Source organism: Malaya genurostris, chromosome 3, assembly GCF_030247185.1.
Source record: "Malaya genurostris strain Urasoe2022 chromosome 3, Malgen_1.1, whole genome shotgun sequence".
NCBI lineage: Eukaryota > Metazoa > Arthropoda > Insecta > Diptera > Culicidae > Malaya > Malaya genurostris.
In genome coordinates this window covers 133,417,953-133,706,310 of record NC_080572.1, presented here as the reverse complement: position 1 = coordinate 133,706,310, position 288,358 = coordinate 133,417,953, and the positions used below count along the sequence as shown (strand labels likewise).

Genomic DNA, 288,358 nt, shown 5'->3' with positions numbered 1-288,358 from the left:
ATCGAACTTCGCTCGCATTCGCACTTTTGTTTGAGCTTTAATAGTATCAGGATTGTTGTGATGTATCTAAGCAAAGAGTTCTGGGAGGAGTCATCAAATTAGTAACGAAGCATAGTTTGCCCTTCAATGCTCTCAATTGGGATGGGATTCATGAATTGATAGGTCACCAATTGGCTCCTTTCCAAATTGAATTAAACAATAAAAATATTGGTAGTTATGTGAATGATTTGCGAATTTCAATCGACAATATTATAAAAGAAGAAATAAAAAATGAAATATCCTTAAAATTTGATACCACAACAAAACGATATCGGAGTGTGTTGGGTTTGAACGCTCAATATCATAAACATAATGTGTTGGTCATAAACATAATGTGTTTGCATTTTAACGTTTATTGTACTAAGTGGTAACCAAAAAGTGTAATTGTTTTGACAGCCAGACAATACGATGAAAAGTGATAGAATTGTCTCATATGTAAGTGTTTTCTTTAAATTTTGATCTCAAACAATTGCCAATGAGAGATTATAAATAATATCAATCCCACTGCCGTTAATTTTAGTTCTAAGTACTGCTAAATGTTCATACGGCAGATAAATTATTTTTAATTCGGATTCATGAATGTCCACCAGTGCTTGCAAGTGCTTGATGCTTACTTTAAACAGCACACGCATTGAAGCAAACCGTGTTGCGCAACATTATCGATTAAGCTTATCATCTTCCGAAATGAGAGAAATATGCTTCAGTGCAGTGCCCATTCATTACGAAACTTTCCTTATTCCGTACACTTGAAGGAACACAAGCTCTAGCTGACTCAAAAACATGAATTATAGCTACTGGTAGTGAAAGATGACGTGGAAAGTCTATTCTACAGCAGCGTGAAACCTTCTAAATTTAATTTTTTTATGCTTAAATACTATAATGATATAAATTATTTTTACATCCAAATTCAACAGCATTCTTTGATGATGAATGGTTCACCAGCGATAGTGTGCTTGAATCACTTATACTACCGATGAATTTTTTGAACGAATTAGGTTTTGCACGAACATGACATAACCTGATTCAGTAAAAACCATTCAAGCGAAGAGGTTGTGTTTCGATTGTACTGGCTCGTGAGTTAACGGCTGCTACCGAGACAATTCTAAGCTTCAGGTAGTTAAACTGCCCATAGCAAACGCAATATTCGGGGCGTTTCCCGACTGGAAAGCTAGCAACGAAGGCCATCCCGTTCATACGCACAGAGGTGTAGAAACACAGAGGTGCGAGAGCATAGAAGTGACGAGTCACAGAGGTGCCATCGCATAAAGGTGCGAAGACGAAGGGGTGCAAAGGCACAAAGGTGCTAAAGCAACCCAGTGCTGATCTACCAGGTACCAGAATTTGTACGCTGCGTAGGATCAAAAGAGACGGCATATATCGCGAGGTGCTACACTGCAAGCATCGCATTTGATCGCCGCCAAGAGCAAAAGCACTGTACCTGGGGTCAGGTACAGGCAGCACAGCAAGTGCAGTGGTGTTCACAACGACGGCAGAGCAACTGAGATAGCAGTAAACGACAGAAGACTGCCAATTGGAAACAGCAGAAGACTGCCAATTGGAATTCGTTGGAAGAGCTTCACGTCGTTCTTCACGATAAAGGAACTGAGACATCAGCTACAAGGTAGATTTAATTTAATTTATTTTTTATTTCTTATATCTGAAATTTTACTAAACATAAGTTTTTATTTTGGTATTATTAATTTACAAAAAAATTTAATGTAATGGATGATCTCATGGAAGATCATCCGAATCCGATTCCGGATACTAGTAAGAGTTTAAATACTCCGAGGGCTAAACATTATCCACAGGGTACATCTGGGCCATGGATAGTCTATCTTCGAAAAAAAAAAAAGATTTTAAATTTGAAGCAAATTACCAAGGATTTGACATCACATTTCTCTGAAGTTAAAGAAATATGTAAAGTTAATAGAGATAAAATTCGAGTTGTTGTCAACGACTTGAAACAGGCGAACGAAATTGTAACCTGTAAATTATTTTCTGTTGAATATCGAGTTTACATTCCATCGAAGGAGGTGGAAATTGACGGTGTTGTGACTGAAGCGAGTCTGACGGCCGATGATTTACTTAAAAATGGAGTTAGTCGTTTTAAAAACTCCATGCTTGAGGGAGTTAAGATACTCGAGTGCAAGCAATTGTACTCAGCATCTATTGTCGATGGAAAAAAGTCGTATCGTCCCTCAGATTCGTTTCGTGTAACATTTGCCGGATCTGCGTTGCCTAGCCATGTCTATATCGATAAAATTCGTCTTCCTGTTCAGCTTTTCGTACCGCATGTTATGAATTGCACGAACTGTAAAAAATTCGGGCATACAGCTACTTACTGTAGTAATAAGTCCAAATGTATCAAATGTCAAGGGCCTCATAAGGATAATCTTTGCGATAAAGATGTTGAAAAATGTGTTTATTGTGGAGAGAGACCTCATGATGATCTTTCAGTATGCGCTGCATTTAAGTTGCGTAAAGACAAAATGAAGCTTTCTTTAAAAGCACGGTCTAAGCGCACATATGCAGAAATGCTTAAAACGGTTATACATATCTCCCCCTTGGAAACCGAAAACGGTTTTTCAAATCTTATGGAGCCAGAGGAATCTGACTCCGACGGAAATAGTGAAGATACCTCGTTTGTCACTCCTCAAGGGTCTGTTAAGAGGAGATTAACAAACCACAAAATACCTAAAAAGACACCTAAAATTACATCTTCAAAAAAAGATCCCCGTGTTAAAGCTAAAAAGCCAAATTTAAAACCAAAAACTGTGCCTCCTGGTTTGTCAAATTCACAAACCAATCCAGGAACTAGCTCAAGAAAAGACAATAATCCAGTGGGCTCCGTTTCACATTCACCAACAGGATTACTTAAGTTTTCGGAAATTGTAGAATGGATTTTCGCAGCATTCAATATTTCTGAATCTCTAAAGAGTATCATAATGGCATTCCTTCCAATAGCTAGAACTTTTTCGAAACAGTTATCAGCTCAATGGCCAGTTCTTTCAGGTTTTGTATCATTTGATGGATAATTTATCATCCACCGCAAATGATTCAATCACTGTTCTGCAGTGGAATTGTCGAAGCATCATGCCAAAACTTGATTCATTTAAAGTTTTGTTGCATAGTCAAAAATGTGATGTATTTGCTTTGTGCGAAACATGGCTTACATCAAATATAGCTTTAAATTTTAATGACTTTAACATTATACGTCTCGATAGAGACTCTCCGTATGGTGGAGTGCTTTTAGGAATTAAGAGATGTTATTCCTTTTATAGATTAAATATTCCTTCGACTTCTAGTATAGAAGTTGTTGCTTGTCAAATAAACATTAAAGGAAAGGACATTTGCATTGCTTCAGTATATATTCCTCCAAGAGCTCAAGTTGGACAACGACAGCTTAATGAAATTGTCGAAGCCCTTCCTGCTCCACGTTTGATTTTAGGAGATTTCAATTCGCACGGAATGATGTGGGGTTCCGTTTACAATGATAGCAGATCATCCTTAATATATAATATTTGCGACAATTTTAGCATGACGGTACTAAATATGGGTAGCATGCCACGGATCCCAAGACCTCCTTCAATTCGACTAGATTGCACCTGGAAAGTATTTCCTGATTTACACGGTAGCGATCATTTACCAATCATCATCTCAATTAGCAGTAACAAAGGCATTGCTAATTCAGTTAATATTCCATATGATTTGACAAAAAATATTGACTGGATTAAATACCAAAGTAATATTTCAAGTGCCTTAACTTCAATGGAAGAGCTCCCCCCACTTGAAGAATATGACTTCCTCGTTTGTTCGATTCTGGAGGCCGCAGAACAAGCCCAAACCAAACGATTTCTTGGTCCATCGTCTAACAGAAGGCCTCCAAACCCTTGGTGGGACAAAGAGTGCTCAGATGCTAAGCACGCGAAACAAAATGCCTTCAAGACGTTTTTAAAACGAGGAGGAGGAACTCCTCAGAATTTTGAAAAATTCTTGACTTTAGAAACCAAGTACAAGAGCATACTTCGGGCCAAGAAATGTAGCTATTGGAGACATTTTGTCGAAGGTTTGTCAAGAGAAACCTCAATGAGCACTCTTTGGAATACGGCCAGACGAATGAGGAATCGTAACGTAGGAAATGAGAGTGAGGAATACTCGAACCGATGGATATTTGATTTTGCGAGGAAAGTTTGTCCAGATTCTGTTCCTACGCATAGCATTATTAGGGAATCTTTTTCAAATAATGGTTCCATTGATAGCCCCTTTTCAATGATGGAATTTTCCATAGCACTCATGTCTTGTAACAATAACGCTCCTGGGTTGGACAGAATTAAATTCAACTTGGTGAAGAATCTGCCCGACCTCGCAAAAAGACGTTTGTTGGAATTGTTCAACAAGCTTCTTGAGCAAAATATTGTTCCACCTGACTGGAGGCAAGTGAAAGTTATCGCCATTCAAAAGCCGGGGAAACCAGCTTCCAATCACAACTCATATAGACCCATCGCGATATTGTCCTGCATCAGAAAATTGTTCGAAAAAATTATTCTACGACGTCTCGACACTTGGGTCGAGACGAACGGTTTGTTGTCAGATACTCAGTTTGGCTTCCGTAGAAATAAAGGGACGAATGATTGCCTTGCATTGCTTTCGTCTGACATCCAAATTGCCTTCGCTCAAAAACAACAAATGGCCTCTGTATTTTTAGACATTAAAGGAGCATTTGATTCAGTTTCCATTGATGTTCTTTCAGACAAGCTTCACCAACATGGACTTCCACCGGTTATAAATAATTATTTGCACAACCTTTTGTCAGAGAAACGCATGCATTTTTCACATGGCGATTTGGTAACATTCAGAATTAGCTACATGGGTCTACCGCAAGGCTCTTGCCTCAGTCCGCTCCTCTATAATTTTTACGTGAATGACATTGACAGCTGTCTAGTATCCCCATGTACACTAAGACAATTGGCAGATGATGGCGTAGTTTCAGTTACTGGACCCAAAGCTATTGATCTGCAAAAACCATTGCAAGATACCTTAGATAACTTGTCCGTTTGGGCTGTCCATCTGGGTATCGAATTCTCTGCGGAGAAAACAGAGCTGGTCGTCTTTTCAAGAAAGCATGATCCCGCGCAGCTTCAGCTTCATATGATGGGAAGAATGATCCAACAGGTTTTGACTTTCAAATACCTCGGGGTGTGGTTTGATTCCAAATGCACGTGGGGAGGACACATTAGGTTTCTGATAACAAAATGCCAACAAAGAGTAAATTTTCTTCGAACAATAACCGGATCTTGGTGGGGTGCTCATCCGGAAGATCTAATAAAATTGTATCAGACAACGATACTTTCAGTGATGGAATATGGATGCGTTTGCTTTCGTTCCGCTGCAAACTCTCATATTATCAAATTAGAGCGAATTCAATATCGTTGTTTGCGAATTGCTTTAGGCTGCATGCATTCGACACATACAATGAGTCTTGAAGTTCTGGCGGGAGTTCTTCCATTGAAGGATCGTTTTTGGGAGCTTTCGTCGCGACTACTAATAAGATGCGAGGTACTGAATCCCCTAGTTATTAATAACTTCGAAAGGCTAGTTGAGCTTCAATCTCAAACAAGATTCATGACTGTATATTTTAACCATATGTCACAGGAAATCAACCCTTCAAGATATATTCCTATCCGTGTCAGCCTCCTAAATGTCCCTGACTCAACTTTATTTTTCGACACATCCATGCAGCGCGAAGTGCGTGGAATTCCGGAACACCTACGCTCGTTGGAAATCCCAAAAATATTTACAAGTAAGTTCAGGCATATCGACTCTGAGAAAATGTTTTACACGGACGGATCGCGAATTGAAGAAGCGACAGGGTTTGGTATGTTCAACAATAATGTTTCGGTCTCCTTTAGGCTTCAAGAACCTGCATCTGTTTATATAGCAGAGTTAGCAGCAGTTCATTATAGTTTGAGTGTAATCGTCACATTATCTCCAAACCATTATTTTCTTTTCACAGATAGTCTGAGTGCAATTGAAGCCATTCGCTCAAAGGCTGCTGGCAAAAATGAACCTTTTTTCTTGGGCAAAATAAAACAGTGCCTGAACGTCATATTGAATAATAATTATCAAATCACAATAGTTTGGGTCCCGGCTCATTGCTCCATTCCAGGCAATGAAAGAGCCGATATTTTAGCCAAACGTGGTGCTATTGAGGGTGAAATTTATGAGAGACCAATTGCTTTCAATGAATTCTATAGCGCGTCTCGCCAAAGAACACTTGCCAGCTGGCAAGCTTCTTGGGATAAAGATGATCTGGGTCGGTGGATGCACTCAATTATTCCTAAAATATCGACAAAGGCATGGTTCAGGGGATTGGATGTGAGTAGAGATTTCATTCGTGTGATGCCCAGACTCATGTCCAATCACTACACGTTAGATGCACATCTCCTTCGAATTGGACTTTCCGAGACTAATCATTGTGCTTGTGGCGAAGGTTACCGCGATATTGACCATGTTGTTTGGACATGCGTGGAGTATCGTGATGTCAGATCTCAACTAATAAATTCCTTGCGTACCCAAGGTAGACTATCCAATGTCCCAGTTCGCGACATTCTTGCTTGTCGTGACGTTCCTTACATGAAACTTCTTTATTATTTCATTAAGTCCATTGGAGTTCCAATTTAAAATTTATTTTATGTTAGATTGTTTTCTCTTCCATGAGTTCAACCAATAGCCAGCTATCTTATATTAAATAAAAGTGATGAACTGATACAAACAAACCTGAAATAGTTATAAGATCATGTACAAAATAAATGTATTTCATTTAATGTAATTTATAATAGCAACTCGCTTGATAAAAACAGTGTTTAGATTAACTAATGAATACCAACATACTAATAGGATATTCGAAATGTATTACTTTTAAAGTACTATGTATTGTAGATGCCACGGCGAAGAAAAACTTATGTATATTCAGTTTTTGCAATGACTGAGCGGAAATATATATTGGAGAAGCCAAGTGAAAGAAAAACTAACAGAAAAGATGAATTTTTGGAAAAAGATACGCTCAGAGACAGGACTCGAACCTGCGTTCTTATGCATTCCGTGCATACGCGCTACCATTTCGCCACTCTGATCTTGCTTTAGCCACACTAAAACTCACAGACACAATAGCAACGTACATCGAACATGGTCTACATCCTGGCCGTCATCCGACCGACACCTTATATCCAAACATCTTCTCTGTCCATCAGACACTAGTCCTCTCGCTTTATACCTATTTCTCCGATCAAGCATTGAGTAGGAGAGTGTATTTATAATCGCTTGTCACCTTCTTTAATGGTGCCAGTCGCTGGCTGGACATCGTCAGCGACAGACCCCTATGAAGGTTGTATTGATTGTCTGCCCTTTCCTACCAGAAGCAGATTGTTACGGAAAATCAAACCGCAATTGTTTTTAACGATTTATTAATTTTTAGTTTGACGTAAAGCCGCCATGACTAAGTTCAGTTTTTGCAATGACTGAGCGGAAATATATATTGGAGAAGCCAAGTGAAAGAAAAACTAACAGAAAAGATGAATTTTTGGAAAAAGATACGCTCAGAGACAGGACTCGAACCTGCGTTCTTATGCATTCCGTGCATACGCGCTACCATTTCGCCACTCTGATCTTGCTTTAGCCACACTAAAACTCAGAGACACAATAGCAACGTACATCGAACATGGTCTACATCCTGGCCGTCATCCGACCGACACCTTATATCCAAACATCTTCTCTGTCCATCAGACACTAGTCCTCTCGCTTTATACCTATTTCTCCGATCAAGCATTGAGTAGGAGAGTGTATTTATAATCGCTTGTCACCTTCTTTAATGGTGCCAGTCGCTGGCTGGACATCGTCAGCGACAGACCCCTATGAAGGTTGTATTGATTGTCTGCCCTTTCCTACCAGAAGCAGATTGTTACGGAAAATCAAACCGCAATTGTTTTTAACGATTTATTAATTTTTAGTTTGACGTAAAGCCGCCATGACTAAGTTCAGTTTTTGCAATGACTGAGCGGAAATATATATTGGAGAAGCCAAGTGAAAGAAAAACTAACAGAAAAGATGAATTTTTGGAAAAAGATACGCTCAGAGACAGGACTCGAACCTGCGTTCTTATGCATTCCGTGCATACGCGCTACCATTTCGCCACTCTGATCTTGCTTTAGCCACACTAAAACTCACAGACACAATAGCAACGTACATCGAACATGGTCTACATCCTGGCCGTCATCCGACCGACACCTTATATCCAAACATCTTCTCTGTCCATCAGACACTAGTCCTCTCGCTTTATACCTATTTCTCCGATCAAGCATTGAGTAGGAGAGTGTATTTATAATCGCTTGTCACCTTCTTTAATGGTGCCAGTCGCTGGCTGGACATCGTCAGCGACAGACCCCTATGAAGGTTGTATTGATTGTCTGCCCTTTCCTACCAGAAGCAGATTGTTACGGAAAATCAAACCGCAATTGTTTTTAACGATTTATTAATTTTTAGTTTGACGTAAAGCCGCCATGACTAAGTTCAGTTTTTGCAATGACTGAGCGGAAATATATATTGGAGAAGCCAAGTGAAAGAAAAACTAACAGAAAAGATGAATTTTTGGAAAAAGATACGCTCAGAGACAGGACTCGAACCTGCGTTCTTATGCATTCCGTGCATACGCGCTACCATTTCGCCACTCTGATCTTGCTTTAGCCACACTAAAACTCACAGACACAATAGCAACGTACATCGAACATGGTCTACATCCTGGCCGTCATCCGACCGACACCTTATATCCAAACATCTTCTCTGTCCATCAGACACTAGTCCTCTCGCTTTATACCTATTTCTCCGATCAAGCATTGAGTAGGAGAGTGTATTTATAATCGCTTGTCACCTTCTTTAATGGTGCCAGTCGCTGGCTGGACATCGTCAGCGACAGACCCCTATGAAGGTTGTATTGATTGTCTGCCCTTTCCTACCAGAAGCAGATTGTTATGGAAAATCAAACCGCAATTGTTTTTAACGATTTATTAATTTTTAGTTTGACGTAAAGCCGCCATGACTAAGTTCAGTTTTTGCAATGACTGAGCGGAAATATATATTGGAGAAGCCAAGTGAAAGAAAAACTAACAGAAAAGATGAATTTTTGGAAAAAGATACGCTCAGAGACAGGACTCGAACCTGCGTTCTTATGCATTCCGTGCATACGCGCTACCAAAAAAACAATTGCGGTTTGATTTTCCGTAACAATCTGCTTCTGGTAGGAAAGGGCAGACAATCAATACAACCTTCATAGGGGTCTGTCGCTGACGATGTCCAGCCAGCGACTGGCACCATTAAAGAAGGTGACAAGCGATTATAAATACACTCTCCTACTCAATGCTTGATCGGAGAAATAGGTATAAAGCGAGAGGACTAGTGTCTGATGGACAGAGAAGATGTTTGGATATAAGGTGTCGGTCGGATGACGGCCAGGATGTAGACCATGTTCGATGTACGTTGCTATTGTGTCTGTGAGTTTTAGTGTGGCTAAAGCAAGATCAGAGTGGCGAAATGGTAGCGCGTATGCACGGAATGCATAAGAACGCAGGTTCGAGTCCTGTCTCTGAGCGTATCTTTTTCCAAAAATTCATCTTTTCTGTTAGTTTTTCTTTCACTTGGCTTCTCCAATATATATTTCCGCTCAGTCATTGCAAAAACTGAACTTAGTCATGGCGGCTTTACGTCAAACTAAAAATTAATAAATCGTTAAAAACAATTGCGGTTTGATTTTCCGTAACAATCTGCTTCTGGTAGGAAAGGGCAGACAATCAATACAACCTTCATAGGGGTCTGTCGCTGACGATGTCCAGCCAGCGACTGGCACCATTAAAGAAGGTGACAAGCGATTATAAATACACTCTCCTACTCAATGCTTGATCGGAGAAATAGGTATAAAGCGAGAGGACTAGTGTCTGATGGACAGAGAAGATGTTTGGATATAAGGTGTCGGTCGGATGACGGCCAGGATGTAGACCATGTTCGATGTACGTTGCTATTGTGTCTGTGAGTTTTAGTGTGGCTAAAGCAAGATCAGAGTGGCGAAATGGTAGCGCGTATGCACGGAATGCATAAGAACGCAGGTTCGAGTCCTGTCTCTGAGCGTATCTTTTTCCAAAAATTCATCTTTTCTGTTAGTTTTTCTTTCACTTGGCTTCTCCAATATATATTTCCGCTCAGTCATTGCAAAAACTGAACTTAGTCATGGCGGCTTTACGTCAAACTAAAAATTAATAAATCGTTAAAAACAATTGCGGTTTGATTTTCCGTAACAATCTGCTTCTGGTAGGAAAGGGCAGACAATCAATACAACCTTCATAGGGGTCTGTCGCTGACGATGTCCAGCCAGCGACTGGCACCATTAAAGAAGGTGACAAGCGATTATAAATACACTCTCCTACTCAATGCTTGATCGGAGAAATAGGTATAAAGCGAGAGGACTAGTGTCTGATGGACAGAGAAGATGTTTGGATATAAGGTGTCGGTCGGATGACGGCCAGGATGTAGACCATGTTCGATGTACGTTGCTATTGTGTCTGTGAGTTTTAGTGTGGCTAAAGCAAGATCAGAGTGGCGAAATGGTAGCGCGTATGCACGGAATGCATAAGAACGCAGGTTCGAGTCCTGTCTCTGAGCGTATCTTTTTCCAAAAATTCATCTTTTCTGTTAGTTTTTCTTTCACTTGGCTTCTCCAATATATATTTCCGCTCAGTCATTGCAAAAACTGAACTTAGTCATGGCGGCTTTACGTCAAACTAAAAATTAATAAATCGTTAAAAACAATTGCGGTTTGATTTTCCGTAACAATCTGCTTCTGGTAGGAAAGGGCAGACAATCAATACAACCTTCATAGGGGTCTGTCGCTGACGATGTCCAGCCAGCGACTGGCACCATTAAAGAAGGTGACAAGCGATTATAAATACACTCTCCTACTCAATGCTTGATCGGAGAAATAGGTATAAAGCGAGAGGACTAGTGTCTGATGGACAGAGAAGATGTTTGGATATAAGGTGTCGGTCGGATGACGGCCAGGATGTAGACCATGTTCGATGTACGTTGCTATTGTGTCTGTGAGTTTTAGTGTGGCTAAAGCAAGATCAGAGTGGCGAAATGGTAGCGCGTATGCACGGAATGCATAAGAACGCAGGTTCGAGTCCTGTCTCTGAGCGTATCTTTTTCCAAAAATTCATCTTTTCTGTTAGTTTTTCTTTCACTTGGCTTCTCCAATATATATTTCCGCTCAGTCATTGCAAAAACTGAACTTAGTCATGGCGGCTTTACGTCAAACTAAAAATTAATAAATCGTTAAAAACAATTGCGGTTTGATTTTCCGTAACAATCTGCTTCTGGTAGGAAAGGGCAGACAATCAATACAACCTTCATAGGGGTCTGTCGCTGACGATGTCCAGCCAGCGACTGGCACCATTAAAGAAGGTGACAAGCGATTATAAATACACTCTCCTACTCAATGCTTGATCGGAGAAATAGGTATAAAGCGAGAGGACTAGTGTCTGATGGACAGAGAAGATGTTTGGATATAAGGTGTCGGTCGGATGACGGCCAGGATGTAGACCATGTTCGATGTACGTTGCTATTGTGTCTGTGAGTTTTAGTGTGGCTAAAGCAAGATCAGAGTGGCGAAATGGTAGCGCGTATGCACGGAATGCATAAGAACGCAGGTTCGAGTCCTGTCTCTGAGCGTATCTTTTTCCAAAAATTCATCTTTTCTGTTAGTTTTTCTTTCACTTGGCTTCTCCAATATATATTTCCGCTCAGTCATTGCAAAAACTGAACTTAGTCATGGCGGCTTTACGTCAAACTAAAAATTAATAAATCGTTATGTATATTGCCTATGAAATAAACGTATTTATGAAAAAAAAAATGACATAACCTCACAAAAATGAACAGAATGAACTTTTTTTGACAGTCGACGTGTACTTGTTTACAGTTTAAAATTTCATCAGAACTTCATCGTTCGAATGTAAAAATTGCAAGTCGCCTCACACTCAACAGATTCATACATAAATCGCTCCTTGATGCTGGAAACACACACAGGGCAATCTTTTTAGTTATTTTCACTGTGGAATACGTTTTTAACAGGCACTTTTTCGTCATTTTTTCAATTTTTAACTTGCAGTCGCAAAACAAAACAAGTACACGGCAACTGTCAAAGATGAACTTGATTCATCGGCAGTTCATTTGTGTCGTCATCGTGCAAAACCTAATTGCCTATATTTGAGAGAAAAGAGAATACTGCATACTCTTTTTCAGAAAGGTTCAATAGTATTAAACGTAATACGGCACGCTCGTCGTCAAGTATGTATGGAATGGTTCGTTCTCCAATCTGTTCGCTCGTGTATATTTCCTGTATCGAAGCCGGTAACTCAGTCTGTTGGTATGAGTGCTGTAGCTGCGCTGAACCGCCCTCTCAGCAGGCCGTTCAATTTTGTTGGTCTTTGAGCGCTTGTTGAACGACATATTGCACGAAATATTCGTTCAATTTGCTGGAACGGTTTGTTGTTGTTTTTTCTCTGTGAAAATTAAGTGTTACCTTTACATAGAAAAAAAAATTGTTGTTATTCTACGTGAAGTAGATGTATTGTGCAGGTATGTATTGTTAGTTTAAACAAATAAGTGGAAAAAATTTCAGAAATTCTGCAGTAAAACTAGTCCAACGGGGCTCCAACAACTCATGTTAAAAATGGTTCAACAATGGACATTCGGTTCAACGGTCTGTTTCAAAATCGGCAAACGAAGGTCCCGTGTTGGCCTCCCGTTGAACGATTGATTGGACTTTCATTGGACCAATGATCCAACGTATTGGACCAATGAAGGACTACCATTATACGTTTTTTTTTTTTCTAAGAGGGCGTTTTGTTGCAAGTAGCTCGCATTGATGAATGAATGGTGAAAGCTCTATTTATCAGTATATCAAATAAAATTTGAATATCTAACACTTGTGAATTATTTACAGCGAAATCAAAGTGCGTCCATACTTTCTGGGACAGTCTTTACCATTAAGGTGAAATGTAGCGTCATAAAGTACGCGCAAAATTTTATCCGCTTCAGTCGAACGAACCGTCGCACAAAGCGTACCATGAAAAACGGCCACATAGAAACAAGAACTTTTTTCAATGATTGAGCGCAGTGGGTTTACCTCTCGTTATATTGGCTTGTAAAAAAGACGGGACGTAATGGATTTTAGAATTCTTCACACTTTGAATATATGCTGATTCAATCATCATTGTTAGTGATTACTCTTACACTAGAGCTATAAATCATGAGTAATTATGAATGATTAACATGAGGTTATATGTATATGTATTGACTAACTTGCTAACCATGTATATGCCTGATTTTAGTAGCAAGCATCGGTTCTCCTTCAAAAGAACGGTTGAAGACAAGAGAACATTCAAGTATTTTCGATATCTTTGCCAGTCGTTCACCAGGCCCTTCCCGCCGATGAGATAGAATTTACGTAAAAGTATTTACCATTAACTTTTTTTCGGAAGCGACTTTCGGAATTGTATAGCATGATGAGTCTAGAAATGTCTGTTTCAACGATAACGAACCGAAGACCAAACTGCCTCTGGCCTCCGGTGCCAGAAATCATCAATAGTTTAATAATTTCTTAGATTACATTATTGGAATACATTCCAATTATAACTAATAGTTCATCATACCATGCAGTTAAAATTATTTAGTGAATCTTTTCTCAAGCACATATTTGGGGCACGAAATTGAATATAAAGTTATTTCGTAGTTCCTTATTATTCAATCGATTTTGAAATCAAAATCAAGCGTTGATTCATTGTATTCATAATAATTGAAAAACCAATGAATTCCAATAAGTTTTCCATGCTGACTGGCTCGAAGCTGGCCCTCAATGTTTATCACATTGTTTGTATAAATGACAGCTACTTAGAAAATAGACGATTTCTTACAGTACTCATTTTGTTGTATTCAAGTCGTTTTTATTTCAACACAAAACCCAATGCTGCATAAATTCGCGTCATTGTTTTATATCTATTTTTTGCTCACGATATAATGCCACCGTGCCCACCGTGCATTTCTCACACCACCTCAATACGAAACAGCAGCGCGCAAGCAATAAAAAAAATGCAGAAAAGTTTATGAAAACTTTTTCAATTTTCGGTTGTTTTCGCTAAAATTTTATAATTTTGAGTTGCATTTTCAGATTCTTTGTGAAATTCTGCTACAAATACTACTTTTCAGTTCTAAAATCATCCCCGTGGGACGGAACAGTGACCGTTTATACATTTCAAAAACCAATTACGGCTCGGCAAAGCAAAATTTCAAAATTCTAAGAATACTTAGTTATGATAAATTTGATTTCGAAAACTTAAGTGTTTTTGGTTTTTCGAAAATCGGTCTAGTTTTTGAATAATTGATCAAAAACGCGATTTTCGCATTCCGCTACATTTCACCTTAAGACATCATTTGCTTCCGTAAATCTGTGATTTTTGTGTAGGGAAAATTGCAGACCTACTTGTATTGTGTAATGGGGGAAAAGGAACTTATATACTAACTTACTAACTAATACAGAGAGCGAATCGATTCATTTGAAGATTGCATCGATTTTTGTCGGAATTTGCTTATAATATTATGTGACATTACATCTAATGGTTCTATATTTGTGAGTCTGTTTAACTTATTTGTACTAAACCAGGGAGGACGCTTAAAAATCATTTATAGAATTTTATTTTGAATCCTTTGAGGCGTTTTCTTCCTGGTGGAACAACAACTTGACCAAATTGGTACTGCATAAAGCATGGCTGGTCCAAAAATTCGTTTATAAATCAACAATTTGTTTTTTAGACAGAGCTTAGAATTTCTGTTCATAAGAGGATATAAACATTAAATATATTGATTACAAAGGTTTACAAAGGTCTGGATTCCTTCAATGTGATCCTTGAAAGTGAGTTTTTTGTCATACGTTAAACCTAAGTATTTTGCTTGATGAAACCATGTCAATTTCAAACCATTCAATTTGATAATGTGATTATTGTTTGGTTTAAGAAAAGAGGCTCTTGGCTTATGAGAAAAGATAATTAATTGCGTTTTTGCTTCATTTGGTGCAATTTTCCATTTTGACAGATAATCACTGAAAATATTTAAGCTTCTTTGCATGCGACTGCAGATCACTCTTAGATTTCTATCTGTGGCTAACAGACATGTGTCGTCACAGAATAGCGGTTTCTGACAACCAACGGGTAGATTTGGAAGATCAGAAGTGAAAATATTATACAAGATTAGAGCTATGCTCGAATCCTGCGGAACACCTGCTCGTACGGGTGGAAAATCAGATTTACAGTTGTGATAGCTAACCTGAAAAGTACGATCAGTTAAATAATGTTAAGTCATTTTAATCAAATAAATAGGAAACTGAAAATCAGACATTTTTGCTATAAAACTTTTGTGCCAAACCTGTCGAATGCTTTTTCTATGTCTAGAGGAGAAACTCCAGTGAATAATCCAGAAGATTTGTTAGCTTTTATCATGTTCGTTACTCTTACAAGTTGATGAGTAGTTTAATGATCATGACGAAACTCAAATTGCCCTGGTAAAAAAATTGAATTCTCGTTTATATGAGACATCATTCTCAGCAAGATATTTTTTTCAAAAAGCTTACTGGTAGAAGAAAGTAAACTAATTTGTCGATAGCTTGATTTTTCTGCTGGGTTTTTATCAGGTTTCAGGACGGGATTTACTTTAGCGTTTTTCCATCTTTTAGGGAAGTAAGCTAATGAAAAACACTTGTTGAGAATTTTAACCAAGAGTCGCAAGGCATCATCGGGAAGATTTTTAATAAGAATATTAAAAATTCCATCATTACCAGGAGCCTTCATGTTTTTAAGTTTTCTAATTATTGACTTAATTTCATCAAAATTCGTCTCAGTAATGGCATCTTGTAATAAAACTTGAGTTGAAATATGATCATATTTCAGTGAGACTTCATTTACAATAGGGCTCACAACGTTCAAATTAAAATTGTGCACACTCTCAATTTGCTGAGCTATTTCGCCATTTGTATTGTTCAACCTTTCTGTTTAACTTGTTCTTGTTCATGGATATAACTACACATGCCACATTGGTCCACCTAAATATTTAAAATAAGACGATTTTGCACACTATTTTTGCAAAAGAAAACCTAAATTGTTTTCGTGGTATTTTCAAAATTATGACAAAAGTTTTTTTATGAGGTTCGATTCACGCGTGTTTTTCATGCAGTTCGTTTAAGCGGATTCTCAAACACAAAATCAAATCCGGAGTACTGATCACTAGAAATCACGTTGTGTCAAGCGTCTCGGTTCTTCAAAAAACGCAATATTTTAATTATAAATTCATATGATTCAAGTTTTCACTGTTTTACTCTTCGAATGCATAACATTTGAGACATTGGCTAAGATCGTGTAAAAATATATGTGTATGACATCGTTCCATTTAATTCGTACTTAAAATCTTCATATTTTCAAACATAATGTCTGAATTTTCTGTTGCATTTTCTAAAGCTTGAGCGAGTTGTACACCTTTTTTTATATTTATAAAAAGGATATAATGTTTCTTGGCTAGTACTGCATTTTTTGACATATGACCAAACCCGTACCCAGGATTTCATTTCGGGAGGGGCCCAAAGATTAAAAAATAATGTTACTGAAGGTTGCCTATGTACCTAATTCTCGGTGTGCATTTACTGCTGTTTTGCCTTTCTCATATACAGGGTGATTTTTTAAGAGCTTGAGAACTTTTTTAAACAATAAAACGCATAAAATTTGCAAAATCTCATCGGTTCTTTATTTTAAACGTTAGATTGGTACATGACATTTACTTTTTGAAGATAATTTCATTTAAATGTTGACCGCGGCTGCGTCTTAGGTGGTCCATTCGGAAAGTCCGCTTTTTTATCGACAAATTTTGTTCAGCGATGAGGCTCATTTCTGGTTGAATGGCTACGTAAATAAGCAAAATTGTCGCATTTGGAGTGAAGAGCAACCAGAAGCCGTTCAAGAACTGCCCATGCATCCCGAAAAATGCACTGTTTGGTGTGGTTTGTACGCTGGTGGAATCATTGGACCGTATTTTTTCAAAGATGCTGTTGGACGCAACGTTACAGTGAATGGCGATCGCTATCGTTCGATGCTAACAAACTTTTTGTTGCCAAAAATGGAAGAACTGAACTTGGTTGACATGTGGTTTCAACAAGATGGCGCTACATGCCACACAGCTCGCGATTCTATGGCCATTTTGAGGGAAAACTTCGGAGAACAATTCATCTCAAGAAATGGACCGGTAAGTTGGCCACCAAGATCATGCGATTTGACGCCTTTAGACTATTTTTTGTGGGGCTACGTCAAGTCTAAAGTCTACAGAAATAAGCCAGTCACTATTCCAGCTTTGGAAGACAACATTTCCGAAGAAATTCGGGCTATTCCGGCCGAAATGCTCGAAAAAGTTGCCCAAAATTGGACTTTCCTAATGGACCACCTAAGACGCAGCCGCGGTCAACATTTAAATGAAATTATCTTCAAAAAGTAAATGTCATGTACCAATCTAACGTTTAAAATAAAGAACCGATGAGATTTTGCAAATTTTATGCGTTTTATTGTTTAAAAAAGTTCTCAAGCTCTTAAAAAATCACCCTGTAGAAAGGTTATGCAATCACTGTGAAAACCGATTTTTGAACCGAGGCCCGGAGGGCCGAGTGTCATATACCATTCGACTCAGTTCGTCGAGTACGCAAAATGTCTGTGTGTGTGTATGTGTGTGTGTGTATGTGTGTGTGTGTATGTGTGTGTGTGTGTATGTGCGTATGTGTGTATGTAACGTTTTTTTGCACTAACTTTTCTCGGAGATGGCTGAACCGATTTTCACAAACTTAGATTCAAATGAAAGGTCTCATGGTCCCATACAAAATTCCTGAATATTATTTGGATCCGACTTCCGGTTCCGGAATTATGGGGTAAAATGTGCAAAAAATTGTGAAAATAAGTGCACTAACTTTTCTCAGAGATGGCTGATCCGATTTTCACAAACTTAGATTCAAATGAAACGTCTTGAGGTCTCATACAAAATTCCTGAATATTATTTAGATCCGACTTCCGGTTCGAGAGTTATGGGGTAAAATGTGCAAAAAAAAAAGAAAATATGTGTTTTAACTTTTCTCATAGATGGCGCGACCGATTTTCACAAACTTAGATTCAAATGAAAGGTCCTGTGGTCCCATGCGTTATTCCTGAATTTCATGCGGATCCGACTTCCGGATCCGGAAATATAGGGTAAAGTGTGTTAAAAATTGTACACCATCACTGAAAATGGGGAAAAACCTTACAAAATTTTCTAAATCGACCTCAAATCTTTTCCAATTGGATGGTTTTTATCAGTAGACGGTCAAACAAACCGATTTCGGTTATTCTTTTAAGAATAGAAGAAATTTTTTTTTTTTCGCCTTTCTCATATAGAAAGGTTATGCAATCACTGTGAAAACCGTTTGAACGTTTGAACCGAGGCCCGGAGGGCTGAGTGTCATATACCATTCGACTCAGTTCGTCGAGTACGCAAAATGTCTGTGTGTGTGTTTGTGTGTGTGTATGTGCGTATTTGTGTATGTAACGTTTTTTGCACTTTATGGGGTAAAATGTACAAAAAAATGAAAATATGTGTTCTAACTTTTCTCATAGATGGCGCGACCGATTTTCACAAACTTAAGTTCAAATGAAAGGTCCTGTGGTCCCATACGTAATTCCTGAATTTCATCCGGATCCGACTTCCGGATCCGGAAATATAGGGTAAAGTGTGTTAAAAATTTTATACCATCACTGAAAAGAGCGAGAAACCGTAAAAAGTTTTCTAAATCGACCTCAAATCTTTTCCAATTAATAGTTTTTATTTGTAGACGGTCAAACAAATCTATTTCGATTAATCTTTTAAGAATCGAAGAAATAAATTTTGAAGAATACCACAGTTTTATATAGGTATGATAGTATGATTGATATGAGAAAGGCATCATTACACCACTAGGTGGATTAAAACAGGTTTTTAACATATACTTTCATACATATACTTTTCCACTGGAGCTGATATTGTATTACATTTCATTACGTTTACTGTCTTGTTATTTCTGTAAATTTATTCAGGTTGAGGCTTGAATATACGACATCTGGTTTTTGAAAACAGGGCCTTATACTTTGAATCACAGAAAATTGAATTTTTATTGATATTAGATAATGTTTTTCTCGAGTATCTCATAAATTGATAGAAGCGTATTATTATTTTCAACAATTGCCTAACTACTGTTTGTTAGAGGGCAGTAATTATATCAACAGAATAAATAAGCTAGTGAGAAGACAATAGCTGGAATTGATATTGTGAATACTATCAATCTGCTAAGATGGTTTTTGAGCTTCTCCATGTTTTTTCCCATGCATAGTACTCACCTGAAAGCAATTTAGGATTTAAGTACTCTGAAGATACCCTTTCATATAAGTCCTAGAAAAACAATATTTGCATTAATCTACCAATCGGTACAATTACTTTTTCACATGCTGTAATAATTATTGTAAAAATAAATAACTAAAACTGTGACCTGTAACTAGAGTAACCAAAAAAATTTGGATTAGCCACCAATCACCGAAACGATCAAAATGGCGTCATGACACATAGGGCAATTTTACATTTTCCTTATTCATGTAGTTGAAAATCACATTCCACCGTCAACTTTCATCTATAAAGCATTTTTTTAATAACTATTTATTGGAATATGAGTTAAAATTAAATTATTAAAATTTAAAATGGGTGTAAAGGCACAAGTGATGACTTTTCAGCCCTATTATATATTATTTGGTTGTTACCATGAGGACATCATTTGCTTCCGCAATTCTGAGATTTTTGTGTAGGGAAAATTCTAAACCTTCTTGTATTGTGTAAAGGGGGAAAGGAACTTATATACTAACTTACTGACTAATACAGAGAGCGAATCGATTCAATTGAAGATTGCATCGATTTTTGTCGGAATTTGCTTATAATATTATGTGACATTACATCTAATGGTTCTATATTTGTGAGTCTGTAACTCATTTGTACTAAAGCAGGGAGGACGCTTCAAAATCATTTTCAGAATTTTATTTTCAGAATTTTAATCTGAATCCTTTGAAGTGTTTTCTTCCTGGTGGAACAACAACTTGACCAAATTGGTACTGCATAAAGCATGGCTGGTCTGAAAATTGGTTTATAAATTAACAATTTGTTTTTAGTCAGAGCTTAGAATTTCTGTTTATATGAGGATATAAACATTTAATATATTTATTACACTTTGCCTGGATTCCTTCAATGTGATCCATTATACAAGATTGGAGCTACGCTCGAACCCTGCGGAACACCGGCTCGTACGGGTAGCAATTCAGATTTACAATTCTGATAGCTAACCTGAAGAGTACGAACAGTTAAATAATTTTGAATCATTTTGATCAAATAAATAGGAAACTAGAAATCAGACATTTTTGCTATAAAACCTTTGTGCCAAACACTGTCGAATGCTTTTTCTATGTCTAGAAGAGCAACTCCAGTGGATAACCAAGAAGATTTATTTGCTTTTATCATGTTCGTTAATCTGACAAATTGATGAGTAGTTGAATGTTCATGACGAAATCCAAACTGCTCTGGTAAAACAATTGAATTCTCATTTATATGAGACATCATTCTCAACAAGATAATTTTTTCAAAAAGTTTACTGATAGAAGAAAGTAAGCTAATTGGTCGATAACTTGATGTTTCTGCTGGGTTTTTATCAGGTTTGAGGATAGGAATTACTTTAGCGTTTTTTCATCTTTTTGGAAAGTGAGCTAATGAAAAACACTTGTTGAAAATTTTAACCAGGAGTCTCAAGGCAACACCGGGAAGATTTTTAATAAGAATATTAAAAATTCCATCATTACCATGAGCCTTCATGTTTTTAAGTTTCCTAATAATTGATTTAATTTCATCAAAATTCGTCTCAATAATGTCATTTTGTGATAACACTTGGGTTGAAATATGATCATATTTCAGTGAGACTTCATTTTCAATAGGACTCACAACGTTCAAATTAAAATTATGTGCACTCTCGAACTGCTGAGCAAGTTTTTGAGCTTTTTCGCCATTTGTAAGAAGTAGTTGATTTCCTTCCTTGAGAGCAGAAATTGGTTTCTGAGGATTCTTAAGAACCTTAGAAAGTTTCCAAAAAGGTTTAGAATATGGTTTAATTTGTTCAACTTCTTTAGCGAAATTTTCATTTCGCAAAAGAGTAAATCTATGTTTAATTTCTTTTTGTAAATCCTTAACTATGTTTTTCATAGCAGGATCACGAGAACGTTGATATTGTCGTCGACGAAAATTCTTCAATCGAATGAGCAATTGAAGATTGTCATCGATGATAGGAGAATTTAATTTAGTTTGAGCTTTGGGAACTGAAAGATTTCTTGCTTCGATAATATAATGATTCAAATGATCAATTGCTGTGTCGATGTCCGCAGAAATTTCTAAAATAGTTTCATGCTCCACATGATTTTCAATGTGAGATCTGTAATCCAACCAATTAACAGCTCTATGATAGTTGAATATAGTACTAATAAGATTAATTATAGCTTCGTTGGGTAGTCTGAATGTTACAGGAAGATGATCTGAGTCAAAGTCAGCATGTGTAATCGGTTCACTACAAATGTGACATTGATCTGTTAGAACCAGCTGAGAGTTGATTATGATTTTACCATTACTGTTATTTTGCCTACAATTCCACTGGACATACTCAGCATTTAAGTCTCCTATAACGAAAAATTTCGGTCGATATCTTGTGAGTTTTTGCAAATCGCCTTTAAAGATATTTAATTGTTCGCCGGTGCATTGGAATGGTAAATATGCTCCAGCGATGAAATAAATTCCATGAATGGGTTCAACTTCGATTCCCAAGCTTTCAATAACTTTAGTATTGAAAGAAGGTAAAATTCGATGTTTAATTTACCGTTGGACAAAACTGGAAACTCCACCACCCATACCAGTAAACCTGTCAAATCGGTGAACCACATAATGTGGATTGCTTTTCAATTTGACATTTGGTTTAAGAAAAGTTTCTGTCACAATGGCAATATGAATTTTATGAAATTTGAGAAAATTATTAAATTCATCTTCACTCGATTTCAAAGATCGAGCATTCCAATTTAAAATATTCAAATAATTCACTGTTAAATTTTAAATTCATTATAATATTATTTGCAAATTGCCATCCGATTTGAAATGCTTCAAAAAGTGATGAAGTCGAATTCATTCGGATGATCATTTGTAAAAGTTGATCTTGTAGGTAGATCATTTTATATTCAGTTATATCGCCTAAACCAACTTCATTTAAAGAAGCGAATGGCATTGAATGAATATTTGTAGGTAGACTTTCATTAGAACTGCCACTAGAAGAAGATGATTTGGCCGATCTACCTATTAATAAATTGTTTTCGTTAGAAGATGAACTGCAAGGTGGTCCTGTGTTTTGATTATTTACATTAGAAGAATTAAGTGGTAGATTTCTACCTGTTATACTAGCATAACTGACATTAGAAGTAGATGATGACGAGGTCGATACCTGTCAATAAATTGTTTTCGTTAGAAGACGAATTGGCAGGCGTAACTGTGTTTTGTTTTAAATTCGAAGAAATAAGTGCCTTACAAGAATTAGGCCTGGCATTTGTAACGGTTTTTTGATTTTCAGGTATGTTCTGTAAATTTGAGGTCGTTGATTTGACTTGTTGTCTAAGCGAACGAACGTTTAAATCCCTGACAGGACATTTCAAATAATTGGATTTATGATTTCCATTGCAATTTGAACATGAAAATTTATCAGTGGTTTCATTCATTGGACAAACGTTTTTCGGATGCGATTTACCACAATTCAAACACCGTATATCCATATGACAATTTTTGGTTCCATGGCCGAAGCCTTGGCAACGACGACATTGCGTTAAGTTTGCAATACGATTATGCCGTTTATAATGTTCCCAATGAATTTTGATGTGGGAAATGAAACGTACTTTTCCTAAAGTTTTCAAATTGTATACATCACTTCGATTGAAGTGTATTAGGTAAAGTTCATGGGATATTCCAGAGCGTGGTTTAGAAGTACCATTCGCTCTTTTTTCATAAGTATTACCTGGGAAGGGGCAAAACCAAGCAATTCTTTTAGTTCATTTTTAATTTCATCAGTACTTTGATCATTTGATAAGCCTTTCAAGACAGCCTTGAAGGGTCTGTCTGATTTTATATCATATGAATAAAATTTATGAAGTTTCTCGGATAAATATCGAACAAGACGTTCGTAATCTTCCAATCCATCAACCAAGACTCGACATTCTCCTCTTCGTCCGATTTGAAATGAGACTTTTACTTCCGGGAGAAAAGTAGGAAGCTCAGTACGGAATGCTTTGAAGTCGGAAATCATCACCGTCACTGGTGGCATAGATTGATGTTTCTTCCCAGAACGACAAGCGTCCATTTTGGAAATTTTTGAAGAATTTTCTTCTATGTCGCTACAATCGGATTCAGAAAGAATCTCGTAAATATTGTTAGACGGCATAGAATCAACGGAAGGGAAATCCGTCCGTTGTCTTTTATTTTTACATTCAGATTCTATAAGATCGTGAAATTGATTTTTGAAATGAATGAAAATTTAAATTAAATTAACTAGGCTAAATTAGTCTTCGATTAGACTCCTAGTTTGGAAAAGTCTTGATAAAGACTGTTTAGTTCGAAGAATAGTTCTTTGAATAGCTAGCCTTAAAAAAGGCTGATTAATTTCTTAGTCACTCTTTGTATCACTTAGTCACTCTAATAACACTCTTTGTATCACTTAGTCACTCAAATATCACTCTTTGTATAGCCTTGGGAAAGGCTGACTATTTGATAGTCTTTAAAAGACTGTTAGTGATTTAGGTAGCCTTGAAAAAGACTGAAACCTTGAATCAATGAAACTCTAGGTAACCAGAAAAAAATTCCAGGAGCCAAGAGCTATACGCGTGCGGTGCGAACGACTGTTCAACACCGACTAGATCTATAAAGCATAATTTTCAGTATTACACTGCATTTTCGGTAGTATTATAAACGGTTATTACAACCGAACGAATTAATAGAAGTAATGTCTCCCTCTTGAACTTTTCATTTTATTTCTGAAACTATTTTTTTTACCAGCAAGCACTTCGAACACCGATTTTTCTCCTGATTATGGTGTTGATGATAACAAATATTACATGAATTGATGCTTAATGTTAAACTTTCTGAGAATATGAGAATTATAATATACACAAATGTCCCGTGGTTGTACAGTGCTTTTTAGCTCGCAGCTAAAAGTGCTTCGGTTTGTCACTAGTGTCCCAAGATATTTTTAATGTTGAAATCTGAAATAATTTTTAACGTCTACGATTTTAGTTGGGTGTGGTGATTTTTTATCCAAATTTTATACAAGATACGGTTACTACCCATAGAACTGTTTTTACTTTACTGGTTTTACAATTCTTTGATTTTTCCTAGAGAAAATTGTAAAAAAATTGTCATATGGAATGGGGAAGAGGAACCGATAAACTAATATACTCACTAACACAAACAGCGAATCATATGAGAATTACGAGTTTTGTCGTGAATACGACTTACTTTACTGTGGGGTGCCTTTTCAAAATTTACCCTCTGAGAGTGATAAGTTTTTGATCGTGAATATCTCCTGTTGTATCTAACGAATCAACATAATTTTTGCTACACGCCATCGGAAATATGATCACAATTTTATAATAAAATTATCAATTGTGTGACATAATCTCAAATAATTCAAAATTAAACTTTTCTGAAATGTTTGGTATAAACGAGTATCAAAGAGGATAATTCATAAGGCGCGTTTGCCTTTCTCGTATTTTTAAAGCTCATAGCTCAGTGATCTGTGAAAGGATTTATATAATCTAACTACCAATAGAATCGAAATTTTTCAACTTAAACGTGTATAGCAACAGCATTAAAGTATTTCAATAGTACACTATTGAAATACCTGTCTCATTTGACCCATGTCAACATCAGCCAATCAGATCGCGTTCTGAGAAAGAGAACAAAATATCTGCTGCTGTACAACAAATCGTTCGAGAAAAATGTTCCGAAAAGTGGTGAATATCGTAGCGAGTTCATCAATTTGGTCCTTCTGAATGCTAGAAACGAATCCCTACAGCACATTGATAGTTGATTTCAATAAATTATGCAAATCCGAAATGAAATAATCGACATTAAAATTCTGTATGCTGCTATTTTTATGGCCGTTAGGACCGCTCATCAGTGCAAAAGCTACAAACGAAATCACATAATAGGAAATCTCTTAACAAAAATTGAATCAGTTTGGATTCTATCGCCACTGCGAGCAGATGTGTTTTGTGTCGTCTGCACAGCTAGTTTCGCTTTTGACAAGAGCGATTACGTAACAGCTGCCAGTCATTAGCATTGAGGAAAAAACAACTATGGAGAGCATTACACAATATCAGCCGTTCTAATGGTTCTAAAAGTTTTCTAAAGAACTATTAGAATTTGTTGTTCGCAAATCGAAGGTAATTATCCTCAGTTTAGTGCAAATCAAGAACAGTTTGCTTAGATTTGTGCACTTTCCGCTGTGTGAAATTTACAGTAATCGAGATCAAGTAAAGCCTTCTTTGTTTTGCGAAAAATGTTCCAGAGTTTAATGTCGTAGAGAATTACGCAATTTGACCCTCCTGAATGCTAGAAACGAATCCCTATTGATAGTTTCGTTCAATAAATTAGGCCTATTGTATCATTGATCAACCCAGCGAATTAATGTTTTCTTTATTGGAAGATTATAATCGGTTGTGAACGCTTCACCTACACCAACCATATCAGTATCGCACCCAACAGCCTGGAATTAGATGACGGGAGTCAGCGGCATCCATCGGAATTCGAATTCAACTCATCACTCTCCATCACAAACGCTTTCATAAAAGGTTCTTCTCAGAGACCATTATTTTATTATAAAGAACTATACTGGTTATTTCATAATATTTGTGTTTCAGAATGTTAAATGTAACTAATCTGTACTTTAGTTTAGGTGCATCGTTTCAAATTCTACATACAATTTCATACAATTGATCAACTAATTGATATTCGGAAGTGTTAAGGAACATGTCAGTTGTTTTCGTATTCACGACATCCAGTTATGTCTCTGACATTACCCACCCGCCTTTTTTTTCATAAATACGTTTTTTCATAAGGCAATATAAAAGGTGATTTTTTTGAGGTTAGGATTTTCATGCATTAGTATTTGCTCAGATTTTTTGAGGTTATGATTTTCATGCATTATTATTTGCTCAGTATGCTTTGACATTTCATCATGAATAGACTTACTAACGAGCAACGCTTGCAAATCATTGAATTTTATTACCAAAATCAGTGTTCGGTTCGAAATGTGTTTCGCGCTTTACGCCCGATTTATGGTCTACATAATCGACCAAGTGAGCAAACAATTAATGCGATTGTGACCAAGTTTCGCACTCAGTTTACTTTATTGGACATTAAACCAACCACACGAATGCGTACAGTGCGTACAGAAGAGAATATTGCGTCTGTTTCTGAGAGTGTTGCTGAAGACCGTGAAATGTCTATTCGTCGCCGTTCGCAGCAATTGGGTTTGTGTTATTCGACCACATGGAAGATTTTACGCAAAGATCTTGGTGTAAAACCGTATAAAATACAGCTCCTGCAAGAACTGAAGCCGAACGATCTGCCACAACGTCGAATTTTCAGTGAATAGGCCCTAGAAAAGTTGGCAGAAAATCCGCTTTTTTATCGACAAATTTTGTTCAGCGATGAGGCTCATTTCTGGTTGAATGGCTACGTAAATAAGCAAAATTGCCGCATTTGGAGTGAAGAGCAACCAGAAGCCGTTCAAGAACTGCCCATGCATCCCGAAAAATGCACTGTTTGGTGTGGTTTGTACGCTGGTCATTGGACCGTATTTTTTCAAAGATGCTGTTGGACGCAACGTTACAGTGAATGGCGATCGCTATCGTTCGATGCTAACAAACTTTTTGTTGCCAAAAATGGAAGAACTGAACTTGGTTGACATGTGGTTTCAACAAGATGGCGCTACATGCCACACAGCTCGCGATTCTATGGCCATTTTGAGGGAAAACTTCGGAGAACAATTCATCTCAAGAAATGGACCGGTAAGTTGGCCACCAAGATCATGCGATTTGACGCCTTTAGACTATTTTTTGTGGGGCTACGTCAAGTCTAAAGTCTACAGAAATAAGCCAGTCACTATTCCAGCTTTGGAAGACAACATTTCCGAAGAAATTCGGGCTATTCCGGCCGAAATGCTCGAAAAAGTTGCCCAAAATTGGACTTTCCGAATGGACCACCTAAGACGCAACCGCGGTCAACATTTAAATGAAATTATCTTCAAAAAGTAAATGTCATGTACCAATCTAACGTTTAAAATAAAGAACCGATGAGATTTTGCAAATTTTATGCGTTTTATTGTTTAAAAAAGTTCTCAAGCTCTTAAAAAATCACCCTTTACATAAGCTTTTCTTCGCGGTAGCACTTACAATACATAGTACTTTAAACCTAAAACATTTCGAATATCACATTAGTATGTCGGAATTCATTAGTTAATCTAAACACTGTTTCTATCGAGTGTTTTGTTATTATAAATTTCTTTATTTAAAAAAAAAACATTTATTTTGTACATGATCTTATAATTATTTCAGGTTTGTTTGTATCAGTTCATCACTTTCATTCAATATAAGATAGCTGGCTATTGGTTGAACTCATGGAAGAGGAAGGAGTCTAACATAAAATAAACATTAAATTGGAACGCTAATGGTCTTAATGAAATGATGAAGAAGTTTCATGTAAGGAAGGTCACTACAACACGGTACGCAAGGTACGCAATAAATTGATTAGTTGAGATATGACATCACGATACTCCACGCATGTTCAAACAACATTATCAATATTATGGTAACGGTCGCCACAAGCACAATGATTAGTCTAGGAACGTAAAATTCGAAGGAGATGTGCATCTGACGTGTAGTGATTGGACATGAGTCTGAACATCACACGAAAGAAGTCCCTACTCACACCTAGTCCTCTGAACCATGCCTTTGTCGATATTTTAGGAATAACTGAGTGCATCTACCGACCCAGATCATCTCTATCCCAAGAAGCTGGCAAGTGTTCTTTGGCGAGACGCACTATAGAATTCGTTGAAAGCAATCGGTCGCTCATAAATTTCACCCTCAATACCACCACGTTTGGCTCTCTTTTATTGTCTGGAATGAAGCAATGAGTTGGGACCCAAAATATAGTGATTTGATGATTATTATTCAATATGTCGTTCAGACACTGTTTTATTTTGTCCAAGAAAAACGGTTCATTCTTGCCAGCAATGTTTGATCGAATGGCTTCAATTGCACTCAGACTATCTGTGAAGAGGAAAAATTGGTTTGGAGATAAGGTGACGATTGCACTCATACTATAATGATCACTCGGATTCATCTTCCGAATGACGAAATCATTCAGTAACATACACTGCTTGAAAGCATTATATATTGCCCTGGTTCGCTCTGTTCTCGAGTTTTCTGCAGTTGTGTGGTCACCTTATTACCATAACGGGGTACAACGCATTGAAGCTGTGCAGCATAAATTCATCCGTTTTGCCTTACGTCAGCTGCCTTGGCGAGACCCCCATAACCTTCCCAGATACGAACTTAGATGTAATCTCATTGGACTTGAGTTGCTTAGTGATCGACGCAATGTTTGTTACCGATTTAATCTTGGGAAACATCGACTGCTCCAGCCTTCTCGGACAACTCGATATAAATATCAGACGTAGAACTCTCCGGAATAACCCTTTTCTTGTTCCCCAGTTTGCTAGAACGATTTATGCGAAGAACGAACCTGTATCAAGCATGATTCGTATATTTAATCGTTGTTATACTATTTTCGATTTTAATCTGTCTCGTACTACTCTCAGACGCTCATTTATAGTATTTTTCAAGAACTTGACCTAAGAATGACATTACTTATAATTCGTATATTTGTATTTAAGTTTGTGAGTTCTATGTATATTATGTTAGTTTGTAAGTGTACCTTGTATTTTATTATAATTAATTAAAGTATCATTTGGATGTAATTATCTGTTGGTACAAAAGATGAGGAGGTTTTATGCCTACTGGAGAGAGATTCTTATTAAGTATCAACTCCAGTGGGCTTTTCCCTGCTCCAAATAAATAAATAAATAAATGAACTGCTGCTAATTCTGCTATATAAACAGATGCAGGTTCTTGAAGCCAAAATGAGACCGAAACATTATTGTTGAACATACCAAACCCAGTAGTCTCTTCAATTCGAGATCCGTCCGTGCGAAACATTTTCTCAGAGTCAATATGCCTGAACTTATTTGAAAATATTTTTGGGATTTCGATCGAGCGTAGGTAATCCGGGATTCCAAGCACATCGCGCTGCAGGGATGTGTCGAAAAATAACGTTGAGTCAGGGACATTTAGGAGGCTGACACGAATAGGAATATATCTTGAAGGGTTGATTTCCTGTGACATATGGTTAAAATATACTGTCATGAATCTTGTTTGAGATTGAAGGTAAACTAGTCTTTCGAAGTTATTAATAACCAGGGGATTCAGTACCTCACATCTTATTAGCAGACGTGACGAAAGCTCCCAAAAGCGATCTTTCAATGGAAGAACTCCAGCCAGAACTTAAAGACTCATTGTCTTAGCAAACGCATCCATATTCCATCACTGAAGGTATCGTTTTCGATTATAATTTTATTAGATCTTTCGGATGAACACCCCACCAAGCATTTGGTTAGCATTTTGTTATCAGATACCTTATGTGTCCTTCCCACGTGCATTTGGAATCAAACCACACCCCGAGGTATTTGAAACTCAGAATCTGCGCGATGATTCTTTCCATCATATGGAGCTGGAGCTGCGCGGTATCATGCTTTCTTGAAAAGACGACCAGCTCTGTTTTCTCCGCAGAGAATTCGATACCCAAATGAAGTTATCTAAGGTATCTTGCAATGGTTTTTTGCAGACCAACAGCTTTGGGTACAGTAACTGAAACTACGCCATCATCTGCCGATTGTCTTATTGTGCATGGGGTTACTAGACAGCTGTCAATGTCGTTCACGTAAAAATGGTAGAGGAGTGTACTGAGGCATGAGCCTTGTGGGAGACCCTTGTAGCTAATTATGAATGTTACCAAATCGCCATGTGAAAAATACATGCGCTTCTCCGACAAAAGGTTGTGCAAATAATTATTTAAAACCGCTGGGAGTCCATGTTGGTGGAGCTTGTCTGGAAGAACATCAATGGAAACTGAATCAAATGCTTCTTTAATGTCTGAAAATACAGATGCCATCTGTTGTTTTTGAGCGAAGGCAATTTGAATGTCAGACGAATGTAATGCAAGGCAATCATTTGTCCCTTTATTTCTACCTAAGTGTCGAGAAGTCGAAGAACATTTTTTCGAACAATTATCTTATGCCGGAAAACATTGCAATGGGTTTCAATGATCAACATGCGGGCCACCCGCCGGATCTTCGTAGCCTGGGGGTGTTTCCTGCGGACCCAAAGATACGTATCAACGTTGTCTGGAGGACTCTCGTGTTATATTCTATCCATCGTCCACTGCCGTTCGCCAGCTGCAGACTGAATTTGACAGAATCGACCATTGCGATCGGAATACGACATTACATAATGATACCATCCTAGTTTTAAGTTAATCGATAGTTAAAATTAGAAAATGCCCTTGGCCTCATAGAGCTTAAGCAGTGTGCCTTTTAAAAAAATTATTTTAATGAATATAAAAAATTGCAATGGATCTATATGAGTTGTGGTTGGAAGCTGGTTTCCCCGGCTTTTGAATGGCGATAACTTCCACTTGCCACCAGTCGGGTGGAACAATATTTTGTTCAAGAAACTTAATAAGCAATTCCAACAAACGTCTTTTTGTGAGTCCGAGAAGATACTTCACCAAGTTGAATTAAATTCTGTCCAGCCCAGAAGCGTTACTGTTACAAGACAAGAGTGCTATAGAAAATTCCATCATAGACAAGGGGCTACCATGGGAACCATTATTTAGAGTAGACTCCCCAATAATGTTCTGCGTAGATGGAAAATCTGGGCAAGCTTTTCTAGCAAAGTCAAATATTCATCGGTTCGAGTATTCCTCACTCTCAATTCCTACGTTACGATTCCTCATTCGTCTGGCTGTATTCCAAAGAGTGCTCATTGAGGTTTCTCTTGACAAAACTTCGACAAAATGTCTCCAATAGCTACATTTCTTGGCTCGAAGTATGCTCTTGTACTTGGTTTCTAAAACCAAGAAGTCTGAGGAGTTCCTCCTTTTCGATTTAAAAACGTCTTGAAAGCATTTTGTTTCGCGTGTTTAGCATCTGAGCACTCTTTGTCCCACCAAGGGTTTGGTCATAAAAGAAATCATTTGGTTTGGGCTTGTTCTGCGGCCTCCAGAATAGAACAAACGAGGAAGTCATATTCTTCAAGTGGGGGGAGCTCATCCATCGAATTTAAGACACTTGAAATATTACTTTGGTATTTAATCCAGTCAATATTTTTTGTCAATCCATATGGAATGATAACTGAATTAGCAATGCCTTTGTTACTGCTAATTGAGATGATGATTGGTGAATGATCGCTACTATGCAAATCAGGAAATACTTTCCAGGTGCAATGTAGTCGAATTGAAGTATAGCAGAGATAAATCTAATGCACTTGGACGTGCAGGAGGTCTTGGGATTCGTGTCATGCAACCTATATTGATTGGTGTCATTTTAAAATGGTCGTAAATATTATATATGAAAGATGATCTGTTATCATTGTAAACGGAACCCCACATCATTCCGTGCGAAATGAAATCTCCCAGAATGAATCGTGGAGCAGTGAGGGCTTCGACTATTTCATTAAGCTGTCGCTGTCTAACTTGTGCTCTTGGAGGAATATATACCGAAGCTATACAAATGTCTTTTCCTATTCTATACTAGCAATTGAAGGAATGTTTAATCAATAAAAGGAATAGCAGACATATTGACCCTTATTACTGGTATCACTACACGGTGAAAACCAAGTGAAGTGATTGTGACCCTTATTATCGGTATCACTTCACGGTGAAAATCGAGTGAAGTGAATTTAGGTCCTTAAGGTAGCGCTTCGCCGTGGTCAGGTCGAAGCAAGACAACTCACTGCTTCCTCTTGCTTTGTCGCCGAAATTTCACCCTAAATTGCAAATTTCTAAAATACTAACCCGATTCACGAAAAATCAAAAACATACGATTATAGGTAAATGATTTTACTATGCATTTGGCGAAAAATATCAGTTTGAGAGCTTCTCTTTCGCAAGATTTCGTGCGAGTTTTGTTAAAATTTGGTTTTCTTTTTCCTTTTCTCGCTATAAACAACTCGCATATGTAGGGATGTGCTACGTTTTCAACAAAGCGTCAAAGCTAATAGCGATGAAAATCTTTACTGATTTCTGGTTCTACTGAAACATGAATAGAAATTATTTTACAAAGTAGTAACACTTACTTACATTTTCTACTCATCTATATTCAACGTTTACGCAGAGAGAACGGACAACGAAAACAAAAGAAATGTTGTTAGCGTCCACCGCATGTAGCATTTTGCACGCCCCAATGCATGCGTTGACATTGTGTGCGTGCGAAAGAATAAGGAAAAACTCATTTATTTTTATAACTCGCACGAAATCTTTCGATAAAAATGCTTATCAGGCACAATTTATATACGAATCGATAGAAAAATTAATTATCTAGAATCGTATGTTCTTGGAATTTGCGTTTTCTTCCCCGTTTTCTCACAATTTTGGGTAAAGTGCGTGAAACCCCGGGATAGGCAGCGAACTCCCGTGACCACGGCGAAGCGCTACCTTAATACGGAAGTCGCTTCAAAGACAAAAGTAATTATTTGGATGAACTTGATGTCATTATGAACATTACGCCACCAACATTTCGTTGAAAAAATGAGTTTTTTCCACTACAGTGATCACTTCACTATGCGTGATACTGGTAATAGGGAAAATCAAGTGAAGTGACATGTAAGTGAAGTGAATGTGAAAGTGGAGTAAGAACGGTAATAAGGGCCATTACGTTAAAATCATTAAAATTTAAAGCTATGTTTGATGTAAGCCATGTTTTGCACAAAGCAAATACATCACATTTTTGACCATGCAATAAAAATTGAAATGAATCTAGTTTTGGCATGATGCTCCGACAATTCCACTGCAGGACAGTGATTGAATAATTTGTGGCGGATGATCAATTATCCATAAAATGATGAAAAAAACCTGAGAGAACTGGCCATTGAGCAGATAACTGCTTCAAAAAAGTTCTAGCTATAGGGATAAATGCCGTTATGAGGGTCTTTAGGGGTTTAGAAATATTGAATGCAGCGAAAATCCATTGTACCATTCCCGAAAACTTCAGTAATCCTGTAGGTGGCTGTGAATCGGAGCCCATTGGAATATTGTCTTTTTTGTGCTAGTTTCTGGATTGGTTTGTAAATTTGACAAACCAGGAGGCACAGTTTTTAGTTTTAAATATGGCTTTTTAGATTTAATACGGGGATTTTTGAAAGTGTAATGGTGTCTTTTTAGGTAATCTTCCTCTTAACAGAACCTTGAGGAGTTACAAACGATGTACTTTCACTATTTTCATCAGGAATCATAACTAATTGGCTCAAGTGACACGTTTCCCTAGTTATTTGGAGATTTGTGCTTTGCCGTAGCTTCTCATCAATTTCCTTATGGAAAGGGAAGGATAAAAGGAACACGAAAGGGAATTGTGAAGTGGGTGACGTGGGAAAACAGCACAAAACATAAAGAAACAAATCGTTCTGCATCCCCGAAAGGATGCTGAACGATCCACAGGTGCCAAAATGCACAGTTAATAAAACCTCCAACCCTCGAGAGGATTTAGAGATTTTACAAAATCGACACCATTCTGCATTCCCGGAAGAATGCAGAACGATTCGCAGTATGTATGAGCAGAAGTAAACTCGGCACTCCATAAAGGATGCCAAACAATCTGCAGTAGACACTTTGACATTTTCAGATTTAAATCTGGTAAAAATTCCTTTGTCTGAGCGCAAGTGTGCAATCTGCGCTAGTAGCTAGCATGTTTGGATGCAGTGACGTGATATACTTATAGTAGAATTCAACGGTTAAAAAAAATTTTATTCTATCATAAATATTCTACTAAACACTCAGATCCTGTTAATTAGTCAAATTTACCGTTCAAGTAACAGAAAAAGATGTATTTATGATCAGATAACGAAGGTTCGAGCTTATCGGGGACGAGAGAATTTACCATCTCATGCGAAAATCTATCAGAGAAAAGGATTACATTCAAAATCTCCTCTCTTCTAGATCTAGCAGAAGTTGGACGATTTCCGGTATTGACTACATGCAGGTTTGTACAGCTCACAAACTTCATTAGATCAGAACCTCTTGAGTTAATATCAGTTTTGCCCCATGAGCATGAGCATTTACATCACAGCCCATTATAAGCGGTAAACCACATTTGCAGCAGTATGATACAATCTTTTTAAAGACATCGCTCGGTGAAGGTTAGTTATGGGGCAAATATGCTGAACAATAGACATATTTTTTAACTATACCATCAATTCCGCCCGCACCAGGATTATCTCAGCATTGACTGAATGCAGCACACTGGGACGCACCGTAAATTATACTATGGAAGCCTCTGACTCTCCTGCCTCAGTCGTGCCATTGCAGCGTTCGACTGCCGTCCCGGTCCTGAGGGCAGGTGCGGAGATGGGGGCTTCCAAACTACTAGCCTGGGTAAGTATCCATTCGTTTCCAGTATTTCAAGTGCTGAATCGTGTTCTAGTTCCAGTTTGGTGTCATCAATCCTTCGGTCGCTGGGACGCACCAAAGTTGGTATAATGGAAGCCTCTGACCCCCCGCCTCAATCGTGCCACTGCAGCCAGCGTTCGACAGTCGCCCCGGCCCTGAGTGCTAGAGCGGAGATGAGGTCTTGCAATCAGCCACTGCCGGCAAGTACAATAGTACCTTGTGCAGTTCAAGCATTCACTACCTTCCTGATTCCAGCACAAATCGGTCTCGTTCGCGCTCTCAGCCTGTTTTATCAAACATCTTATTGTATTATCAGAATATTAGAGGGCTACGTACGAAGATTGACGATTTGTTTACTGCAGCTTCTGATGTCGAATATGATGTAATTGTGTTAACTGAAATGTGGCTGAATAGTGAAATTAATTCACTTCAATTATTTGGCTCGATGTACACGGTGTACCGTAACGATAGGGATCCAGTAAATGCTTGAAAAAACAAACGCGGCTGTGGTGTGCTTATTGCTGTCTCCAACCAGCTTTCCTCCAAACGTAAATCTGTTCTGAATCATGCTCTTGAACAGCTTTGGGTAAACATTCGCAGCCATAATACTGACATATGTGTAGGTGTGGCATATATCCCCCGATTTTGCCGACAACGTTGAAGTTATTCAAAGTCATATTGATTCCGCACTTGACATCGCTCAATCTATAGATCCTAGCACAGTGCATTTACTGTTTGGGGACTATAACCAACCTGGTCTAGTTTGGATGGAAACTTATTCCAGTTTTGCTATCCCTGATCCATCTGGATCAACCTGGACAAGGCCGAACGTTTCCTTGCTGAATGGAATGACGCTACTGAACATGGTGCAAAAAAACCTGTTACTAACATGCGCAACCGTACGCTAGACCTGCTTTTCGTAAACGAGGAAATTTCAAGGAATTGCATCACTGCTGAAGCAGCCGTTGACGCAAATCATTCTCCGCTTTCTGTTACTTTGACTTGTCCTCGGCTTGTGCGGTTTGACGATGTGTCTGAAGATACGCTGTTCAACTTTTCGAAGATTGACTTTTCCGGACTCAATAATGCACTGTGTGTTATCGACTGGGATTCTCTACTGGATAATGCTGCTGTCGTGGATACCGCTGTGGACAAATTTCCTGTGTTTTGCGGGCCTTTTCTCAGTATATGTTCTCGCACCCTGCCCTCGTCTAAAACCACCTTCGTGCAATAGAAACCTACGTGAGCTTAAAAGGTTACGAGCAACTTCACTTCGGCACTATTCTAATCGACGAAACCCAATAACATTGAGGGATTTTGCTCAAGCTAGTAACAATTATCGGTCGTACAACCGCTATCTCTACTCTAAGCACGCACAAAAAACTCAATCCAATCTGAAACGAAATCTGAAGAAATTTTGGCCTGTTAATAGCAAATGCAAAGTAAACGGACTTCCTTCCAGCATGTTCCTTGAAAATGAAACATCGAACATCTAAGAGGCACCTGCAACTTATTCGCACAACACTTTTCGAGAGTATTCAATACAGACTCGGTTAATTCAACTTAGGTGGAACGATGCCTTCAAAACGTTCCATATAATGTGAAAAATATTGCAAACATTCGATTTTCTGATGAGGATATTATGGCGGCAATAAGAAAGTTGAATTGATGTTCAAGAGCATTGTGTGCGCCCCTCAGATTAATTTTCAACCAATAATTGTCGTAGCCACGGTTACCTACATGCTGGAAAAAATCGTAGATGTTCCCGATATTCAAAACAGGAAGCAAACAAAATATTGCAAATTACCGAGGTATAACTTCTCTCTGTGCTGGATCAAAGCTGTTGGAGATTTTAGTGGAAAACCAGGCAGATCTACAATCACTAACTTGACACAATTTTGTTCCCTTTGTATTAATAACATTGAAACTGGAACACAGATAGATACAATATATACGGACCTGAAAACAGCGTTTGACCGTGTAGATCATACGCTGTTGATTGCGAAACTGGAGCGTCTAGGTGCATCGTCTAGTTTCTCTCAGTGGCTTAAATCATATCTCGTAGGCCGAGTTTTATCAGTGAAGCTAGGAAATGTCGAGTCACAAAACTTCATTAACGAATCAGGTGTTCCTCAAGGAAGCAATCTCGGACCATTACTGTTTTCATTATTTATTAATGACATTTCTTGTTTCATTCCACCAGGATGCAGACTTGTGTATGCGGACGATTTGAAACTGTTTCTTGTTGTGCAACCGACAGCTGATTATATGGAACTTGAGCAGCACCTAAACAATTTTTGTGAATGGTGCAATCTCAACCTCAACTATAAGTGTGTCCAAATGCTCTGTGATTTCTTTCATACACAAGAAAAGCCCGATAGTCTGAAACTACACTATTTCTGGGGAAACACTTGAAAGAGTAACTGTTTTCATATATCTGGGTGTGCTTCTTGATTCTCAGCTCTCCTTCAGACATCACTACTCGCATATAATTGTTCAGGCAAATAAAAACCTAGGTTTCATCATGAGGATCGCCAAAGAGTTCACTGATCCATACTGCTGGCGAGCGTTATATAACGCGTTAGTACGGACTACCCTTGAAGCCGCAGTGCATATTTGGTGTCCTTACGCCAGTGTTTGGATCAATAGAATTGAAGCAGTACAATCACGATTCCTGCGATTTGCTCTTAGATCTCTTCCATGGCGTAATCCGTCAGAGCTTCCACCATACATTGAACGGTGTCGTTTGCTCGACATGGACACACTAAACAAACGACGAAATATACTCAGAGCAGTATTTATAGCGAAATTACTGAATGGACAAATTGATGCTCCCGAGATTCTCTCGCAAATATGTATTAATGTCCCTCCAAGAACGCTAAGAGCGCGGAATTCTTGCGACTCGACTTACGAAGAACAGAACATGGTCAGAACGAACCGATTAGGGCAATGTGCAGTGTTTTCAATAGTGTGTAAACCGTTTTGACTTTTGTTTATCTAGTGTTGTTTTCAAGAATAAGCTTAAGAAACTCAAATAGATTTTAAGTAGAACTTAATTATTTTTTAGCACTGGACAATGTTTGTGCCTTTATTCGTTAGGCTAATGCTTTTGAATTGTAATTATGTAAACAAATATGTAAAATGTTAAAAAGATGATGGGTTTTTACGCGCATTTGATGAATTTTAAACGGGATTTTCCCACTCCACTAAAAACTCCATTGCACCATTCACAAAAATTGTTTAGGTGCTGCTGAAGTTCCATATAATCAGCTGTCGATTGCACAACAAGAAACAGTTTCAAATCGTCCGCATACACAAGTCTGCATCCTGGTGGAATAACAAAAGAAATGTCATTAATAAATAATGAAAACAGCAATGGTCCGAATGCTTCCTTGAGGGACACCTGATTCGTTAATGAAGTTTTGTGACTCGACATTTCCTAGTTTCACTGATAAAACTCGGCCTACAAGATATGATTTAAGCCACTGAGAGAAACTAGACGATGCACCTAGACGCTCCAGTTTCGCAATCAACAGCGTATGATCTACACGGTCAAACGCTGCTTTCAGGTCCGTATATATTGTATCTATATGTGATCCAGTTTCAATGTTATTAATACAAAGGGAACAAAATTGTGTCAAGTTAGTGATTGTAGATCTGCCTGGTTTTCCACTGAAATCTCCAACAGCTTTGATCCAGCACAGAGAGAAGTTATACCTCGGTAATTTGCAATATTTTGTTTGCTTCCTGTTTTGAATATCGGGAACATCTACGATTTTTTCCAGCATGTAGGAAACCGTGACTGCGACAATGATTGGTTGAAAATTAATTTGAGGGGCGCACACAATGCTCTTGAACATCAATTCAACTTACTTATTGCCGCCATAATATCCTCATCAGAAAATCGAATGTTTTCAATATTTATCACATTATATGGAACGTTTTAAAGGCATCGTTCCATCTAAGTTGAATTAAGCGAGTCTGTATTGAATACTCTCGAGAAGTGTTGTGCGAATAAGTTGCAGGTGCCTCTTAGAGTGTTCGATGTTTCATTTTCAAGGAAGGAAGTCCGTTTTCTTTGCATTTGCTATTAACAAGAAGCCAAAATTTCTTCAGATTTCGTTTCAGATTGGATTGAGTTTTTTGTACGTGCTTAGAGTAGAGATAGCGGTTGTACGACCGATAATTGTTACTAGCTTGAGCAAAATCCCTCATTGTTATTGGGTTTCGTCGATTGGAATAGTGTCGAAGTGCAGTTGCTCGTAACCTTTTTTTTCACGTAGGTTTCTATTGCCCCAAGTTGGTTTTGGACGAGGGCAGGGTGCGGGAACATGTACTAAGAAAAGGTCACGCAAAGCACAGGAAAATTTGTCTACAGCTGTATCCACGTCAGCAGCATTATCCAGTAGAGAATCCCAGTCGATAACACACAGTGCATTATTGAGATCGGGAAAGTCAGTCTTCGAAAAGTTGAACAGCGTATCTTCAGACACATCGTCAAACCGCACAAGCCGAGGACAAGTCAAAGTAACAGAAAGCGGAGAATGATTTGCGTCAACGGCTGCTTCAGCAGTGATGCAATTCCTTGAAATTTCCTCGTTTACGAAAATCAGGTCTAGCGTACGGTTGCGCATGTTAGTAACAGTGTTTTTTTGGACAAGTCAAAGTAACAGAAAGCGGAGAATGATTTGCGTCAACGGCTGCTTCAGCAGTGATGCAATTCCTTGAAATTTCCTCGTTTACGAAAAGCAGGTCTAGCGTACGGTTGCGCATGTTAGTAACAGGTTTTTTTGCACCATGTTCAGTAGCGTCATTCCATTCAGCAAGGAAACGTTCGGCCTTGTCCAGGTTGATCCAGATGGATCAGGGATAGCAAAACTGGAATAAGTTTCCATCCAAACTAGACCAGGTTGGTTATAGTCCCCAAACAGTAAATGCACTGTGCTAGGATCTATAGATTGAGCGATGTCAAGTGCGGAATCAATATGACTTTGAATAACTTCAACGTTATCGGCAAAATCGGGGGGATATATATCACACCTACACATATGTCAGTATTATGGCTGCGAATGTTTACCCAAAGCTGTTCAAGAGCATGATTCAGAACAGATTTACGTTTGGACGAAAGCCGGTTGGAGACAGCAATAAGCACACCACCGCCGCGTTTTTTTTCAGCATTAACTGGATCCCTATTGAAGTGAATTAATTTCACTATTCAGCCACGTTTCAGTTAACACAATTACATCATATTCCACATCAGAAGCTGCAGTAAACAAATCTTCGTACGTTGCCTTCTAACATTCTGATAATACAATAAGATGTTTGATAAAACTGGCTGAGAGCGCGAATGAGACCGATTTGTGCTGGAATCAGGAAGGTAGTGAATGCTTGAACTGTACAAGGTACTATTGTACTTGCCGGCAGTGGCTGATTGCAAGACCTCATCTCCGCTCTAGCACTCAGGGCCGGGGCGACTGTCGAACGCTGGCTGCAGTGGCACGACTGAGGCGGGGGGTAAGAGGCTTCCATCATACCAACTTCGGTGCGTCCCAGCGGCCGGAGGATTGATGACTCCAAACTGGAACTAGAACACGATTCAGCGCTTGCAATACTAGAAACGAATGGATACTTACCCGGGCGAGTAGTTTGGAAGCCCCCATCTCCGCACCTGCCCTCAGGACCGGTACGGCTGTCGATCGCTGCAGTGGCCTGGCTGAAGCAGGAGAGTATAATTTGCGGTGCGTCCCATTGTGTTGCATTCAGTCAATGCTGAGACAATCCTGGTGCGGGCGGAATCGATGGTATAGTTAGGAAATATGTCTATTGTTCAGCATATTTGCCCCATAACTAACCTTCACCGAGCGAAGACTTAAAAAAGATTGTATCATACTGCTGCAAATGTGGTTTACCGCTTATAACGGGCTGTGATGTAAATGCTCATGTTCATGGGGCAAAACAGATATTATTTCGAGAGGTTCTGATCTAATAAAGTTTGTGAGCTGTACAAACCTGCACGTAGTCAATGCAGGAAATCGTCGAACTTCTGCTAGATCTAGAAAGGAGATTTTGAACGTAATCCTTTGCTCTGATAAAATTCGCATGAGATGGTAAATTAGCTCGTTCCCGATTAGCTCGAACCTTCGTTATCTGATCATAAATACATCTTACTTCCCATTTCAGCGTTTCCAGGTACTTTTTGACCACTTTTGCGACGTGAGGCTGAGCATTGTAGTGTTGGAGGATGACTGTGCCATGTCGCTCTTGATACTGTGGCCGCTTTTCTTTTAGCGCGCGACTAAGGCGCATCAGTTGCGTTCGGTAGCGATCTTCTGTGATGGTTTCACCCGGTTTAAAGAGCTCATAATAAATTGTTATTCATCTTTGAAGGTTTATTCTATTCCACCATCATGTTTGTCTTCGACATCGAAATCACCATTTTTAAAACGTTTAAACCACTCTCGACACGTTGTTTTACTCAGAGCAGCATCACCGTAAGTTATATTTATATATATATATATATATATATATATATATATATATATATATATATATATATATATATATATATATATATATATATATATATATATATATATATATATATATATATATATATATATATATATATATATATATATATATATATATATATACAAGGATGGCTTATATCGTATCAAAAAAAGCTCACTGCCATCAAAGAGAATCGGAAATCATCGCAACAACAAAAAAAAACCGGCGTGGTACATTTAACATAGAATAGACACTAGTGCGAGAGCGAATTTCTCTCGGTGAACCGTCTGAGAATCAACGGCTAGCACGCTGCTGTGGGGATTCTCTCTGAAGCAACAAACGGTCGCTTATTCTCGTTTCGCGATCCGATTCTGTATGGGCAGTGGATAATTGCGATAGAATCATTTTACTATTGCCGCTTATTCTAACTATGTGCATATAACCTTTGTATAATTTGTGTCTATGAAAATGTATGTGAATGCTCCACACAAGGGTTTTTAAATATTGCAACCTAGTATGAGAATCATCGAGTCGAATCATCGATTCGATTTTCAGCGATAATTGTCAACTTGCGATTCTCTCTTGGTAAATTCCACACAGCGGCGATCATTATCAGACTGAATTTTTTTTTAAGGGCCATGAAATACTCAGAGTATGAAGTGGAGCGAAGAAATGTAGAAAAATTCTCTCGAGGTTCATGCATTGAGAGACTCGAATTCTTGTAGCATCTTCTACCGGATTGAAAATGTTGTATACCATATAGATAAAAATCGAGCAGCTTCTGTCAAATTTTCAGCAATCACCAACACTGTATATATATATATATATATATATATATATATATATATATATATATATATATATATATATATACATATATATATATATATATATATATATATATATATATATATATATATATATATATATATATATATATATATATATATATATATATATATATATATATATATATATATATATATATATATATATATATATATATATATATTTTCGGAATTTTCATTTTAAAATTCCCGCGCTTGTCCAATCGGTAAACTTTTATTCTCTCAACGTTGGCAACACTATTATTCACATTCTGTCAAATTTTGACGCATATCGTACGATTAGTTATATTAGTCTATACAAAGAAGTTGAAAAATTTTCGTGAGGCGATTGTAAAATGGATGAAAATTTAGAACATCGTGCGTGCATCAAATTTTGTGTTGCAAATGGATTTAAGTGTTTCGAAACGTTGAAAATGTTAGAAAAAGCCTTTGGTGAATCGTGTCTAGGAAAAACGCAGGCATACGAGTGGTATAAACGCTTCAAAGGTGGTCGTACAAGCTTGGATCATGTTGAGATCCCTGGCCGCCCAACAACATCCGTTACTGAAGAAAACATTGAATCGGCGAAGCAAATCGTGTTGCAAAATCGTTCTGTACCGATTAGAGAGATTGCTGTGTTGTTGGGCATCTCTTATGGATCAGCCGAACACATTTTAAATGATGTTTTGGGTTTGAAGCGCGTCGCTTCTGGGCTGGTGCCAAAAAAGCTGAATTTCATTCAAAAACATCGTCGTGTTGATGTGACCAAAGAGATGATTTTTGGCCAAAACCTCAACCAATATCATCAAGCAAGCACCGTACTCTCCAGATATGACCCCGTGTGACTTTTTCCTCTTCCTCAGACTCAAATTGCCATTGCGGGGAACGCGTTTTGAGACCATAGAGACCATAAAAGAGAATTCGCTGCGTGAACTAAAGGCCATGCCTTCGGCGGTTTATAACACTTGTATGGAAAATTGGATCAAGCGTTGGCATGCATGTATTGCTGCAGGAGGAGAGTAGTTTGAAGGCGATAATAAAGAAATTTATTAAAAATTGAAATTTTGCGTTTTTAATAAAATTCCGGTTCTTTTTTTATCATAAGGTATATAGCTAATAAATGTCTTACATAAAAGAGCATTTTTCAATGAAAAAATCCAATGTTTGAACACAATTAAAAAAAATATCTCCTTCGCCATTTTTTTTATAAACATGCTCGAAAGTATTTCCTATCAAATGAAAGAAACAGATTTATTTTCATTTGCTCCAATGTTAGATATAGCAGTTTATAAATTACCTGTTTTTGAACTAGTTTTGCTCATAACTTCGGTTCGGCTACCTGAATGCGCTAGTCATCAAAAAATTGGTTTCAATAAACTCTAGAAGATATTCAAAGCCACCAAAAACGAGAAGTGAAAATTAAGAAAGCTAGAGCAAAAATCTGATTTTTCTAGGAACAACTTAATATGCTCTATTAAAATAGCGGTAACACTAAAACCGTTAGAGATACTACAATAGTGTTTTCGGCAAAGTTGCTTGATATAAGTTTTTCTACAATTTTGCCGAAGGGGCAGTCCGCTATCTCAACACATACGGAAAATAATTTTTGAATCACCCTAATAATAGCCCTAATACCATATGCTTCAAAATATGGCTTATCTTTCACTGATCATTTGTTCTGCAGACATCATAGCTCTAAAGTATAAGGCTAAGTCACAAATGTTTTTGTCCCTCTAAATTGTGAATCCGGACCACTGTGCATTGAGATCAATCCAGGTCGAATGGAAAGAAATAGATAAATAAATAATAAAGAAATAGATAAATAGATAATAAATAGTCAGTGTTCCGAAGAACAAGAACGCGAGGCACGTGGAAATTCCGGAATTCCTTACCAAATCAAACCACCGTTATAGTTAGTTTTAGTTTTAAGCTGTAATTTATTATTAATTTATATTGAGTTTTAGTAATAATTGTAATTTTGGTCACGCAAATGGGTATACCTTTTATAATATTACGCCGTCTCCCGCACCTAGTGCAAACTTCTAACTCTATTCAAGGAAAATGTAGGTTAGAAATAAATTTTCACATAAATTTTAATTGCTTACATGAAGTTCTTCGTAGATTTAAGCTATCAATAAGTTTTACCTAGTGTGACATGAGACGGGCTCGGAGTTTTCGGATTCGGATAAAGGAAAAGTACGCTACGCCTTCGGAGTTAGACATTGAATTGCTCGATTTATTTTTCGGTTTTTGGTTTTGTTCAAATTATAATTTATGCTTGTGTGAGTGTAGTTTTTAACGAAAAGTCTTGAAAATTGACAGTTACATCTACGGAATTTGATTTAGGTTTTATGTTGGAGAAGGAAATTTTGTTTGGTGAGCATCGCTCATTCTACGGCGATGGCAAGTTGAATCGAAGTTATTTGTTTCCCTTGCGCGAGGCGGAAAAACATCGCCGCACAAGTAATACTGTTTATTACTTTTACTTCAGCGATGCGTTGTAAGCAATTCAAGAGTTTCCTAGTCGTTAGAAAGCAGGCCGTTCTTTGTTCTACGCATTTTAGTGCTACCGGTTCTGCTCAATAAATATCTAAAGTTACATGATTTGAATGACAATACAAAAATGATTCAGCCATCTCCGTTTCACAGTTTCGGTGCATTATTTTCACAGGACTTTCATTTGATTCTAAGTTTGTGAAAATCGGTTCAGCCAACTCCGAGAAAAGTGGTTGACATTATTTTCACAATTGGTTGGTAAACGACTGGACCACGCGTAAATCAGGCCCCAAAGTGACTCTTAGCCTCTTGTCCAGTAACTCCTATCCCTACCTCCCCGCGGTGCCGGCTGGGGTACAGAAAGGAAAGATCGGGTAACCAGCCCCGGTACCTTGATTGTATGCTGACAGAGTAGGCATGACCAAACACTGCACTGCACTGCGTGCTTCATACAACCACCGCCACCGCGTGTATTGAGAATGCCAATGCGTGCCAGTGCACAAAAAGAAACACGAAACGCAATATCCGAAGCCACGGTGCTCGTGGCGCTGTTTTATTTATATCACAATGTTTGACAATGTACAATGTACAATTTATATCACAATGGTTGAACCCCTAAACCCCCCCCCCCCCCCCCCTGTGTACGCGCCTGGGCACAGGTGTTTCAAGCTTCGGCGTACACCGAAACCGCGTGTTTTCAGTTTCGGTAAACACCGGAGCCGAGTGTTTTGAATTTCGCAAAGGCACCGAAGAGCACCCATGCGTTGGTTGTATTGTCAATCAATTGAATTCATTCATTTAATCATTCAAACGCATTTTTCGTCATACCGTGGCGCTATAGGCGCTTATAGTACACGCAACGTATAAGGCAAAATCGGAAACACTCGGCTTCGGTGTTTGCCGAAGTTATGAACACTCGACTTCAGTGCTACCCGAAATTCCAAGCATCGTTGTTTGGCAAATACACGACCACCGCTACGGGTGATTTTTCTGCAGCGTTCGGTGTTTATTATTCAACACGGATATGACGCGTAGCATTTAATACTCCTGGTGGTGTGCTCACGAGTGAAGGTGAGTACCGTGCAGAACGGGTCTGTGTTTTTGCCATGCCTGTGACAGATAAGGGGGTCCTTCTAGGAGAATGTCGGAGCGTCTGTACTCTATGTTAGGAGCTGCTTCAAACAGCGTCTGTTCTGGTATCCAGCGGCTGAGTATGAAATGCTGTATCCCGTCCAGCTAAATCCAAGGTGGCCATGCCATCAACGGGATCGTACTAGTGCTAATTGGGACGTTAAACAGAACAAGCACAATGATCTTCCGGCGAGACAGGGGGTTGGCGTAGGGCTAATAAGCCACCCGTAAAATATTTGCTTCAATTATTACAGTAGAGAATGTGACCAGGAACAATCGGCACAGACCTACGCGACAAAATAAAGACTACGACTGGAAACTTGGAATATAGTTGCACAGGTAGGAAGAAAGGCAATGTACCGATCGGTAATCGAGCCGAATAGCCTGCATGCCGCATCGAACAACAACGGCCAACGATGTGTTAACTTGGCGGCCTCCCGAGGAATGGTAGGAAGGTACCTAGTGTAAATGATTATCCGACTTTCCAACTTGGCCAACCTTTACTGTTGGCCCAACGAACTTTCGACTGACTTCACGACCAAACTCAACGACTAATGGATCTGGCGTACGACAAGTGGTATTTCGGACCGCTAAACAAAATGAACTATCTCGTTTAATTGCGAGATCAAGACTGTCTTTATTTCACGTTCGCAATGTTTAAGAACTCCATATCAAACATGGTGTAATTGTACGGGTTTAATATAAATGATTACCAACCCGATGACATCGGTCTCAAAATTAGTTTACAACCGGACACCCAGATTTAGCCGATTTCAAATTAGATACTATGGTTTACAAAGGATTTTAAAAATGTAAATATCAAATTCCACATCAACCAATCTATTCACCCTCCTGTCCATCTTCCAAAAATCATTAACTTAATCGATATTCGCTAATTGACACCAACGCTTGATACGATCGGTTGCATACACTGTTGTTCTGATTCGGTTGGAACTGCGCCCTCCAGGTAAATCCTCCAACTCGTAGCGGTCATTATTTAATACAGCTTTCACCACACACGGGCCCTTGTATTTAGCCTCCAGCTTGCGACTATGTCCCATCGCCGTTAGGTCTCTGTCTACTAAAACCATATCACTCACCTGATAACAGTTTGGTTTTTTACGACGCTCATCGAAATATCACTTCTGTAGTTGTTGTCTATTCCTAATAGCTTGTACCGCTTGCTGGCTCTTATCTTGTGGATTATTTAGAAAATTCCTATCCTCTTCATGTAGAGCCAAAATGATGAATTTTTGGTGCACGTCCCGTGACTTGTAGGACAATACCGACGTACTCGGACAATACCGACGTCCTTGACCACTGGATCTTCGGCAATTGCTCATCCCAACGGACATCGTTTTCACTAACCATACAACGAATTGAGCAACGTTCGGTTGGCTCTCTCGGCTTGACCGTTCGCTCTCCGGGATCCCACCGCTGTCTTAATATGAGTGATAGTATTAATTCGACAATATTCCTCGAATAACTTTGCCGTGAACGCTGTACCTCTGTCCGTCACTATGCGACTTGGTGTACCAAATATACCAGTCACTTCATTTAAAAAGTTCAACACTGCCGTTTTTGTAGATCGTACTGCTCGGACTACCACAAACTTGGGGAATCCACACCCATGTGATCCATATGCACGATTTGGATCAAACGGCATCAGCAACGGCCTATCACTCAACGTACTCTTCAGCTTTTCAAACGCAATCATTTGTTCACTTTTCCATATAAAAGATATATCTTTCTTGAGTAGTATGAAAAGCGGTGCTGCCACTATGCTGAACTGTGGGATAAACCTTCGAAAAAACCCGGCTAATCCCAGAAATTGTTGAACTTGTAGCACACTCTCCGGCACCGGAAATTCTTTCACAGCTCGTGTCTTCATCGCACCAGGTCGGATTACTTGTTTATACACCTCAAAGCTCAAAGTGACTTCTTAAGATTGGAGGTAAAACCGCTCTCCTGGAGCACCTCCAAAAGCTTTTCGAACTTCTCCAACACTTCTTTTACGTACTTTCCACCGATAACCAGATCATCGATATATGTAACAATCCCTTCCTTTCTAAGCTTCCCGGTTAATTGATTCATGGCACGCTGGAAAACGGAACAACCATTGGCCAGCCCAAATGGCATCTGAAGAAAATGGTAATCGCCATCCCGAGTCGAAAATGCAGTACACGCTTGACTGTCTTCGGCAACGGGTATCTGATAGCATTCTGAATAAAGGTCGACCGTGATTAAAAATTCGGCTCCACTAAACTTGTTTAGGCACCATTCGATGTCCGGCATAGGGAACGACCTTTCACTGTCTTTTTATTCAGTAGTCTATAATCCACTGCCATTCGGAATGAACCGTCCTTTTTCGGCACCATTACTACTTGACTACTATACGGCGAATTCGACTCTTCCACAATACCAGCTTCTATCAGTTCTTCCACTAAATTTCGTAAAATGACATCTCTGACATATTCGAGCCTATGTGGTTTTTCATACACTGGATCTTTATCACTCGAAACTATCTTCATCTCCACTTCTTTCGAAACACTCAGTTCGTTCATACTTTTAGCAAAGCATGAACGGTACCGATTCACTATCTGGCATTAGAATTTCATATTTAGGACCTTCCACGTTCAAATCATCAGCTGAAATATTTGAATACTTCACCCGACTGTCAATAGTAAACATCGATTCATACTTACGCTGCAACTCTATCATGCTCTGCCTATTTTCCGCAGCATCTGCCTTGTGATCAATATCACGCCAAAATTCTACTTTTCCATTCCGATTCACTATGACTATACCCTCCTGGTTGAGCATATCACGTCGCAAAATTATTGCCGTATTTTGCACCCAATTGAGTATTACATTTAACTTCACTGGAATTTCAATTTCATCCAGTTGCACATTCGCTCTCACTAGTTTGTCCACAGTCACTTTTTTGCCTTCAAATCCGATCAGTGTTGTATTAGTCACTTCACTTTTTCCAACTTTGTCCGCGAACCGACTTTGAATAGTAGACACTTAACACCCCAGTCAATCAAGGCGTTCAATTTCAATTCTCCCAATTCGACGGTTCTAACGAAATTATTCTCTTCCACCATTTGCAGGTCCCGGCACTGGTGGCTTAATATTGGAGCAATTTTTCGCCATATAACCACTAATACTACAATTATAACATCGTCTCTCAGTAACTATCGGACACGTGATTGCTCTATGACCCGATCTGTTACATCGATAGCAAGTAATAACTTTTTACTTCCTCTTTTCGGTGAGTCGATTCGGACTCGGTTGCGATGACGTATCTATCATACTCTCCATCCATTTCAATTGCGTTATCAATTCCTCTATTGTTTCAATTTTGCCTCCTAATTGTACGAACTCACCCAACTTCGCCTTAGCCCGCTCGCCTACCCAAAGCAACCTGAGAGTAAACATATTCTTCGATATAATTATCTCTTCTTTTCCGACGATTAGTCATCTGGTTGTGGTAGTAAATCAAATTGTGTGCGGTTGGATGTGCACGAAATAATTTCTGCGAGAATACTGTCCAGGTAGGAGTGATATCTTGTACGCCCGACCACCACAGTTTAGCTGATCCTTCCAAATTAAGAAGAGCACAGTGTAACTTAGTCGCATCATTCCAATCATAATGAACTGTCGTAAATTCGATTTCCTAAATCCATTTTGGCGTCGACAAGCATTTCGCGTCTTTCGGGTTGAATTTACTGACCTTATACGTTCGTTCCCTTGTCGCGATAGTCAAATGTTGTTGCAACCGTTCAATTTCGGCGGCTTGTGCTTCCTACTCTGCTCTCAAAATGGCGACCTCCTGCTCACTGTCCCGAGACATCTCGTTCTTCTTCCGCAGTTATAAATCGACAATCTCTCGAACTATCGTCCATCTTTCCGTATTCACTACCGCTTTCGTACTGGTCATAGTCTGACACAGAGCCTGAACAAACTAATTTAAAGTCACTTACTATCACTAATTAGCACATCCTCTAGCAAACCATGTGCTTCGCTAGGACCACGCGGTATTCTTGCCTCTCGGAAGTCTAATGATTACTTTCGCCCTTGAGCTTTCATCTACGATCACAATTAGTTTTCCACCTCGTTCGATTGTCTATCTTGTCTACAGTTTGTAAATGATTATCCGACTTTCCAACTTGGCCAATCTTTACTATTGGCCCAACGAACTTTCGACTAACTTCACGACCAAACTCAACGACTAATAGATCTGGCGTACGACAAATGGTGTTTCGGACCGCTAAACAAAATGAACTATCTCCTTTAATTGCTAGATCAAGACTGTCTTTATTTCACGTTCGCAATGTTTGAGAATTCCATATCACCCATGGTGTAAATGTACCACCCGATGACATCGGTCTCAAAATTAGTTTACACTAGGAAGGGAATGGTACCTGACCAAAACACCGAAAACCAAATCGACCACGTTTTGATCGACGGAAATTTTTTCTCGGACATCAAAAATGTCAAATCAAGCACCTACCGCAGTGCGAATATAGATTCGGACCACTACTTGGTTGCTGTATGCATACGCTCAAAACTTTCGACGGTGGGTACCAAACGTCTATAACATACCTTGGATAAGACCATATGGGGGTGGAAAGACGAAATTTATCCAATTTAAAGAGAATCTATGCTTTTTGAAGACCTACATATCTGTGCGTTTTGCCTTTCTCATATAGAAAGGCTATGCAATCACTGTGAAAACCGACTTTTTTACCGAGGCCCGGAGGGCCGAATGTCATTTACCATTCGACTCAGCTCGACGAACTGAGCAAATGGCTGTGTGTGTCCGTCCGTGTGTGTGTCCGTCCATGTGTGTATGTGTGTATGTATGTAACAAAAATATGCACTCACTTTTCTCGGAGACGGCGGAAAATTAGAGAAAAAGTGTGCATCCGTTTTTCTCAGAAACAGCTCAACCGATTTTTACAATCTAAGATTCAAATGAAAGGTCTTATAGTTTCCTAAAAATTTATAGAACGTGATAAGTGGAAAATTACCAATTTCATTAGTAGTTTTTCACAAACGATGGGCAAAAACAGGTACAAATCCCCTAAAACTGTCTGATAAATTCTTCTAGCTTGTAGAGCTTATTAGTTTGTGGACATAAAAACTTATTTCGGCACTACTGGTCCCCCCCTTTCCTATTCCGGAAGCACCGAATGTGGTGAAGAAAAACTCCAAAAGTAGAACTCACTTCGATTTCTCTGCGATGCTTGACCGATTTTCACAAATCATAATCTGAATTGAAGCTCATATTATCTTTAAAAATACTGTGAAATTTCATCAAGATCCAACTTCCGGTTCCGCAGTTACAGGACGAGGAGTGTCAAAGTTTTTAAATCACCATATAGATTGCCAATATGTACAACACCGCAAGAAGAAGAAAACACAAAACGAACGATGCGTGCTTTGTTCTATTTCGTACATGCTATGAAGGAATCGAAACGGTTACGGATGTCTGCTAATTGTGTGTGATATTGGTAAAAGACGGTGCTGTGATTGATAAAAATTTTAGCTATTATATGATAAGTGCGACCGAAAGAATAAACGAATGTCATCGAATTCAAATTTATTTGAAAAAATATGCGATTTTCGCAGGTTCGCTTCGTATGTTAGATTTCGTGTAATTGGTTTAATCGAAATAAAGCATGAGATAGTAGGTCTAGGTTTAACTAGGTTCAAAACTGTTCCAATTTGTAGATCATATTTGTTGCTGGCAAACAAACCAACTTCGGCTTTACCGGTCATCAGAATCCGGCTTTGGAAGAATTGGAAATGGTGATTAAAAACTGAAAGTGGGTCTCACTCGCTTTCTTTCAATGTGGCCACATCGATTTTCACAAACTTATAGGTTCAAAGGAAAAGTCTTACAGTTTCATACGGAATTCCTAAATGTTTTATAGATACTACTTCCGGTTCCGGAACTACAGGGTAAACAGGATTTCTAGATTTTGTTAGATTAGGTCCGAACAAGCTTTCCTATTCCTATTCAATGAACAGTTGTTTTAGCGAATTCTACAGTAATACTTATGATGTTGGTGGATTAAAACAGGTTTTTTAAACTCAAATATGGTCTTAAGGGTATATATGGAAGTGGATATAAGAGGGCCCCTTAAAAAGGAAGTTGAATGTGAAATTGGTAGAATTTTCCAAAAAACAATGCCTCTTGCTAAGTACAGATACTATTTGCAATTCAGATGATCCTGAACGCATTTTTGAGAGGGAAGGGGGGAGGGTGTTGGATAGAGAACGGGTCTCATTGAAGGGGGGGTGTAATGTTTAAATTGTTTTCATTATCGACCATAACTTAATCTTATTTATCGACAAACAAGGGGAAGGGGTGACTTAGACTAGAAGGAGAAGGTACAGATACGACTTTTATATGAAAGGAGATTATTAAGGGAGACGGAGTGTAGCAAGTGCCCAAAACATAGGAAGTGTAAGGTAAAATTGATCGGATTCTACGAAAAAATGTTACTTCTTGACGAGTGCAGCCTATTTCTAGCAACTAAGTAAGGGTCACTAAAAATGTTAACAAGAGGGAGGGGGAATAAATATTATTAACAAAGGGAGGTAACATCGATCTGAATTGACGAAGAAATTACAATCAATGTACGTATTCTAAATGTATATTGAGAAGACTGTTAATCCAAGGCGATTAAAATAAATTTACAATATTTATATCAATTGAATCGTTATTCTGAAGTACGAATGTAGTTATGATGATAAACAGCCTTTCGTTATCAAATAATCCTCAGAGGAAAAATCTTGAGCAATTATGTGAAAAAATGATTTCATAAGCATTTTTATGACAAAGAGGCAGTAGCAAGAGATTGTTGATCAGATGTGACGAGAACCGGAATTTTCATTTTAAAATTACCGTGCTTGTCCAAACGGTAAACTTTTATTCTCTCAACGTTGGCAACACTGTTGGCAGAATGTGTATAAAATTCTGTCAAATTTTGACGCATATCGTACGATTAGTTTTTGTTTGGCGTCTATACAAAGAAATTGAAAAATTTTCATGTGGCGATTTTTATAATGGATGAAAATTTAGAACAACGTGCGTGCATCAAATTTTGTGTTGCAAATGGATTTAAGTATTCCGAAACGTTGAAAATGTTAGAAAAGGCAATTGTTTGGTGAATCGTGTCTAGGAAAAACACAGGCATACGAGTGGTATAAACGCTTCAAAGGTGGTCGTACAAGCTTGGATCATGATGAGATCCCTGGCCGCCCAACAACATCTGTTACTGAAGAAAACATTGAATCGGCGAAGCAAATCGTGTTGCAAAATCGTTCTGTACCGATTAGAGAGATTGCTGTGTGGTTGGGCATCTCTTATGGATCAACCGAACACATTTTACCTGATGTTTTGGGTTTGAAACGCGTCACTTCTCGGCTGGTGCCAAAAAAAGCTGAATTTTATTCAAAAACAGCATCGTGTGGCCAAAGAGATGATTTCCAACGCAGATAGTGACCCCACATTCATCGAATGTATCATAACTGGTGATGAGGTGTGGATCTATGAATATGACGTCGAAACCGCACAACAATCGACCGAATGGCGCTTCGAAGGCATTTCTAAATTTTCATTCATTATAAAAATCGCCACACGAAAATTTTTCAACTTCTTTGTATAGACGCCAAACAAAAACTAATCGTACGATATGCGTCAAAACTTGTATGTGTATAAAAGGTTTGCCAACGTTGAGAGAATAAAAGTTTACCGATTGGACAAACGCGGGAATTTTAAATTGAAAATTCCGGTTCTTTCTTGATCATAAGGTACTTTTTGGATCTCAGAGGTTACTAAGAAGGTATTTATAGAGATAAAGGTATTTATAGAGATAAAGGTATTTTAAATTTCCTTACAAAAGGAATCTTCCATAAAACTGACCCGAATTGACGAGAATACCATGAAAATTATGATTATTGTGAGATCTGAGATGGGACACAGGCCGTGCGCAATCTGAACATGTACTGAGTATTGTCTAATCGGATAGCCATCAATGTTGTGTTTCACTACATTCAGAGTATTTTAAATGGCAGGACAATTTCTAGAATCTTTTTGCAGCTTTGCCTTCAGGAAACAACACCGGGTAATTCAGCAAGTATATAATACAACAATAATACGTAAAACAATATGCTGTCATACCATATGTACCAGTTAATAACGCAGTGTCAATTATACCAAATATACTATATATCAATATGGATCACTCTTGTGATTCACGAGGGACATCACAGTAAAGTGCGGTGGCAAAAAAGGTTACTAATACAATACAAATTTTTTAATGCACATATGACAGTACACTGAAACCAACAACTCCAAATATATGGAATATTTCTCGATATACACTGCACGAAAAAATAAGCACTAAATACGGTTTTGAATCGCAATCTGATACTAACTCGGATGAAAACATTTTGTTTTTATAAAAATCCAAATATATTAATTAATTCAATACAAATCGAAAAAGACATCAGAGTTACACCATCTTGTGACGGAAAAGGCTATTAGTTCAGTCATGTTTAATAGTTTGCGTCTAGCGTGCACCCAGAAATGAAATGTCAAAAATAATTGAGCATGATGCCCACATAGAAATGTGAACACTTTCATATTTAAATGTGTTTTTTCTTACGAAAGTAAATATTGCCTATAAATAATGTAGAATTACACTCTTTCAGAACTATCGTCTTCACTTTCAAGAGTTATAAAGTAGTATTTATCTTTGCTAATTAATATTATGAATAGTAAGCACTATTATTATTATTATTATTATTATTATTATTATTATTAATAACAATAATAATAATAATAATAATAATAATAATAATAATAATAATAATAATAATAATAATAATTGATTCCGTAATAGCCGTTCAACCGAGAAGGTTGTGTATAGAAGCGTACATAGCTATAATATGTATAGCTATAAAACAAACAATGTTCGGTGTTGGTTTCTAATCAAGATCAATCTAAACAGACTCTCGTGCAATTGCGGATTCAAAAGTGTGACGATTGATTGGACTGTTTGATTGTAGATCATTAGAAATTATTTTTGCCTTGTTCCACATCATTGGCTCGAACAACCCCATGGGGCTGATCCTTGTAGTTTTTATTTAAAGTTTGATTCAAAATTTTAATGTAATGGATGAATCCATGGACGTAAATTTGATACAAAATCCTAGCATGAATCCTATACCCCCACGAACGAAACAATATCAGGAGAGCTCTTCTGGGCTTTGGATAATATTTTTTAGACGTAAATCAAAGCCATTAACCTTTTACAAATTTCCAAAGATTTGACATCACGATTCTCTTCAATCAAATAGATCATAAAAGTGAATAACGATAAAATTCGTGTTGTAGTAAATACTTAGAAACACGCGAATGATATTGTCTCCTCGGAACATTCCACTAGAGAGTATAAAGTTTACATACCCTCCAAAGATGTCGAAATTGACGGTGTTGGTACCGAGTCTTTCGGTAGATGATTTACTCAAGCATGATGTTGGCCGTTTCAAGAACTCTATACTTGAGGGTGCGAAAATACTGGAGTGCAAAAAACTGTACCCAGAAGTTCATGAAGAGGGAAAAAAGTTTATCGCCCATCAGTGACATTTAGCGGGTCTGCGTTGCCGTCCCATGTCTATGTCGATAATATTCACCTCCCTGTTCGGCTTTTTGTTCCACATGTAATGAATTATACGAACTGCAAAAAATTCGGCCACACAGCTACTTACTGTAGTAATAAACCAAAATGTATTAAGTGTGAAGGGCCTCATAAAGATAATTATTGCAACAAGGAAATTGAAAAGTGTATTTATTGTAGGGAGAGTCCTCATGATGATATTTCAGTATGCGCTGCATTTAAAGTGCACAAAGACTAAATTAAGCTTTCTTTAAAAGCAAGGTCTAAGCGCACATATGCAGAAATGCTTAAGACAGTCATTGATGTCCCCGGTTTGGAAACCGAAAACGGTTTTTCAAATCTAGAGGACCAAGAGGAATCTGACTCTGACGAAAATAGTGAAGGTACTTCGTTTATCACTACCCAAGGATCAGTTAAGAGAAAGAAGTCCTCCTCCAAATTACCAAACAAGACACCTAAAATTTCACCTTCAAAAAAAGATCCCCGTGTTAAACAAAACTCAATGGCCAATTGTCTCTGGTTTTGTTTCTTTTGATGGATAATTTATCACCCGCCGCGAATGATACAATCACTGTCCTGCAGTGGAATTGTCGAAGCATCATTCCGAAACTTGATTCATTGAAAATCTTATTGCATAGTAAAAATGTGATGTATTTGTTTCATGCGAAACATGGCTTACTTCAAACATAGCCTTATATTTTAATGATTTTAACATTATAAGTCTCGATAGAGACTCTTCGTATGGTGGAGTGCTTTTGGGAATTAAGAAATGCTATTCCTTTTATAGATGAAACATCCCTTCAACATCTAGTATAGAAGTTGTTGCTTGCCAAATAAACATAAAAGGAAAAGATATTTGTATAGCTTCGGTTTATATTCCTCCAAAAGCACAAGTTGAACAGCGACAGCTTAATGAAATGGTTGAAGCCCTTCCTGTTCCACGATTGATTCTGGGGTATTTCAATTCGCACGGTATTAAGTGGGGTTCCAGTTACAATGATAACAAATCATCTTTAATACAACACATTTGTGACAATTTTAACATGACTGTTTTAAATATGGGTAGCATGAGACGGATCCCAAGACCTCCTGCACGTCCAAGTGCATTAGATCTATCTCTTTGCTCAAGATCAATTCGGCTAGATTGCACCTGGAAAATACAGCCTGATTTGCAATTTAGCAATTGCACTGCTACTTCGGTTAGTATTCCATATGATTTGACAAAAAATATCGACTGGATTAAATATCAAAGCAGTATCTCTAGTATTTTGAATTCAATGGAAGGGCTATCTCCACTTGAAGAATATGACTTCCTCGTTTGTTCAATTCTGGAGGCCACAGAACAATCCCAAACTAAACGCTTTCCTGGGAAAACGACTAACAGAAGGCCTCCCAATCCCTGGTGGGACAAAGAGTGCTCAGATGCTAAACACGCAAAACAAAATGCTTGCAAGACGTTTCTAAAACGGGGAGGAGGAACTCCTCAGAATTTTAGAAACCAAGTACAAGAGCATACTTTGAGTCAAAAAATGTAGCTATTGGAGACATTTTGTCGAAGGTTTGTCAAGAGAAACCTCAATGAGCACTCTTTGGATCACGGTCAGACGAATGAGGAATCGTAACGTGGTCAATAAGAGTGATGAATACTCGAACCGATGGATGTTTGACTTTGCTAGGAAAGTTTGCCCAGATTCTGTTCCTACGCAGAGCATTATTCGGGAGTCTCCTCCAAATAATGGTTTTATTATTAACCCCTTTTCAAAGATGGAATTTTCTATAACACTTTTTCTTGTAACAATAACGCTCCTGGATTGGACAGAATTAAATGCAACTTGGTGGAGAATCTGCCCGACCTCGCAAAAAGACGTTTGTTGGAGTTGTTCAACAAGTTTTTTGAGCAAAACATTGTTCCACCTGAATGGAGGCAAGTGAAAGATATCGCCATTCAAAAGCCGGGTAAATCAGCTTCCAATCATAACTCATATAGACCCATTGCAATGTTGTCCTGCATCAGAAAATTGTTCGAAAAAATTACTCTACGACGTCTCGACACTTGGGCCGAGACGAACGGCTTGTTGTCAGATACTCAGTTTGGTTTCCGTAGAAATAAAGGGACGAATGATTGCCTTGCATTGCTTTCGTCTGAAATCCAAATTGCCTTCGCGAGAAAACAACAAATAGCATCTGTACTTTTGGACATAAAAGGAGCATTTGATTCAGTTTCCATTGATGTTCTTTTTAAGACAAGCTCCACCAACATGGACTTCAAGCGGTTATAAATAATTATTTGCACAACCTTTTGTCAGAAAAGCACATGCACTTTTCATATGGCGACTTAGCATCGTTCAGAATTAGCTACATGGGTCTCCCGCAAGGCTCATGTCTCAGACCGCTCCTCTATAATTTTGACGTGAATGACATTGACAGCTGTCTAGTAACCCCCTGCACACTAAGACAATTGGCAGATGATGGCGTGGTTTCAGTTACTGGACCCAAAGCTGTTGAACTCCAAAAACCATTGCAAGATACCTTAGATAACTTGGTAATTAATAATTTCGAACGACTAGTCGAGCTTCGATTTCAAACAAAATTCATGACAGTATATTTTAACCACATGTCACAGGAAATCAACCCATCAAGATATATTCCTATCCGTGTCAGCATCCTGAATGCCCCTGACTCAACTTCATTTTTCGATACATCCATGCAGCGCGAAGTGCGTGGAATCCCGGATCCTCTACGCTCGACGGAAATCCCAAAAATATTTTCAAGTAAGTTCAGGCATATTGACTCTGAGAAAATGTTTTACACGGACGGATCACGAATTAAAAATGCGACAGGGTTTGGTATGTTCAACAATAATGTTTCGGCCTCATTCAGGCTTCAAGATCCTGCATCTGTTTATATAGCAGAGTTAGCAGCAGTTCATTATAGCTTGAGTGTAATCGTCACATTATCTCCAAACCATTATTTCCTCTTCACAGATAGTCTGAGTGCAATTGAAGCCATTCGCTCTAACATGACTGACAAGAATGAACCGTTTTTCTTGGGCAAAATAAAACAGTGCCTGATAATTATCTAATCACTATAGTCTGGGTCTCGGCTCATTGTTCCATTCCTGGCAATGAAAGAGCCGATATTTTAGCCAAATGTGGTGCTATTGAGGGTGAGGTTTATGAGCGACTGATTGCTTTCAACGAATTATATAGCGCATCTCGCCGAAGAACACTTTCCAGCTGGTAAGCTTCTTGGGGTAGAGATGATCTGGGTCGGTGGATGCACTCAATTATTCCGAAAATATCGACAAAGGCATGGTTCAAGGCACTGGATGTGTGTAGGGATTTCATTCGTGTGATGTCCAGACTCATGTCCAATCACTACACGTTAGACGCACATTTCCTTCGAACTGGGCTCTCCGAGACTAATCATTGTGCTTGTGGAGAAGGCTATCGGGATATTAATGAATGACTTTTTTTATCATTTCATAATCAAAATTGGAGTTTCAATTTAATATTGCACTCTATTAAGACTTAGTTCTGATTCCAGCTGCGACCATGAGTTCAACCAATAGCTAAATTAGAATAGAAATTAAGTAACGATACATCAGTCGGTGTTGAGCAGTCGTTTGCACCGCACGCGTATAGCTCTTGGCTCCTGGAAATTTTTTCTGGCTACCTAGAGTTTCATTGATTCAAAGCTCCAGTCTTTTTCAAGGCTACCTGAATCACTAACAGTCTTTTTAAAGACTATAGATTAGTCAGCCTTTCTCAAGGCTATAAAAAGAGTGGTATTCTAATATAATCAGTCTTTTTCAAGACTAAGAAATTAATCAGCCTTTTTTAAGGCTAGCTATTCAAAGAACTATTCTTCGAACTAATCAGTCTTTATCAAGACTCCCAAACTAGGAGTCTAATCGAAGACTAATTTAGCCTAGTTAAATTAATTTAAAATTCAGTCATTTCAAAAATGCCTGCGTCCAACCGGAAAGGCAAAAGCCTAAGGTTGAAAATAATTCAATACGGAATAAATCACAATCCGTTATTCAACATTTTTCTAATAACATTCACGATCTTATAGAATCTGAATGTAAAAATAAAAGACAACGGACGGCTTTCCCTTCCGTTGATTCTATGCCGTCTAACGATATTTACGAGATTCTTCCTGAATCCGATTGTAGACAAGGATTTTACCTAATACACTTCAATCGAAGTGATGTAAACAATTTGAAAACTTTAGAAAAAGTACGTTTCATTTCCCACATTAAAATTCATTCGGAACATTATAAACGACATAATCGTATTGCAAATTTAACGCAATGTCGTCGTTGCCAAGGCTTCGGCCATGGAACCAAAAATTGTCATATGGATATACTGATATATTTTCATGTTCAAATTGCGATGGAAATCATAAATCCAATTATTTGATATGTCCTGCCAGGGAAAAAATTTAAACGCTCGTTCGCTTAGACAACAAGTCAAATCAACTACCTTAAATTTACAGAACATACATGAAAATCAAAAAACCGTTAAAAATGCCACGCCTAAATCTTCTAAATCACTTATTTCTTCGAATTTAAAACAAAAAACAGATACGCCTGCCAATTCGTCTTCTAACGAAAACAATTTATTAATAGGTAGATCGGCCAAATCATCTTCTTCTAATAGCAGTCTACCTACCAATACTCCTTCAATGCCATTCGCTTCTTTAAATGAAGTCGATTTAGGCGATATAACTGAAAATAAAATGATCTTCTTGTAGGCAGAGATCAACTATTTCAAATGGTCATCCAAATGAATTCGACTTCATCACTTTTTGAAGCATTTCAAATTGGATGGCGATTTGCAAATAATATTATAATGAATTTAAAATTTAACAGCGATGTTAAATAATTATTTGAATATTTTAAATTGGAATGCTCGACCTTTAAAATCGAGTGAAGATGAATTTTATAATTTTCTCAAAGTTCACATAATTCATATTGCCATTGTGACAGAAACTTTTCTTAAACCAAATGTCAAATTGAAAAGTAATCCACATTATGTGGTTCATCGATTTGACAGGTTCACTGGAATGGGTGGTGGAATTGCCAGTTTTGTCCAACGGCAAATTAAACATCGAATTTTACCTGCTTTCAATACTAAAGTTATTGAAAGCTTGGGAATCGAAGTTGAACCCATTCATGGAATTTATTTCATCGCTGGAGCATATTTGCCATTCCAATGCACCGGCGAACAATTAAATTTCTTGGCGATTTGCAAAAACTCACAAGATATCGACCGAAATTTTTCGTAATAGGGGACTTAAATGCTAAGCATGTCCAGTGGAATTGTAGGCAAAACAACAGTAATGGTAAAATACTTCATAATCAACTTCAGCTGATTACTTCACAGTTCTTCATCCCAGTAATCCGACTTGTTTCTCTTCCGTGAAAAACCCGTCTACAATTGATCTGGTTCTAACAGATCAATGTCACATTTGTAGTGAACCGATTACACATGCTGACTTTGACTCAGATCATCTTCCTGTAACATTCAGACTTTCCAACGAAACTATAAATAATCAAATTAGTACTATATTCAACTATCATAGAGCTAATTGGTTGGATTACAGATCTCACATTGAAAATCATGTGGATCGTGAAACTATTTTACAAAATTCTGCGGATATCGACACAGCAATTGATAATTTGAATCATTACATTTTTGAAGCTAGAAATCTTTCAGTTCCCAAAACTAAAACTAAATTAAATTCTCCTATCATCTATGACAACCTTCAACTGCTCATTCGGTTGAAGAATGTTCGTCGACGACAATATCAACGTTCTCGTGATCCTGCTATTAAAAACATAGTTAAGGATTTACAAAAAGAAATTAAACATAGATTTACTCTTTCGCGAAATGAAAATTTCGCTAAAGAAGTTGAACAAATTAAACCATCACCCTCATTCTGGTTTACGTCCGTATCCGCTATACGACGAACGGGTACTTTCGAACGAATACGAATAAGCCATTCTTGTTTTCATGAATTCGAACGCGACTCGTTTGCCACAAAATATTCGAATATCAGTAAACTTCTTCAAAAAAATGCTAAGCCTTGATGAAATCAGTCCAATTCTTGTGATAATCCATATGCGAAACGCTAAAATGTATGGCAGTTTAACTTCAAACGATACGTGTAGTCGAACATCATTCGTACGAACGAAATGTCCCATTCCCGTTTACGGACGAATAGACAAAATGCCGTGGTTTCGACGAAGTTTAATGTTGCGAATCAACCATTCGAAGACATTGAAAAAAGTTTAACCGATTTTTAACAAAATTATTTTCGAATCTAAAGGTGATTTGTAATCAAATCATAAATTTGTATTTTGCATAAAACATTTAGAAAGCATACCAGTATAGTAAAATGCTGTTTTTTCTGGGGAGCCCTTTGAATATATGCGAGGTTCAAAGTTTTTACGCATCAATTTTACATCTATTAAGTACTTCATAAAAAAAACGCCATGGATAACCATGCTTTATTTTATATTAAATGCATGATTTTACCTAAGTAATAATTATGTAGGCTATCGAAAACATGACAAAATTGCAAGAAAAATGCAACATATTTTTCGCAGATACTACTGATCGGACTGCTATTTTAAATGATTTTTTTTACTTTGCATAAAGTTTAATTTGAAAATTTCATTTACCGACTTAAATAAAGTTGGTCCTGAGTACGATATTTATTTATTAACAGATCGGCTGAAAAGTTCGTATCGTTTCTATGAGAGGGCGCCACTAGAATTAAAACCATACCATTTTCAGTTAGTACCAACCTTCAAAAGATACGTGTATAAATTTGACAGCTGTCTGATTATTAGTTTGTGAGATATTGCATTTTGTGTGAAGCTACTTTTGTTATTGTGAAAAAAATGGAAAAAGGGAATTTCGTGTGTTGATGAAACACTACTTTTTGATGAAAAAAAGTGCCGCCGACACCAACAAATGATTTGATGAGTGTTATCCAGGCTCTGCACCGGGCGAGGCAACAATTCGTAAGTGGTTTGCAAAATTTCGTACTGGTCATATGAGCACCGAAGACGATGAACGCAGTGGACGTCCAAAAGAGGCTGTTATCGATGAAAACGTGAAAAAATCCACAAAATGATTTTCAATGACCGTAAAGTGAAGTTGATCGAGATAGCTAACACCCTAAAGATATCAAAGGAACGTGTTGGACATATTATTCACGAATATTTGGATATGAGAAAGCTTTGTGCAAAATGGGTGCCGCGTGAGCTCACAATCGATCAAAAACAACAACGAATTGATGATTCTGAGCAGTGTTTGGAGCTGTTATATCGAAATAAAACCGATTTTTTTCGTCGATATATAACAATGGACGAAACATGGCTCCATCACTTCACTCCGGAGTCCAATCGACAGTCAGCTGAGTGGACTGCACGCGATGAACCGAACCCAAAGCGTGGAAAGACTCAACAATCGGCCGGTAAGGTTATGGCGTCTGTATTTTGGGATTCGCATGGTATAATTTCCATCGACTACCTTGAAAAGGGAAAAACGATCAACAGTGACTATTATATAGCGTTATTAGAGCGTTTGAAGGACGAAATTTAAAAAAAAAACGGCCTCATTTGAAGAAGAAAAAAGTTTTGTTTCATCAAGACAATGCACCGTGTCACAAGTCGATAAAAACCATGCTGAAATTGAACGAATCGGGCTTCGAATTGCTCCTTCATCCACCGTATTCTCCAGATTTGGCCCTCAGTGACTTTTTCCTGTTCTCAGACCTCAAGAGAATGCTCGCTTGTAAAAAATTTAGAAGCAATGAAGAGGTAATCGCTGAAACTGAGGCCTATTTTGAGGCAAAGGACAAATCGTACTACAAAAAATGGTATCGAAAAGTTGGAAGATCGCTATAATCGCTGTATCGCCTCTGATGGCAATTATGTTGAATAATAAAAACGAATTTTGGCAAAAAATGTGTGTTTCTATTAAACGATACGAACTTTTCAGCCGAACTGTAGCATTTGTCACTTCCTTGATGCTTGGAATCTTCCTTAAAAAACTACCTGCGATACCGATCCTTCTTTTGCACAGGAATCGCGTACGCACACGTTCGAGTGAAAACAAGAATGGCTTGTTCGCATTCGTTCGAAAGCATGTGTTCGTCGAATAGTCAATACGGACGTAAGCAAGCATGATGACACAAAATCAGCGAAAAAAACAAGTCAAATAAAAAATGATATCAAAGAGTTTTATCTACAACTCAAATCTGTACCAGAACTGATAGTTTAAAGTTGGATGGGCGTTGTTTTTATGCATGTACGATGTTTAAAAGTGTGATTGATTCGAACGTAAATGGGAATACGAATTTGATATACTTTCGAACGTCTCGCATACGGCCGTAAACAAGAATGAGGGTGTATGTTTTTCATAGCAGGATCACGAGAACGTTGATATTGTCGTCGACGAACATTCTTCAACCGAATGAGAAGTTGAAGATTGTCATCGATGATAGGAGAATTTAATTTAGTTTGAGCTTTGGGAACTGAAAGATTTCTAGCTTCGATAATATAATGGTTCAAATTATCAATTGCTGTGTCGATGTCCGCAGAATTTTCTAAAATAGTTTCATGATCCACATGATTTTCAATGTGAGATCTGTAATCCAACCAATTAGCTCTTTGATAGTTGAATATAGAACTAATTGGATTAATTAAAGCTTCGTTGGAAAGTCTGAATGTTACATGAAGATGATCTGAGTCAAAGTCAGCATGTGTAATCGGTTCACTACGAATGTGACTTTGTTCTGTTAGAACCAGATCAATTGTAGACGGGTTTTTCACGGAAGAGAAACAAGTCGGATTACTGGGATGAAGAACTGTGAAGTAACCAGCTGAGAGTTGATTATAAAGTATTTTACCATTACTGTTATTTTGCCTACAATTCCACTGGACATGCTTAGCATTTAAGTCCCCTATTACAAAAAATTTCGGTCGATATCTTGTGAGTTTTTGCAAATCACCTTTAAAGAAATTTAATTGTTCGCCGATGCATTGGAATGGCAAATATGCTCCAGCAATGAAATACATTCCATGAATGGTTTCAACTTCGATTCCCAAACTTTCAATAACTTTAGTATTGAAAGAAGGTAAAATTCGATGTTTAATTTGCCGTAGGACAAAAATGGCAACTCAACCACCCATACCAGTAAACCTGTCAAATTGATGAACCACATAATGTGGATTACTTTTCAATTTGACATTTGGTTTAAGAAAAGTTTCTGTCACAATGGCAATATGAATTTTGTGAACTTTGAGAAAATTATTAAATTCATCTTCACTCGATTTCAAAGATCGAGCATTCCAATTTAAAATATTCAAATAATTATTTAACATCACTGTTAAATTTTAAATTCATTATAATATTATTTGCAAATTGCCATCCGATTTGAAATGCTTCAAAAAGTGATGAAGTCGAATTCATTCGGATGATCATTTGAAAAAGTTGATATTGTAGGTAGATCATTTTATTTTCAGTTATATCGCCTAAATCGACTTCATTTAAAGAAGCGAATCGCATTGAAGGAATATTTGTAGGTAGACTGCCATTAGAAGAAGATGATATGGCCCATCTACCTATTAATAAATTGTTTTCGTTAGAAGATGAACTGCAAGGCGGTCCTGTGTTTTGATTATTTACATTAGAGGAATTAAGTGGTAGATTATTACCTGTTATACTAGCATAACTGACATTAGAAGAAGATGATGACGAGGTCGATCTACCTATCAATAGATTGTTTTCGTTAGAAGACGAATTGGCAGGCGTACCTGTTTTTTGTTTTAAATTCGAAGAAATAAGTGCCTTAGAAGAATTAGGCGTGGGGTCGTTGATTTGACTTGTTGTCTAAGCGAACGAGCGTTTGAAATTTTTTCCCTGACAGGACATTTCAAATAATTGGATTTATGATTTCCATCGCAATTTGAACATGAAAATTTATCAGTGGTTTCATGCATTGGACAAACGTCTTTCGAATGCGATTTACCACAATTCAAACACCGTATATCCTTTTTTCTTTTTGCGATATTCTCCTAACCAGAGACCATTTTTTTGTAGAAACAGACAATGAAAATTATAGAATGATAGTACTCAAGGGAGAGCAAGGATGTGAATATATAGAACATTAAGCAAGCAGAAATTTTCTAGTAACTTAACTTTTACCCTCTACCAGAGGAGTTGGTCTCTGGTTAGGAGAATATCGCAAAAAGAAAAAAGAAATATTGACTACTAAACTTAGTCGTTAAAAAAGAAAAAGAGTAAAAAATTAACATGATGGGTTTTCATCGGGATAGCGATGAATGGAGCGCTACTGAACGCCGCTGACAACCTGGGCTAAACAGCCAACACGCTGTGACTCTGGGCACATAAGCAATAGTTCGAACAAACCTTCCATTCCGATATTCAACTAGCCGTATAGATAAAGAAAAAACATCCATGCAGTGAAGAACTCATAGTGTGTGAGAATGCCGTCGCAAGTAGAAAGTGACAACTTCTGGTAACTTTTCTTTTGCCGGCTCGGATAGTAAATGGTAAAAGACCTTTATCACTACTTTCTGACATACCAGAGACTTGGGTGATTCGCATTGTTCAGATGCCTAAGCCCAACTCCTCTGGTAGAAGGTAAAAGTTAAGTTACTAGAAGATTTCTGCTTGCTTAATGACCCTCTGTCACGTCTCACCTTTGCGTTCTATATATTCACATCCTTGCTCTCCCTTGAGTACTATCATTCTATAATTTTCATTGTCTGTTTCTACAAAAAAATGGTCTCTGGTTAGGAGAATATCGCAAAAACAAGAAAGATAATATGAAAGTTTGCAGCGGAACACATCCCATCACTGAAAGTATCGTTGTCTGATACAATTTTATTTGATCTTCCGGATGAGCACCCCATCAAGATCCTGTTATTGTTCAAAGAAAATTCACTCTTTGTTGGCATTTTGTTATCAGATACCTAATGTGTCCTCCCCACGTGCATTTGGAATCAAACCACACCCCAAGGTATTTGAAAGTCAAAACCTTTTGGATCATTCTTCCCATCATATGAAGCTGAAGCGGCGGGATCATGCTTTCTTAAAAAGACGACCAGCTATATTTTCTCCGTGTGCTATGGAAAATTCCCTAAAAATGCTATGCGTAGGAACAGATTCTGGACAAACTTTCCTCGCAAAATCAAATATCCATCGATTCGAGTATTCCTCACTCACATTTCCTACGTTACGATTCCTCATTCGTCTGGCCGTATCCCAAAGAGTGCTCATTGAGGTTTCTCTTGACAAACCTTCGACAAAATGTCTCCAATAGCTACATTTCTTGGCCCGAAGTATGCTCTTGTACTTGGTTTCAAAAGTCAAGAATTTTTCAAAATTCTGAGGAGTTCCTCTTCCTCGTTTTAAAAACTTCTTGAAAGCATTCTGTTTCGTTCTTTTTACTTATTCGTTCAGAAACACGCTTATAGCCTTGTAAATAAGTTTTCTTTAACATTCTATAAAAAACATCGATTTATTAATAGTAATTGAAGAATCTATAACGATTTTTATAGAAGGGAAACATATTTTCATTGGGCGTTAAGGGGTTGAGAGGGAAAGTCCTTTTCCAAATTGCAAAATAGACACCTAAAATTACACCTTCAAAAAAATCTCCCCGTGTTAAATCTAAACAGCCAAATCTAAAACCAAAAACTGTGCCTCCTGGTTTATCAAATTCACAAACCAAATCAGGAACTAGCACAAGAAAACAATAATCCAGTGGGCTCCGTTTCACATTCATCAACAGTATTACTGAAGTTTTCAGAAGTAGTTTGAAGAATGGATTTTCGCAGCATTCAATATTTCTGAACTTCTGAAGACCATCATAACGGCATGCCTCCCAATAACTAGAACTTTTTTGAAGCAGTTATCAGCTCAATGGCCAATTCTCTGGTATTGTATCATTTGATGGATAATATATCATCCGCCGCAAATGATTCAATCACTGTCCTGCAGTGGAATTGTCGAAGCATCATGCTAGAACTTGATTCAGTTAAAGTTTTGTGCACAGTCAAAAATGTGATGTATTTGTTTTGTACGAAACATGGCTTACATCAAATATAGATTTAAATTTTAATGACTTCAACATTATACGTCTCGATAGAGACTCTCCGTATGGCGGAGTGCTTTTAGGAATTGGGAAACGTTATTCCTTTTATAGATCAAACATTCCTTCTACTTCTAATACAGAAAATGTTGCTTGTCAAATAAACAATAAAGGAAAATACATTTGCATTGCTTCGGTATATATTCCTTCAAAAGCTCAAGTTACACTATTGATACTGGGAGATTTCAATTCGCACGGAATTATGTGGGGTTCTGTTTACAATGATAGCAGATCATCCCTCATATATAATATTTGCGACAATTTTAGCAATACGGTATTAAATATGGGTAGCATGACACGGATCCCAAGACCTCCTGGACGTCCAAGTGCATTAGATTTATCGCTTTGCTCGACTTCAATTCCAATAGATTGCACCTGGAAAGTATTTCCTGATTTACACCGTAGCGATCACTTCCCAATCATCATCTCAATCAGCAGTAACAAAGGCTTTGCTAATTCAGTTAATATTCCATATGATTTGACAAAAAAATGTTGACTGGATTAAATACCAAAGTAGTATCTCAAGTACCTTGAACTCAATGGAACTCCCCCCACTTAAAAAATATGACTTCCTTGTTTGTTAGATTCTGGAGGCCGCAGAACAAACGATTTCTTGGCTCAAACCAAACGATTTCTTGGTCCATCGTCTAACAAAAGGCCTCCAAACCCTTGGTGGGATAAAGAGTGCTCAGATGCTAAACACGCGAAACAAAATGCTTTCAAGACGTTTATAAAACGAGGAGAAGAAACTCCTCAAAATTTTGAAAAATTCTTGGTTTTAGAAACCAAGTACAAGAGCATTCTTCGGGCCAAGAAATGTAGCTATTGGAGACATACGGCCAGACGGATGAGGAATCGTAACGTAGGAAATGAGAGTGAGGAATACTCGAACCGATGGATATTTGATTTTGCGAGGAAAGTTTGTCCAGATTCTCTTCCTACGCAGAGCATTATTTGGGAGTCTTCTCCCAATAATGGTTCCATTGATAGCCCCCTTTCAATGATAGAATTTTCCATAGCACTCATGTCTGGTAACGATAATGCTCTTGGGTTGGACAGAATTAAATTCAACTTGGTGAAGAATCTGCCGGCCTCGCAGAAAGACGTTTGTTGGAATTGTTCAACAAGTTTTTTGAGTAAAATATTGTTCCACCTGACTGGAGGCAAGTGAAAGTTATCGCCATTCAAAAGCCGGTGAAACTAACTTCCAATCACAACTCGTATACACTCGTTTGTTGTCAGATACTCAGTTTGGTTTCCGTAGAAATAAAGGCTTACTTTCGTCTGACATCCAAAATGCCTTCGCTCAAAAACAACAAATGCCATCTGTATTTTTAGACATTAAAGGTGCATTTGCTTCAGTTTCCATTGATGTTCTTTCAGACAAGCTCCATCAACATGGACTTCCAGCGATTATAAATAATTATTTGCACAACCTTTTGTCAGAGAAATGAATGTATTTTTCACATGGCGATTTGGCAACATTCAGAATTAGCTACATGGGTCTCCCGCAAGGCTCATGCCTCAGTCCGCTCCTCTATAATTTTCACGTGAATGACATTGACAGCTGTCTAGTAACCCCATGCACACTAAGACAATTGGCAGATGATGACGTAGTTTCAGTTACTGGACCAAAAGCTGTTAACCAGCAAAAACCATTGCAAGATACCTTAGATAACTTGTCCGTTTGGGCTGTTCATCTGGGTATCGAATTCTCTACGGAGAAAACAGAGCTGGTCGTCTTTTCAAGAAAGCATGATCCCGCGCAGCTTCAGCTTCATATGATGGGAAGCATTATCGCGCAGGTTTTAACTTTCAAATACCTTGGAGTGTGGTTTGATTCCAAATGCACGTGGGGAAGACACATTAGGTATCTGATAACAAAATGCCAACAAAGAGTAAATTTTCTTCGAACAATAGAAGGATCTTGGTGTGGTGCTCATCCGGAAGATCTAATAAAATTGTATCAGAAAACGATATTTTCAGTGATGAAATATGGATGTGTTTGCTTTTGTACCGCTGCAAACTCTCATATTGTTTAACTTGAGCGAATCCAGTATCTTTGTTTGCGAATCAATGAGTCTTGAAGTTCTGGCGGGAGTACTTCCATTAAAAGATCGCTTTTGGGAGCTTTCATCACGACTTCTAATAAGATGTGAGGTGCTGAATCCCCTGGTAATTAATAACGTAGAAAGACTAGTAGAGCTTCAATCTCAAACAAGATTCGTGACAGTATATTTCAACCATATGTCACAGGAAATCAACCCTTCAATATATATTCTGTGTCAGCTTCCTAAATGTCCCAGACTCAACTTTATTTCTCGGCTCATCCATGCAGGGCGATGTCCGTGGAATTCCGGATCACCTACGCTCGATGGAAATCTCAAAAATATTTTCAAATAAGTTCAAGCATATTGACTCTCATAAAATGTTTCACACGGACGGATCACGAATTGAAGAGACTACTGGGTTTGGTATGTTCAACAAGTATGTTTCGGCTCCATTTAGGCTTCAAGAACCTGCATCTGTTTATATAGCAGAGTGAGCAGCAGTTCATTATAGTTTGAGTGTAATCGTCACATTATTTCCAAACCATTATTTTTGAGTCCCGGTTCATTACTCCATTCCAGGCAATGAAAGAGCCGATAGTTTAGCCAAACGTGGTGCTATTGAGGGTGAAATTTATGAGAGACCGATTGCTTTCAACGAACTTTGCATTTTTTATATTCGAGCAACACTGGTTTGGACATGCGTGGAGTATCGTGATGTCAGATCTCAATTAATAAATTCCTTGGGCAGACTATCCAATGTCCCAGTTCGCGACGTTCTTCCTTGTCGTGACCTTCCTTACATGAAAATTCTTTATCATTTCATTAAGTCCATTGGAATTCCAATTAAAATTTTATTTTATGTTTTTTCTCTTCCATGAGTTCAACCAATGGCCAGCTATATTATATTGAATAAAAGTGATGAACTTGGTCATTCGTTTAACTCAATGTTTCATAACTTTTTTGAAACCTATGGAAAATCACTTAAACTTCGTCAAATAGTAACTAGTTCTGTCTACCACAGCAGAGATATGGTGAAAAAATCGCACATTTGATAGTCTTGATCAACGCAAAGAAATAGTTCAAAAATTGATCAATACTACAGACATGCACATTTGATAATCTTGATTAAATTTTGTGTTTTCAACTGTTCATCTATAAAATCGAATGCAATATCTTAACTTCGGCTCCAAGAAGCAATACCGCAGAAAAAAATAGTTCAAAAATTGATCAATACTGCTATTATTGCAACACGAAAACTCGAAATAAACGCACTTATTTCGCACCTATTCATCCTTAAGGCAAACAAAGGCGACAGATTTTACTTCAACTAATGATTTTCGTCGTTACCCTATAGAAATCATGTCTGACAATCGGTCGTATTAATAGGTTCGAAGACTGCGTATTTCAAAAAGTAAAATGTGTTACAATCATTAATAGTGACAACTTCTGGTAACTTTTCTTTTGCCGGCTCGGATAGTAAATGGTAAAAGACCTTTATCACTACTTTCTGACATACCAGAGACTTGGGTGATTCGCATTGTTCAGATGCCTAAGCCCAACTCCTCTGGTAGAAGGTAAAAGTTAAGTTACTAGAAGATTTCTGCTTGCTTAATGACCCTCTGTCACGTCTCACCTTTGCGTTCTATATATTCACATCCTTGCTCTCCCTTGAGTACTATCATTCTATAATTTTCATTGTCTGTTTCTACAAAAAAATGGTCTCTGGTTAGGAGAATATCGCAAAAACAAGAAAGATAATATGAAAGTTTGCAGCGGAACACATCCCATCACTGAAAGTATCGTTGTCTGATACAATTTTATTTGATCTTCCGGATGAGCACCCCATCAAGATCCTGTTATTGTTCAAAGAAAATTCACTCTTTGTTGGCATTTTGTTATCAGATACCTAATGTGTCCTCCCCACGTGCATTTGGAATCAAACCACACCCCAAGGTATTTGAAAGTCAAAACCTTTTGGATCATTCTTCCCATCATATGAAGCTGAAGCGGCGGGATCATGCTTTCTTAAAAAGACGACCAGCTATATTTTCTCCGTGTGCTATGGAAAATTCCCTAAAAATGCTATGCGTAGGAACAGATTCTGGACAAACTTTCCTCGCAAAATCAAATATCCATCGATTCGAGTATTCCTCACTCACATTTCCTACGTTACGATTCCTCATTCGTCTGGCCGTATCCCAAAGAGTGCTCATTGAGGTTTCTCTTGACAAACCTTCGACAAAATGTCTCCAATAGCTACATTTCTTGGCCCGAAGTATGCTCTTGTACTTGGTTTCAAAAGTCAAGAATTTTTCAAAATTCTGAGGAGTTCCTCTTCCTCGTTTTAAAAACTTCTTGAAAGCATTCTGTTTCGTTCTTTTTACTTATTCGTTCAGAAACACGCTTATAGCCTTGTAAATAAGTTTTCTTTAACATTCTATAAAAAACATCGATTTATTAATAGTAATTGAAGAATCTATAACGATTTTTATAGAAGGGAAACATATTTTCATTGGGCGTTAAGGGGTTGAGAGGGAAAGTCCTTTTCCAAATTGCAAAATAGACACCTAAAATTACACCTTCAAAAAAATCTCCCCGTGTTAAATCTAAACAGCCAAATCTAAAACCAAAAACTGTGCCTCCTGGTTTATCAAATTCACAAACCAAATCAGGAACTAGCACAAGAAAACAATAATCCAGTGGGCTCCGTTTCACATTCATCAACAGTATTACTGAAGTTTTCAGAAGTAGTTTGAAGAATGGATTTTCGCAGCATTCAATATTTCTGAACTTCTGAAGACCATCATAACGGCATGCCTCCCAATAACTAGAACTTTTTTGAAGCAGTTATCAGCTCAATGGCCAATTCTCTGGTATTGTATCATTTGATGGATAATATATCATCCGCCGCAAATGATTCAATCACTGTCCTGCAGTGGAATTGTCGAAGCATCATGCTAGAACTTGATTCAGTTAAAGTTTTGTGCACAGTCAAAAATGTGATGTATTTGTTTTGTACGAAACATGGCTTACATCAAATATAGATTTAAATTTTAATGACTTCAACATTATACGTCTCGATAGAGACTCTCCGTATGGCGGAGTGCTTTTAGGAATTGGGAAACGTTATTCCTTTTATAGATCAAACATTCCTTCTACTTCTAATACAGAAAATGTTGCTTGTCAAATAAACAATAAAGGAAAATACATTTGCATTGCTTCGGTATATATTCCTTCAAAAGCTCAAGTTACACTATTGATACTGGGAGATTTCAATTCGCACGGAATTATGTGGGGTTCTGTTTACAATGATAGCAGATCATCCCTCATATATAATATTTGCGACAATTTTAGCAATACGGTATTAAATATGGGTAGCATGACACGGATCCCAAGACCTCCTGGACGTCCAAGTGCATTAGATTTATCGCTTTGCTCGACTTCAATTCCAATAGATTGCACCTGGAAAGTATTTCCTGATTTACACCGTAGCGATCACTTCCCAATCATCATCTCAATCAGCAGTAACAAAGGCTTTGCTAATTCAGTTAATATTCCATATGATTTGACAAAAAAATGTTGACTGGATTAAATACCAAAGTAGTATCTCAAGTACCTTGAACTCAATGGAACTCCCCCCACTTAAAAAATATGACTTCCTTGTTTGTTAGATTCTGGAGGCCGCAGAACAAACGATTTCTTGGCTCAAACCAAACGATTTCTTGGTCCATCGTCTAACAAAAGGCCTCCAAACCCTTGGTGGGATAAAGAGTGCTCAGATGCTAAACACGCGAAACAAAATGCTTTCAAGACGTTTATAAAACGAGGAGAAGAAACTCCTCAAAATTTTGAAAAATTCTTGGTTTTAGAAACCAAGTACAAGAGCATTCTTCGGGCCAAGAAATGTAGCTATTGGAGACATACGGCCAGACGGATGAGGAATCGTAACGTAGGAAATGAGAGTGAGGAATACTCGAACCGATGGATATTTGATTTTGCGAGGAAAGTTTGTCCAGATTCTCTTCCTACGCAGAGCATTATTTGGGAGTCTTCTCCCAATAATGGTTCCATTGATAGCCCCCTTTCAATGATAGAATTTTCCATAGCACTCATGTCTGGTAACGATAATGCTCTTGGGTTGGACAGAATTAAATTCAACTTGGTGAAGAATCTGCCGGCCTCGCAGAAAGACGTTTGTTGGAATTGTTCAACAAGTTTTTTGAGTAAAATATTGTTCCACCTGACTGGAGGCAAGTGAAAGTTATCGCCATTCAAAAGCCGGTGAAACTAACTTCCAATCACAACTCGTATACACTCGTTTGTTGTCAGATACTCAGTTTGGTTTCCGTAGAAATAAAGGCTTACTTTCGTCTGACATCCAAAATGCCTTCGCTCAAAAACAACAAATGCCATCTGTATTTTTAGACATTAAAGGTGCATTTGCTTCAGTTTCCATTGATGTTCTTTCAGACAAGCTCCATCAACATGGACTTCCAGCGATTATAAATAATTATTTGCACAACCTTTTGTCAGAGAAATGAATGTATTTTTCACATGGCGATTTGGCAACATTCAGAATTAGCTACATGGGTCTCCCGCAAGGCTCATGCCTCAGTCCGCTCCTCTATAATTTTCACGTGAATGACATTGACAGCTGTCTAGTAACCCCATGCACACTAAGACAATTGGCAGATGATGACGTAGTTTCAGTTACTGGACCAAAAGCTGTTAACCAGCAAAAACCATTGCAAGATACCTTAAATAACTTGTCCGTTTGGGCTGTTCATCTGGGTATCGAATTCTCTACGGAGAAAACAGAGCTGGTCGTCTTTTCAAGAAAGCATGATCCCGCGCAGCTTCAGCTTCATATGATGGGAAGCATTATCGCGCAGGTTTTAACTTTCAAATACCTTGGAGTGTGGTTTGATTCCAAATGCACGTGGGGAAGACACATTAGGTATCTGATAACAAAATGCCAACAAAGAGTAAATTTTCTTCGAACAATAGAAGGATCTTGGTGTGGTGCTCATCCGGAAGATCTAATAAAATTGTATCAGAAAACGATATTTTCAGTGATGAAATATGGATGTGTTTGCTTTTGTACCGCTGCAAACTCTCATATTGTTTAACTTGAGCGAATCCAGTATCTTTGTTTGCGAATCAATGAGTCTTGAAGTTCTGGCGGGAGTACTTCCATTAAAAGATCGCTTTTGGGAGCTTTCATCACGACTTCTAATAAGATGTGAGGTGCTGAATCCCCTGGTAATTAATAACGTAGAAAGACTAGTAGAGCTTCAATCTCAAACAAGATTCGTGACAGTATATTTCAACCATATGTCACAGGAAATCAACCCTTCAATATATATTCTGTGTCAGCTTCCTAAATGTCCCAGACTCAACTTTATTTCTCGGCTCATCCATGCAGGGCGATGTCCGTGGAATTCCGGATCACCTACGCTCGATGGAAATCTCAAAAATATTTTCAAATAAGTTCAAGCATATTGACTCTCATAAAATGTTTCACACGGACGGATCACGAATTGAAGAGACTACTGGGTTTGGTATGTTCAACAAGTATGTTTCGGCTCCATTTAGGCTTCAAGAACCTGCATCTGTTTATATAGCAGAGTGAGCAGCAGTTCATTATAGTTTGAGTGTAATCGTCACATTATTTCCAAACCATTATTTTTGAGTCCCGGTTCATTACTCCATTCCAGGCAATGAAAGAGCCGATAGTTTAGCCAAACGTGGTGCTATTGAGGGTGAAATTTATGAGAGACCGATTGCTTTCAACGAACTTTGCATTTTTTATATTCGAGCAACACTGGTTTGGACATGCGTGGAGTATCGTGATGTCAGATCTCAATTAATAAATTCCTTGGGCAGACTATCCAATGTCCCAGTTCGCGACGTTCTTCCTTGTCGTGACCTTCCTTACATGAAAATTCTTTATCATTTCATTAAGTCCATTGGAATTCCAATTAAAATTTTATTTTATGTTTTTTCTCTTCCATGAGTTCAACCAATGGCCAGCTATATTATATTGAATAAAAGTGATGAACTTGGTCATTCGTTTAACTCAATGTTTCATAACTTTTTTGAAACCTATGGAAAATCACTTAAACTTCGTCAAATAGTAACTAGTTCTGTCTACCACAGCAGAGATATGGTGAAAAAATCGCACATTTGATAGTCTTGATCAACGCAAAGAAATAGTTCAAAAATTGATCAATACTACAGACATGCACATTTGATAATCTTGATTAAATTTTGTGTTTTCAACTGTTCATCTATAAAATCGAATGCAATATCTTAACTTCGGCTCCAAGAAGCAATACCGCAGAAAAAAATAGTTCAAAAATTGATCAATACTGCTATTATTGCAACACGAAAACTCGAAATAAACGCACTTATTTCGCACCTATTCATCCTTAAGGCAAACAAAGGCGACAGATTTTACTTCAACTAATGATTTTCGTCGTTACCCTATAGAAATCATGTCTGACAATCGGTCGTATTAATAGGTTCGAAGACTGCGTATTTCAAAAAGTAAAATGTGTTACAATCATTAATAGACATAATAATGTTCGATGATCGTTTCATTGCGTACAATTTTTTCGGTGGCTGGCGATAGTTGACACTAAATTTTTATAACAGGGGGGCATTCGCCCCGGGCGCAACAATTTTAGGGGGGCGGCAAAGTTACTCTTGGGTATTTCTCGCACTCGAGCGACAGTTTTTGATGTATTCAGATATCAATATCAACTGGACGAGTGTAAAGAAAATTTATGATCAAACTTCAATCATTTATTGTGCATAAGATACAGTGGTGTAACTATGGAAGGTAGATAGAAAAGGACTAGTGGTTTTATTCAATTCGTGACTAGCAAGAAATATAGCATAGTTATAGCACAACATTATTTATTTATTTATTATCAAAGATAAACGCACTCGAATCTATTTAATAGCAGCTGTTATTCATAGGTCGATCTATTTGAGTGTCGTTAGAACCCAAAAATTATTCAGTGGCATAAGCTCAAGGAAAAGTCCTCGAACCTATTTAGCATGGAAGAAATACCACAATTTAGTTTTTCTATGAAACAAAGATCTATCCCAAAGAACTTTTTGATTGTTTCAAATAGGAATTGTAGTGTCGGTATTATGTCGTTTTTCATTGAGAACACTCGTGGAGTGTTTTGCTCGATTCGTGCACTTTTCGTGCAGTCGGGCAATTAAAACAAGTGCACTGTGTTTCATTGATTTGCACCGCACGAAAAAAATGCACTTTCAGGGCAATTCACGGGCAACTATTTTGCACCCGTTTTCTTTTCAGAGCAGCAAGCGTGCAAACCAAACTTTACAAAACCGTTTCATTGATCAACTATCAGGGTAAAACACTGGCACCGAGCGAGTGGAATCAATGAAAAACGACATTAATTAATTTCTAATGTCGTTTTTCATTGAGAACACTCGTGGAGTGTTTTGCTCAATTCGTGCACTTTTCGTGCAATTGGGCAATCAAAACAGGTGCATTTGCACCGCACGAAAAAATGCACTTTCGGGGCAATTCGCGGCAACTATTTTGCACCTGTTTTCTTTTCCGAGCAGTATGCGTGCAAACAAAACCGTTTCATTGGTCGGTTGTCAGGGTAAAACACTGGCACCGAGCGAGTGGAATCAATAAAAAACGACATAAGTTTAGTATAGGTGCACCGTTACAATTCTGAAAGCAAAGAAGGGAAAGCATTTACAATTGTTAAGGAAGCGTGCCATTTTTATTTGTATTCACGTTATCCAGTTATGCCTCCGACATTACCCATAAGGCTTCTTCATATATTACCATTTTTATTTGTGTTATCGTAACTACAAAGCATAACCAAAAAGATGACTCATTCTCAAATATATTTATCATTTAGATTAATGATTTGAGTATTTCGCCACCATAACTCCCTCTGCACGCATGGGAAAAAATCTCCGGGGAGGACTAGGGAAAAGTTTTTAATCCTAGTTGCAATTCGAGTATATTGAATGAGGCACTAGTAGAAAATTCCATAATACACCAAGGGGTGTAATATTATGTTTATGAATAAAAAGCCTGCATATTAATTTTTGTACATGAATTTATTCAAAAAGAAATCACTCGTGCCACGATCCTACTCAAGACCAGTTGTGTCTCCACCATGCGTATAGTTAATGTGAAAATAGCTCGGAGCACTGATTAGGGTTTATACTCCCTATGCCCAGATGTAATCCCTTTGATTTAAGATTCACTTTTCTACCAGTGCATATAACAAAAGTAGTTAAAAATCATGCTGTCTACTCGTTCGTTGTAGTTGAATTAAGAGGTGTCGAAACCCGGTACGAAATTCACAGAACTGTCTCTTCAGAAAAAAAACTGTTTACCTCTTTCACATAGCTGGTGAAATTTTCCTTTTGCTTATTCCTGAGCTCATTCATTTCGATTTTATGTTTGTAACAAAAGTTACGTAATACGACAGATAATTTCCGTAAAGAAATATGTTACGATATATAAACTCTTATCCAAACAAAGCAATACAAATATTCACAAACCAAACTCTAAACTTAATTAGGCTCTCTGACAGCTCACTTACAACCACAAATGCAAATGAGATTGGTTTGTTTTCATCAGGAAAAGAATGCATTAAACACAGTTCAGACGATCAATCAACTTCGGTCGACGTCCAGATTGGTTTATTAATTTTATTTAGCCGAATATTGCTCACGTATCCGACGTTAAAAAGTTCCGTGAACTTGACGTAGTGTCCTTTCATATGAATTGCTTACAATTAATGTTGTTGTTCCGTAATCGTTCCATTCAGGTGATAGCCGCTTGATGCTGCGTGTGAATCGCTTTTACATATTGTTTTGTTTTCATCAGGAAACGTGTTGGCCACCAATTTTTCAGTAGGGCCACCGTTCATTTTTCACCGGGCATAGAAACCTCAATACAGTCTGACATTACGCCAGCGTTGCCAGGTCATTTTTTTAAAAACCTGAATTGAGCAATTTGACGTCTCTGTTACTCACACCGATGCAGAGTGCGCAGATTTATTCATATACGAAATTAGAATGTGTGCGAGCCGAAGTCGAAGTTTGTTGTGGGCAGAGTTACCATTTTCACAGATTTTTCTGTAAAACCACAGATTTTTTTACCTATTTTGCTACACAGATTCTGTGTCACAGAACACAGATTTTATCAAAATTCACAGATTTCTACAGAATTTTTTGAATATTTCCTAAAAATGACAGATTTTCAAAATGTTTTACACAGATTTTTACAGATTATGATCGAAAATATGCAACACAGATTGTACACAGATTTTTCATGTTGAAAGACAGATTTTAAAATGGCAACTCTGGTTGTGGGTTCAATTTTACACTGAGGTAAAACATTTTTGACTCATAATCAAACACTGCGAAAAATGCATACAGAATTTCGAAAGCTATGTACTCATGAACCAAGTAGAAGACAGTTCCATTACGTGATATAGAGTTTCATGAACGATTTTGTGTCTTTCTCAACTGTTCTCTTGGCATTGCAATGTTTTTTATTGCATATATGCCTTCAATAATTGACACGATGCGGCTCGACAAAATTCACTGGGTTATTTCGACATACTCACACTAGCATGACCCTTTCAACTGCTGAGAATAGCCACACCAACACATTCTCACGTGGATTGGACTGTTCGGTGCAAAAATCTATCTGATCCCTCCCACTTGTACGTGACGGGCAGATTTCCCCCAAACGGCTGGCTAAGTCTGTCAGCCATTTTTGCGTGAATTCTGCCAGAATTCCGGCAAAAGTCTGGCAACAATGCAACAATCGATTCCGGCAGAGAATTTCGCCTAGCGGTTATTAACGGTTCTTTTCGGTGGGATTCTTGACATACAAGATTGGCAGAACCGTTTTAAATCGGTTCTACATTTTAAGCGTTTTGGTTTTATTTTTTCAATAAAAGATACATATCAATGGGTATGTTTGGTAGTAAGAATATGGGTATGTTTGGTAGTAAGAAAGCAATGTTATTGGCGATAACATTTTCCATGATTACTATGTATGAAGGGCAATAACTTATTGCCTTTCATATGTATCTTTTTTTGAAAAAATAAAACCAAAACGCTTAAAATGTAGAATCGACTCAAAATGGTTCTGCCAATCTTGTATGACAAGAATCCGACAGAAAAGAGCCGTTAATAACCGCTAGGCGAAATTATCTGCCGGAAACGGTTGTTGCATTGTTGCCAGACTTTTGCCGGAATTCTGGCAGAATTCAGGCAAAAATGGCTGACAGACATAGCCTGCCGTCTGGGGGGGAATCTGCCCGCCACGTACAAGTGGGGATGAGAAGGATGATTCGGAAGGAAGAATAAGAAGCCAGTTGTCAGGTCTTGTCTTAGCTTCTGCTTAAAGGACTATTCACACATATCCGGGCCGGTTCAGTGCCGGCACGACATCGTGCACGGATACTGATATTTTTTCATTCGTTTTCTATGCGCGCATTCACACCTATCCGGCACCGTGCCGTTTCAGTGCAGCTCGCCGTCAGTGTAGCGTTCGTCTGGCAGACTCAAATTCGTCGTCACCGGTATTTTTTATTTTCACTGAAGTCGGTATGTCATGGCATTGGCTGTGCCGGAACGGAAACAGCACGAATACGGAACGGAAGGGTTCCGATAAAAAAAAGAACACTGACGGTGCACTGAAGGCACTTTCACTGAACCGTCACGGAACTGAAATGTGTGAATAGTCCTTAAAACAGTACTGTCAACTGTTTTTTCCAAAAACCTGTTTTTTGCGGAAAAATCTATCTGTACAATATCTTTCTCGAAAAATCAAACATCGATTTAGTGCGGAACTGATTTTGCGACCAAAAAAAAAAAGGTCGCTTGACCTGGTTAACACCTATGGAATCCAACACAAATACTGAAAATCGGTATTTATCTGTATGAATATTTAAATATCGGTATTTTGAGAGAGCATATCTGTATTCCTGTTTCGAGTTCAAAAGTCGGTATAAATACCAATAAATCGGTATAGTTGGCAGCGCTGGCTTAAAAATACAGTCTATTCACTGTTGCTTGCTTGTTTAAAAGTATTATCGCTGTTATTTTAAAAGTTTATACTCTTAAATTCAAATGTTTAGAAATCACGAAAACTTTCAACTGTAAATTTTTACACTTGTTTTAAAAGTTTTTCTGGTTGAAATTATAATTTTTGGATGCTTTTTAAAAGCAAAGTTGGAGTTCCTTTATTTGGGACAGTATTCACATGTCCCAAGTAACATTTTTAATATTAATAAATACTTGTAGCTGTCTTTAATGCTACATAATAAATCTTGCATTAAAACTTTAAACTCCACGAAAGCCTACTGAAAACCTCTATAAGAACATGTTCCTGCCAAGTGGACCATTCTTCATAAGGTTTATAAAGCAAAGTGAAGAATCAGCATGAACCTGCGTTAAAACTCCAAATTCAAGAAAATTTTGAAACCAGCTTTACGATCAACATTATATTTATTCGGGTGGAATGAATTCCGCTATGAATAAACTTTCGTTTTGATCATATTTTTCTTGACTATGTGTTGGTCATGTCTGCTTTGAATGCAATCAGTAAGAATTTATTAGATTTTATTTACGAGTTTGAGGCTTTTTCCGAACGTAGAAATTTCATGCGCTTTTATTTTTATCGTGAATGTATGGATAAAAATATGAATTATTACTAATCGCCTTGAAATAAATGCGGTTTTTGCGGAAGTCTCCATCATTTATGAACATTATTTTCTGTGATTCATCGTCATTTTTGTATAAAACTATTTCGTGGCGTTAAAACTTGTGCATACGTCCTGAAAATGAATCATGAAAGTCCATCATATTTCCTTCTTTTTTGCATTTCGAAGTTTATTTGATGTCAATAAAAGCTACGGCAAAAAACATCATAATGGCGGCCATGAAATTCCTTTTAATGCAAATTACACTTAACGTAAGATGCAATAAATCAAATAGGCCACAACAAGTATGTCATAAATGTACTTTAGAACCCTCAAAATTGCTCTGAGTGAAACTGTCATCCAATGAACACGCACACACACAAGACTAGATTTATGAAAGAATTTGACTGACAATAATGTTTTAAAGAAAATGTTTGAAAGCAATATTAAGAGGGTTTGCATGGTTTTATTCTAGTGCAAATTGTTTTATTTTCAGCCAAGTTGTTAGTCTAGGTAAAGGGTTTTAAAGAAGCTTTAAAACTATGATATTACTTCTCAAAAGAGGCACTTATTATAGTTGTCATAAAACAAGTAGTAATTGAAAAATCAATTACAAAACTCCTATAAATTATAATCAAAACCATAAGGCATTCGAATTGTTACTTGAGGTGTCATGATGGCGCCACGTTACCCTATCAAAAACATCATGTATGTCATCTAGACTGTGTTTATTTTTTCATTTACCAACAGAGTTGCCATTCATACAGAAATTAGGCTTTCTGACAGCTCACTTACAACCACAAATGCAAATGAGATTGGTTTGTTTTCATCAGGAAAAGCAATGCATTAAACACGATTCAGACGATCAATCAACTTCCGTCGATGTCCAGATTATTTTTATTAATTTTTTTTAGCCGAATATTGCTCACGTATCCGACGTTTAAATTTTCCGTGAACTTGACGTAGTGTCCTTTCATATGAATTGCTTACAATTAATGTTGTTGTTCCGTAATCGTTCCATGCAGGCGATAGTCGCTTGATGCTGCGTGTGAATCGCTTTTACATATTGTTTTGTTTTCATCAGAAAACGGGTTGGCCACCCATTTTTCAGTAGTGCCGCCGTTAATTTTTCACCGGGCATAGAAACCTTAATATCTGTAATGTATTGATTTGAATATAGTGAGTTTCACTGTCGGCTAGAAAAGATTGCGATGCGATAAGATAGCGACAAAATGCCGCAAAGATAGCGAAACTGTCATTCGCATCGATTCAACCCCTTCGAGACCACAAGCCAGAAAAAAATATTTTTTAAATTGACCGTTACAATGACTATTTTTTATTTATCATTAAGAAAACTTCAGTCATAATGAATTCATATTGATAATGCGTATGTGGCAGATTACGGTTACAACTTGCACGGATTTTTTAAGCGTTTGCTATTTATTTGACATAATGTACGATTCAGACGATCCGCCTCCTTCCGTCACCGCCACCGGAACGTCAGCTTCCGTCAAAATTAGTTTAATACCTTCTTTACCGGAACGTTCACACGCTCCGTCCATCAAGACGTTCCGTGACGGTTACGTTACGTGTGAATGGCTCCATACGAATGCATGTAATTAATGTGCCGGTGACGAAGATTGACTGTGACAAAAGAAGACAGATCGTCTGAATCGTACATAATGGTTATTTTGCGCTTAGTACACTCTCATTGAACATAACTCAAAATTGAGTGACACATCACTCATATTCATAAAAAGTGCACGTACTCTAAACTTGAGTTACCAGTTATCTACTCATTTTTGCGTTAAGGGACGAAACTGTCAAAACTTGAGTAAAAAATATTTTGTTCAAAATTTGATTAAATTCAACTCAAAATTTGAGTTCCTTGCTCTCATAATGAAGAAATTTTTCTTTGTTAATTTTTATATACAAAGTTATTCTTCTTGCTTTTGAATGCGCAAAGTAGTGATTCAAAACCGTTTCCTTTTGAACGGTTTGGAGTACAAATTGAATTGTTTTGATATCCTTATGTTGTGCTTTTCACTAAGCTTATTTGAAACCACAAAACATCTATGATTGACGTTGATTCATGTTTTTAAAATCGGATCTAGAAACGGCAATGGAAAACGACGTATTCTTGCATTCTTTATTTCTATAAGAATATTCCGAGAATGAAAACGCACTGAACTGCAAGAAATATTTTTTTCACTCAAATGTTTAAAAACTCAACGCTTACTCTAATGTATGAATAAATGCGAGAGAACTCATGGCAACGAGTTTATTTTACTCAAATCCATACTCAAATTTTGACATATTGTTCCAGCTTTTGAATTTGAGTAATCGCAACTCAAACCATGAGTTATGTTCAAAGAGCGTGTATGTTCCCTTTTCATTTATATTTTGTATTAATCGACGCCTTGGTTTTCAAAACCTCGTCCTTTATTCGATTGTGCTATTTGTCAACTCAAAAGGTTGGTCGTCTTTGACAGATATACATTTGTTGATGCTTTCGATGAACAAAGAAATAACAATTGTCACTAAGGAATTTTATCAGTTGAAAATGCAATTGGCCTCAATCCAACAGCCGACTAATTTTTCTTTTGGCTCTAATGCTAATTAATTTCAATACAACAGACAGCGAACACTCTCATTGAACAAAACTCAAAATTGAGTGACACGTCACTCATATTCATAAAAAGTGCACGTACTCTAAACTTGAGTTATCACCTATCTACTCATTTTTGCGTTAAGGGACGAAATTGTCAAAACTTGAGTAATTTTTACTCAAAATAAGAAAAAAATATTTTGTTCAAAATTTGAGGAAGTTCAACTCAAAATTTGAGTTCCTTGCTCTCAAAATGAAGAAATTTTGCTTCGTTAATTTTCATATACAAAGTTATTCTTCTTGCTTTTGAATGCACAAAATAGTGATTCAAAACCGTTTCCTTTTGATATCATTATGTTGCGCCGTTCACTAAGCATAATTGAAACCACAAAACATCTATGATTGGCGTTGTTTCATGTTTTTAAAACCGGATCTAGAAACGGCAATGGAAAACGATGTATTCTTGCATTCCTTATTTTGATAAAAATATTCCGAGAATGAAAACGCACTGAACTGCAAGAAGTATTTTTTTCACTCAAATGTTTAAAAACTCAACGCTTACTCTAATGTATGAATAAATGCAAGAGAACTTATGGCAACGAGTTTACTTTACTCAAATCCATACTCAAATTTTGACATATTGTTCCAGTTTATGAATTTGAATGATCTCAACTCAAACCATGAGTTATGTTCAAAGAGCGTGAAGGGGTTAAAACAACTGTTTAATTTTCTGGCAGCGATGCCAGATGAAATTTTAGGTGTTTGCGTATTAGAAATGGTCCTATGCGACCTCAATATTTAGAAGTATGATGAAAAAACCAAACGGAAACCCTACAGTAATAGCAAAAGTCATTAAAATGGACGATTGTTTATAAAAATTTCGAAAATCTGCACAAAAGTCGGCTTAATTGCAAAGTCTGCTAACAAACGAAATAGTCCAATCCACGTGCGAATGTGTTGGTGTTGCTATTCTCAGTAGTTGAAAGGTTAATGCTAGTGTGAGTATGTCGAAATAACCCAGTAAATTTTGTCGAGCCGCATCGTGCCAATTATTGAAGACATATATGCAATAAAAAGCTTTGCAATGCCAAGAGAACAGTTGAGAAAGACATAAAATCGTTCATGAAACTCTATATCACGTAATGGAACTGTCTTCTACTTGGTTCATTAGTTCATAGCTTACGAAATTCTATATGCATTTTTCGCAGTGCATGATTATGAGTCAAAAATGTTTTACCTCAGTGTAAAATTGAACCCACAACAAACTTTGACTTCGGCTCTCACACATTCTAATTTCGTATATGAATAGATCTGCGCATCGGTGTGAGTAACAGAGACGTCAAATTGCTCAATTGCAAATTTACATACCAATCTGCAAACCTGGCATCAGTGTTTCTGACGCTCATTATTCCGCTATCCTGCGACGATTCCGTCGCATTCTATGTCCAGCTGAAAACCACTATACGTCCATGCGAATTTCATGCAGGATACAGATTTAATACATATTGCTCAAACTATATACATAATTGTGCCTACTTCTCATCCTCCAACGCAATACAAAATCGAATTTGTTTTGTTACAATATTTACTTGCTTCTGGTCTGCCGCCACTTAATTTCGGGTGAAAACTACCAACACAATAAAAAATAGTCTAGATGAACAACGTTGAGTTAAATAAATGGTTACCTTCCAACATCACGAAAAAGTTAAATATATTATCAACGTAATCAAATAATTTATTGTGATGATTCATTTTCAAATATTTTAATGAAATCAGGCATCCCTGCAAGCAGCTGATCGGTGTTGACCCACGATGTAAAATACCCGGTGATCACTTTTTTCTATGTGTTAGTGCGGTTGTCATTTTATTTTGGAATAACAGAGAGACGTGAAGAAGAAAAAACATAAACAAATGACGTTTCGGGAGTTGTTTTTATGAAAATATTTAGAGTTGGTTCTGTTTGCGAAAATATTGGCAGTAAAATGCGGTGTTTTGTTCCGGGATGTTTCAATCGTTTTCATCACCTGCATTTGAAATGCCACCCACAGCACAATCACTCCATTATTCATAATAACTGTAATAGATACCACAGTGCGATCCACGATGTAAAATACCCTGGTGATCACGTTTTTCTATGTGTTAGTGCGGTTGTCATTTTATTTTGGAATAACAGAGAGACGTGAAGAAGAAAAAACATAAACAAATGACGTTCCGGGAGTTGCTTTTATGAAAATATTTAGAGTTGGTTCTGTTTGCGAAAATATTGACAGTGAAATTCGGTGTTTTGTTCCGGGATGTTTCAATCGTTTTCATCACCTGCATTTGAAATGCTACTCACAGCACAATCACTCCATTATTCATGATAACTGTAATAGATACCACAGTTCGATCCGCCAAATCCTTCCTCCAACGAAATGAACAGAATCGGATGTGTGTACAATTTTCTATATTTCGACGTTACCTTGCAAGCCCTTGAAGAAAAATGTTCAGATTTTCAAATAGTGCCAAAGATTCGCCAGGCTGCGCGACAACTGGAGTAACTTAGAAGTGAAATCCCGATCTGAACTGGTCGTTTGTTTATGTTTACGTACTTGAATCCCGGCGCGCCATACTTAATTTCGTGAGAAAATTACCAACACAACCAAAACCGTCTTATCACGCCACCAGTGTATTTTACGTCGTGAGTGCGATCCGCCAAATCCTTCCAACAAAGAAATGAACAGAATCGGATGTGTGTAAAATTTTCTATATTTCGACGTTACCTTGCAAGGCCTTGAAGAAAAAATGTCCAGATTTTCAATTAGTGCCAAAGATTCGCCAGGCTGCGCGAGAACTGGAGTAACTTAGAAGTGAAATCCCGATCAGAAATGGTCATTTGTTTATGTTTACATGCTTGAATCCCGGCGCGCCATACTTAATTTCTTGAGAAAATTAGCAACACAACCAAACCTGTCTTATCACGCAACCAGTGTATTTTACGTCGTGTTCCACAATGGCGTCGTAAATGGAATAACATTTGGAAATAACGCATCTGTTTTTCAACAATCGGTTTAAATTTATATATTTAAATAAGTAAAATAAATTTTGCTAGCATTTTTTTAAATCAATTAAATAATTATGATGATAAGTTCCTATGGTTTAGTATAAGTATAATTTTTCTCTTTTCATCAATAGAAAGTTTAAAAGTAGTTCATCACATTTCAATGAACAATGAACGTAAGGTTATTTATTCTACTGAATCTTAAAGAACAATACAACTTATTTGCGAACCAAGATTAAATCTATGGTTCCCTTATCTTTATCTGAGTCGTTGAAAGATCATCAAATGATAACAAATACTTCTACAAATGGCTACTAATACTTTGGGTGTTCATTGATAAGACTAAATACGTTAGGTACTCTTTAGTCACACACCACATTTAAAAAAACACTTCATTTCTAACTCTATCAATTACTATTATTTCACTAGTTATCTTTTCAAAACAACGAGAAAACGTTGGGCAGAGTGAATTAAAAGATAGAAAAATTACAAAATACGCATGTTTGTAGATTTATTACGGATGTTATGGATGAGTTTGTTGCTATGCAGCGCTGTCCACTTGTACGTGGCGAGCAGATTTCCCCCCAGACGGCTGGCTATGTTTGTCAGCCATTTTTGCCTGAACTCTGCCAGAATTCCGGCAAAAGTCTGGCAACAATGCAACAACCTTTTCCGGCAGAGAATTTCGCCTAGCGGTTATTAACGGTTCTTTTCGGTCGAATTCTTGCCATACAAGATTGGCAGAACTGTTTTGAATCGGTTCTACATTTTAAGCGTTTTGGTTTTATTTTTCCAATAAAGGATACATATGAAAGGCAATAAGTTATTGCCCTTCATATATACTAATCATGGAAAATGTTATCGCCAATAACATTGCTTTCTTACTACCAAAGATACCCATATTTCAATCTCATTTAATTCGTCTCAAGATTTGTTTTTTGTACGTACATGCTAAATTGACAAATATCAAATGAAGTCGAATAAAAAAAAATAGAAAAAAAGAGAAGGGAAATAAACAAAACATGTACGGCGAGATAATGACGCAATTTCGCCTGGAGAATTTTGACAGCAGCCGGAATGCAGCCAGCCTTCTGACGGTTGCCAGAATTCCTCACTAGCGGGTGTTAGACAAAATCGCATGTTTTCGTTTCATTCAGAGGTTCTTGCGTGAGTCACAATATGAAAATTACTCTCCTTTTAAATATATAGCTGGAACCATACACAGTACCCGTAAATAACGTAATGAAGTATTGGTTTCTCTTGTAAACTTGTTGTTACGTAATTCATTGCACCCGTATTGTTTAGGTTCACTAGCGCCGTCCTGAATTCAGTGGAACACATATGAAACAGGCTCATTTCTGTCAGGTTGTGTATGGGTTGGTGTTGACAAACGGGGGGAAACCAACTAGTAAAAAAACTTTTACATAACACAAGAGGTGTACAGATAGTAAATAGTTTGCGCAGTACAATATAGGTGGAACTAGTGCATCACGAAAAATTATTTTTATAAGAATTTACTCATACTGTCATGTCTGTTAGTCTGTGTTGATAGTTCTTACTACTGAAAACCAAATCCAAACCAAACTTGTTCAGTTTTGATTTAAGCGTATGTGAAATATTTAAGTTGAAATCTACTGAAATTCTCTTTAAATTTTCTGTTGGTTTTGTCAATGTCGTAAGCAGTGCCGTAGTTGTTCAAATTTAATTGGTTAGTCGTTAACTTTGTTGATGGGGCGCCTGGATTTCCGTGGTACAGGGGCGCATTGCAATTGGCTGAAGTTAGATTTTTTTAACGGGGTTTGCTGTTTCTTTATCTTCGTATTTTTGTATACAACAGTTATATAGTTCTAGTATCAGACCTATTTGTTGCGAGCGAGGCGCCGTATTTTCCTCAATAACTCATTGTTGGCGCTAGCCGGGACCCTACGTTGTGTTTAATTAAATCCTCACCAGGATATTTCCGCGAAGCGACGGCAGCAATTTGTCGGTCGATCTTACTTGCATTCGCACTGCAGTAAACCGATAGCGAACAGCAATGCAACTAACGGGTTCTGCAAACAGCCACAGCGGTCACCAAAGCAGCCAAAGGAGCAGAAGACGAACAGCCACAAACAAACAGCTGCACTGATAAAACTCACAACTGGATGAACCTTGGCGGACTCTTGCCAATAAAAAACTACACTATTTTAACGTTTGAGTCACTTTATTCACTGACTATTGCTAGTGTATTTCACTTCTGCTGTTCGATACACTTCGGACTTTATGACAGATCAAAAACGGTCCGATTCTAATGCAGGTTTATTTGAGACTGACTGGTCTGATGATTGTGAACAGAGCGAGAAGATAAAATGAAAAACTGAGTTGCCAGAAGGGCCTGAGAAACTGACATAATTCTATGAACGGTAGCACCAACTATCTGCAGAAGGCAGTGTTGGTAAACAGTGTCGCCAGTAAAACTAGTGCGACGCAACACTCATTTTTAACTCTTTTGTAAGTCTCCTGAAGCTCTACAATTGCCACACAAATCAACCATGAAGACTCATTTGCAACAGACATAAGTGTTATCATAATCTGAATGTTAATGTTTCTAAGTACCCAGGTGTTGAGATTTCCACTTTCTGTATATATTATTCTTTCAAATAATAGTTCCGATTGTGTGATTTTGAGATAGAGTTCAAAATCTACTTCTTCAAAACTGCACAGAAAGAAATTATGAATTTTACAGGTGACATAATTCTTACTAATTTACAGCCAAGCAGATATGTGCTTCTGTGGCTTAGTCGACTATCTGGTGTGCTTTGTGATCTAATGTTTCCTTCTATCATCAAAAACCATTTGAAATTGCATATTGCACCAAATGCATGATACTTGAGAATATTAGATCATGCCTAACGTGCAACCTAAACTGATATAGAACTCATCGATAACGTAAAAGGCCCCGTGTGTAGTGGAGGATGCACTGAAACCAATTACCAATTGCACTAAACCTGTGCTACACTTTTTGCACCGATACCACTTCGCAGTTGGGAAGAAACCTGTAAAATTGAATTGAATCAGATGTAACAAAAAGTATCCATCAGAAATTACAAAAATGTACGTGTGATTTGAAAAAAATGATGTAAGAAATTATCGAAATAAAAAAGATAAGTTCGATTGATAACAACTGGATTTGAACCAAGAACCATTTGATTACAGAGCGTCCGTCTATTCATTGAGCCACAGAAGCACGTATCTGCTAGTCGGGTAAATCGTATATATAAATTAATACAGTCGTACTAGTTACTCGTGTGAAAACGGTAAGTGAAATTCACGCGCTAAACATGTTAATTTCAATCAATCACGAATGAAAATACAACTGGTAGAAAGAAAATGGAGAATTATCTATTTTAATGTTTACTCTGCATAAAAAATTTAACGGCAACAAATTTAATATTAATATGTGAATAGATTGTTTGAGATTTATGCAACATTTAATGGAAAATTGTGTCTAATGCAGATTTTCGTTTTCACTGTTTTTGTAAGCATTAAGATTCCATTTTATTAACACAGAAAAAAATTGTAAATTTTACAGGTGGCACAATTCTACAAACGATACGATTCATAACAACTTAATATGTCAATTGACGCAATATTCCACTCGAGCAGAATTTTACTAGCTCTTAGTGTAATTTGCACTTGGCTACCAAGTGACGCTGTATGCGTTTAGAGGTATCAATTATTCACTAAGCAGATATCGACGTGAACATTTCAAAAGGGCCTTAAAACAATTGACAGATTCTCTTTGTTTACTTTCTCTTTCGATTATATCTGCGTTATTACACAATTGTTCGTAACATGTAAAAGGTGATTTTTTTGAGGTTAGGATTTTCATGCATTAGTATTTGCTCAGATTTTTTGAGGTTATGATTTTCATGCATTATTATTTGCTCAGTATGCTTTGACATTTCATCATGAATAGACTTACTAACGAGCAACGCTTGCAAATCATTGAATTTTATTACCAAAATCAGTGTTCGGTTTCCGCTTTTTTATCGACAAATTTTGTTCAGCGATGAGGCTCATTTCTGGTTGAATGGCTACGTAAATAAGCAAAATTGCCGCATTTGGAGTGAAGAGCAACCAGAAGCCGTTCAAGAACTGCCCATGCATCCCGAAAAATGCACTGTTTGGTGTGGTTTGTACGCTGGTGGAATCATTGGACCGTATTTTTTCAAAGATGCTGTTGGACGCAACGTTACAGTGAATGGCGATCGCTATCGTTCGATGCTAACAAACTTTTTGTTGCCAAAAATGGAAGAACTGAACTTGGTTGACATGTGGTTTCAACAAGATGGCGCTACATGCCACACAGCTCGCGATTCTATGGCCATTTTGAGGGAAAACTTCGGAGAACAATTCATCTCAAGAAATGGACCGGTAAGTTGGCCACCAAGATCATGCGATTTGACGCCTTTAGACTATTTTTTGTGGGGCTACGTCAAGTCTAAAGTCTACAGAAATAAGCCAGTAACTATTCCAGCTTTGGAAGACAACATTTCCGAAGAAATTCGGGCTATTCCGGCCGAAATGCTCGAAAAAGTTGCCCAAAATTGGACTTTCCGAATGGACCACATAAGACGCAGCCGCGGTCAACATTTAAATGAAATTATCTTCAAAAAGTAAATGTCATGTACCAATCTAACGTTTAAAATAAAGAACCGATGAGATTTTGCAAATTTTATGCGTTTTATTGTTTAAAAAAGTTCTCAAGCTCTTAAAAAATCACCCTGTATTTACCTATACCAGCAAACTTTTTTTTTCTTATTCCTTCCATGAATTTCCTTTGTCTCCAATCCTAACGCTATCCTTGTATTATTCCGTCCTAAAAGTATTGAGCATAATTGAACTCCGTGGATGGATCATCGACTGTTGCTGTTGTTGCTGCGAAGCTGTAGTTGCTGCTGATGTTATTATTGAACCTGTACATTTGAACCACAGTCAAACAACTAAGCGTAAATAACAAATTACTAAGAATATTATTATTAGTGTTGTAGATGCTCTCTCACTTACATTTGATTCATATTCCCTCTATGCTAAGCCTTTTCATAAGTTCTGCAATATTTTCGTTCGTTTCCATTGTTTTTGATGTCAGCCGATAATACGAATGGTAATGCTCGCGATAGTGAAGGCATTTCCCATATTCCCCGCGCGGTAATGAACGCTGCCTTACGTTCCGATTATCTGAACATTTGTCATATGAACCATACAGAGTATATGTGCTCGACAGTAAGGTAAGTTTGACGAATTTAAACATTGCTTGGAAACGAGCAAAATTGATTTGATATGCTTAACAGAAACCTGGTTAACCGATAGTGTATCAGATGAAATAATAGCGCTCGCGGATTATAAATTGCTTACAAGTGACCGCAGTTATGCTCGTGGGGGAGGTGTATGTCAGTACTACAAGAGTGACTCAAGCTGTAGAGTTATAGCTACGACTAGATGTGTTGACGTAAGTGGAAGCATAGATTATCCAGAATATTTGTTTGTTGAAATTAAATCGCAAAACGAGTCGTTTTTGCTAGGTATAATATATAATCCTCCAAGGTCAGATTGCTCATCTGCTCTTTTCGATTTATTGTCTGAACTGTCACTATCGTCTCGTATTTTAGTCTTGATGGGTGATTTCAATACTGATTTCAATTAATCTATTCCCAAGACGCGAAGATTCAAGAATGTGATAAGCAGTTTTGGATTAGAATGTGTGAATCAAGTACCCACTCATTACTTCAATGGTGGGAGTTCACTGATTGATCTTCTACTTACAAACAACTCAAACTTTGTTTTAAATTTCAACCAAGTAGCTGTGCTCGGGTTTTCTAAACATGATACAATTTTTGCCTCCTTAAATTTCTCACGTTCGTCCTAACCAATCCAACGTTTTTACAGAAATTATGCACAAATAGACTCCATCTCTCTCGAGAACGCAATAAATTCTATCGATTGGACATTACTATGCAATATAAGCGACCCTGATTTGGCACTGGATTTCTTCAATCTTCGTGTGGCAGAGCTGTATGAATCTTTTGTTCCTCTATGCCCGCATGTGACAGTGCAAAAAAATCTATGATTCAACAGTAATATTCTATCGGCGATGATCGATAGAGATACCGCGTATCGTTTATGGACGACAATAAGAAGTCCGGAAGATCATTTTCAGTACAAACAACTCCGTAACCCATTTAGTCAATCGTGCGAAATCTAGCTATTTTTCCAGCGTGCTAATTCCAACTCCAGTAGAGAACTTTAAATTAAATTAAATCGAATGCTGTGGGCTCAGATGGAATTCCAATAAAATTTATTAATTGGATATTGCCTTGTATCATTCAGCCTATAACATATATATTCAACTTGATTGTGACCGCTTCTAAATTTCCACGAGCTTGGAAAGCGATGAAGATAATACCTATTACAAAAAAGGGTACACGTACGGGTTTGAGCAATCTGCGTCTAATAAGTATTTTATCGGCATTATCGAAAGGATTTGAGAAAGTCATAAATTCACAAATTCAAAATATTATCTCCCATCACAACCTCCTCAATCCTATTCAATCTGGTTTCCGAAAAAACACAGTACTATAACCGCGTTTCTAAAGGTTCACGATGATATTTGTAAAGTGATCGATAAACAAGGCGTGGCATTTTTATTATTAATAGATTTTTCAAAGGCATTCGATAGGGTTTCACATGTAAAATTGCTCCAAAAACTTTCATTTCACTTTAATTTTTCACATACTGCAGTATCACTAATCAGGTCCTACCTCACTGGTCGCTCACAAGTTGTTTTCATTGATGAACATTACTCTCAACCAGCAAATATTTCATCTGGTGTTCCCCAGGGTTCTATCTTGGGTCCGATATTGTTCTCGATATTTATTAATGACCTTCCTTCTGTATTGAAATTTTGTAAAAAACATATGTTCGCCGACGATGTTCAGTTGTATTTATGCTCTACTGATTTGACGATTTTCGGAATGGCTGATTTAATCAATGCTGATTTGCTTAATGTTCATGCATGGTCAAAACAAAATCTTCTTCCTATCAACTCTTCGAAATCGAAAATCTCAGTTTGTAACAAGGTGTCAACGTCCAGCTGTCCTAGCGCGAATCATACTAGGAACTACTAATATTGAATACGTTGATAACATTTGTATTCTCGGTTTCAAAATTCAATGTGATTTTGTCTGGGACAGTCACGTCAACTTACAATGTGGTAAAATTTATAATGCATTTAACGGCATCTTAAATTAACGTTAAATTTGTTACCGATTGAAAGTAAACATAAAATTTTTAAATCTCTACTATACCCTCATTTCATGTATGTAACAACCAAAACGTAGTCCAAAACAAGAAGTATCGATCAGGCCGAGGGTTCGAAAGCTGTACAATACGATCCTTGTTGGAAATTTGAACTGCATAATCATGGACGACGAAACCTACGTAAAACTCGATTACAAATCCTTGCCGGGACCACAATATTATACGGTGCAAGAAGGGCAAGTGTTAAACCAGTCCGAGACATCGATTAAAGTCGAAAATTTGGTGAGAAAGCTATGGTCTGGCAAGCAATTAGTAGCTGCGGTAAGATTTCGAAACCCTTCATCACCACTGCTTCAATGAACAGCGAAATATATACATCAAGGAATGTCTACAAAAACGACTTCTACCCATGGTTCGAAGCCATAAGGATCCGGTAGAATGGTATACTACCAAAAATGTCCCTAAAGACATGAATCCACCAAATTGCCCACAACTTCGACCAATTGAGGAATTTTGGACATTAACGAAGGCACATCTTTGAAATCATGTCTCGGCAGCCGAAATCATTCAACAGTTCGGAAAAGATTGGAAAAAGTGTCAAAACTTGTCGTCACGAAGTCTGTACGGAATTTAATAAGGAACGTTCGCAAGAAGGTGCGCCAGCTAGTCTACAATGGCTAAGTAGTAAATGTTGGGAATAATATTCTGTTGTTGTAGTCTTATATTATCAGTTTATCGAATAAAATTAGAATATCTAACACTTGTGAATTATTTACAGCGAAATCAAAGTGCGTCCATACTTTCTGGGACAGTCTTTAATCTTCCAATCCATCTCCATCAACCAAGAATCGACATCCTCCTCTTCGTCCGATTTGAAATGAGACTTATACCCTCGGGAGAAAAGTAGAAAGCTCAGTACGGAATGCTTTGACGTCGGAGATCATCACCGTCACTGGAGGCATTATTGTAGTTTTTTTTTCTCCATATTCTCTCATATAGAAAGGTGATGCAATCACTTGAAAAACCGACTAGCGAAAATTGGCCCGGAGGGCCAAGTGTCATATACCATTCGACTCAGTTCATCGAGCTGAACAATGTCTGTGTGTCTGTCTGTGTGTGTGTGTGTGTGTGTGTGTGTGTGTGTGTGTGTGTGTGTGTGTGTGTGTGTGTGTGTGTGTGTATGTGTGTGTTTGTGTGTGTATGTATGTGTTTGTATGTGTCAAATAATCTCACTAGGTTTTCTCCGATATGGCTAAACCGATTTTGACAAACTTAGATTCAAATGAAAGGTCTCGTGGTCCCATACGGAATTCCTGAATTTCATCCGAATCCGACTTCCGGTTCCGGAGTTATAGGGTAAAGTGTGTTCAATATTATACACCGTCACTTAAACCGGCGAAACAAAAAACGTAAAAAAAATTCTAAACTGGTCTCAAAACTACACAAATCGATAGTCATTATAAGTAGGCAACTAAACAAACCGATTCCGGCTATCCTGGTTCCCGGTATCCGGTTCCGGAAGTACCGGAAATAGTGGTTATATATACCAAAATGGATCTCACTCACTTATCTCAACGATGGTTTGACCGATTTCCACAAACTTAGATTCAAATCAAAGGTCTCCCGGTCCCATACGGAATTCCTGACTTTCATCCGGATCCGACTTCCGGTTCCGGAGTTATAGGGTAAAGTTTATTCAATAATGTACACCGTCACTTAAATCGGCGAAACAAAAAACGTAAAAAATTTCCTAAACTGGTCTCAAAACTACACAAATCGATAGTCATTATCAGTAGGCAACTAAAAGAATCGATTCCGGCTATCCTGGTTCTCGGTATCCGGTTCCGGAAGTACCGGAAATAGTGGTCATATATACCAAAATGGATCTCACTCACTTTTCTCAGCGATGGTTTGACCGATTTCCACAAGCTTAAATTCCAATGAAAGGTCTTCCGGTCTCATACGGAATTCCTGAATTTCATCCGGATCCGAGTTCCGGTTCCGGAGTTATAGGGTAAAGTGTGTTCAATTTTGTACACCGTCACTTAAACCGGCGAAACAAAAAACGTAAAAAAATTTCTAAACTGATCTCAACACTACACAAATCGATAGTCATTATCAGTAGGCAACTAAACAAACCGATTCCGGCTATGCTGGTTCCCGGTATCCGGTTCCGGAAGTACAAATAGAATACCACAATATGATATGTACATGAGAAAGGCATCATTACACCACTAGGTGGATTAAAACAGGTTTTTTCTATGCCGCTAAATCGTTAATATTGTTAGACGGCCTAAGATCAAGGGAAGTCCGTCGGTTGTCTTTTCGTTTTCATATTGAGATTCTATAAAATCGTAAATGTTGTTTGAAAAATTTTGAATAACCTTTTTTTTTAACCTTAGGTTTGTTGCCTCTCCAGTTGGACGCAGGCATTTTTGAAGAATATAAATTAACTAGTCTAAATTAGTCTTCGATTAGACTTCTAGTTTGGATAAGTCTTGATAAAGACTAGTAGTCTTAAAAAGACTGCTTAGTTGGAAGAATGATTCTTTGAATGGCTAGCCTTAAAAAAAGGCTGATTAATTTCTTAGTCTTGAAGAAGACTGATTATATTAGAATATCATTCTTTGTATAGACTGATTATATTAGAATATCAATCTTTGAGGAAGACTGACTAATTGTTAGTCTTCAAAAAGACTGTTAGTGATTCAGGTAGCCTTGAAAAAGACTGAAGCCATGAATCAATGAAACTCTAGGTATCCAGATCCAGAGCTATTCGCGTGCGGTGCGAACGACTGTTCAACACCGACTGACCTCAATAGACTTCGCTCACCTTTGATAGTTACTACTTATATAACGTTTGCATTAAAAAAAATAATTCTCAATGGAACGCTGCACGCTTAATTCAACACCGAAACGCTGGCTGATATGTGTGTTTATGCGCGCCAGCTACTTTTCCACTGTTTGGTCTGTTGCACCGACCTCCTGGCCAAGCGCATACAGCGAGCAACGATGTAGCCACTTTACAATCGAACTTCCTCTACAGTTACCTTTGGAGCTTATTGTCGCTCAGAGTCGGTTAGAGTTCAACTGATTGAGCTGTCAGATTTTGTCTGCTGACTCATGGATTACTATGATTAATGCTGCATGGTTTGCTCCGTCAGTGCGGGTGAAGGTAAACTTATGAAAAATTGGCATATTCTGACCATTTTCTTAAATGCAAACGATATCGTAACATGACTTTTTTTCTATCCACACATTTTTATCAGATTTGACCGATGATCTCAAATGTATTATTTACAAAACATTTGGTTTGAGGAATGTTGCCGAATATGTAGCGCAAGCGCAGAAGCATTCGTTTGTTATCTACTCAAATCAATCTGAATGATTTTTTATTAAAAATGAACCCAAGTTCGTGAAAGAAAATATCTCAATAGGAAATGTTTTATTGAAACTGTTTAAATGACAAGAAAAAGCACTATCACACCACTAGGTGGATTAAGAAAAGTTTTTGCCTTTCGCATATAGAAAGGTTATGTAATTACTGTGAAAACCGACTTTTGAACCAAGGCCCGGAGGGCCGAGTGTCATATACCATTTTCACAAACTTAGATTCAAATGAAAGGTCTCGTGATCCCATACCAAATTCATGAATATTATTTTGATACGACTTCCGGTTCCGGTATTATGGGGTAAAATGTGCAACAAATTGTGAAAATGAATGCATCAACTTTTCTGGCAGATGACTGAACCGCTTCTCACAAACTTAGATTCAGATGAAAGCTCTTATGATGCCATACAAAATTCCTGAATTTTGTGTGGGTTTGACTTCCGGTTTCAGAGCTATGGGCTAAAATGTGCAAAAAAAACAAAATATGTATACTAATTTTTCGCAGAGATGGCGTAATCGATTTTCACAAACTAAGATTCAAATGAATGGTATAGGGTGATTTTTTAAGAGCTTGAGAACTTTTTTAAACAATAAAACGCATAAAATTTGCAAAATCTCATCGGTTCTTTATTTTAAACGTTAGATTGGTACATGACATTTACTTTTTGAAGATAATTTCATTTAAATGTTGACCGCGGCTGCGTCTTAGGTGGTCCATTCGGAAAGTCCAATTTTGGGCAACTTTTTCGAGCATTTCGGCCGGAATAGCCCGAATTTCTTCGGAAATGTTGTCTTCCAAAGCTGGAATAGTTACTGGCTTATTTCTGTAGACTTTAGACTTGACGTAGCCCCACAAAAATAGTCTAAAGGCGTCAAATCGCATGATCTTGGTGGCCAACTTACCGGTCCATTTCTTGAGATGAATTGTTCTCCGAAGTTTTCCCTCAAAATGGCCATAGAATCGCGAGCTGTGTGGCATGTAGCGCCATCTTGTTGAAACCACATGTCAACCAAGTTCAGTTCTTCCATTTTTGGCAACAAAAAGTTTGTTAGCATCGAACGATAGCGATCGCCATTCACTGTAACGTTGCGTCCAACAGCATCTTTGAAAAAATACGGTCCAATGATTCCACCAGCGTACAAACCACACCAAACAGTGCATTTTTCGGGATGCATGGGCAGTTCTTGAACGGCTTCTGGTTGCTCTTCACTCCAAATGCGGCAATTTTGCTTATTTACGTAGCCATTCAACCAGAAATGAGCCTCATCGCTGAACAAAATTTGGCGATAAAAAAGCGGACTTTCCGAATGGACCACCTAAGACGCAGCCGCGGTCAACATTTAAATGAAATTATCTTCAAAAAGTAAATGTCATGTACCAATCTAACGTTTAAAATAAAGAACCGATGAGATTTTGCAAATTTTATGCGTTTTATTGTTTAAAAAAGTTCTCAAGCTCTTAAAAAATCACCCTGTACTTACTCGCTTTTCTCGGAGATGGCGTCACCGATTTAAACAAACCTTGATTCAAATAAATTGTCTTATGATCCCATGCAAGATTTCTGAACTTCATTTAGATCCGACTTCCGGTTCCGGAATTATAGGGTAAAGTGTGTTGAAAGTTTTATACCATCACGTGGGCGAAAGAAACAACGCGAAAAAAATCTATATCGGCCAAAATACTACTTTAATCGGTAGTCATTATCAGTAAACGGCAACTCGACCAATTCCTGTTAATCTTTCAAGAATCGAAGAAGACTATTTTGAAGAACACCACAGTATATATGAAAAAGGCGTCATTACACCACTAGGTGGATGAAAACAGGTTTTTTTGCCTTTCTCATATAGAAAGGCACTACAAAAACCGACTTTTGAACAGTCATATACCATTTGACTCAGCTCGACGAGCTGATGTCTGTGTGTGTGTGTATGTGTGTGTAGTGACAAATATTGTCACTCACTTTTCTTGGAGATGACTCAACCGATTTTCACAAGCTTAGATTCAAATGAAAGATCTCACGGTCCCATACAAAGTTCCTGAATTTCATTTGGATCCGACTTCCGGTTCCGGAATTACAGGGTGCACGAAAATGTGAAAATAATGTCGCTCACTTTTCTTTGAGATGGCTTAACCGATTTTCACAAACTTAGATTCAAATGAAAGGTCTAACGGTCCTGGACAAAGTTCCAGAATTTCTGGTTCCGGAACTACTTCTGGTTCCGGAACTACAGGGTGATATGCGCCAAAAACGTGAAAAAATGCATTAAAAATGTGAAAATAATGTCACTCACTAAAATACAATTGAATAAACTGCATCAGAATCAGATAAGTGAAATTCTTATTATATGATTCAGTTCCGAATGCTAGAATATAATATAACTGAGAAATTCTGCTTCTCTAAATATTTTGTTTTTGGTTTGATATTACAATGACAGAATGTTATATTTTGTTGACCTTTTCGCATAAGGACTTTGTTATGAATTTTGATATTTTAACAGATCGGCTGAAAAGTTCGTATCGTTTCTATGAGAGGGCGCCACTAGAATTAAATCCATACCATTTTCAGTTAGTACCAACCTTCAAAAAATAAGTGTATAAATTTGACAGCTGTCTGATTATTAGTTTGTGAGATATTGCATTTTGAGTGAAGCTACTTTTGTTATTGTGAAAAAAAATGGAAAAAAAGGAATTTCGTGTGTTGATTAAACACTACTTTTTGGTGAAAAAAAGTGCCGCCGATACCAAAAAATGGCTTGATGAGTGTTATCCAGACTCTGCACCGGGCGAAGCAACAATTCGTAAGTGGTTTGCAAAATTTCGTACTGGTCATATGAGCACCGAAGACGATGAACGCAGTGGACGTCCAAAAGAGGCTGTTACCGATGAAAACGTGAAAAAAATCCACAAAATGATTTTCAATGACCGTAAAGTGAAGTTGATCGAGATAGCTGACACCCTAAAGATATCAGAGGAACGTGTTGGACATATTATTCACGAATATTTGGATATGAGAAAGCTTTGTGCAAAATGGGTGCCGCGTGAGCTCACAATCGATCAAAAACAACAACGAATTGATGATTCTAAGCAGTGTTTGGAGCTGTTATATCGAAATAAAACCGATTTTTTTCGTCGATATATAACAATGGACGAAACATGGCTCCATCACTTCACTCCGGAGTCCAATCGACAGTCAGCTGAGTGGACTGCATGCGATGAACCGAACCCAAAGCGTGGAAAGACTCAACAATCGGCCGGTAAGGTTATGGCGTCTGTATTTTGGGATTCGCATGGTATAATTTTCATCGACTACCTTGAAAAAGGGAAAACCATCAACAGTGACTATTATATAGCGTTATTAGAGCGTTTGAAGGACGAAATTTCAAAAAAAACGGCCTCTTTTGAAGAAGAAAAAAGTTTTGTTTCATCAAGACAATGCACCGTGTCACAAGTCGATGAAAACCATGCTGAAATTGAATGAATTGGGCTTCGAATCGCTGAAACTGGGGCCTATTTTGAGGAAAGGACCAATCGTACTACAAAAATGGTATCGAAAAGTTGGAAGATCGCTATAACCGCTGTATCGCCTCTGATGGCAATTATGTTGAATAATAAAAACGAATTTTTGACAAAAAAATGTGTGTTTCTATTAAACGATACGAACTTTTCAGCCGAACTGTTAACTACACTAAGGTCTTTTTTATGCGGTTTTTTATGTGACTTTTCAGAGTTATGCGGTTTCCTTTCTGCGGTTTGTTTTTATGCAAAGTTTCAGAGTGATGCGGTTTTTTCATGCAAAGTTTCAGAGTGATGCGGTTTTTTCATGCGAAGTTTCAGAGTTATGCGGTTTCTTATGCGAATTTTCAGAGTTATGCGGTGCGTAAACTCGCATAAAAAAAGACTTCAGTGTATTACATCAAACAAAATAATCTTTAATAATAAAATTTGTTATTGGTTTGCAAATCACTTCTACCCGGGCTTGGTTGAATGAACCGAATGTCACTAAGCCGATATCCTCTTTTGATTACCAACATTTGATTAATCAAATATAATAAAATGTAGCTCACTTCACTTTCTTACATATAATTGAATAGATTTTCACTTAAGGCCATCGTCCAAGTACCATGCGCGCGGGTGGTTTTAGGAAATTTTCGATGGAAATTTTGAAAAATTTGACAAAACCAAAAACATACAGACCTTTGAAATACTTTTATCTATCTATTGGTAAAAATGGCTGGAAAATTCGGAGGATTTTCCGAGTCATATCAAAAATAGCACTGAAAAAATTTATTTTTTCAAAAAAAACTTATGCTGGCAACAAGGATCACATTCGGACACATGGCCTAAGCTAGTGTAATTCAAATGTAGTATATCAATGTAGCAGTACTATGCAACAAAAATCTTCAAAACTAGTTATAAAACTTTTTTAAATTGTAGCATTTCGGGGAATTTGTGCTGTAATATACAGGAGAAAATTTGTGAAAGGCATCATTAAACAGGTTTTTTAATTTATAACTTGATAACCACTTACCGGTTTTTTTTACATTTTTGGATATGTTATGTAAGAAAACCAGAAAAAAACGAATGTATAATATGCGACTTTTGTGTTTGATAACGTTGGTTGTTTCACTTTTTAATGGTTTTTAGGTTTGTTGTAGAGTATGGTACGTTTTTCTATATGTATTCATAATATATATGAGCTGGTGCCTATACTTTCTAGAAAAAATGAGAATTTAAAAATGGATTCTGAATATACTTTTTGTTTAACTTTTTAACGGTTTTCAATGGTTTGTAGATAGAGCGCGCAACATGTTTTTATATTTATATACTATTTATACCGTACTGTTATTAAAACTCGGACTTTTCACATCATTCATTCATTTATTCAGTTCTGCATATCTGTTTTGGTTTTGTCGTTCGAGAATATAATTCTCCATTAACAGTGAGAAACTTGAACGGAAAATTTATTCGTTCAAATAACTTCCACTCCGAGTTTGAAATCATTTCTATTGTCTGGAATTAAAAGTCAATTTGATGTCATTCATACTTCATATCAACGTCTTCTTCAGATGATGAACTGGCAGGGATAGTTGTAAACCATGTCTCTCGATTTTTTATTACTCTGAAAGAATAGAAAAAAATAGTTGCATTTAGTTTCATGTAAGAGGAAGTGATAACTGTTTTGAAACTTCAAGGTTACAGGATACTAACCAAGTAAAAATATTGTATTAAATTTCACTGCATAACTCTGCTCGTTACTATTGTATTATTAGAAAAATGCACTTTGCTTGTATTATGTGCAACAAATTTCTGGTTTTTAAGATAATTCTCGCAGCAACTACGAAATTTACCGATCATCGTGGATAGCTGGATATGTTTAACAGTGGAAATACTAGCTGAATTACCCGACGTTGCTCGGTTATGTTTCGTGAAGGAAAGACCGAAAAAACTTCTCGAAGTTGTCCTGCTTAGTGAATTACTCTTGTAGTGAAACATAACTTAGACGGAAACCCGATCGAACAATACTCCGTTCATGTTCAGATTGCGAATGATCAGTGCCCCATCTCAGATCTATCAATAACCATAATTTTCATGGTATTCTCGACAAACCTCACTTAGTTGCTAGAAATATACTGTACTCGTAAAGAAGTACCAATTTTTCGTAAAACCCGATCAATTTTCCCTTTCACTTTCCATGTTCGGGGCACTTACTCCACTCTCTCACCCTCTAAATAACCTAATAATCTATTTTAATTTAACTTCCTTTTTGTCAGTGAACTTACTAAATGATTACCCTGAGTAGTGTAGAAAGTATCTGTGCTTTTAAAAAAATGTCAATTCCCACCTTTGGTACATGTGACGAACTTGATGGCGATTCGTTTTGTTGTTATGTAGTTATGCTGAGACTTGAATACACTCACGTTCATAAGCAGACAAAGATTATTTTCCCTTAGTTCTTTGAATTCCCCGATCTTTTGAAATTATTTAAAGAAAAATACGACCTTGAAATTCTTGCCACTCTCTAGTTTTATAAAAAATGGGAGTTTAAAATTTATTTTCAAAAACCCCTCCTTCTAGTCTAAATGTCGATTCTCTTCAAATTTCGTCATCGACCATCTTCCCCCATGTTAAGGACACTTCCTACACACTTTCCCCCTGAAAATGTCCTAATGATCATTTCTGAAGAGCTTCTTTGTGCCAAATTTGATAGCAATCCGCTCAGTAGTTTCGGAGTTCCGCCGTCACAAACATTACATCCCTTTTTAGAGAGACGTACTACATCCACCCTACACGAATACCCTAAACTGCGCAAAAAGTATCTATAGTCTTCGAAAAGTATCGATTCTCGTCAAATTGAATAAATTTTTTCATTACCCCTGTTAAGGATAGTTACTACGCTCTCTCCCCCATAAAAATACCCTTACAACTATCTCTGAAGAGCAAAAAGCAGCTATGCCAAGTGTGATAGCAATCCGTTCAGTAGTGTCGGAGCTATGCCGTTACATCCCCTTTTTAAATGCACTTGCTATATCCACCCCCCATATATATCATATCTAATGTTTGCATGATCTTCAAAAATTCTCGACCATTGTCAAATTCTATGAATTTTTTTTCATGGGCCCTCTTGTTAATAATACTTGCTACGCTTTCTGCCCTATAAAAATACCTTTATGGCTTATTCTGAAGAGCAATAAATAACTGTACCAAATTTTATAGCAATTCGTTCAATAGCTCCGGAGTTATGCCGTTACAAACATTACACTTCGTTTTTAGAGGCACTTACTACACCCTCTCCTCACAGAATATCCTTATAATCTTATCTAAGTTGTGCAAAAAGTGTCTTCAAAAAGTACCGATTCTCGTCAAATTAGATATTTTTAATGACCACCTTTGTTAAGGACGCTTGCTGCGCTCCCTCCCCCCATGGAAATATTCTTATAACCATCTTTGAAGAGCAAGAAGTACATGTACCAGGTTTGATAGCAATCCGTCAAGTAGTTTTAAAGTTATGCCATTACAAACATTACACCAGGTTTGATAGCAATCCGTTAAGTAGTTTTGAAGTTATGCCATTACAAACATTACACCCTCCTTTTTAAAGGCACTTGCTGCACCCATCCCTCATTAAATTATATCTACGGTATGCAAAATGTTTCTAAGATCTTCAAAAAATATCGGTTTTCATCAAGTTGCATGAATTTTTTCATGACCCCTCCTTGGTTATGACACTTGCTACGCTCTCTCCCCCCATAAAATACACTTATGACCATCTCTGAAGAGCAAGAAGTACATGTGCCAAGTTTGATAGTAATCCGTTCAGTGATTCCGGAGTTATGCCATTACAAACATTACACCCCCCTTTTTAAAGGCACTTGCTACATCCACCCCCCATATAATCATATCTAATACATGCAAAATGTTTCTATGGTCTTAAAAAAGTATCTATTCTCGTCAAATCAGAGAAATTTTTTCATGACCTCCCCCTGTTAAGAACACTTACTACGCTCCCTCCCCCATTAAAATATTCTTATGACCATCTCAGAAGAGCAAGAAGTATCTGTGCCAAGTTTGGTGGCAATCCGTTCAGTAGTTTTGGAATTATGCCGTTTTAAACACTACACCCCCCTATTTAAAGACACTTGCTACATCCAACCCCCATATAGTCATATCTAAGGTATGCAAAATGTTTCTACGGTCTTCAAAACGTATCGATTCTTGTCAAGTTATTTGAATTTTTCCATGACCCCCCCTTGGTAATGATACTTGCTACGCTCCCTCCCATATAAATGTACTCCCTAAACCATCTCTGATATACAAGAAGTACCTGTGCCAAGTTTGGTGGCAATCCGTTCAGTAGTTCCGATGTTATCGCGTTACAAACATACAAACTTACATCCATTTATATATATATATATATATATATATATATATATATATATATATATATATATATATATATATATATATATATATATATATATATATATATATATATATATATATATATATATATATATATATATATATATATATATATATATATATATATTAGTAAAGGAAGGGGATAAGGTAATATCACAGATAACAGATATTCAAGCTAGTTTTTTTTGGTTCAGTGTATTCCGAGTCAATAGAAGTTTACTTTTTTGCTCTAGCGATAATTGCCCACAAATAGTGTTAAACCACCACAAACTTTCTATGTTTCAGTAGTGCTAATCGTAATAACGCATATTTCGCATCTGTGAACTGTTTTTAACCGTCCCATAAAACATATAGTGCGCTAGTGCTAAAAAGTTTTTCATTGGTAATCTCATACAGCTGCTATTCTTGCCGCGCTTATAGAACTTGCTAGCACTCACAGACTCTCTCGGGTACTCACGTATTTGACATTTGCCCTACGCCGCTGTCGTAATTCTTATTTCCACGCTGCTCCGCCAGTTACAACACGAACATACCTTGCAAATCCCGGCACGTCCGTACGCCACGAAGTTAGTCAAGTGAATCAAACGTGACAAAGAGTTAGCTAGGTTTTGCTTTCCACTTACTCCTTCCACTATAAAATCAAACGGTTGAAGACGTAAAGCCCACGATTCTGCCCGCGTAACTGCTCTCTTGCCAAGTCTATGAGTTGTGCTAAAAATAAATCCATTCGCCTCCGCGTCCGTTCGAATGATAAACGATCTTCCAAGTAGGTATGAGGTAAAGCGCTCGTCTCCCCAGACTACGGCAAAATCTTCTCGTTGGGTTTGAGGATACCTCTGCTCTGTAGGTGTGAGCGCTTTAGAGGCACACGATATTATGAGTGTTATATTGAACCAGAACGGCTCCAAGACCAATTGGACTAGCGTCTACGTATAACTCCGTTACATCGGTAGGACTATAATAGCCAAGAATTTGGATATTTTTTAACGCAGTGTCTTGTAGGAAATTGAATTCTCTTTCTTATTTTTCTGTCCAATAGAATTTATCAGAATTTGCGAGGCTCCGTAAATTTTTTGTCAAGTCAGCCCTGCGTTGAATAAACCAATCCGCAAATGTCACCAATCCTAGAAAACTTTTTACCTCTGCGCAAGTCGTAGGCGACCGGAAGCTCTATCTAACACTATGGTAAAAAGCAAATGCGATGCTGTTGTTTGTTTTGGATCCTCTAGCATCCGAGGCACCAAAATAGTTTGCCGATTTTGCTTCAAAAGTTTCCACGTAAAGTGCGTTACCTTAATCAACTTGGTAGCTAAATCCATTAGGGAATGCCCAGGTATTTTCTGATTGTGCCCCCCGTGCCGTGAAATTTCCAATCGCAACGAGTTATCTGATGAAGCTATACAATTAACTCTCCAACGTACTCTCTCAGCTTTGAAGATGATCGGTACTTTGACGGACACCATTCAGTCTTTTTGCATAATGTAATCGAATGGTTGCAGCCGGCTGCTTTCATCGTTCTGGGTCGAAGGAACCAACCGAAAATTATGTAAATGACAGCACTCCATTTCTCGAACGATCTGGGTGATCTACAGTTTAACCTAACTAACTATAAGATACCAATACACAGGCTCGAACCAGCAGCACTAGCAGACCATCTCTATTGCAGCCGGACAAAATTCCGAGAGTCTAATAACCTTCCCCGCTGATGATAACGAACCTCTGCGCACCTTTTTACCTCTGCGCAAGTCGTAGGCGACCGGAAGCTCTATCTAACACTATGGTAAAAAGCAAATGCGATGCTGTTGTTTGTTTTGGTTCCTCTAGCATCCGAGGCACCAAAATAGTTTGCCGATTTTGCTTCAAAAGTTTCCACGTAAAGTGCGTTACCTTAATCAACTTGGTAGCTAAATCCATTAGGGAATGCCCAGGTATTTTCTGATTGTGCCCCCCGTGCCGTGAAATTTCCAATCGCAACGAGTTATCTGATGAAGCTATACAATTAACTCTCCAACGTACTCTCTCAGCTTTGAAGATGATCGGTACTTTGACGGACACCATTCAGTCTTTTTGCATAATGTAATCGAATGGTTGCAGCCGGCTGCTTTCATCGTTCTGGGTCGAAGGAACCAACCGAAAATTATGTAAATGACAGCACTCCATTTCTCGAACGATCTGGGTGATCTACAGTTTAACCTAACTAACTATAAGATACCAAAACACAGGCTCGAACCAGCAGCACTAGCAGACCATCTCTATTGCAGCCGGACAAAATTCCGAGATGATAACGCCACTGTGATCACACCTCCTATGCCACCAGTCGACAGTATCGCTACTCAAAACGTCAATCTTTCGTCGCCGTCATTTCGAACTACAACTAACAACTACACCAATGATTCAAGTGAAGAAGTTGTGTTTCGACTGCTACTCTAAGCTGTAGGTAGCAGGCTAGTGCTAATCGCAAAGGAAATATTCGGGACGTTTTCCGACTGGAAAGCTAGCAACGAAGGCCATCCCGTTCATAAGCATAGAGGTGCGAGCGCATAGAAGTGACGAGTCACAGAGGTGCCATCGCATAAAGGTGCGAAGACGAGGGCCAAGTACAGGCAGCACACCAAGTTCAGTGGTAACCACAACGACGGTAGAGCAACCGAGATACCAGAAAACGGTACCAAAAGACTGCCAATTGGAAATCGTTGGATGAGTTTCACGTCGTTCTTTACGACAGAGGAACAGAGACAACAGCAAGAAGGTAGATTCTATTTAATTTAATTTTTTATTTCTTTTATAATTGAGATTTTACTATACATAAGTTTTCATTTTGATAGCCATGGATAGTCTATTTTGGACGCGAAAAAAGACATTAAATTTGATGCAAATTACAAAGGATTGGCATCACATTTCTCTGAAGTTGTAGAAATTTCTAAAATCAATAGAGATAAAATTCGAGTTGTGGTTAACGATTTGAAACAGGCTAACAAAATAGTAACCTGTAATTATTCGTTCTTGAAAATAGAGTTTACATTCCATCGAAAAAGGTGGAAATTGACGGTGTTGTCACTGAAGCAAGTCTGACAGCCGATGATTTACTTAAAAATGGAGTTACTTACCTTACCTAACAGCTATTGGCCAGGGGTGTCCTTTGCTGTATCAAGCATACGTCTCCACATAACTCGGTTCATGGCTGCTCGTCGCCAGCCACTCAAGGCACGGATGCTTCTGAGATCACCCTCCACTTGATCGATCCACTTTGCTCGCTGCGCTCCTCTTCTTCTTGTACCAGTCGGATTAGATTCAAGAACCATATTCACTGGACTGTCGTCAGACATCCTTATGACATGCCCAGCCCATCGCAGACGTCCGATTTTAGCTGTACGTACGATAGGTGGTTCTCCTAGCAGCTGTTGCAATTCGTGATTCATACGCCGTCTCCACGTTCCGTCTTCCATCTGCACTCCGCCATAGCTGAACCTCAGTACCTTTCTTTCGAAAACACTGAGGGCGCGTTGGTCCTCTGCCAACATAGTCCAGGTCTCGTGGCCATAGAGAACAACCGGTATAATGAGCATTTTGTAGATGGTCAATTTCGTGCGGTGGCGTACTTTTCTCGATCGGAGAGTTTTTCTGAGTCCAAAGTACGCACGATTCCCTGCCAAAATATGTCTATGAATTTCTCTGCTGGTGTCATTGTCGGCGGTCACCAGTGAGCCCGAATACACGAACTCGTTAACCACCTCGACATCGTCTCCGTCTATCAATATTCGTGGTGGGAGGTGTAGTGTTTCTTCTCTAGAGCCTCTTCCTCTCATGTATTTTGTTTTCGACGCATTTATGGCCGCCTAGCTTCAGTTTTCAGTCCGAAGTAGGTTTCCGTAATCTTCTCAAGGTTACGTGTCACAATATCAATATCGTCAGCGAAGCCAAAAAGTTGTACGGACTTTCGGAAGATCGTGCCACTCGTGTCGATCTTCGCTCTTCGAATCACACCTTCAAGGGCAATATTGAACAACAAGAAAGTCCATCACCTTGACGTAGCCCTCCCCGAGATTCGAAGGGACTCGGGAGCGTCCCAGATACTCGGACGTAGCACATCACTCTATCCATCGTTGCTTTGACCAATCGCGTCAGTTTATCCGGGAAACCGTATTCGTGCATTATCTGCCACAGCTGTTCTCGATCGATTGTGTCGTATGCCGCTTTGAAGTCAATGAATAGGTGATGCGTGGGTACGTTGTATTGACGACACTTCTGGAGTACTTGTCTTATCGCGAATATGTGATCCGTAGTGGCGCGGGCTCCAGTAAATCCCCCTACGAATTCCTTAGCTATTGGTGATAAACGATGGCAAAGGATTTGGGAGAGTACCTTGTAGGCGGCGTTCAGCAATGTGATTGCGCGGTAATTGCAACAGTTTAGCTTATCGCCCTTTTTGTAGACGGGACATGCCACTCCATCTATCCATTCCTGCGGTAGAATCTCCTCCTCCCAAATCTTAGAAATCATCCAGTGCAACGCTCTAGCCAGTGCCTTTCCTCCATGTTTGAGCAGCTCGCCTGGCAACTGGTCATTGCCGCGACTTTGTTTTTCCGCAGCTTGCCGATCTCCTCACTTATCTCCGAAAGATCATGGGCTGGGAATCTGTCGTCGGTTGAGCGTGCACCCAGATTGATTCCTGTGCCGTTCTCTGTATCTTGTACTTCGCCATTCCACCTGTCGATCACCTCACGTTCGTTCGTGAGAAGGTTACCACTGGTATCTCTGCACATTTCGGCCTGTGGCGTGAAGCCTCTACGTGAGCGGTTCACCTTTTCATAGAACTTACGTGTGTCATTTGCGCGGAACATCGAATGGAGTTGGTCGTTTTGTTCCATCGAATGGAGTTGGTCGTTTTAAAAACTCCAAGCTTGAGGGAATTAAGATACTCTAGTGAAAGCAATTGTACTTAGCATCGATTGTTGATGGAAATAAGTTTTATTGTCCCTCAGATTCGTTTTGAGTAACATATGTCGGATCTGCGGTGCCTAGCCATGTCTAAATCAATAAAATTCGTCTTCATGTTCGGCTTTTCGTACCGCATGTTATGAATTCCACGAACTGTAAAAAAATCGGGCAATGTAGTAATAAGTCTAAATGTATCAAACTTCAATGGCTCCATAAGGATAGTCTTTGCGATAAAAATATTGAAAATGTGTTTATTCTGGGGAGAGTTCTCATGATCTCTCTGTATGCGCTGCATTTAAGTTGCGTAAAGACAAAATTAAGCTTTCTTAAAAGCACAATCTAAGCGCACATATGTCGAAATGCTTAAAACAGTTATTGATTTCCCCCTACTCGAAACAGAAAAAGGTTTTTCAAATATAGAGCCAGAGGAATCTGACTCTGGTGAAAATAGTGAAGTCATTCCCCAAGGTTCTGTTAAGAGAAGGAAGTCCCCTCCCCAATTTCCAAAAAAGACACCTAAAATTACACCTTCAAAAAAAGATCCCCGTGTTAAATCTAAAAAGCCAAAATTAAAAGCCAAAACTGTGCCTCCTAGTTTGTCAAATTCACAAACCAATCCAAGAACTAGCACAAGAACAGAAAATAATCCAGTGGGCTCCGTTTCACATTCACCAACAGGATTACTGAAGTATTCAAAAATTGTAGATTGAATTTTCGCAGCTTTCAATATTTCTGAACCTCTAAAGACCATCATAACGGCATTCCTTCCTATAGCTAGAGCTTTTTTGAAACAGTTATCAGCTCAATGGCCAGTTCTCTCAGGTTTTGTATCATTTGATGGATAATTTATCATCCACCGCAAATGATTCAATCACTGTCCTGCAGTGGAATTGTCGAAGCATCATGCCAAAACTTGATTCATTTAAAGTTTCATTGCATAGTAAAAATGTGATGTATTTGCTTTGTGCGAAACATGGCTAACATCAAACATAACTTTAAATCTTTAATATTATACGTCTCGATAGGGACTCTCCGTATGGCAGAGTGCTTCTAGGAATTGAGAAATATTATTCCTTTCATAGATTGAACATTACTGAAATTTCTAGTAAAGAAGTGGTTGCCTGTCAAATAAACATTAAAAGAAAGGACATTTGCATAGCTTCGGTATATATTCTTTCAAGAGCTCAAGTTGGTCAACGACAGCTTAATGAAATGGTCGAAGCCCTTCCTGCTCCACGATTGACTCTGGGAGATTTCAATTCGCACGGAATAATGTGGGGTTTCGTTTACAATGATAGCAGATCATCCCTTATAAACAATATTTGCGACAATTTCAACATGACACGAATTCCAAGACCTCCTGCACGTTCAAGTGCATTAGATTTATCTCTCTGCTCGACTTCAGTTCGACTAGATTGCACCTGAAAAGTATTTCCTGATTTACACGGCAGCGATCATTTACCAATCATCATTTCAATTAGCAGTGACAAATATATTGCTAATTCAGTTAATGTTCCATATGATTTGACAAAAAATGTTGACTAAATTAAATACCGAAGTAGTATCTCAAGTACCTCGAACTCAATGGAAGAGCTACCCCCAGTTGAAGAATATGACTTCTTCGTTTGCTCGATTCTGAAGGCCGCAGAACAAGCCCAATCCAAACGATTTCTTGGTCCATCGCCTAACAGAAGGCCTCTAAACCCTTGGTAAGAAAAAGAATGCTCAGATGCTAAAGACGCGAACAAAATGCTTTTAAGACGTTTTTAATACGAGGAGGAGTAACTCCTCAGAATTTTGAAAAATTCTTGGTTTTAGAAACCAAGTACAAGAGCATACTTCGGACCAAGAAATGTAGCTATTAGAGACATTATGTCGAAGGTTTGTCAAGAGAAACCTCTCTTTTTGGAATACGGCCAGACGAATGAGGAATCGTAACGTAAGAAATGAGAATGGGGAATACTCGAACCGATGGATGTTGAACAAAATTAAATTCAACTTGATGAAGAATATGCCCGACCTCGCAAAAAGATGTTTGTTGGAATTGTTCAACAAGTTTCTTGAGCAAAATATTGTTCCACCTGACTGGCGAAAGTTATCGCCATTCAAAAGCCGGGGAAATCAACTTAAAATCACAACTCATATAGACCCATTGCAATGTTGTCCTGCATCAGAAAATTGTTCGAAAAATTTTAATTCGACATCTCGACACTTGGGTCGAGACGAACGGTTTGTTGTCAGATGCTCAGATTGGCTTCCGTAGAAATAAAGGGACGAATGATTGCCTTGCATTATTTTCGTCTGACATCCAAATTGCCTTCGCTCAAAAACAACAAATGGTATCTGTATTTTTAGACATAAAAGGAGTATTTGATTCAGTTTCCATTGATGTTTCTTCAGACAAGCTCCATCAACATGGACTTCCAGCGATTATAAATAATTATTTGTACAATCTTTTGCAGAGAAATGCATGTATTTTTCACATGGCGATTTGGCAACATTGAGAATTAGCTACATGGGTCTCCCGCAAGGCTCATGCCTCAGTCCGCAGCAATGTCCGAATCACATTGACAGCTGTCTAGTATCCCCATGTACACTAAGACAATTTACAGATAATGGCGTGGTTTCAGTTACGGGACCCAAAGCTATTGATCTGCAAACACCATTGCACGATACCTTAGATAACTTGTCCGTTTGGGCTGTTCATCTGGGTATCTAATTCTCTGCGGAGATAACAAAGCTGTTGTTTTTTGTCAAGAAAGCATGATCCCGCGCAGGTTCAGCTTCATATGATGGGAAGAATGATCCAACAGGTTACTTACTCTTACCCTCTCAGTCGTAGACCACGTTGGTCTCTGCTGTATACAGGAGGCGTCTCCATTCAACTCGGTTCATGGCTGTTCGCCGCCAGCCTCGGTAGCTGCGAAGGGTCCGCAGGTCGTCCTCAATTTGATCAATCCATCTTCCCCGCTGCGCGTCTCTTCTTCTTATACCGGTCGGATCATTTTAACCGGGTTGTTCTCCGACATTCTATCAACATGCCCGGCACACCGAAACCGCCAGACCTTGGCCGTTTGGACGAGGGTTGGTCCTCCCAGCAACTAGTTCATGGTTCATTCGCCTTCTCCACGTACCGTCTTCCATCCGCACTCCGCCAAAGATGGTTCGCAACACCTTCCGTTCAAAAACAACTAGTGCGCGTTGATCCTCCGCTAGCATTGTCCTGGACTCATGCCCGTAGAAGATAACCGGTCTAATCAGCGTTTTGTAGATAGTTAACTTCGTACGACGGCGAATTTTGCTCGATCGAAGCGTCCTGCGCAGACCAAAGTAAGCTCGATTTCCTGACAATATGCGTCTCTGAATTTCTTTGCTGGTGTCATTATCGGCAGTCACCAGTGAGCCCAAGTACACGAAGTCGTCGACCATTTCGATTTCATCACCGCCAATCAGAACTCGTAATGGGTGGCTGACATTATCTTCTCTCGAGCCCCTGCCTTTCATGTACTTTGATTTTGACACATTGATGTCTAGTCCGATCCGCTTGGCCTCAGCTTTTAGTCCGATGTGATACGTACATCTCCATCTTCTCAAAGTTGCGTGCTATAATGTCAATATCATCAGCGAAACCAAGTAGCTGAGCGGACTTTCTGAAAATCGTGCTACTCGATCCTTCGTAGCTTTGCGAACCGTATCAGTTTGTCCGGGAATTCGTAGTCGTGCATGATCTCGATCGATTTTGTCGTAGGCTGATTTGAAATCGATGAATAAGTGATGTGTGGGCACATTATATTCGCGGTACTTTTGTAACGCCTGGCAGATGGCGAACACTTGGTCCGTGGTAGCACGTTCGCCCATAAATCCTGCCTGATATTGTCCCACGAATTTGTTTGCAATAGGTGAAAGTCGACGGCATAAGATTTGGGAGACTATCTTGTAGGCGGCGTTTAGCAGAGTGATCGCGCGGTAATTGCAGCAATCCAGCTTGTCGCCCTTTATGTAGATGGGACACACGATTCCTTCCATCCATTCCTCCGGTAAAATCTCGTCCTCCCAAATTTTGGTAACGACCCAGTGCAGTGCTTTCACCAGAGCATTACCACTCGTAACAGCTCTTCCATCGCTTCGCGATCTCGGCCTTCCTGTTGGCGCTTGTTTCTACGGGATTCTGAGTTTAATCTGTTCTGTATCGCTCCTCCAGCATCCCGGAGCCGCGCAATGTTAAACCGCGACGTTCGGTTTCGACGTATGGTAAAGTTTTGAGCGCATGCATACAGCAACCAAGTAGTGGTCCGAATCTATATGCGCACTGTGGTAGGTGCGAATACTGTTGATGTCCGACGAAAAAATTTCCGTCGATCAAAACGTGGTCGATTTGGTTTACGGTCTGTTGGTCAGGTGATCTCCAGGTAGCTTTGTGGATATCCTTGCGGGGAAAGAAGGTGCTTCTGACTAGCATTCCTCGGGAGTCCGCAAAGTTGTTATTCGATGCGGCATGCAGGTTGTTCGGCCCGATTACCGGTCGGTACATTGCCTCACTTCCTACCAGGGCATTCATGTCACCGATGACAATTTTCACGTCTCTACGTGGGCCGCCGTCATAGGCTTGTTCCAGCTGCACGTAGAATGCTTCTTTCTCGTCATCGGGTCTCCATTCATGTGGGCAGTACACGTTAATGATGCTGTAATTGATAAAAAGGCCTTTAATTCTCAATTTACACATCCTAGCGTCGATCGGCTGCCACTCAATCACTCGCTGACGCATCTTGCCCAGCACTATAAAGCCAGTTCCCAGCTCGTTCATTGTGCCACAGCTTTGGAAGAAGGTAGCCACTCGATGCCAGCTTTTCCACACCTTCTGTCCCGTTCAACAAAGCTCCTGCAGCGCTACGACATCGAAGTTGCGAGAATTTAGTTCGACGCATATTATCCTGTCGTAGCCTGCGAAATGCCGATTGTTACGGGTCGTATTCTCTCCTGTATTGTTCGCAATAAATATTTTTCGGGCGGCTTTAACGTCCAAACTAGCACAAGAACGATCCCGTTGGTGGGGTTGACACCTTGGATTTAGCAGGACGGGATGCAGTATTTCATACTCAGCCGCTGGATACCAGAACAGAAGCTGTTTGAAGCCGCTCCTAACATGGAGTACAGACGCTCCGACATCCTCTAAAGAGGACCCCCTTCCCTGTCAGCATACGACCCGATCTTTCCTACGGTTGCTCGTACCCCAGCCGGCACCGCGGAAAGGTAGTGATAGGAGTTACTGGACAAGAGGCTAAGAACCACCTGGGGCTTGAATTACGCATTGTCCAGTCGTTATCCAACAGGTTTTGACTATCAAATACCTTGGGGTGTGATTTGATTCCAAACGGACGTGGGGAGGGCACATTAGGTATCTGATAACAAAATGTCAACAAAGAGTAAATTTTCTTCGAGCAATAACAGGATCTTGGTGGGGTGCTCATCAGGAAGATCTAATTAAATTGTATCAGACAACGATACTTTCAGTGATGGAATATGGATGCGTTTGCTTTCGTTCCGCTGCAAACTCTCATATTATCAAACTGGAACGAATTCAGTATCGTTGTTTGCGAATTGCTTTAGGCTGAATGCATTCGACACATACAATGAGTCTTGAAGTTCTGGTGGCGGGACTTTTTTCATTGGTGCTATCGAGGGTGAAATTTATGAGAGACCGATTGCTTTCAAAGCATTCTTTAGCGCGTCCCGCCAAAGAACACTTGCAGCTGGTAAGCTTCTTGGGATAGACTCATGTCCAATCACTACACGTTGCACGCACATCTCCTTCGAATTGGACTTTCCGAGACTAATCATTGGGCTTGTGGCGAAGGTTATCGTGATATTGATCATGTCGTTTGGACATGCGTGGAGTGTCGCGATGTTAGATCTCAACTAATAAATTTCTTGCGTACCCAAGGTAGACTATCCAATGTCCCAGTTCGCGACATTCTTGCTTGTCGTGACGTTTCTTACATAAAACTTTTTATCATTTTATTAAGTCCATTGGAGTTCCAATTTAAGTTTTATTTTATGTTAGACTGTTTTCTCTTCCATGAGTTCAACCAATAGCCAATTATATGATATTGAATAAAAGTGATGAACTGATACAAACAAACCTGAAAAGTTTATAAAATCATGTACAAAATAAATGAAATTTATTGCCTATGAAATAAACGTATTTATGAAAAAATGAATATATCTTTTAAAATTCGATCCCTACAAGCACGCCTTAAGGTTGACGCTATCTATGCGGATTTCTCCGCAGTCTTCGACAAGATAAACCACCAAATTGCAGTTGCTAAACTCGAAATACTTGGATTCAGTAGATTTTTACTCCACTGGCTTTAATCAAATCTTATTGGTCGAAAAATGTCAGTAAACATCGGTGAATGCACTACAACACCGTTTGCCGTAGGTTTTGGGGTCCATCAAGGCAGTCAATGATAATTATTGATCAATCAATCAATCAATCAATGATCTCAATTTTCTATTGAAATGCCACACAGTATCTTTCGCAGATGATATTAAACTATAACATCTGGTAAGATCGCCTGACGACACTATATTTTTACAGTCACAGCTTGAATTATTCGTGAACTAGTGCGACAATAGAATGGTTCAAAATGCCTTGAAATGTACCCTTACGCGTTTACTCGCAAATACTCGCTATTTAGCTACGACTACAACATTTCGCAAAATGTACTGAAACGAGAGTCTACCGTTAAAGATTTAGGTTTCATCTTTCGCATTACTAAGAGCTTTGTCAATGTACATTGTCTTAAAGCATTATATTGTGATCTAGTCCGCCCGACGCTTATTTGGTCACCTCATTATCAAATCGACATAGATCGGATCGAAGCTATTCAACATAGATTTGTTAGATTTGCCCTTCGTAATCTACAATGGACAAATCCTACTAATTTTCCTAGTTACATAGATCGCTGTAAGCTTATTGACCTTGATCGGTTATTCGTTATGTCTCCAAGGCAATTTTTTTGCTGATTTGCTTCAATCACGTATCGATTGCCCTGAACTCCTGCAGTTGAATAATAATTCTTGAGATTTCTCCAGTATGTGCCTTACATTCAACAACTATTCCAATGTCTTCGACTTTCATTTATTCGAAATATGATTAAATGATTGTTTCATAGTCACTTGTCAGATTAGGATTTGACTGGAACCGTTGGTGTTTTATTTTCGTTCAACCCCCACTCCGTCTCTCTATCAATTTCATATGAAACTAACTAGATTCGCTCGCCCTAATCAACCCGGTCGTCCTTTCCTCTTTTTTCTGTCTTCCACTATTTTTTGGATAACTAATTAGAACTACATGCTGATTCTTACGCTTCGTTTAACGTTCGTTTAGCACCCCCTCCACCAACCCTTGTATTCGATTTATCTAACCACGTTTCTTCTCTCTCTCGCCTTTTAAACAAGAGCACTATTACTGACCTGTTATGTTTGTTGGAGAGAGAGATTACCAAATTGCATCTCCAACGGGCTTTGACCTGCTTCCAAATAAATGAATAAACTCTTAGGAATGTTCTCCACAATCCTGAACAGTCAAACCAGCACAGATCACACATTAAATTTGAATGAAGTGTTATAATTAATACATTGTAAACGAACCCCTCTCCCCTCCCCATATCCCTAACCCTTATCACTATTTCGATACATTACCCGGTGAACGACCACGATAGGTTGAAGCCGGGTATAAATAAATGATATACAATACAATACAAATATATAAATAAATAAATAAAAATACAAACTTTTTCAAAATGCTATGTAAAGCACACAAGTGAAAATCCGTTAAAAATCACAGTTGCGCACGATTTTGCACGCATGAATTACCATAGTATGAAAGCTCGAACGCAAGAGCCCTTAAGGTATTAGACTGATCGAAGCGCCTTTACAGGAGAATTGCTACTTGGTGATTGTTTTTTAAAACATTCGTTAAATATCTTACAAAAATTGAAATCTCTGCTTGGATGTCTCTTCTCTGTGATAATATCCTTTGTTGACATACTCACCTATTCAAAATTCACCCTCTGGGAGAGTGGTAAGTTTCTGATCGTGATTTTCTCTTGTATATAACATATCAACATAATTTTACGACATACCATCCGAAATATGATCAGTAATTTATGATAAAATTTTTAGCTGCATATCCACAAATAATTCAAAATTAAAGTTTTCTAAAATGTATGGTATCAACGAGTATCAAGGGAAGCTCATGACGCGCTCGTACTCATAACGACGGTTTTTAAGGGAGTAAGAGACATTTCATTTATGTGTTAGATTTTCTTTCAAAGATTATAGCTCTAAAACCTGAAACGTTTACACTTGAAAACCTGTTTTATTCCACCTAGTAGTGCAATGATGCCTTTCTTGTATTACTCATAACATCATAAATATTAGTGTGGAATACGCAAAAACAACTGTTCATTGAATAGACATAAGAAAGTTTGTTCGTACTTAGTCTAATAAAATCTACAAATCCTCTTTACCCTATAGTTCTGAAAGCGGAAGTAGTATCCACAATAAATTGAGGAATTCCGTATGAAACTAAGACTTTTCCTTTGAACCTATAAGTTTGTGAAAACCGATTTGGCCATCTTGAAGCAAATCGAGTGAGATCCTTTTTGCCTTTTTACAATTTCGAATACACTTCCTCAACCGGATTCAGATGACCGGAATAGCCGAAGTAAGTTCGTTTCGTTTAAGACCTAGAAATTGGAACAGTTTTGAATCTAGTTTAACCTAGACTTACTATCTCATGCTCTATTTCGATTGAACCAAATCTAAGAAACGATGCGAACCTACGTTTCTGTTACTTTTGCATATGTAAGTCAAGCTAAACAGCATGAATCAGCAGCATAAAACATCTAGTAGGATTATTATTATTATTGTTATAATTGGCATCACTACACCATCGGCACCATATTACTGCACTACCGGCTGTGTAAATTGCATTTACATCGCGAAGTTTAAAACTCTGATGTAAAAATTGGCCTGAAGGGCCAAGTGTCATTTACCATTCGACTCAGTATGTGTGTGTATGTGTCAAATAATCTCGCTAGGTTTTCTCGGAGATGGCTGAATCGATTTTGACACACTTAACAGATCGGCTGAAAAGTTCGTATCGTTTCTATGAGAGGGCGCCACTAGAATTAAATCCATACCATTTTCATTTAGTACCAACCTTCAAAAGATACGTGTATAAATTTGACAGCTGTCTGATTATTAGTTTGTGAGATATTGCATTTTGAGTGAAGCTACTTTTGTTATTGTGAAAAAAAATGGAAAAAAAGGAATTTCGTGTGTTGATAAAACACTACTTTTTGATGAAAAAAAGTGCCGCCGATACCAAAAAATGGCTTGATGAGTGTTATCCAGACTCTGCACCGGGCGAAGCAACAATTCGTAAGTGGTTTGCAAAATTTCGTACTGGTCATATAAGCACTGAAGACAATGAACGCAGTGGACGTCCAAAAGAGGCTGTTACCGGTGAAAACGTGAAAAAAATCCACAAAATGATTTTCAATGACCGTAAAGTGAAGATGATCGAGATAGCTGACACCCTAAAGATATCAAAGGAACGTGTTGGACATATTATTCACGAATATTTGGATATGAGAAAGCTTTGTGCAAAATGGGTGCCGCGTGAGCTCACAATCGATCAAAAACAACAACGAAAAACCATGCTGAAATTGAACGAATTGTTCCCTCATCCACCGTATTTTCCAGATTTGGCCCCCAGTGACTTTTTCCTGTTCTCAGACCTCAAGAGAATGCTCGCTGGAAAAAAATTAGAAGCAATGAAGAGGTAATCGCTCAAACTGAGGCCTATTTTGAAGCAAAGGACAAATCGTACTACAAAAATGGTATCGAAAAGTTGGAAGATCGCTATAATCGCTGTATCGCCTCTGATGGCAATTATGTTGAATAATAGAAACGAATTTTGGCAAAAAAATGTGTGTTTCTATTAAACGATACGAACTTTTCAGCCGAACTGTTAGATTCAAATGTCTCACGGTCCCATACTAATTTCCTGAATTTCATTCGGATCCGACTTTCGGTTCCTGAGTTATACGATAAAACGTGTTCAATATTGTACACCGTCACTTAAATCGGCGAAACAAAAAACGTAAAAAATTTTCCAAACTGGTCTCAAAACTACACAAATCGATAGCCATTACCAGTAGGCAACTAAACAAACCGGTTCCGGCTATCCTGGTTCCCGGTTCCGGAAATAGTGGTCAAATATGCCACAATGGATCTCACTCACTTTTCTCAGCGATGGTTTGAACGATTTCCAAAAACTTAAATTCAAATGAAACGTCTCACGATCTCATACTAATTTCATTCGGATTCAACTTCCGGTTCCAGAGTTATAGGGTAAAGTGTGTTCAATATTTTACACAGTCACTTGAACCGGCGAAACAAAATACGTGAAAAGTTTTCTAAACTGGTCTCAAAACTACACAAATCGATAGCTATTACCAGTAGGCAACTAAACAAACCGGTTTCGGTTATCCTGGTTCCCGGTCTCCGGTTCCGGAAATAGTGGTCAAATATGCCACAATGGATCTCACTCACTTTTCTCAGTGATGGTTTGACCGATTTGCACAAACTTAGATGGTTTGACCGATTTGCACAAACTTAGATTCAAATGAATTTCATCCGGATCGTGAGTTTTAAGATAAAGTGTGTTCAATATTGTACATCGTCACTTAAACCGGCGAACCAAAAACCATTCTCAAACTTAGGGTCAAATGAAAGGTTTAATGGTCTTACCAAAAATACTGCATATTTTGGGATACAACAAAAATTTAAATCGTCGTTTAGGTAAAAAAAAACTAGTAGAGTTTGTACGCCATGTGAATTGGTGGTCGTACGAACCGACTTCGATTATACCGGTTCTCGGGTTCCGGTGCTGGAAGTACATATAATAGCGATCAAAGAACTGTTTCATTCTCTATGTTATACTAGTTAATACACAAACAATCCCTTGGCTTCTTTCAAAAATTGAAGGGAAACATTTTGAATAGAATACCACAGTATGAGAAAGGCATCATTACACCACTAGGGGGATTTAAACAGGTTTTATTCTTTTAGTCGCACTTATCATGAAATAGATAAAAAATTTATCAGTCGTCTTTTATCAATATCACCCACCAGTAGCAGACATCCATAACCGTTTCGTTTTCTTTATAGCGAGTATGAAATAGAACACAGCACGCATCGTTCGCATTGTGTTTTCTTCTTCCACGTTGCACTCTCCGGTCTTGTACATATTGTCATTCTATATGGCGGTTTGAAAACTTGGGCACTCATCGCCCTGTAACTGCGAAACCGGAAGTCGGATCCAGATGAAATTTCACAGTAGCCTTTGAGACAATGTGAGCTTCAATTTAAACCAAGATTTGTGGAAATCAGTTTAAGCACCGCTGAGAAATCGAAGTGAGTTCTATTTTTAGACTATTCCTTCGCTACTTTCAGTGCTTCCGGAACAGGAAAAGGGGGGACCAGTAGTGCCGAATTCAGTTTATATATGCCCACAAACTTCATATGGATATAAGTTTGTGAAAATCGGTTTAGCCGTCTTCGAGAAAAGTGATTGCATATTTCCATGCATGCACACATACACACACATGGACAAACACTCATTTGCTCAGTTCGTCGAACTGAGTCGAATGATATATGACATTCGGTTCTCCGGGCCTCCCTTAAAACGTCGGTTTTCACAGTGATTACATAGCCTTTCTATAAAGTGGCGGCTACTATGGAGGGCAAAGCACTTTTTGCCCCTTCAAAAGATATATCGAAGTGGCCATGCCCTCCCAATATTTTGGCAACTGGAATAAATGTTTGGAAATTTCCTAGAAATATTTTATGATATTATACTTTTTTCTGTTATCCCCGTAATTAACTAAGTTACTAAAAATTTTAAACTAATTTACTACAATGTGAAATGTGCTATACTTCACCACTTTCGAATATTCATTATAACTAGAATAGTAAACAAAATGTATGTAGCATAATAATATTGATTAAATTATTTCTAACCCATCAAAGCCAAGATCACCCAAGTTGCACAATCCCAGCGAGACATTTCCCACATTCCAACATTTACACGATCACACGATCTCTAACGAATCCTTCTCATCTCACACATCATAACAATCAAACTAACATTAGCGTCTTGGTTTTATTTTTTCAATAAAAAGTACATATGAAAGGCAAGAAGTTATTGCTTTTCATATATATATTATAATTATGGAATATGTTAACATTACTTTCTCACTACCAAACATACATATTTTAATCTCATTTACATCGTCTCAAGATTTGTTTTTTGTATGTACATGCGGGATTGTCGAACATCAAATGAAGTCGAGAAAAAGAAAAATGAAAAAAAGGAAGAGAGAAATAAACAAGACACATACGGCGAGATAATGACGCAATTTTGACAGCAGCCGGAATGCAGCCAGCCTTCTGACGGTTGCCAGAACTCCTCACAAGCGGGTTGCATCATGACTGCACACGGCGAGCAAGCCGGTTCTCACGCACAGTTATGCATAGACAACTAAAATAATCTTGCAAGAGAAAATAATTCACAAGAAGCATTGCCTCTGGGCAAGCGAAAATAAATCAGAGTAATTATCAGCTCTTACTGGACGAATGCTGCATCAATCAATCAGTGATAATCCAATCCTTGGATGAATCTAGAAGAATATACCACATAAGCCTACAGAATAAAGATGGTTGCAAATTTTGTTTTACAATATAAAAAAAAATGGATAAAAAATTATTACACACTGACTACCAACGAATAATCCCTTCTGGGACGACGAAGAGCTGTGATTCTTAATTGACGACATCCTCCAGGAATTCAGAAATAGCCGAAGACGCGTTGAATTTTTTTTCTCCATCTCATGGTAATGTAAAGATCAAAAGGAAATGGGCAAAGGCAATCGAATAGCCAAAAGGGCGATACCAATATTAATATAAACGAACACTTAGAACAGACAATTACGAATCACCAGAACCACGAAATTAAACTGTGGATAATAATTACAATACCCACAATTCTATTACAACTAACACTACATAAGATGCTGAAAAAACGGTGGATCCAAAAAAGGTTCAAATCGGCACAAAGTATTAGTACAATCGCTTATTTACTAAAATGATAACAATTTTATTAGTAGTAACCGTATCAATAACACTAACGATAGTAACAATATACTTGTTACTGAAGTCTTAAGAGCTATTAACTAGTCCGGGTTGGCGGTTCAATGCATATGATACTGGTCTAACAAACCAGTTGTCGTGTGTTCGAGCCTCGACCTGGAAGGATTTCTAGTATCAATAGCCATGCAATGATTCTGTACGCTATGAATCGGCTGCGAAGTCTGTTAAAACAGAAAGGCCAAATTCTACGAATGAAATGTAATGCCAGGACTATGCTTTTAGAACTATTACACGAGGAAATCAAAACTTTAGTGACAATAAATAACAACCTGAAACGCTAGAAACTAAACTAAACTACGCTAACGCATTATATATACAAGTCGAAAGCAATTTATTAGAGAACGAAGATTCTCTATCTGAGTCTGAATTAACATTGCTTGTGAAAGCAGACATTCAGAAACGCAATAAGAAAAATTAAGGCCTCTATAAATTACAAACCAACTGGTTTTACCAACCCAAAAATGACGAACTCAACACCAACTGGTTTTGGCGTTCGCCAACCGACGGCGGTAGTACAAATGTATGATGGCTCTCCGTTAGGGCTAGAAGCTTCCTTAGAATACACTAATCTACTAGTAGAGCTAACACCACCAGACCAATTAGTCATATTCGTAGTTCGGTCGACGACGAATTTCGTGCAGATCGTCCAAAATCAGTTGTTTTTTCCAGAAACCATCGATGCTGTGTTTGAGCTAATAATGCAAGATCGTCATGTGACATACCGTGAGATAGAGACATCCTTGGGCATTAGTTCCATATGCGTGCAATTTAATATTGCATGAACACCTGGCCGTAAAAAGGTTTGTTCTCGTTGAATCCAGCACAATTTGACAATCGCTCAAAAAGAGGTTCGTACCGATTGGTGCAAGGAAATGTCGAAAAAATACGATCGCAATACATCACCCGACCTATATAAGATCGTAGCTGGTGATGAATCGTGTATGTATACCGGAGTATGAGCCGGAAAAAACAGCATATCAAGAAAAAAGCGTGGTCTACGATTTTCGATGCAATAAGATTCTGTTGAAGCATTCAAAAACCATGTTTTTGAGGTACCATCTTCACAGTGCAAAAATGCTTTTCGGGTTGGTTCAAACGCATTCAAAAGTGTTTCATGGAGAAATAAAGACAATAAAGCCATTTTCACTTAAAAATGTTTTTTCTTATTTACTATTCCCGAAGTATAAGTAGTGGCTCTCGCATGAAAATTTCTGCAGTCATCAAACTGTGAATCATGAATTCGAAAATCAACTTGATGCTTGTCAACTTTTGTTTGGTGATTATTTTTTGGATTTCATAAACTTTTGTGCAATCGCAATGTTCTAATACATCAACCTGTCATTCTGAAACCGAAAATTGAAACCGTATAACATTCATTAGCAGATAATCTGGCTATACAAAAACGTTCATATTACAGATATATATTTCTTGTATCTTTATTAGATTTTACAGCATAGACTGTTGAAAAAAGGCTCTTTTTTGTAAACACGAAATTTCAAAATATCATATCTCGAAAATTTCTCGTACCATATTCAAATAAAAAAAAATGTGTCGAATATTTTCGAGTTCTTTCCCGAAAAAGAAATTTTGGCTGATTTTGAGTGGGGTGCCCCATAAATAAATAAATATATATATATATATATATATATATATATATATATATATATATATATATATATATACATAGATATATATAAATATATATATATATATATATATATATATATATATATATATATATATATATATATATATATATATATATATATATATATATATATATATATATATATATATATATATATATATATATATATATATATATATATATATATATATATATATATATATATATGTATATATATATATATATGGATCGTAGATGAAGGGTGGGATCATATGCGTATGTAGTGGTGTGGTTGTCAGTATTTCGGCAAAATTTAAAAAATACAAAAAAATGTGTCGTCACATCATATTTTCATCACAGAAGTGTTTATATTTAAATGACGATAACAATTTCTAAAACGTGAGATAATACCACTGACAAAATGAAATGTTTTGTGCCAAAATGTGCATCCAATGGAAAAGAAACAGCTCCGTTTCGTTTCACCGGGCCCCGAAGCATAACAATCAAAGAAATATTTGGTTGCGTTTTTGTTGTCGGCGCGAAAAGGCCGTTGCAGCATTTTAGTGATGATTCTTTCGAACGGAACTCAGAACTGCAACTAGCAATGGGGATAGTAAATTTTCGTCGTATTTTGAGGAAATGAGGTATGTATATTATTCTGTTTTTTTTTGTTCACCCAGGCAATGTTTACGTTTTCAGTTATTTCTACCATCCGAGTACCGGATCTTGTTTCGATGCGTACACGCATGTTTAAAATAACAAAACAGTTAGTAGAGTTTTTAAAATGATTTATGTTCATTTCAAGCTAGAATATGACTGTTTTGAACCATGTCTGTCTGTCTCCCTTGAATATAAAAAAACACTCACTGCTTGATTTGAATCTAAACTTTGGTTTACCTAAACGAAAAATTTATTTGCTCCCGATGATTTTTTTTGTTGAAATGAACTAACTATTTATTACATGTGAACCAAAGTTGAATTGACGTTATCGAAATATATGTGTTGACTTAATCCTGCTGTATCTTTATTTCAAGAAAGAAATAGGTTCAATTTATCTATGATCTTATTTGTGTACTGGCATAACCAAGTTTACTGTTCAAAGGAACCAAAACAGTTTTATTTCTAATAAACAAGAGCATTTTTTCTCGCGAGAATACTCCAGGGCATTTTTTTTATCTCCCGCGGATAAAGTTTCACACGTCCCGGGCTGGCGGTTCAATGCATAGGGCGCTGGTCTTACAAACCAGTTGTCGTATGTTCGAGCCCCGACCTGGAAGGATTCGTAGTGTCAGTAGAATCGTAGCACTAGTAGCACTAGCCATGCACACTCTGAATCGGCTGCGAAGTCTGTTGAAACAGAAGGTCAAATTTAACTACAGGAATGTAATACCAAGGCTTTGCTTGGATAATGTTTCATAAGTAACGTTTACATAATTGAATTGAATTTGAAAACAAATAAAAATAGTATCAATTACTTTGTATATTAGTTTGAAAGAAATCATTTTATTCCTAAAATCAAACAAAAATGTATATTTTCAACAATCAAAAGCGTTAGTTGAAATAACTAATTTCCTTAAAATTTATTTCAACTAAAAGGTTCTGTGAACTTAAAGCGTTACAATTATTGACTTTAACTGGAGTTCGTTTCAATTAAAACTATTTTTTAAATTGAATTAACTGTGAAATTGTTTGTCAAGAGATTGACATGAACGCACAAGTAAACTATTTGTTATTCTTATCAAACTATTGATTGAAACAAACTAATCCACCGAAAAATATAAACGATCATGTTTTGTAGTTTCAAGTAGCAATATCTGCAATATCAAACCAGATTTTCTTTTGTCACTATTTCAACAAAAATATTCGTTCGGTGAAACCCAAATTTGGTTATTTTTAAAGATTTTTTATCTGCATGTACTAAGCGTGCTGGAAGAAAACATAAGAGATTATTGATTGCAGGTCTTTTGAATGCATCATGTGAGGAGCACGAAGAAACTAATATTCAATTATCCGTTAATGCATTACCACCTCCATCACCACCTTTTGCTGGTTTTGATGACTCGAATTTCAATCATATTTTTAAAAGATTTCCATTGACGATTTACGGTAGTGAAGAAAATGAAGAGTTTACATTCACCAATGAAGAAATGGATAGTGGTGAGCTTCTACAGGATGTTTCTGAAAACACTAGCATCACCTCCATTGCACAGTGATGGCATTTCACTACAGTGATACACGCTGGTATAAGATTCTTGTCTATACACTGCTTAAGCTCTAAGATGCCAAGGGCATTTTCTAATTTTAATTAACAACTAACTTAAAACTAGGATAGTATATTTAGATAATATCGTATTGGGGTCACAGTAGTCGACTTTGGCAGATCCAGCCTACAGCTGGCGATCAGCACCGGTCGGCGTATTGAATGTAACTCGTTGGTAAGTATCTATGTTGGCCGCTTTTTCGGTCCGTGTGGGTTCGCGGGGAACACCCCCAGGCTACGAATACCCGGCGGGTGGCCCGCGTGCTTTTCATAGACTACAGCGGCCTTTCGTGGGCAATGATGATGATGGTACGATAGAGAATGAAAAAAAAATATAGAGAAGTAAATATTACGGAGAACAGAGTAAAAAGGGGTTATGGGAACAAAATGACTAAGAACGACAGAGATCTAATTAGTCGACATCGAGATGGTGAAAAAACGTGGGAGGGGGAAGCAGAACGTTTAGTGACAGCAGAAAGATCTTTTTAGTTCCAATGAAGATGGTGGACAGGCGAGGGATGGGAGATTCAGCGGATGTTAGTGTCGAACCTGTGGGTGAAGTTTATTCTTAGCATCAGTCGAAGAACAGGGGTAACTTTCAGAGCAAGATACAATAAAGTACACTTGTATATTAATGTGTTTAAGGAATTTATATATGATGAACATATATGAAATATCCCGACTTGCCAACACATCTCGAACCGGAACATCAGGAGGTCTACCTCGGGCTCTGAGAGAGTCCTTTCAAACAGACTCGATGTCCTGATAATCGTTGCCACAGTCCATGACCCCAATAAGCCGAAGATGTGCGTTGAATGTATAGTGATTAGACATGAGCCGAGACATAACACGAATGAAATCGCGACTCACGTTCATCCTCCTGAACCAAGGATTCGTCGATACCCTAGGGATAATGGAGTGTAGCCATCGTCCCAGTTCGTCATTACTCCATGAAGTTTGCCAACTTGCAAATGCTCTTCGACGAGAAATATTGAAAAATTCATTGAAGCAGATTGGTCTTTCATAAATATCACCTTCTAATGCGCCCACCTTAGCCAACGAGTCTGCCTTTACATTGCCCGGAATTAAACAATGCGATGGGACCCAGACTAACGATATTGAATAAGACCGTTCAGATAAAGTTCTCAAGTGTTCCCGTCTTTTCCCCAGGAAATATGGGGGATACTTTGCTGGCTCCATTGCCCGGAGAGCTTTTATTGAACTTAGACTGTCCGTGACAATGAAGTAATGGTCTTTGGGAAAGGTTTCAATGATCTCGAGGGTGTGCTGAATAAAAAATATTTGAAGCCACTTGAGGGCGCACGTGATCCGGAATTCCACGAATCTCTTCTCTCATGGATGTGTCGAATAACACAGTAGAATCAGAAGTATCCAAGAAATGAGCACGGCTGGAAGCAAACGAAGAAGGATTAATATTCTGAGCCATGTAATCAAAATACAAGGCCATAAAACGGGTTTGAGAATTAAGCTCGACAAGCCTTTCGAAGTTTTCAATCACCATCGGATTTAAGATATTGCATCGGATTAGCAATCGATATGAGAGATCCCAGAATCGATTTTTCAACGGTAAGACGCCCGCAACCACTTCGAGACTCATCGTATGAGTCGACTGCATGCAACCTAAAGCTATACGTCGACAACGATACTGAATTCTTTCCAGTTTATTGAAATGGGTGTTCGCGGCGGATCGGAAGCAGAAGCATCCATATTTCAATATCGTTGTTTGGTACAGCATGATCAGGTCTCCTGGGTGTGAACCCCACCAAGTTCCGGTTATTGTGCGAAGAAAATTGATTCTCTGCTGGCATTTTTGTTTGTGACATGCCCATGTGCCTTTGGAGTCGAACCAGACCCCGAGATATTTAAATGTGAAGACCTGGGCTATGGTTTCACCCCTTAGTTGAAGCTGTAATTGTGCTAGTTTTCGCTTCCTTGAAAATGCAACCAGCTCAGTTTTCTCCATAGAGAATTCAATACCCATTTGAAGAGCCATTTGTCTTAGCGTGCATGATGTGTAAATACATTCATCAATATTGCTTACGTAAAAATTGTACAAACGGGGACTTAAACATGAGCCCTGAGGAAGACCCATGTAACTGAATCGTATTGTCGACAAATAACCATGCGCGTAACACATGTATTTCTCGGGTAATAGATTATACAAAAAGTTATTCAAAATTGGTGAAAGAACATGCTGATGCAACTTCTCAGATAGGATGTTTATGGAAACTGAGTCAAAAGACCCCTTGATATCTAAGAAAACTGATGCATTTTGTTCTTTACGAGCAAATGCCATTTGAATTTCTGTTGAGAGCAACGCAAGACAATCGTTCACCCCTGCGGAAACCAAATTGTGTATCTGAAAGTAAGCCATTAGTCTCGACCCAATTATCTAGACGGAACAGAATCATTTTTTCTAACAATTTCCGAATACAGGAAAGCATAGCAATCGGCCGATACGAATTGTGATCGTAGACTAGTTTCCCTCGTTTTTTAATGGCGATATCTCTTACTTGTTTTGTAAACCGATAAACTTGTAACCGACAATATTAAAACTTTCTTGGTCACCCGGCCCATCGGGTACCATTTTGCACATATGCGAGAGAGCATGGAGAGAAATGTAATACGTAGAGCGAGCCACGTGGTTATACGCGACCTACTGGCCTCAGCGCTTAATTTTTAAATTTATAGAAGGTAACGATGGCCTTGCTATGACAATCTTTTTCGCAGCAAGGAAAAATTAAATTTTAACGATAAACTGCGCTTTTGCTGAATATGCGTGCCCCACGCATATCTTATGCGAACCGTACACCAGCGTCCTCACCGGCGAGCACACTTCGGAGAAAATATCCTCAGCCACTTCAGAGAATTTCAGAGCTCTGTTCTAGCAATTTAGTGTGTCCCAGTGCTAGTGTTGAAAAAGAAAATATTCGTTCTCATGCATTTTTTTGCATAAATATCTGTTTATTAATCTTATTTTTGTGTATTACATCAACATTTTACACTACAAGTGTTTTGACCCTTTGGCCTTTCATCTTTGTTGTTCATACGATTCGTTAATAAGAATAGGTGTTTTAGTTACTCTTGTTTTACATACTAATGTTTAATCATAATATTTATTTTAATTATTAATAAAATATCTACCTACTTATAACTATCCCTAATCTAATACGTACAAATTTTGAATTATTTGTATTTCAGAGAATAAGCACCTCTCTTCAAATTTCGTGCAGTATTGTTCGAATTTTTGTTCTAGTATATCCAGGGAGGCCATCTCATGTACTTCATTAGTCCTTGTCCAAGGGGGTAGATTTAGAATCATCTTTAAGATCTTACTTTGAACGCGCTGAAGCCTAAGTTTGTGCGTTCGTGCACAGCCCCGCCAAACAGGGACTGCGTATTCAATTGCGGGGTAGATGATTTGTTTATAGACAGCCATCTGATTCTTCAGGCACAGTTCAGATGTTCTACAAATCAGCGGATACAGAGACCTGATGAGTATGCTGCATTTTTGAACTATTTTGTCAACATGTGACCTGAATATCAGATGTCTGTCAAAGGTAAGTCCTAGATAGATAACTTCGTCGGACCATTGAATGACCTCATCACCGAATCGTATTCGGCATTCGTCTGATGGAACAAGTTTTGGAGATCTTGAATGTGGAAACAAGATGACCTGAGTTTTTGCTGCATTGATCAAATTTTCCAGTTTATAAAATATTCAGTTAGAGCGTCCAGACCTGTCTGTAGTTTATTCTTCAGAGCATTAATGAAACGATCTTTGTAAAGAATGGCAGTATCATCAGCAAATTGTGACAGAACACCACCACCCGGAAGAGGTGGGATGTCTGATGTAAAAAGGCGGGTGGGTAATGTCAGAGACATAACTGGATGTCGTGAATACGAAAACAACTGACATGTTCCTTAACACTTCCGAAAATCAATTAGTTGATCAATTGTATGAATTATGCAAGCATTCCCCTTTTCTACATTTTTCGCAAAAACAAAGAAGGCTTCACTTGATCTAGATTACTGTGAATTTCACACAGCGAAAAGTGCAAAAATCTAACCAAACTGTTCTTGATTTGCACTAAATATTGAGGATATTTCCCATCTATTTGCGAGCATGAAATCCTAATAGTTCTTTAGAAAACTTTTGGAGCCTTTAGAACGGCTGATTTTGTGTAATGCTCTCCACCGTTGCTTTTTCACCAATGCAAATGACTGGCCGCTGTGACGTAATCGCTCTTGTCGGAGGCGAAACTAGCTTTGCGAACGGCACAAAATTGTGACAAAATACATCTGCTCGCAGTGGCGATAGAATCCAAACTGATCCAATTTTTGTTGAGAGGCTTGTTTTTCCTTGATTGCGATTGTAGCTTTTTCACTAATGGGCGGTCCTAACGGCTATAAAAATAGCCGCATACAGAATTTTAATGTCGATTATTTCATTTCGGATTTGAATAATTTATTGAAAGAAACTATCAATATGCTGTAGGGATTCGTTTCTAGCATTCAGAAGGGTCAAATTGCGTAATTCCCTACGACATTAAACTCTGGAACATTTTTTGCAAAAACAGAGAAGGCTTCACTTGATCTCGATTACTTCACACAGCGAAAAGTGCACAAATCTAACCAAGCTATTCTATTTTTTTAAAAATAACTATCTATTGGAATATGAGTTAAAGTTAAATTATTAAGATTTAAATTGGGTGTTCAGCCACAAGTGGTGACTTTTCAGCCCTATTATATATATGATGTGGTTGATACCATGAGGACATCATTTGCTTCCGCAATTCTGAGTTTCTTGTGTAGGGAAAATTCTAAACCTACTTGTATTGTGTAATGGGGAAAAGGAACTTATACGAGGTCTGTTCAAAAAGTACCCGGAATTCTCATTTTTCTTAAAAAATATTTATTTATTCGTCTAAATCTATATGGTCCCCTTCAAAGTAATCCTCCCTAGATATAATACACTTATGCCAGCGTTTTTTCCAGTCTTCGAAACACCCCTGATAGTAACTTTTTGTAATGCTCTGTAGCACTCTCAGCGATTCTGCCTTTATCTCTTCCACGTGGACGATTGTGCTTTTGTTTCGACATCATAACCGTACACCCATGTTTCATCACCAGTTATGACCCTTTCAAGTAAATTTGGATCGTCGTTGACGTCGTTTAACAGTTTGTTGCGTTTGTTTTTTTGATCAAAATTCAGCAGTTTTGGAACGAATTTTGCTGCCACTCGTTTCATTCCCAAAACATTTGAAATAATATGATGGCATGAGCCAACTGATATGCCAACTTCATCAGTAACTTCTCTAATAGTGGTTCGGCGATCATCCATAATCATTTTTTCTTCTTTTCCCACATTTTCATCGATTATTGACGTGATGGGTCGACCGGAGCGTTCGTCGTCTTCAACGTCTTCGCGGCCATCTTGGAAACGTTCATACCACTCGTAAACACTTGTTTTTTCATAGCAGACTCACCGTAGGCTCTCTGTAACATTTCGCACACTTGGTTACACTTTATTTCATTTTTCACGCAAAATTTAATACAAATTCTTTGACTCTTCAATTCTTCCATTGTTTAAACTAACAAAAATCGCCGAGCTCAAAAAAACACGTCTACACCAGCCGCTACAAGACAGAATGTAAACAATGAATTTCACCATACATTAGGGACATATGTACCAACACAATAAAAAAAAATTTGACCACCGGACTCTCCAGACGCGCGCAATTAAAAAATTCCGGGAACTTTTTGAACAGACCTCGTATACTATCTTACTAACTAATACAGAGAGCGAATCGATTCAATTGAAGATTTCATCGATTTTTGTCGGAATTTGCTCATAATATTATGTGACATTACATCTAATGGTTCTATATTTGTGAGTCTGTGTAACTCATTTGTACTAAACCAGGGAGGACGTTTCAAAATCATTTTCAGAATTTTATTCTGAATCCTTTGAAGCGTTTTCTTCCTGGTGGAACAACAACTTGACCAAATTGGTACTACATAAAGCATGCCTGGTCTGAAAATTTGTTTATAAATTAACAATTTGTTTTTTAGACAAAGCTTAGAATTTCTGTTTATAAGAGGATATAAACATTTAATATATTTATTACACTTTGCCTGGATTCCTTCAATGTGATCCTTGAAAGTGAGTTTTAGTCATACGTTAAACCTAAGTATTTAGCTTGTTCAGACCATGTCAATTCCGAGCCATTCAATTTGAAAATGTGATTATTGTTTGGTTTAAGAAAAGAAGCTCTTGGTTTATGAGGAAAGATAATTAATTGCGTTTTTGCTGCATTTGGTTTAATTTTCCATTTTGACAGATAATTACTGAAAATATTTAAACTTCTTTGTAGGCGACTGCAGATCACTCTTAGATTTCTACCTGTGGCTAACAGACTTGTGTCATCACAGAATAGAGATTTCTGACAACCAACGGGTAGATTTGGAAGATCAGAAGTGAAAATATTATACAATATTGGAGCTACGCTCGAACCCTGCGGAACACCGGCTCGTACGGGTAGCAATTCAGATTCACAATTCTGATAGCTAACCTGAAGAGTACGATTAATTAAATAATTTTGAATCATTTTGATCAAATAAATAGGAAACTGGAAATCAGACATTTTTGCTATTAATCCTTTGTGCCAAACACTGTCGAATGCTTTTTCTATGTCTAGAAGAGCAACTCCAGTGGATAACCCAGAAGATTTATTTGCTTTTATCATGTTCGTTAATCTGACAAGTTGATGAGTAGTTGAATGTTCATGACGAAATCCAAACTGCTCTGGTAAAAAATTGAATTCACATTTATATGAGACATCATTCTCAACAAGATAATTTTTTCAAAAAGTTTACTAATAGAAGAAAGTAAGCTGATTGGTCGATAACTTGATGTTTCTGCTGGGTTCTTATCAGGTTTGAGGATAGGAACTACTTTTGCGTTTTTCCATCTTTTTGGGAAGTAAGCTAATAAAAAACACTTGTTGAAAATTTTAACCAGGAGTTTCAAGGCAACATCGGGAAGATTTTTAATAAGAATATTAAAAATTCCATCATTACCAGGAGCCTTCATGTTTTTAAGCTTCCTAATAATTGATTTAATTTCATCAACATTCGTCTCAATAATGTTACAAGAGTAATAATACTTGAGTTGAAATATGATCATATTTCAGTGAGACTTCATTTTCAATAGGACTCACATCGTTCAAATTAAAATTGTGTGCACTCTCGAACTGCTGAGCAAGTTTTTGAGCTTTTTCGCCATTTGTAAGAAGTATTTGATTTCTTTCCTTGAGAGGAGGAATTGGTTTCTGAGGTTTCTTAAGAACCTTAGAAAGTTTCCAGAAAGGTTTAGAATATGGTTTAATTTGCTCAGCTTCATTAGCGAAATTTTCATTTCGCAAAAGAGTAAATCTATGTTTAATTTCTTTTTGTAAATCCTTAACTATGTTTTTCATAGCAGGATCACGAGAACGTTGATATTGTCGTCGACGAACATTCTTCAACCGATCGATTCATCGATGATAGGAGATTTTAATTTAGTTTGAGCTTTGGGAACTGAAAGATTTCTAGCTTCGATAATGTAATGATTCAAATTATCAATTGCTGTGTCGATGTCCGCAGAATTTCCTAAAATAGTTTCATGATCCACATGATTTTCAATGTGAGATCTGTAATCCAACCAATTAGATCTATGATAGTTGAATATTCTATTCTAATATTCTAATAATTCTAATTGGATTAATTAAAGCTTCGTTGGAAAGTCTGAATGTTACTGGAAGATGATCTGAGTCAAAGTCAGCATGTGTAATCGGTTCACTACAAATGTGACTTTGATCTGTTAGAACCAGATCAATTGTAGACGGGGTTTTCACGGAAGATAAACAAGTAGGATTACTGGGATGAAGAACAGTGAAGCAACCAGCTGAGAGTTGATTATGAAGTATTTTACCATTACTATTATTTTGCCTACAATTCCACTGGACATGCTTAGCATTTAAGTCCCCTATTACGAAAAATTTCGATCGATATCTTGTAAGTTTTTGCAAATCGCCTTTAAAGAAATTTAATTGTTCGCCGGTGCATTGGAATGGCAAATATGCTCCAGCGATGAAATAAATTCCATGAACTCCGATTCCCAAGCTTTCAATATCTCTAGTATTGAAAGAAGGTAAAATTCGATGTTTTATTTGCCGTTGGACAAAAATGGCAACTCCACCACCCATTCCAGTAAACCTGTCAAATCGATGAACCACATAATGTGGATTACTTTTCAATTTGACACTTGGTAACCAAGCTGTTCTAGATTCGCACTGAACTAAGGATATTTGACTTCGATTTGCGAACAACAAATCCTAATAGTTCTTTAGAAAACTTTTGAGCCATTAGAACGGCTGATTTTGTGTAATGCTCTCCAACGTTGTTTTCTCATCAATGCAAATGACTGACAGCTGTGACGCAATCGCTCTTGTCGGAAGCGTTCAGCTGTTGGTCATTTTGATTGGAGCGAAATACACAAAAAAGTGAACAACAAAGGAGGAAATCCTTTGAATCGGTTAGTCTAATGGTCGTACATTTTTCCTAAAGGGCTATTGGAATTATCCTCCTGTTGAAATATGCAAATTGGAAGCAACAGTCATTAGTTAGTGCAAATTCGTAACAAAATTATTAACTTAGTTCACTATTGGCAAGGCGAATTTTGCATCAAACAAGTGCAAATGAATCCGAAACCAATGTTTAGCTACTTTGCGTTGTTATGGCAATGCGAATTTTGCATCAAACAAGTGCAAATGAATCCAAAACCAATGTTTAGCTACTTTGCGTTGTTAGAAAATGTCCCGACAGTGTTCAATATCGACAAAAATTGTTCAATTCTGGCAATGGGACTCATTTATAGCCTATACGAGTGTCTTCCAGATGACGATTCTACGTATCAATGGGTCCCCAGTATTTTTTGTTATTTTACAAGATATGATTATTTCAAATGAGGGGCTGAAATGTAATGAAGTTTTATAGACTGTCCATTGTTGCTATATGGAAATAATTTATGAACTATTTACAAATTTAGATTTTTATTAAATAATTTAAAATTTAGATTTTTAATCAATAATTTTTTTTATTGATGATAATTTTGACATAATTAATAATTGTAAGTCAAAAGGCAACACATTTTTGTTCTCTATTTGAACTTCATTGCAAAGGCCGACACTCGGTATATAACACGTATAAACATAAATAACATGGTTCGAACAAAATTTAGCAAAAATGTTAACTCTGCTAAACATTGAAAATAAGGAGCTCGAATTTTATACAGAGTACATATGGGAGCCGGCATATCTGTTACTCCACATGTTACAAATATAGACAATCCGAAAACAAGATGATGACCTCTAACTAGTCAATAGATGCTCTGTATATATATATATATATATATATATATATATATATATATATATATATATATATATATATATATATATATATATATATATATATATATATATATATATATATATATATATATATATATATATATATATATATATATATATATATATATATATATATATATATATATATATATATATATATATATATATATATATATATATATATATATATATATATATATATATATATATATATATATATATATATATATATATATATATATATATATATATATCAAATACGCAACCTCATCACCGACCATAGCTGACATCGAAGAAACACCACTCGCATGCACCAAGATTACGCAGTCAGCATTATCACTGACCAGCGACGACCACATGGAGAAACCGGACGACAGAGGTAATCCATCGTCGTTACCAAGTGCAAGACTAGCGGTTTTAGGGACAAAGGCAGGGCTCTTCGATGTATCGAACATGCACCGAAAAAATCAGTTCTAATCTTGAATTCGAGCAATACGTTTGGTTTTTTTTAAACTCTTTCAAGATAAGTTAAAGCTTAGCTGGCGCAGCCGTTCGGTTTTTTCTGAATAGTTTTCTGAACTGCAATCGGGCATTCACGAACGAATATCGTGCATTTATATTCAAAGACCGGTTAAATTCGCGAACCTAATAGTTCCACCCGCGAGTGAAAATCGCATATCAGGGCAGTGTCATTAATCACGAAAGGATCGAACGAACATCGACTTTAAACGTGAGTAATTTTAATTTAACTGATTAGCTATTAATAACTAATATTTATAAACGACAATACTAACCAGTGAGTGAACGAAATCACCAAAGTAAGTGTAAAAAAATAGCAAAACCTCTAACAAAATGTTTACGAAAAGGAGAAGCAATCACACTTCGAACGCTGTAAACAAATTTTATCTGGAAGTGATATCCTTCAGTATCCAGATTTCTCAAAGCCGTTCGTTTTAACCACGGACGCTTCCAATCATACAATTGGAGCAGTCCTTTCGCAAGGTACAATAGGAAGCGATAAACCGATAGCGTTTGCCTCCAGAACTTTGAATAAGTCGGAGGAAAAATACTCCGCAATAGAAAAAGAATTGTTAGCGGTCGTATGGGCGTGTAAATATTTTAGGCCCTATTTTTATGGGCGTAAATTTGTTTTGTATACAGACCACAAACCGTTAACTTATGGTTTAAATTTGAAGGACACCAATAACAGATTAGTTCATTGGCGTCTTTTGCTCAGCGAGTTCGAATATGAGATTATGTATCGGCCCGGAAAGCAAAACATGGTAGCCGACAGTTTATCCAGAATTCGCAACGAGATTAGTATTAACGAAGAGGTCTCATCTGATAACATGAGTGCACACTCAGCAGATACAGACGACTCCGAATTCATTAAATGCACAGAATTACCTCTGAACTATTATAGCAACCAGATAATTCTGAAAACGGGTTCAGAAGAACAAAACACATATGATCAAATTTTTCCTAGAGTATATCGTAGGACTATAACTAAATTGACATTTGGCGTTCCCGCGATTATACGAATATTCAAGGAATACATGGACTTGAATAGGACGAACTGCATACTATGCCCTGAGAGTTTAATGAATAATATACAATCAGTATATAAAAACTACTTTAGCAGATGCAAGACTTTTGAAATCCTGTTTACCCAAAAATTAATGATCGACCTGAAAACACCTAAAGAGCAAAATCTAATGATTGAGCAAACTCATGAGAAGGCTCACAGAGGAATTTGGGAAAATAAACAAAAAATTGCAAAGCGATTATATTTTCCAAAAATGAAATTTAAAATAAAGCAATTTATTAAACTATGCGAAGCCTGCAACGTAAACAAATACGATAGACATCCATATAAAATTCATCTTGGTCACACTCCGAGCACCAAGAAAGCCTTTTTGTCCGAATCGCTTAGATTCTTATCAGTGATCGACAAATTTTCAAGATACGGTATATTAATACCAATCAAATCAAGAACTATAACTGATATGAGGGAAGGATTACTCAAACTATTTTCCATTCATGGAACTCCCGGTTTGATCGTGAGTGACAATAAGCCAGCTTTACGATCTTCCGAAGTTAGAGGACTTGCAAATAATCTTAACATTCAAATGCATTTCGTACCCCCGAGCCATAGTGAAAGCAATGGCTTGGTAGAAATATTTCACTCAACTGTAACTGAAATCTTTCGATGCATTGAACCCCAATATCCCGACCTATCTCATAAAGAGATTTTTCTTATAGCATCTGCTTTATACAACAATACAATACATTCGAGCACCGGTTACAAACCAAGAGAAAATTTTTATGGATTAAAAGACGAACAAGAACGACCACTAAATACTGAATTAATATTAAGAGAAAAAATAAATTTTTCGACGAAATAATTTGAGCAAACGAAAAAATTCAAAATAAAAACATAACATACCATAATAAAAGCAAACAAAGAGACCCAAATTGAAATAATCAAAAGACGAAGAAAAAATACATACCGACCAGAGCAGTTGAAGATAAAGGAAAAATAGTTTACCGTTTTGGATTGCCATTGAATCGTTGTGGACTGTATAAATTTAGAAATACTACACTTTACTTCTTAACTTTATAGATTTATTTTAATTTTAAATATGCTACATGTCACCATGAAGATTCGAACTAAACTAAAAACTGCTTAATATGGCACGCAGTTTCGCGCCGTTTTTACGCTTTGTTCTCGGGGGGTGCCATGATATTTCCGTTACTATACAGTCACCCTCGATGTGTTGCCAACAAAACAAAATATTCATAGCAACCGCTGCCAATAAAAAAGAATGGAAAATTTTCACTTTGTAGTTGGAAATCTCATCTAGACGGAAGTACATTCGCCAACATCCTGCCCCGCGGCTGCGAAGCTGAAGTTATCCCGTGTTGGAAGAGGAGCCAGTTTGCTAATAGAACGTCGAAAAGTTCCATTCGATGTCTTCACGTCTACCACACGTACCAAAGAATCTGGTCCCGGATAAGTAGCGGTTACAATTCCAAGCTTCCATACCATTGGAGGAAGATTGTCCTCGATTAGTAGCACCACTGTTCCGGGTTGTACACTTGGTGACACAGCCGTCCATTTGCCACGCGACTGAAGTGATGTTAAGTACCCCCGGGGCCAACGCCCCCAAAAGTGTTCACGAAGTTTGTCAAGATATCTGCACCGGGAGAGACGATTGTCTGGAGTTTCCTTGCACGTTAGCTTTGGAATACTAGCCAACGGTCTACCAATTTGCAAATGGGCAGGTGTAAGAGGAAGAGGATCATCTGGACTTTGGGAAAGATTAAACAGTGGCCTCGAATTCAAAATGGCCTCAACATATGTAAGTATGGTGGAGTATTCTTCGAATGTCAGTGTTGCATTTCTTAGAGTTCTCTTCAGATGCGTTTTGATACTTTTAACTCCCGCCTCCCACAAACCACCAAAATTTGGCACCCTTGGAGGGATGAAGTGCCACTCTGTCTCTCTCGAAACTAAGAAATCATTTACAGTACGACGATGTGTTTCATTTTAAAATTGTGTATACAGCAGATGAAGTTCATTCGAAGCTCCCACAAAATTTGATCCATTATCCGAGAATATTTTGCGTATTAATCCTCGGCGATTGATAAAACGTTCCAGTGCTGCGATGAAGGCGGCAGTAGTGAGTTCTGATATTTATTCTAAGTGCACAGATTTCGTTGTCATGCACACGAATACGGTAATATAACACTTCATAATTTTCGGGCGATGTTTTCCTTCCTTCACATTAACCGGACCGGCATAATCTACGCCAGAATACTCAAAGGAGATGCAATATTAACACGCTCTACAGGTAATGTACCCATAAGCTGTTGAATACCACGAGGTTGCGTTCGAAAACATGAAATACAACTCCGTGTAACTTTCTTGATCGTAGATGAAGCTCTCAGGGGCCAGAATCTTCGCCGAATGATACTCAATAATCCCGAGGATCCCACGTGTAAGTGCTCAACATGAAGGGTTCTAATAATCTTTTTTGTCGTGAATACGACTTACTTTACTATGGGGCGCCTTTTCAAAATTAGCCATATGGAAGAATGGGCAGAACTTAATCGCGAATATCTCGACTTGTATTAATGGTAGCAACATAATTCTTTCACCATTTCATCAAAAATATGATCAGGAATTCAGGATAATATTTTGAACAGTGTGAGATAACCACAAACAACTCAAAAATTAAGTTTTCTTAAAATTTGAAAACAACGCGGAAAACTTTTTACTTTCGCTTGGGTTTTCGGCGCAAGGACGACGATTTTGAGATAGAGAATGCACCTTCTGCGTGGTTAATAAAAACCTGAAACGCTCAGGTCGCATCTCTCATTCGCTTGCTGGCCATCGAGGCGCGAGGACCAGCCAGCAGTAGCAGCGGGAGTTAAACTTTCAACCAGCAGCGAGAGAGAATGCACCTTCTGCGTGGTTAATAAAAACCTCAAACGCTCAGGTCGCATCTCTCATTCGCTTGCTGGCCATCGAGGCGCGAGGACCAGCCAGCAGCAGCAGCGGGAGTTAAACTTTCAACCAGCAGCGAGAGAGAATGCACCTTCTGCGTGGTTAATAAAAACCTCAAACGCTAAGGTCGCATCTCTCATTCGCTTGCTGGCCATCGAGGCGCGAGGACCAGCCAGCAGCAGCAGCGGGAGTTAAACCTTCAACCAGCAGCGAGAGAGAATGCACCTTCTGCGTGGTTAATAAAAACCTCAAACGCTCAGGTCGCATCTCTCATTCGCTTGCTGGCCATCGAGGCGAGAGGACCAGCCAGCAGCAGCAGCGGGAGTTAAACTTTCAACCAGCAGCGAGAGAGAATGCACCTTCTGCGCGGTTAAAAACCTCAAACGCTCAGGTCGCATCTCTCATTCGCTTGCTGGCCATCGAGGCGAGAGGACCTTAACCAGCAGCAGCAGCGAGAGTTAACTAGCAGCGACGGAGAATGCACCTTCTGCGTGGTTAAAAACCTCAAACGCTCAGGTCGCATCTCTCATTCGCTTGCTGGCCATCGAGGCGAGAACCAGCAGCGACTGAAACTGGATTCTGAGTCTGTTATTGGATCTAAATTTCCACGAATTCGATCAACTTTACTTCCTGTGCATCTCGCTGATTGTCATGCACCGTTTGCATAACTATATTGTGAACCTCATTAAATTCACTGTAATATTTCTCTACATTTTTTGAATATACGCAAAGCTGCGCTATAGATATCGCTGTAGGAATTTCTTGCGCTGTTACTATTGCACTTTGGATTCTCGTCAATTTTCCCTTCACTGTTGCACGTTTGGAAATTAACAATTTTAGTTCCGCCATTTTTCCACCTTTCGCACACTTTGGAGTTGAAAATACTGAATCCTGATCTATTTTGATCTCTTCATCGTCTTCCGTGGTAGAATGATCGAGTACAGCTCGCCTCATCGGACAACTGTTTAGTCTTTTTATAACACTTTGAGCTTATTGCTTTTCGATTTCACACATTATTTTTCAACTGGCACTCCGGATCTCATCCGGCTCGAAGGACCAAAATGTCCGTTTTGGATTGTCAATGAATCGTTGTGGACTATATGAAGTTAGAAATACTACACTTTACTTCTTAATTATATAGATTTATTTTAATTTTAAATATGCTACATGTCACCATGAAGATTCGAGCTAAACTAAAAACTGCTTAAGATGGCACGCAGTTTCGCGCCGTTTTTTACGCTTTGATTGCGAAGAATGGATTTTACTTACCCTCATCTCCTCTACACTCCTTATCCCATCCTACACACAAACCATACAGATCCACGATATCACTAACAACGCACAAGCGTTGTTTCTTAAAAGAGGGGAGGGGCGAATAATTGTAGGGTTTGACAGATTGTTGCACGTAATAGATTTTTCAAAACCAGAAATTTCAATAGCTATTTTGGAAAACGTCATATATCAAACAAAAAACTCTTCAATTAGCTTGTCCAATATTATAGAAATAATACTCAGAGAAATCAAATTCATCTACAGCACATTAAATTCGAAATCAAAAAAGCATAAAAGATCCATCGACATTTTAGGAAGCACAATCAAATATATTACAGGCAATCTAGACGCTGAAGATATGAAAATAATCAACAACAATTTAGACGAATTAAGAAATACCGGAAATTCCATTATAAAACAAAATAATAGACAGATTAGACAGATTAGACAGATTTGAAAATAGGCTAAATTTAATCAACAAAGAAATCAAAGATCACCAAAATATGCTAAACTCTTTTTTGAAAAACGAAGATTATATTCTGTCAGAGAATGAAAAAATATCGATAGCTTTCCAATTGGATGCATTTTTAGAAAATCTAAAAGCAATAGAATACGCAATAATGCTAGCAAAATTGAATGTAATCGGCAAACTTTTACTTACACCAAAAGGAATAGAAATCATAGTTCAGGAGCTTAAAGATCAGGGACTTCAAATTATGCACTTAGACGATGCCAGTTATCGAACCACAATCACACTACACAAGGACTCATCAAATATCATAAGCGTGAACATCCCTCGCCTTCAACAGACGTCATACGAGAAAATTATCATCGAACCATTATCTATTCACAACCATCCAATCAAATTAACACATAGGGCAGTTTTCATTCCCCCATTAAGCCAGCCAAGTCACGATATGTGAGAGGAAACAACAAATAGATATCAGCAGCAATTCATGCGAAGCTCCACTCTTGAGAGGACAACATGGACAATGTCCTGCATCAGAAGTACCAGTCTCAGCTAATACAAAAATCATAGCCCCAGGAACACTATTGGTGAAAACCGTTCACCAAGACGTAATCATCAATAGCACCTGCGGTATCAAACCCAGAAAGCTGAGAGGAACTCACCTAGTTACATTTCACAATTGTTCGTTGTACATAAAAAACGAACTTTTCGAGAATTATGAACTAAGGTTTAGACAACCGTCAATCTTACCATTGCAACCCACGAAAATTGAAACGTTGCATAACGAAAGACACGTTAACCTTTCAGAACTGCATAAGCTACATTTGAAAAATAGACAACACTTAGAGACAATGGACTCCAAATATCGAATTGGATCCATAACATTCAGACCCGCCACCATTCTTACGATCGGACTTTTGGCCATCGGCATCATCAAATATTGGAGTTTTACAAAAACAGGGATTGCGGAGGAACCAGTCAAACACGCAACCTCATCACCGACCATAGCTGACAACGAAGAAACACCACTCACATGCACCAAGACTACGCAGTCAGCATTATCACCGACCAGCGACGGCTACATGGAGAAACCGGACGACATAAAAAATCCATCGTCGTTACCAAGTTATATATATATATATATATATATATATATATATATATATATATATATATATATATATATATATATATATATATATATATATATATATATATATATATATATATATATATTTATATATATATATATATATATATACATATATATATATATATATATATATATATATATATATATATATATATATATATATATATATATATATATATATATATATATATAGATATATATATATATATATATAAATATATATATATATATATTTGTTGAAAATATAAAACTCTACCGAAAATACGTATGTAAATCAACTTCAATTTCTGTTTTTGAATAACTAAGACTTGCATTCGGTTGCACTTCTGGAAAGTTCGGCTGAAAATTACGATGAAGATGCTACTATCTTCTCGCAACCCAACTTTAATCGAGTTCAACAAACGATTTATCGAGAATGCGTTTGGAGTAGCATGCGATGTGTGCGATAGATTATGGTTTGTTAACGACTTGAAACCATTGACCCAAAGCGATGTGACAGTGTTGATAGAGAGCAGTGCGTTTGAATCAGTTGACGGATTTTCTGCATGTCAGACGTGTATAAGTACTTTTGCGGAAAGGAAAGTGCCCACATTTTCTAAATCAAATGGTTTCACATATCCGGAGAAACCGTCTGGATTGCCTCCACTCGATATCATTGCGGAACGATTAGTGTCTCCTCGTTTGCCTTTCATGCAAATTCGACGTTTGCGGTTCGCTGCAGATAGAATATCATATTTGTATTCGTCACCTTGGACTTGTTTTTTTTATAAAATTTTCGAATATTTTCAAATACAGGTAGTTTTGCTATTGTTGGTCAAGTTATAAATTGCCCCGTAGATGTCGATGTAATGATACAATCTCTTCCGCGTCAACTATACGACGATCAGGCGTTCAATGTATTTCTAAAGAAACATTTAATTCATAAGGATTTGTATTTATCCGGGTTTGTCAAGAAAGCCACTGTAAATACTTGGCTATCATATTTGATTACTAGCCCGCTCTATCGTCGTTATGGTATCACTATTGATACGAATATGATAGAAATGCTGGAATCGAATACGAAGAGTACCTCAGTCGAATTAGAAACGATCGCTACTGATAACGAAACAGAGCTACTACTTGGACAACAAGAAACACTATTATGGAACGAGGACAAGTGTCTGGAAATTGCTCCGGCGCAAAACAAAATTCCTCTCTCAATAATATACGACGAACACGCCGAAGAACTTTCGTTTCCTGCGATATATTTTGGTCATCCTCGGGAGTTCAACCCAAACGTACGGGTTACGTATTTTATGATTGCGTCCAGTGAAACTCGGCGCCAGGAAGGACGTGGAACAAAACCGCGACATTTACTCCACATGGCAACGAAAATTCTCCGTTTGCGAGTGTCTCAAGGTTTAAGTTATACATTTAAATGCATGGGTACCGCCAATATTACTCGTGCCAATCTACAGGACCGAGACTTCATGGAGCAATGCATTAAACGAAATTTATCCTTCCTGAAATCTATACCGAATTCCGTTCATTACTGGCAGCAACGGAAGAGAGATTTGTTTGCTATGATGAGACAATTGGGCAAGCCCACAATGTTTCTAACTTTAAATGCAAGTCAAACAAAGTGGCCGCATCTGCTGAAAATCCTTCATATTCTATCAGAAGAATACAATGACGTTGATCTAACGGATCCCATGAGTCAACTTACATCACTGCAAAGAGCTCGCCTGATGACACTCGCCGTGCTTGGCTTGTTAGAAAGGTTAAGAAATTGCAGGAAGCCTTGAACTGCAAGGCATATGACACATTGGAGTTATTTCTTCTGGATTGTAATTGCTCATTTGAAATTTACTTTGACATCATTCGTGCATCCATTTCGCGGCCTACTGTTTTGCTCAAGCGATCCCGTGTACTGCAATGGTGTAGCTATGATATCGCCAAACTTTCTGAATACAAGCGGAAAATGGTGCTTCTATTCGTCCCGTTCCGCAACGAGTTGTGTGACATTCTGGATCAGAACAAATTTCTGAACCTGTATGATCTACACGAATCCTCTATTTTTGGAAACGAAAAGACTACGATAGCAACCTGAACTTGCAACAGATAATCGAAGAATATTTAGGGGCATGCAGCGAAGATATACCAAGAGTACAGCAAACAGAAGCAACAACGATGCATAGTGAATGCACAAGAACTATTGTCATGTAGCCGAACGATGATGATACTCGATTGCTTCCTACAAACGTCTTGTCAGCCGTTATTAAGCAACGATCATCAGTGATGACGAAACAAGAATACTGGACCCTTGTACGGAAAACAAATGCAGCACAAAGGGACCTGATATTGCAAGTGATCGACAACTTGCATTGCTTCGATAATAGCAGGAAACCTCTTCAGTTATTCTTTACTGGACCTGCTGGATGTGGTAAAACTTTTACGCTCCACTTATTAATGGAAACTTATAATCGTTATAGTCAACCCCATAACACCCAAAATAATGCCTACGTCGCTTGCGCATCAACTGGAAAAGCAGCTGTGGCTATTGGTGGGACAGCAGTTCACTCGGCATTTCACATCACCATGGATCGAAGGCGTCATGGTAATATTAGGCTAATCATTATTGATGAAATTAGCATGATAGGGGCAAACATTTTACATACGGTTCACTCGAGGCTTCAGGATATTAGCGGTGACTACGGTGTTCCTTTTTTCGGAAAAGATATTATTTTGTGTGGTGATTTTCGACAGCTTCCTCCGGTCAACGCGAAATCCGTGTACAAACCTATGAACAACTGTATGGGAGGCGCAGTGTTGTGGCAAACACTAGAATACTTACCTTTACGTCAAGTAATGCGGCAGAATGATAGTTTGTTTTCCTCGATACTAACAAAGATTGGAAACGGTGAACGATTGTCGGATGATGAAACCAAATTGATTGAAAGTAGGTTTCGTACAGAAGCGTGGTGTAAAGAGCATATACCGCACACTATTCTATTATATCATCGCAATACTGCTGTTGAAAAGTACAATAATGAAGCCTTAAATAATCGAGATGGCTTTGACTGTACTGCAGAGGATTTAATCATAGGTTACAAAGACAGTGGTTAGTTAGTTAGTACACGCACCAAGCTACACAAAATGAGTGTCGCTGAAACAGCCTGCCTCCCTTATTTAATACGACTTGTTGTAGATATGTCTTATATGATAACAACCTATGTAGACGTAGGAGATGGTATAGTGAACGGTGTTATTGGTGAGCTCAAATACATTGAGTTCTCCGATGATGATGATCAACAATGTATAATTCGTTTGTGGTTCAAATTTAAAAATGATGCAGTCGGAGCTCAACTTCGAGTAAAATCCAGACCGATAGTATTCTCAAAACCTAGCGATCTGCAACCAAGCTGGACGCCTATAAGTAAACGATCAACAAATATCAAATTGAGTACCGCAATCAGATGTAAACGAAAACAATTTCCCGTTCTCAGTGCGTGTGCGTTGACTATTCACAAATCCCAAGGTGGTACGTTCAACGAAATTGTCGTTAATTACAATAAAAGTCAAGAGCAGCAACTCGTATATGTTGCCATGTCTCGTGTGAGTTCACTACAGGGACTATATTTGACAAATGTCGCCAACTCGTTTGTATTTCATCATGCTAAAGGCAGCACTACTTCAAAAATGAAAGAGTTACGAGGCGAAATACAAGGATTGGAAAAGCACAAGGTAGTGACGCTTAGTGACGAGCTGATAACGTTTTTAAAAAGTGATAATTGTAATGCACAAATATTAATGAGCCTCAATGTCCAAAGCCTCAATGCACATTCGGAAGATATTTCTACCGATCATGTCATGACACGAGCTGAGTTTTTAGCGCTTAGCGAAACGTGGATGGATAACAATGATCCGTTGGATATTGAAGGTTAATGCAAGTATCCTTTTCGAATTGAACTTTTACAATTGCACAATTATTTTTGCACGAAACCTATACTACTACAGAACGAATTATATTCCCATGATCGTAACGGTTGATTTTAACATTGACATTTTGAAGAAATAGAACTTTGGTTTTGTGACATACATGAACTGTTTGTTGAAATTGGATCTTGTATCAGACCCAAAACAGCCGACTACGTTGGGCAATTCTTGCATTGATATGGTTTTCGCCCGGAACACTCCTAAATTTCCGATCGAAAAGTTCATCACTTACTTTTCATATCATTGCCCTTCGTTCACCCTCCTTTTCGTTGTAAGTTTCTAGAGTTTATCCGAATATGTTTAATAATTTGCTCTAATTCACAGCCACCAACGGTACAGCAAGCAGAGGAAGTCACCGATGAGTGCTAAAAACTTTGAACAGCACCAACGCCATCAAACTAAACGGCCCTTTTCAGGGCCACCAAAATTCACAGAGTTATTTTTGAAAATTTCTGCATTTAGATATATAAATAAACTTATGTAAAACAAAGAAAAGAAATGCTCCCTTAACATTGCACAGTGGTCCAGGAAGCAAAATTAGCAGGAAACAATTGTTTACGCTTTTATTATTGGGCTTAGAGATTTGAAGTCTTCGGCACATTAGTTGCAATTAATAAACTGCGTTTTTCGGCCATAGTGGTTTTAGGGTGGTCCTAAAGCAAACTATGAATTAAAAAAATATTTCAAAATCTGGATGAGATAGAACAATGCATCCTTCCTCAATAATTTAGAGTAATCAATTTAAGGCAACTTTGTCGAAGATATTGGTTGTGTATCTTTAACCATTTTTACATTAGAACGGTTTACATATCCTAAGTTTGGGTGGTTCTTAAAAAAAACAGTTTTTATTCAATAACTTTTTCATTTGAATTTTGTCAATAAAGTAATGTTCTAAGAAATTCAGGAGCCTAGAAAGGCGCAACTTTTGGTGGAAGAAGATTTTTTTATACTACCTGGTTCAATAGTTATGATAGATTTTAACAAAAAAATACGCCTTTTTTAAATAACGGTTTCCAAAAATGGCGCAACCCGAAAAAAATATTTTCGATTGCATGTTATAGCTTATACATTTTTATATAATATGAGAAAAATTTGGAAAACAGTTATTTTTCTATCTCATTTAAATCAAATTTCCGTGCAAGTATTTTTGTACTTTATCATATAACATCTAGCTTAGTAATATACTAAGGAGTGTTAGAAAAAGGATATTTCATGACAAATATTTACAATCTATTCTTTGAACATTTGTCGTACGTATACTAAGATGTAACTTTTAAACTTTTTATCTTTCTCATAAAGAAAAGTTTTACAATCACTGTGAAAACTGATTTTTTAACAGAGGTCCATAGAGCCGAATATCATATACCAATTAAAAGTGTTTGTGTTTGTCACACTCAGTTTCAATGGGGATCTCAGAGAAATCTCCTAAATTTCATTTCATTTATATGCAATTACGTGGTAAAAAGCGCCAACAAATCAATTTCCAAGTGTTTCTTATAAGTGGCCATGGGAAGGAAAAAACTACCCTTTGTATCATAAGGCACCCCGCCTAGGAGTCGTCATGCATTCTTAAAATTTAAGTAGGTCATATTGTCTGAAAGGATTTTAATAACTACTTACGGTGTCTTTTTGTTAGTATTGGTTGGCAACGTAGAAGAAACGCGATAATAGTTTTGTTGTTCTTCTTCGTTTTCTGGCATCTTTCGTTGCAAAGTCATTGTTTCTTGTGGGGTATCATCAATTTCTGTCTCTAAGTAATAACGCGAACCATGCGCCGATTTACAGTTTTCACATTCGCTTAGATAATCATCATCGAGACTATTATCATTTGGAAGAAAATGTTCCTTTGGGTTTATGCAGTTTGTTGAAGTTGTCAATACAGGTAATGGTTTCTCAACTTTAGCTTTATAATCCGTTAAATTTACTACTGGTGATTTATTAGAATATTTTTGATGCGAGAGACGATCTACGGGTGACTTTTTAATATTATGTTGTAGTTTGTTGTTTGGAATTGTGGAAGAACATCGACCATCTATCAATGGCGACGGTATATTTATTATTGATGGCACCTTATTCACCACCTCAGTCAACAAATTATAACTTCGATGACATTGTTTGTTAGAATTCTTTGGCAACGTATTGTGAGTCCTGCTCATAATGACACTATGCGGTACCATGTACGACGATGTGTTTTGAAAGGCTCGTATATCGTGATTAGATACAATATTATTTCTTGTTAGGGAATTTGTATAGCTGGTTTTTGAAATTTTGCAAATATTATCAAGTAGACCTGACGATTTTGATATCGGAATAGAAAATTTAGCACTTTCATTCGAAGGTTTGGAAACAGCATGTGTTTTAGAATTGCTGTAAAAAGACTTCCGATGCGCTCCTGATAATCTTCCATTGTGTTTATACATTTTGGGTGGAAGTACAGGGTTCTGCTCAACACACTCATCTGATGAATTTAGAACATTCCTATGTTGTTCTTGAATGTTCAAGTTGCTTTGCTGCGGCATTGAATTGTTCACTTTAGTTTTACATTCTTGAATACTATCATCTAGTTCATTATGATCAGAATAATTTTTCGGCAATGTACTTAGTTTTTTCTGCATAGTTTGGTTATCAGCACATGACTGTTCATCGGAGAATTTGTTATTGGTGGTATGTTGCAATTTTTCATACTTAGTATTACAATATAAATTTATTCCACCTCCCTCCAAGTTATCGTGTTTTTTTCTCAGAGCTGATTTGCAATGAACACTGGTGGTATGAATTGGTTGCAGCGGTCTAGGTGTGCCGTGCTGTTGTGTATATTTGTGTAATGCTGTTTCACCCGGATTTCTTGTTCTATTTGATAGTGATCCTCCATTATCGTTTTGCACTACGACTGATTCATTACTGATTTGTTGTTTTGTCCCTTGAGTGGAGAGATAAGCTATTGGGCTACTTTGTGCTGGACACTGACAAGAGATTCGCTTAAAACCATTATATTTGGGAACTATACGATCGCTTTTATAATTTGCTTCACTCTTGAATTCAACATCATTAGGACCATCCGTTTGGATTGTTACAATATTACGATTTATTTTCGGTGGATTAACGATTGGATTCATGTCTATAACGTGTTTCGGGATCGTTCTATGGTATCGCTTACCAGTTGCGCGAGTTTTAGTAATAGGTATTATTTCTTCATTGATAATGCTCGGTTCGTCTACAATACTATTAAAAAGTGGTGGAGCTGGAATAGCACAACTATTAATACTACTGAATCTGTTTGAAATTCTTTCAACAGTATTGTAATGTGCTACTGTTGCTGTAGAACATAACGAGTTATTTTGACTTGAATGAACTTCTTTAACGCTCGAAGTGTTGGGTACCAAAAAATTACAGGTATTATCAGAATTCATGTCACAGTTCTGAATTGTGCATACCTCGGATGCACTAACTGGAATGGTATAATAACTAGCGGGATATGACAAACATTGATCATTATTTCGAATGATATCATTGGTATTACAAATGTTAGATGAAGATGTCTGAGTGTTGTCTGACAGCGTCGATCCTATGTGGTTTTCACCAGTAGCTGTTGTTGTGAGATTTCCTCCATTATTTATGTTAATATTGATGAGGTTCGTTGTATTTGCTGTAATTGTTTGGGACATGTCAGGTACCTCAGTTATTCCAATAGGATACTGCCTATGCGTGGATGTAGCGACACTAAGAAAGAAAAAATAGAACAAAAATCAAGAATTAGTTTTTTAATGCGGTCAGTGGGATGAACTAAATCGCTTTCAAAGAAATTCCACTATGTTGAAAAAACTAAACTACGTTACCAATGTCACAAACTAATCAAATAGAGAACCAATTGTTCAAACTACGGCCATGAAGCGATGAATTGCCACATGAAAAGTTGGTGCGGGAAATGTACCGAGCCCCATAATATCGAAAAGTCTTGACATTACATTCCTTTTGTGGAATTTGGCCTTTCTGTTTCGACAGACTTCGCAGCCGATTCTTAACGTACAGAATCATTGCATGGCTAGTACTACGATATTAATGACACTATGAATCCTTCCATGTCTAGGCTCGAACATATCACAACTGGCTTGTAAGACCAGTGCTGTCTGCATTGAACCGTCAACCCGGGTCGATAATACCAATAATACCAACGATTGCTTACTAGATGAAATGAAATTTAAATTTATATGTGAATTACAGAATTCACCGGCTCTACAGGACCAGAGACCTATCATCATCATTACAGCAATCTTCGACATGGTACGTGTACGCCATTGAAGCGAGATCTGGCTATGCTCCCTCGACCAACCAACAACCAACCAATGGTTAGAATCGACCTATGTTTTTATCCACTAATCCCAGTGATACAAAATGACGTCAATTTCTTGTTCGGCATAGGAGGCTTTGCGTCATGCATAAAAACACCGCATCGTTCTGCGTAGTAAGAAGAGAAATCTATAAATATATGTTGCAAAATATTTGTTTGCCTAATTGAAACAAGTAGCTCGTCCAGTGAGGTGATGACTAGATTGTATAAGCGTCCACTCGCTGGATTGTCGCTTTTGCTTACTCTTCAGTATACGAGGCTGGGTGTCAAATCTCCGTCTCAGCGAGAATTAAAGACTAGCCGCGTAACCTTTTTCTGACGTTATTTTGAAAGCTTATAACTCAGTAATTTGTTGATGAATTCATTTAATTTAACTACCAATCGATTCGGAAACATTTAACTTAAACTTATGCGGCTGATAATAAAACAACAAATGTCTATTCACATCATGCGTTGTAACTATGCAATGTTCATTCATGTATTAGTAAAATCAAGTTACAATATAAACAGATTTAAAAAAATTGGTTGCGTATGCATTGGGTCCTCAATATGCAAAAGTGAAAATCAACTAAAGTAACAAAATATGTTCTGCGAACTGTGTCACATATTTTCTTCCTTGTATTGCTGCCATTCTATTTTCAGACACTTTCCGAAGATTATCGACGCTTTTTAACGAAGAATAATTAAAATTACACTATTACTGAATTTATTGGTTGACGGTTAGTCACATTTTTCACATTCACATTTTTCGATCAAAATATATAATCTCTATTCGCTGTTTATAAAATGATTAAGTTTGTACGTTCTCTGTCTTAAAAATGAAAAAATGTCTATTATGATACCTCAGAATTATTTAATGTAATCGTGATCGGTCGAGTCTTGCATACAACCATCTCATTTTTTTGTAGTTGGTGTCTTCACAAAAGTTGTTTGTAATCAAATGGCGCTCCTCTTGATGTAAAAAGTTACTAGGGAGGTCCTTATTTAGATTTAATCTGAAATCTAACTTTCTTAATTGAACTCAAAAACGTTCATTATACAATAAAGTTGTAGGAAATTTTATTTACAGCAACTTTACTGAAAAAAGCACCTTTCTAGCTTTCCATATGATCGAGTTACATCAATTTTCTTAACTAAATGTAGGGTGGTTCCTGAAAAATCACTTTATTTGTTCTAACTTGTTTGTGAAACGATCTATCGAAAAATTATCTTCAAAACAGTTGTTGCACTAATCATTGCGCACAATTTTATTTATTTATTTTTCTCTAATTCATCCGACAATAAAAAGTCTTAATGAATATAATGTAGTCAAGTTATAAAATAGTCCAACGTGACACTTACTGGCCAAATTTATGTGTAGGTTCGCCGAAATCGAAGAGATGTTCAACAGTCTCAAATGTTCTGATGCATGCTGTTATCGGTTCATAGAATCCAACCGTCGTTCGGTGGAATCTCGGTTGAAGTAAACTAGTAGAACGTAGCGACCGTTTTGATACGCGAAAGTCAAGACTAGATAAAAGCTTCGAAGAATCAATATCGCCGTTAATAATTTTCTTTTTTTTTCCTTTATTCCTTCCATACCGGACGAACTAGGCTATGGTGCACAAATGAACACTAGTAACGAAGGAGGAAACCGGCCTATCATTGATAGGTTCCCTCCAGCATGTAACCCAAGCGACAGATTCCTTTACGGTTATCAATTTGCAACGAAAGATACGAATATCTTCTATTGCAAGTTCACCAGAGAGTTTGTCACTTGGGCAGGAAGTGTGTGCTTCACCCTGTAACCAGTCAATCATTGAGTCGTGCGTCTGTATCGTATTGGTATTTTGTCATCCTACCAACTGCTTCTGTGTCTTAAATGTCCTCGTCGATGAGACTTTGGAAAATTTCGCTTTGTATTCGCTTCGGTCTTAGCCCTGCTTTCCTATATAGTCTTTTATGTCTGAAGCGGTACAAACGATTATTACTTTAAAGTTCCTAAATAGATGTAGATATGTTTGGTCTACTAACACTATCCATTCTAATCTGCACTGATTAATTCTATCTTTGTCGAAGTTACGTTACATTTCCTTTTCCCCATTGCATCGCTTTTTTTACTATGCCGGAGAAACCTGTTAATATCTCAATGTGATAATTTATCAAGAATAAAGAAATAATAATAATTGCTATAACAATAATTATATTAATAAGAAATAATAATAGAGACAATCACAAAAATAATAATAACAATAATATTTACAATAATACAATAACAACAACAATAATAATAATGATAATAATAAAAGTAATAATAAAAATAGAAATATTGTGACTTACCAAAAGTTACTATGTCATCAAATGAGTTATTACATGGAATTACCAATTTTTCGTCGTTTTACTGGGGCTCTCGATTTGTTTTCAATTTCCTTTTGGTATTCCTGTGGCACCCTAGGATTTTTCCGCTCCATATCGTTTTTGTCTATAATCTTTTATTTTGATAGTTTCTCGTGATAAAAATAAAATAAAATCAGGTGTTAGTAAGCTTGTTAAATTATATAATGTAAGGATGCGCATTTAACACTAGATTGCCCAAGAAAGTCACAATATGTAAACAATGGAAGGATTGCTTGAAATTCTGTGAACTTTTCTAATTCTTTATTTAACGATATATGCACTTAGGCACACTGCACTAGCTTTTATTTATTCTGTCACAGTTTATATTATTGACTTTCTCTTTTTCAATCATTTTGACTGCTTTTGAGCAATTTAGGTCTAAACTAAGTTTTGGGCCTTCTAGTGTTGAGCACGCATCCAGGAAACAAGAACTACATGTATTTCGTGAAGAAATACTAGGTGTGATTGGATTCAATAATCCACGTAAACCGTTCTCTTCCAGAAACACACATCTCACACTCTTAGTTAGAAGGTGACATCTGTGTCCAAGTTGGAGAAATCTAAGTACATTCAAACCTTTCCCGATTTGAGAGTGTATTCACACCTGATTAATCAGTTTCGCCGTCATTGCAATTTGTAAACATTACCGATACCGAGCCGGATCGGAAAGGTTTGAAAGTTTCTAAACGGTTCATAAGATATCAATTTACTCCTATTCCTGATAACAATAGTCCTCCTTTTAGAATTAAATTCACCAAGTTCAGGACGAATATGTTATATTAATATTCATCCCAACTGGATCAAAATAATTCAAATTGGTGACCAATTCCAGGCATAAGAATTCCTCGGAAACACCTAATGACCTATTGTCAATTTCAAGCATTATTAGTCCTGTCCACTCCGTGATCGATCCAGACAACATAATAATTTTCTTCTTTTGCATTCATAAGCGAACGATCGATCTCGGTATGGTCCGACTTTGTCAATACGCGAAGTGTAAATTGACTCATCATCCAAAGCACAGGGTATATCGCCGTTAATAATTTTCGCAACAATAATCGCTTGCAGAATTTTTTCTGCGCCGTTCCAGTGTGTCCAAACTAATCAGACGGCAGCGATCGGGATACGGTGGAAGATCTAGCGGATTTTGCCTCGGATTTTACACGTTCAATTCGTAAACTCCAAGCTAGTTGATACGGACTCCAAACTATGCTAGCATTTTTCAAGTATAGGGTGAGCTATCGAGTAGTATAATGCCTTCAAACAATGTGGATCCTTAAAATCACGTCCAATTTTAGTAATAAAACCTAATAATCAAGCTTGACTCGTAAGAATCTACCACTTAGATAAGAGCAAAGCCAATCAATGAACTTTTGTGTTACACCCAATCGCAATAACTTGCACAAAAGAATTCGGTGATCAATTCGATCGAACGCCGCTTTTAGATCAGCATATACGGCATCAATTTGTACTTTTTCCTCCAAACGCGAAATACAGGTCGAGGTAAGGAGGTAGAGAAGGTCAATGCTGACCGAACGCCCGGGCATAAATCCGTGTTGATCTGAGATGTAATGTTTTGTACGAGAGAACAACTCATTGCTCACTGTTATTTCGAAGAGTTTTGAAGTAGAAGACAAATTCGTTATACCACGGTAGTTTCGATTTCTTTGCCGCTGCAACAACCATTTCAGGAGTAATATCGAAGTGTTTATGTGCACTAAGTTCTCAGTAACATCCAACGCTGCAACCTTAACTTCGATATCAGAGGCAGTATTTCTAGCAAATACCGAAGCAAATAACTTTGCAAACAAATCGCAACATTCCATTGTTGATTTTTATACAAAACCATCGTAGCAAACAGATAAAGGAACTGATGAAAATTTACGTTTGGAAATCACAAAATTCCAATTTTTTTTGGATTCCGGCGAAGATCAGTTTGAATCCGCATAACGTAGGCTTGGTATAACCTTGCTTTCAACCTACGATAGTTTTCACTAGAACTTTTGAACATTCGTAGTGTTTCATAGCTATGCCAACGACAATGTGTACGCTGCCAAACATTGCGAAAACGTTTTAACTCACGCAACCTTACTGTGAACCAAGGAGGATTGATAGGCCGTTTAACGAATGGCAAATTTGAGCTAAGCCATTGAAGTAACGCATCGCAGAAAACCATTGCCATTTAATTTACATTATCGATCTCTTGCAAATATGTCCAATCAACATTCCGCAAATTTTCTAGTAAAGCAGTAAAATTAGTTTTACGATAATTTAACCTCCTCGATTCATGAATAGGCTCCGAGTGCCATGAATTGTTCACACAGTCATCTGGCAACGGATGATGCGGGTCGACGGGTAACAGAGGAGCACCACTACGGTCAACGACTAAAAGTCTATTCGCACTATTCCAGGACGGGACTATCCGGAACTTTTTTCCTCATCGGCGATGACAGAGCTGCCAGCGTATGCATGTGTTGGAATCCCGGATCCGGTATAAAATTCATTTGGTTGCCACCGATCCTCGCCGAATTTTTCCCGGTGCCGACGGTGCGAAAATCTCGGCGAGGAATATCGGCGGCAACCAAATGGATTTTATACTGGATCCGGGATTCTAATACATGCACACGCCGGCAGCTCAATCATCGCCGATGAGGAAAAAACGTCCCGGAATAGTGCGAATAGGCTTTAATTGACGCTCTGAAGAGCAAACAATTAGATCGAGTAATCTCCCGAGATGGTTTCTTTGTTGATTCGCTTGACAAAGAATCACATAATCCATTTAATCGATCAGCGCCGTACTTGCAGCGGGTAACAAAGAAAAACAGATGAAATGTGTGTCCTTATGCCGTTAATTCCATATAATCCAGGGCTGGCTAAAATCACCGCACACTAAACTAATATCATTAGCAGAGCTTTTACTGCATAGCTCAGAGACATTTGAAACGTGTGCATCTATCAAATCGACGTTTTTGCTTTTATCGGGATCACCACGTTTTTGCTTTTATTACATCACCAAATGTTGATTTCTCATTATTTGCTGAGCTGCGATCGCAGTGGAAGACGTTGACTGAACTAAGATTTTTCATATGAGCTACTAGTAAAACGTTATGATTATTTTTTCATAAAAAACTAGTCAACCTTCAAATACCAATATTCATTAGATGCTAGATCGATAAAAATGCATATAAGTAAAAAGCTAAGAGAAAAAGTACGGGTGTGTAATGCCAGAGACATGACTGGATGTCGTAAATGCGAATAAAACTGACACTCTTCCTTTATACCTCCGAATATCAATTAGTGAATCGATTTTGTGAATTTTGCAAACTTTCCCCTTTTTCGCCACTACACGGAGAATCCGCAGAAATCAAAATTACAATATTGCAATTTTTGTTTTACGTCCTGGTTGTTTCAACTAAAATGTTGTTGATTTAACTAACATATGATTGATTGATTTTGTCACAAGCCTTTATTTAAACTAAATATTTGTATTCGAAGGCTGTCACTTGGTGGAAAACGAAGACAGCAAAACGCAAAACAAATATCCTCTTCATTTCACCATTGAAAATTTGCAATGGGAAATGAACGTCATTTATGTCAGTTACGTAGTGGCCGTTTCATTTAAGTGAAAGTATGCAGAAAAACATAAGAGTTTTATTGCAAAACAAGTTTTTTATGTACTTGAATAGATATTTCTACAATATAAATGTTTTAATTTCACCTGGAATATAATTTTGCACAGTTTATGTTAACATAAAAACGTTTAATGCTTTAAAATTACTGTTAAAGTCAATTGATAGTATTTGTATTTTCTTGAAAGTGCATCTGTAGCATTAGGCTTATCAGCAACATTCTTGAAAACGGAATCAAAAAAACTCTTATAGCGAGCCACTAGAGATGGTCGGGTATAGAAGTTCTTATACCCGAACCCGACCCGTACCCGAGTGATTAGCAAAAAAAAATACCCGTACTCGACCCGTACCCGATTAAAAAGGTGGGTGGGTAATGTCAGAGACATAACTGGATGTCGTGAATACGAAAAAACTGATACGCTCCCATCACTTTTCCGAATATCAGTTAGTTGATTGATTGTATGAATTGTGCAAGATTTCCTCTTTTTCACTAATAGAGTTTGAAGCGATGTACCTACATTAAAATACAGATAAGTTACATTAAACAGCTACTATTCTACAACTATATATTCCAAACTTGAAACAATTCTTTTATAATTTGCTAATATAGCAGGCTAGGTACGACAAATTTGTAGTTTATTTTTATTGATGCTACAAAGTTCGAAGATATCTGATTCTTCTCGAAATTTCAGTACGAGACAATTGCAATGGGCTGGTCTGAAATGTATCGACGATCTTCGGTATGCAAGAGTCATTCTAATAACAATAATGATAGTAATAATAATAATAATAATAATAATAATAATAATAATAATAATAATAATAATAATAATAATAATAATAATAATAATAATAATAATAATAATAATAATAATAATAATAATAATAATAATAATAATAATAATAATAATAATAATAATAATAATAATAATAATAATAATAATAATAATAATAATAATAATAATAATAATAATAATAAAAATAATAATAATAATAATAATAATAATAATAATGATAATAATAATAATAATAATAATAATAATAATAATAATAATAATAATAATAATAATAATAATAATAATAATAATAATAATAATAATAATAATAATAATAATCATAATAATAATAATAATAATAATAATAATAATAATAAAACAGATTAACCTGTTTATATGGCAACCCTGTTTCGCATGGCATATTTTTACACGGCCCCATACTAGTATAAAAATGTATTCAACATTCGCTTTCGCATTGCCGTTCGTAATTGAATGTGTTAGTGACGGTACAAATCTGCTTTTCTACCTGTTTTCGGTGCCATCGTTCTGACGGTGTCTCGTACGTACAGAGTAGCTGCTTTAACTCAAATGACGCTATTTCTCATTTTTTTTTTGCATAAATATCTGTTTATTAATCTTATTTTTGTGTATTACATCAACATTTTACAGTACAAGTGTTTTGACCCTTTGGCCTTTCATCTTTGTTGTTCATACGATTCGTTATTAATATTAGGTGTTTTAGTTACTCTTGTTTTACATACTAATGTTTAATCATAATATTTATTTTAATTATTTATAAAATGTCTACCTACTTATAACTATCCTTAAACTAATACGTACAAATTTTGAATTATTTGTATTTCAGAGATTGAGCACCTCTCTTCAAATTTCGTGCAGTATTGTTCGAATTTTTGTTCTAGTATATCCAGTGTGGCCATCTCATGTACTTCACTAGTTCTTGTCCAAGGGGGTAGATTTAGAATCATCTTTAAGATCTTACTTTGAATGCGCTGAAGCCTAAGTTTGTGTGTTCGTGCACAGCCCCGCCAAACAGGGATTGCGTATTCAATTGCAGGGTAGATGATTTGTTTATAGACAGCCATCTGATTCTTCAGGCATAGTTTAGATGTTCTACAAATCAGCGGATACAGAGACCTAATGAGTATGCTGCATTTTTGCACGATTTTGTCAACATGTGACCTGAATATCAGATGTCTGTCAAAGGTGAGTCCTAGATAGATAACTTCATCGGACCATTGAATGACCTCATCACCGAATCGTATTCTGCATTCGTCAGATGGAACAAGTTTTGGAGATCTTGAATGTGGAAACAAGATGACCTGAGTTTTTGCTGCATTGATCACAATTTTCCAGCTTGTAAAATATTCCGTTAAAGCGTCCAGACCTGTTTGTAGTTTATTTTTCAGAGCATTAATGACACGACCTTTGTAAAGAATGGCAGTATCATCAGCAAATTGTGACAGAACACCACCACCTGGAAGAGGTGGGATGTCTGATGTGAAAATGTTGTATAGAATGGGACCTAGGATACTTCCCTGGGGTACACCAGCAGGAATAGTAAATCTTTCTGAAAGTGCATTATTCAGAGAAACCTGGAATGCTCTATCTGCAAGATAATTTTTGATAATTTTAATAAGATACATGGGAAAATTATACCGATGCAGTTTAAACACCAGGCCATCGTGCCACACATTATCGAATGCCTTTTCAATATCCAATATTGCCATGGCAGTCGTTTTGGACACTGATTTGTTTTGCTGGATGACGTTGTTAACCCTTGTGAGCTGGTGGATGGTGGATCTTCCTTTCCGGAACCCAAACTGTTCTTCCAGAAATATATTCTGTTCATCTGCAAAAGCAAGAATTCGCCTTTGCATTGACTTTTCAAACAGCTTGGATAGGGCAGAGAGTAAGCTGATGGGCCGATAGCTCTTGGAAAAGGAAGGATCTTTCCCCGGTTTCAAAACTGGGATAACTTTAGCTAACTTCCACATTGAAGGGAAGTAACCAAGCTCCCAGCACCTGTTAAAAATTTTAGCTAAGAAGACAAATGAGCGAATACTCAAATGTTTCAGCTCAATGTTGAATGTGTTGTCGAAACCGGGGGCCTTCATATTTTTGGATTTTTTCACAAAAGCCATCAGCTCATTCGCAGTGACTCTACTTTCCTCAGGAACCAAGCTGTCTGATTGGTCAACCTCAGCTACGCTATCAGCAACGGCTCTTTCATATGGACTAACAATGTTAAGTCCTAAATTGTGAGAACACACAAACTGCTGGCCTAGCGCATTTGCCTTCTCTACTGGTGTGATTAAAGGTATTCCTTCAGCTGCGTCCTGGGGTGACATCAGAGGAGGAATAGGCTTCGGTTTTTTCTTAAGCACCTTCGTTAAGGACCAGAAGGGCTTTGAATGTGGGAGAATTACTCGAAGCTTTTGCTGGAAGTTCCTGTTGCGAAGCTCAGATATCCTTTCCTGGATTATCCTAGTTAAGTTGTTATAAGTAGTCTTCCTATCTAGAATGCCAGTTCGTTGATACTGCCTCCGGTAGATATTCCGAAGTCGGATGAGTTTCTTGGTGACAGTGTCGATTTGAAGAGAGGAACTCGGCATGTGTTGTACTGGAACCGTCCTATCACGAGCGACTGTGATTGAATGCTGGAAGGAAGATAGGGCTGCATCGATTTCCATCGGGGAATCAAGTGGTAAATCGATATTAATAAGTTGGTCGGCGATATGTTGAAATTGGACCCAATCGGTACGATAATAGTTCCTCCGAGGTTGAATAGGCACTGTTTCTGGTGAAGATCCCAACGTCAATATTACTGGAAAGTGGTCGGAAGAGAGCTCGTTGAAGACAACCGGAGAGCTGTCTATGGCGATGTTGCTGATGAATATATCCAAAATGGAATGAACTCCCGATCTGGAAAGTCGCGTTGGTTGATCCGGAGCGAAGATGTTGTATTGTCCAGCTTCGTAATCTTCGGCAAGTACGAATCCGTTTCGATTCTGTCTTCTGTTTCCCCACAGCTCATGCCGTGCGTTCAGGTCCCCAGCAATGATGAATTTGTTCTGTCGTCGAGTGAGCATAGCCAGATCTCGCTTCAATGATGCACACGTACCATCTCGAAGATTGGTTTGTTTGGGGCAGTACGCTGCAATGATGATGATGGGTCCCATCGTCGTTGTAATCTCAATTCCGATGGCTTCTATGAGTTGCAATTTAAAGGCTGACAGAAGCCTGTGCTGAATGGATCGTTTAACGGCAATGGCAACTCCCCCTCCTCTGGTAGTTGTCCTGTCGAGCCTGTGAATCCTGTAATTGGAAATAAAAATAGAAATTTCAGGTTTAAGATGAGTTTCAGTTAAAATAGCAATATCGGCATTCTTCTCTTGAAGAAAGTCGGACAATTCAGCAGTTTTGCTCCTGAGTGAGCAAGCATTCCAATTTACTATAACCAACTCATTATATTGCATATTCGATGATGAATTTGCCTAAGGCGTTGATTTGATCTAACCGCGTTCTGCAGTTTCGTAGTTTTGTTGTCATTGTTTCAAAAATGACGACCAGTTGTTCAGCAGAGAATAAATCACCAGAGTCATCCTTTGCTTGTGGTTGATTATTGCCCCATCCAGGAGGGATTCTTGAGGAAGATTCTTTTTGGGATCCAGAGGCTGAAGTCTTTGGATTGCTGCGAGGAAGTGGCGGCAAATTCGGAATATCCCTCTTCGGTGGGAGCCGTAGGAAATTAATTTCATCCTTCTGTGGAACATTCTTGTGCGTTGATTGTTTACGGGATGCATGTTGTCGAATTTTTGTGAACTCAGCACGTTTGGGACACGATTTGCTAGTAGATGGATGGTCGCCATCACAGTTCACACATTTTACAGCGATGTCATCTAGTAGGCAATCGTTGGTATTGTGTGGTTCGGCACATTTCCCGCACCGACTTTTCATGTGGCAATTCCTCGCTCCATGGCCGTAGTTCAAACAGTTCGTGCACTGTGTGACATCCCGATGTACCGGTTTATACTTTTGCCATTCGATGATTATGTGAAATAACGATTTAATCGTTTTCAGTTGACTCATGGTGATGGAGCCCTTCTCCAGATGAATCAGGTACAGTTGATCTCTAAACTTTTTGTCCGTATTATGGCGCTTCATTTTAAATACCATCAAAGGCTTTAGTCCAGCCTCCGACAGTGCCTGCTTTAGTTCGGCTTCCATCATGTCGGGTAGTCCTCGAATTACAACCTTCATAGGTTTGTTGGCGGCAATATCGTGTGTGAAGTATTCCGCTTTTGTCTGCTTCAGATAGCATTCCACTCCTTTGTAGTCGTTCAAAGCCGGAACAGTTATTTTGTAGCCTTCAGTACATAAACGGATTGTTGCCTGTAGTCCTTTGCTGATCAGTGTGTTGAAATCCGAGCGTAGAGTTGGTGGGAAGCCCTTCAGGTAGAAAGGCGGCATTTTTTCCTTCTTCTGCAGTTCCTCTTCGACATCTACTGGCAGATCAGCATATTGGTTTTTACTCAGCAAACGGTCGTTTACCTGTACATCACTTGGCTTCAGACGCTTAGCATCCTTTGGATCCTTCTCGGATCTATGGCGGTTTTTACCCATAGCTTGGGTAGGTAGACAACTGCGAATAAAAAATAAAACAAAATCGAAATTAGTCGTAGTAGGTTATTCGTCTATCCACATCGAGTGTTAGATGACGAATACGCTATTTCTCACATCACATTTCAATTTATACTGGTAGCGGTGTACGGACCTCCCCTTCACAGAACGGGAAACAGAGACGATATAAAAGAGAGAGTTAGTAGAGCGGCAGTCATATAGTCATCATTCTCGATCGTACTTCTGTTAAGTTCGGACGTGTCTTATTCCCGGGTGTACCACCGTTAGTTTATTTGAAATCGTTAGTAAATCGTTGTCGTTCTCGTCGCGTTGTCTCGCGAAAGGAAGCAACCCGACATGGGTAAAAAGAGCTCTTCGAAAGGGCAAACTAAAAAACGCCCAGCCGATGGGGAAACTGATACAACGAGTTCCAAGAAGCTTTTGGCAAGCAACCAGTACTCCATCCTTCCGGAAGAGGGATTAGAAAGGAAAGAGAAACATCCCCCGTTCTATGTGAAAGGAAAATCGGAACATCTTATCACGGATATTACCGACCTTGTTAATAAAGGCCTTCAAGCATCGATCAGACTGTGCTCTGATGGATACAAAATCACCGTTCCTTCCACTCGTCATTTCAAAGCAGTGGAAAAATATCTGGAATTACGAAAAATGGAATACTTCACTCATGACATCGCTGCGAACAAGCCGTTCAAAGTGGTGTTGCGTGGGTTGCCTGAAATGGAAGTGGAGGTGTTGAAGCAAGCACTGGAAAATGTAAAATTGGTCCCAGAATCAATTTACAAAATCATGCGTCACAACAAGGAAGCTAAATATCGCGACCAGCTGTATCTGATCCATTTGAAACGTGGTTCAATCACTTTAGCCGAACTGAAGTCACTCCGCACACTTCACAATATTGCCGTTCAATGGGAGCGGTACAAGCCCGTACATCGTGATGTCACGCAATGTTCCAATTGTCTGAATTTTGGACATGGAACCAGAAACTGCCATATTCGCCCTCGATGCCTGAAATGCGGTGCTGACCACAAACCAGATGAATGCCAGATGGAAGAAGAAATAGACATAGTTAAGTGTCACAATTGTGGAGGTGATCACTTGTCCACCAGCCGTACGTGCCCCAAGCGTAAGGAGTTCATCGATTTTCGTAAACGAACATCCAACAAGAATCAACCGAAACGCAAAAAGGAGGTGGAATTCGACATCAATGATTTCCCTCCCTTGAACCCTGTACTTCCCGGTCTGCCATCAGCTCCGCAGCCGTCAAATCCAAATCCGATGAATCCTACCCCTCCAGGATATCGGTCATACGCTCAAATGACAGGTGCTACCCAATCCGGTGGCATGTACTCCATGGATCAACTTGCTTTCCTTTTTCTTGAATTGGATAAGCAAACCCGTGCTTGCCGTACTGCCCAAGACCAGGTGGCTGTTATGATGAAGTTTTATTATAACCATGGACAGTTCTTCAATCCGAGTCCTTAATTGGAATGCCAGGAGTGTGGCACCAAAAAAACTGGAATTCAGCGAGTTCCTAGAAGCCGAAAAAATCGACATAGCTGCAATCACTGAGACGCATCTAAATCCAAATGATACCTTCAGTCTTCCTGACTTCACATTCGTCCGCTTAGATCGCACATCGTCCGGAGGGGGTGGTGTGGCGATAGCAATTCGTAAAAGGATTCCCTTTAAACTACTGCCTAGTTTCAACACATCGACCATCGAAGCGCTTGGCATCATAGTTACAACATCAATCGGTGAAATAGTGTTTATAACAGTTTACTGTCCTAAGCAGTTCAGTGCCCGTGATAACGGGAGCAATCAGTTCCAGAATGATCTCCAGAAGCTGACACGCAGAAATACTAAATTTATTATTGATGGTGATTTAAATGCTCGCCCTGGTTCCTGGGGCTGCACAACGACGAACAGAAATGGCAAAATTCTCCATGAAGATGCTCAGTGTGGACATTATATCATCGCAAACCCGGATGAACCCACGTTTTATTCACATGCGGGTGTTGGATCTACGCTCGACCTATTTCTGACAAACATGGTCATCGGTTTATCTATTCCGGAAACAAAAACTGCACTATCGTCTGACCACCTTCCGGTAATGTTGGAGATCGGTGCTGAATACGTTCGTTCCCGTAAAAACTTTCATCGTGCTAACTGGGACCGGTTGGTAAATCACATCGAAAGCCGCATTGATGATACCACTTCCATCGAGACCTGCGATGACGTCGACAGAGTATTAGAAAGATTTACCAAGTTAGTGCAGGAATCTGAGGATCTACATGTTCCGGTGGTGCCGATCACACGTAAGTTTATTCAACTTGATCAGAAAACCAAGCAATTGATTTCTCTAAAAAATTCGCTGAGGCGTCAATATCAGCGAACTCTGAATATCAGCCGAAAAGTTCTTTTCAAAGCACTATCTCGGATTGTAAAAATCAGACTGGAAAAAATTCGAAATAGGAAATTTTCCAAAGATATTAAACATCTTCCGAACTACTCTCGTCCCTTCTGGCGGCTGGCCAAGGTACTGAAAGAGAAGCCGAAACCGATTCCTCCGTTGAAGGATAATGATGCTTTGCTCATTACTCCCTTAGAAAAGGCTAATTCAATTGCTCTGCACTTTAAATCATCGCACTGTCTCGGTACCAATGTCGTCAGTCCGAAAGAAGACTTAGTCCAGGAGTCAATCTTGCACACTGATCGTGCTACCGTCGAAGTTTCCCCCGAATCCCGTATTACCGTTGATGAAATAAAGAAAAACATCAAGTTTACTCGAAATATGAAGGCGCCCGGTTTTGATGGGCTTTTTAACGTTGTCCTGAAAAAACTGGGTCCCAAATCTTTGGAGTTGCTCTGTAAAATTTTCAACAGTTGCCTTGCCTTGAGCTATTTCCCATCGCAATGGAAACTTGCAAAAGTTGTTCCTATCCTCAAGCCCGGAAAAGATCCGACATCACCGTCAAGCTATCGACCAATTAGCTTGCTGTCTTCACTCAGCAAACTGTTTGAACGCTCCATCTACAGTCGCATTCTAATGCATGTGGATGATCACCGCATTCTCCCGGATGAACAATTCGGCTTCCGTAAAGGTCACTCGACAGTGCACCAACTGCTTCGTGTGACAAATGGAATTAACCGTAACAAGACCGTCTCTAAATCAACCATAATGGCCTTTCTGGACATCGAGAAGGCTTTCGACAGTGTTTGGCATAATGGTCTCGTCCACAAATTGGTTACCTTCAACTTTCCAATGTACCTGGTTAAAATGGTTAACAGTTACCTGAAACAGCGTAGCTCACGAGTGTTCCTCCAAGGAACGCTTTCTGACGAGTTCGACGTTCCAGCCGGAGTCCCCCAGGGAAGCATCCTTGGGCCTGTTCTGTACAATATATTCACTGCCGATGCCCCCGTTCTTCCTCGGAATGGGAAACGTTCATTTTTCGCCGATGATTCATCGTTGTCGTACAGCGGCCGAGTGGTCAATCAACTAATAAGCAATCTTCAGAAAGGAATTGACTGCTACACCAGCTACCTGTCGGACTGGAAGGTTCGCGTAAATGCTTCCAAGACACAGGTCATCATCTTCCCTCACCGGAACACGCAGCGGTTGCTAAATCCACCGAAAAACATCCAGGTCCAAGGAGTGAACATCGCATGGTCAGACTTAGTACTGTACTTGGGGCTGAACATGGATGCCAAATCTCTTTACCGACACCAAGTAGAAGCCGTTGGACAAAAAGGCTTACTCTTGCTTAAAAAGCTCTACCCGTTGATAAATAGGAAGTCGAAACTGTCCATCATCAACCGTCTTGCAGTTTACATGCAAATCGTCCGATGCTGCTGTATGCTTCGCCCATCTGGATGAACTGTGCTCCAACACACAGGAGAAAAGTTCAAGTGATCCAGAATAAATATCTCCGGATGATACTCCAGGTCCCGCTGTCCACGAGAATCTCGGATATCCACGAACTGGCCAACATCAAAATGATCAACGAACAAATGCTTGAAGTCTACAATCGATACCAGCAAGCATCAAGTGTATCTGAATATCACATCATTCGTGAATTGTTTTCTTAGGTCTTATATTTAATTCGTAGGTTATCAAATTAAAAACGTCAACTACAAAGTTAAAATGTAAATTAGGGGCTGTCCATAAAAGACGTCACGCTTTTTTTTGACGATTTTTGACTCCCCATCCCCCCTTTGTCACAAATTGTCACAGAAGCAAAGACCCCCCACCCCCCCTATGTCACATGTCACGAATTCAAAATAAATAAAATTCAACTCAATACATTCTCAATATGTATGACAAACCATACAAATATGAGGGAAAAATCGATTTATTGCATGCAGTCATTAGATTAAAAAATATCCCTAAAACTACAAAATCATCGGAATTATTTTATTAATATCAATTATATAAATTATATTTGGTTGGAATTGATGAAACATTTAGATCATCTGTTTTATTATTAGTTTAGGTAAAGAATAATATTTCCTTAGTGTAGCATACAGGGCTGAGAAAATAAAGACCAAACCTCATCAAAACGAGATCACTGCCGGAGAATCTTTTCATTATAGCAGCCCTTACACATGACAATATTATTGTCAATCCAAAGTATTGTCAATACCGTCAATCCAATGAGCTTGGTAACTTGAGTCCGCGTTTTTCGAAAAATTGTAAGCGTTTGGAGCTTTCAATGTGGCAACTGAATATTGAAACATTGAGAGGAGAGGTCATTGTATATATTTAACTGTTTGCTCTCTGGAGAGAAAATATTGGAGGATTGATGAACAGTTTTGATTTTTTGACAATATTTTCGTCAATCCAATGAAATTTCCCCTACACGATCAAAAGTATTGTCAATACTCCTTGTATTGACAATAATATTGTCTCGTGTAAGGGCAGCTTATCAGTTGATCGGTGAAATTTAAATCACATCGATCAATATCGGTACTGATCTTCAGTCACACAATGGGTAGTGATTTTGAGTTAAAATGATTCTTGATTTATGTAAGTTCAATCGTTGGATGATTCGATAAGCTTTGATGTTGGTGGAGGAAAATCACATATGATCAAGGTAAGACATGACATGATCTACGTCTGAAATCGTTGATCTCCCGCCCTTTTTCAAATGGACTACAATTGAATAAACTGCATCAGAATGAGATAAGAGAAATTCTTATGATATACAATTATCAATGCTAGAAAATCAAATTACTGAAAAAATTGTCAGTGCATAACTTAAGTTAAACCGTTTGAAGGCATTTTTTTCTTTTTTACTCATATTAGGCAAAATTTATTAATTTCGCTAATTTACTCGCTCTTCCGTGCACTTTTGCTGATCACAACAGAAATGATTTCCTGCATCACTCATTTCCGAATTTACAAGAAGAAGCTTTTACATCAACAAATACACGTTTTCCTATAGAATGTAAACGTTTATTTTGGAGATTTTTTCAGGAAATAGGGCAAAGCAGTAATATAATTAGGTATTTCAAAAATGCGCTCATTGAAAATATTGGACGTCACATTCCAAAAACCTCCCCCCTCACCCCTGTCACAAAAGGTCACGTATTATGAAACACCCCCCTCCCCCTTGCGGCGTGACGTCTTTTATGGACAGCCCCTTAGCAAACTGCAAAAAATCCAAAATTTGTTAAAAACATTACTACAAAAACTGAGATGAAAAACCAATTGTTGAATCCCTCTATATGTAAAATAGCACATTGTAAAACGTCAAACTGTTTTAATAAAAATTAAATTTATGCAAAAAAAAAGCGGCAGTCAGTAATACTGAATTGGCTGTCTAACGGTTAACAGCTTCTTGTGGAATTTTCACGCGGAAACACGCACACAGGAGGAACAATTAAGGGCAAGGCAAAGTCCCGCTCGAACCGTGCTGGTCTGCAGTTCCCAGTTGGCAAAATCCATCGTCTGCTCCGGAACGGAAACTACGCAGAGCGTGTCGGTGCCGGTGCACCGGTCTATCTGGCGGCAGTGATGGAGTAGTTGGCTATCGAAGTGTTGGAATTGGCCGGTAATGCTGCCCGTGACAACAAGAAAACGAAAATCATTCCTCGCCATCTGCAGCTGGCCATCCGTAACGACGAGCAGATGAAAACCCCGTCCTTTTCAGGACGACCACATCACTGTGATAAAGAAATATTTAGATTGCTTCAAGTTTAGCCAGTTCTGATACGCCTGGAAAGTAGAATGCGCAAATTAAGTGGAAACATTAATTGTCATACCGAACAGTGGCACAAACGGATCTAGAGTTCAACTAACAGCAAATGCACTCATAGGCTAGCACTCGTATCATGTCGAACAACCTCTTCAGTTTGTTATTTTTACAAATAGGACAACGACACGCTACACATTCAAACCAACAGATTGAGTTAGTCGGGCACAGAAGCCATAGTCAGAGTGAAACCCACCCATAAATTTTCCCATATGCTTTCCCTCCCACATACACGCAGATTCGTGTGTGAAATGTCATTGCTCTGTGTTTTCAACAATTCATCCATGCCAGCGTACCTAGGGTTTACGGGTTTAACCTCTACATTCTGCATTTCCAACACTCCGGCCGGTTCACTGGTATGGTTTGAAACACAAACACCTTCCTTTTCGCTACTGGCACAAGGAAAAGTGCTTTTTCTGTGTTCACCTCACTGAAAGGGTCGGATTGGTTGAATTCGTGCAAGAACACTCATTTCAATAGCAATGCTACAATTAAATCGACGATGAGTACTCGACAATGATTGTTCCGGAAACTATTTAATAATAATAATAATAAAACAGATTAACCTGTTCATATGGCAACCCTGTTTCGCATGGCATATTTTTACATGGCCCCATACTAGTATAAAAATTTGTTCAACATTCGCTTTCGCATTGCCGTTCGTAATTGAATGTGTTAGTGACGGTACAAATCTGCTTTTCTACCTGTTTTCGGTGCCATCGTTCTGACAGTGTCTCGTACGTACAGAGTAGCTGCTTTAACTCAAATGACGCTATTTCTCACATTACATTTCAATTTATACTGGTAGCGGTGTACGGACCTCCCCTTCGCAGAACGGGAAACAGTGAGACGATATAAAAGAGAGAGTTAGTAGAGCGGCAGTCAGTAATACTGAATTGGCTGTCTAACGGTTAACAGCTTCTTGTGGAATTTTCACGCGGAAACACGCACACAGGAGGAACAATTAAGGGCAAGGCAAAGTCCCGCTCGAACCGTGCTGGTCTGCAGTTCCCAGTTGGCAAAATCCATCGTCTGCTCCGGAAGGGAAACTACGCAGAGCGTGTCGGTGCCGGTGCACCGGTCTATCTGGCGATAGTGATGGAGTACTTGGCTGCCGAAGTGTTGGAATTGGCCGGTAATGCTGCCCGCGACAACAAGAAAACGGAAATCATCCCTCGCCATCTGCAGCTGTCCATCCGTAACGACGAGGAGTTGAAAACCCCGTCCTTTTCAGGACGACCACATAACTGTGATAAAGAAATATTTAGGATTGCTTTAAATTTAGCCAGTTCTGATACGCCTGGAAAGTAGAATGCGCAAATCAAGTGAAAACATTTGTTCTAATAATTTGTATAAAGTATACTAGTATAAAGATGTTTCTAAATCAAAATTTTCTGTTTCGTATTGCGAGACAGCGTTACTGTCCTGTCGTAATTGAATGTGTTAGATATCATGATCAAAAAGCGCCCCATACTAAAGAATGCAACTCTTTCGCACGGCATATTTGTGTACTAGTATAAAGATGTATTCAACACCATCACTTCCACTTTCGCATTGCCGTTCGTAATTGAATGTGTTAGTGACGGTGCAAATTAATTTAACTTCTCGTGTGTGCCTTGTTTCGGCAACAGTTGCTCGGAAAATGGTAGGAAAGCGATAAAATTCAACTAATTCTTTATGATTATTTTTAGCACTTAAAAGTGCTATTTGAATTTGCTGGAATTTTTGGCTGCCTTTCATCCGATTTTCACTGTCATCGTGCTGACACTCGTGCTTTAACTTAACTGCCGCTATTTTTCACATCACCTTTGTTAGAATTCCTTTCCTGTACGCAGAACGGGAAACAGTGAGACGACAGGTCCACGATGTTGCTCTCGTGTGTCTTGTTTCGGAAACAGATGCTCAGCAAATGGCAAAATTTCGATTCTATTGGTAGTTAGATTATATAAATCCTTCTACAGATCACTGAGCTGTGAGCTTCCAAAATACGAGAAAGGCAAACGCGCCATATGAATTATCCTCTTTGACACTCGTTTGTACCAAACATTTAAGAAAAGTTGATTTTGAACTATTTAAGATTATGTCACACAACTGAAAATTTTATCATTAAATTGTGATCATATTTCCGATGGCATGTTGCAAGAATTATGTTGATTCATTAGATACAACAGAAGATATTCACGATCAAAAACTTATCACTCTCTCAGAGGGTAAATTTTGAAAAGGCGCCCCATAGTAAAGTAAGTCGTACAAAATTTAAAAAATTACCCGTACCCGATCAACAATAAAAAAAAATTACCCGTACCCGATTAAAATTTACCTGTACCCGTACCCGACCCGAATGAGTAATAAAAATTTTACCGAAATTCAGGATGGAGAAAATAATGTTTTTAGATAGCGAGCCGTATCAGGTTCTAGTTGTTAAGTAAAATAAATTAAAATGAAAAGTCGTATACTCCCAACAAAGGTTCCTGAATTACGTTTGGTTCCGACCTCTGGTTTCGGAACTACAGGATGGTATGTGAAACGAAATTAAAATAGTGTAACTCATTTTTCTCATAGATGGCTGAACCGATCTAAGATTCAAATGAGATCTAAGAATCATGTAAGATTCAGATGAAAAGTTTTAAGATTCTATAAAACATATTGTTTTCCAGTCAGATCCAACTTCCGGTTTCGGAGATACAAGGTGATTAGTATAAAAATGTGTATTTCACATAAATTAATCAGGTTTAGCGGGTTAGCAGATTTGGATAGCCGATAACCAAATAAACTTATTTCATTTTTGGTTGTATTCAGTTTTCGTTTTGGAAGGCACCTAAAAATTCAATTCGCACTTTGATTTCTCAATAATTTCTACATTGATTTTTGATCATTTTGAAACAAATGTAAACTATACAGCACTCAGGTGCATTTGTCTGACTTCGGCTATACCGAATCTCGAATTCCGGTTCCAGTTTCGAACCGTTTATCAAAGCTAAATCGTTTTCTCAAAAAAGCCAAATCGAATTTCAGAAACAAAAGTTCAAATTAAAATAAATCCAATTTTATCCAATTCTGACTTCCGATTCTGGAATTGTAGGATGATGAATTTTTAAAATTCAAAGCGATATAGAAGATGACAATCCCGAAAAGCTTTAAAGTTGGACTTAAAGTTGGTTTGGGTTATGCTGGTTCCTGAATACCGGCTCTGGAAGTAGCTTAAATTACCCTAAACTCTAAAGTGGAAATTACTACGACATTTCATGGAATGTTTAATCGATTGGTACACTTTTAGATTCAAATTCGATCCGATTTGCAGTTTCGACATTACAGAGTAATGAGTGATTAAAATCTCAAATTGCCACTTAAAACGACGGACATTAGAAATGAAACTGAAAAACCGAAGAATATTCATGCAATTGATAAAAAAGGTATCATCTCACTGCTAGGTGGATTAAGCACGTTTTTATGGTTAGAATCCTAATGATTGATATGAAAATTTGAGAAAATCTCCAACCAATATTTAAAATAACAGTTTTCTGGTATCTGAATGCGATATGAGTACTACACAACATTTTATATATGAATCAAATATTTTTTACTGGATTGTGCATTAAACAGCTTTAAAAACATCCATTAAAACCTACGTGAAAAGTAGGGTCTGACCGCAACATCGTAGAACTAAGGCAGTGTTTCTTATCAAATATGTTATAAAAAAGTAGGGTGGAAAATATTCAGATAACTTTTCACGTAACTATGATGTGATCGTTTTTTTTAATGAAGAAAAAGAATGTTTATTTTTTTCTGGAAAAAGATGCCAGTTGTCAGGTCTGATCCTAGACGCGAATGTCAAAACCCCTTGAATCAAATTGTTCATTTTTCGGAAGAACTGTTTTGCAATAAAAATTCTCGTCAACGTGTAAAGTATGTGAAGTACAGATGGTCGGGTAATCGCTCAGAAAAAAAAATTTACCCGACCCGTACCCGAGTGAGCAGTAAAATTTTTTACCCGTACCCGATTGAAAATAAAAATATTTACCCGTACCTGACCAAAAACCCGTCGGGTACGGGTACGGGTAAAATACCCGAGACGCGACCATCTCTACGAGCCACTCTGAATTATTTTTTGCTTTCATGCATACAGGTAGCTTTGTTGGGAATGTGTCAGTACTCAGTTGCACGAGTGACACCTACTCGAAACATTTCTTTTTCCCCTTAGGGTGTACGTCATTGCTCAACAGTAATGTTTCATTACTAGTTTGTGATGCGTGTCTTTGATGGGTGTCATTGCTAAACTGGTAGCACGATAAATCAAACATGACAGTTTAGTTAAAACAACAATCGATTAAATGACCTAATGACCATACCCCTAAATGACCATACCTGCATCGGCCAGAAATAGTCGAAAACACGTTTTCGTTCGGCACGTCAGAAAAGACATTGCACTTCGTTGCAAATCAAAAAGTGTTCTGTAAATAGCAGAAACTTTACGTCTGCTTAGCGGTTCAAATTGAACTGCCGAGTTTTGCACTAAGCAGTTCAATTTGAACTGCTCTGCACTGATGAGTCAAAGACGAAACGTAAAAATAATGAAAACGGTTATGTGCCCTAGCACAAAATTTGGCTAACCCCTAAATGACCATACCTGCATCGGCCAGAAATAGTCGAAAACACGTTTTCGTTCGGCACGTCAGAAAAGACATTGCACTTCGTTGCAAATCAAAAAGTGTTCTGTAAATAGCAGAAACTTTACGTCTGCTTAGCGGTTCAAATTGAACTGCCGTGTTTAGCACTAAGCAGTTCAATTTGAACTGCTCTGCACTGATGAGTCAAAGACGAAACGTAAAAATAATGAAAACGGTTATGTGCCCTAGCACAAAATTTGGCTAACCCCTAAATGACCATACCTGCATCGGCCAGAAATAGTCGAAAACACGTTTTCGTTCGGCACGTCAGAAAAGACATTGCACTTCGTTGCAAATCAAAAAGTGTTCTGTAAATAGCAGAAACTTTACGTCTGCTTAGCGGTTCAAATTGAACTGCCGAGTTTAGCACTAAGCAGTTCATTTTGAACTGCTCTGCACTGATGAGTCAAAGACGAAACGTAAAAATAATGAAAACGGTTATGTGCCCTAGCACAAAATTTGGCTAACCCCTAAATGAACAATCGATTAGTTGTACCAAATTTTAACCAATCAAATTCGGAAAAAACCACTAACATTATAGTTGTTTAGCGATCGTTGGCATTTGCGTGTAGAATTTGAAACAATACACCTAAACTAAAGTACAGATTAGTTACATTAAACATTCTGACATACAATTATATATTACGAAACAGTCAGTATTGTTTATTATATAAACGATAATAAACACTGTTGCGAACTTTGCATTGAGAAAATTGCACAAAGCTAATTAAGCTATCCTAGATTTACACTACACTGATGGTTTTAATTTCCGATTCGCAAAGAAGCAATTTTTATAGTTCTTTATATAACATTTGGAGCCATTAGAAGGGCTGGTTTTGCTTCAATGCAAACGACCAGCAGCAGGATGAAGCAATCGATCTTCTTAAAAGGAAAACTGGTTCTGCGGCCTGTGCGTTTAAGGTTTTGTACCACGCAAAAGGTCTGCGTTTTCACTGCCGACTGTTCCTCCTGACGACCGAAATCCAGATGAAAGCACGACTGAGCGTTTCAAGCTTTATATTAGGTTTGTTCTTACTGATGGCGGGAGAACCTCACCTCGACATCCAGTTCCGTCTGAAGCACCAGAATAAATGAACGATTTTCAATCAAAGTTTACCTTTTATCAGACCCTGTCAGCTTGGAACGAAATCAATCTTCAGTTCAACAACGCCATCACACGGCATCACATTCAACATATCATGTCAATTGTATGGGTGCGCAGTGCTGCTATTTTGGCGCGCACGAATTTGACATTTCTCTCCCCTGCTTCTATGTACGATATTCGATGCGGACTCGCCTGACCCAAGTAGCAATCCGCAACTAATTCTGATACGACAAAGTCCAAACTATGTTGCAACAAGAGCACGAATATGTTTTTTATGTTATACTGGTTAAAACATGGTAACAGCAGTGTTCCTTTAGAACGTAAACATTGAACTAACTATCATTTGTAAGTTATCGTTACTTGATTCTAACATATCTTTAATCACAGCTATGCTTTTAGCTACTAGTTGAAAAAAGGTTTATTTTCCGTTGCGAAACCATTATAAATACGTTAACTTATATGTGAATCGTTACTGTGAATTGATATAGCAATAACTTAGATAATATAAGATTATAACATATAATTTCTGCATTGATTCAGATAGTTATCGGTAGGTTTTCCCAACGTTATGATAACGAAAATGCAAACAAAAAAACTTTTATTGGCTTGAACATGGCGAACACAATATGGAGTCTCAAGAAGTGTATGAAACATAAATAAAACCAGGATATTACTTGTTTCAAAACTACTTTTTGCTGAAAATAGTGAAAGGCAAAATAGACATTTTTGTTCTACGCACTGTCATAAACACGAAGAAAATAATATAGGGATTGAACATCGCTTGTGATAATATTATAATTCTCATGATATATGAATTTAAAATGATGAGAAATCACTCTACTTGGAACAATTTTGAGCATTCTGAACATAGGGTTATTTTGTTGTTTATTTGTTATATCTTTATAAACAGATTTTGATTGAAGGCGCATGAAAAACAGTTAAGTAAAATTGAATTCCGCTCGACAGTTTTAAAATCGTTGTGAAATTTGTACCTTGTATCAAGTTTGTGATTTAAAGTACTCTTCTGCTTTTTGATTGATGATAGAAAAGTATTCTGGATTCATTCAATGTTTATAATGTCTATGGTGACTAAGTTTCAACTAGTTTACTTGAAAACAAGTTATTTTCAAGTTATGAAAAGATAAGTTATTTCAGTATGGCATTACAACGTAACGACAACTTATTTTTAGCCGACTTAACAACTAGTAGAAACTGCGCTTTTAAAGTCATGCGAGTGGTTAGATGTTAGTAATAATCACTCAAATATCTGGTTGCAAACTAGTCATAAACAAGCTAGCGTAACAAAAATTGTTACTTGGGGAGGGCACCATGTTCGCAAAAAAGGATGTTGCCAATGATTTGTTCGGGAAACGTGAGAGCTGGATATCTTGTTAATATGATGTCTTTGCTTTTATACTCGTCCAGTAGATAATCGGAACTGATATGTGCCTCAAAACCGTCCTCCGGGTGCGAAAAAGGCAAGCATGCATGATGAATTTTCATCATTATTTCAAAAAAATTTCATCATTTCAAAAATTTCAAAATTCCTGATCATATTTTCAATGGCTTGTAAAAAAATATGTTGTTGGATTAAGTACATCAAGAGATATTCGCGATAAAGTTCTGCCCATTCTTGTACAGGATAAATTTTGAAAAGGCGCTCCATAGTAAAGTAAGTCGTATTCACGACAAAATTGAAAGAGTGTTAATTATTTAACTCATTTGAATTAGTCTTAAAAATGCCTTTGGAAAACTCAACAACATTGCATAACTCTTAAACGCCTTAACGTATCAACATACTTCCTTTAGCAAAATAATAGTATCAAATTAGCCTTACAAGTCTTCCATACATTGTCTATTCGAGAAAATAGATTTTATGCTGAACAATTTTAATTCATTTATTACCAAAATAACTACTTCAATTGAGTTTGAGTAACTGGGGATTAGAGATGCTGTATATTATGGTTATTCCGAATTAGTTGGCCATGATAAATCTATGAACAGAAATTTTCATTATCTTGACAACCATTCAAACAAACTGGTGCAAGTTAATATAACGCAAATATTTTTATCCAAATCGTATCGAGATGCCTATACCACTGGCCCTTCTTTCTCATCCACTAGTGTACCGAATGACCAGTAACAACCGGAAAACGACGCACAATGAGTTTTAGTTAGAATAAATACATTCTACTCATTTCAACAAACTTACGATTTTCTTGGGTTTCAGGATGTGCTTTGGCTTACAAAAAGCTAACGGATTTAATGATTGCTGGTAAGAGTAATAATGACATTTTATAGTATATCATTCAAGAATTTCCAAATGTTGAAGCAAGTTCAATACTCAAGCAGGTCATTCTGATGAGGTCAATTGATCAATAGCCGGAATAAGATAAACGTCGACGAATTTCAAGGTAACACTGATAAAATTCGAGCGTTGTATGTATCGTTGTATGGCTGGTATCCAATATGACCAGCTGCTCATAAATTGTTCGTACACGGAGCCACGATTATTAGGCACGCGAGTTTACCTATTGGTATGCTTAGTGAAGAAGCTCAGGAGACTCGAAATAAAAGTATCCAAAACTTCAGAGAACACCATGCTAGAAAATTCGGCAGAATCGTAAACATCGAAGATGTTTTTAAAAGGCGGCTATTTACTTCAGACGCTATCTTGGCATTGTCGAACAGACAAAATAGAAAAAGTTCAGAAGATTTATCTGAACAAGCTAAATATTTAGTTTTAGATAATAATTTAAATATTTCTTTGTTTCATTTATTCAATACATACCAAACCGGCATCCACTGTTGTCCTATGTTTTATTTTGAATGTTAACGATACGATCATTGCGATAACGGAATCAAAATCAATTGTATCAGTTATTTTGGTAATAAATTTGTTTAAATTGTTCAGCAAAAAATCTGAATTTCTCGACTAGACAATGTATGGAACACTCGTAGGGGAGTAAAAATTTCTTAAGTAACCCCCACCCGTTCCACAAGGTAACCGATTTTACAATAAGTGTTATTGTTTTGTAGTATTAGTATCAACGAACATGTTCGTGAAATATTTCGTCGATATTCGAATTTTTTATACTATTTTTAGTTACATTAACATTTTTATACCCTTTCATTGTAATGCTTGAGAAAACTCAAGTTCTCTTTCGAATTATACGAAACTTTGCAAATGGATAAACAACTAGTTTTGTCATAGAATGATTGTTTAAAAATGTTCAATTTTACTAAAATTACCTCGTGAAAAAGGGGGGGGGGGGTGCACTTCAGAAAGTTTTACTCAGGGCTAATTTGAATACTATTATTTTGCTGAAGGAAGTATGCTGATACGTTAAGGCATTTAAGAGTTATGCAATGTTTATAAGTTTTTTGAAGGTATTTTTAAGATGAGTTGAAAATATAACACGATTTTAATTTTCTCTTAACTTTTTACTTATATCATGTCCTTTTTTGAACCGCATAGGATACATTTTTATCGATCTGACATCTAATGAATAGTAGTATTTGAAGGTTGACTAGTTTTTGATGAAAAAAATAATCATAATGTTTTACTGGTAGCCAGGGTTTGGAATATTCATTCACCGGTGAATGAATATATAGTTTCCATTGCATTGAGAGCGAGCAATTCCACCGCTCACAAAGAGGACGCCTTTCCAGCCAAAAAGAACCACACAAACAAAACGCTAGTGGAAGCAAATATATTCCACATATGCACAGATGGTATAGTGTGCTGGTATTAGAGTCTTCATGAAGCACAGTAGCCGTAAATATAGTTTGCTCTCTCGTGGTCCTGAACGTCGTTCTTCTCACAAACACTTCATTGCAAGCTAACGATCTTCACGGGGCTAGTAAGTGATGAAGATTATATACTCAGTTTTCGCTAACAGGCTGATGACTGGCTCTCCGACACGAACGGCTGTTAATTATGACTCTATGCCACGAAAACTGTTGCATATCACTTATTCAACTCGTGTCAAGTTAGTAGAGGGTAAGAATTCTTAGTTATACTTGAATATTATAAACAGAAGTAACAGGAACGAAGCAATTCGCAATGGCGATCTGGTGATCTCACCAAATACTGCAAACAAACAAACGCTTCGTTTGCTGGCTGTTAGAGAGAAACTAGCTCCTGAACTCTTGTTACTTGTGTAAATCAAATTCCTGCTGAATAGTGTTTAATTGGGTTTAATCGTAGTAGTGCATGATAGGTAATCAACCAGTAGGATGAAAAATAAGTCTTTAATCAGTATTCCGCATTGAACATTTTTTCATTGTGTATTGCTATAAGCTTCGAGAGCTGTAAGAAACACATGTTACCATTACAGCAAAACCTTTACTCTAATAAACGCTCGAGCGGTGGCAGTGCACACCTGTATGTGCAATTCTGTACAAACAAATGTGAATCGCGTTCGGACCTCGAAGAAACATGCGACAGTTAAGAGCCAGTCATCAGTCTGTTAGCGAAAACTGAATATTCAATCTTCATCACTATCTTGCACCGTGAAGCTAATTTGCTTGCAGTGAATTATGGGTCTAGAGCTTCTCTCTTACCGAGAGAAGGAGAAACAGTAGTAGGGGTGAATATTGTTCGCTCTTTTCTATTCTCGTGCATGGACAGCCACTTCAATAAAGCAACAAGGCTCACGCTTCCTCAAAAGCGACATGGTTCATAAAGCAGGTATATTCATGAATATCATACACTGTGAAGCATGTATACTCATCTTCACTGCTTCATTCATCCAAACCCTGCTGGTAGCTCATATGAAGAATCTTAGTTCAGATTGTGCGCAATAATTAGTGCAACAACTTTATTGAAGACAATTTTTCCATAGAACGTTTCACAAAAAGGTTAGAACAAATTAAGTGATATTTCAAGAACCACCCTGCTTTTACTTGGGAAAATTGATGTAACTTGATCAAATGGAAAGCTAGAAAGGTGCTTTCTTCAGCAAAGTTGCTCAAAATAAAATTACCTACAACTTTATTGTACAATGAACGTTTTTGAGTTCAATTATAAAAGTTTGATTTCAGATTTAAGTCTACATAAGGACCATGCTAGTTACTTTTCACATCAAAAGGAGCGCCATTTGATTACGAACAACTTTTGTGACGACACCAACTACAAAAAACTAATATTTAATAGTGAAAATATTTTTGTCAGACCACTGTGCAAGGGTTTGGAGGGCCTCAGTTAGACGATGGGTCAAGAAATCGTTTATTTGGGCTTGTTCTGCGGCTTCCAGAATTGAACAAACGAGGAAGTCATATTCTTCAAGAGGGAGGAGCTCTTCCATTGAGCTCAAGGAACTTGAAATACTTCTTTAGTATTCAATTCAGTCTACATTTTTTGTCAAACCATATGAAATATTAACTGAATTAGCAATGTCTTTGTTATTGCTAATTGAGATGATGATTGGTAAATGATCACTACCGTGTAAGTCATGAAATACTTTCCAGGAGCAATCTAGTCGAGCAAAGAGATAAATCTGATGGTCTTGGACGTGCAGGAGGTCTTGGAATTCGTGTCATGCTACCCATATTTAATACTGTCATGCTAAAATTGTCGCAAATATTATATATTAAAGATGATCTGACATCATTGTAAACGGAACTCCACATCATTTCTAGCGAATTGAAATCTCCCAGAATCAATCGTGGAGCAGAGAGGGCTTCGACCATTTCATTAAGCTGTCGCTGTCCAACTTGAGCTCTTGGAGGAGTATATACCGAAACAATGCAAATATACTTTCCTTTAATGCTTATTTGACAAACAAGAACTTCTATACTAGAAGTCAAAGGAATGTTTAATCTATAAAACTTTTCTTAATTCCTAGAAGCACTCCACCACACTGAGAGTCTCTATCGAGACGTATGTGATGCTTCGACAATTCCACTGCAGGACAGTGATGGAATCATTTGCGGCGGATGATAAATTATCCATCAAATGATACAAAACTTGAGAGAACTGGCCATTGAGCTGATAACTGTTTCAAAAAAGTTCTAGCTAGTGGAAGGAATGCCGTCTAGATAGTCTTTAGAGGTTCAGAAATTTTGCTGTGAAAATCCATTCTCCAATTTCCGAAAACTTCAGTAATCCTGATGACTGGGAAACGGAGCCCTTATGGGTTCTTTATTTTTCTTGTACTAGTTCCTGGATTGGTTTGTGAATTTGACAAACCAGGAGGCACAGTTTTTGGTTTTAAATTTAGCTTTTTAGATTTAACACAAGAACCTTTTCTGGAAGGTGCAATTTTAGGTGCTTTTTTTTGGTAATTTGTGATTTGGTAATCTCCTCTTAACAAACCCTTGAGGAGTGACAAACAAGGTATAATCATTATTTCCGTCAGAGTCATATTCCTCTGGCACGACCGTTTTCAGTTTCCAAAGGTGGGACATAAATGATCGTTTTAAGAATTTCTGCATATGTGCGCCTAGACCGTGCTTTTAAAGAAAGCTTCATTTTGTCTTTATGCAACTTATATGCAGCGCATACTGAAAAATCATCATTAGGACTCTCCCCACAATAAACACATTTTTCAATATCTTTATTGCAAAGATTATCCTTATGAGGCCCTTGACATGTTATACATTTAGATTTATTACTACAATAAGTAGCTGTATGTCCGAATTTTTTACAGTTCATGCAATTCAAAACATGCGGTACGAAAAGCCGAACAGGAAGACGAATTTTATCGATATAGACATGGCTAGGCAACGTAGATCCGGCAAATGTTACTCGAAACGAATCTGAGGGCCGATAACACTTAATTCCATCGTCAATAGATGCTGAGTACAATTGCTTGCACTCGAGTATCTTTACTCCCTCAAGCATGAAGTTTTTGAAACGACCAACTCCATTTTTTAAGTAAATCATCGGCTGTCAGACTTGCTTCCGTGAGAACACCGTCAATTTCCACCTCCTTCGATGGAATGTAAACTCTATATTCAACAGCAAATAATTTACAGGTTACAATATTGTTTGCCTGTTTCAAGTCATCAACAACAACTCGAATTTTATCTCTATTTACTTTAGGGATTTCTACAACTTTAGAAAAATGTGATGTCAATTCCTATGTAATTTTCATCAAATTTAATTTTCCGAGCCCGGAGGGCCGAATGTTATATACCAATCGATTCAGCTCGACGAACTGAGCAAATGTCCGTGTGTGTGTCTGTATGTGTGTTGTCAGCTAAGAGGTCGAGATCTCAGAGATGGCTGGACCGATTTTGATCAAACTAGTCGCAAATGAAAGGGCTCCCCGTCACCCTGAACGCTATTGAATGGTTTTGAGATTGGATGTTTACTTTTTGAGTTATACGAAGTTATATATCAAAATTTTCAGTTTTTTAACAGTATCTGTCACAATTGACCTTGAAAACAGGATATATTTTCAGACTTAGTTTCCGCACGGTAATACCTATCCAACAAGCCATAGATTGTTAAAATCCGTCCATTTTTAACGGTGATATCGAAATTTTTTTGTAAGCGACTTTTTCCCCTGTTCCAGCAGTAGAAGTTTTGAGCGCTGTCTGGCAAAGGAATGCTTGGGAGCAAAATAAAACACGATTTTTTATACTGTCACATACATTTGTTTCTAAGTACCCAAAAGACTGCGTACAGCATGATATTTTTCCTCGGACCGATTTTAGCACGGTTCGTTTTTGGCAACATAATTGTTCGAATATGACAAAAATAAACTAGATGATGGCAGCATTTTCGAGTTGATAACAATTCCATAATTATATTGATTCAAACTACTAACAGCAATAAATGCTGGAATAACATAACACCCATACATCATTCGAATCAGTTCGTCGAGATCAGCAAATGCGTGGGTGACAAATAATTTCACTCAATTTTCTCGGAGATGACTAAACCGTTTTCTACAAACTCAGATTCATATGAAAAGTCGTATGCTTTCAAACAAGGTTCCTGAATTACGTTTGGTCCCGACCTCTGGTTCCGGAGCTACAGGAGGACATTTGAAACGAAATTAAAATCGTGTAATTCATTTTTCTCGTAAATGTTCTAAGATTCAAATGAAGTCTAAGAGTTATCTAAGATTCAAATGAAAAGTCTTTAGATTCTATAAAACATCTTGCTTTACAGTCAGATCCAACTTCCGGTTTCGGGGATACAGGGTGATTAGTATAAAAATGTCTATTTCACATAAATTAATCAGGTTTATCGGGTTTGCAGATTTGGATAGTCGATAACCAAATAAACTTATTTCATTTTTGGTTGTATTCAGTTTTCGTTTCGGAAGGCACCCAAAAATTTAATTCGCGCTACGATTCCTCAAAGATGTTCACATTGATTTTCAAACTTTTTGAAACAAATGTAAACTATACAGCTGCTCAGGTGAATTTGTCTGACTTCGGCTACACCGAATTTCGAATTCCGGTTCCAGTATCGAATCGTTTATCAAAGCTCAATCGTTTTCTCAAAAAAAGCCAAATCGAATTTCAAAAACAAATATTCAAATTAAAATAAATCCAATTTTATCCAATTCTGACTTCCGATTCTGGAATTGTAGGAGGATGAGTTTTTAAAATTCAAAGCGATATAGAAGATGACAATCCCGAAAAGCTTTGAAGTTGGACTCAAAAATATTGCAATTTATTCCTCATATGGCCATACGAATCGGTTTGGATTATGCTGGTTCCTGAATACCGGCTCTGGAAGTACCTTAAATTACCGTAAACTCTAAAGTGGAAATTACTTCGACATATAATGAAATGTTTAATCGATTGTTACACTTTTAGATTCAAACTCGATCCGATTTTCAGTTCCGACATTACAGAGTAATGGGTGATTAAAATCGCAAATTGCCACTTAAAACCACGGACATTAGAATAATGTCATGAAAACTGAAACACCGAAGAATATTCATACAAAAAACACATGCGGATTGATAAAAAAAAAGGTAACATCTCACTGACAGGTGGATTAAGCATCCATAGCCCAGTGGTTAATGCCCTTGGAGAATTCAAAATCTTACTAGTATCCGGAATCTGATTCGGATGATCTTCCATGAGATCATCCATTACATTAACTGTGTTTTTTTTTGTAAAATAATAATGTCAAAATGAAAACTTATGCATAATAAAATTTCAGTTATAAGAGAAATAAAAAAAATATATTAAATTAAATCTACCTTGTTGCTGTTGTCTCTGTTCCTCTATCGTAAAGAACGACGTGAAGCTCATCCAACGATTTTCAATTGGCAGTCTTTTGCTGTTTCCATTTGACAGTCTTCTATCGTTTTCTGCTATCTCAGTTGCTCTGCCGTCATTGTGGTCACCACTGAACTTTGTGTGCTGCCTGTACCTGGCCCCAGGTATAGTGCTGTTGCTTTTGGTGGCGATCAAATGTCGTCTCTTTCGATCCTACGCAGCGTACAAATTCTGGTACCTGGTAGATCAGCGCAGGGTTGCTTTAGCACCTTTATGCGATGACACATCTGTTACTCGTCACTTCTATGCGCTCGCACCTCTGTGTCTCTACACCTCTGTGCGTATGAACGGGATGGCCTTCGTTGCTAGCTTTCCAGTCGGGGAACGCCCCGGCTATGCCTTGGCTATTAGCACCAGCAGTTTTAACTACCTGTAACCGTTAACTCACGTTCAGTATGATCGAAACACAACCTCTTCGCTTGAATGGTTTTTACTGAATGACTGACTATGCACTGTTATCACGCGAGAACGAAGATAATGGGATTCCCTTAATAACACCAGCAGAGAATGCAGATACGCTGTGTCAGCAGTTCATGTGTTCTCACAATTTAGGACTAAGCATTGTTAGTCCAGACGAAAGAGCCAATGCTGATAGCGTAGCTGAGATTGACCAGTCAGACTTGGCTCCAGACAACAGTTTTAACAACGAGCTGAAACATTAGAGTATTTGTTCATTTGTTTTCTTAGCTAAAACATTTAACAGGCGCTGGGAGCTTGACTAATTCCCTCCAGTGTGGAAACTAGCTTAAGTTATCCCAGTACTGAAACCGAGGAACAATCCTTCTCTTTTCAAGAGCTATCGAACCATCAGCTAGGCAAAATCGTTAACAAGCGCAGAATACTCATCAGGTCTCTGTATCCCACGCAGCATACTCATCAGGTCTCTGTATCCTCTGAAGAAACAGATGGCTGTATATAAACAAATCATCTACCCGTAAACGAATACGCAGTCCTTATTTGACGGGACTATTTAGGCAAAAAAAAAACGATCATTTCTGTTTGTGCTTTACACGAAAATGGACGTCGTGATGAGGACCTTCCACATACAGCAGAATCAGATCTTCTACGTAGTTTAAAGCATCAATCGAACAGGCTGCATTCTTACTTACTTTTCGAACGGCGTGGCAAGCAGTCGCCTTTAAGCAGTAGCAGAAAAAATAGACGTATTGTGTGGTGTAAAGCATTTTTTTTAAATAACTATTTATTGGAATATGAGGTAAAAGTAAATTAATAATATTTAAATTCAGTGTTCAGCCACAAGTGGCGACTTTTCAGCCCTATTGAATACATGATTTGGTTATTACCATGAGGACATCTTTTGCTTCCGCAATTCTGAGATTCTGTGTAACTCATTTGTACTAAACAGTGTGTAAGTCAGTCTGTGTCTGTGTAACTCATTTGTACTAAACAGTGTGTAACTCAGTCTGTGTCTGTGTAACTCATTTGTACTAAACCTGGGAGAACGCTTCAAAATCATTTTCAGAATTTTATGCTGAATCTATTGAAGAGTTTTCTTCCTGGTGGAACAATAACTTGATCAAATTGGTACTGCATAAAGCAGGGCTGGTCTGAAAATTTGTTTATAAATTAACAATTTGGTTTTCTTTTAAATTTAATATATTATCTTCCTGGTGGAACAACAACTTGACCAAATTGGTACTGCATAATGCAGGGCTGGTCTGAAAATTTGTTTATAAATTAACAATTTGTTTTTCTTTTAAATTTAATATATTTTCTTCCTGGTGGAACAACAACTTGACCAAATTGGTACTGCATAAAGCAGGGCTGGTCTGAAAATTTGTTTATAAATTAACAATTTGTTTTTCTTTTAAATTTAATATATTTATTACACTTTGCCTGGATTTCTTCAATGCGATCTTTGAAAGTGAGTTTTTGCCATACGTTAAACCTAAGTACACTGAGGTCTTTTTTTATGCGGTTTTTTTTTACGCGACTTTTTTTATGCGAATTTTCAGAGTTATGCGGTTTTTTTTTATGCGAAGTTTCAGAGTTACGCGGTTTTTTTTATGCGAATTTTCAGAGTTATGCGGTTTGCCCTTCTGCGGTCTTTTTTTATGCGAAGTTTCAGAGTTATGCGGTTTTTTTTATGCGAATTTTCAGAGTTATGCGGTTTTTTTTATGCGAATTTTCAGAGTTATGCGGTTTTTTTTATGCGGTTTTTTTATGCGGTACGTAAATTCGCATAAAAAAAGACTTCACTGTATTTAGTTTGATCAGACCGTGTCAATTCCAAGCCATTCAATTTGAGAATGTGATTATTCTTTGGTTTAAGAAAAGAAGCTCTTGGCTAATGAGGAAAGATAATTAATTGCGTTTTTGCTGCATTTGGTTTAATTTTCCATTTTGACAGATAATCACTGAAAATATTTAAACTTCTTTGTAGGCGACTGCAGATCACTCTTAGATTTCTACCTGTGGCTAACAGACTTGTGTTGTCACAGAATTTCTGACAACCAACGGGTAGATTTGGAATATCAGAAGTGAAAATATTATACAAGATCAGAGCTACGCTCGAACCCTGCGGAACACCGGCTCGTTCGGGTAGCAATTCAGATTTACAATTCTGAAGAGTATGATCAGTTAAATAATTTTGAATGATTTTGATCAAATAAATAGGAAACTGGAAATCAGACATTTTTGTTATTAAACCTTTGTGCCAAACACTGTCAAAAGCTTTTTCTATGTCTAGAAAAGTAACTCCAGTGGATAACCCAGAAGATTTATTTGCATTTATCATGTTCGTTACTCTTACAAGTTCATGACGAAATCCAAACTGCTCTGGTAAAAAATTGAATTCTCATTTATATGAGACATCATTCTCAACAAGATATTTTTTAAAAAAAGTTTACTGATAGAAGAAAGTAAGCTAATTGGTCGATAACTTGATGTTTCTGCTGGGTTTATATCAGGTTTGAGGATAGGAATTACTTTAGCATTTTTCCATCTTTTTGGGAAGTAAGCTAATGAAAAACACTTGTTGAAAATTGTAACCAAAAGTGGTGCACAAATGAACACTAGTAACGAAGGAGGAAACCGGCCTTTACGGTTATCAATTTGCAACGAAAGATACGAATATCTTCTATTGCAAGTTCACCAGAGAGTTTGTCACTTGGGCAGGAAGTGTGTGCTTCACCCTGTAACCAGTCAATCATTGAGTCGTGCGTCTGTATCGTATTAGTATTTTGTCATCCTACCAACTGCTTCTGTGTCTTAAATGTCCTCGTCGATGAGACTTTGGAAAATTTCGCTTTGTATCCGCTTCGGTCTTGGCCCTGCTTTCCTATAAAGTCTTTTATGTCTGAAGCGGTACAAACGATTATAACTTTAAAGTTCCTAAATAGATGTAGATATGTTTGGTCTACTAACACTATCCATTCTAATCTGCTCTGATTATTTCTATCTTTGTCGAAGTTACGTTACATTTCCTTTTTCCCATTGCATCACTTGTTTGACTATGCTGGAGAAACCTGTTAATATCTCAATGTGATAATTTATGAAGAATAAAGAAATAATAATAATTACTATAACAATAATAATTTCAATAAGAAATAATAATAGTGACATTCACAACAATAATAATAACAATAATGTTTATAATATTACAATAACAACAACAATAATAATAATGATAATAATAAAGGTAATAATGAAAATAGAAATATTGTGACTTACCAAAAGTTAATATATCATCAAAAGATTTATTACATTAACATACCAATTTTTCGTCGTTTCACTGGGGCTCTTGATTTGTTTTCAATTTCCTTTTGGTATTCCTGTGGCACCCTAGGATTTTTCCGTTCCATATCGTTTTTGTCTATAATCTTTTATTTTGATAGTTTCTCGTGATAAAAATAACAGAAAATCAGGTGTTAGTAAGCTTGTTAAATTATATAATGTAAGGATGCGCATTTAACACTAGATTGCCCAGGAAAGTCACAATATGTAAACAATGGAAGGATTGCTTGAAATTCTGTGAACTTTTTTAATTCTTTATTTAACGATATATGCACTTAGGAATACTGCACTAGCTTTTATTTATTCTGTCACAGTTTATATTATTGACTTTCTCTCTTTCAATCATTCTGACTGCCTTTGAGCAATCTAGGTCTAAACTAAGTTTTGGGTCTTCTAGTGTTGAGCACGCATCCAGTAAACAAGAACTACATGTATTTCGTGAAGAAATACTAGGTGTGATTGGATGAAATGGTCCACGTGAACCGTTCTCTTCCAGAAACACACATCTCACACTCTTTTTTAGAAGGTGACATCTGTGTCCAAGTTGGATAAATCTAATGGCGTTTTCGTTTTTAATTTGCACTACACCGGTGCAGTGCTACACTGAGGCATGAATAAACGAACAAAAATGACGAAAACATAAACAGTAACCATTGACTACAATACACGATTCCATTGCACAGAGCTACACCAAACTTTTGATGAGTGCTACACCAGTGGTATCGGTGCAGAAAAAGTGTAGCACTGGTGTAGTGCAATTGGTAAAAACGAACGGTTTCAGTGCAGCTTTCGCTACACCAGTGTAGTGCAATTTAAAAACGAAAACGACATAAGTACATTCAAGCCTTTCCCGATATGAGAGTGTATTCACACTTGATTAATCAGTTTCGTCGTCATTGCAATTTGTAAACATTACCGATACCGAGCCGGATCGGAGAGGTTTGAAAGTTCCTAAGATATCAATTTACTCCTATTCCTCATAACAATAGTCCTCCTTTTAGAATTAAATTCACCAAGTTCAGGACGAATATGATATATTAATATTAATATTCATTCCAACTGGTTCAAAATAATTCAAATTGGTGACCAATTCCAGGCATAAGAATGCTCGAAACCACCTAATGACCTATTGTCAATTTCAAGCATTATTAGTCCTGTCCACTCCGTGATCGATCCAGACAACATAATAATTTTCATCTTTTACATTTATAAGCGAACGATCGATCTCGGTATGGTCAGACTTTGTCAATACGCGAAGTGTAAATTGACTCCCACCCCCATCCACCAAGCGGGGGTACGCACCCTGTAGCTCATCATCCAAAGCCCAGGGAGTTAATGAGTAGTTGAATGTTCATGACGAAATCCAAACTGCTCTGGTAAAAAAATTGAATTCTCATTTATATTAGACATCATTCTCAACAAGATAATTTTTTAAAAAAGTTTACTGGTAGAAGAAAGTAAGCTAATTGGTCGATAACTTGATGTTTCTGCTGGGTTTTTATCAGGTTTGAGGATAGGAATTACTTTAGCGTTTTTCCATCTTTTTGGGAAGTAAGCTAATGAAAAACACTTGTTGAAAATTTTAACCAGGAGTCATCGGCAACATCGGGAAGATTTTTAATAAGAATATTAAAAATTCCATCATTACCAGGAGCCTTCATGTTTTTAAGTTTCCTAATAATTGATATAATTTCATCAAAATTCGTTTCAATGATGTCATCTTGTGATAACATTTGGGTTGAAATATGATCATATTTCAGTGAGACTTCATTTTCAATAGGACTCACAACGTTCAAATTAAAATTGTGGACACTCTCGAACTGCTGAGCAAGTTTTTGAGCTTTTTCGCCATTTGTAAGAAGTATTTGATTTCCTTTCTTGAGAGCAGGAATACTTTGCCTTGAGAGCAGGAATTGGTTTCTGAGATTTCTTAAGAACCTTGGAAAATTTCCAGAAAGGTTAGAAAAAGGTTTAATTTGTTCAACTTCTTTAGCGAAATTTTCATTTCGCAAAAGAGTAAATCTATGTTTAATTTCTTTTTGTAAATTCTTAACTATGATTTTCATAGCAGGATCACGAGAACGTTGATATTGTCGTCGACGAACATTCTTCAACCGAATGAGCAGTTGAAGATTGTAATCGATGATAGGAGAATTTAATTTAGTTTGAGCTTTGACTCAAACTAAATTGAATTCTCCTTGCTTTAACTGAAAGATTCCTAGCTTCGATAATGTAATGATTCAAATTATCAATTGCTGTGTCGATGTCCGCAGAATTTTCTAAAATAGTTTCATGATCCACATGATTTTCAATGTGAGATCTGTAATCCAACCAATTAGCTCTATGATAGTTGAATATAGAACTAATTGGATTAATTATAGCTTCGTTGGAAAGTCTGAATGTTACTGGAAGATGATCTGAGTCAAAGTCAGCATGTGTAATCGGTTCAATACAAATGTGACTTTGATCTGTTAGAACCAGATCAATTGTAGGCGGGTTTTCCACGGAAGAGAAACAAGCCGGATTACTGAGATGAAGAACTGTGAAGTAACCAGCTGAGAGTTGATTATGAAGTATTTTACCATTACTGTTATTTTGCCTACAATTCCACTGGACATGCTTAGCATTTAAGTCCCCTATTACGAAAAATTTCGATCGATATCTTGTAAGTTTTTGCAAATCGCCTTTAAAGAAATTTAATTGTTCGCCGGTGCATTGGAATGGCAAATATGCTCCAGCGATGAAATAAATTCCATGAACTTCGATTCCCAAGCTTTCAATAACTGTAGTATTGAAAGATGGTAATATTCGATGTTTAATTTGCCGTTGGACAAAAATGGCAACTCCACCACCCATTCCAGTAAACCTGTCAAATCGATGAACCACATAATGTGGATTACTTTTCAATTTGACATTTGGTTTGAGAAAAGTTTCTGTCACAATGGCAATATGAATTTTGTGACCATTGAGAAAATTATCAAATTCATCTTCACTCGATTTCGAAGATCGAGCATTCCAATTTAAAATATTCAAATAATTATTTAACATCACTGTTAAATTTTAAATTCATTATAATATTATTTGCAAATTACCATCCGATTTGACATGCTTTAAAACGTGATGAAGTCGAATTCATTCGGATAATAATTTGAAAAAGTTTATCTTGTAGGTAAATCATTTTATTTTCAGTTACATCGCCTAAATCGACTTCGTTTAAAGAAGCGAATTGCATTGAAGGAATATTGGTAGGTAGACTGCCATTAAAAGAAGATGATTTGTCCGATCTACCTATTAAAAAATTGATATCATTAGAAGATGAACTGCTAGGCGTTCATGTGTTTTGATTATTTACATTAGAAGAATTAAGTGGTAGTTTTCTACCTGTTACCAAAGCGTAACTGTCATTAGAAGAAGATGATGACGAGGTCGATCTACCTGTCAATAAATTGTTTTCGTTAGAAGACGAATTGGAAGACGTACCTGTTTCATGTTTCAAATTCGAAAAAAAGTGCCTTAGATGAATTAGGCGTGGCATTTGTAACGGTTTTTTGATTTTCAGGTATGTTCTGTAAATTTAAGGTCGTTGATTTGACTTGTTGTCTAAGCAAACGAGCGTTTTAAAAAAAATTATCAGTGGTTTCATTCATTGGACAAACGTCTTTCGAATGGGATTTAGCACAATTCAAACACCGTGTATCCATATGACAATTTTTGATTCCATGGCCGAAGCCTTGGCAACGACGACATTGCGTTAAATTTGCAATACGATTATGCCGTTGATAATGTTCCCAATGAATTTTAATGTGGGAAATGAAATGTACTTTTTCTAAAATTTTCAAATTGTTTACATCACTTCGATTGAAGTGTATTAACTAAAGTTCATGGGAAATTCCAGAGCGTGGTTTAGAAGTACCATTCGCTCTTTCATCATAAGTATTACTTGGGAAAGGGGAAAATCAAGCAATTCTTTCAGTTTATTTTTAATTTCATCAGTACTTTGATTATTTGATGAGCCTTTCAAAACAGCCTTGAAGAGTCAGTCTGACTGTATATCATATGAATAAAATTTATGAAGTTTCTCGGACGAATATCGGATACGACGTTCATAATCTTCCAATCCATCAACCAAGACTCGACATTCTCCTCTTCGTCCGATTTGAAATGAGACTTTTACTTCCGGGAGAAAAATAGAAAGTCAGTATGGAATGTTTTGAAGTCAGAAATCATCACCGTCACTGGTGGCATAGATTGTTGTGTCTTCCCAGAACGCCAAGCGTCCATTTTGGGTTTTTTTTGAAGAATTTGAAGAATGTTGCTACACTCGGATTCAGGAAGAATCTCGTAAATATTGTTAGACGGCAAAGAATCAACGGAAGGGAAATCCGTCCGTTGTCTTTTATTTTTACTTTCAGATTCTATAAGATCGGGAATGTTATTAGAAAAATGTTGAATAACGGATTGTGATTTATTCCGTATCGAATTATTTTTAGCCTTAGGCTTGTTGCCTTTCCGGTTGGAAGCAGGCATTTGTGAAATGAATGAAATTCGAAATTAAATTAACTAGGCTAAATTAGTCTTCGATTAGACTCCTAGTTTGAAAAAGTCTTGATAAAGACTGATTTTGTGGTAGTCTTAATAAAGACTGATTAGTTCGAAGAAGAGTTCTTTGAATAGCTAATTAATTTCTTAGTCTAGAAAAAGACTGATCACTCTTTGTCTAGCCTTGAGAAAGGCTGAATAATTGTTAGTCTTTGAAAAGACTGTTCAGGTAGCCTTGAAAAAGACTGAAGCCTTGAATCAACGAAACTCTAGGTAGCCAGAAAAAAAACTCCAGGAGCCAAGAGCTATACGCGTGCGGTGCGAACGACTGTTAAACACCGACTGTGTGGTGTAAAGCATCAAACGCTCAGCTCGCACTCTCCTTTACTTTTTGGATGTTGTGTCGAGCAGTTCTCAACTAGTAGCAGCAACAACAGATTATCATTAATCGCATTCAGCTTCTGAATACTTAATATAGATTCGGGAACTGAATTTTTTATTGGACTTTAGAACAACATTTTAAAACTGAGTTCTGAACTCAATTTCATATTTAGAATTTGGATTCCGAATTGAGTTTCAGAGTTTAATTTCAGATTACAGGTGCAGCGACCTCAAATTAAATTCAATATTAGGAATTTTAATCATTCACGATAGTAAGATACAGAAGCATTATTCAGAAGGCCGCAAATTTCATCTCAATTATTTGTAGGTGTGCTATTGCATCAGCCACCACAGTATAACATTTTCATGTAAACAAAACGTTGCTATTTCGGAGTTACCCAGAACATTCTTTAGCTTGTGCCAAGTTTAATGGATATACACACCGATGGTAGGGCCAACACGGAACACGTTTGTCCTGTCGCGAAGTTTCGTATTGTACGATTGATGACGTATATGTTACGCGAAGAAATGAATCGCAAGTATTACATTGAAAATCGTGAAATATATGTCAAATACAAACAAAAAATTGAACATTTGTTTCATTTCATTCGTATCCGCGCGTGAAATTTCTTCTCCCACCGCTGGAATGTTTCGCATTTGGTGACAGCGGTTTTTTAAGACTTTCAATTACGAAACGAAATACGGAAGGAAACAATTGTATATTACCGCGAGTGTGAATTTGAAATCGTAAACCATGTTCAGGTGAGTCTATATTATCGTTTCCATTAACCGTTTCCGAGGTAACAGAAAGTTTGAAAGTATTAAAATGATAAAATGTCAAAGTTAAGACATATGATATGCGTATTAGAGTATGTTACTCAAACAGTTATTACATCAAATGAACTAGGGTGTTTAATTTTTCGAACAATCGTCAGAGCGCGAACATAACGGTATAACATTCGCGAACAAAATGGTATACACGACATGTAAATCAACAGTAAGTTTGATAGAAAACCATCATCGAACCAAAACAAAATTGGATTTCATCAAATTTTCAATTAATAGAATTGTATCTTTCAATTAACGCATACTTTTGCAATTAAATTATACTGAGAAGTAAAATTAATTGTCTATTCCAAACATGTGTATAAAATAGGTGTTAATTCACCAAATATATTTATCTGTGAACGACAAATAGCGCGAAAACCATTCAGTGTTGAATTTTCTTAACCCAGGTCAATACAAATATAAGGCAACGTTAATGAATTATTTAATCAGAGTGTAGAAAGAAATAATGAAACCAAAAATAATAAATATAAAAATTGAATATATCAGAATCAGAATAGCTACCGAAAGAAGTAATGACGAAGAAATTCATGAGAAAAATAAATGCCGTACATTTGAATGGCTGATAATAAAATGGCTTGAGGCAGACCCTATCAGCTAAATAAATATTCAGTTCAGCAACGCCATCGCACAGCATCACATTCAACATATCATGTCAATTGTATGGGTGCGCAGTGTTGCTATTTTGGCTCGCACGAATTTGACATTTCTTTCCCCTACTTTTATGTACCAAATTCGATGCGGACTCGCCTTAGGTCGCCATGGTCGCAAAAAAGGATGTTGCAAATAATTTTTTAGGGAAATGGATATCTTGTTAATATGATGTCTTTGCTTGAAGGAACAAGAAAATATTCCCATTTATGAATATGGAAAGTAAACAAGTAAATATAGCTGATCCCATATAGGTTCAATACAGTTCTGTATTTTATGCTATTCGCAATTGTACACACAGCGAGCATGACAATTTCAATGAACACCGAATCAAAGACATATTAACAAGATATCCTACTCTCACATTCACTTATTCCTGCATTGAATATTGTATGATGATGATGATGATGATGGTCCCACCTCATACCCCTACAAAGGTGTGAGCAGAACGAGTTATCTAAATGATAATTAATATTTTTGCACATATCTTAACCAGTAAACAAAAAAAACGATCTGATTAATCTAGCAGGTATTGATTCTTCTTCAAAAGAACGACTGACCACAAAATAACATTCAAATATTTCGGATTTACTATCCAGGGTTAATCAAGAAAATTTCCAACCCGGGAAGATCCTTGATCACATCAGGAATCGAACCCGATATCTTTACCAGTATCAGACAGTAATTCACCTGGCCCTTCCCGCCGGACCAGTTCATCGCTACACACATCAGCTACGATGGAGTAACGAGACTGCGGATGAGCAGAGCCAAGCCCAATTCCATCAACAACTGTCGATCCCAATTAATCTCCCGAATCAATTCCTTAAATTATTAATCAAACCTTGCGATCAAGGTCAAGAGCAAACTTAACACAATGAATGCTAAGGCTCTTCGGCCAGTCCTATTCGCTTTCCAAATAGTCACTACCTGCTTCGCGCGCGAGGCTCAAACGTTTGTAGACTGCTCATTATTTTTAACTCTCAAACAAACTAAAAATCCATCATCATACCGAACATAGTAACTTAATTCGTCTCACAATAATATGTATAAACAAAAAGAAAAAGAAAATACAATCTTCGTAATACGTAAAAAAATAAAAAATCTAAAAAATTTGAACTAACTAACTAAATATTTGCTTACAAAGCGGACTTTATGTGTGAAATACATAACCTTTTGAACTCCACCAATGTCGCTGCGCGTTTGATTTCTCTTGGCATCGAATTGAAAAAACTTATTCCCTTGTACAACAATGAGTTTTGCGATCTGGCTAACAGAAAGCTTGGTGTTCTAGCATCAGATGCGTTTCTAGTATTGTACCTATGCAAATCAGTTCCTCTTTCAATTCGATCACACAAATATCGATGCAGCATGCCGTTTAATATCTTGAAAATAAATACCATGGTTAAGTAGTAAATTCTCTGTTTCACTGAAAGCCATTGTAATGCGTTCAGTAGAAAACCTGACGAGGTATATCTACTACATTTTAGAATTAATCGCATGATTTTATTTTGCAGTCGCTGTACACACAAATCTTGAGTGTTATTAGCAAGAAACAGAATGGATGGGCAAAAGTCAATGTGTGGTGAAATGACTGTTTTATACAAAAGAATCTTACTATGGGTCGTTAAGTCATTTTTCAAACGACATAATACACCATACTTTTTGGCAATCTTCTTGATGACGTTATTGATATGAGATTTGAATGTTAACTTTTCATCAATTATGACTCCAAGATACTTCATTTCTCTAACGCGATCAATAGTTTCACCATCAATTTCCACATTGGCGTCATGACCGGTGCTAACAGAAGAAATAACAATATATTTAGTTTTCGCAAGGTTTAGTTTCAGTTGCTTAAATTTTAACCATCGAACCAGCGAACTTAAATGTGCAACAGCTTCATTGAAATCTTTAGCCGTAATGAACAGAACAGTATCATCAGCAAACAAATTTATATCACAGAAACGTAAAACTCGCTTCATATCATTAATATACATAATAAATAGAATAGGACCTAACACACTTCCCTGAGGCACACCAATTGAATTACCGAGGGAACTAGACACTACATCGTTAAAAACAGTCTTTTGAGATCTACCACATAAATAGTTTTCAAACCATTCATGTGCCATTCCCCCGATTCCAAAACGCCGTAAGGTCTGCAACAATAAAGGTCTTGAAATTGTTTCAAAGGCTCTCTTCAGATCCAAGAACACAGCAAAGATACTCTCTTTGGCTTCGATTTTCTCCTTCCATTTTGCCAATACTAGGTTCAAAGCGGTTTCACAAGAGTGACCCTTACGATATCCCGATTGTTCCGGTATTAGCAAACTGTTAGAGTTCAAATAGTTAATCAGCTGATCTTTAACAACAAGTTCCAGAATTTTTTCCAGTGTGTGCAGCATGTTAATGGGACGGTACTCCTCGGCTTTATCCGTTCCAGTAACCTTGGGGATAGGAACCACCAGAGATTCTTTCCACACTTTTGGTACGTGCCCCGTGTACAACGATTCATTTACCAAATCCAGTAGATCGTGTCCGATAACATGAAAGCAATCCTGTATCACTTTTGAGTTAACATTGTCAATACCCGTCGATTTTCCCAAATTAAAACAAATATTTTTCAATTGTTCAAAAGTGATTGGTTGAAATTCATCAAGTCTACAATAGTTATTCATCGGCTGTGTTATTTCAACAGGTTCACCTACCAATTCAATACTTTGATTGATCTGCTGAACACTATTTATGAAATAACTGTTGAACTTTTCAGATACAATTTGTTCTGTGTGCTCTTCTATACCGTTAAAAGTTATGGTTTTCGATGCACTATGTGTAGGCTTGATCAACTTTTTGAGAATTTTCCATAACTCTCTGCTGTTTTGATGATTTTGATTGATCTTCCTCTGTATGTATTCATATCTAGTCTTCTTCAGGGCCCGTGCATAAATATTTCGTGCTTGTGTATATCTACTCCAGTGACTATCATTGTTAGTTCTACAGAATCTCTTGTACTGCTTATCCCTCTCCCGTTTTAACCGTAAGAGGTCTATTGAGTACCAACTACTCGAGCTGTTCAAACTAACATACTTTTCAGTTACTAATTCATTAGTACACTTTTTTAATATGTCAGTAAGAATAGATGCCCTGTGATCCAAATTTCCAGTCAACTGTGTACAACCCAAGCTTCTTGATACAAGTCGAGATAGGGTTTGCTTTGAATAGTTTTTCCAACACTTGATTTTCACCGTATCTTCCTCATTTCTAGAGCTACTCATTACGGAAATTGCAATTGTTTCATGATCTGAAATCTTGCAATCAGATTCCACATTTGAATAAACACCGTCGAAATTGGAATACACGTGATCTATCAATGTTTTACTGTATCTCGAAATTCTTGTAAATTCATTCACAGTTTGCTTCAAATTGAAGAATTCTGCTAACTGTTTCAATTGAGTCGAACCTTGATCACTGAGCCAATCGATATTAAAATCTCCAGTAATAATATTTAGTTTACCAAAATCTACGAAATTCTCCCCCCAGTTTTCTAGAATTTCCAGAAACTGGCGATCGCTTGAACTTGGAGAGTGGTAAACAACTCCATAATTTCCCATCTGCATGCCTCTTTCAACTGATATACCCAAGAACCAATTATTTCCAACTGCTTCGTTTGATTGAATGCTGAATTCAATTGATTCTCTGGCGTAAATTGCAACTCCACCCGTGTGCCTGGAATGGGACAAACAAAAAGCAACAGTGTAACCCGGAACACTGAACTGATCGAAAGCGTCAGAATCAACAATATGTGTTTCTGAGAGAAAAACCAATGAAGGATGTCTATCCTCTATAAGATGACGCAATGCGACATAATTAGAAGACAAACCGGTCATGTTCAAATACAAAATATCTGAATGCCTCTCACTGATTAGTTGCTATTCCATTGACATAATGTTGTTCTTTTTCGTTTCAAGCAATCTCAGATATACAGGACACTGCTTACTAAATGCTGGATGGTGAATGTCTAAATTCAATTTCCTTTCTTTGTTCATTTTCAGACAATTAACGCATTTGAATTCAGTTGAAGAACACTCAGATGTTCTATGTGCGGAATGTACACAGTGCTGTCAACTGTTTTTTTTCCAAAAATCTGTATTTGGCTGAAAAATTTATCTGTACAATATCTTTCGAACCACCAGGTCGCTCGACCTGGTTTACCCCTATGGAATCCAATACAATCGGTATTTTTCTGTATAAAAATCGGTATTTATCTGTATGAAAATTGAAATATCGGTTTTTTGAGAGAGCATATCTGTATTCCTGTATCGAGTCCAAAAATCGGTATAAATACCGAGAAATCGGTATAGTTGGCAGCGCTGATTGTACATACAAATAGGTGAGACAAATGTCAAATTAGAGTGTGGTTTATTGAAGCATAATAATAATGAAACAAACCAAAAAATTATAGGGTTGTGTACTGACGTCTGCTTAGCGAACATCCGAGTTGTGCATAAAGCAGTTCAATTTGAACTTCTATGCACTGATGATTCAAAGACGAAACGTAAACATATCAAAATCGGTTATGTCCTCTAGCACAAAATTTACTAACCCCTGAATGACCAAACCTGTATCGGCCAGAAAGAGTCGAAAACACGTTTTCGTTCGGCACGTCAGTATTGCATTTCGGTGCAAAGAAAAAAGTGTTCTATAAATAGCAGAAACTTTACGTCTGCTTAGCGGTTCAAATTGAACTGCCGAATTTTGCATAAAGCAAAGTCAAAGACGAAACGTAAACATATCAAAATCGGTTATGTGCTCTAGCATAAAATTTCTCTAACCCCTGAATGACCAAGTCTGCATCGACCAGAAAGAGTCGAAAACACGTTTTCGCTCGGCATGTCAGTAAAGATATTGCATTTCGATGAAAATAAAAAAGTGTTCTGTGAATAGCAAAAACTTTACGTCTGCTTAGCGGCTCAAATTGAACTGCCGAGTTTTGCATAAAGCAGTTCAATTTGAACTGCTATGAATTGATGAGTCAAAGACGAAACGTAAACATATCATTTGGCTTTTTACTTGCGCAAGTTTATTGCCGAAGATTCTGCACTTTGACGCTTCATTGCGGCCGTGATGCTCGTTTGTTGCCTTGGTGGTACTGATGGCGGCTGACGAGGTGGGCATTGGCTCCGGGGCAGTGGGACAACAACTCGTCTCCAGATGAAGCAGCAACTCGGCCTGTCGTGAGGTACCTTCGGTACGGAATACTGGTCCCTTTGGATCCACTAAGAAAATAATTCAAATAACGAAACGGATTGTCACTTTTGGTAGGTGACACGTGGTGGCTGCTGCCTTTACTCTTCCGGGTCAGAAAAATACTAGTTCCCGCGGTTTTATCTGCTTGCTGTCTGTTTTACATCCCAATCCCACGGTCACCTTCAAAGCATGCCACCCCGAATTTTATACTGCGATGATGACGATGACAGTGTGTAGACAGATGATGGTTGCACTTATTTATCGTTTGTTTTTTAGGTAGGTGTCTTCGTTTATATTTGAACCTACTAAACTTGTTTCCTCTTTTTCATTACATGATATGCGAATTAATTTGAATCATAACAAACATATAAATAATTTGTTGAATGTATATAAATGAATATTTTTGAATAAATAAATGATAAATTATGAATATCTAAATAAATATATGTAAGTAGATAAATATTTGAATAAGTAAATTATGAATAAATAAATAAATGTAGAAAAAATATTTGAACAATAAACAGAACTTTACCGTGACTCAAACGTATAAACACGAAGTAGGAACACGATTGACGTTTTATTCTGAGTTTTGTTTTCAACGAGTATACAGTTAAATTTTTTATACATACGAGTGAATTGGAGAAGATGTCGCTTAAAGCGACCGATTGTGAGAGAGACAGTTCGGGACGGTCCGTGAAGCGGAAGAAAACTACAAGTTCAAGAGAATAGTCTGTCAGCCATGTGTCAGTGGCAACAGTGAACACTTACGCCGCACTGGATATTGACACCAATCCGGATAATATGGATAATGCCACTTGGAAAACAGTAACCAGGAAAATCAAGCTTCCACCGTTGATGGTTGCCAATGCAGACTATCACTCATTGCGGAAGGCTCTACATTCATTGAATGTCGCACCAACATTTAAGTTATGCAGCTCTGGGACCAAGTTGCTTTGCAACTCACAGCACGAGTATGATCTGGTAATGAAACATCTTCAGGAAAAGAAAGCTGAATTTTTCACTCATGACAAGCCGAGTGAAAAACCATACAAAGTTGTGCTGAGAGAACTTCCGTTAGTCAGCGAAGAGTCACTGATGGACACCTTATCAAAACTTAAAAAACCGGCTCTGGCAACTCATCGAATGAAACTTCGAGAAGAGGATAAACGCACGTACAGAGACGCATTATACCTAATTCACTTCATGAGAGGTACGACCACGTAGAAGCAGCTTAAGGAGCTGAAGGCCATCGATCATGTAATCGTGAAATGGGAGCAATACCGCTTCAAACGCAGAGATCTAACTCACTGCATGAAATGTTTACACTTCGGGCATGGTGTTCAAAATTTCCACATGATTAGCCGTTGCAACCGCTGCGGATCGAATCATGCTACCAACGAGTGCGCTATTGATGGAGAATCTACGCTGTGCAAACTGTGCTGGGCCCCACGATCCAATCCTCCTACCACCTGGTTTCAAAACTACTTATGATGGACCAGCTTTAAACTGTACTCCGCTATTTACTTCTATGGAGTTGATGAAAATTTTCGTCGACATGAGCTCTGCGCTCCGTGGTTGCAAGACGAAAATGGAGCAGATTCAAGTGCTCGGTTCGTTTAATATCCAATACGGTGTGTGAAACATTAGAAGTGATGAATTGAAATGCCTGCTTAGTGCGTCCAAAGCAAGTTGAACTATCGGAATTCGTAAGAACACAGCACGTCGATGTGTGTGTTTTCACGGAAACACATTTGTCACCGAAGATGTCCTTCTCAATACCGAACTACGTCATCATTCGCCTGGATCGAACCCACTCTAGGGGCGGTGGTGTTGCGATTGCAGTCAGAAGCGGTGTGAAGTTTGCTGTACTTCCGAGCTTTGGTACGAAATTCATCGAATCACTAGGAGTTGAATTGGATACGACGATCGGAAGGATAAAATTCATCGCAGCATACTGCCCTAGACAGTGCTCACCAAACCAAGGAACTCAATCACAACTAAGAAATGATCTGCAGACGCTGACAAGAGGACGAAATAAATTCATCATCGCCGGTAACACCAATGCCAGACATCAAGCCTGGGGAAATTCCAGAAATAATCGGAATGGAGCAGTACTGAACGACGACCTTCAAAACGGCTACTACACTATCCTGAGTCCGGATAGTTCAACGTATGTTGCCAGATCAGGGACCTGCTCCATCATCGACCTATTTATCACCAATCTACGATCGCCATCCAGAATCAGCAGAGGACATCGACAGACAACTAAATGAAGTTGAACGTGCCATCACCAGAGCTCGTGAACTAAACATAAAAGAAATACCAATATTCCGTAAATCTATCACCATTGACTCTACTACTAAAACATTAATAAGGTTAAGAAATATTTATCGAAGGCAGTACCAGAGAACTGGACTCAGGGAAAAGAAAACTTCAGCTAATAATCTAACTAATATCATTAGGCAAAGAATTAACGATATCAAAAACAGGTAATTCTCAGACCATATCAGTAAGCTAGATAATTATTCTAAATCTTTATGGAAATTGTCTAAACTTCTTAAAAACAAGCCAAAACCGATACTACCTATACACCTGGATGACTGTTTGCTCAAAACACCGGTTGAAAAAGCTACTGCTTTAGGTCAACATATTGTTAGTTCCCACCGTCTCGGTCAAGACATGGCCAGTCCTTATGAAACTACTGTTTCAGCCACTGTCGAAACTGTTGATAGAATGCCTTCGATATTCGCTGCTAATCACAGAATCACAAAAGAGGAATTGAAAAAATCCATCAAAAGGTAAAAAATATGAAAGCTCCACACACCTTAGCGTTAGATTTTACCAACATCTTGCATTTATTTTCAACCAATGTTTGGTCCTTAGCTACTTCCCCTCTAGTTGGAAAGTGACCAAAGCGATCCCAATAAAAAAGCCTGGAAAAGATCCCACCTGTCCGAAGAGCTATCGTCCGATCAGTCTCTTATCTTCACTGTTCGAAATGTTCGAAAAAGCAATCCTGTCCCGTTTGTTAGAGTTTGCAGATACCAATAACACTGTTACTGAAGAACAATTTGTGTTTAGAAGAGGTCGTTGTACTATTCACCAGTTGTCAATAACACTATCTCAAGAAATAAAGCTGTTTCGAAAACATCTGGCATGATTTTGTTAGACTTTGAAAAAGCGTTTGACAATGTCTGCCACGATGGCCTAATTCATAAAATGCATCATCTCAACTTCCCAACCTATCTAGTCAAAATAGTAAAAAAGGCGGGTGGGTAATATCAGAAACATAACTGGATGTCATGAATACGAAAACAACTGACATATTCCTTAACACTTCCGAATATCAATTAGTTGATCAATTGTATGATTTATGGAAGCATTTCCCTTTTTCACATTTTTCGCAAAAAAAGAAGGCTTCACTTGATCTCGATTACTGTGAATTTCGCACAGCGAAAAGTGCACAAATCTAACCAGACTGTTCTTGATTAGCACTAAACTTCGATTTGCGAACAACAAATTCCAATTGTTCTTTAGAAAAACTTTTAGAGCCATTAGAACGGCTGATTTTGTGTAATGCTCTCCGCCAGGCGCGTAGCCAGAGAAAATTGGGGGGGGGGGCGGGGTTTAGAACATGGTGATAAATCAACACATATACAATTTATATCACAATGTTTCCCATGGGTTAAAATTTTTTGTTTCGGGGGGGGGGGTCTTGAACCCCTAAACCCCCCCCCCCCCTGTGTACGCGCCTGCTCTCCGCCGTTGTTTTTTCACCAATGCTAATGACTGGCAGCTGTGACGTAATTGCTCTTGTCAAAAGCGAAACTAGTTGTACAGACGACACAAAAGCAGTGGCGATAGAATCCAAACTGATCAAATTTTTGTTGAGAGGCTTGTTTTTACCTGGTTTCGTTTGTAGCATTTTCACTAATGGGCGGTCCTAACGGCTATAAAAATAGCCGCATACAGAATTTTAATGTCGATTATTTCATTTCGGATTTGCATAATTTATTGAAAGAAACTTTCAATATGCTGTAGGGATTTGTTTCCAGCATTCAGAAGGACCAAATTGAGGAACTCACTACGATATTCACCACTTTTCGAAACTTTTTTCTCGAACGATTTGTTGTACAGCAGCAGATATTTTGTTCTCTTCCTCAGAACGCGTTCTGATTGTCTGGTGTTGACATGGGTCATATGAGACAGGTTTTTCAATAGTGTACTATTGAAATACTTCAATGCTTTTGCTATACACGTTTAAGTTGAAAAATTTATATTCTATTGGTAGTTAGATTATATAAATCCCTTCACAGATCACTGAGCCATGAGCTTTCAAAATACGAGAAAAGTATACGCGCCTTATGAATTATCCTCTTTGATTCTCGTTTATACCAAACATTTCAGAAAAGTTTAATTTTGAATTATTTGAGATTATGTCACACAACTGAAAATTTTATCATAAAATTGTGATCATATTCCCGATGGCATGTAGCAAAAATTATTTTGATTCGTTAGATACAACAAGAGATATTCACGATCAAAAACTTATCACTTATTCAGAGGGTAAATTTTGAAAAGGCACCCCATAGTAAAGTAAGTCGTATTCACGACAAAACTATCTGTCAAACAGAAGTTTCGAAGTCTTTGTTAACAACTTATTATCAGATAAATTTCATGTTCCCGCTGGTGTTTCTCAAGGTAGTATCTAAGGCCCAATATTATTTAATATTTTCACGTCAGATATTCCGGCACTTCCGGGTGATGGCGTACTCTCACAACCAACAAAACCCCTAAATGTTCACATTCTGCGACGGCCAGTAATAAGCTGTCATTCGTTCACGCCTGAGATGTCAGAAATAATATAACACTTGTGCAATATTGTTTAAGGGTTGCATAAGTAGTGCAAACTTTGCGTCTGCTTAGTGGTTTAAGTTGAACTGCTAGGCACGAGATGGCAGTTCAATTTGAACTACTTTAAGCACTGACGAGCCGAAGGCGAAACGCAAAGAAATAGAAACAAAATATGTGCTTTTTGCACAAACCAACAAAACCCCTAAATGTTCACATTCTGCGACGGCCAGTAATAAGCCGTCACTCGTTTACGCCTGAGACGTCAGAAATAAAATAGCACTTGTGCAATATTGTTTGAGGGTTGCATAAGTAGTGCAAACTTTGCGTCTGCTTAGCGGTTTAAGTTGAACTGCTAGGCACGAGATGGCAGTTCAATTTGAACTGCTTTAAGCATTGACGAGCCGAAGGCGAAACGCAAAGAAATAGAAACAAAATATGTGCTTTTTGCACAAACCAACAAAACCCCTAAATGTTCAAATTCTGCGACGGCCAGTAGTAAGCCGTCACTCGTTTACGCCTGAGACGTCAGAAATAATATAACACTTTTGCAATATTGTTTGAGGGTTGCATAAGTAGTGCAAACTTTGCATCTGCTTAGCGGTTTAAGTTGAACTGCTAGGCACGAGATGGCAGTTAAATTTGAACTGCTTTAAGCACTGACGAGCCGAAAGCGAAACGCACAGAAATAGTACTCTCACTGTTTGCCGATGACACCTCCGTCATCTACAAAGACCGCGTAATTCGTTCATTAGTAAACAAAATGCAGATAGGAATGGATGTACTGGTTGATTATTTTAGCAGTTGGAAAATATGCATCAATGGAACTAAATCTCAAGCTGTCATATTCCCCCACTCTAAATCTGCCCGACTTTGCCCACCTGAGAATAACAAAATTAAAATTAATGGCTCTAATATAGATTGGTTGAATAAGGCAGTTTATCTAGGACTGACCATGGATAGCAAGTTTCTCTTTAGGTCACATGTGGAGAAAATAGTGTTAAAATGCAACATTTTATTGAGATTTTTCTACCCATTGATTAACAGAAAATCTAAATTATCAACTCGAAACAAACTAGCTGTTTATAGGCAAATAGTTTATCCAGTCATTGAGTATGCAGTTCCAGTTTTGCAAAGTTGCGCAAAATGTCATAAAAATAAGCTCCAAGTCGTTCAAAACATTTTAAAAAATAATTCTGAATCTACCTCCATAGACTAGAGCTTCTTATGTATATACAATTGCTGAACAAGAAACAAACGAGCAGAAATTTGAAAACACACACAGTAAATTCAAAACTAAATGTTCAACTTCTGAACATGCCATTATTATATATATATATATATATATATATATATATATATATATATATATATATATATATATATATATATATATATATATATATATATATATATATATATATATATATATATATATATATATATATATATATATATATATGTGTTACGAAATACCGGATCCGGAACAGCAACGCCAATAGTGAAGAACCCATAGTTCAACATAGCGACAGCCGAGAGTCCGCCGACCAACGCAGCAAGGAAAATGCTGACACGAAGTAAACCCGACATAGCAACCGTTCCAGCCGCAAACCACACGACATCGAAGACAACGTGGCCGATCGACGATATCGAACTTTGCTGAATTGACAAATCCAAATTAACAAAAGGTTTAGCGATAGGAAGTTTTAGTCAGTCTTGAGTGAGATATGTAAGCGAATCCATGTAACCGAAAATTAAGTGAAATAAAGTTTTTTTTATTCAAACCGCGATAGTACACAGCATAATTGGCGCAGTAAGTGAGCCAAGTGGTAAAAAAAGAAACAAAAGGCGGTAATGAAGTGAATATTCAAGAACATCTTTTATCGTGAAAAAAGTGGTACAATTCGACGTCCAACGGAGAACACGGAGGACACCGACATTCCAGCGATAGATATTTCGGAGAGGACATCCGGAATTTGAGATATCGGAAAGGATCGAACCCGCCACCTGGAACCATTCCATAATCGCTACACACTCAAAGAGCAGACTCCACGATGAAAAGAATCATCTTGTAAGTAACCTTCACCTTATTATTATTATTATTAAGAAGTGAAAACGAGTGCCTAAGAGTGGCTTAAAAACAGTAAAAACTAGAAACGAGGTAGTAGGCAAATAGTGAGGGTATATCATTAGTAGCTGAACTCCGTGTGACTAGAAGTTTAAAATTCACAAAATAAACTACAGAACATATCACTGGGAATTAAAGACCGTGATATTCAAACATTAAAATTAAAAATTCCAAAAACTAGTGCAAGGTTCGACGCAAATAGAATTATGGTGGAACCAATTGACACGCAAGAGCTGGTCGAACAAGTCAAGCGACTGACCGAAAACCAAGCTCAACTAATCCAAACGATAAGTTCTTTAAAAAGCAAAGAGAATGACCCATTCTTTAGCTACACTACACCTGACCCGATCAGGAATATTCCAAATTTTAGCGGTAATAAGAAAGAAGTCTTAGCCAGGGTGCAAGACACCGAACAAACGCTACAACTTTTCGAACAATACAAAAATGATATATGTTATGGACAAATAGTCCGTAGTGTAAAAAATAAAATCACGGGAGAAGTAAGAGCAATCTTGATAGCTTCCGGTAACCCCACAACGTGGGAGGAAATTAAAGAAGCACTGCTCACTGCGTTCTGTGACCGTCACGATTTAACAAGTTATATCCAGTCACTCGTTTATGTCAAGCAGGGCAAGAAAAATTTGTCTGAATACTATAATAAAATCCGAGCAAAAGATACTGCTATTAAATCAGCAGCCGCCAATATGGACGACTACAAATCATCCACAAAAGCCATCAATTCTTTCATAAACCTCATAACACTGACACGGTTCATTGACGGGTTGAACGAAGAAATATAAATGCACGTGAGAAGTTGCAGACCTGAAACATTAGAACATGCTTTCGAAATTACGCAACAGTACTCTAATGCGGCTTATAGTTTTAGACTCGACAAAAAAGCACATAATCCGACACCTTATTCCACTCAACAGAATAGTGGACAAAATAATTACACAAAACTAAATGCAGGGAATTCTAACCCACGTCAGCACGATAAGACCCCATCAGGTAAATTTAAAAACCGTTCACAAAATGACGAGGACATATCTATGCGGACTCATGTTTCCAAAATGCATACTAACAACCACGGACAAAAACAAATAGACACGGAACTCGACTCCGATGACGAACCAGAACAAGAATGCCAGAACAAAAACATAAGAGACACTACGCTCGATTCCGAAGACGACGAATATTTAATTTCAGAAGAAATAAATTTTCAGCTTGCCCAAGAAAAAAATCAAAACAAATGATGAGCCAGAATAGCTTCATACCATATATTTCAATCATGACCTCTAAAGGAGAGTTAAAGTTTTTAGTCGACACAGGAGCGAACAAAAACTATATCTCTCCGGCTCACGTCAATATTGAAGATTGTAAAGATGAACCACCTTCTACAGTAACAAATATCAAGGGCGAATATAAGATTAACAAATCAGCCTCAATAGATATTTTCCAAATCAGAAAAAAATTAAAATTTTACGTTTTCAACTTCCATAAATTTTTTGATGGCCTCATTGGTTACGAGTCTCTACGCGAAATCAAAGCGACACTTAATACATCCACCAATACCTTGAAAATAGGAAAGAAATTAATTAAAATGAAAAAAATGTTCCCAGGGGAACAAAAATTGAACTTAACTGAACACAAATTCCAATTCATCCAGATACCCGTGAGACAAAATGGTTCATTCATAATCGATCAGGAAATCGTTCTCAAACATTTTTTAATACTACCAGGACCCTACGAAGAAATGAACGGAAAGGCAATTTTGGCAATTCGGAAAAACACCGACGAAAAATCTGTCGAAATAAATTCTAATGAGCTCGAACTAGGGAAGGACTATTACGAAATTGAGAAAATCCCCCTAAAACATACGACGACCAAGTACGAAATAAAGGACGAACACCTTAACGAAAAAGAAAAGATTGCTCTGAAAGAAGCAATTGATAAAAACAAGGAAGTTTTGTACTGCAACGACGACAACCTCACTTTTACCCACAAAATAAAACACAAAATTAGAACTACCGACAACATACCGATCCACACCAAATTCTACAGATACCCCAAAGCTTTTGAAGAGATAGTGAGACATCAAGTAGATAAACTTTTGAAAGACGGTATTGTAAGAGAATCTATCTCTCCATATACGTCACCAGTTTGGGTAGTACCCAAGAAAGCAGACTCTTCAGGACTCTTTAGGATATCCTATACCGGAGATTACCGATATATTAAATAAGCTGGGAAGAACAAATTATTTTTCTACTATAGATCTCGCATTTGGCTTCCACCAAATTCAGCTCGATGACGAAGACATTGAGAAAACAGCATTTTCAGTAAACTCTGGTTAATACGAGTTTACTCGTATGCCATTCGGGTTGAAAAACGCCCCTGCGACTTTTCAACGCGTAATGGACTGCATATTGAGAGAAAAAATTGGTGAATGTTGTCTGATATATATGGACGACATCATCGTATTTTCACCCTCTCTAGAACAACAAAAAATCTACCTGAACAAAATTTTGAGAAAATTAAAAGATGCTAATCTAAAAATACAGCTTGATAAATGCGATTTTTTCCGCAAAGAGGTTCAATTTCTAGGACATACAGTTTCGGAAGACGGCGTAAGACCGAATCAGGACAAAATCGAGACAATTAAAAATTGGTCACCGAAAACAGAAAAAGAAGTGAGACAATTTCTCGGAATTTTGGGATATTATAGGAGATTTATTAAAGACTTTGCTAAACTGGTAAAACCGCTTACTGCCTTACTACGTAAAGACCAGGATTTTATCATTGGGCCAGAAACAGAACTCTGCTTGTAAAAATGTAAGCAAATCTTAATGAGGGACCCAGTGTTGATTCATCCGGACTTCTCTAAAGAATTTAAAACTACTGACGCTAGTGACTTTGCGATCGGAGCCGTACTTTCTCAAGGACCTATCGGAAAAGATCGTCCAGTAGCTTATGCGTCAAGAACTCTAAACAGGTCAGAAGAAAACTATTCAACAACTGAAAAAGAGTTCATGGCAATGTATTGGGTCGTTAAACATTTCGAACACTATCTCTGGGGAAGGAAATTCAAACTAATAACAGATCACCAACCGCTAACCTACTCTCTTTCAAACATGAACAAACGCATTTTCAGAGGTGAACTAGAACTTGAAGGATACGACTACGAGTTAATTTATAAACCAGGCAGAAACAATGTCGTTGTGGATGCACTTTCAAGAATAAAGTCAAACGAGATTAACGCGAAGCCACAACACGAGACCAGTAATGAAGAAACGGAGAGCGAATCAACAACCATACATTCCGCCGACTCTAGTGATGATTACTACATTTGGTGTACAGAAAAACCAATTAACACATTCAAGACGCAACTCATCTTGAAAATTTCAAACATTGATTCCAAAATGTCAGAACAAATATTTCCAAATCGTCGACGTATTACAATCCTCAAACAAAATTACACCGAAATAGATATAGTACAAAAATTCAAAAGATATCTCAACCCCAGAGGAATAAATTGCTTACGCGTACCCATAGGATTGAGACTACTGGTTCAGAAAACTTACAAAAAACATTTCGAATCTAATCACATCTACAAAGTTCTCATTTCAGAAATTTTACTGGAGGACGTCAGGCTGGAAGCAGAGCAGGATAAACTAGTAAGAGTTACACACGAATACGCACATCGGGGCATAAAAGAAAACAAAGCCCAAATCCTACAAAGGTATTACTTTCCCCAACTCGATCGAAAGGATAGAGCCGTAATAGATAGTTGCGGCGTTTGCAATAAAAGCAAATACGATAGAAACCCGCCACAATTAATACAGAAAAGCATTTTCGGGGAGAAACCCTTCGAACGAGTTCACATAGATGTTTTTTTTTCATGAAAGGACTAAAGTGGTTGACGACAGTGGACTCCTTCTCAAAATTCGCTAACATAATTCCTTTAGAAACTAGAACAATAGTTGACTCAAAAAGAGCACTTGATGAACATATCAGAATATTTGGCAGACCATAGACTTTACAGAGTTTCTGAATGACCTTGGCATTTCCATCCACCATGCCAGTAACTCTCAATCAAACGGAATAATCGAGAGATTTCATTCTACAATAATTGAGTTATATCGAACATTAAAGCATAAATTTCCAAACAAATCAATTATTGAAGTAATGAATCTTTTAACCGACATTTACAATAACACAATACATTCAGCTACTAAAATGAAGCCACACGGAACCACCCGCGATCCCATTTCAACCAGAATATTAGTTGATTTTCTGAATTCGATTGGTTAAAATTTGGTACAACTAATCGATTGTTGTTTTAACTAAACTGTCATTTTTGTTTTTCGATTAGCAGAAACGATGGTTGAAACAACTAATTTAACTGTTTGAAAAAAAAAATGCTGTCAATTAGTGAGGACACATACCTTGCAATTTCAACAAATATTTTAGTTGAAATAACTGGTGTTGTTATTAAAACAAAATTCTGTTAGTTGAAAAATAAATCGGTTTTATTTGTTTGTTTGTTTTGAGATCAGTAAAGATCTAAATTCTAAAAAAATACTTCTGATTCGATCGGAAATGATTGATGTAGAAAAACGTTTTTAATTAGCAAAAGTGCCCGGAGGGGCGAGTAAATTAGCGAAATTATTAAATTCACCTAAAATGATGCCTTCAAACGATTGAACTAAAGTTATGCACTGATAATTTTAGTCAATTTATATGAGCTTGTGTGTATCAACCGCGGGGATTGGAATTTTGCGACGGCAATTCAAACGCGCCATTCAATCGTAGCGCGTTCTGTGCGTTTGAAACCCTTCGCTCCTGTTACTTTTATAAATTAAATTCATGTCAAAAAGCGTTTTATTGCTAATGCATGAACATCATCATCGGTAACAAACAGTTGGAAGTAAAACAGTCTGCTGGAAGTAAATCAATGATCGAATTTGAAGCATAAAATTTTTGCGCATACCTGAAAGATTACGAGATGATCATTCATTAACATTTTCTAATTTGTCATCAAAATTTTTTGTCCTAAACAAGGTTAACTTTATCACAACACCGCTGTTAGATAAACACTTGTTATCATAAAATTCTCAAATCGAATGAACACAATTTCACCAAACGCTTTAACCATCGATGTTGTTTTCATTGACATTTTGAAGCGACGCGAACAGATTTCAACTAAAAAAGTTGTTGATTTTGCATTGCAATTATTGTTTTGCTTTCAACTGTCTCCGGCATTTGACAGCATTCAAAACAACATATTTTTCAACTACTTGAATATATGCAAATCAAAAACCATTTTGGTTGAATCAAAAAGAAATTAGTTAAATCAACTATCGCAAAAATCAAAAACTGCGATATCGCAATTTTATGATCGAAGGGTTCTCCGTGCGTGTCGAATATTTTCGAGTTCCTTACCGAAAAAAATAGTTCGGAGAAAAAAAGTTGGGTGGATGATTTTGCGTGGAATGCCCTATATATACAGATTAATCTGTATTAATATTATTATTATTATTGTTATTATTATTATTATTATTATTATTTTTTTTTTTTCAAGTTTGGAATATATAGTTGTAGAATAGTAGCTGTTTAATGTAACTAATCTGTACTTTAATGTACGTAACATACATCGCTTCAAACTCTAGTAGTGAAAAAAGGGGAAAGCTTGCACAATTCACACAATCAATCAACTAACTGATATTCAGAAAAGAGATGGAAGCGTGTCTCTTACATTACCCAGCCGCCTTTTTTTACGTTAAATATTTTATTTATTATCCATTTTTTGTTAACATTTATTTACAGTGACTACAATATTTTAGTGATACACTTTATAACTTTATGTCTATGGTATTATCTGCTCAGTCTATGTTTTAATTTTTATTTCTTATTTTTTCAGTTCTAAATTGTTAGTGACTTTTATTTCATGTTTGGAATTATATCCTTGAAATTGTATATTTTTATCTACTTAACCTAAACTAAACCTAAACCTAAACTAACCTAACTCTAGTTGTGAAGCGCTCTTATAATGGCATGTTTAGAAGTTGAACATTTAGTTTTGAACTTATTGTGTGTTTACAAATTTCAGCTCGATTGTCTCTTGTTCAGCAATTGTATGTACAGTTCTAGTCTATAGAAGTAGATTCAAAATCTTTTTAAAAATTTATTTTTAACGACTTGAAGCTAATTTTTATGACATTTTGAGCAATTTTCTCAAACTGGAACTGCATACTTAATAACTGAATAAACTATTTGCATACAAACAGCTTGTTTGTTTTGAGACAGGTCGTCAAATGGTGGGATAACTAAGTTCTCACAAGTTCCTATCTCATGCCTCCCCGAGCGTCTATGATGACATTTGGTCAATAGAACGGCGTCGACTGGGTGCTATCGCTTTCTGCGTCAGTATCAGAATGAGAGGGTGCGAAAAGGCTTGTAGTTTGAAGCACATCCTAAAGTGCAATATTTATCATAGTATATTGCAACATGTGGTTCTGTTGTTTGTTGCATTATTTGATATATATTGAATTGAATTATATTACATTGTATTATATATTGTTGTTGTTATTATTATAGTCATTATTATTATTATTATTTGAAATGAAATATTATATTTCCTGCAGTACTGCGACGAAAGAAGAGCATAACTTACACTGCGACATCAACTGTTATACATTGTATCATAGCATATTATTTCATATATTATCTTCTGTTATGTTATACGAGATCTGTTCAAAAAGTACCCGGAATTCTCATTTTTCTATAAAAATATTTATTTATTCGTCTACATCTATATGGTCCCCTTCAAAGTAATCCCCCCTAGATATAATACACTTATGCCAGCGTTTTTTCCAGTCTTCGAAACACCCCTGATAGTCACTTTTTGTAATGCTCTGTAGCACTCTCAGCGATTCTGCCTTTATCTCTTCAATCAATGAAAAACGCTGTCCTTTCATGGGTCTCTTCAACTTTGGGAACAGGAAAAAATCACACGGAGCTATATCTGGTGAATAAGAAGGTTGGGGCATGATTAAAGTCTTGTTTTTAGCCAAAAAATCAATCGTCAAATTTCGGTAAATATACATAAACTCAAAAAATAATTATATTTTTGTATTGGACAAAAGATCTAAAGAATTTTTATGCACAACCCTAGCGCAATTGATGACTACTAAAATTCTTATTTTGTTTTAGGTTTTCCGTAAAATCTCAAAAAAATCGGTAGAAGATCGAAAATATCAAAATTTCCGATTCACATATATCACGTTTCAACGTTTCTGAAAATCAAAGTAAATATATGGCAATCCGTGTTGATTTCATCTGTATCATAGCGACGTAGAATTTGAATTTTACTAATAAAATATATTTTGTTACAACACAAAAATTTTAAATAATTTCAATGGCTTTGTACAATAAGAAATAAAACGTAAATATATATGAATTTCATATACTAACTCATGGCATAAAAACCAACTGCAATTTGAAAAAAATGTATTGCTCGATTTTTGTTTTACAAGCAATTAAGAACAAAATCATATATCTTAAATTTTCCGCTGTCCTAAACAACATCTATTATAATCGGTAGAATATTAAAACTTAAATTTCATAAACTTTTCGGAATGTATAGAATTCGAAAATTGTTTGAATTTTCTATTAGTAAATTCCACTCGAAAATCTATCATATACTTGTTTACCAATTCAGAAAAGTCAGAATTACGTATTTAGCACAAAAAATCTCACGAAATTAAGTAAAACCTGTTTTTATCCACTTATCTTTCTTATTCTCATATATAAAAGGTATTCTTCAAACAATTTTGTTTGATTTTTGAAAAACATGAAAGCTAGAGCATGAATTAGTGTAACCTACAGTTCTCAGATCGGTTAGGCCATCTTTCTCAGTGAAGTGAGTTCCACTGTCCCAGGTACTTATGAAACTGGAATCAACCAACCAATCTGTAACATATATTGTATATGAAATTCATACTATATAGGGTAATACTTTTTAACCAAAAACATAAAATACTTTTTGTGATTGGATTTTTATCATTACTACTACCATTGTAATGAAACACTAGGGTGCCAATATTTTGGAAACATCTTTAATTTCGTAAAACGGTAGATGGGTGAGTGGTGTCGGTCGTCATTGGAAGTTATTTAGGAATTAACCTTTTTTATGCCCTACACTCAAATAAAAATTCACGTTCGATTCACTTGAAAAATCACGTAAACTGGTTTCAAATGTCAAATTGAATATTTTACGTGACGAAAATGAATGTTATACGAACATCCTCTAAAATGAATAGAGTCATCACATAAGGTTTACGTGAATTGACCAAACGTCAAACAATCTACGTGAATTTCCAGTGTGAAAAACTCGATTTTGAAAATGGCGAACAGTGGCCCTCAAAGTGTGAGTAGTGCAAATATTTGCGAGAAATGTTATTTAATTACAATTTTTTACTACATCGATCGGTTGATTCCAGTATGAAAGTTTCCATGTGTTCGATTGGATCGAGTGCCTGCGTGAGTCCGGAAGTGTGCCCGCTCCTGCCGAATGCTTCAAACAGGCCGTTGGTCCACCGAAAAACGAGTTCAAAATCGGTATGAAGCTAGAGACACTGGACCCATGTAATGGGATCTCAACCTGCATCGGTAGTGTTGTGGAAGTTCTCGGATCTCGACTTCGGCTTCAGTTGGATGGCAGTGACAACACAACGATTTCTGGAGGCTTGTCGATTCGAGATCCCACGACGTTATTAGTTGCTTTTCATTTTTTATTTAAAATTCCATGCTGATTTTCTAAAATAAATGTTTTGTTTTGCATGTCATTTTGCATTCTTTAGATTTATATAAAAATCTGAAATTTCCCTTTTTTCTTCAACCAATATATGAAATAGTGTTTCTTTTATATCTAAATTTGATATGAACTGATAGATAAATGTGAAATGAGCAGTACATTACATTTTACCTATGAAACACGTAACTTTTACTGGATTATGCACTAAACAGCTTTTAAATGCCAGTCTTTTGAAACCTACGTGAAAAGTAGGGTGGAAAATATTCACATAACTTTTCACGTAACTATAACATGATTATTATTTTGAGTGTAGCATAACCAATTTCATTATGTTCACGTTTCATTTTAACCTCGGCGGTTTATGTTGAACTACAGATGGCATGACAGTTCAACATAAACTGCTATGCACTGACGAGTTTAAGACGAAACGAAAAGATATTGATGGAAGTTTGATGATTTTCCATTTTGAAAAATCACCACACAATTTTTTGTCAATTCCAAATATCTTAACATTGACTGAAACGTTAAGATCTTGAAAAAAAATCACCGAATTCGGAAATTTATTTTTTATGTCAAATATCTTAGAACTGTCTGAAACGTCGAGATAACACCAGGACTCGACGTTCGATATCGGAAATCCTTAAATTCAAAGCCCAAGAGTCGAAATTTTTCAAAAAAAAAAATCGAGATGACTCTTGATCTCGACGTTCGGCGAGGAAGCGCAAGAAAGTCGAAATTAATCACAAGTATAGGAAAATTCAATCGTTTAGTGAATCTGAAGCAGGTATTCAAACGATTGCTTTTAAAGTCAGATAATCTCTATAATAGCATTATCAAATAGAGTAACAACCAACGTGAGTGAACTTCATCTTCCCGAATATGCACCTGAATTAGTTTTAACACTCTAGAAGAAAAAAATACCTTAATTCATATATAGCTAATAAATGCCTTAGGTGATAGAGTATTTTGCAATTAAAAAATGTTTGAACAAAATATAAAAAAAAATAAAAAAATCTTTGTAAATTTTGTTTATAATAAATTTCCAACTAAAATAATAAAAAAATATATATTATAAAATTTAAAAGTTTTGATTTGATTTTGTTTGGCAAAATTTTCCCAATAATAGAAGTTCTCTGTATTTGTACCAAATTTCTTGAGATGCTTTGAACGGATATATAATTTTGTTCATCAATACATTGTTTCTGGTAATGATTCCAGTATTTTGGAGCAGAAAAATGTACATGTCATCGTTTTAATTTTTGAGTTATATACAAACATGTGAAAAAAATGAAAAATTCATATATATATTTATAAATTCATCGATTTGTTAAGGTTTTCTTTTAAAAATGCAGGAATGGTAGTTAGGCCAAATTGTAGCTGGTATCACTAGCAATCGAATGATGAGTAAAAATATATAGGTCATCGCATTGAATTCAGAGATATTAACGAACATTTTAAAAAGTCTTACCTTTTCTGATGTCATCTATCTACAGTTCTCATTATAACTTTGGGTAGACAACCCTATTTTTCGGGTTTTTTCAGTGCATTCTATTTCTGGAAATAGTACCTTTCCAATGGTGAACAAATTTCGAAAATCGGTTTACTAACAACAAAGTTATGACTCGGTAAAATCGAGGTTCTCAATATCCGGTTTTCATTGATCGGACGATCCTAAACCATCGTCAATCATGATACACTTAAAATAATCTACAAACAATGGGGAATATGACAGCTTGAGTTTTAGTTCCATTGATGCATATTTTCCAATTGCTGAAATAATCAACCACTACTCTCGGCATTTTGTTTACTAATGAACGAATTACGCGGTCATTGTAGATGACGGAGGTGTCATCGGCAAACAGTGAGAGTACGCCATCACCCGGAAGTGCCGGAATATCTGACGTGAAAATATTGAATAATATTGGGTCAAGGATACTACCTTGAGGAACACCAGCGGGAACATGAAATTTATCTGATGATAAGTTGTTAACAAAGACTTCGAAACTTCTGTTTGACAGATAGTTTTTTACTATTTTGACTATATAGGTTGGGAAGTTGAGATGATGCATTTTATGAATTAGGCCATCGTGACAGACATTGTCAAACGCTTTTTCAACGTCTAACAAAATCATGTCAGATGTTTTTATTGAAACAGCTTTATTTCTTGAGAGAGTGTTACTGACTCTGACTCTGAATAGTAGAACGGCCTCTTCTAAACCCAAATGAGGAACACTCAGGAAAAAGTGTTATTGGTATCTGCAAACTCTAACAAACGGGACAGAATTGCTTTTTCGAACATTTTGGACAGTGAAGATAAGAGACTGATCGGACGATAGCTCTTCGGACAGGTGGGATCCTTTCCAGGCTTTTTTATTGGGATCACATTGGCCACTTTTCAACTAGAGTGGAAGTAGCTAAGAACCAAACATTGGTTGAGAACAGATGCAAGATGTTGGTAAAATCTAACGCTAAGGTGTGTGAGCTCTATGTTCAAAATAGAGTCAGCACCCGGAGCTTTCATATTTTTTTACCTTTTGATGGATTTTTTCAATTCCTCTTCTGTGATTCTGTGATTAGCAGCAAATAAAGAAGGCATTATATCAACAGTTTCGACAGTGGCTGAAACAGTAATTTCATAAGGACTGACCATGTCTTGACCGAGACGGTGGGAACTAACAATATGTTGACCCAAAGCAGTAGTTTTTTCAGCCGGTGTTATGAGCAAACAGTCCACTAGACGAAGAGGTGGTATCGGTTTCGGCTTGTTTTTAAATTTGAACAATTTCCAAAAAGGCTTAGAATAATTATCTAGATTACTGATATGGTGTAAGAATTCCCTGTTTTTTAAATCGTTCATTTTTGCCTAATGATATTAGTTAGATTATTAGCTGAAATTTTCTTTTCCCTGAGTCCAGTTCTCTGGTACTGCCTTCGATAAATATTTCTTAACCTAATTAATGTTTTAGTAGTAGAGTCAATGGTGATAGATTTACGGAATATTGGTATTTCTTTTATGTTTAGTTCACGAGCTCTGGTGATGGCACGTTCAACTTCATTTAGTTGTCTGTCGATGTCCTCTGCTGATTCTGGATGGCGATCGTAGATTGGTGATAAATAGGTCGATGATGGAGCAGGTCCCTGATCTGGCAACATACGTTGAACTATCCGGACTCAGGATAGTGTAGTAGCCGTTTCGAAGGTCGTCGTTCAGTACTGCTCCATTCCGATTATTTCTGGAATTTCCCCAGGCTTGATGTCTGGCATTGATATCACCGGCGATGATGAATTTATTTCGTCCTCTTGTCAGCTTCTGCAGATCATTTATTAGTTGTGATTGAGTTCCTTGGTTCGGTGAGCACTGTCTAGGGCAGTATGCTGCGATGAATTTTATCCTTCCGATCCTAGTGACTCGATGAATTTCGTACCAAAGCTCGGAAGTACAGCAAACTTCACACCGCTTCTGACTGCAATCGCAACACCACCGCCCCTAGAGTGGGTTCGATCCAGGCGAATGATGACGTAGTTCGGTATTAAGAAGGACATCTTCGGTGACAAATGTGTTTCCGTGAAAACACACACATCGACGTGCTGTGTTCTTTCGAATTCCGATAGTTCAACTTGCTTTGGACGCACTGAGCAGGCATTCCAATTCATCACTTCTAATGTTTTACACACCGTATTGGATAATAAACGAACCGAACACTTGAATCTGCTCCATTTTCGTCTTGCAACCACGGAGCGCAGAGCTCATGTCGACGACAATTTTCATCAACTCCACAGAAGTAAATAGGGGAGTACAGTTTTCAGTTGGGCCATCATCAGTAGTTTTGAAACCAGGTGGCGGGAGGATTGGATCCAGTAGATTATTTAGCATGAGGAAATTCACTGGGTCCAATGGCGGTACAGGTGGAACCTTCTTCTTCGATGATTGTCGCTGAGGTGTAGCTTGTTTCCTTATTTTCAGAAACTCAGCACGTTTCGAGCAAGCTCGTTCGGTTGCTTCGTGGGGCCCAGCAATGTTTGCACAGAGGTCCGCAACGGTTGCAACGGCTAATCATGTGGCAATATCGAGCACCATGCCCGAAGTGTAGACATTTTATGCAGTGAGTTAGATCTCTGCGTTTTACTGTTTTACTAGTCCAGTAAATAATCGAAACTTATATGTGCCTGACTACCTCAAAACCGTCGTCCGGATGCGAAAAAGGCAAGCAAGTAATGATGAATTTTCCTCATTATTTGCAAAAGTTTTCGAAAACTTTGTTTTTCAATTATTTATGATTTTCTCACTCTGTTGAAAATTTTATTACAAATTCCTGATCATATTTTCGATAGCTTGTAGAAAAAATTATGTTGCTGGGTTAAATACATCAAGAAATATTCGCGATATAGTTCTGCCCATTCCTGTACAGGGTAAATTTTGAAAAGGCGCCCTATAGTAAAGTAAGTCGTATTCACGACAAAAGGAACGTTCTTAGTTCGGTCATGTCTTTAGCACCGCTCAATGTTTTATGCAAAATGGACAATGATGCTCTATGACATGGAACGAGTTCAAGTTCCAAGGTCATACTTCGCTAATGTTCATTCAAAAAAATTCGGTCAGATACAATTACACGTTTTCTGCGATGCAGGAGAAAATGCCTACGGTTGTGGTGGATACTTTCGGATAGTCGTCGACCAAGAAGTGAAATGCGCTTTAGTAATGGCTCGCTCTAAAGTTGCTCCTTTGAAACAACTAACGATACCACGATTAGAGTTGCAGGCCGTGGTTTTAGCGCCATGGATGACGAAAGTTATTCGACAAAGTCATTCGCTAGAAGTACATCAAATTTTTATCTGAAGCGATTCTCAAACAGTTCTTTCGTGGATCCGATCGTACCAGCGGAAATATAGATAATTTGTCGCTTTTCTTATCGAAGAATCTCTGATCTTGTCAAGTTTAACAGACTGTCATCGAAATTAAATGATGGCTGTCATCGAAATTAAATGTAGCTGATTGTTTGACGAAGTGGGGACGTGCACCGATAATAGAGCCGGGAAGCTCGTGGTTCAATGGGCAATATTTTCTTCATCTAGCCCCCGAAGCATGGCCACAACAAGCACTTTCACCAGCAAATACGTCAACCGAGTTGAGAGATATACATGTTTTCCAACATATCGTTTTGACCGAGAAATTTATTGATATAGGTGGAGTGTCAAAAAGGAACGTAGTTGTGCGGACCGTAGCATGCGTGTTCAGATTTGTTTCTAATTGTCGAAAGAAAATCTGCGGTCTCCCGATTGAGGTTCTCAAGCCAACTGCAGTTCAGATTAATCTAATCAAGGCAAATATCTCCAGTGTGAAAGTTTGGTTGCGTCAATCAGAGTATCAAAAGGCAGAGGAAATGTTGTTCAAAATAGCCCAAAGTGAAGCCTACGATGACGAAGTCAAAACACTCCGAAGAAATCAGCAGCTACCCAGCAGTTAGTGCCTCCCCTTGGAGAAATCAAGTGAGCTTCTCCTGGATATGTCGGTAATCCTACGATTAGAAGGACGTAGTGCAAATGCGAGGATTTTGCTACTAGACTTACGTTTCCCTATCGTGCTGTTAAAGAGCAGTGCTATCACGGACATATGTAGGCCAAGTACTAAGAAATGCATATAAACGTTCTCAACAACAAGCTAATGATATGTGGAAGCGTTGGATACGAGAATATATTCCCAGCGTTAATCAACTAAACAAATGGTTGGGAGAATCTAAGCAATTGCAGAAAGAAGACGTTGTGTACGTTGTACAAGGAGAACGCCGCAAGACATGGATACGCGGAATCATCGACGAGTTATTCCTACCGAGCGACGGAAGAGTACAGCAAGCTATGATAATAACGAACAGCGGGTTATTTAGACGATCAACGGCCAACTTGGCGGTGTTGGAGATTGACGAGGGTAACGCTGGTGCAATCAACGGTTCCGGACCAGGGGTGGCATCATGTATCTCGATTCGACGAAATTATTAACGAATATGTTTAAGGATGAAAAAATAGGCTATGCCACGAAAAATGAGAGGGTCACTTCAGGAATTTTCACTCATATCTCTTTAAGAGCAGCATACAGTTTGTTTGAATGAGCTAACAAGAAAATTTGCTGGTCATTATTAGGTTATAGTTTTGGGTGACTATGATGATGAAGTCAGTTACCTACTACATAGCAATGTAGCTTCAGAACATGAAAATTTTAGATTGATGATGATCGCCTCTGGTTTGCAACAGATAAATTTTTTGACAAATCAGAATGGTAAACTGGTTGACCTAGCATTTGTTAGTTTTGCCAGTGTTAGTGAACTTTTCGTACCCTCTGTACATCTCAGTTGAAATTGAATCACCATCATCCTTTTTTCTTATTAAAAATAGAAGTCGTACTTTCCTCGCATATGGATGTCGAGGGAGACACACTTCACGATTTCGATCGGTGTGACTAGCATGAATTTAATACTGAAATTTCAAGTAAACATTGGGTTGATATCCCGATCAACATATAGTATCTAAGCTATTTCTCTTTTTGATACTTGTTAGAAAGTTTTGCTACAGTAACTACTAAAAAGGCCATAATTATATCAGCACTTGCTCAGTCGGTGTTGAACAGTCGTTCGCACCGCACGCGTATAGCTCTTGGCTCCTGGGAATTTTTTCTGGCTACCTAGAGTTTCATTGATTCAAGGCTTCAGTTTTTTTTTCAAGGCTACCTGAATCACTAACAGTCTTTTTAAAGACTAAAAATTAGTCAGTCTTTCTCAAGGCTATACAAAGAGTAATATTAGAGTGACTAAGTGATATAAAGAGTGATATTAGAGTGACTAAGTGATACAAAGAGTGATATTAGAGTTAGAAATTAATCAGCCTTTTTAAGTCTAGACATTCAAAGAACTATTATTCAAAATTCCATTCATTTCAAAAATGCCTGCGTCCAACCGGAAAGGCACCAAGCCTAAGGCTAAAAATAATTCAATACGGGATAAATCACAATCAGTTATTCAACATTTTTCTAATAACATTCACGATTATATAGAATCTGAAAGTAAAAATAAAAATCAACTGACGAATTTCCCTTCCATTGATTCTATGCCGTCTAGCAATATTTACGAGATTCTTCCTGAATCCGATTGTAGCGACATAGAAAAAAATTCTTCAAAAATTCCCAAAATGGAGGCTTGTCGTTCTGGGAAGAAACATCAATCTATGCCACCAGTGACGGTGATGATTTCCTACTTCAAAGCATTCCGTACTGAGCTTTCTACTTTTCTCCCGGAAGTAAAAGTCTCATTTCAAATCGGACGAAGAGGAGAATGTCGAGTCTTGGTTGATGGATTGGAAGATTACGAACGTCTTATTCGATATTTGACCGAGATACTTCATAAATTTTATTCATATGATATAAAATCAGACAGACCCTTCAAGGCTGTCTTGAAAGGCTTATCAAATGATCAAAGTACCGATGAAATTAAAAACGAACTAAAGGAATTGTTTGGTTTTGCCCCTTCCCAAGTAATACTTATGAAAAAAAGAGCGAATGGTACTTCTAAACCACGCTCTGGAATTTCCCATGAACTTTAGTTAATACACCTCAATCGAATTGATGTAAACAATTTGAAAACTTTGGAAAAAGTACGTTATATTTCCCACATTAAAATTAATTGGGAACATTATAAACGGCATAATCGTATTGCAAACTTAACGCAATGTCGTCGTTGCCAAGGCTTCGGCCATGGAACCAAAAATTGTCATATTGATATACGGTGTTTGAATTGTGGTAAATCGCATTCGAAAGACGTTCGTCCAATGAATGAAACCACTGATAAATTTTCATGTTCAAATTGCGATGAAAATCACAAATCCAATTATTTGAAATGTCCTGTCAGGGAATAAATTTTAAGCGCTCGTTCGCTTAGACAACAAGTCAAATCAACGACCTTAAATGTACAGAACATACCTGAAAATCAAAAAACCGTTACAAATGCCACGCCTAATTCTTCTAAGGCACTTATTTCTTCGAATTCAAAACAAAAAACAAGTACGCCTGCCAATTCCTCTTCTAACGAAAACAATTTATTGACAGGTAGATCGACCTCGTCATCATATTCTTCCAATGTCTGTTATGCTAGTATAACAGGTAGAAATCTACCACTCAATTCTTCTAATGTAAATAATCAAAACACAGGACCGCCTTGCAGTTCATCTTCTAAAAAAAACAATTTGTAATAGGTAGATCGGCCAAATCTTCTTCTTCAAATGGCAGTCTTCCTACAAATATTCCTTCAATGCCATTTGCTTCTTTAAATGAAGTTGATTTAGGCGATATAACTGAAAATAAAATGATCTACCTACAAAATCAACTTTTTCAAATGATCATACGAATATATTCGACTTCATCACTTTTTGAAGCATTTCAAATCGGATGGCAATTTGCAAATAATATTATAATGAATTTAAAATTTAACAGCGATGTTAAATAATTATTTTAAATTGGAATGCTCGATCTTTGAAATCGAGTGAAGATGAATTTGATAATTTTCTCAAAGTTCACAAAATCCATATTGCCATTGTGACAGAAACTTTTCTTAAACCAAATGTCAAATTGAAAAGTAATCCACATTATGTGGTTCATCGATTTGACAGGTTTACTGGAATGGGTGGTGGAGTTGCCATTTTTGTCCAACGGCAAATTAAACATCGAATTTTACCTTCTTTCAATACTAAAGTTATTGAAAGCTTGGGAATCGGAGTTCATGGAATTTATTTCATCGCTGGAGCATATTTGCCATTCCAATGCACCGGCGAACAATTAAATTTCTTTAGAGGCGATTTGCAAAAACTCACAAGATAGCGACCGAAATTTTTCGTAATAGGGGACTTAAATGCTAAGCATGTCCAGTGGAATTGTAGGCAAAATAACAGTAATGGTAAAATACTTCATAATCAACTCTCAGCTGGTTACTTCGCAGTTCTTCATCTCAGTAATCCAGCTTGTTTCTCTTCCGTGAAAAACCCGCCTACAATTGATCTGGTTCTAACAGATCAAAGTCACATTTGTATTGAACCGATTACACATGCTGACTTTGACTCAGATCATCTTCCAGTAACATTCAGACTTTCCAACGAAGCTATAATTAATCCAATTAGTTCTATATTTAACTATCATAGAGCTAATTGGTTGGATTACAGATCTCACATTGAAAATCATGTGGATCATGAAACTATTTTAGACATTCAGCGGACATCGACACAGAAATTGATAATTTAAATCATTATATTATCGAAGCTAAAAATCTTTCAGTTCCCATAGCTCAAACTAAATTAAATTCTCCTATCATCGATGACAATCTTCAATTGCTCTTTCGATTGAAGAATGTTCGTCGACGACAATATCAACGTTCTCGTGATCCTGCTATGAAAAACATAGTTAAGGATTTACAAAAAGAAATTAAACATAGATTTACTCTTTTGCGAAATGAAAATTTCGCTAAAGAAGTTGAACAAATTAAACCATATTCTAAACCTTTCTGGAAACTTTCTAAGGTTCTTAAGAAACCTCAGAAACCAATTCCTGCTCTCAAGGAAGGAAATCAAATACTTCTTACGAATGGCGAAAAAGCTCAAAAACTTGCTCAGCAGTTCGAGAGTGTACACAATTTTAATTTGAACGTTGTGAGTCCTATTGAAAATGAAGTCTCACTGAAATATGATCATATTTCAACCCAAGTGTCATCACAAGATGACATTATTGAGACGAATTTTGATGAAATTAAATCAATTATTAGGAAACTTAAAAACATGAAGGCTCCTGGTGATGATGGAATTTTTAATTTTCTTATTAAAAATCTTCTCGATGTTGCCTTGAGACTCCTTGTTAAAATTTTCAACAAGTGTTTTTCATTAGCTTACTTCCCAAAAAGATGGAAAAACGCAAAAGTAATTCCTATCCTCAAACCTGATAAAAACCCAGCAGAAACATCAAGTTATCGACCAATTAGCTTACTTTCTTCTACCAGTAAACTTTTTGAAAAAATTATCTTGTTGAGAATGATGTCTCATATAAATGAGAATTCAATTTTCTACCAGAGCAGTTTGGATTTCGCCATGAACATTCAACTACTCATCAACTTGTCAGAGTAACGAACATGATAAAAGCAAATAAATCTTCTGGGTTATCCACTGGAGTTGCTCTTCTAGACATAGAAAAAGCATTCGACAGTGTTTGGCACAAAGGCTCATTACCAAAAATGTCTGTTTTCCAGTTTCCTATTTATTTGATCAAAATGATTCAAAATTTAACTGATCGTACTCTTCAGGTTAGCTATCAGAATTGTAAATCTGAATTGCTACCCGTACGAGCAGGTGTTCCGCAGGGTTCGAGTGTAGCTCCAATCTTGTATAATATTTTCACTTCTGATCTTCCAAATCTACCCGTTGGTTGTCAGAAATTCTGTGACAACACAAGTCTGTTAGCCACAGGTAGAAATCTAAGAGTGATCTGCAGTCGCCTACAAATAAGTTTAAATATTTTCAGTGATTATTTGTCAAAATGGAAAATTAAACCAAATGCAGCAAAAACGCAATTATCTTTCCTCATAAACCAAGAGCTTCTTTTCTTAAACCAAAGAATAATCACATTCTCAAATTGAATGGCTTGGAATTGACATGGTCTGATCAAGCAAAATACTTAGGTTTAACGTATGACAAAATAAACCTGTTTTAATCCACCTAGTGGTGTAATGATGCCTTTCTCATGTACATATAATATTGTGGTATTCTATTCAAAAATTTTCTCTTCGATTTTTGAAAGAAACCAAGTGATTGTTTATGCATAACATACAGAATAAAACAGTGCTTTGATTGCGTAAGCCATCCTTAAGAGAACGAATTGGGTTCACTATTATATGCACTTCCGGCATCGGAACCCGAGAACCGGTATAATCGAAGTCGGTTCGTACGCCACCAACTAACATGACACACAAACTCTTCTAGTACGCACCCTATAACTCTGGATTCGGAAGTCGGATCCGGATGAAATTCAGGAATTCCGTATGGGACCGGGAGACCTTTCATTTGAATCTAAGTTTGTGGAAATCGGTCAAACCATGGATGAGAAAAGTGAGTGAGATCCATTTTGGTATATACGACCACTATTTCTGGTACTTCCGGAACCGGATACCGGGGACCAGGATAGCCGGAATCGATTTGTTTAGTTGCCTACTGATAATGACTATTAATTTGTGTAGTTTTGAAACCAGTTTAGAAAAAATTTCACGTTATTTTGCTTCGCCGGTTTAAGTGACGGTGTACAATATTAAACACACTTTACCCTATAATTCCGGAACCGGAAGTCGGATCCGGATGAAATTCAGGAATTCCGTATGGGACCGAGAGACCTTTCATTTGAATCTAAGTTTGTGGAAATCGGTCAAACCATCGCTGAGAAAAGTAAGTGAAATCCATTTTGGTATATATGACCACTATTTCTGGTACTTCCGGAACCGGATACCGGGAACCAGGATAGCCGGAATCGGTTTGTTTAGTTGCCTACTGATAATGACTATCGATTTGTGTAGTTTTAAGACCAGTTTAGAAAAATTTTCACGTTATTTGCTTCGCCGGTTTAAGTGACGGTGTACAATAATAAACACACTTTACTCTTTAATTCCGGAACCGGAAGTCGGATCCGAATGAAATTCAGGAATTCCGTATGGGACCGGGAGACCTTCATTTGAATCTAAGTTTGTGGAAATCGGTCAAACCATGGCTGAGAAAAGTGAGTGAGATCCATTTTGGTATATATGACTGCTATTTCTGGTACTTCCGGAACCGAATACTGGGAACCAGGATAGCCGGAATCGGTTTGTTTAGTTGCCTACTGATAATGACTATCGATTTGTGTAGTTTTGAGACCAGTTTAGAAAAATTTTCACGTTATTTGCTTCACCGGTTTAAGTGACGGTGTACAATAATAACCACACTTTACCCTATAATTCCGGAACCAGAAGTCGGATCCGAATGAAATTCAGGAATTCCGTATGGGACCGGGAGACCTTTCATTTGAATCTGAGTTTGTGGAAATCGGTCAAACCATCGCTGAGAAAAGTGAGTGAGATCCATTTTGGTATATATGATCACTATTTCTGGTACTTCCGGAACCGAATACCGGGAACCAGGATAGCCGGAATCGGTTTGTTTAGTTGCCTACTGATAATGACTATCGATTTGTGTAGTTTTGAGACCAGTTTAGAAAAATTTTCACGATTTTTGCTTCGCCGGTTTAAGTGACGGTGTACAATATTGAACACACTTTACCCTATAATTCCGGAACCGGAAGTCGGATCCGGATGAAATTCAGGAATTCCGTATGAGACCGGGAGACTTTTCATTTGAATCTTAGTTTGTGGAAATCGGTCAAACCATCGCTGAGAAAAGTGAGTGAGAACCATTTTGGTATATATAACCACTATTTCTGGTACTTTCGGAACCGGATACCGGGAACCAGGATAGCCGTAATCGGTTTATTTAGTTGCCTACTGATAATGACTATCGATTTGTGTAGTTTTGAAACCAGTTTAGAAATTTTTTTTCGTTTTTTGTTTCGCCGGTTTAAGTGACGGTGTACAATAATAAACACACTTTACCCTATAATTCTGGAACCGGAAGTCGGATCCGGATGAAATTCAGGAATTCCGTATGGGACCGGGAGACCTTTCATTTGAATCTAAGTTTGTGGAAATCGGTCAAACCATCGCTGAGAAAAGTGAGTGAGATCTATTTTGGTATATATGACCACTATTTCTGGTACTTCCGGGACCGGATACCGGGAATCAGGATAGCCGGAATCGGTTTGTTTAGTGGCCTACTGATAATAACTATCGATTTGTGTAGTTTTGAGACCAGTTTAGAAAAATTTTCACGTTATTTGCTTCGCCGGTTTAAGTGACGGTGTACAATAATAAACACACTTTACCCTATAATCCCGGAACCGGAAGTCGGATCCGAATGAAATTCAGGATTTACGTATGGGACCGGGAGACCTTTCATTTGAATCTGAGTTTGTGGAAATCGGTCAAACCATCGCTGAGAAAAGTGAGTGAGATCCATTTTGGTATATATGACCACTATTTCTGGTACTTTCGGAACCGGATACCGGGAACCAGGATAGCCGGAATCGGTTTGTTTAGTTGCCTACTGATAATGACTATCGATTTGTGTAGTTTTGAGACCAGTTTAGAAAAATTTTCACGTTTTTTGCTTCGCCGGTTTAAGTGACGGTGTACAATATTGAACACACTTTACCCTATAATTCCGGAACCGGAAGTCGGATCCGGATGAAATTCAGGAATTCCGTATGGGACCACGAGACCTTTCATTTGAATTCTAGTTTGTCTAAATCGGTTCAGCCATCTTCGAGAAAATCTAGTGAGATTATTTTACACATACACACACACATGCATACACACACACAGGTAATTATCCTCAGTTTAGTGGAAATCAAGAACAGTTTGTTTGGATTTGTGCACTTTTCGCTGTGTGAAATTCACAGTAATCGAGATCAAGTTAAGCTTTCTTTGTTTTTGCGAAAAATGTGAAAAAGGGGAATGTTTGCATAATTCATACAATTGATATTCGGAAGTGTTAAGGAACATGTCAGTTGTTTTCGTATTCATGACATCCAGTTATGTCTCTGACATTACCCACCCGCCTTTTTTTGCATAAATATCTGTTTATTAATCTTATATTTTGTGTATTACATCAACATTTTACAGTACAAGTGTTTTGACCCTTCGGCCTTTGTTGTTCATACGATTCGTTATTAATAATAGGTGTTTTAGTTACTCTTGTTTTACATACTAATGTTTAATCATAATATTTATTTTAATTATTAATGAAATATCTTCCTACTTATAACTATCCCTAACCTAATACGTACAAATTTTGAATTATTTGTATTTCAGAGATTGAGCACCTCTCTTCAAATTTCGTGCAGTATTGTTCGAATTTTTGTTCTAGTATATCCAGGGAGGCCATCTGATGTACTTCACTAGTCCTTGTCCAAGGGGGTAGATTTAGAATCATCTTTAAGATCTTACTTTGATTGCGCTGAAGCCTAAGTTTGTGTGTTCGTGCACTGCCCCGCCAAACAGGGACTGCGTATTCAATTGCGGGGTAGATGATTTGTTTATAGACAGCCATCTGGTTCTTCAGGCACAGTTTAGATGTTCTACAAATCAGCGGATACAGAGACCTAATAAGTATGCTGCATTCAGTTAGAGCGTCCAGACCTGTCTGTAGTTTATTCTTCAGAGCATCAATAACACGACCTTTGTAAAGAATGGCAGTATCATCAGCAAATTGTGACAGAATACCACCACCCGGAAGAGGTGGGATGTCTGATGTAAAAATGTTGTATAGAATAGGACCTAGGATACTTCCCTGGGGTACACCAGCAGGAATAGTAAATCTTTCTGAAAGTGCATTATTCAGAGAAACCTGGAATGCTCTATCTGCAAGATAATTTTTGATAATTTTAATAAAATACATGGGAAAATTATACCGATGCAGTTTAAACACCAGGCCATCGTGCCACACAATATCGAATACCTTTTCAATATCCAATATTGCCATGGCAGTCGTTTTGGACACTGATTTGTTTTGCTGGATGACGTTGTTAACCCTTGTGAGTTGGTGGATGGTGGATCTTCCTTTCCGGAACCAAAACGGTTCTTCCAGAAATATATCCTGTTTATCTGCGAAAGCAAGAATTTGCCTTTGTATTGACTTTTCAAACAGCTTGGATAGGGCAGAGAGTAAGCTGATGGGCCGATAGCTATTGGAAAAGGAAGGATCTTTCCCCGTTTTCAAAACTGGGATAGCTTTAGCTAACTTCCACTTTGAAGGGAAGTAGCCAAGCTCCCAGTACCTGTTAAAAATTTTAGCTAAGAAGACAAATGAGCGAATACTCAAATGTTTCTGCTCAATGTTGAATGTGTTATCGAAACCGGGGGCCTTCATATTTTTGGATTTTTTCACAAAAGCCATCAGCTCATTCGCAGTGACTCTTTTTTCCTCTGCTGTCTGATTGGTCAACCTCAGCTACGCTATCAGCAACGGCTCTTTCATGTGGACTAACAATGTTGAGTCCTAAATTGTGAGAACACACAAACTGCTGGCCTAGCGCATTTGCCTTATCTACTGGTGTGATTAAAGGTATTCCTTCAGCTGCGTCCTTGGGTGACATCAGAGGAGGAATAGGCTTCGGTTTTTTCTTAAGCACCTTCGTTAAGGACCAGAAGGGCTTTGAATGTGGGAGAATTTCTCGAAGCTTTTGCTGGAAGTTCCTGTTGCGAAGCTCAGATATCCTATCCTGGATTATCCTAGTTAAGTTGTTATAAGAAGTCTTTCTATCTAGGATGCCAGTTCGTTGATACTGCCTCCGGTAGATATTCCGAAGTCGGATGAGTTTCTTGGTGACACTGTCGATTTGAAGAGAGGAACTCGGCATATGTTGTACTGGAACCGTCCTATCACGAGCGACTGTGATTGAATGCTGGAAGGAAGATAGGGCCGCATCGATTTCCATCGGGGAATCTAGTGGCAAATCGATATTAATGAGTTGGTCGGCGATTTGTTGAAATTGGACAAAGTCGGTGCGATAATAGTTCCTCCGAGGTTGAATAGGCACTGTTTCTTGTGAAGATCCCAACGTCAATATTTCAGGAAAGTGGTCGGAAGATAGCTCGTTTAAGACAATCGGAGAGCTGTCTACGGCGATGTTGCTGATGAATATATCCAAAATGGAATGAACTCCAGATCTGGAAAGTCGCGTTGGTTGATCCGGAGCGAGGATGTTGTACTGTCCAGCTTCGTAATCTTCGGCAAGTACGAATCCGTTTCGATTCTGTCGTTTGTTTCCCCACAGCTCATGCCGTGCGTTTAGGTCCCCAGCAATGATGAATTTGTTCTGTCGTCGAGTGAGCATAGCTAGATCTCGCTTCAATGATGCACACGTACCATCTCGAAGATTGGTTTGTTTGGGGCAGTACGCTGCAATGATGATGATGGGTCCCATCGTCGTTGTAATCTCAATTCCGATGGCTTCTATTAGTTGCAATTTAAAGGCTGACATAAGCCTATGCTGAATGGATCGTTTATTGGCAATGGCAACTCCCTCTCCTCTGGTAGTTGTCCTGTTGAGCCTGTGAATCTTGTAATTGGAAATAAAAATAGAAATTTCAGGTTTAAGATGAGTTTCAGTTAAAATAGCAATATCGGCATTCTTCTCTTGAAGAAAGTCAGACAATTCAGCAGTTTTGCTCCTGAGTGAGCAAGCATTCCAATTTACTATAACCAACTCATTATATTGCAAATTCGATGATGAATTTGCCTAAGTCATTGATTTGATCTAACCGCGTTCTGCAGTTTCGTAGTTTTGTTGTCATTGTTTCAAAAAAGACGATCAGTTGTTCAGCAGAGAATAAATCACCAGAGTCATCCTTTGCTTGTGGTTGATTATTGCCCCATCCAGGAAGGATTTTTGAGGAAGATTCTTTTTGTGATCCAGTGGCTGAATTTTTTGGATTACTGCGAGGAAGTGGCGGCAAATTCGGAATATCCCTCTTCGGTGGGAGCCGTGGGAAATTAATTTCATCTTTCTGTGGAACATTCTTGCGCGTTGATTGTTTACGGGACGCCTGTTGTCGAGTTTCTGTGAACTCAGCACGTTTGGGACACGATTTGCTAGTAGATGGATGGTCGCCATCACAGTTCACACATTTTACAGCGATGTCATCTAGTAGGCAATCGTTGGTATTGTGTGGTTCGGTACATTTCCCGCACCGACTTTTCATGTGGCAATTCCTCGCTCCATGGCCGTAGTTCAAACAGTTCGTGCACTGTGTGACATCCCGATGAACCGGTTTATACTTTTGCCATTCGATGATTATGTGAAATAACGATTTAATCGTTTTCAGTTGACTCATGGTGATGGAGCCCTTCTCCAGATGAACCAAGTAGAGTTGATCTCGATACTTTTTGTCCGTATTATGTCGCTTCATTTTAAACACCATCAAAGCCTTTAGTCCAGCCTCCGATAGTGCCTGCTTTAGTTCGGCTTCCATCATGTCGGGTGGTCCTCGAAGTACAACCTTCATAGGTTTGTTGGCGGCAATATCGTGTGTGAAGTATTCTGCTTTTGTCTGCTTCAGGTACACTTCCACTCCTTTGCACAGTGGTTTGAATCGACAAAAACGTGAACTTAATTCTCTAGCTGTTAAACCGTTGATCCGATATACATGGTTTCTTTGGAGAACTCATTCACAAAAATATACCGCGTGATTTCATCACAATAAAAAATATGCAAAGCCTACTACGATAAAAGTTCATTTCAACAACTTTTTTCTCTTAAGAGATAGAAAAACGATGTCTTCTACAAAGTTTTAGAACTTCTAACCAGAAAAAACTTTGCCGAAAAAGCTATAGGTCTAACGCAAAAAGTTTCGGATATATGAAGCATTTTCGTTTGAAACCACTTAAAATCAATTTTTTGTACATAACTTTTTTCGCAATTATTTTCAGTGTCTACTATGTTCGAGACAATTACTAAAAACGTAAAATTACACAATTTTGTTGAAGACTGTGCACGGATTGGCCTTTTCCCTGAATAGTTATTTAACATTTAAATTTTTGTATACGCTAACTTTAACTACTAATAGGAAGCAGAATCGCAGACCAAAATGCACATACATATACTTTTTGGAAAGCTCAAATCAAGTAATATAAAGTTACGAAGTGTGTAGGGTGGCCTTTTTAATTTGTGTGAATGAGGCAACAAAATATTGAGAGCTTTTTCGACCATTTTCTTAGGAAAAAACGTACATTAATAAAATTGTTTATCTTCATATCACGCATTTTTTGTGATATCAACCGATAAGTTACTTTTAAGTAACAATTTTTGCAAGAATTGCAGACGAGGTATAAAAAATAGAGCATTAGTTTTAACACCAGATGAAAGAGAAGACTTTTCACTATAGCTTACTATTATGATTAGTTAGTTTATGATTAGTCTTTCGGAAATCCTCTTCAAAGTGAATGTTGATAGGTGTCTTATAAAATTCCGATATTACCGACTTCAGTAGAAAATGTAATAGAATTGCAGTAAGACAACAGATTAGTTACAAATTCTCTAAAACAAAACAAACTTATTTTTGTTGGTTTTCATTCTTTATTCTTAGTCTGTGTACGTTTTTATACTCAAGTTCAGGCATTTCTTTTTTAAAAAAATGTCTAGACTCATAATTTACATAATTTGATTTGATACTTTACCGTGTACGCCTGTATGTAACGTTGAATCACTCACGAATTTTATTGTAATATTATCAACGACCAAATGCTCCAACATTTCTATTATCAACCAACTCTTTTGTGTTCTTAAAAATAATATGCAGCGCTGCTCTCACCAACACCAACAGTGCATATTTGGAGCAGGAAATTTAATATAAAGTTACTTCACCGTGCACATTTTTCAATATACTGTAAAAATAAAACTAAGCGTCAATATAAATGAACGGTCATATTGAGATTAATGTATTCCAATTTAGTTTTACATCGAGGATGGTTTTGATTCGAGTTTTTTATTCAACTGAAGTCTATTCCATAGTGCTATTTATTTAGAAATTGAGTGAATTTAATTATTTTTTTCAGTGTATGGCTCAATTTATAAGTACGTATTTCGTAGAATGACATGATTTTACAAAAAGGATTTAGCCTTTCAAGCAGACTACACTTACATATTTCAACAGATAAAAATTAATCTCAGAACTTAAATTAAAACGATGTTTTTAGGCGTACTGGTTGGCAATGGTATAAGATATCATCCTTGGAATGAATTAGATTGCAATCAAAAGAACGGATAAGGAATATTCTATTAAAAGAATAAGTAAAACTTGTCGAAATTTAATGAGAACGTTAACATGCTTCTTTAGTTTGATCAATTGCATACAAGAATGCATCATGAAATTATATTCAATCATAACCTTGTCATAAGTTGCCTCATTCACACAATTTAAAAAGGCCACCCTAAGTATATGTATGTGCCTTTTGGTCTGTGACTCTGCTTCCTATTAGTAGTTAAAGTTAGTGTATATAAAAGTTTAAATGTTAAATAACTATTCAGGGAAAAGGCCAATCCGTGCACAGTCTTCAACAAAATTGTGTAATTTTACGTTTTTAGTAATTGTCTCGAACATAGTAGACACTGAAAATAATTTCGAAAAAAGTTATGCACAAAAAATTGATTTTAAGTGGTTTCAAACGAAAATGCTTCATATATCCGAAACTTTTTGCGTTAGACCTATAGCTTCTTCGGCAAAGTTTTTTCTTGTTAGAAGTTCTAAAACTTTGTAGAAAACATCGTTTTTCTATCTCTTAAGGGAAAAAAGTTGTTGCAATGAACTTTTATCGTAGTAGGCTTTGCATATTTTTTATTGTGATGAAATCACGCGGTATATTTTTGTGAATGAGTTTTCCAAAGGAACTATGTATATCGGATCAACGATTCAAACCACTGTGCTTTGTAGTGGTTCGAAGCCGGAACAGTTATTTTGTAGCCTTCAGTACATAAACGGATTGTTGCCTGTAGTCCTTTGCTGATCAGTGTGTTGAAATCCGAGCGTAGAGTTGGTGGGAAGCCCTTAAGGTAGAAAAGCGGCATTTTTTCCTTCTTCTGCAGTTCCTCTTCGACAGCAACTGGCAGATCAGCATATTGGTTTTTACTCAGCATTTCTTTTTTAAAAAAATGTCTAGACTCATAATTTACATAAGTTGATTTGATACTTTACCGTGTACGCCTGTATGTAACGTTGAATCACTCACGAATTTTATTGTAATATTATCAACGACCAAATGCTCCAACATTTCTATTATCAACCAACTCTTTTGTGTTCTTAAAAATAATATGCAGCGCTGCTCTCACCAACACCAACAGTGCATATTTGGAGCAGGAAATTTAATATAAAGTTACTTCACCGTGCACATTTTTCAATATACTGTAAAAATAAAACTAAGCGTCAATATAAATGAACGGTCATATTGAGATTAATGTATTCCAATTTAGTTTTACATCGAGGATGGTTTTGATTCGAGTTTTTTATTCAACTGAAGTCTATTCCATAGTGCTATTTATTTAGAAATTGTGTGAATTTAATTATTTTTTTCAGTGTATGGCTCAATTTATAAGTACGTATTTCGTAGAATGACATGATTTTACAAAAAGGGTTTAGCCTTTCAAGCAGACTACACTTACATATTTCAACAGATAAAAATTAATCTCAGAACTTAAATTAAAACGATGTTTTTAGGCGTACTGGTTGGCAATGGTATAAGATATCATCCTTGGAATGAATTAGATTGCAATCAAAAGAACGGATAAGGAATATTCTATTAAAAGAATAAGTAAAACTTGTCGAAATTTAATGAGAACGTTAACATGCTTCTTTGGTTTGATCAATTGCATACAAGAATGCATCATGAAATTATATTCAATCATAACCTTGTCATAAGTTGCCTCATTCACACAATTTAAAAAGGCCACCCTACACATTTCGTAACTTTATATAACTTGATTTAAGCTTTCCAAAAAGTATATGTATGTGCCTTTTGGTCTGCGACTCTGCTTCCTATTAGTAGTTAAAGTTAGTGTATATAAAAGTTTAAATGTTAAATAACTATTCAGGGAAAAGGCCAATCCGTGCACAGTCTTCAACAAAATTGTGTAATTTTACGTTTTTAGTAATTGTCTCGAACATAGTAGACACTGAAAATAATTTCGAAAAAAGTTATGCACAAAAAATTGATTTTAAGTGGTTTCAAACGAAAATGCTTCATATATCCGAAACTTTTTGCGTTAGACCTATAGCTTCTTCGGCAAAGTTTTTTCTTGTTAGAAGTTCTAAAACTTTGTAGAAGACATCGTTTTTCTATCTCTTAAGGGAAAAAAGTTGTTGCAATGAACTTTTATCGTAGTAGGCTTTGCATATTTTTTATTGTGATGAAATCACGCGGTATATTTTTGTGAATGAGTTTTCCAAAGGAACTATGTATATCGGATCAACGATTCAAACCACTGTGCTTTGTAGTGGTTCAAAGCCGGAACAGTTATTTTGTAGCCTTCAGTACATAAACGGATTGTTGCCTGTAGTCCTTTGCTGATCAGTGTGTTGAAATCCGAGCGTAGAGTTGGTGGGAAGCCCTTAAGGTAGAAAAGCGGCATTTTTTCCTTCTTCTGCAGTTCCTCTTCGACAGCAACTGGCAGATCAGCATATTGGTTTTTACTCAGCAAACGGTCGTTTACCTGTATATCACTTGGTTTCAGACGCTTAGCATCCTTTGGATCCTTCTCGGATCTATGGCGCGTTTTACCCATAGCTTGGGTAGGTAGACAACTGCGAATAGAAAATAAAACAAAATCTAAATTAGTCGTAGTAGGTTATTCGTCTATCCACATCGAGTGTTAGATGACGAATGACGCTATTTCTCACATCACATTTCATTTTATACCTGCTACTGGTAACGGTGTAGGGACGTCCCCTTTGTTAGAATTCCTTTCCTGTAGGCAGAACGGGAAACAGTGAAACGATATAAAAGAGAGAGTTAGTATAGCAGCAGCCAGTAATACTGAATTGGCTGTCGAGCTGTTAACAGCATCTTGTGGAATTTTTACGCAGAAACACGCACACAGGAGGAATAGTTAAGGGCAAGGCAAAGTCCCGCTCGAACCGTGCTGGTATGCAGTTCCCAGTTGGCAAAATCCATCGTCTGCTCCGGAAGGGAAACTACGCAGAGCGTGTCGGTGCCGGTGCATCGGTCTATCTGGCGGCAGTGATGGAGTACTTGGCTGCCGAAGTGTTGGAATTGGCCGGTAATGCTGCTTGTGACAACAAGAAAACGAAAATTATCCCTCGCCATCTGCAGCTGGCCATCCGTAACGATGAGGAGTTGAAATCCCCGTCCTTTTCAGGACGACCACATCACTGTGATAAAGAAATATTTAGGATTGCTTTAAGTTTAGTCTAAGACAAGACCTGACAACTGGTTTCTTATTCTTCCTTCCGAATCATCCTTCTCGTCATTTTCGCCCTGTGGAATAAATACCAACGTATCGGCTACAGTGTAGCCATATTTACAGATGTTTTTTTAATAACTATGCTAGGAAAAAAATATTACATTTAAATTTTTAGACTTTAGGTTTTTGATTTGAAATAAACATGAAAAATGTGTTGGTAAATGCATTTCTTTATTATATATTAATGCTAAAAACATTTAATTTAGTTTTGATGACAAAACAGGAAATATCTCATGTTGAACGCAAAATCGAATCCATTGTTGGCGTATTACCGGATCTTTTGGAAACCGGAAAAAGTCAGGTTTGGATAGAAATGCTTAATGCGACTACAATGTGGAACACAACAGTTCATTCTTCTCGTAAAACTAAACACACTTTCGAGTTTACACTAATTTAACAAATCTATTTTGGTTATACTTTGATTCACTAAAAAGAAAACGGCTTGATGCCTATTTTAATTACACAGTCCTGCCACTATAAATATTTATCACCAATGAGATTGAAATAAATTAAAACATTCTCCGAAAAATTTCATTTTTATTGGTGAGCTACAATTATACATTTTAATAAATTTGTTTTCTGATTTTCTTTATACTTGGCATCATTGCTCGCGTACCCTGCAAAAGTTTTTTCTTTTCACAATGTGCAGGTGGCAACATCAAAATCAGCCAATCAGAAACTGGTCCATTTTGGAACAAAAGCAGCCCCCCAGATGTCAGGTCTTGTCTTAGAGTTTAGCCAGTTCTGATACGCCTGGAAAGTAGAATGCGCAAATCAAGTGGAAACATTTGTTCAATTTGTTCAACTCTGTTTCGCACGGCATATTTGTATACTAGTATAAAGATGTGTTCAAAATCATCACTTTCGCTTTCGCATTGCCGTTCGTAATTGAATGTGTTGGTGACGTTGCAAATTAATTTAGCTTCCATCTTGATGAATCTTTTGGTAGGAAATATTGAGATTTGATATGGTTCTCGTGTGTGTCTTGTTTCAGCAATGGGCCTTGCTGGACTTTTTGGCTGCCTTTCTACCGATTTTCGGTGTCATTGTGCTGACAGTAAGACGACAGGTGCTCGATGTTGCTCTCGTATGTCTTGTTTCGGGAACAGTTGCTCAGCAAATGGTAGGAAAAATGAACCACTCAACTTTTATATGAATGCTCTTGTATAGATTCAGACATCTCGCGTTCTGATTGGCTGGTGCTTTCATGGGTTAAATCAAACAGGTTTTTCAATAGTGTACTATTGAAAAACTTCAATGTTGTTGCAATACACGTTCAAGTTAAAAAATTTCGATTCTATTGGTAGTTAGATTATATAAATCCTTCTACAGATCACTGAGCTATGAGCTTTCAAAATACGATAAAGGCAAACGCGCCTTACGAATTATCTTCTATGATACTCGTTTATACCAAACATTTCAGAAAAGTTTAATTTTGAACTATTTGAGAATATGTCACAGAACTGAAAATTTTATTATAAAATTGTGATCATATTTCCGATGGCATGTCGCAAGAATTATGTTGATTCATTAGATACAACAGGAGATATTCACGATCAAAAACTTATCACTCTCTCAGAGGGTAAATTTTGAAAAGGCGCCCCATAGTAAAGTAAGTCGTATTCACGACAAAATTAGATTAATAAACAGATATTTATGATGAAAAAAATCGTTCATTTCTTCTAGTGCTGCAGATGGAACTGGATGTCGATGTAAAGTTCTCCCACCAACATCAGTAAGAGCAAACCAACCAAGAATAAAGCGTGAAACGCTCAGGTTGTGCTCTCATTTGGACTTCGGTCATCTGGAGAAGCAATCGGCGATGAGAGCAGACCTTTTGCGTGGTACAAAACATAAACCGCACAGATCGCAGAGTCAGTTTTCCTTTAAAGAAGATCGATTTCGTCATCCTACTGCTGGTAGTTTTAAGATAAAATTTTCAGTTGCGTGACATTATATCAAATAGTTCAAAATTAAACTTTTCAAAACAAAGGTTTCCACTTGATTTGCGCATTCTACTTTCCAGGCGTATCAGAATTGGGTAAACTTAAAGCAATCCTAAATATTTCTGTATCACAGTGATGTGGTCGTCCTGAAAAGGACGGGTTTTTTGTTCAACTCCTTGTCGTTACGGATGGCCAGCTGCAGATGGCGAGGGATGATTATGGTTTTCTTGTTGTCACGGGCAGCGTAACCGTCCAATTCCAACACTTCGGTAGCCTAGTACTCCATCACTGCCGCCAGATAGACCGGTGCACCGGCACCGACACGCTCGGCGTAGTTTTCCTTCCAGAGCAGACGGTGGATTCTGCCAACTGGGAACTGCAGACCAGCACGGTTTGAGCGGGACTTTGCCTTGTCCTTAACTATTCCTCCTGTGTGCGTGTTTCTGCGTAAAAATTCCACAAGATGCTGTTAACAGCTAGACAGTCAATTCAGTATTATTGGTTGCCGCTCTACTAACTCTCGCTTTTATATCGTCTCATTGTTTCCCGTTCTGCGAACAGGAAAAGAAATTTTGGCAAAGGGGCTGTCCGTACACCGCTGCCAGTAGCAGGTATAAAACGAAATGTCATGTGAGAAATAGCGTATTCGTCATCTAACACTCGATGTGGATAGACGAATAACCTACTACGACTAATTTCGATTTTGTTCTATTTTTTATTCGGTGGGGTAACACGCGCCATAGATCCGAGAAGGATCCAAAGGATGCTAAGCGTCTGAAGCCAAGTGATGTACAGGTAAACGATCGTTTGCTGAGTAAAAACCAATATGCTGATCTGCCTATTGATGTCGAAGAGGAACTGCAGAAAAAAGAAAAAATGCCGCCTTTCTACCTAAAGGGCTTCCGACCAACTCTACGCTCGGATTTCAATACGCTGATCAGCAAAGGACTACAGGCAACAATCCGTTTATGTACTGAAGGCTACAAAATAACTGTTCCGGCTTTGAACCACTACAAAGGAGTGGAATGTTATCTCAAGCAGACAAAGGCGGAATACTTCACACACGATATTGCCGCCAACAAACCTATGAAGGTTGTACTTCGAGGACTACCCGACATGATGGAAGCCGAACTAAAGCAGGCACTGTCGGAGGCTGGACTAAAGCCTATGATGGTGTTTAAAATGAAACGACATAATACGGACAAAAAGTTTAGAGATCAACTGTACCTGATTCATCTGGAGAAGGGCTCCATCACCATGAGTCAACTGAAAACGATTAAACCGTTATTTCACATAATCATCGAATGGCAAAAGTATAAACCGGTTCATCGGGATGTCACACAGTGCACGAACTGTTTGAACTACGGCCATGGAGCGAGGAATTGCCACATGAAAAGTCGGTGCGGGAAATGTACCGAACCACACAATACCAACGATTGCCTACTAGATGACATCGCTGTAAAATGTGTGAACTGTGATGGCGACCATCCATCTACTAGCAAATCGTGTCCCAAACGTACTGAGTTTACAAAAAATTCGACAACAGGCATCCCGTAAACAATCAACGCGCAAGAATGTTCCACAGAAGGATGAAATTAATTTCCCACGGCTCCCACCGAAGAGGGATATTCCGAATTTGCCGCCACTTCCTCGCAGTAATCCAAAAAATTCAGCCACTGGATCACAAAAACAATCTTCCTCAAAAATCCCTCCTGGATGGGGCAATAATCAACCACAAACAAAGGATGACTCTGGTGATTTATTCTCTGCTGAACAACTGATCATCATTTTTGAAACAATGACAACAAAACTACGAAACTTCAGAACGCGGTAAGATCAAATCAATGACTTAGGCAAATTCATCATCGAATATGCAATATAATGAGTTGGTTACAGTAAATTGGAATGCTTGCTCACTCAGGAGCAAAACTGCTGAATTGTCCGACTTTCTTCAAGAGAAGAATGCCGATATTGCCATTTTAACTGAAACTCATCTTAAACCTGAAATTTCTATTTTTATTTCCAATTACAGGATTCACAGGCTCGACAGCACAACTACCAGAGGAGAGGGAGTTGCCATTGCCGTTAAACGATCCATTCAGCACAGGCTTCTGCCAGCCTTTAAATTGCAACTCATAGAAGCCATCGGAATTGAGATTACAACGACGATGGGACCCATCATCATCATTGCAGCGTACTGCCCAAACAAACCAATCTTCGAGATGGTACGTGTGTATCATTGAAGCGAGATCTAGCTATGCTCACTCGACGACAGAACAAATTCATCATTGCTGGGGACCTGAACGCACGGCATGAGCTGTGGGGAAACAAAAGACAGAATCGAAACGGATTCGTACTTGCCGAAGATTACGAAGCTGGACAATACAACATCCTCGCTCCGGATCAACCAACGCGACTTTCCAGATCGGGAGTTCATTCCATTTTGGATATATTTATCAGCAACATCGCCATAGACAGCTCTCCGGTTGTCTTCAACGAGCTATCTTCCGTCCACTTTCCTGAAATATTGACGTTGGGATCTTCACCAGAAACAGTGCCTATTCAACCTCGGAGGAACTATTATCGCACCGATTGGGTCCAATTTCAACAAATCGCCGACCAACTTATTAATATCGATTTGCCACTAGATTCCCCGATGGAAATCGATGCGGCCCTATCTTCCTTCCAGCATTCAATCACAGTCTCTCGTTATAGGACGGTTCCAGTACAACATATACCGAGTTCCTCTCTTCAAATCGATAGTGTCACCAAGAAACTCATCCGACATCGAAATATCTACTGGACGCAGTATCATCGAACCGGCATCCTAGATAGGAAGACTTCTTATAACAACTTAACTAGGACAATCCAGGAAAGGATATCTGAGCTTCGCAACAGGAACCTCCAGCATAAGCTTCGAGAAATTCTCCCACATTCAAAGCCCTTCTGGTCCTTAACGAAGGTGCTTAAGAAAAAACCGAAGCCTATTCCTCCTCTGATGTCACCCCAGGACGCAGCTGAAGGAATACCTTTAATCACACCAGTAGAGAAGGCAAATGCGCAAGGCCAGCAGTTTGTGTGTTCTCACAATTTAGGACTCAACATTGTTAGTCCAAATGAAAGAGCCGTTGCTGATAGCGTAGCTGAGGTTCACCAATCAGACAGCTTGGTTCCTGAGGAAAGTAGAGTCACTGCGAATGAGCTGATGGTTATTGTGGAAAAATCCAAAAATATGAAGGCCCCCGGTTTCGACAACACATTCAACATTGAGCAGAAACATTTGAGTATTCGCTCATTTGTCTTCTTAGCTAAAATTTTTAACAGGTACTGGGAGCTTGGTTACTTCCCTTCAAAGTGGAAGTTAGCTAAAGTTATCCCAGTTTTGAAACCGGGGAAAGATCCTTCCCTTTCCAAGAGCTATCGGTCCATCAGCTTACTCTCTGCCCTATCCAAGCTGTTTGAAAAGTCAATACAAAGGCGAATTCTTGCTTTCGCAGATGAACAGGATATATTTCTGGAAGAACCGTTTGGGTTCCGGAAAGGAAGATCCACCATCCACCAACTCACAAGGGTTAACAACGTCATTCAGCAAAACAAATCAGTGTCCAATTTCCCATGTATCTTATTAAAATTATCAAAAATTATCTTGCAGATAGAGCATTCCAGGTTTCTCTGAATAATGCACTTTCAGAAAGATTTACTATTCCTGCTGGTGTACCCCAGGGAAGTATCCTAGGTCCCATTCTATACAACATTTTTACATCAGACATCCCACCTCTTCCGGGTGGTGGTGTTCTGTCACAATTTGGTGATGATACTGCCATTCTTTACAAAGGTCGTGTCATTAATGCTCTGAAGAATAAACTACAGACAGGTCTGGACGCTCTAACTGAATATTTTACAAGCTGGAAAATTGTGATCAATGCAGCAAAAACTCATGTCATCTTGTTTCCACATTCAAGATCTCCAAAACTTGTTCCATCAGACGAATGCCGAATACAATTCGGTGATGAGGTCATCCAATGGTCCGACGAAGTTATCTATCTAGGACTCACCTTTGACAGACATCTGATATTCAGGTCACATGTTGACAAAATCGTTCAAAAATGCAGCATACTCATTAGGTCTCTGTATCCGCTGATTTGTAGAACATCTAAACTGTGCCTGAAGAATCAGATGGCTGTCTATAAACAAATCATCTACCCCGCAATTGAATACGCAGGCCGTGTTTGGCGGGGCTGTGCACGAACACACAAACTTAGGCTTCAGCGCATTCAAAGTAAGATCTTAAAGATGATTCTAAATCTACCCCCTTGGACAAGGACTAGTGAAGTACATGAGATGGCCTCCCTAGGTATACTAGAACAAAAATTCGAACAATACTGCACGAAATTTGAAGAGAGGTGCTCAATCTCTGAAATACAAATAATTCAAAATTTGTACGTATTAGGTTAGGGATAGTTATAAGTAGGTAGATATTTCATTAATAATTAAAATAAATATTATGATTAAACATTAGTATGTAAAACAAGAGTAACTAAAACACCTATTATTAATAACGAATCGTATGAACAACAAAGATGAAAGGCCGAAGGGTCAAAACACTTGTACTGTAAAATGTTGATGTAATACACAAAATATAAGATTAATAAACAGATATTTATGCAAAAAAATGAGAAATAGCGTCATTTTAGTTAAAGCAGCTACTCTGCACGCACGAGACACCGTCAGCACGATGGCTCCGAAAACCAGTGAAAAGGCATACAACAAGTCCAGCAAGGCCCATTCAAAGCACTTTTCAGTGCTAAAGATCATCATAAAGAACTAGTTGAGTTTTGTCGCTTTCCTACCATTTACTGAGCAACTGTTGCCGAAACAAGACACACACGAGAACCATCTCAGATCTAAATGCAGATCTTGTTGATTGTGACAATTCAAGACACTTTTTAGTGCCACAGGTAATCATTAAGAGTTAATTGAATTTCAATATTTCCTACTAAAAGATTCATAAAGATGGAAGTTACAATAATTTGCACCGTCACTAACACATTCAATTACGAACGGCAATGCGAAAGCGAAAGTGATGATGTTGAACACATCTTTATACTAGTATGCAGGCCCCAGGATTTCTTTTCTGGAGGGTCCCAGAATGAAAAAATAATGTTACTGAAGATTGCTTAAGTAGATAATTTCCGGTACGTCATTTACCGGCGTTTTTAACAGACACCTTGAACTTTTACACTGGAACTATCATTATTAGGTATTAAAATAAAATTTGTGACTATGACCGAGAGAAGGTTATTGTATTACATTTCTTAACGTTTACTGTCATGCCATTTCAATCCCACATGTTTAAAACCTTCTAAATGTCTCTTTCTAGAGCACAACAATCCACAAGACTTGTGATGAATTGTGAGAAGTGGTCCGAGATAGATCCCTTACTTCGATTCGTGGAGAACGGAAAACATCTTCTAAAGGCTATAGCAGGATAAGCATGTGAAATCTGCCCCCAAAGGGAATTCATATTGTTATACCACATTCGAAAGGTCATAGACTGTATACAATTTTCTCAAAGTTTCAACCCTTTAACTGCCATATTGACGGAGCTAGGGTGGTTCTATTGATTTTTATTTTATTTGATTTTTGAAGAAATTGCTCCTCCGAAAAATTTGAAAAAAATCAGGTATGTTTAAGGTATTATGGGGATGCTTTACAATTTTTTTCAAAATTTTTGAATATGTATTACTTTCATTAAAAAATACTAGAAAATTTTGAAACATATTTTTTCCCTCTTCCAATTTTTGCACCACCCTGGATTTTTTAGTAATAAATAAAGAATTTTTGGACATGTTTAAATGGTATGTTTTCATATTTTTTAAAAATGTGGACGACCAAAATATTTAATTTCTTCTAAAAAATCAATAACAGTCGACCATGCGTTCCCATTAAATTCTGAGAGAAGGAAACGCATGGTGCTTTATCTTAGCAGTTTCTAGTAGTAGTCGACCATGCGTTCCCATACAGTTCTCTTAAAAGGGAAACGCATGGTGCTTTGTTCTAGTAGTTTATGATGCAACTCAAGCGCAGGGCTTAGAAATCAAACTAACGAAAAGAAGGAAATGAGTATCAACCTTTGCATAATACATACACGATCATACTTCCGGTACAACCTAGAAAGCTACAAAGCAAGAAGTTACTGGTATGTGGTTTATATATGAATGGTAGTAATATATGAACGTTGCGAGTATCACACATATGCAGTTCGGTTACGGCAATCAAGAACTAGAGCGAGTGACTGTATATAATTCGATGATTCGATAGTGTTTCATGAAATGGTCAAATCGTTTTGCACTGTTGGGTCTCGTACAACGCGGTTTTCTTTTTGCCAGCTCTGTACGTTTCACTAAATACATAGCGAGTTGAAACAGCAGTGAATTTAATTTTTCTTTTTTATATTGGTGTCAAACAGAAGTGGCCATTGATGAAGGTTGGAATCGACTTCTTAGAATTGTTTTTCCATAAATACGTTTATTTCTTAAGGCAATTTACATAAGTTGTTCTTCGCCGTAGCATCACTTTTACATAGAATTCTTATCCTAATATAATACTATATAGTCACAACAATTTGAGTTTAGTGAAGCATATTCCTTTTATTTTTAAATATTATATTATTTGAACCAAACGATGAACTGCTATAAATTTTTGAAATAAGTTGAAATTTTTATACATTTTGTTGTTGATTTCATAACCCACTTGGAGTTTTTTTTATCAGCACATCATTTTTAATAAAATTTTGCTATTGGATGAACTAATGGACGCAGTAGGAGTCAGAACTAAGACTCAAAAGGGTCCATTATTAAATTGAAACTTCAGTTATCTTTATGAAATGATTAAGATGTTTCATGTAAGAAAGGTCACGAAAAAATTTCTGAAAATTATTGACTGTATTTTTCATTTAAATAAGAAATGGGATAAAAATGTTATAAAAATACATTGCTGTTTCAATGCACACATTTTCTCTCTGATTCTTTTCGTTTATTCTATAGAATTATCATCGTCACTTGGTAGCTGTTCTGATTTAAACATTTCTGACAATATTTTCGCCGGTCTCACAATTCTGGATAAAAACCGAGCATAAGGAAAGGTAGTGAATAATGGCGGCCTCGTGTGAACAGCAACCAACAGTTCTATTGCCAATAACGCATTCACAGCAACGGCGCTGAATTCCCAAATATCCAGTCGTAAGCTTTTAAAAATAAGACTTATTACGGGCCCGAATAGCTTTTTTGTGATCTGTGTGTCTTAATTGGGTTATCTCGTGATAAAGCTTTAAATCCAAAATTACTTGGCAGAACATCCTTCTCAAACGCTTCTATTTCATAGCTACTATATTCCGATATTTGTTGCTCTCGTTCCAATCCAAGGATTGATGATATTATCTTATTAGAACTTCCCGTTCGCAATTTGAACAAAAATACGACCAAATCTTTCTCATTTACACCAGCATATCAGCTCAATGATATTTGACCATATTAAACCTGTAAATACCTGGAAGCGTTCCTCTGAGAGTGAAAATCACTTACTGAGTTAATTATGTATTCTCAGATATTTTCTGGAAAATATGGGGCTTTCTACACAATCTACCCAAAAATTAAAGAGATCGATTCAGCGAATCAAGTTTTTTAATAGACATGGTCGATAAATGCTTGACTTGAAATTATACAGAGGTTATAACTCAAAAACGAAAAATAACGCACCACTATTTTTTTATATCTGTTGTTGTTTCAAATTTTAGAATAAATATAAAAATATATAGCGCTATCAGTCTACAAACCATGAAAACCATCATGAAGATATTCGATTGACGTTTTGAAATACAAAATTCCAACTTTATCTTTATCACACATTTTTCCAGAAAACTATAGACATCCCTCGATAACATAAAAAAAGCAAAGTCCTGGCATTACATTCCTTTGGTGGAATTTGGCCTTTCTGTTTCAACAGACTTCGCAGCCGATTCTTAGTGTACAGAATCATTGCATGGCTAGTACTATGGATCCTACTGACACTAAGAATCATTCCAGGTCGGGGCTCGAACATACGACAACTGACTTGTAAGACCAGCATCCTATGCATTGAACCGCCAACCCGGGACCCCCTCGATAACATATCTTTATGATAACTTTTGACGCTGTAATGAAATTTTCATTTTGTCTTTTATTATTATTACATTACATTCATCAGCAACACGTAAAAAACTGACACTCGCTCTAGTTCTTGACTGCCATAACCGAATTTCATATGTGTGATACTCGCGACGTGCATGTATTACTACCATTCATATATGAACCACATACCAGTAAGTTCTCGCTTTTTAGCTTTCTAGGTTGTACCCGGATTATGATCGTGTATGTATTATGCAAAGGTTGATACTCATTTCCTTCTTTTCGTTAGTTTGATTTCTAAGCCCTGCGCTTGAGTTGCATCATAAACTACTAGAACAAAGCACCATGCGTTTCCCTTTTAAGAGAACTTTATGGGAACGCATGGTCGACTACTACTAGAAACTGCTAAGATAAAGCACCATGCGTTTCCTTCTCTCAGAATTTGATGGGAACGCATGGTCGACTGTTATTGATTTTTTAGAAAAAATTAAATATTTTGGTCGTCCACATTTTTAAAAAATATGAAAACATACCATTTTAACATGTCCAAAAATTCTTTATTTATCACTAAAAAATCCAGGGTGGTGCAAAAATTGGAAGAGGGAAAAAATATGTTTCAAAATTTTCTAGTATTTTTTAATGAAAGAAATACATCTTCAAAAATTTTGAAAAAAATTGTGAAGCATCCCCATAATGCCTTAAACATGCCTGATTTTTTTCAAATTTTTCGGAGAAGCAGTTTCTTCAAAAATCAAATAAAATAAAAATCAATAGAACCACCCTAGCTCCGTCAATATGGCAGTTAAAGGGTTGAAACTTTGAGAAAATTGTATACAGTCTATGACCTTTCGAATGTGGTATAACAATATGAATTCCCTTTGGGGGCAGATTTTACATGCTTATCCTGCTATAGCCTTTGTAGGTCATATTAGTTGTTGGCCATACAAATTAACTTTTGCTATACAGGTTTCGGTATCAGATTCCGGAAATAGCGGTCGAAAATTCCAAAACGAAACTCACATACATTTCTCATAGATGTCTTGAGGTTTGGGAACAAATAACAGTTCAAGAATGCCAAATCAGATGAACAAGGTAGATGAGCAAATAATTAGAGCACTAAACTGTTGACGTTAACAATGGTAGCGATGCTAATGTGCCTGTCACAGCGATTTCGGTCTTTATTCAATTTAGTACTCCAAAAGTATACTATGACAATCCCAGAAAACCGGCATATCCGACCCATTGAGCCTCCCTTCCAGGCACTCATGCCACGACGATTTCAGTTCATTGTCGGGTAATCATTTATTTCTCTGGCGTATAATAATGGATCCAGCCAAACATGTACTCGAAGTGCACTTGCACTCGTCTTTTTAGTCCTAAATATCCATATATACAGATTAATCTGCATTATTATTATTATTATTATTATTATTATTATTATTATTATTATTATTATTATTATTATTATTATTATTATTATTATTATTATTATTATTATTATTATTATTATTATTATTATTATTAAAATTTCTCTTGCATACCCAAGATTATCGATACATTTCAGACCATTGCAATTGTCTTTTACTGAAATTTCGAGAAGAATCAGATATATTCGAACTTCATAGCTTCAATAAAAATAAACTACAAATTTGTCGTACTTAGCCTATATTAGCAAATTAAAAAAAATTGTTTCAAGTTTGCAATATATAGTTGTAGAATAGTAGCTGTTTAATGTAACTAATCGGTACTTTAATGTACGTGCATCGTTCAAAATCTAGTAGTGAAAAAGGGAAAAGCTTGCACAATTCACACAATCAATCAACTAACTGATATTCGGAAAAGTGATGGAAGGGTGACAGTTTTTTGTATTTACGACATTTAGTTATGTCTCTGACATTACCCACCCGCCTTTTTAGAACCATTATTATAGGTGGATATCTTGACAACATGATATCTTTGATATAGTCCAACAGTTACGTAAAACAATGCCGTGGTCACCAAATCAATCGAATCAACCAATCGATCAATTTTTGGATACATGCCTTTGTAAATTTCCAAATAAGTTTTACCTAGACCTAGGCTAGAGGCAAAAGTTTGATGTTTCTTTTGTTACGAAAAATGTTATGCAAAATTTTAAACAAATAAAAATCCTCATTTTTGTTTGAAGAAACTACCTTGGGCCAGATCTAGCTTTGTCAAGCGAAAACGACACACATTTGGTTAGACACATGGGATGTATTATGCACCTACCTCACTGTGCAAGTGTTCAGAGGTTCAGTTTGAGTCAATGCAATTACTTCCTCGTATGGAGGAGGTGCTTCTCCTCTGGCGAAATAATTTTCTGGTGGTTTCCAAAGTTGATAATGTGGCCCATGATTGTAAGGATAATCCATATTTAGTGAACCAGATCCTATATAGCCAATATTACCACCGATATAACCGCTATCTCTTATATTCCTTTGATCATCAACAGCCTGTCGTACTTCTCTGACTTGCGTTTTCCTCTGTCTTATTCGATTAATAAGGAAAAACAACAAGGTTAAGGAAAGTGTTGCGGTTACTCCACTTGCTACCAGTCACATTCCAAAATCATAATTTTTCTCTGAAGTGTTCCCCAGTGTGTCATCCAAGCAAATAAATTCGCAGCATGAGTTACCAATCTGGAATGACTTGCAGTCGTGGGGAGGCGTGCACAACACTGCTTTACACGCCTTTGGGTGGCCATTATCACATAGGCATAAACGGCAAGCATCAGTTCCAGGGGGAACGTAGTGAGCATCTGAAGAAAAATAGCAATAATAGGAGCATACTGATCATACCGTCGTACCGAAATAAAAGCAGAAATGTTTCAGAATTTACAAATCTGCATTAACTAACCTTGTTCTACTTTTTTACCATTAACATCTCGACATTCTCCCGGTATCGAAGCAACATTCCCATACGCTAAAACGAAAACAGATTGTTGAAAACTAATATTATAGGTGACGATTCAATTATTATATACCTTCGGAAATATTCACGAAACATACAACCCAAATACACTGCGTTAGCCACAAACTATAAAATCGCAATTTCTCTATACGTTTTCCCAAATTATACATAATTTCAATGACTTATTATTCTAATCACATCCAAATTCGTATCATATAATAAGCGAAGATGACTGGATTGAAAAATTTTCTTTCAATTGTTCATTCTCATCTTAATGAAATTTGGTGCGCTTGCGTACATGCTCTACACCGCTAGAAATCAAGACTTTTTAGATGTGTTTCTCTAAAAAATAAACTGAAAAAATTCAAAACGTTTCATTCAATGTTGAAATGTTCAGCTCAAATACGCAAAAATCAACCAGCTAATTTTTCAACTAATTCAATAACAAAACATGTTAACTGTATTCGTTTTACACATAAAAACCAATAAACCCTTCCTTCAAAAGTAATCACATTCAATATTCCAATTCCCATTGGACATCGTAAGTGTTAATATAATCCATAGTCATTTCGATCAAGTGAAACGTATAGTATAAATATATAATAATCAAGAAAGCTTAAAGTACTTTTTTGGCAATATGATAAATGAGCATCTAGTTATTGACTAGCAGTAAACATGTTACCTATTATCAGGGCTGAAAAGTCACCACTTGTGGCTGAACACCCAATTTAAATCTTAATAATTTAATTTTAACTCATATTCCAATAAATAGTTATTTAAAAAAAAAAAAAAAAAAATGTTACCTATTAACCTAAGCGATGATACCTTCGCCATATGGAATAAAAACGAGCAGTTCGTTTGATGTGATGGAACACAAGTCCATCTTTAATCAGAACAATTGCAATTGTAATTTGATGTTTTATTTTATCAAATGCCGTTGAGAAATCTGTCTATCGGATGATGAAAGATGTGTTAGATACAAAGATAATAGATGTTGAACATTTAGGCATAGTCCCATGTTGATTTTCGAATCTGTAGTCGTTGTACTTATGAGTTATGAGAACAATTATATCGAATAACTTGGAGACAGAACGTAATGAGGATATTCTACAAAAATTGGAAATATCAAATTTGTTACCTTTCTTAAAAACCAACAAAATCTCTGAAATATTTATTCACAATCAAAACGATCTGCTCGATTTATTGGACAATACATGGTGATAAGTACAACAAGAAATTAAAATATGTACACAGCTCGAAAAAATCTTGTGATTTTACATAGTTTGAGATACACATAAATGGAGCGTCATATTTCACGCGAACTTATGTTCAATTACATATGAAATTGTGTGATTTGTAAATAATAAGAGTTGAAATCGAATGAAACATAATATCGATAGCAGCAGCGCGACCCAAACCGAGAAACATTAGATCACAAAGCACGCCAGTTAATCGACTGAACCACAGGAGCCCATATCTGCTTGAGGAATAATTGATACATAAAAATTACCAGTACATGGTAGCCGCTTGCAAAATACACTCGGAGACGGTAAAATTCTGTATGAGTGGAATATTGCGTCATTTGACAAGTTAAGTAGCTATGAATTGTATCGTTAGTAAAAATATGACACCTCTAAAATCCATAGAGTATATTCTGCATCAGTGCGGTAAAATTTCATTTTCAATCGAATAATATAAGATGAAAATGAAATTTATGGCCGCAGACAGTCAGCATATCCCTACTAATTCATTTGACTTTTGCTGCCATTTTCAAGTGAAGCTCCCGGAATTTATCGTCAGTTGATTAATCGTACCTAGTCATTTGAAGTTTTGCTTGCTCAGTTTCGAGTGCCAAGGAGTCTACCTGCTTCAATGCTTTCGCTCTTGATAGTAAGCAAATTCGAACGAATAGAATTATAAATGGAGTAAAGTATTAAAAATGAAAACTAAAGGAGGAAACAATTAATTTATGTGTATTCTGTGATTGATATTTCAGCTATCTGGTTTGTCTTTCATCTATTATCTTAAACCAATTCGAATGTTTACATGAACCTCATTTGAAGGCCGCTCTCACACTATTGAAAGAGATATTTTGTTACTTCAAGAGATCAACTGACGGTGGTTAAACTGAGCCTCGATTGAAGAGAAACGAGTGATGAATTGAGTGCTGCCCGTTCGGGCCGTCAGCAAACATTGTGTGTGTCAGATAGTGAAGTTTACTGCATTAGAGAGATCGTCAATGTGTTCCACATTCAGTTTCAATTGAATTGAATGAAGTTTTACAGCACTGTTCTGCATACACTAGCTGTTCTCAGAGATGGTTTATCAAATTTTTACAAACTAAGATTCAAGCGGAAGGTCTGAAAATGACATATACAATTTCTGAATTTTATTTTAATGCGACTAGTGGCTCTGGAACTACAAGACTCTTAGTGTACAAAGTTAAAGAGCTACCGTTTTCTTCAAAATTGTTCATAAACTTCACTAGTTTGTAGATCTCGTTTATTAATTACTAAACCGGTCACCAGTTTCCGGATTGGGAAGTACTGGACAAAATGATGAATAAAAGTATTACGGAACTCATTTAAATTTTTCAGAAATGTCGAGGTCGATTTTCACAAACAAATCTATAAACTTATCTTGTGGAGATATAATTAGGATTCAATTCCATGTCAGACTTTCGGTTCCGATATTATAAGGTGCGTGCTAAAACTATTCTAGAGATTGAGTAGCGTTGTTTTATGACCATTGGAACCTACTCTGATTATACTGGTCCACAGTTTCATGTTCCGCAAGTACAAAAGTGCCGTTGATCGTGTTTTGGTCGAATCCGAGACAATCCTGAAGTATGTATTTTGCCAGCTGACAAGGGAAATAAACTGTTATTAAATAAAGAAAGAATACGAAAGCTAAATGTTATCTCTTGTTGGCGACCAGAGTACATACTTACGCATTAACTCGGACTGGACTAACAAAATACAAACGAAAAACAATCAATTAGTCTTCGTGGTAACATCGGTTTCACTTCTTCTCCCTAGCCACACGAGTTTGGGAGAAACGCTTATTGATATTTTTAGCAAATACGAGATCAATACATGTGCCTCCAAGGTTAGTAGCTTGTGAAGGAGCAGATTTCATATCCAACGTCGTATACTTGTTCATGAAATCAATGAAAATAATCTTGTTTTGAGGCATCTATATTGAAATCCCCCACAACTATCATCGACGTATTTTTACGAGAATATAAAAATAAGTCGTACTTGAATTCTTAATCCGCATCTCTGCTCAAAAAATGATGGGAAAAAGCGGAATATTCATATTTTATACCAATACAGTTGCACAGCAGCTGATATTTTATTCTCTTCCTCAAAACGCGTTCTGATTGGCTTTTGCTGACACGAGTCAAATCAGACAAGTTTTTCAATAGTATACTATTAAAACAAATCAGTGTTGTAGCAACGCACGTTTAAAACGAAAAAAAATGATTCTATTAGTACTTAGATTATAGTTATCCTTCAACGGATCACTGATCTATAAGCTTTCAAAATACGAGAAAGGCAAACACGCGTCATGAGTTTTCCTCTTTGATACTTTGATACTGATACATTTCAGAAATGTTTAATTTCGAATTGAGATGTCATACAACTGAAAATGTTGTCATGATTTGATGATCATATTTCGATGGATGCAAAAATTGTTTTGATACGTTAGATACAACAAGAGATTGACGATCAAAAAGACTCATTTCTCTCTTAGATGGTAAATTTTTAAAAAAATCCACATAGTAAAGTAAGTCCTATTTATGACAAAATGACATGAAAAATATTTACAAAAACACTTTTTAAACAAATGTTGAGTTTTATCAATATCAAGAAATTGTTTTCTTTTGCAACATTTTAACTTGCATTATTCAGAAGTAAAACACAGATTAATGTGTATATGTAGTAAATCTTTTTCGAAATGACACCCATACTAGTATAAATGTTTATTCTACATCAACACTTTCATTTTCGCATTGCGTGGGAGCTATAGCGTGCATAACGATACTACTAATATCTGTCTATCCAATCGCTCCACTTATCCGAACAAATGATTAAAGCGCCACCTCTTTCGAGGACCACTTGTCGTGCCTAGGGTTGTCCGACTTGTGTTTATCGTCACTGGAGTAATTCGTCCACCCAGAACCCTAAACCGTATCCGAAACACGAGTGGTGGGATTAAGGTTTCCAAGTAGTCCAACTCGGAGTAGGAGGTGTAGAGACACAGAGGTGCAAGCACATAGAAGTGACGAGTCACAAGGAGCCATCGCACAAAGACACAGAGGTGCTAAAGCAACCCAGTACTGATCTACCAAGTACCAGAATTTGTTCGCTGAGTAGGATCGAAAGAGACGATAGCAACTGAGATAGCAGAAGACGATACCAAAAGACTGCCAAATCGTTGGATGAGCTTCACTTCGTTCTTTACGATAGAGGAACAAAGACAACAGCAACAAGGTAGATTTAATTTAATTTTTGTCGTGAATACGACTTACTTTACTATGGAGTACCTTTTCAAAATCAGCCATATGGAAGAATGGGCAGAACTTAATCGTGAATATCTCGACTTGTATTAACGGTAGCAACATAATTCTTTCACCATTTCATCAAAAATATGATCAGGAATTGAGGATAATATTTTGAACAAACTTTGAAAACAACGCGGAAAACTCTTTACTTTTGTTTGACTTTTTCGCGCAGGGACGATGATTTTGAGGTAGTCCGGCACATATATTCAACTGACTGCGTATAAAAGGGAACCGAGGTCAAAAATCGATCATTTCTTCTTGTGCATTAGACGGAAGCAGACGTCGTGGGACTAGCAGCTTCGGAGAGTGCACCTTCTGCGTGGTTAAAAACCTCAAAAGCTCAGGTCGCAACTCTCATTTGGACTTCAATCGTCAGGTGGAGAAGTCGTCAATAAAAGCAGACCTTTTGCGTGGTACCAATCCTCAAACGCTTAGTTCGTGCTCTCATTTGGACTTCAGCCGTCAGGGGGAGCAGTCGTCAATGAAAGTAGACCTTTTGCGTGGTATAAAGCCTCAAACGCTTAGGTCGTGCTCTCATTTGGACTTCAGCCGTCAAGTGGAGCAGTCGTCAATGTAAGCAGACCTTTTGCGTGGTATAAAGCCTCAAACGCTTAGGTCGTGCTTTCATTTGGACTTCAGCCGTCAAGTGGAGCAGTCGTCAATGAAAGCAGACCTTTTGCGTGGTATAAAGCCTCAAACGCTTAGGTCGTGCTCTCATTTGGACTTCAGCCGTCAAGTGGAGCAGTCGTCATTGAAAGCAGACCTTTTGCGTGGTATACAGCCTCAAACGTTTAGGTCGTGCTTTCATTTGGGCTTCAATCGTCAGGTGGAGCAGTCGTCAATGAAAGCAGACCTTTTGCGTGGTACCAAACCTCAAACGCTCAGGTCGTGCTCTCATTTGGACTTCAACCGTCAGGTGGAGCAGTCGTCAATGAAAGCAGACCTTTTGCGTTGTACAAAACCACCAATATTTTATCATAAAGACTATACTGGTTATTTTGTAATATTTGTGTTGCAGAATGTTTGATGTAACTAATCTGTACTGTAGTTTGGATGTATCGTTTCAAATTCTAGTAATGTAAAAGGGCAAAACTTGCACAATTAACACAATGGATCAACTAATTGATATTCGGAAGTATAAAAAAGAGTGCCAGTTTTATTCGTATTCACGATATCCAGTTATGTCTCTGACATTACACACCTGTACTTTTTTCGTTTCTCTTATAACTGAAATTTTACTATACATAAGTTTTCATTTTGATATTTTCATTTTGATATTATATATGATATTATATATTATCGGGACCATCCAGGACTATCCAAGACGTTTATTTTGCTCGTTGGCGATGACTGAGCTGCCGGCGTGTGTATGTATTGGAATCCCGGATCTGGGATAAAATCCATTTGGTTGCCGCCGACATTCCTCGCCGAGTTTTTCGCACCGTCAGCGCTGGAAAAAACTCGACGAGGAATATCGGCGGCAACCAAATGGATTTTATCCCGGATCCGGGATTCCAATATATACACACGCCGGTAGCTCAGTCATCGTCGATGAGGAAAAAACGTCCCGGATAGTCCCGGACGGTCCCGTCCCGGTATAGTGCAAACAGGCTTTTAAGATATTCGAATGCAAGTAATTGTACTCAGCATCTATTGTCGATGGTATTGAGTCTTATCGTCTTATCGAGTCTTATCGTCGTGCGTTGCCTAGCCATGTCTATATCGATAAAATTCAACTTCCTGTTCGGCTTTTCGTACCGCATGTTATGAATTACACGAACTGTAAAAAATTCTACTTATTGTAGTAATAAATCTAAATGTATAAAATGTCAAGGATCTCATTTGGATAATTTTTGCGATAAAGATATTGAAAAATGTGTTTATTGTGGGGAGAGTCCAGTATGCGCTGTATTTAAGTTTCAGTATGCGCTGTATTTAAGTTGCGTAAAGACAAAATGAAGCTTCCTTTAAAAGCACGGTCCCAACTATGCAGAAATGCTTAAAACGATCATTGATGTCTCACCTTTGGAAATCGAAAATTGTTTTTCAAATCTTGCGGAGCCAGAGGAATCTGACTCTGACGAAAATAGTGAAGATATCTCGTTTGTCAATCCTCAAGGGTCTGTTAAGAGGAGATTACCAAACCACAAAATACCAAAAAAAGACACCTAAAAGTACACCTTCAAAAACTGATCCGCGTGTTAAATCTAAAAAAACAAATTTAAAACCAAAAACTGTGCCTCCTGGTTTGTCACATTCACAAAACAATCCAGGAACTAGCACAAGAAAAGACAATAATCCAGTGGGCTCCGTTTCACAACCACCATCAGGATTACTGAAGTTTTAGGAAATTGTAGAATGGATTTTCGCAGCATTCAATATTTCTGAACCTCTATAGACCATCATAACGGCATTTCTTCTAATAGCTAGAACTTTTTGAAACAGTTATCAGCTCAATGGCCAGTTCTCACAGGATTTGTATCATTTGATGGATAATTTATCATCCGCCGCAAATGATTCAATCACTGTCCTGCAGTGGAATTGTCGAAGCATCATGCCAAAACATGATTCATTTAAAGTTTTGTTGCATAGTCAAAAATGTGATGTATTTGCTTTGTGCGAAACATGGCTTATATCAAACATAGCCTTAAATTTTAATGACTTTAACATTATTCGTCTCGATAGAGACTCTCCGTCTGGCGGAGTGCTCTTAGGAATTAAAAAATGTTATTCCTTTCATAGCTTGAACATTCCTTCGACTTCTAGTATAGAAGTTGTTGCTTGTCGAATAAACATTAAAGAAAAGGACATTTGCGTTGTTTCGGTATATATTCCTCCAAGAGCTCAAGTTGGACAACGACAGCTTAATGAAATGGTCGAAGCTCCCCTGCTCCATGATTGATTCTGGGAGATTTCAATTCGCACGGAATTATGTGGTGTTCCGTTTACAATAATAGCAGATCATCTAGCCCCTTTTCAATGATGGAATTTTTGCATAGCACTCATGTCTTGTAACAATAACGCTCCTGGGTTGGACAGAATTAAATTCAACTTGTTGAAGAATCTTCTCGACCTTGCTTTTGTTGTTGTTTGTTGTTCAACAAATTTCTTGGGAAAAATTTTGCTCCACCTGACTTGAGGCAAGTGAAAGTTATCGCCATTCAAAAGCCGGGGAAACCAATCACAACTCATATAGACCCATTCCAATGTTGTCTTGCATCAGAAAATTGTTCGATACTCAGTTTGGCTACCGTAGAAATAAAGGGGCGAATGATTGCCTTGCATTACTTTCGTAAGCAAAGCAAAGACTTGGTAATACATTTCTTTTGTGGAATTTGGCCTTTCTGTTTCAACAGATTTCGCAGCCGATTCTTAGTGTAGAGAACCGTTGCATATCTAGTACTATGGATCCTACTGACACTAAGAATCCTTCCAGGTTGGGGCTCGAACATACGACAACTGGCTTGTAAGACCATTGTCCTATGCATTGAACCGTCAGCCCGGGAATGCATTACTTTCGTGTGACATCCAAATTGCCTTCGCTCAAAAACAACAAATGGCATCTGTATTTTTAGACATTAAAGGAGCATTTGATTCAGTTTCCATTCATGTTCTTTCAGACAAGCTCCATCAACATGGACTTTCAGCGATTATAAATAATTTCTTGCACAACCTTTTGTCAGATAAATGCATGTATTTTTCACATTTGACAACATTCAGAATTAACCACATGGCTCTCCCGCAAGGCTCATGCCTCAGTCCGCTCCTCTATAATTTGAATGACATTGACAGCTGTCTAGTATCTCCATGTACACTAAGACAATTGGCAGATGATGGCGTGGTTTCAACTAGTGGGCCCAAAGCTATTGATCTGCAAATACCATTGCAAGATACTTTAGATAACTTGTCCATTTGGGCTGTTCATCTGGGTATCGAATTATCTGCGGAGAAAACAGAGATGGTCGTCTTTTCAAGAAAGCAAGATCCCGAGCAGCTTCAGCTTCATATGATGGGAAGATTGATCCAACAGGTTTTGACTTCCAAATACCTCGGGGTGTGTTTTGATTCCAAATGCACGTGGGGAGGATAACAAAATGCCAACAAAGATTTGCTTTGAACAATAACACGATCTTGGTGGGGTGCGCTTCCGCAAGATCTAATAAAATTGTATCAGACAACGATACTTTCCGTGATGAAATATGGATGCGTTTGCTTTCGTTCCGGTGCAAACTCTCATATTATCAAACTTGAGCGAATTCAATACCATTGTTTGCGAATTGCCTTATCAGGAATCAGAACAAATTGGCTCAAATGGCACGTTCCCCTTGATATTTGGAGATTTGTGCCTTGCCATCAATTTGTTTTTAGCATCATTTTCCCGATATATAAGAGGGAAGGATTGAAAGGAAATGGTAAGGGTTGGACTAGGAGGATGGGAAAAATTGACGACACAAAAACACATAAAAGCAGAAGTAAATTCTGCACCCCTAAGGGATGCTGAACAATCTGCTGAGGATCACATTTAGTGGAAGCAGAAGTAAATTCTGAACCTCTACGAGGTCCCGAACAGTCTGCTGTTAATAAAACCTCCAACCCCCGAGAGGATTTAGAGATCTTACAAAAGCGACACCATTCTGCACTTCCGGAAGAATGCAGAACGATTCGTACGTACGAGCAGAAGTAAATTCGGTAACCCCTAAAGGATGCCAAACAATCTGCTAAACCCTATTTAAGGTGAATACAGAAGGGATTCATTCACTCCAGGAAGAACGATGAACCCTTCCGACTATAGCTCCTTACCACATTGGGTGAGAAACGAGAGAATATCCTTCAATTTTAGCTCCGCATACATAGACTCAACCATGTATGGAGAACCAAAAACCCGGATACGTAGCTGCGTCAATGCGGGACAGTTACATATCAGATGATATGAAGTACCATAATCGCAGTCACACAAATCACACGAATAATACTCAGCACGTTGAATAGTAGCCATGTGATAATTGAGTTTGCAATGTCCAGTCAGAGCTCTGACCAGAATACTGCAATGATGCTTGGAGAAATGCAGTAGACACTTTGACATTTTCAGATTTAAATCTGGTAGAAATGCTTTTGTCTGAGCGCAAGTTTGCAAGCTGCGCCAGTAGCTGGCATGTTTGGATGCAGCCCAAGAACGAATCTTGTGCTTTATCCAACTAGTTGAAAGTGGTAAAGCTGGTTCAGGACCAACGAAATCATTCGTTGCACCAGCTCTAGCCAACTCATCAGCCCATTCATTTCCAGTAATACCAGAATGGCCGGGTACCCATAAGAAGTAAACAGCATTTGAAATGCTGATGTCTTCAATTTGAGTTCGACATGCGATCGCTAGATTCGACCGTGAGTCATTCGAACTGAGTGCTTTTAAGGCTGCCTGACTGTCGGAACAAAAATAAATTCGTTTACCACAGATCCTCCTCTGCTGAAGTGCCGATTATACTCCACACAGAATCGCGTAAATTTCTGCTTGGAACACAGTACAGTATCTACCAAGTGAATGAGACTGTTCCAGCCTCATTTCACGACAGTAGACACCAGTACCAGCACGACCATTCAACAGAGAACCGTCCGTATAACAAACTATGTGTTCATCAAGTTGTCGTTCCAGACAACCAGACAACCATTCCTCACGAAGAGGATAGCTCACATTGAATGTTAGGTCACTAGGAGCGAGTAAATACTCATCCCACGTAACCATTTGAGACCACAAGCGAGTGTGGCTGGTAGCATAATCTAATGGGTTACTGTTCCAAAGCCCTGTAACCTTAAGACGGTATGCACAAGATAATGCTTCTTGTTTTAGGAACACATGTAGTGGTTTAATGCACAGTAGCGCCTCTAGAGCAGCAGTAGGAGTTGTCGTGAATGCTCCTGTCATCGCCATATGGACCATCCTTTGGAGATGATTTAGCTTTGACTGAACTGTCGCGACTTCGCTTTTCTGCCACCATACAAGACATCCATATGCTAAAATTGGTCTAACAATAGTTGTGTAGATCCAATGAATATATCTGGGTTTGAGTCCCCATGATTTTCCAAAAGCTCGTCTGCATTGGCCGAAAGCCATGCAAGCTCTTTTAATCCTGAAATCAATGTGAGCAGACCAATTCAGTTTTGAGTCAAGAATAACCCCGACGTATTTAACTTGATCGACCACAGTAACCTCTGAACCGAAGAACTGTAACGGACGAGCTCCTGTGATTATCCTACGATGAGTGAAAAGCACCATTGATGTTTTGCCCGGATTTACAGATAATCCAACCTGACAACACCATTGTTCAACAGATCGCAGGGCTTGTTGCATTAAATCAAAGAGAGTGTTAATGCTTATACCGGTCATCAATATATGATAATCGTCGGCAAAACCATAAGTCGGAAATCCAAGGTTATTAAGTTTCCTTAACAAACCATCAGCGACTAGGTTCCATAAAAGTGGGGATAGAACACCACCTTGAGGACACCCACAGACACTCAACTTTTTAATCTCTGCTTGCCGAAGCGATGAACAAAGAAGTCGATTGCTAAGCATTGCGTGTATCCAATTTGTGATACTTGAAGGTATGCCATGACCACGGGCTGCTTCCAGAATTGAATTGAAAGACACGTTATCAAAGGCACCTTCAATATCTAGGAAAACTCCCAAGCAAGATTGCTTTAGTGAGAAAGCTTTTTCAATGTTGTACACAACATCATGTAACAGGGTTGTAATGGACTTTCCATGCTGGTAAGCATGTTGCATTCCATGTAGCGGATGCACGCCCAGACTAACATTCCTGATATAGTGATCGACTATGCGTTCCACTGTTTTAAGAAGAAATGAGCTAAGACTGATAGGCCTGAAACTCTTCGCTTCCTCATAAGTGTCGCGACCGCCTTTGGGAATAAATTTGACAATTATTTCCTGCCAGGCTCTTGGAATATATCCTAACGCAGAACTAAAACTAAGTATTTTCTTCAAAACATGTTTGAAATGTTCATACCCTTTCTGCAGTAACACTGGGAAAACTCCATCCTTTCCAGGAGACTTGTACGGAGCAAAACTCTCAACTGCCCATTTGACCGATTCAATCGTCACAACGCTTCGAGCAAGGGCCCAAGAATCGTAACTACCTGAAAAAGTCTCGGGAAGAGCTGTCGGTGATGGATCCATACATCCTGGAAAGTGAGTGTTAAAAAGATAGTGAAGTACATCACCTTCATCAGACAAGTGTTCAAGTTCTTAAGAAACTGACATTAAAGTCCTTAGACTTCGAAAGTAACTTATTTAATCTGCTAGCCTCGTTGAGACTAGAGACATTTGTGCAGAGGCTTTTCCAACCACTTCGCTCAGACGATCGAAGAGCATTTTGTAAGCCCTTCGAGCCGACACGAATGCCTCCGACCCATTTCTGCGTCGGTGGTTCCAAGCTCTTCTGCATAGTTTCCTTAGTCTAGCAAGTTCAGCAATCCACCAAGGAGTTCCTCTAGTAGCTCGCACAATCCGAAGTGGACAAGCCTCTTCATATGCTGCAACTATGAGTGAATTTGTCGTCTCGTCGACAACATTTTCCAAATCAATTGGGGTTTCAATTGTTGGTTGGTACCCGTAAAATCTAGTCACCAAGCCCTCTTCATAGAGGTCCCAGTTTGTAGATTTGGGGTTACGATATGTGATAATATCAAATTTAACGTTTGAATGATCAAAGAATATGTACTTATTATCAGACAACGAAGGTTCGAGCTCATCGGAGACGAGCCAATTCACCAACTCATGCGCAATTCTATCAGAGCAGAGAGTTACGTCCAAAATCTCCTCTCTTCCAGATCTCGCAAAAGTTGGACGGTTTCCTGCATTGACTATGTGCAGGTTTGTACTGCTCACAAATTCCATCATATCAGAGCCTCTCGAATTTATATCTGTGCTGCCCCAAATGATATGGTGAGCATTTATGTCACTGCCGATTACAAGCGGTAAATCACTTTTGCAGCAGTATATTACAACCTTTTTGAAGTCATCGCTTGGCGAAGGTTGGTTATGCGGCAAATATGCCGAACAATAGACATATTTTCTGTCTATGCCATCAATAGTCATATCAACTGTGACAGCACAAATATCCAGAGTTGTGAGCTATGAGAGAAACATCGAGAGCACTATTTGCAAGTATGCATGCTCGAGGCATTTCACGTGGATTAGTCATACCGGTCTTGTTGAAGGCAACAAAGACTGGGTTTAACAATTTTCCAACGTAGAAGTTTCCCTTTTGGAAATATGGTTCTTGAACCAAAGCTATAGAAGCTTTACCTTCTTGCAGAAGTCTGGATAGATTTATAGTTGCTGTACGTTTATGCTGGAGATTGATTTGTGCCACTCTAACCATTATCAATCAGAGTAATGAACACCCCATCTCCAGCACTTATCGTACAACAACTAGAAGAAACCCAATATATTGGCTTATAATCGCCTATAGCGAACCATGTAAGGATTTTTTAAAATGTTTTAATCATTTAAATCCCACGAGTTGCGATGAAAGAAGTCGTCCACTGTGTCAGAGCTTCGCTTAACACAGTAAGGGAAAACCCCAAGATATTCCGTTCACGACTGCATTGTTTAACCTCCTGCAGCCATTCAGTCATCGGCACGGAAATACACCTTGACTTAGGAGATCCTATTTTTGTGGCCTTTTACGACATGGAACAGGAAACCAGTGGATCAATTCTTGGTAGAAAATAATTCCGCCGGATGCCACACGGCATACCTGTTTGGTGGACTTATACCACCGATACAGGTGGACCGTAGCGTTATTGTTAGCCAGTTGGGAAACCGCTACCGACACTACACGGCTATCTAGGCTGCTCAGAGAGCGAAGTTGACATTGATGGTCAACTTTCATGGATGGCCGAGCAGCCTTTGGTTTGACCGATTTCCACAAACTTAGATTCAAATGAAAGGTCTTCCGGTCCCATACGTAATCCCTGAATTTCATCCGGGTCTGACTTCCGGTTCTGGTGTTATAGGGTAAAGTGAGTTCAATATTGTATACCGTCACTTAAACCGGCGAAACAAAACACGTAAAAAAATCTCTAAACTGGTCTCAAAACTACACAAATCGATAGTCATTATCAGTAGGCAACTAAACAAATCAATTCCGGCTATCCTGGTTCCCGGTATCTGGTTCCGGAAGTACCGGAAATAGTGGTTATATATACCAAAATGGATCTCACTCACTTTTCTCAGCGATGGTTTGACCGATTTTTACAAACTTAGATTCGAATGAAAGGTCTTTCGGTCCCATACGTGATTTCGGATCTGACTTCCGGTTCTGGAGGTATAGGGTAAAGTGTGTTCAATATTGTACACATTCACTTAAACCGGCGAAACAAAACACGTAAAAAATTTTTTAAACTGGTCTCAAAACTACACAAATCGATAGTCATTATCAGTAGGCAACTAAACAAATCAATTCCGGCTACCCTGGCTCCGGAAGTACCGGAAATAGTGGCCATATATACTAAAATGGATCTCACTCACTTTTCTCAGCGATGGTTTGATCGATTTCCACAAATTTAGATTCAAATGAAAGGTCTTCCGGTCCCATACGTAATTCCTGAATTTCATCCGGATCTGACTTCCGGTTCTGGAGTTATAGGGTAAAGTGTGTTCAATATTGTACACCGTCACTTAAAATATTTTCGGATGCAACAAACATTTAAATCGTAATTTAGAGTGCGTACTAGTAGAGTTGAGTATGAAATGCTGCATCCCGTCCAGCTAAATCCAAGGTGGCAACCCCACCAACGGGATCGTACTAGTGCTAGTTGGGACGTTAAACAGAGCAAGCACGATGATCCTCCGGCGAGACAGGGGGTTGGCGTTGGCCTAATAAGCCGCCCATAAAACTTTAATTACAAACAATACAGGAGAGAATATGACCCGGAACAATCGGCATAGACCCACGCGACGAAATAAGGACTACGATTGGAAACTTGGAACATGGAACTGCAAGTCGCTAGGTTTCGCAGGCTGCGACAGGATAATATACGACGAACTAAATCCTCGCAGCTTCGAAGTCGTAGCGCTGCAGGAGCTTTGTTGGATGGGACAGAAGGTGTGGAAAAGCGGACATCGAGCGGCTACCTTCTACCAAAGCTGTGGCACAACGAACGAGCTGGGAACTGGCTTTATAGTGCTGGGCAAGATGCGTCAGCGAGTGATTGGGTGGCAGCCGATCAACGCTAGGATGTGTAAGTTGAGAATTAAAGGCCGTTTTGTTCAATTACAGCATCATCAACGTGCACTGCCCACATGAAGGGAGACCCGATGACGAGAAAGAAGCGTTCTACGTGCAGCTGGAACAAGTCTATGACGGCTGCCCACGCAGAGACGTAAAAATTGTCATCGGTGACATGAATGCCCAGGTAGGAAGGGAGGCAATGTACCGACCGGTAATCGGACCGAACAGCCTACATGCCGCATCGAATAACAACGGCCAACGGTGTGTCAACTTTGCGGCCTCCCGAGGAATGGTAGTCAGAAGCACCTTCTTTCCCCGCAAGGATATCCACAAAGCTACGTGGAGATCACCTGACCAACAGAGCGAAAACCAAATCGACCACGTTTTGATCGACGGAAAATTTTTCTCGGACATCAACAATGTTCGCACCTACCGCAGTGCGAATATAGATTCGGACCACTACTTGGTTGCTGTATGCATGCGCTCAAAACTTTCGACGGTGGCTACCCGACGTCGAAACCGATCGTCGCGGTTTAACATTGCGCGGCTCCGGGATGCAGGAGTAGCCCAAGATTACGCGCAGCAGTTGGCAGTGGCACTACCAACGGAAGAGCAGCTTGGTGCAGCTACTCTTGAAGATGGCTGGAGACATATCCGATCTGCCATAGGTAGCACCGCATCAGCAACGCTAGGTACGGCTGCTACGAACGTAAGGAACGACTGGTTCGACGACGAATGTGAACAGTTAGTGGCCGAGAAGAATGCAGCTTGGGCGAGTAAGCTGCAACACCGGACGAGAGCAAACGAGGAGATATACAGACAGGCGCGGAACAGACTAAACTCGGTATCCCGTAGAAAAAAGCGCCAACAGGAAGACCGAGATCGCGAAGTGATGGAACAGCTGTTCCGTGCTTATGACACAAGGAAGTTCTACGAGAAGGTGAACCGTTCGCGCAGAGGCCATGTGCCACAGGCCGATATGTGCAAGGACACCAACGGGGATCTTCTCACGAACCACTGTGAGGTGATCGAGAGGTGGCGGCAGTATTTCGACGAGCACCTCAATGGCGATGTGGCGGAATACGAAAGTGGCGGCGCAGTAACGAACTTGGGAACGCGTGCGGAGGACGATATACTGCCGGTCCCAGACCTCCAAGAAGTGCAGGAGATGGTAAGCCGGTTGAAAAATAATAAGGCCGCTGGCGTTGACCAACTACCAAGCGAGCTACTAAAACACGGTGGTAATGCACTAGTGAAAGCATTGCACTGGGTCGTTACCAAGATCTGGGAGGACGAGATTTTACCGGAGGAATGGATGGAAGGAATCGTGTGTCCCATCTACAAAAAGGGCGATAAGCTGGATTGCTGCAATTACCGCGCGATCACTCTGCTGAACGCCGCCTACAAGGTACTCTCCCAAATCTTATGCCGTCGACTTTCACCGATTGCAAACGAATTCGTGGGACAATATCAGGCAGGATTTATGGGTGAACGCGCTACCACGGACCAAGTGTTCGCCATCCGCCAGGTGTTGCAAAAGTGCCGCGAATACAATGGGCCCTCACATCACTTATTCATCGATTTCAAATCAGCCTACGACACAATCGATCGAGAACAGCTATGGAAAATCATGCACGACTACGGATTCCCGGACAAACTGATACGATTGGTCAAGGCTACGATGGATCGAGTGATGTGCGTTGTTCGAGTATCGGGGATAAACTCGAGTCCCTTCGAAACTCGCAGAGGGCTACGGCAAGGTGATGGCCTTTCGTGTCTGCTATTCAACATTGCTTTGGAGGGTGTGATAAGAAGAGCGAGGATAGACACGAGTGGCACGATTTTCAGAAAGTCCGTCCAGCTACTTGGTTTCGCTGATGATATTGATATTATAGCACGCAACTTTGAGAAGATGGAAGATACGTACATCGGACTAAAAGCTGAGGCCAAGCGGATCGGACTAGACATCAATGTGTCAAAGACAAAGTACATGAAAGGCAGGGGCTCGAGAGAAGATAATGTCAGCCACCCATTGCGAGTTCTGATTGGCGGTGATGAAATCGAAATGATCGACGAGTTCGTGTACTTGGGCTCACTGGTGACTGCCGATAATGACACCAGCAGAGAAATTCAGAGACGCATACTGTCAGGAAATCGTGCTTACTTTGGACTGCGCAAGACGCTTCGATCGAGCAAAATTCGCCGTCGTACGAAGTTAACTATCTACAAAACGCTGATTAGACCGGTTATCCTCTACGGGCATGAGTCCTGGACAATGCTTGCGGAGGACCAACGCGCACTAGCTGTTTTTGAACGGAAGGTGTTGCGAACCATCTTCGGTGGAGTGCGGATAGAAGACGGTACGTGGAGAAGGCGAATGAACCATGAACTGCACCAGTTGCTGGGAGGACCAACCCTCGTCCAAACGGCCAAGGTCGGGCGGTTACAGTGGGCCGGGCATGTTGTTAGAATGTCGGAGAACAACCCGGTTAAAATGATTCTCGATAATGATCCGACCGGTATAAGAAGAAGAGGCGCGCAGCGGGCAAGATGGATCGATCAAATTGAGGACGACCTGCGGACCCTTCGCAGCTACCGAGGCTGGCGGCGAACAGCCATGAACCGAGTTGAATGGAGACGCCTCCTGTATACAGCAGAGACCCGCGTGGTCTACGACTGATAGAGTAAGTAAGTACTAGTAGAGTTTGTGTGTCATGTTAGTTGGTGGGCGTACGAATCGACTTTGATTATACTGGTTTTGGGGTGCATATAATAGTGAACCCACTTCGTTTTCTTAAGGATGACTTACGAAATCAAGGCACTGTTTTATTCTGTATTTTATGCACAAACAGTCTCTTGGTTGTTTCAAAAATCGAAGAGAAAATTTTTGAATAGAATACCACAATATTAATGCTGCTTACATACTGCTTATCTCTATCCATCGTATTGTTTTTCCTTCATTCGTCTCTGGTAATTGCTTTCTTCCATCTTTCTGTTGGGTTATTGCTCTACATCCAAGTCGAATGGTCAGTTCAATGCCACAATAACTTCCCCTTACTTACTGAGATGTGTTTTCGGAGTTCTGTCTTTTGAGATTAATTTTTGTTTGTCTTTTAAATTAATTAGAACATAAATTGTGAATAAATCCGATATATGTGTTAGTATCACTTTTTGATTACTTTTATGTTCACACATGAATTGTATTTCCCTTATCTCTTTTTTTCAATTTTCAATATTATTAGTTAACTCCATGTTGATTTGAATTATGTATTATCCCTTTATACGACCCTGTGTGATTCGATGAATGTTGTATTTATTTTGTCATTTCTTGTTTCCTTACAATTGTCTCAAAGTCTTGTATTGAGTATTAAGAATTATCAAAAAAATTGATCCGAAATGAAATAATCGACATCAAAATTTTGTAAGGTGCCATTTAGAATCATAATTTTATACCCAAAGAATTATGCGAATTTTTACTTCACTATACTGTATAAGACCCATTTTTCAACCAGTTGTAGTTTGTAATAAACTTTCTGCTGATTTGCTATATAAAATGCATAGCACCGACTCAGAAGCCATTCATTTCGAATTTGGCTGATGACATCGTGTTGATTATGGTGCGATCGAGGAATCTCCAAGCGAAATACAAAGCTTGTTACCGCAAGCGGAAGAAGTGGGAGACTATAAAAGAACACATATCAGTATCGCATTCAAGGAAAATAGGTCAGCCTGGTCCCGAAATCCGTGAACGGTTCGTAAGGCAGGATGCCTGAGTCAGTCGAGTGATTCCGGTTGGAAGATGACTTCCGGTTCACTGGCGCCCCGAAGATCCATACCGGAGTTGCATCGCAATCTACTCATCTAATCCCCATCGAAGGATCTAGACTACGCCGACGGAGAGCTCCCCGACGAAAGAGTTTCTCCCGACACCGAATCTCGTGTTTGGCCACACGGGACACTCGAATGAGTGCTGAGGTCGATCCTGTGATTCCGGTTGGAGCGTGGCTTTCGGTTCACTTGGGCCCGGACGACTCAACTTCGATGCTTTTGCATCTGTCCCCGGCGAAGGATCTAGCCTACACCAACAGAGAGTTCCCCGGCGGAGGAAGTTCTCCCGACACCGACCATTCATGTTACGCCACCGGGACACTCGAAGGAAAGCCGTGGTCGATCCGGTGATTCCGGTTAGAGATGGATCTAGCCTACACCGGCGAAGAATTCCCTGGCGATGGAAGTTCTCCCGTAACCGTCGCTTCCTATACCCGTAAACGGATCGACTCGTCTAATTCTCGGCGAAGGATTTAGACTACACCGACGGAGAGTTCGCCGACAATGGAAAAACTCCCGAACCGACGCTTGTTCGCTGAACCCTCTTTAGCGGCCGGCGCTCGCGACTGCCTGTTGTTCTGCGCTCCAATTTCACTGCAAGATTCCAGCGATCTGGTTGGTCGCGGTCGACACTGCGTTCCAGTTCTCCTCGCTGTGGCATATCCTCTGAACTAGGTTCTCTTGTGTAATTTCTCTGGCACATACATCCAGTAGATCATTCCTTTGTGTCGCAAAGCGGGGACAGGTAAACATGACGTGTTATGCAGTCTCAAGCTCATTTGGGCAGCCAGGGCAAGCAGGGGATGCCGTGTGGACGAACCTGTGGAGGTACCACCTGAAACAACCATGACCTGTGAGGAAATGCGTTAGGCCAGTTTTCTTCGTCGTGGGGTCTGTCGATCAATCCGGAGATTCTAGGAATGAGCCGATGTGACCACCTGCTCTTGGTTGAGCTGTCCCATATCCTTTGCCACTCGCATAGGGAAGCTGCGTTGGCTGTCCTACGGGCGTTCCTGTCCATCCACGTATCGTAGCACTTAGCGTCCTCCTTGATAAGCAGTCCAATAAGCATCATGCACGCCACCACGCAGGCTGCGTCTACAGATACCGTACGGTACGCACTGATCACACAAAGACACATCAGTCTGTGCGTGCTCTCTAGCAATTTTGCGTTGCATTCCACCCGGAGTACCGACGCCCATCTCATCCAGTCGTTTATACTGAAGTGTCATCTTGCTTTGCAAGGCTCTCCCTTCAACCTCGTCGCCTAGAACTTGCTGAGCTAGCACTCCGAGTCTGATCCGACCGATCCTTTTTTTAGCACTAGCAGCATCTCGCCAGCTCCAGTACGTCAAATAGAGCGAACCTCCTTTCAGAAGTCAGCAAGCTATGCCTCGCTCCGCATTGCCTTGAGGACGTCGGCGTATTTCTCCTTGTCTGTTCTGACCAGCAGGGCTTCTCCTTTGTCCCTAGCCTTTCTCTCGCGTTCTATGGGGACTTTCTTCTTTTTCTTCCCGGTTACCTTGAGCCAGGGCCGCTCCATGTCTGGTCGGTTATTGACAGGATGCTCGTGTTCGGTCTCTTCAATAGGATCCGGGTACCGAGTATCTCGTTTGGGGTTAAGACCTCTGTCGCAATCCTACTCCCTGCCGTCAGCGACCTGGCCCTTACGCCTCTTGGTCACGCGTTTGTGACATGGTGAGTCCCTGGCTCGCTTACTACGCACTTTGTTCCTCTCCATTGTTAACCGGAGTGCGTAGTCAATCGTCGCCTGACTTGGGCTACTATGGAATGAGAAGGGCTCCGTTTGGGAGCACTTATCCGTCAGTACTTTTTCAATCGTATTGTACTTTCCTACTAGACTTCTACTTGCATATGAAATGGGCCTATCGATCGATTTTTGATTAGAGAGTACTGCTCCAACAGCGTACTCGCTTGCATCTGCCGTGATCACGAAAGTATCGGTCTAACAAACAGTGTGTCAGAAATAAAAAAAATCCGCAATTCTTAGTAGGCTTTTTGACATTCTTCTGTCCAAACAAACTTAATATTCTTTAGCAAAAGATCGTTCAATGGTTTACGTTTCTCTGCTATGTGAGGTATGAATTTTCCGTAGAAATTTACTGTTCCTAAAAATGAGCGAACTCCTAATTTGGCATTTTTCTGGCTCGACTTTTAAATGCCGGCGCAATGCCCCTAAAACTTTACACATGTTATCGTTATGTTCTTCAATTGATGAATCAAAAACAATTATGTCGTCCAAGTAGACTATAGCTTTCACGTCTTTTATTTCATTCAGTAAAGTATTCATCAATTGTTGAAAAGTGGATAGACTATTTCATAAACGCATGGGCATTCTTGTGAACTAAAAGTGGCCTTTTGAAGTTGACAACGCTGTCTTGACTGCATCTTTTGGATTATTGGGTACTTGGTAAAACCCCGATTTTAAATCCAAAATAAAAAAATATTTACTGTTTCCGAGATTATCTGGAAACTCGTCGATCAGTGGAATTGGCTATACAAATGACTTGGTTACTAAATTTAGAGTCCTAAAGTCAACCACGATTCTGTATTCCTTGTTCACGATTCTGTATTTATCGACCTTCTAAGGAACACATAAGACTGGTGCATTCCTCGGACTCTTGCTAGGCCTTATGGTACTTTTCCTACGCATTTCTTCAATTTCTTCATTAATGTCACTAATTAACAGGGTCTGAGTGTTTAGTAGAATATTTATGATAGAATGGTTAAATGGTTAAAAAAAATTTCATTAATGTTGTTTCTTGGTAGCTTTTGGAAATCTGTATTGCCGTTTATTGATAGGCACGTTTGAAGTAGTTTCAATTTCATGAAACGCTGCGTCGGTGCTAGTTAATTTATTCCCCTTCAGATAGAAGACATCGCTGTACGTTGCCATAATTCTCTCTATGCCTACAAAATTTTTTTTTTATCAAATGGTCTGTATTTAGTGCTTCCAGAACTTTATCCGTCCGGTCCTGACCATTTGTTTGACCTTATCTTTTATTTACCGTTAAACTCCTGGTTTGTATCTAAATCAAGTAAACATATGTCTTCCTCGTCGCAATCTCTATCTAAAAAGTCTCGTTCCTTTTCATTAGTAATGTTAATTCCACAAAAGGGAAGCATAGTATCTGAACGATCGTCAATGTTGTATATTTCATTGTTGTTCTGAAGCACAGCATTAGTTTTCATTTTCATTCACTTTTAGGTTTGTTTCATACTTATCATACTTTGAAATACCGCGCTCGAAGACTTCAGCATTTACGATGATTAATTCATTTTTGTCATTCTCCACATCATTTGCAACATTTTGTCGTGAATACGACTTACTTTACTACTACGACTTACTTTACCGTGCCTTTTCAAAATTTACCCTCTGAGAGAGTGATAAGTTTTTGATCGTGAATATCTATTGTTGTATCTAATGAATCAACATAATTCTTGCGACATGCCATCGGAAATATGATCACAATTTTATAATAAAATTTTCAGTTCTGTGACATATTCTCAAATAGTTCAAAATTAAACTTTTCTGAAATGTTTGGTATAAACGAGTATCAAAGAGGATAATTCATAAGGCGCGTTTGCCTTTCTCGTATTTTTAAAGTTCATAGCTCAGTGATCTGTGAAAGGATTTATATAATCTAACTACCAATAGAATCGAAATTTTTCAATTTAGACGTGTATAGCAAAAGCATTGAAGTATTTCAATAGTACACTATTGAAAAACCTGTCTCATTTGCTCCATGTCAACACCAGCCAATCAGAACGCGTTCTAAGGAAGAGAACAAAATATCTGCTGCTTTACAACAAATTGTCCGGGAAAAATGTTCCGAAAAGTGGTGAATATCACAGTGAGTTCCTCAATTTGGTCCTTGTGAATGCTAGAAACGAATCCCTACAGCATATTGATAGTTTTTTTCAATAAATTATGCAAATCCAAAATGAAATAATCGACAATAAAATTCTGTATGCGGCTATTTTTATAGCCGTTAGGACCGCCCATTAGTGAAAAAGCTACAAACGAAATCACATAAAAGGAAATCTCTTAACGAAGATTCCTTTCGTGACCGTCGTATCGATCGGATGGTAGTTTGCATTAGAGCAGCTGTGCGTTAATCCATTCTAATCCGTTTCAAGGTCATTTAATATCAGATCTTTTGTTCGTGAGCTTGTGCAGTAGATCAATACAGTATAAACAATAAATACCGTTAGACAGTGCCGGGTGCTATTGTGTTAAAACAATAAGATCAGTGAACCGACGTTCAGTGTGGTGCCGTGAACCGCTGCTGTGTACATATTAATTCTCGGAGGTCGTTGTAACTAACGCTTGGCCTCAGCGGCCGAGTTGCTACGGATCATTAGCTAAGTATAATATTTTTTCCCTTCGTGTCCCTTTATCGTCTTATATTTTGACTCCCCCTATAATTTGCGCGGAACCTCAACCGCGCTATGGCAAGTCCATTAAATTCTACCCTGCCCCCCGAAGATAAAATGGAAACAGATTCTAAATCTGCTCCAAATAGTAAGACTCACCGGGTTAAACAGTATCCCGAAGAGCCTTCACCCTCGGCCGGCCTTTATGTGGTTTATTTTCGGACCAAAGAGAAGAATAAACCGCTTAATATTTTGAAAATATCTAAAGACTTGGAGTCGAAATATGCAACATTGAAATCTATTTCAAAAATTCGTCCCGATAAGCTCAGGGTCTCGTTGACCAGTCTGAAACATGCTAATGAGATCGCTCGAAACGACCACTTTACGCGGGACTACCGCGTTTACATACCAGCTCGCGAAGTCGAGATAGACGGAGTGATCACGGATCCAAGTCTGACATGCGAGGACATTCTCAAACATGGGGTCGGATGTTTTAAAGATCCCTTGCTTAAGAATGTCAAGATACTGGACTGCAAACGTTTGCATTCAGTATCGATCGCCGCGGATGGGACAAAGTCTTATCCCCACTCGGACTCGTATCGGGTGACCTTCTCCGGCTCGGCTTTGCCGAAATTCGTTCTCCTGGCCAGGGTTCGTCTACCTGTACGACTTTTCGTACCACGGGTAATGAATTGCACTAGTTGTCAACAACTAGGACACACAGCTTCCCATTGTGGAAATCGGCCCCGCTGCTCGAAGTGTGGAGAGAGTCATGCGGATGGCGTTTGCGACAGAGACATTGAAAAGTGTCTTTACTGTGGGGCGGCCCCGCATGACCTCACAGCATGTTCTGCGTATAAATTGCGTGGAGATCATTTGAAACGATCTCTCAAGGAACGATCAAACCGCTCGTTCGCAGAAATGCTGAAAATCGCCACACCACCTGAACAGAACCCCTACACCTGTTTGTCTACGGACGATTGCGACTCTGACGATCCTCAAGAAGGTACATCTTCAACTGTCCCTCGTAGTTTTAGGAAGAGGAAAAATATATCATCTCCTAAACTCCCTAGAAAGGGTTCGAAGATATCTCTTGAAGGCCCTCCAAAAGTAACAGCAGAAGGAAGTGTTGGTAAAAAAAACGAAAAGAAGAAGCCAAAAGCTCCTAGTTCCGGAGACTTGAAATCGGAGAAAGAATATCCAACACTTCCGGGGACACCCAAAACCCCGAAAGTCCCCAAGGAACCAGAAAACACATCAAGTGCTGGACTTGTAAAATTCAGTGACATTGTGAACTTTATATTTTCCGTCTTCAACATTTCTGACCCCCTAAAAGGTATTTTGATGACTTTCCTGCCAAAAGTTAAAATGTTTTTGATGCAGCTGACTGCAAAATGGCCCCTCCTCTCAGCAATCGTTTCCTTCGATGGCTAATTTTTCGAACGAGGTCAAGGATTCGATCACTGTTTTACAGTGGAACTGTAGAAGTATCATCCCGAAAATAGATCCTTTTAAATACTTAGTAAATAATCTGAAATGTGACGCATTTGCATTGTGCGAAACTTGGTTAACTTCTGATGTATCACTAAACTTCCACGATTTTAACATTATTCGCCTGGATCGAGATAATCCCTACGGAGGAGTACTTTTGGGGATCAAAAAGTGCTATTCCTTCTTTCGAACTAACCTCCCCTCGATATCAGGTATTGAAGTTGTCGCATGTCATGTCACAATTAAAGGCAAGGACCTTTGTATTGCTTCCATCTATATTCCCCCTAGAGCCTCAGTTGGGTACCACTGGCTCAGCAGTATCATGCAACTTCTTCCCACACCGACGTTAGTTTTAGGAGACTTTAACTCTCACGGTACGGGATGGGGTTGTCTTCATGATGATAACAGATCAGCTATGATCCATGATATTTGCGACAACTTCAATATGACAATCTTGAATACGGGAGAAATGACACGAATTCCCGCACCACCAGCAAGACCAAGTGCGCTGGACTTATCCCTCTGCTCGACATCGCTACGGTTGGATTGCACGTGGAAGGTAATCCCTGATCCCCACGGTAGCGATCATCTGCCTATCGTAATTTCAATCGCCAGCGGATTAAGACCATCGGAAACAATCAATGTTTTGTATGACCTCACACGAAATATTGATTGGAAATGCTACGCAATATCGATATCTGAGAAACTAGAAACAACACAAGAACTTCCTCCGGAGGAAGAGTATACGTTTATGGCTGGCTTGATTCTCGACACTGCGATTCAAGCTCAGACGAAACGTATACCCGGCGCGAATACTAACATTCGTCCTCCCAACCCGCGGTGGGACAAAGAGTGCTCATCACTGAACGCGAAAAGATCTTTAGCATTCAAAAAGTTCAGAAAATATGGAACACCTGATAATTATAGAAATTACGCAGCGCTAGATAAGCAAATGAAGAACTTAGTTAAAGCAAAGAAACTAGGTTACTGGCGACGGTTTGTTGACGGATTAACAAAAGAAACATCGATGAGCACTCTTTGGAACACAGCCCGACGAATGCGCAACCAAAACACAACGAACGAAAGCGAGGAATATTCTAACCGCTGGATATTCGATTTCGCTAAAAAAGTATGTCCTGATTCTGTTCCGGAACAGAAGATATCCCGCGCCGCGACTTCGAATACAAACGAAACACCGTTTTCGATGGTAGAGTTCTCACTTGCGCTCTTGTCGTGTAACAATAAGGCCCCGGAGTTAGACAGAATTAAATTCAACTTGTTGAAAAATCTTCCTGACTCTGCCAAAAGGCGCTTGCTGAATTTGTTTAACAAGTTCCTCGAGGGTAATATTGTTCCACACGACTGGAGACAAGTGAGAGTTATCGCCATTCAAAAACCTGGGAAACCAGCCTCCGATCACAATTCGTATCGGCCGATTGCTATGCTTTCCTGTATCCGGAAGTTGTTCGAAAAAATGATTCTCTTCCGTCTAGACAATTGGGTCGAGACTAATGGTTTACTTTCAGATACACAATTCGGCTTCCGCAGGGGTAAAGGAACGAACGATTGTCTTGCGTTGCTCTCAACCGAAATTCAAATGGCATTTGCTCGTAAAGAACAAATGGCAACAGTATTTCTAGATATCAAGGGGGCTTTTGATTCAGTTTCTATAAATATCCTATCTAAGAAGCTGCACCAGCATGGTCTTTCGCCGGTTTTGAACACCTTTTTACATAATCTATTGTCCGAGAAACACATGTATTTTGCACATGGTGATTTGTCGACAATACGATTCAGTTACATGGGTCTTCCTCAGGGCTCATGCTTAAGCCCCCTTTTATACAACTTTTACGTAAACAACATTGATGAATGTATCAACACATCTTGCACGCTAAGACAACTTGCCGACGACAGCGTTGTGTCCATTATAGGACCCAAAGCTGCCGATCTCCAAGGACCATTACAAGATACCCTCGACAACTTGTCGACATGGGCTCTTCAAATGGGTATCGAGTTCTCTACGGAGAAAACTGAGCTGGTCGTATTTTCAAGAAAGCGAGAACCAGCACAATTACAGCTTCAACTAGGGGGTGAAACCATAGCTCAGGCCTTCACATTCAAATATCTCGGGGTCTGGTTCGACTCCAAAGGCACCTGGGGATGTCACATTAGATATCTGAAACAAAAATGCCAGCAGAGAATCAATTTTCTTCGCACAATAACCGGAACTTGGTGGGGTGCAAACCCAGGAGACCTGATCAGGCTGTACCAAACAACGATATTGTCCGTAATGGAATATGGATGCTTCTGCTTCCGATCCGCCGCGAACACCCATTTCATTAAACTGGAAAGAATTCAGTATCGTTGTTTGCGTATTGCCTTAGGTTGCATGCAGTCGACTCATACGATGAGTCTCGAAGTGCTCGCGGGCGTCTTACCGTTGAAAAACCGATTCTGGGATCTCTCATATCGATTGCTAATCCGATGCGATATCTTGAATCCGATGGTGATTGAAAACTTCGAAAGGCTTGTCGAACTCAATTCTCAGACCCGTTTTATGTCCTTGTATTTTGATTACATGGCTCAGAATATTAATCCTTCTTCGTTTGTTTCCAACCGTGCTCATTTCTTGGATACTACTAATTCTACTGTGTTTTTCGACACATCCATGAGAGAAAAAATTCGTGGAATTCCGGATCACGTGCGCCCTCAAGTGGCCCCAAATATTTTTTATAATAAATTTAGAACAGTCAACTGTGAAAAGATGTTTTACACTGACGGATCAAACATCAACAGGTCCACAGGCTTCGGAATCTTCAATCAGAACATCACCGCTTCGTACAAACTCAGTGATCCGGCTTCAGTCTACGTCGCAGAATTAGCTGCTATTCAGTACACCCTCGAGATCATTGAAACCTTGCCCAAAGACCATTACTTCATTGTCACGGACAGTCTAAGTTCAATAGAAGCTCTCCGCGCAGTGAAGCCAGGAAAGTATCCCCCATATTTCCTGGGGAAAATACGGGAACACTTGCGAACTTTATCTGAACGGTCTTATTTAATATCGTTAGTCTGGGTCCCTTCGCATTGTTCCATTCCGGGCAATGAAAAGGCAGACTCATTGGCTAAGGTGGGCGCATTAGAAGGTGATATTTATGAAAGACCAATCTGCTTCAATGAATTTTTCAGTATCTCTCGTCAGAAAACTCTCGAAAGTTGGCAAACTTCATGGAGCAATGGCGAACTGGGACGATGGCTGCATTCCATTATCCCTAGGGTATCGACGAAACCTTGGTTCAGGGGGATGAACGTGAGTCGTGACTTCATTCGTGTGATGTCCCGGCTCATGTCAAACCATTACACCTTCAACGCGCATCTCCGGCGTATTGGAATCGTGGAGAGCGGTCTCTGCGCTTGTGGTGACGGTTATCAGGACATCGAGCATGTCGTATGGACGTGTACGGAGTATCGTGACGCCAGGTCTTTATTAAAGGACTCCCTAAGGGCCCGAGGTAGACCACCTGAAGTTCCGGTCCGAGATGTGTTGGCTAGTCGGGATATCTCTTATATGCTTCTTATATACCAGTACCTCAAACACATTAATATCCAAGTGTAATCTGTTATACCTCGCTCAGAAAGTATAATCTCCACCTACAGGTTCGACACTAACATCCGCTCGATTCTCTCGATCACCGTCCCTGTCCACCATCTTCATTGTAACTAACAAGATCTTTTTTTGTCACTAACTTTTCGTTCCCCCCTTCCATGTCTCTTCACCATCTCGATGGCAACTAATTAGATCTCTGTAGTTTTCAGACATTTTGTTTCCATACCCCCTATTTACCTCGGTTTTCACAATATTTACTTTTTTTATTTTCTCATCTCTTCGTAACATCACCATCACCGCCTACGGTCCTACGCTCCAGACGATGACCAGCATGCGGGCCACCCGCCGGGCCTTCGTAGCCTGGGGGTGTTTCCCGCGGACCCACACGGACCGAAGGATGCGGCCAACATGGACATTTGCAAACGCCATATGGGAGACCCTCATGCAATATCCAATTCTCCGGCATTACATAATGATACTATCCTAGTTTTAATATAGTCGTAATTAAGATTAGTAAATACCCTTGGCATCTTAGAGCTTAAGCAGTGTGCCTTAAAATTGTATTATAATATTGAATAAAAAAAAAAAAATCTCTTAACGAAAATTGAATCAGTTTGGATTCTATCGCCCCTGCGAGCAGATGTGTTTTGTGTCGTCTGCACAGCTAGTTTTGCTTTCGACAAGAACGATTACGTCACAGCTGCCAGTCATTAGCATTGGGAAAAAAACAACGGTGGAGAGCATTGCACAATATCAGCCGTTCTAATGGCTCTAAAAGTTTTCTAAAGAACTATTAGGATTTGTTGTTTGCAAATCGTAGGGAAATATCCTCAGTTTACTGCAAATCAAGAACAGTTTGCTTAGATTTGTGCACTTTTCGCTGTGTGAAATTCACAGTAATCGAGATCAAGTGAAGCTTTCTTTGTTTTTGCGAAAAATGTGCGTGCATAATTCATACAATTGATATTCGGAAGTGTTAAGGAACATGTCAGTTGTTTTCGTATTCACGACATCCAGTTATGTCTCTGACATTACCCACCTGCCTTTTTTCTTGTTTGTACTCTCTCTATTTGTTGATTTATTTATGTTACAATTGTTGTCAGATTTAGTTGCGCTTTTTGACATCTTTGGCTTCTGTTTACAAACTGCTTTGTGTCTTTCATTATTCATGCGGTTTGATATTTCAATGCTGACCTTATCTTTATTTGCAGCACACGTATCATAATTTTCAGCTCTGTTTAAATTTTCTTTTCCTGCTATTGTAATATGTGCTGCTTTAATATACTCGTTTGGTACCCTTAGGCATATGTACTCGAAATTCTGACTGACATAAATTGTTTATATCTTTAAAAACTCTGCTCCAATGATTCCAGGAACACATAAATCTTTTACTAAGTAAAACCTAACTCTGTATTGAGTTTTTCCAATAATCAACGTGATTTCCACTGACCGAATAGATTGAGTTCCATCAAAGCCCGCAATGTATAAATTATCTTTATAGAGTCAGGGGATTTTTCTTTCTAAATGGCTTTTTAAAAATCACTTACTTTACTACTCACAATGTATTGCCGTTTTAATGCTACAAACTGTAATCCAAGAAAGAGGTAGAGTCTCGTGTGCTCTACCGTTTTATAAAACAAATATTCTGATGCGATAAAAATGTCTTGCTATTGGTGCACCTACGTGGCGTGATGCGCCACGTTTCGCGCCTTACCTATCAAATTATTCTAATTAGCTAATTCACTCATTAGTATTTTCCTAACGATTCCCCCTCTAGTGTAAAGCTGTCCTCAGCTTTCGTGATCCATGTTTATTGTGGGATGAATTTTGGAGGTCCGAGGGAGTGATCCTTTCACAATTATTTGAAAAAATAATTCGATGGTATGAAATTTATTTTTTTAAATAAACCTTATGCTGGCTACAAGGATCCCATTCGGACACATTTTTGGAAAACCTTTTCACGCTTTTCATGGAAAATCAACAAAATTCATATAACCGATTTCGTTGATTTTTTTTAAATCCGTTGATTTTCTATGAAAAGCGTGAAAAGTTTTTCTTTAAATGTGCCCGAATGTAATCTTTGTAGTCAGCATAAGGTTTATTTGAAAAAAAATATATCATCGCATTATTTTTCCAGATAATTGTAAATGATCACAAAAGCACTTATTTTTCAAAGCTATTTTTGATAAGACTCGGAAAATCCTCCGAATTTTTTAGTCATTTTTGTCCTACCGATAGATATAAGCTTTTCAAAGGTCTGTATGTTTTTTCGTTTCGGCAAATTTTTCAAAATTTCCATCGAAAATTTCCTAAAACCACCCGCATGGTACTTGGACGATGGCCTTAAGTGGATTCTATGGTTGTTGGAGATTACTGGTACAATAAAGCTCAATTGATATTTAACATTCTTAATTCGTGGAATCTTTAGTGTATTGATAATTTCATTCTTACCCAACAGTACCTAGGTACTGGATATATCTAGTATGTTGTCCACTAGATTTGCTCAAAACCGTTGTTCAGTCGAATTCCTGGGCTGTAGTTATCTCGTCCGTTGTAATGATGCGGCTGCTGGGGATGTCTCGTCGGGCTAATGTTATAGATTCTTCTATAATCCCTAATTGATCGATTAATTAATCTAAATTGAATATTAAGTTAAGAGATTCGAAGACTTCGATTGTTCTATTTTGAAAGTTATCGTGAAAGTTCAAAAAGGCATTGATAGTTTCTGCAGTGTTCTTCAATCTAGTCTGCTGTTGATTTTAACTTGCCTATTATTTTGATCTATCAGTGAGTTTATTGTGCTGTTTATAATCTATAAATCACCGGCATCTGGGCTGCCAGATACATATTTCCAAGCACGACCTAAGCTTTCCCAATGTTCAATTTATTGAACAATGAATGTAATGTTCCTGCTTTTTGCTTTACTATTGGATTTAACAATTGTTGGTTGGAAATTATATTCTGAATACAGTGTCTAAATTTCTGATTGTGTCTGCAATTGAATCTAGGTTTATGTGACGACCTATTTGCAAAAAGCTGTTGCTTATTTTTGCTGTACCTATAGGAATGATAGCTATAGGGTTTTCTCTACGTCGTACATGAGTATGTCCGCGCATGTCCGTGATACCAGCAGGCATAGTCTGAAAGTATTGATTAGGTCCGTTTAACATTACTTTTATGCGACATAATGTTTCGTGAGTCGGTTAATGTCTTGTCTGTATCGATGACTGTATGGATTTGGTTTAGCTTTTCCTAACTAGCTTTTTCTTTACTAATACCGGATTAGAAATAATTTTGTACTCTTCAAAGTTTATCGATGGTAATTTTTCATTGTATTTGTCGGCTGTGTACTTAATGTTATCTTTAACAATTTGGATTTGCTTTTGATTAGAGGTGTTGATTTCAGATGGATTCAATGAAGTGTAGCTGCCAAATATAATATCTCGAGGTTTCAAACCTTTTGTTCTATGAGTAGGGTCATTGTACAGTGCAGTTGTTAAGGCTAGACCTTCGTAAAGTGTAAGGTATTCGACTTTTCCCCTATTTGCCAAATACATTACGAGAAGTGTATTGTGGTGACGTTCCACAATTCCATTACTATTACTGTTGCTACCGAAGTGTAGTGCGATACTTTGATTTTCTAAAAATTCTTTGAATCGGGGATTTCGGAAACCTGGCGCCTGGTCACAGGTGATCGATTTTAAGGTAAAAAAGATTTTGAAATACTCGACTAGAGTACTTGTTAGTTTATCTGTAGTTTCATTTGAAATTTGGAAAATCTGAGCAAATTTCGAGAAAGCCTCTACGAGGGTTAGAAATTTGTGTTGGTTTTTCACATACACATAAATGAAAATGTTCTCCAAAGATTTCTCGTAAATTCTTCTCGAAATAGGGCTTTCGCTCATATTTAGCGAATTTGCAATCGTCACAATTTTTTATGAATGATTTTATTTTGCCTAACATACCAGGAAAGTAAACAGATTTTCTTACTTCCTCGTACGTTAGTTTATACCTATGATTGTAATTATGGGATTTTCAGATGAGCTCCTGCTGATCCGTACCTGAAACGATATCGGGTAAGAGAATGTTAGAATAGTGTATTCGAATATTTTTTTGTAATTTTCCTGAATGATTTTATCACACCGTTGAATTACTTCGATCGGGGCGAATATACAGTTACTGGAGGTTGGGTCTAGATATTTCTTGATAATTTCTTTAAGCTGTTCATCTGATTAACTCTCCTGATGGAATACGTGTCTTAGTTGACTGATTACAAGTTGGTTTCCAAACTTATTTACTATTTCTGGACCGTAAATCTTGTCATTGGGGTAACACTCATTTGATAATTCTTGTAAATAACTTCGGTTGGTGAGATCCTAGAGAGCCCATCTGAGACCACATTTCGTTTTCTCTTGTTATATATTATTCTGAAGTCATATTGCTCCAGATAAAGTCTTTGACGCGTTACTCTTCCTGTAGCATCAGTTAACTTAAGTTCCTTTGTTAATGGCTCGTGGAAAATGTGCGGGAAAGGTAAGCGATTGGTCTTTCTTTTCCTTCTAATAGTTGTGACAGTACAGCGCCTATAGCAGGATAGGCTAGAAGTAAGTCTGAAGACATAATTTGCTTTAGTTTTTCAAAGGCCTTTTTAAAATCTTCAGTTTCATAGTTGATGATTTTGCTTTTGCCTCTCAGTTGGTTCGTGAGTGGATAGTACTAGCCATGCAATGATTATGTACACTAAGTATCGGCTACGAAGTCTGTTGAAACAGAAAGGCCAAATTCCACAAAAGGAATATAATGCCAAGATTTTGCTTTGCTTTAGCAGATTTCGGTGGGGGCCATTTCAGAACGGCTTCTACCTTACGAGGGTTAGGTTTTACTCCCTTTGTTGTGATGGTGTGGCCTAGAAATTCAACTTTCTTGCGGAGGAATTCCGATTTGTCACATTGCACCTTCAGGTTGGCATCACGAAGGGTCTGTAGTACCATCGTGATATCTTTAAGGTGCTCTTTCAACGTTATAGAGAATATAATGATGTCATCCATATAGACAAAGCTTCTAATTCCCAAATGCTTTCTAAGGACTGAATCCATCAGTCTTTTAAAAGTATCCGGAGCATTTTTCAGACCAAATGGCATTCTCAAAAATTCGAACTTGCCAAGATCGATGTTGAATACTGTTTTCGGCACATCATTTGGATTTATCTCTATCTGATGGAATCCGCTGGCTAAGTCTAAGACAGTAAAATATTGCGCCTTTCCGAGGCGATCGAGCATTTCGCTTATTTCTGGAATTGGGTATCGGTCTGCAGGGGTTGTTTTTATTCAACTTCCTGTAGTCCACTACTATTCGGTATTTTTTCTTTCCAGAGTTTTCCATCTTCTTTTGGACAACCCATATAGGTGGAGTCCAGGGAGACGATGATTCTCTAATTATACCTGAATTTAGTAGTTTCTGTATCTGTTCTCAAATGACAAGGGTATTTATACGTTCTTTGATGAATTCCCCTTTCATCATTTGTGTCAATCCGATGTTTAATTTCATGAGTAAAAGTTAACTTCTGTTTATCATCGAAGAATACGTCCCTGAAGTGCTAAAGTGCCTTCACTAGTTCATGTTTCTCTTCTTTATTCAAATGGTCAGATGGAAAGTTTAATTTAACTCGCGTTTCATTCTAATTAAGAAAGAAACATTTGCTGGGTAACAAGTGAATTTCCGATTTCAATTTCCCGATTTTCCCGGTGCGCGAAACCAAAAATTCCCGGTTTTTAGAACAGGCTCAAATCGCCTATGTTCGGTATTTTTTTGAATATTTCTAGAAATCCCATATCCAAAAGAACTTCGAGAGTTGAGAAATAAAGTATTTTTTGGGTATCTCGATTTAGAAATAGCAAATATTCATTATGCCAAGTGCACATAACAATGGGAAGAAGTCGTTCTTGGCTTTCTCATATAGATAATTTATGCAATCACTGCGAAAACCGATTTTAAAATCAATGCCTGGAGGGCTGAGTGTCATATACCATTCGAATCGGTTCGTAAAGATAAGAAATTGTGTACGTATGTACTGCCCATACTTGCATATCAGCCCCATATGGAAAATCAGCATGTCGAGAAAAAGACGATCAAAATTTTATTTCCGAATTTTTTCATTTATTGTGGTACCTAATCATGGTATTTTACATGAAATATCGGTAATACACCTTTGCTATTCCAATATTGTAACAAATGAAATTATTGAAATTTGCACTGAATGGGACTGATATGCGGGTACTTTGCATATGGGACAGACATGAGTTGATAATTTTTTCACACTTTACTGAAAAAACACTCAACTTTTTTTGAAATTTCTGAGAGTGTTTTAAGAACAGATTTCATTCCTCAATTTTCTCAGAGATGGTTAAACCGATTTTTTGTGGTCCCATTTCATCCGGAACCGACTTCCGGTTGTGAAAAGGGTGAACAGGTGGAGATCTGCAGAGTGGAAATATAAGCTCTTATCTTGATTAGAAACTGTTTCTTCGGTTCGACAGCACCCTTGTATCGATTATATGATTTTGAGTGCAGTTTTGTTAATTACGCTCCCAGCACTCAATATAGCATTTTAAACGAAAAGCTGAGCCACAAGACATTCAAAACGTTTTTGTTTAATTAGGAGGATTAGTTCAATAGAAGATTTAAATAATAATAAATTTAAATAACCCAATCCACAATTTGAGCTTGAACTTGAGCTTGAGCGACAGCGGTATTATTCGCGCGCGACTCAGTATGTTCCGGTTACAAGTTGCTCGGATGCACCGCTAAACACACTGGGCCGTATGAATAAAATGTAGCATGCTTGAATTTCGGTAGTAAATGCTACATGTGGATCACGTTCCTGTCAAAAGCAGAGACTTTTCTACACAACAACGTTCGAACATGTGGTATTTACTACAATTTTTCGGTAGGTAGCTCCAGAGGTTGCTACTCGTGTGTTTGCTGATGAAGTGAAGTAGAAAAATTAAAACCAAACTAAACGTGTTTTACTCTGTGGACTATGTTTTTGAGAAGATACTACAAACAACAAACTTTACTACATTTTATTCATACGGCCCACTGACATTGACCGAGTGAACGTTTCAACAATATCCTATATTGAAGTCCGGGGAAGTCTTGATTCACAGCTCGTATTCGAGGAAACTGAAGAAAAATTTGCAATACTACCGCGTAAAGAATAAAAACTTCCCTATTTTTTATAAATGAAATTACAAAATAAACGAGTGAGTAGGATTTAGACAAAATAGTTGATTCATTGCATTGGCATATTCTAAGCGGTTGTTATAAATTCATTTCAAATCACCAAATAAAGGTCAACAGATTTCACACGCGTCTTGATTCTTTATTGTCGTGAATACGACTTACTTTACTATGGGGCGCCTTTTCAAAATTAGTCATATGGAAGAATGGGCAGAACTTAATCGTGAATATCTCGACTTGTATTGATGGTAGCAACATAATTCTTTCACCATTTCATCAAAAATATGATCAGGAATTCAGGATAATATTTTGAACAGTGTGCGATAACCACAAACAACTCAAAAATTAGGTTTTCTTAAAATTTGAAAACAACGCGGAAAATTCTTTACTTTCGCTTGGGTTTTTCGCGCAAGGACGACGATTTTGAGGTAGTCAGGCACATATCTTCAACTGAATGCGTATAAAAGGGGAACCGTGGTCGAAAATCGATCATTTCTTTTCGTGCGTTCGATGGAAGCAGACGTCGTGGGAGTGGAATCATCAACCAGTAGCGACGGAGAATGCACCTTCTGCGTGGTTACAACCTCAAACGCTCAGGTCGCA

The 288,358-nt window shown here is 37.9% G+C and overlaps 1 protein-coding gene and 1 pseudogene across 4 annotated transcripts in view; both read right to left on the bottom strand.

Moving 5' to 3' along the window:
- The window catches only part of LOC131437280 (myotubularin-related protein 10), a 271,863-nt gene extending 193,267 nt beyond the window's left edge, over positions 1–78,596 (bottom strand). Inside the window, exons 1-2 of one of the 4 annotated variants that reach the window (XM_058606524.1) lie at positions 78,373–78,596; positions 19,563–19,614 (exon numbers count right to left, since the gene is read on the bottom strand). In XM_058606524.1, the coding sequence (XP_058462507.1) occupies positions 19,563–19,614; positions 78,373–78,426 (106 nt within the window). In that variant the 5' untranslated portion in view covers positions 78,427–78,596. The remainder of the gene's footprint in view (positions 1–19,562; positions 19,615–78,372) is intronic. The other 3 variants (XM_058606521.1, XM_058606525.1, XM_058606522.1) reach the window with 3 other exon arrangements.
- Positions 78,597–102,637: 24,041 nt separating this feature from the next.
- LOC131439185 (uncharacterized) lies at positions 102,638–252,652 on the bottom strand (annotated as a pseudogene).
- Between the last annotated feature and the right edge of the window lie 35,706 nt (positions 252,653–288,358).